The 248,839-nt window shown below is 40.0% G+C and overlaps 3 protein-coding genes and 3 long non-coding RNA genes across 9 annotated transcripts; 2 read left to right on the top strand and 4 right to left on the bottom strand.

The window, feature by feature from the left end:
• Positions 1-5,364: 5,364 nt before the first annotated feature.
• On the bottom strand, positions 5,365-142,615 carry pdzd2 (PDZ domain containing 2). Of its 4 annotated transcripts, XM_028033644.1 has the most exons (24): positions 142,216-142,610; positions 133,374-133,556; positions 127,999-128,346; positions 110,958-111,412; positions 107,651-108,095; positions 89,177-89,322; positions 88,095-88,227; positions 82,289-82,444; positions 81,582-81,681; positions 78,225-78,373; positions 67,666-67,785; positions 66,098-66,212; positions 54,741-54,814; positions 50,864-51,086; positions 48,777-48,894; positions 48,559-48,691; positions 48,078-48,165; positions 47,863-47,966; positions 45,906-46,059; positions 45,068-45,543; positions 44,785-44,929; positions 22,313-24,482; positions 14,418-14,535; positions 5,365-5,835 (listed from the first exon to the last, which is right to left on the bottom strand). In XM_028033644.1, the coding sequence occupies exons 3-24, from the start codon at positions 128,116-128,118 to the stop codon at positions 5,701-5,703; spliced, it is 5,877 nt and encodes a 1,958-aa protein (XP_027889445.1). In that variant the 5' UTR covers positions 128,119-128,346; positions 133,374-133,556; positions 142,216-142,610; the 3' UTR covers positions 5,365-5,700. The 4 variants fall into 4 exon arrangements, with proteins under 4 accessions (XP_027889445.1, XP_027889444.1, XP_027889446.1 ...); XM_028033643.1 differs by lacking the exon at positions 133,374-133,556; XM_028033646.1 differs by lacking the exons at positions 5,365-5,835; positions 22,313-24,482; positions 133,374-133,556 and having other exon boundaries at positions 14,431-14,535; positions 142,216-142,615.
• Positions 142,616-145,291: 2,676 nt separating this feature from the next.
• LOC114154516 (uncharacterized) lies at positions 145,292-148,275 on the top strand. The gene is made up of 4 exons (XR_003597575.1): positions 145,292-145,629; positions 146,329-146,658; positions 146,729-146,822; positions 147,889-148,275. It is a non-coding gene; the product is annotated as an uncharacterized LOC114154516 (long non-coding RNA).
• Positions 148,276-149,885: 1,610 nt separating this feature from the next.
• On the bottom strand, positions 149,886-154,452 carry LOC114154517 (uncharacterized). Its single transcript, XR_003597576.1, has 3 exons — positions 153,867-154,452; positions 151,812-151,881; positions 149,886-150,906 (listed from the first exon to the last, which is right to left on the bottom strand). It is a non-coding gene; the product is annotated as an uncharacterized LOC114154517 (long non-coding RNA).
• A 405-nt stretch (positions 154,453-154,857) lies between these two features.
• LOC114154514 (Golgi phosphoprotein 3) lies at positions 154,858-178,769 on the top strand. The gene is made up of 4 exons (XM_028033650.1): positions 154,858-155,248; positions 164,748-164,879; positions 166,721-166,835; positions 176,613-178,769. The coding sequence occupies exons 1-4, from the start codon at positions 155,039-155,041 to the stop codon at positions 177,035-177,037; spliced, it is 882 nt and encodes a 293-aa protein (XP_027889451.1). The 5' UTR covers positions 154,858-155,038; the 3' UTR covers positions 177,038-178,769.
• Positions 178,770-178,985: 216 nt separating this feature from the next.
• LOC114154511 (E3 ubiquitin-protein ligase DTX3L-like) lies at positions 178,986-190,194 on the bottom strand. Its single transcript, XM_028033647.1, has 4 exons — positions 190,043-190,194; positions 186,596-187,579; positions 183,863-184,080; positions 178,986-183,559 (listed from the first exon to the last, which is right to left on the bottom strand). The coding sequence occupies exons 1-4, from the start codon at positions 190,067-190,069 to the stop codon at positions 183,490-183,492; spliced, it is 1,299 nt and encodes a 432-aa protein (XP_027889448.1). The 5' UTR covers positions 190,070-190,194; the 3' UTR covers positions 178,986-183,489.
• Positions 190,195-223,679: 33,485 nt separating this feature from the next.
• On the bottom strand, positions 223,680-224,066 carry LOC114154515 (uncharacterized). The gene is made up of 2 exons (XR_003597574.1): positions 223,837-224,066; positions 223,680-223,742 (listed from the first exon to the last, which is right to left on the bottom strand). It is a non-coding gene; the product is annotated as an uncharacterized LOC114154515 (long non-coding RNA).
• Between the last annotated feature and the right edge of the window lie 24,773 nt (positions 224,067-248,839).

The raw sequence follows: 248,839 nt of genomic DNA, 5'->3' as shown, positions 1-248,839 counted from the left end.
TGATCAGTCTCTTGAGTACCTATCTGAAGTTCATAGTTCTTGTTTTTGCTTTCTTTAGGTTTTTGTCACTGGATGTCTCTAGAGGAATCGGTTCAACCGTTTTCTCCTCCTGTGGAACTTCCCAGCAAGTACCTACCTGCCTGCCTGCTCCACCGTTTCCCTCATCTCCACTCCGCTCAGTCAGACCCCTGGCTCTCGGTCGTCGCCTACCTCACACTCGCCTCCAGAAGCTCCATCTCCATTCTCCACACAGGACCCCTGTGCACCTTTCTCCCACACTTCACCAAGTCCATTCGAAAGTAAGCCTTTTTCATACTGCATCTGATCAACTCATTACAGGCCACCAATAACCCAACTCTCATTCCAGACGCCTCGGATTGCATGACACTGACACTCCCTGATACATCAAGGAGACAGGTAAATTGTTGCTTGTTCTTTGAAAGAAATAAAACCTATACCTTAATTGAACTTGTTGATTCTGCATGTGGGTCAGATGATTAAATCCAAACATGTCAGCCCCAGGGCCTTGCCATGGAGGTGTTTTTTAACCACCTCAGCGAACTGCACCAGAGAGTCAGGCCCAAAGTCCCCAGGCTCCGCTTCCTCAATGGAAGACATCTTGGTGGGATAGAGGAGGTCTTTGAAGTATTCTGCTCACTGGCCCATAGCGTTGAGGTCAGCAGCACACCATTCCCACTATAAAAAAGTGTTTGTGCTGTATTGCTTGCCCCCTCCTGTGACGGCGAATGGTGGACCAGAAATGCCTCGAAGCCATGCAGAAGTCTTTCTGCATGGCCTCTCCAAACTTTTCCACACCAGAGTTGTTGCCTCAGCAACTACCTGAGCTACATGCTGTTTGGACTGCCGGTACCCATCAGCTGCTTTTGGGGTCTCACATGCCAAAATGGCCTGATAGGACTCCTTCAACCTGAAGGCATCCCTCACCGAAGGTGTCCATCAGCAGGTTGCCGCCATGACGGGTACGGACAACCTTGCAGCCACAGCTCTGATAAGCTGCCTCGACAGTGGAGGTGTGGGGAATGGCCCACTCAGACTCAAAGTCTCCCACCTCCATTGAAATGTTCTCAATGCTCTCTGGGAGGTGGGAGTTAAAGCTCCGTCTCACAGGAGACTCTGCCAGATTATGTTTGGTCACGTCTGACCGGAATCCTTCCCCACAATTGGACTCATTGGACCACCAGGTAGTGATCAGCGGACAGCTCTGTACCTATCTTCATCCAATGCGTTCAAGTCATGTGGCTGCAGATCCAATGAGATGACAACAAAGTTGAACTACGGCTTAGGGTGTTCTGGTGCCAAGAGGACATATGGACACCTTATGCTTCAACATAGTGTTTGTTATGGACAATTCACCAACAGAACACCACTTGGGTTCAGATCAGGGGGGCCGTTCCTCCCAACCATACCCCTTCAGGTCTCTATGTGAGCACTGAAGTCCCCCAGCAGAATAAGGAAGTTTCCAGAAGGGACACTCTCCAGTACGCCCTCCAAGGACTCCAAAAAGGGTGGATAATCTGAACTGTTGTTTGGTGTGTAAGCACAAACAGCCAGAACCTGTCCCCCCACTCATGGGCAGAGGGAGGCTACCCTCTATTTCACTGGGGTGAACCCCAACATACATCTACCAAGATGGGAGGTCAACAAGTTGGCCCACTCCTGCCCAAAGCCTTTCACCAGGGGCAACTCCAGAGTGGAAATATGTCCAACCGTTCTCAAGGAATCTGTTTCCAGAACTCGAGGCAAGCATTGAGGTGAGATCAACTATTTCTAGCCAGAATCTCTCAACCTCTCACACTAGCTAGTGTGGACTGAGGGGGCCATGGAGGCACTTCAGGACTGTTTTGAGTGCTCTGACTGGGAGATGTTCAAGGCAGCAGCCACTTACAATGACCAGATCAACATCGATGAGTACGCCATGACTGTGTCAGCCTACATCAACAAGTGCACAGAGGACGTCAGCATCACTAAGAACATTATCACCCGGGCCAACCAAAAACCCTGGATGACTAAGGAGGTACGGGAAATGCTAAAAGCACGGAACTCAGCCTTCAAGTCTGGCGACAAGGAGGCACTGAGGACAGCGAGAGCCAACTTGAACCGTGCTATCAGGTTAGCAAAGCGAACCCACAGTCGGAAAATACAGGAGTTCTTCCACGACACCAGCAACACCAGGAGTATGTGGCAAGGCATAAAGGCGATCACAGATTACAATCCATCCTCCCCCCCAGTGGGTGAAGTTGATGCTGACTTTCTAAATGGACTCAATAACTTCTTTGGGAGGTTCGAGGCACTGAACAGTACTCCGGCAAAGAAAACTGTTCCCCACCAGGAAGAGGAAGCACTCTGCCTGGACACAGCCGATGTGTTGAAGACTCTGAAAAGAGTCAACCCACGGAAGGCCCTAGGCCCTGGCAACATACCTGGGCGGGTGTTCAGGGAATGCGCAGGTCAGCTGGCTGGTGTCCTAACAGACATTTTTAACACCTCACTGGACCAAGCCACAGTGCCAGCCTGTCTCAAAACTGCCTCCATCATTCCGGTGCCAAAGAAACCTCAAGTCACCTCTTTCAACGATTACCGGCCTGTGGCACTGACTCCCATCATGATGAAGTGCTTTGAAAGGCTGGTAAAAGAACACATCGTCTCCAGACTCCCCCCCACATTCGACCCGTTCCAGTTTGCCTACCGTCGAAACCGCTCCACTGAGGACGCTATCTCCTCCGCCCTACACCTAAGCCTGGCTCACCTGGAAGAGAAGAACACTCATGTGCGGATGTTGTTCCTGGACTTCAGCTCAGCGTTCAACACAATCATCCCACAGAATCTGGCAGAAAAACTGGGACACCTGGGCTTCAGCACCCCCCTGCGCAACTGGCTGCTAGACTTCCTCACTGACAGACCTCAGTCAGTCCGGATCGGACAACACACCTCCGATGTCATCACCCTCAGCACAGGCTCCCCTCAGGGCTGCGTCCTGAGCCCTCTGCTGTTCACTCTGATGACACACGACTGCGTCCCCAGGTTCACCACCAACCACATCGTGAAGTTCGCGGACGACACAACGGTGGTGGGCCTCATCAGAGACGACAACGACCTGGACTACAGAGAGGAGGTGGAGCAGCTGGTGGACTGGTGCAGAGACAACAGCCTGATCCTGAACGTTGACAAGACGAAGGAGATGATCGTCGACTTCAGGAAGAACCGGCCCAGCCACGCTCCACTGCTCATCAACAGCTCGGCTGTGGAGGTGGTCAGCAGCACCAAATTCCTGGGGGTGCACATCACAAACGACCTCACCTGGACTGGGAACACCACGTCTCTGGTCAAGAGGGCACAGAAACGCTTGTATTTCCTGCGGAGGATGAGAAGAGCACACCTGCCCCTGCCCATCCTCAAGACGTTCTACAGAAGCACCATAGAGAGCATTCTGACCAGCTGCCTCTCTGTGTGGTGTGGAGGCTGCAGCGCCTCCGACTGGAAGAACGTGAGGAGAGTGGTGCGGACAGCAGAGAGGATCATCGGGGCCCCCCTTCCCTCCATTCAGGACATTTCATCCCAGCGCTGCGTGTCCCGAGGCCGAAACATCGTCAGTGACCCCTCAGACCCCCACCATGGACTGTTTTCCCTGCTGCCCTCTGGAAAGAGGTTCCGCAGCATCTGGTGCAGGTCCACCAGGTTCCGAAACAGCTTTTTCCCACTTGCCATCAGACTGCTGAACTCTTAACTGGACTGCACTCAAAAACTGGTCTCCACTTCATACCTTGCACGTATACATAGCTAAGTAACTTCCATTTTACTGTCAGTCCTGCACTTTATATTTTATATTCATATTTATATTCATATTTTATACTGTATTTTATTTTATTCGGGAGTAACCTCACAACATTGGAACCTCAAAACATTGTCCTGAGCTGTATGCAACGAAATTTCGTTCTGTATACACCCTGTGCATGCAAAATGACAATAAAGTCAGTCTAAGTCTAAGTCTAAGTCTAGCTCAGGCTTTTTCCCCACCAGAGAGGTGATATTCCACATCCCAAGTGTCAGCTTCTGCAGCCAAGGATAAGCTCACCAAGGTCCCCTTCCCATGGTGGTGAGCCCATGGGAAGGGGAACCCACCTTGCCTCTTCAGGCTGTGCCCTGCCAGGCTCTGTGGGTATAAGCCCTTCCACCAGGTACTTGCCAATGTGCCCCACCTTCAGGCCTGGCACCAGAGTGAGGTCCAGATGACCCGAATCTGGATGAGGGAGCACAGTCTAATGATTGTGTGCATCATAAGTAACGTAAAGTTTACAGTGTAAACTGTACATCCATCTGGTGCTGAACCAAACACTTTGTGCTGTAGTTATTCAAGGTTTCCCCCAGAAAACTTGCTAAGCCCGGTAGTCAGGGCACAATGGTGGTCCACCAGGATTTTTTATTAAAAGATCCTGATGGATCTGAAAGTGATGGCAGCTGCAGATTGGTCTACAGAGCAATTTGCAGCTGCAGATTGCCTACAAGTCAGCTGCAGCTGTCTACAAGTCTGCTCTACAGTCCAGCTTCTGGACTCTTCGTCCAACTTCTGGACGAAGAGGTCAGCTTCTGCTCTGCCTCTTTGTCCAAGACGTAAAATATTACTGGGTATTCATGTTACTGGAAGACATTGCAGACAACACTTAAACCCACAGATATAGAATATCAAAAACAACAAATAAAAAAATACAATTAAAATAAATATTAATTATTTGCACTTCTGTTAAATCCAAATTAAGTCATTAGTTAGTGGATCTAAAAACACAACGTGATGCTAATCACATTTAGAACCGGCTCAAGATATAAATGAACTAAGAGAATGTCAATGCTGTTAAATTTGATTTAATGGTTTCAGCATACATAAATTAAAAGATTTTAAATTGTTTAACATTTAAATGTAAGATTTGAAGGAGCTAGGAAGTTTACTTTGTAAAAATACAAAGAACAATCTTTATAATTAGACTGTTTTGTTACCATCCCTACAATCTGATGTTCTCAGTTTAATTTTTGAGGTTTAGCTGTTTGTTCACAAATACATCTTATTAAACTACAATTATAATTGACTGCTCAGCCAATTAAACTAAGCCCCCTCTCCCAGATCTCAATAAATATTTGTGGTTCACAATGAGCTGTGCAGCAGAGCAAAGGTGGTGGATTTAAACTTGACTCTTAATAATTACTCAACATTTTATACATGTCACTGTTTACATTCATGTTTATTTTGTACTAACAAACATGGTCATTTTATTTTAAAAGTTACAGAAAGGTTTGTTTATGTATCTATAGTATATTAAAGTAAATTTACTCTGTCCTCCCAAAAGAGGCTAATGCCTTCTCCCCTGTTAAACTCCTCTGAAGCCTGTGCTGCTGAGTGCCCAATAAATTTATTAGAAATTACTTTGGGTTTATTTCAAATGTAATGGACATGGAGACAGAAAAGACTGCTTAAAGGAAAAGGTTTAAAGAGAAAGAACAACAACAAAAACAACTACAACATCACTGAAACGTACATGGTACAACTTAAAACAAAATGTATTTAGTGGAAACTGCAGTCCAACATAGTGTATCTGGAAACACCTGTGTGCGTGCGGGGGGGTGCAGTATTTAAGCGTTTTATTTTGTCTCATGATAAGGACATTTGCACAAGACATTCAACTGTTCAACTCAAATAGATAATTTCTGGGCACTTACAGTTATTTTCTTCTGATCAATGTCGGCACCACCAGCAACACTGAAGCCAAGTCCTGCACCCTCTTCTTTATTCAGGACAACCAGAAGAGTATTGTTGTTGTTTATTACCTTCAAATATAACATCAACAGTAGAGAGAAGAAAATGTGATTAGAAATAAAGAAAAAGTTAAAGTATAATCCTTTTATATACGTTCCTTTTATAAAAGCATATATAAAGATATAAATGAACTAAGAGAATTTCAATGCTGTTAAATTTGATTTAATGGTTTCAGCATGCATAAATTAAAAGATTTTAAATTGTTTAACATTTAAATGTAAGATTTTAAGGAGCCAGGAAGTTTACTTTCCTAGTTCCTTTTATATATGTATGCTTTTATATAAGTATATATAAAAGGAACGAAGAATAAAACTCAAATCAAACTTCCGTATCATCTCTTTTCTTTTTCTTTTAGAGCATATATTTGATAAGTTTACTCGAAATAAAGTGGTGCAACAAAATGCACAAATATAGAGGTACTTAAAAAAAGAGAGAGAGAAAGTTATCAAGATGCATGTCAAGGCGATGTGTAAAAGAGAAATGCAGCTTTGGTAAGCATGTTTCTTTCCTTAATGATTCTTTACATCATCATGGCTTTTTAAAGGGCTATTTTAATCCGTTTTTAAATCAACTTATATCAGTCCTTGTTTCTAAATTTGGAACAAGGACTGTGCCATTCCAGCAGTTATGCTGTTATGCTGGAATGGCACTAATTGAGAGTGACATCACATTTGCTCATTAATATTCATAAGGGCGCTGGTTGCCTGGATGTTCGGACAAACAGTACAAACTTAGAATGGCAGCATTTGAAAAGCATAGTTATAACTTTGGAAGTTGACAACGTCCCAGAAGCTTCAATTCAACATCCTTCAATATTGAACACAGAATAGAATAACTATATGGTGGTTGAAATATAGAGGACTCAGTGGAAGAAAAGAAGGCAGTGTTGGTACAAAGTACTCGCTAGCACAAAGTTATTTAGGCCTACCTAGCCAAGTTCCTGGTCAGGAAGACAGGTGGGTAAAAATATTTATTTATCAGTGCATTGCAAATGTATATTTTTTTCAAAATCAAAGTAAATTTGGAAAAGATTGTGAATCAGCTAGATAGTCTGTTTCACCATGGTGAGCAACACTGACAATATCAGTGTTTCAGTATCAGTGATATTGTCACTATACCATTGTCACAAGAAACAGCTTGATATAAAGTTGTCTTCGTCTTGAGCTTATATGCAGTGGACAAACATCTATTTAGTGAGCATGACATTGTGCATATTACATATTAATAATCTAAATCAGCCAATCAGACAAAGTCTCTGAGCCTTGGTGGGAGTGGCCATTGCCGTTTGGGGCGTAGTGTCATGACCAGCTTCTTTGCTCCTGATCGTGGAGATGTGCCCTTGGCGTGTACATCATAATCCCTCTTCTTTTATACTCCAACATCCTGAATATGTTTTTTGGCGTATTCATGCACATTGTCCTGCAGACCTTGCGGTCCCAGATGAATCAAGAGGCCACCCGAATGCAAGCTATGCCGGAGTCCTCAGCTTACGGTCAAGCATCAAGAGAGCATGTGTAGAAGAAATTGAATCCTGGACTGCCATTCGGCATGCCATGAGGACCATTGACAGGTGTAAATCGCAGTTGCTCTGATGACTGGACATTATGAAAGCTGCTCAAGAGTCTGATTAAATTGCTCCACTCCCCATCACTGGGAGTGTAGAAAGGTGTGGTGTGAGTCTTCCTATACCCAATTTCTCACACATGGTGGAGAAAACTCTGGACTCAAAATTTCTCTCTTGATCACTGTCAATGGATTCTGGGACCGCCAGTTTGCAAAACCTCCCCTTAATTAAGGCGTTCACCACAGCTCCTCCCTCCTGGTCAGACAGTGCAAAAGCCTCTAGTTATTTTGTAAAATAATCTACTGATGTGAGAATGAAGTGATTCCCACACTTCATTCCACACCCAAAAAGGGCTCCATTATGTCCACCCCAACCTCTCTATGGATTTACCTGTTGGAAACTGTTGGAACTGAGACCTGGATCGCCCCTGTGATCTTTTACAAGTTGTGCAAAGGTCACAACACCTGCAAGAGCCCTCCACATATTTCCTTAGTCAACCCCAGTAAAAGGCTTCACTGAAGCATGGGAGAGCCTTTAGGCATTTTTCCACTGGCAAGTCATCCACTAACCAGTTAATGAGTGGTTTGGTTCATCCCCAGCCGCTTCTCCATTATGTGGCATTTTCCTCACTATGGTGGGCAGGCCGTAAGCGCACAGCACCTGTGCTCAACTCTCTTATGATTTAGGGTTAGGGTTAGGGTTTACAGAAACACTCAGCAAAGAGAACCTCAAAGTTGTGGTTCTGATGGACTCAAATAAACTCAGATATTTTACTTTGTCTTATTGAAATTCATTGCTGGCCCAAACATAATAACAAAGACTCAGATCAGCTGATTATTCCGCTATACATATAAATATGTATGTAAATATAATTACATTCTGACTTTAATTTTTAAAATGTGCAACCTTTTAGATTTAGGTAATGCAGTCAAAATATGCAAACCAATAGCCACACATTAACTTTATTATGCATGTTTTTTTTAATCCAAAGGAAAAATAAAATTCACATCACCAGCTAATGTTATGTAGTTCCTATGTTTTACACAGTCGGCACAAAACTGTAGCTCCAACAGAACTCTGACCATAGCTTCACCGTTTCTCTCTTCTACATTGCTGCCTCTTTGCCACAGACCCATGAACCCCTCTGAGAACACTTTGCTGCAGTGCTTTGGGGACCAAAATCTGCCAAGTCTTCATTTGTGTGGCAGGTTCAGTCTAGGGCCCCTGCAACTGCAGCACCACAAATTTGGCCTCAAAGTCCCTTAGATTTTGGAGACAATGCAGCCACCTCCTCCATTGGTGGAGGCTGCTGTGCCTTCACCTACAACATAACTGTCAATAAGTCAGGGACTTGCCTCTGCTCTGTAGACCAATCTGCAGCTGCCATCACTGTCAGTTCTGTGCACTTAGAACAGCTGCCTCACCCTTTCTATTTTGCTGTGATCAGCTCTACTTACTTCCTGCTCCTTAGATTCCTGCCAGTCACAGTAGTGTCAGCTGTCCTCACGGCATAGCCATCAGGACAGAGCATCTGAGTTACCATGGTGATCCCCTACTCTGTGTGTTACCCTAAACTCATAGCGTTCTAGCTCTTCCATCCATTGAGCGTTTTGTCCCTCTGGCTCTTTAAAGGCCATCATCAATGATGCATGTTGGGTGCATACAGTGAAGGAGCAGCCACACATGTAATATTTAAAATGGCAGGTACCCAAAACAACAATCAACAGCTCTTTGTGGGTGACACCGTACTTTGAATAGGGCTCAAACCTTTTGTATTTCTCCCTCAGGTCTCATCTTTGACAGGGCCATTCCTAAACCCACACTGCTTGTATCAGTTTCCTGGAGGAAGGGTAACTATTGCTCAGGCAGTGCCAAGATGGGTGCACTTGTGAGGGCTCACTTCAGGGTAGCAAAAGCCCCTGTGACTTCTGTAGCAGCTGGAATGGAGGGGCAGTACATGAAAACCCCCACACAAACCTCCTATAACAGGTCACCAACCACAGAAAGTCTTTAAGCTGTCTCTGATCCAAAGGTGTAGGCCACTCATTGGTAACTGACACATTTTCTTCAGCAGTCACAGCCTCTTCACAGCCTATGTTGTGGCCTAGAGAAGTTAGGAGTCTACTCTTATCAGAATATGGCTTTAGCCAAGCACCTCTAGTGCTCTCCAGCACTTTGCACAGCACTCTCAATCAAAAGAGTCCCCATGAGGGACACAAAACACCAGATATTCTGTGTGGAACACCGGACAACACCAGCTCCATCAGATGTTCAAATGTGATGGATGCATTACACAAGTCAAAACAAATCACCTTAAATTGCCACAGTCCTTTGCCTTTAGGGAAAGCAGTAAAGAATTGCATGTCTAAGGCCAGGGGAAACTGCCAGAGGCCACTTCTTAAATGTAGAGAACACAACCAGGAGGATCCAGCCACCAAGCCCAGGCATTCATATCGGAAACCTGACAGATCCGTATATAGTTTGAGGAGAAATGTCAAAGAATGTTGTCATCAATGCGTTACTTTAATGTGACCTCTTGTAATGCGTAATCTAACGCGTTACTACTTACAATCCAATAATCAGATTAAATTTACGTATCCAAGTTACTGTGTGTTACCATATTTGTAATTTTTTTTTAGTAAATACATATTGTTGCTGTCTTCTTTTTTCTTGGGGAGTTACGTTTCATGTGTAACACCAGTGACACAAACGTAAACGATGGAGGGAAAAAAAATACACATGTTCTAGCTGATGGATGAATTTTTCATTAAGCAATCAAGTTACTTTTTCAAAGTAACTATGCCATCCCTGGTAATAAATTAACTACACTATATATCATATGTGTGTAGGCCTGTCACAATAACAAATTTTGATGGACGATAAATTGTTCTAGAAGTTACTGCGATAAACGCAATAACTTTGTTCTTTTGAGACCATTTTTAAGTAATATAATGGCAATGATAAAATAATAATGCAAGAACACAATCTGAAAGTTCTGTATCATGCGATTAATTGATTTATTGATTACTGTGACAGGCCTGTATGTGTGTTTATCATCTCAAGGTGACAAACTGCCCCAAATACATCTTCTTCCATATCCTTTTGAACAAAATGGCTTCAGTCTTTCATCAAGCAAGATGACTGCCAGGATGAACCCTCACTTTATCATTTGCCTCACAATTAGCAAGATAAATACTCTGGCAGTACACACAAGCTAGCCACCAGATTCTGATATATTTTATTGGTCAAAATACATCTGACCTGTGGTCAAAAATGCATTGATAAAAGTTGACTGGCAATTAAGTGATTTAGCCTCTTTCTAAAGTAAAAAATAGCCAGTAAAATGGGACTCAGCAGTTTTAAACTCAGTACAGTAGTTTGACCAACAAAAATAAAATCTAAAAAATTTGCTTTGTTCTTGAATAACTCTCTACATCAGTGCAACAGTTTACCCTTCAGATATAATTAAAATTTTGCTTTTCATATCTGACAGCTTAGTTCCTCACTGATAACTCAGTCTCACTTTCCAGCCCTGCATTCAGCAACTTCATTTTTCACTTTCCAGTCAAACATGAGCCATGGTTCTCAAAAAACACAAACTGTTGCAAAACAGCCAAAATGTTTTTCTCTCCTGTCATTTCAGCCACAAATTAAAATTAAAATATCTACTGTTATATGTTTCTGTCTCTCCCTCACTCTGACTCTCTCCAGCCTGATGTCCCTGCATGGATTCATGGATTTACAACAGACACTACAGTAATTTACAGTATCAGAATGTGAATTAACTAAATATAAAAAGTATGTTTTATCATACAGAATGAGAATTGTAACAACTAATTGGTTGTTAAAATTATTATACATGTCAACTCTATTTATTGTGTAACCCATTTCCTACAGCAAAGTTTTCACTCATTTTAAAACCTCTCCTCAAGCCCTTTTCTTATTGTCTCCTAACTATTACCCACATAGATAGTGAGGAAATAATAAAACAAATATTGAAAAGTTTTTAAAAAATCAACCTGACATCAGTCTTCACCTGTTTTTCCTTTCTGGTTCTATTAAAATTAATATAATTTTTATATCTTCACACCCTGAAACTCCACCTGGCTCTCCTTTGTCTTCCCTGACCTGCTCTTCTCATAATAAAATAGTTTAGTTTACTTAAAAATTAAAACCGGTTAATACTCAATAAATTAACTGAAAACCTCACCAGAGCTTCCTCAGTCTCTTCACCTTTCTTCAACAGCATCACTATTCTAGCACTGCCATTCTCCTGAATAATATAATATAATATAGTACACATGTTAAGTGAAGCGGTAGAATATGATCAGGTGTTCTGTGGCCATTTCTCACACTGACATTACACTTTAAACCACAAAAAAAGGCTCATTTAGTTCTATTTATGAAAGTAAACTGACAAGATGTAATAAACAAGCGATATTCATGGCAACATTCCCGACAGACCATTTACCTCATTCATACGGAGTTTCTGACTCCCATTGCCTTCTCCTGCCTTTAAGGCTTGAAGGTTCTTAACCTGGGTTCGGTCGAACCCCAGGGGTTCGATGAGTCGGTCTCAGGGGTTCGGCGGAGCCTCTGCCGTGGAGGTAAAGACACACTTGTGTAAAGTCGTGATGACACGCCCCGCTTGGCCATCACTTGCTGCAGAGGATCATGTTACATTGCTCGGCCAATCAGTGCTGCGGGGAATTTAGTGCGCGCAGTATCAGCGGCTGTCGTAGTTCTACGTCGCGTGGTTTCTTTCTTAATATTTTAAGCCATACTAAATATGTCGAGCAAAAAAGAAGAAAATTAACAGACTTTGCTCTGAAGATGCACTTGCCAAGGTGAAGCCACGCCTCTCTGAACTGGTCTCCCAAAAACAAACAGCAGAAGTCACACTGATTTGCAGGTAGCCTATGTCATTTGTGCAATACTTTATTTTGGCCCCCAAAAAAGTATTTTGTGGATTCAAAACGACAAAATACAAATTAAATTTTAAATTTTAAAAATGAAGTTATTAAAAAAAAAAATTGGGGGCTGAAATATTTTTGGGGGGCCAGAATAAAGTAATACTGTAACTTGCAGTGAGTTCATGGTTTTGTTCTTTGAGCAAAGGTGACGTTCATGCACGGCTCATTTTGTGCACCAGCAAAAAAACATATACCTATGTCTTGAATTTGGAAAAAAAAAGTATTTTATTTATCACTGAAGAAGGGTTCGGTGAATGCGCATATGAAACTGATGGGTTTCATACCGAAAGGTACCGAAAACCAAAGGTTTTCGGTACCTTTTATGAGGATATAAAATCGATTTATTTTTTCCTGTTAAGGCTAAGATGGAACTGCACTGAAAGCAGCTCTTTAAACCATTTAGACTACGAACACAACAGAGACACAATCAAAACTGTCAGATGACTTATTACCTGCGATAATAACTCAGAAATAGTCCAAATTAGGATGTATTTTTATTTCTTTCCTACTTACGGAAGGTTTCTGTTTATATCGTAGGTTTGTGGTGCCTTTCTATACTAAAGAAAGATATAAAACTTCAGATATTTCACAAAAAGATATTAACATTCATGGAAATACTTCACATAACCTTATATTAAAGCATAAAGTACGGCGCCCACTGTAAGAAAGGTTTGCAGTATTCAATTATGCTGCATAACTGACCAGTACAGTATTGCGAGGGAACGCAAAATTTTGCGAGGTAACGCAAAAGTATTGCGAGGGAACGCAAAAGAAAAAAAATTCCCCTTTGGGGCTCCGTACCTATGCATTCGTCCACACGTGAAATGGGTTAGGAATCTTTCCTGGTTTTCCATTGTATCGTTTCTGAGATGGTGTGTTGCTGTGCTCATATAATTAATGCCGCTTTTAATTCACATTCAGTTTGTTGTTCATCTGTTGGTGAAGATAAAAGGGAGTTGAGTTTTTGTAATTTTGACAAAAATTCTAAAGTCTGACATTTGCCTTGAAAGACAGAGGCATAGCAATTCAAGACCAAGACCAGGTAAAACTTAGTTGAAAACATTCTTGAGCCTAAGACCAGCTTTGCAGCTTCAATTTCTGGTACCAGATCAGAAGGGGACAGCGCTCACGCAAAGTGATTCTGTGTAAATTCAGTCTGCACATCAGGCAGTATGTGAGCATAAGCTCCTCTAGTCAGGTTCTCCACATCGTTCCCCAATGCCCAAGGAGATTCTCTTTCAGTCTCCATAAACCACTCAATTCTGTTTGTAAGAACTTTTGTCAGAAACAAATGGCCAAACTGCCAGTGCCCTTCTCAGTGAGCTCACCAGAATGTCACAGCTGGCCCTCTCAGCAGGATCCAGTAGTAGAGACCGGACAGGGTGAAGTTGAAGAGCTCTTTGACTCAGCAACCAGCTGGTCACAGCTGCCAGTATTTCAAACTGAGCTCTGAAATATTCCCAGTCTGATTTATCTTCATATTTGGGTGTTTTTATCCCACATGGTCTGCTCAGTCTATCGACGACGCCATCTTTGTTTCCCTCCATGGTGCTGGGCTTCTGAAGGAGTGACAGTCAGACCCTCCATTCCACCTGGGATAGAGTTATCTATGGAACATGGCTCTGTATTCACCTTGGCACTGACATCATGGCCACCCAACCACTGCACAGTCTTTGGTCCTTTCTCTTCAATCCTAACATACACTGGATTATCCATGGTAACTTTACACTAGGCTGTGACTACCACGCTGTGAAAGGTAAGATTGCACTTGTAAACAGATTTTCAAGAAGCTGTAGAAGAACAGTAAAGAAGCTGCAAAGCTTTCTCTGTCATAAACTGCTGGGAACATCTAACTACAGAACTGCTGTAGGAAATATCACTTTACAAATGCCATTGGAACAGTAACTATGGAACATGCAACCGTACTTTCAAATAGGTGAACTGAGGTTGAGAGTAGCCTTTATTAGTACAGCCTTTAAATCTGTATTAGGTTTACAGGCCTCTGTCTACATAAGTTCGGTCTACAGGGAACAGTTAAATTCTTCTTTAACATTACCTCGGAGTGGGCCTTGGTCTCTTCCAGCAAACTCATCACATACGACTGAGTTGTCTGGGAGGTAAGCAATGTTTTCAGCTTACGCTGACTCACAGGATATTCCACCAGCTCCTTCAACCTGAAGAAAATAGGAATCACATTGAACAGATTTAGTATACAGTAAGTTTTACATGATATTCATGAGTTTTGTCTTGATACATACATACAATAATCTGAGAAAGACCACAACAAATTTTGTTTGCTGTCATTTATACTTAATGGTAGCATTGTTTTTATTACTTGATAAAATTAATTATGTTTTATTTAGCTTCAAAAAAAGCTAAATAGAAGGCTTAACAGCCTCTGTTTCTCTCAGTCCACTAAAATTCACAGACAACTTCATGACAAAGAGCTGCCCGCTGCCCAGTCACAAAAAGGGATGAAAAATCCCCAATCAGAAATGAACTGCTAAAAGGGGGGAAAAATGCTTTCTAGCTACATATTTTAAAATCTACAATTTTGTTGTGTCACTTCTAAGTTATGTTTTTTTTTGCCTTTGTCTTGCATGTATGTATTTCAGTTAGATTTTTTTGTGCTTTTTCACACCTTTCTGTTATTCTTTTTTGTTTCGTTTTTCCTAATCTACTTGGTTGTTTTGCATACCTGAAAACAACTCCATACTGCTTTCCACTCCACCTCTATTTACTTGTCTGCTCTGATGTTTATTTTGTCTACGCTAATTGGTGAAAATATGTGTATAAATTATCATGAGGAATAAAATGGGGGGGAAAAAACCCTTCCAACACATGGAGGATGTGTTGTCAATGGGAATTTCACTGTACGTAGAGTATCCTTGAGGTTCCTGAAAGTGCTATACCAGTCTGATGTTACGTCATTGCTTAACCGACAGCTCACAGACATAATAGATTTTCCAGAATTTTTTCCAAATCATGTAGAAATAGCAAAAATTCTACATATGATCAAAATATGAATAAACATATAACAATTACAGACCTGTCTTCTATTTTAAAGGATATAATGGATGTTGACAATTAGAGGTGTGCCAATTGATCGGCCACCGATCATGATCGGCCGATTTCCATGAAAAAGTGTATCATACGCCGATCAAACCCTAGGTGTTGTCGCGTGGAACTTTAGCGCTCTGAGAGTGAATGGGGAGGTTTGCGTGTTGCAGCGGAAAAATTCCTCAGAGGTGAAGCATGTCAAAATGCATCAACACAGAGAATTTAATATGACATTTAAAAAACAAGCATTGGCAGAGTTTGCTGGGTTATTGAGGCTCACTGCAGAAAAAAAGACTACTGCAGATTTTTCAGCAGGACAAAAAGACATTCGGAGCCATCAGACAGCAGGCACAACTACCAACACTCAGGTGTTAGTGTAGTTGTCATGCTCTTCCAGGTGAAAGAGCATGACAATCAGAAACTAAGCAAATAACCCGAAAAATAACTGAAATAATTGAGCTAGCAGTGGAAGATGCCGAGTTCTGCTCTCGCTGTTGGACTGGGAACTTCCTATTTCACAGAAATTTCACATTCAACCTCCAGTGGACTCTCACATTAAATGTCTGCTTAAAGCTGCAGGATGTAACTGAATGCAATTTGCATTTGACTTTGAATTAATGATTTCTTTTTTACTTGACATTATTTGACAGTGTTGTGAGATTTATTTGACTTGAATTTACAGAACTGAGAACCTTACTGTTAAATATTATTATACTGATAGGTTTTCCAGTTGTCCTTTTGACTGAATAGCTGCTGTATCGTGCCTGCAAGTATTTTACAAGTATTTTTTTGTCTAAATCTCATGAATTCATTGCTAGATTATTTTTAAATTTTGACAGACCACATAGTAGCATTTACACCTAAAGCGACAAATTAACAGCCAGTGATCAGCAGTGATCGGTTCTCATGGGTGATCGGAATCGGCAGCAAAAATCTTGATCAGAGCATCCCTAGCAACAATATGATTTAAAACAAAATTCAAACCTCTACATAGACTACACTGCATCTCTACATTGGATGAATGCTTTTGACACACTGCAGAAAAGGCTTCTAAAGTTACAAAGATTTCAAAAAATATATTTCTGAGACAAAACTATTTTAAGCAGATGTGTCTGCCAGTACAGTAAGAAGATTTTACTTAAGATTTCCCCCCTCAAAAAAGAATGAACAACACTTGTGGTTTTGGAATCCTAGAAATTTCACTAATCAATAACTGCTTAAAATTAGTTTTCATAACAAAACTACTTTTGTATGAAAACTACAAAAGTAATCTATGATACACAGTTTCTTATTTTGTGGAATTATTTCTTTTAAAGGAGAGGATAAATGTACTTCGAGCATAGTGCAAATCTTAAAAATGAATAAATTCTTAAAGCAGGAAGATTTGATTGTCTACACTTAATCTGAAAATAAATAAAAGAGGGGAAATAACACTAATGGAAAAGGGGCTATATTATTACAAAAGAAACTTTATTCTTTCTGTAGCAGATCCCATTTCAAATGAAGGATTTTGGCTTTATTGATGAACAAGTTTATTGGGAGTAAACCCTGAGTTTCACCGTAAGTGTTAGGTTCTGGGGTTTTTGGTCTGTTTTTGTGGGTTCTTTTTTTTCGCCTGCTGCTTCACTGTTCTACCCACTAGAGGGCGCCAGTGGCCATCGCCATGGTGAGGCGTGTCCCACGCTGCAGCGCACCTGTGTTGTATCAGCTCATCATCTCCGGGATTCTTAAGGAGCAGACTGCCAGCACTTCATTGCCTGAGTGTTATGCCAGTAATGGTACCCAGAGCCCTCTAGAGCTATTTCTTTGTGCTTTCCTTAGATTTACTCGCAGTAATCCTTCGCTGTTTTCCTGTGTACAGGTGTTTCCTCGTGAGTTCCCGAGAAGATTCCATTTTGGTTTCTTGGATTCCCTTTTTCGTGACGCCCTTTTTCGTTATACCCACTGGTCGCCCAAGCCCCACCGTCATCTCCTCCGTCTGATCCCTACCAGACTCCACATATCTTCAGCTGGCTGTCAGACCGCTCCTCCGTTTGTCCCACCGCACTCGAATTTACCTGTCCGCCCTCCACCGCAGAACCCTCGACTGGATTTTGAGCCGCTCCTCCACCATCTCTCGTAGAACCAGGATCTCTGTAAGGACCCACACTAGGAGACCAAAGCCTCAAACCTACAGTATCAACCCTCCCGGACGAACAAGTCCTCCACAACAAGTAAGATCATTCCTATTTATCCTCACAATCCCGCTTTCCGACTCTCCTCAAACTCATCTCCTCTGTCGTTACGCAGTGAACAGACGTCGCAGTGAGCTTGTTCCAGAACCCATTTACCCATTTGTTTGCAATAAATATCATTTTACTGATTTCTGTCTCTCCTGTGGTCGTTCTGCATGTGGGTAAAAAAGTTACACACCAACATGACAGTAAGAGCTGTTCAACAAACATAAACACAAAAAGACAGTGTAAGATACAACACACGCTCTTACAACTGTAACGTTTGAAAAGGGAAAACAACGTTCACTACTATCAACATCAACGGATTCAAAAACTATACCGTATTTGATTACAATAACCAAAAATCACAATTCCAATTGATCAATAAGACATAAGAAGCACAGCTCCTCTGTCCAGGATTCAAGTATTGCAACACAGCTAACCAAATACTTTGTATAAGAGACTGCAGCAGTGGCAATGCTGTCAGTCTTATGTATGCTATGTACACTGCTCAAAAAAAATAAAGGGAACACTAACACATCCTAGATCTGAATGAAAGAAATATTCTCATTGAATACTTTGTTCTGTACAAAGTTGGATGTGCTGACAACAAAATCACACAAAAATCATCAATGGAAATCAAATTTATTAACCAATGGAGGCCTGGATTTGGAGCCACACACAAAATTAAAGTGAAATAACACTACACGCTGATCCAACTTTAATGTAATGTCCTTAAAACAAGTCAAAACGAGGCTCAGTATTGTGTGTGGCCTCCACGTGCCTGTATGACCTCCCTACAACGCCTGGGCATGCTCCTGATGAGGTGGCGGATGGTCTCCTGAGGGATCTCCTCCCAGACCTGGACTAAAGCATCCGCCAACTCCTGGACAGTCTGTGGTGCAACGTGACGTTGGTGGATGGAGCGAGACATGATGTCCCAGATGTGCTCAATCGGATTCAGGTCTGGGGAACGGGCTGGCCAGTCCATAGCTTCAATGCCTTCATCTTGCAGGAACTGCTGACACACTCCAGCCACATGAGGTCTAGCATTGTCCTGCATTAGGAGGAACCCAGGGCCAACCACACCAGCATATGGTCTCACAAGGGGTCTGAGGATCTCATCTCGGTACCTAATGGCAGTCAGGCTACCTCTGGTGAGCACATGGAGGGCTGTGCGGCCCTCCAAAGAAATGCCACCCCACACCATTACTGACCCACTGCCAAACCGGTCATGCTGAAGGATGTTGCAGGCAGCAGACCGCTCTCCACGGCGTCACCAGACTCTGTCACGTCTGTCACATGTGCTCAGTGTGAACCTGCTTTCATCTGTGAAGAGCACAAGGCGCCATTGGCGAATTTGCCAATCCTGGTGTTCTCTGGCAAATGCCAAGTGTCCTGCACGGTGTTGGGCTGTGAGCACAACCCCCATCTGTGGATGTCGGGCCCTCATACCATCCTCATGGAGTCGGTTTCTAACCGTTTGTGCAGACACATGCACATTTGTGGCCTACTGGAGGTCATTTTGCAGGGCTCTGGCAGTGCTCCTCCTGTTGCTTCTTGCACAAAGGCGGAGGTAGCGGTCCTGCTGCTGGGTTGTTGCCCTCCTACGGCCTCCTCCACGTCTCCTGGTGTACTGGCCTGTCTCCTGGTAGCGCCTCCAGCCTCTGGACACTACGCTGACAGACACAGCAAACTTTCTTGCCACAGCTCGCATTGATGTGCCATCCTGGATGAGCTGCACTACCTGAGCCACTTGTGTGGGTTGTGGAGTCCGTCTCATGCTACCACAAGTGTGAAAGCACCACCAACATTCAAAACTGACCAAAACATCAGCCAGACAGCATAGGTACTGAGAAGTGGTCTGTGGTCCCAACTGCAGAACCACTCCTTTATTGAGTGTGTCTTGCTAATTGCCAATAATTTCCACCTGTTGTCTATGCCATTTGCACAACAGCAGGTGAAATTGATTGACAATCAGTGTTGCTTCCTAAGTGGACAGTTTGATTTCACAGAAGTTTGATTTACTTGGAGTTATATTGTGTTGTTTAAGTGTTCCCTTTATTCTTTGAGCAGTGTATTAGTCTCTACATTCATTCAACAGCAAAGTTAAAGTTGCAGTATGTAACTTTGATTAAAAAAAATCTTTATAAAAGTTAGGTTTTTACCGTAGGTTGTGACAGAGTGTTGTGAGACTAACAATCTGTGAAAATATTGAGCTCCTCTGCCTTTCCCTGTGTTCCCAGTGCTAACTACAGAAATGCACCGCTTGGTCAAAACAACCCATCTGATCCAGAAAGAGGGTCTTAGCACTGACAAGTCAGTCAGGACTTTGTGCATGTATTTCAGTGGGGTTTGTGTTTCTGCAGATGGCAGTAGTAGCTCAAGTAAAAGTAAAGGTCATTTTATTTATATAGCACATTTTCAGCAACAAGGCAATACAAAGTGCTTAGAGAGGAAGTGGAGATCAATCTTTTTGTCCACAAATTATCTGTCTCATCATACTAAGAAGTAAATATGTGCCATCAGAATTTGAATAAAAAATGCCTCTGAAATTTGAATATTGTATATTAGTGCTTACTTTTTCAGTGTTAAAATAAATTCAGAATATATTTTTAACCTAAAAAAAATTCAGTGTCATTATTTGTACATGAAAAAAAAATTCAGTGTCATTATTTGTAGATGGTTGCAATTTTCATTTAATAAAAAGATTCACATTCCTATTTCAAAGTGATCAAATTTTCAATATACATATTTCTCACAGTTTAAATTTTCAGTGTTAAAAAATTTAGCATGTAAAAAAATTCAACTTTTCAAAATTCAAATGCAATATTTTCAGTGTCCTCCAATTCAACTTGCTCAAATTCGCTGTCTCAAATTCAGCGTCTAAAAATTCGCTGTAAAAATGGCGAGGTTACTTCAGGTCACAGACATGAGAAATCACAGTAATATAAATTAAATTATATTTAATCTAAAATAAGTTAACAGATGTACTTACAAAGCATATATTTTTCTTGAAAATGAGTTAAAATCAATTGAAAAAACAAAGGGAGTTGTTTATAGTGTTGCTAGGTAACAGAACGAGGTTTTATATCGCAAAGTAAAAAGAATGTAAATTAATATTGTATATCAACACTTGTCAGATAAGAGAAGCAGTATTTTGGATGATGTTCTTTACCTTATACAGACAAAGACAGACAAGACAGACCAACAAAGACAAAAACAAAGACAAACAAAAAACAAAGACGCGTCTTTGGAGAGAGCGATGCAAAAAAAGCAAAATAGTGGCAGCTCTCTGAATTTTTACTCCTGCACACGAAGTCTTATACTGAAGGTGTGTCTTTCCTTTTTAATATATTCAATTAAGGCGTACCTCCGGCGGACCAACTGGAAGCTACCTTGGACACTCAGAGAAACTTAGAAACTCCCCCTAATTAACGCCAAAGATCAAAGGCCATTTGCTCTCTGGTAAAACAAAAGAGCCAACAGCTGCGTCCTGGCCTCCTGGGTTCTACGGTCATTTGGGTAAAGAAAAAACATGAGATAAGATTTCACAGATACCTGTGAAATCCGAAGTCTCTCCCGTTATCTCTTCCAGGCTCAAGTGATATTGCCCCGCAGTAGATGCTAATTTTATGGCCTCCTGCCCTCTGACAACACAGCAGGAGGCCCATTGAGAGATACTTTGAATACTTGCCCATCTGGTTTAGTTTTAAATCCTTAACACAAACCTGCTCAAAATTAAGAAATTTGTTCAAAATAAGAATGTTCAATATACCTTTTACACATGCCGTAAGATTAACTGTATTAAGCACTAAAAATAATCATTTTTTCTCAACAATACCTAAAGCAAAAAATTAACAGCCATTCCAGGCGATCGGCAGTGATCGGTGATCGACAGAGATCGGCCTCATGGATGATTGGTCTCAGAATCGGCAGCAAAAAACCTGGTCAGAGCATCCCTACAGCTTATAATTAAAAAATTATCTATAAAAATCTTTTAGATAGAAAAGCAATCTGACCCTTCACGTCAAAGTAAGAACGAAAGGGCAGCTTAACAAAAACGGAGGAGGAATGAGCAACAGTTGCAACATGCTTTCTAAAATTCTGTTTGGTCTGTTTGTTTTTATTTTTTCCTTTGTATTTTTTTTTTTTACCAATTATTTTCTTAGTAAAAAATTGTTCTATTTTTCTATTATTCTATTCTAATATACAGTAGATTATTCTATTTTTCATTTCAATGGTTGTAATCTTTCTCTGGGAAATAGAGTTGTAATGGTTGCTTTATTTTATCAGAATTGTCTACTTTTTTTCTTCCTAAATATTGAAATTGGCTTGTGATATTGTGAGTATGTGTTTTGTAAAATGTGCTTCCTTGAAAATCAATAAAGATAAAAAAAAATAAAAAACATAATAAAGAATACCAGAAATTGCACATAAACTGTTGTTTTATTTTTCTCTGTCTACATAACTTTATTATTATATTTTGGTGACTAAAATATAAGTCACCAAACCACAGACTAAAACTGAAGACTGACATGAGTTACATCATTGCATATGTAACTCATAGCAGAACTGACAAGGCTTTGTTTATTTATACAGTGGCCTTTATTTCTGGTCATGGTGTCCTGAAACACTAACCGATTCTAAGTTAAATAGTTTAGAATTAAGTTCTCACCTGATAGACCAGCCAGGCTGTCTGGTGTCTGGAGATCCCTGAGGAGTGTCCTCAGAAGTCACATCATCACCACTGCTAAACATTGCAGCTGGTGAGAAACAGTTGGTCATGTTGGCTTTTGGAGTTAAGCAGACGCTGCGATCATTTTTATTACCAGCTGTGGTATTTCCTCTATTGAAGTTATCAGTGCATAGTTTTTCTAAATTGGGCATACTGAGAGTCCTTGACTGATGCACCTTCCTGGTGGGAAGTCTGCCATGTTTCCTTCGCAGCACCACACGGTTATGTGATATGGTCCCATCTGGGGCTTTCTGATTTTCATTCCCTGCAGATTTTCTAAGAGGAGGGGAAAGGGATGCTACTGATGTCAAACAGTTGTTGTAAGAGCTGTTATTTCTTTGGTGGCCCCGCCAGTCAACAGAATTAACCGAGTCCATATATCCAGAGATCCTCTGGTTAAGTGAGGCTGTATATGCTACTGCAAAAGTATGAACATCACTGCTTTTAGCCACAGGTTTATCCAAGTTGGCAAGGCTTTCATAGGACTTTATTTTATGTCGAACAGAAAAAGGCTTGTAACCTGCAGACAGGGTGACATCTTTGGATAAGCTCCACCTTTCCATGGTTCGACAGATTCGTCGAGATGTACTGAATTTCAGGGTCTCGCCTGACACCAGAATTTGACTTGGTTTTGGGTCATCCGTGTTGGTTAGCTGAGCTTTTTCAGTGTAATCAAAGCCTTCACGTTTGGTCATGCCATTAGTTATTTCACCCCTGGAAATAGGAGAAAGTTTAGATGCTAATCTTGCATATGTTTTGATTTTAGAGTCTTTAGTGGGTTTTGAAGTTGTTTCTTTATTATATTTAAATAGTGGTGATATAAGACCACTGGCTGGAGACAACTGAAGTTCCATGAATGTTCTCTGGGTAATAGAGGGGCATGACTGCTCTAGTGATAAGACTGATGATTTGGAACAAGAAATTATGTTCTTTTCTTTGGGACATTGTACAGTTTGAATAGTGCTTCCAGAGAGTCCATGCTGAGCTGCATTGTGCATTCTGTCACTGACTTTGGATAATTCATGGCAAATGTTCACATCCAGCTGCCTGTTTGAATTCAAGAAGCTGGACACGATTGTGGTTGGTTGAAATTTGGTAAACTCTTTCAAGGCAACATTTCTGTCCAAAGGTATGAGGCTTTCACTTCTGAATGCTTTCAGTTGAGGTTCTTCCTGTGCAATACTGATACTTTGAATACTTAACACGTTTAATTTTGGAGGTCCAGCTGCCAGTTGTTGTTCAACTTTCCCACTTTCTGCAGAACAGTCTGAATCATTAAGTGGCTTTAAATCAGACGTGTTCTTAAAAATGAACATAGCCTCTGGGCTTAAATCTGCTTTATCTTTCAAGACCTGGTTATTAAAGTCAGAACCTCCAGAATGTGATCCACCACTGGAATCTGAAGTCTTGGATTCAGTGGAAGAAGTGTGTGTACTCAGATTCCCACAAAAATTTGAGGACTGTGATTCATCTCCAGACACACCTGAAGGAACCTGAGTGATGCCAGAGTCTGCCTGGGAGAGGCTTCTTGGTTTGAGGTAAGTGTTTATTTGGGTACAGTTAATGGGGCTCTCTCCAGCTGGTCCATGTCCTGTCTTGGTGGATACATGGCATGATGGCTCTGCAGAGGTGGGGTCTGTTATTTGACAAAGCTCAAAGTGGAGACATGCGACAGTAGAGCTCTCTTCATCTATTGGTAATTTAGACAAAGCCTGATCTTTGTCTCTCAAAGATTCTGAAGTAGTCTCAACAGCCACTTCACTTCCCAGTCTATTGTTGTCAGGGACAGATTCACTCACTGAAGCACCTATGTTTTCTTTTGTACACATATTTTTGGAAACATTATGTTGAATACAGATGCTGACATCCTCCAGCTGGGCTGCAGAGGTAAATGAATCAGAGAATATTTTACAAGGGACTTTGTATTCATCTAAAGAAATCCTGCCTTCAGATGAGACATCAATTATTTTTGTGATGGCTGGTTGAAATTCACTTCCAGTTTGGGTTGAGCTCTTGGATTCTCCCGAGTTTCTCCATGTAGCTATAGCAGGTGTGTCCTGCACAGACTGGGTAGGGTTCCATCTTGCAACTTCATCACTTGGTCCTACAGCTGAGATCAACAAGGAAAAAGCACCCGAGTCAGATCAATCAATCAACAGTTGAAACCTACAGTATGTCTATATACAAAAGACAAATTTTTCTCACAGTCTGAAGTTAAATCAGACCAAACCTCTCTTGTATCAGTTTTCAAAAATGATTTCCATTTGCTAAATGCCACAATAATGATAGAAACACAGGTCTTCCTACAGTTGCTGTAACAAAATAATCAGTTACAAAAATTCATGACATTATTGGTGAGTCATATGGCTTTAATAATTCTTTGGACTGTTACACATGTGGGACAATATTAACATTGGATAAATTTATTTTGACAAAATACTCCACAGAGATTTCTAAAATAATAATGATTACATAAATTATATGTTGACATCAAAATTTATTTTAAAGCAGAATAATCTGCTTGTCCAATAGGAGGGTTTCATTCACCTGGCAGGCCTGTTTAACATAAACAAATTGGTAAACAATTGGATCACAATTGGATTCCACTAGGGAATCCAATTGTGCCTAAAATTTGTAACAGAGTTGAATTAATACATAAATCCAGGTCCACCTAACCATTTGATTTGGAAAGCAATAACATGTTAAGGTACTGCAAAATCTTTGTCTCAGAGGAATTTTCACATTTATTTTAGCTCCTTTGTCTAAATTGATCATTTCTAATTTGTGGGTTTAAAATGAAAGATGATCCTGCTTTTCTAGAAAAGAAATTAAAATTCTGATTTTTAATTGTTTATGATGATGACACTTTTGGCCTTCAAGGCTTTTAACTGGAAAAATCAACAAGTATAAGGAAAAGAGTCACTGCACAAAATCTCTGATGACAATGAAAATATTGTTGTCAGAAATGTTGATTGTGATTTGTTTTGATTGGATACACTTGAAATTGGAGTGGATTTAAATGGGATATTTGGGAATAAGTCTGATATTTTTAATGGATTTGATAAGCATATTCTTCAAATTGATGTTAATTAAGATTGTTGATTCAAGTTGGATTTATAAATAAACTTTTTATAGTATGCTCTTATATAGAATAAATTGCTTACATGGGGCCTCCAACTTCATGGGGAATATGGAAATTTTCTAAGGATGGGTTGATGTTATCAAACTGGTTTTTGATTTTAAATTCCTGAGTTATGTTTGTTCTTTTCTTTGCAACATAAGAAAACACAGGGGGATATTATAGAGATAAAACATTACTGATGGGGGTGCTGTGGTGGCGCAGGGGCAAAGCATGACCCACGTATTGAGGCCTTAGTCCTCGTGGTGGTGGTCACAGGTTCGATTCCCGGCCTGGTGACATTTGACACATGTCTTCCCCCTCTCTCATTTCCCTGTTTCCTGTCAAACTACTTTCAAATAAAGGCCACTAGAGCCAACAAAACCTTAAAAAAACATTACTGATAAAATTTTAAATCTAAAACATCTCATAGTCTATTTTGAATTCTAGACAGCTGATTTGGAAAACTTGTAAAACACCTCAAAATATTTTAGTTTTTGGGCAAATTGTCTTATAAACAGTAACATAGATTCCAAATTGATTCCAAATCGATAATTTAATCATATCTTCAGTTGGAGAACTAAATTTCAGGCCAAATTATATGCAATAAATGGACTATCAAATTTGATAAATGAATTGGAATTAAAACTCAGGTGTTTCTGGCAAATTGTTTGGAAAATAGAGAAAAAAAATTATAATTGGAGACTTCAAAATTAATGTCCCAGGTCCCTGGGACCTGATGACATCACTACGCTATCCAGTGAAGAAACAATGAATTAGTATAGAAAGATTCTAGATATTGACTAGTCTTGCAAATTTTATATGCTCATTTTATTCTGTTGATAGGGTTTTCTCTATTGTAACTTCTAAATTACCTAGTCAATATTTTCAAAATGCTCAAGCAGTCTTGGTGTAGAATCACATTAAAACAAAGATGTTGTATTTTTTTATTAATTATGTCACATTTTTGAGATGATTGATCACCTTACCCCTGTATATATTAGTTTATTTGTTACGGGGGGCTGCAAGCCATTCACTCCTTGCTGTCCCAAGCAACCAGCCACACCAACCCCACCCAGTTGTTCAGAACTCTGTTTATCCTGAAGTTGGTCTGCAGCTACAATACCAGCTACATGTCTGCTTCATCTCGGTCTTCATGCGATTGCAACAAAAGATGGTTTGGGAACACTTGAGCTTCCATCAGGCCATCCCGGGGTTCATCAAGGCCAGTCAAGTGACCAGTGAGATGGTGATGATCAGCCTGGATCTGGTGAAGACATGGCTGTCGGTGATGAGCATGGAGGTGAAGAAGAACTTCATTCTGACGTCTTTGATCAAGGATCAAGGATCAAGCAGAGGATCAAGGACCAACAGCCGGTGTGCGGGTCCAAAGCCATGACCTGTGAGGGAAACAGTGACGGCACCGTGACGAGAGGACTGTCTCTGGAACCAGCCCTGACCAGACATCAAGCGGTTCCAAATGGCAGCCAGTGGCGCATTCTTGGTGTTTGGCCACAGCCAGTTCATGTCAGGAGCGGAGACCATGCTCAGCTTCTCCACAGGTGACATTGTAGTCACCTTCCTCATCAGGATTTCCTACCAGGTGAATGATTCCACCAACGTGGCTGACTCTCGAAGTGAGCTGCTGAAGATGGCTGTTGAAGACGACCCTAAGGCTGGACATGTGGCTGCACCAGCCTGGAGATTCTGTGTTTTCTACTGATCATGTGGCAGTCTCCGGCTGTCCTGGCCCACTTCAAGATGCTGCAGTGCAGCATCTTGAATGCATGCGCATGACTTGTGGCAACACCAAGATCCTGCGGGGTGTACTGGAGATACGATGTGTGGAGGGCAAGATTACTGGTGACAGCTGGAAGGAGCGGTCCGCCAGATAGCTTAGGATACACATGGACATACTTAATGATTGTGTGGGGTGATTGTGGTGATATTACATCACCCCAAGGGAGTTTTGAGAGTAAATAATTCTGTGTTTTCCTTCTATCTCTTTTAGCTAGTCATGTCATAAGGAACCCTCCATGTCACCAATAGGAGGGTTCCTTAAGCTTTACCTTGAGCTTAAGGAAATGACATGTTAGAAAATGCTAGGAAATGCAAATGAGAGCTAGGGGTAAAGGATATGACACACTAGAGAACACCCTCTTTTAGGGCGTAGCTTAGATAGAGGTTAACAAAGGAGATCAGAAACTTCTTGGTTGCCATTTTGTCCTACTAGCTCTTAAAGGTAGCATGTGAAATAGACCAGCTGTATTTTGGTACTAATAAATGGAATTCATGAATTCAACTCACTGACTCTTTTTCAACCTTGTACATCAAGAATTCAGCATGGACAATTCTCCACACTGTGTTATGAAAAGAGAGATTATTGATTAAATTAAGAAAACTTGGTAGAGGAGGTAAGATTTACAATTGGGTTTTAGATTTTTTTGTTTGGGAGAGAAATAGAAGTTAGAATAGGGGCTGCTTTCTCTAATAGATATATTGTTGAGAATGATACCCCACAAGGCAGTGTGTGTAGCCCAATTCTTTTTAATTTAACGTAATTGATAAATTAAATTTTTGATTAAATACACTGCTCAAAAAAATAAAGGGAACACTAACACATCCTAGATCTGAATGAAAGAAATATTCTCACTGAATACTGATAGGTTTATTTTGTCCTAACCTGCAAAGAATCAGCCAGAGACAGAGATTAGGTTTCTTTTCATTTCTTTTCTGCAGAATAGGAGAATTGAGAACAGACGCGACGAATCGCTGTCAAACACTGTCTGGACTCAATTCTGCCAGATCTTTCTTTGCATTTCTCTTTATTGTATAGAAAAAGGAGGTTGGGCTTCTTCACACAGTCACACAGAGAATTGACCAACCGTCTTTACATTCTGAACCCTCTGTGGACATGCCCTTACAAGGGCATGTGGCTGACCACAACTAATCAGTTACACATGGAACTAATAACACATGAATGTTTAACGTTTTTAGCTTCCAGGCAAACATCCTAAACAAAGTTAATAATATACTACAAAAGAAAGAGAAGTTAAGTAAATATAAAAAGAAGAATAATAATATGAAAAGAATTATATGAAAGAATAATATGAAAACATAACTTGTAAAATAAACAGGAGGATAATTTTTCTAACAAATACTTTGTTCTGTACAAAGTTGGATGTGCTGACAACAAAATCACACAAAAATCATCAATGGAAATCAAATTTATTAACCAATGGAGGCCTGGATTTGGAGCCACACACAAAATTAAAGTGAAATAACACTACACGCTGATCCAACTTTAATGAAATGTCCTTAAAACAAGTCAAAATGAGGCTCAGTATTGTGTGTGGCCTCCACGTGCCTGTATGACCTCCCTACAACGCCTGGGCATGCTCCTGATGAGGTGGCGGATGGTCTCCTGAGGGATCTCCTCCCAGACCTGGACTAAAGCATCCGCCAACTCCTGGACAGTCTGTGGTGCAACGTGACGTTGGTGGATGGAGCGAGACATAATGTCCCAGATGTGCTCAATCGGATTCAGGTCTGGGGAACGGGCTGGCCAGTCCACAGCTTCAATACCTTCATCTTGCAGGAACTGCTGACTCACTCCAGCCACATGAGGTCTAGCATTGTCCTGCATTAGGAGGAACCCAGGGCCAACCGCACCAGCATATGGTCTCACAAGGGGTCTGAGGATCTCATCTCGGTACCTAATGGCAGTCAGGCTACCTCTGGTGAGCACATGGAGGGCTGTGCGGCCCTCCAAAGAAATGCCACCCCACACCATTACTGACCCACTGCCAAACCGGTCATGCTGAAGGATGTTGCAGGCAGCAGACCGCTCTCCACGGCGTCACCAGACTCTGTCATGCCTGTCACATGTGCTCAGTGTGAACCTGCTTTCATCTGTGAAGAGCACAAGGCGCCATTGGCGAATTTGCCAATCCTGGTGTTCTCTGGCAAATGCCAAGCGTCCTGCACGGTGTTGGGCTGTGAGCACAACCCCCATCTGTGGATGTCAGGCCCTCATACCATCCTCATGGAGTCGGTTTCTAACCGTTTGTGCAGACACATGCACATTTGTGGCCTACTGGAGGTCATTTTGCAGGGCTATGGCAGTGCTCCTCCTGTTGCTTCTTGCACAAAGGCAGAGGTAGCGGTCCTGCTGCTGGGTTGTTGCCCTCCTACGGCCTCCTCCACGTCTCCTGGTGTACTGGCCTGTCTCCTGGTAGCGCCTCCAGCCTCTGGACACTACGCTGACAGACACAGCAAACCTTCTTGCCACAGCTCGCATTGATGTGCCATCCTGGATGAGCTGCACTACCTGAGCCACTTGTGTGGGTTGTGGAGTCCGTCTCATGCTACCACAAGTGTGAAAGCACCACCAACATTCAAAACTGACCAAAACATCAGCCAGACAGCATAGGTACTGAGAAGTGGTCTGTGGTCCCAACTGCAGAACCACTCCTTTATTGAGTGTGTCTTGCTAATTGCCAATAATTTCCACCTGTTGTCTATTCCATTTGCACAACAGCAGGTGAAATTGATTGTCAATCAGTGTTGCTTCCTAAGTGGACAGTTTGATTTCACAGAAGTGTTCCCTTTATTTTTTTGAGCAGTGTAGATAGCAGTATAGGAAAATCTTTATTTGCAGATGATGGGGCTCTGTGGGTGCAGAGACATAAGCTTTTGTATTTGCAGAAAAAGATGCAGGATGCCACTATGAAAGTGGAAGTTTGGGCAAACAAATGGGGATTTTTAATGTCAGTTGCAAAAACCCACGTTCTCTGTTTATATGGAAGACATAAAGAAGTTAATTTGAATCTGTACAATCGTAACCTTGAACAGTGATGTTTTTAGGTGTCATCTTTGATGAAAAATTAACTTGGAAACAACACATAGAATCAGTTCAAAATAAATGTAAAAAAGTGAATAATTTGTTGAGATGTCTTTCTGGTCAGGAATAGGGCGCTTCAAGAAGTGCACTGTTGGGAATTTATCAGGTTCTCATGAGGTCTTCTTTGGATTATGGTTGTGTAGCAAATATGGCAGCTTCTAACATATATGCTGCATATATGTGGGTCATTTGAGAAACATGATAGAGAACAAACACAAGGATTACAAATATGTTGAGGAGCTTTCTAATCAGCTCCTTTAGCGGTTTTATTAGTTGAGACTGGTGAGCTTCTTTTAAGGTTAAGAAGAATGAAATCAATTTGATAAACCTCCAGGGACATAAGTATGGTCATCCAACAAAGACTGTGCTGCAGGACTATTGGGACATCATAAATCTAATTATAATAGCTTTGGATAGATTGGGGACATTGCATTTGGGAAAATTTCTTAAAAACAGAAAGACTCCAGAATACACTTAGACTTAGACTTACGTATTTTTATTGTCATTTAACAAAGAAACATAAGTACAATTGGCAATGAAATGTCCTCGCTTGGCCACCGGAGCACACACAAAAACACAAGTCTGACTACAATTAAATAATATACAAATAATTTTCAAACAGTCTCAGACAGTCTTCATGAAGGGATTGTTGAGCAATCTGATTGTCACGAACGGTGCGGTGAGGGGTGGTGAGGCAGACGCAGCGGACCCAGGTAAGATGAATAATGATTTTAATGAAGAAAACACTGTCCAAACAACAGGCAGCACGCACGTTAGACGACGAATTGACAAGGACCCGACCAGGAACAAGGAACACAGGTGGAGTTAAATACACAGCGGGTAATTACAGAAACGAGACACACCTGGGAACAATCAAGGGGAAGACAGGACAACACGAAGACTTGGGGACACAGAAAACTCTAAATAAATACACAGAAAACACAGAACATGACACTGATGGCCAGTAGGAGACAACTATTTCTGAGTCTGGCTGTTCTCAGCGGTGCTACAGTGCTCCTGCCAGACGGCAACCAGATGAACAGACCATGGAGAGGATGGGTGGAATCAGAGAGGATCTAGTTTGCTCTGGCTAAGCAGCGTCTGTGTGCAATGCTCTGGATAGGGGGGAGTGGAGTCCCAATGATACTCTCCGCTGTCTTCACCACTCTTTGCAGAGACTTCCAGTCTGACGCCTGGCAGCTTTTAGACCAGATGGAGATACTTCTGGTCAGCAGGCTCTCAATGGTTCCTTTGTAGAAGGTGGATAGGTTGTGAGGGGGGAGCGAAGCTCTTCTAATTTTTCTCAGAAAGTACAAGCACTGCTGTGCTTGCACTTTCAGTTAAGAGATAAGAGGTGTCTAGCCAAGGTTGTCTTTAATGTGAACTCCCAGGAACCTAGTGCTGCTGACGATCTCCACTGCTCTGTTGTTGATGAGGAGTGGTGTGTGGTTGGGTTGAGAACTTCTGAAGTTGACAATGATCTCTTTTGTCAAGAGCAGGTTGTTTATTCTGCACCAGTCCACAATATGTTGTACCTCTTTTCTGTAGTTCACTTCATTGTTGTCCTGAATGAGTCCCATAATTGTTGTGTCATCTACATATTTCATGATGTGGTTGGTGTTAAACCTGGGACGACAGTCATGGGTCATTAGGGTAAATAGCAGGGGGCTCAGGACACAGCCCTATGGGGAGCCAGTATTTAAATAAATGACATTGGAGGTGTTATTATCCACACGGACAGCCAGAGTTCTGTCTGGGAGGAAGTCTAGCAGCCAGTTGCACAGTGGAGTATTGAATCCCAGGGGGACCAGTTTGGGGGACCATGGGGATGATTGTATTGAATGCTGAGCTGAAGTCCAAAAACAGCATCCGTATGTGGGTGTTTCTTTTTTTACAGGTGTACCAGGCTCAGATGAAGAGCAGTGGAGATGGCATCCTCAGTTGAGCGGTTAGATTTGTATGAAAACTGGAAAGGGTCAAACAACGGAGGCAGTATAGAGATTATATGACTCTTAACCATTCTCTCGAAGCACTTCATGATAATAGATGTTAATGCAACAGGTCATGAAGACATGTGATGGCTGGTTTCTTGGGTACTGAAATAATAATAGCTGACTTAAAACATGAGGGGACAAGGACCAGATACAGTAATGTTTTGAAGATGTCCGTGAGCACATGGGCTAGCTGGTCTGCACACTCTTTCATCAGCGTTGCTGGAATGTTGTCACGACCTGCAGCTTTTCAGATGTTAACCTTTCTCAGCGATTTTCGTACAGCAGATGTTTTGAGCCTGAGGGCCTGTTCATCGGGGTGAGGGGTAGCTTTACTTACAGGGGTTTTATTTAGGGCTTCAAATCTTCCAAATAAGTTGTTGAGCTCATTAAGGAAGTTAATGCCATCTTGGCAGGATGAAGATGTGATTTTATAATCAGTGATAGATTCGATGCCCTGCCACAGTTGTCTGGTGTTGGTGGCATCGTGAAAGAAACGTCGGATCTTTTGACTGTAGGCATGTTTTGCAGCCTTGATAGTACGGTTTAGATTGGCCCTCACTGATGCGACCATGTCACCAGATTTGAAGGCAGCATTACGCTCCCTCATTCTAGAATACACCTCCTCCTCCTACTTTTTTTTTATTATTATTTTTATTAATTTTAGATTCGTTACATTACAAAGAACAAAGAAGAAACCTGTGCCGCCACACACAGGTGGCGGCACAGGTTTATATGCCGCCATTTATTCTAAATAAATAAATATATTTAGTATAAATGTATTTATTTATTCTAAATAAATTTATTTATTTAAGATAAATAAATAAATTTATTTATTTTAAAAAATAAATAAATAAAAAAAATATTAAAAAAACTACAACAAAGTACCCCACATGAACAAGAAACAAGGTGTCATTCTTCTCCTCCAGTCCACGTCACCCCTCAGCCATCAAGAGAGGAAACAAAAGCAGGCAAGAATAAATAGAGCTATAGAACAAAATGATAAAAAAAATCCTAAAATCCTAAGGACCAATCAGAAAAGACTCAAGGGGACCCCAAAGTGTCAAAAATGTGTCTGAAGAAGAAGAAGAATTTCTTTATTCATCCCAGCAGGGAAATTATTTCCCAGTTACAGCAAGAATTTTTTATACACAGATTAACACACACACGACGGGAGCTGCGTCTGCAGGCAGCCAGCTGAGCCGGCGCCATTTTTGAAGGAGGACATGCGGCAAAGGTCGTCCGGACCGGATTTGTGATTAAGATCATGAGTCAGCTTTTCCAAAGGAAGGATAACAGATATCTGTGTGAGCCACATATTTACTGTGGGGGCAGAAGGAGAAATCCATTGTAACAAAATACAATTCTTGGCAAGAAATTGAAGAATTGTAAACAAGGATTTAGAATGTGCATCCAAATGATTAGGGGAAACATTTAGAAGATAGAACACAGGAGACAAAGAAAAGCGAACACCCAAAACCTTTTCAATCACCAAATGTACGTCCCTCCAAAAGGTCCTTAATAAATCACATGATCAGAATAGATGGAGAAAAGTACCTCTATGCCTCAAACATTTGCAGCACAGGTTGGAACGGTTGGGGAACATTCTCTGAAGATGAACAGGGGTATAGTACGATCTATAGAAAAGTTTAAAATTCTGTTCTTGTATAGAAACAGAAGTGCATTGTGGAAAGGTTCCATTGCAAATCTTAAGCCAATCTAAAGGACTGAATTTCATCTCCAGATCACGCTCCCACAACCACTTGACAGAGTCAAAGCTTGATGTACAGAGCAGAGTAAGAATGCATAGAATTTGGAAATCAGACCTTTGGGAGAATTGATTGAAACCAGAACATTTTCTAAGTCCGTCAGTTCCCTACAGAATGCATTGGACCGAAATAATGAATCCATACGATGCCGAATTTGAAGATATTTATAAAAATCTTTCTGAGGAATGTTGCTCTTGTCCCTGATTTGATTAAATGATTTGATAGCACCGGAAATCAACAGATCAGAAAAATCATTCAGACCAGAACAAGACCAGTTCAATAGGCCAATACTTCTAATAAAAGTTGGTAGGTCCGGGTTTAAAGTCAGGGGGGATCTAATTGAGATAAAGGGGGGAATATTCAAGTATTTCCTTATGTCTTGCCAAGCTAACAAACTACCATGTTTTCCTTCAATGAATCCAATTGATCTAAGTTATTGATAAAAGGGAGAGAACTTAACCTTCTAGGACAGCATGATAAAGATTCAAGGCCCCGCCATAAGCAGGTGTCTCTACTAGAAAACCAGTCAGACATAATTTTAAGCTGAGCAGACCAGTAGTAGAGTTGCAAATTGGGTAAAGATAAACCTCCCAACTGCTTGGGTTTAGTAAGAGTGGAGAACCTAATTCGTTGATGCTTATTGTTCCAAATAAAACGAGAAATATGAGAATTAAGGGATTTAAAGAATGTAAGGGACAAGTAGCAAGGAAGGTTTTGAACCAGGTAGTTTAAGCGAGGGAGAATATTCATTTTTATTGTGTTAACCCTACCGAGAAGTGATATAGGTAAAGTAGACCATTTCGACAGATCATTCTTAATGTTCTGAACTAGGGGGGAGTAGTTTGATGAGAATAAGTCTTTCAGATCATGGGTAATAAAGATGCCCAAGTACTTGAAACCTCTTTTAGATGTATGAAAAATAGGTTGCAGCGCCATATCTTGGGGGATGTTGAAAGGAGAAGCGACAGACTTGCCTAAATTAATTTTATAACCCGAAAGAGCACCAAATTTATCTGTGGAACTAAGTACAGCCGGGATTGATTTATTTGGGGTTTTCAGGTATAAAAGGACATCATCCGCAAAAAGAGAGATCACATGGTGATCTTCACCTATCCTAATTCCAGATATGTCTGGGTTAGATCTAATAGCCACAGCTAAAGGTTCAATGAACAACGTAAACAACAAAGGTGACAAGGGGCACCCCTGTCTACAACCCCTCTGAACAGAAAAACCATCTGACAGCAAACCGTTAGTACTGGCTACTGGACTGGAATAGAAGGCTTTAATCATGTTAATAAAATTAGGGCCCATGCCAAATTTCTGTAAAACTAGGAATAAAAAGGGCCATTCTACCCAATCAAAGGCCTTTTCTGTATCGAGAAAGATAAGCAAAGCAGGGTCTTTATGTTGATTAAGGTAATGCATAACGTTTAGAGCACAACGCACATTGTCTCTTCCATATCTAGATTTCACAAAACCTGTCTGGTCGGGGTTTATTATCTTTGGAAGAATTTTTTCTAGTCTCTGCGCCAACACCTTCGCAACAATTTTGTAATCAACATTAAGGAGACTGATAGGTCTATAGGATGAGCAATCTAGCGAATTTATATCTTTCTTCAACAATAAGCTGATAGAAGCAAAACTCCAGGATGGAGGCACACCTCCTGCTAAGATATCATTTATAGCAGGTAAAAAGATGGGATGGATCTCTTTAAAAATTCCAGTGGAAATCCGTCAGGACCAGGACATTTTCCATTTGGCATCGATTGGATTGCCGCCGGGCTGCACAGTGGTGCAGTTGGTAGCACTGTTGCCTTGCAGCAAGAAGGTCCTGGGTTCGATTCCCAGCCGGGGTCTTTCTGCATGGAGTTTGCATGTTCTCCCTGTGCATGCGTGGGTTCTCTCCAGGTGCTCCGGCTTCCTCCCACAGTCCAAAAACATGACTGTCAGGTTAATTGGTCTCTCTAAATTCTCCCTAGGTGTGAGTGTGTGTGTGCATGGCTGTATGTCTCTGTGTTGCCCTGCGACAGACTGGCGACCTGTCCAGGGTGTACCCCGCCTCTCGCCCGGAACGTAGTTGGAGATAGGCACCAGCAACCCTCCCGACCCCATTAGGGACAAAGGGTGAACAGAAAATGGATGGATGGATGGATTGCCGCCCAAACCTCCTCAGGTGTAAAAGCAGCATCAAGGAAATCGAGGGTAAGAGAAAACCATCTAAATAGGAAATAATATCTGATTCTATTTTACCAGCCGTGTAAAGGGATTTATAAAAGTCTTTGAAAGTGTTATCAATAACAGATGGATCACAGGTAACATCCCCGTTCCATGTTCTTATCATATTGATAGAGCGATCGTTGATTTGGTTCTTTAATTGATAGGCAAGCAGAAGGCTTGACTTGTTATCAAACTCGTAATATTTCTTTTTAGTATAGATTAACAGCTTCCTGGCATGGCGAGTGTAGTCCATATTCAGCTTGGTCCTAGCAGCAACTAATGCCTTGAGATTCCCTGATGTAGGGAACTGTTTATGTATATGCTCCAACCTAGACACCTCATTCTCTAGTTTTTTTCTGTTTTCCTCCAAAACGCTTTTCTGAAAAGAGCTATAAGAAATGAGCTGCCCTCTTAAGGTGGCCTTGGCCGCATCCCAAATCATGGCAGAAGAAACTGGAGAAGATTCATTATCAGACCAGTACTGTAAAAGATTATTCCTAACAAGGGTACAAAAAGAGCTGCTGTTCAAGAACGAGGTATTAAATCTCCAAATGGGAGTCCTCACAGTATTAAATGAAGATTCAAATTGTAAATAAATAGGGGCATGGTCTGAAAGGGTGATTGAACCCATAAAGCAAGACAGAACAGAATGTAGATAGGATTTTGGGATAAAAAAAAAAATCAAGTCTAGAATATGAGTTATGGGGGTTTGAATAAAAAGAGTAGTCTTTTACTTTGGGGTTCAGCTGACGCCACACATCGATCAACCCAATGTCTGAACATAATTCTTTAAGAGCAGATGAAACTTTGGGATTGGACACATGTGCTGCGGAGGATTTATCTAAACCGGCATCCATTATACAATTGAAATCACCAGCCAGCAAGCCAAAGCCATCACAACACTGACTAAACAATAAAATTACTTGCGAAATGAAGTTAGGTGAATCATTATTAGGGGCATAGACATTGAGTATGGTTGTAGATTGACCAGCAATTGAACCTTTAATCAGAATAAATCTACCTTCTGAATCTCTTTCCTCATGTAAGATGGTAAAGGGGAGATTCTTATTAATAAGGATGGCTGTGCCCTTTTTGTTCTGTGGATGAGAAGAAGAATAAACATTGCCCACCCAGTCTCTTTTTAGTTTCAGATGTTCTACCCTAGATAGCCTAGTCTCCTGAAGAAGAGCAATATCAGCTCCCTGCTTCCTCAAAAAAGTCAAAATTTTCTTCCTCTTAATTACATGGCCTAAACCCTGGACATTCCAGGAAATGAGATTAAGTAGCCGAGGCATACTGGCGTAAGGTATTATGGATGACGTTAGAAGGAGATGAATGAAATACTGAGATCAAAAAGAGACATGAGGAAGACAAAACCAAGATTGTTGTGGAGTGACTAAAAAAAGAACAAAACAAAACCCCTTGAGAAGCAGCACATACCCTCCCAAATCCTGCGTGCTGTTGAGTGGGTCTTTTTTTTGCCCGTTGATGAAAAAAAATAGGGAATTCCTTGTCACGCTGCGACTTCGGCATCTCCAATGGACCGTTTAACAGGCAGAATGTAGGTGTCGAAAGTAGAAAATCGGAAAATTAATAAGGTCCTGGGGCAGAGCAAACTCCTAAGCGTCCATACTGGTCCGGAGCATGTGACCAACCTCCTCCTCCTACTTTTAATGAAGGTCTGATATCCTTGATTCCAAAAAGAGGAATTTCACAGACCCAACAAATTATAGGTGTTGGATTCCGGGGTTTTGGGGGGGTTTTCGTGTCTGGGTCCTTTTTTCGGCTAGTCACTAGCCTTCCACCAGATAGTGTCAGAGACTGCTTTTCCTGGCGGGGCGTGCCAACCTCCAACACACCTGTTCAGCATCTCCTCATCATCTCTGGAGCTCAAGAGGAGCTGACTGCCGGTTCTTCGACGCCCGAGTATTTGCCAGCAATGGTAGTCAGAGCCCTCCAGCGTAAGCTCTTTGTTCTCTTGAGAAACTTCCCGAGTAATTCCTGTCGTTGTTCTCCTCCTCCAGGTGTCCTCCTCGAGATGCCGAGTTTCTTTGTTAAGGGATTTTTCCCCCTGGTTTCCCAAGACCTGTTCCCTCGTGACGCCGTGGAGATTACCCACTGGTTGCCCGAGTCCCCGCACCTTCCCTTGGAAACGCCATTCGTTAGTCGGAACACTCCTCTGTCTCCAGCCCGCCAGATCCTGCCTGTCCGCCTTCCACCGCCAGCTCCTGGATCCAGCTGGTTCTCAGACAAGCCCGGACCCATTGAGAAAACCCTTTGGACTAAACGACCTCGATCCAACAGTTAAACCCTCCCGGACGTTCACCATCAACTCTGCAAGTAAGATCAGTCCGTTTCTCATTCACTCACTCCCTTTTCCGACACCCTCGAATTCACCTCCTCTCTGTTGCCTCCATAGTGTGCCGCATTTCCGGAGAGCCGTATTTCCTGGAGCAGAAGCACCTCTGCTGATTTTCTAATTATTCAATAAACCATATCTACTGATTATCCGTTTCCCTGTGGTCTTCTGCATGTGGGCAAGAAAAGTAGACCTCAACATGACAATAGGCCATGTTTAGTTTATTAAACGTGGACTGTAAAATATTAACTGTTGTGCGCTGTTACGGCCCGGCTCGGATGGCCGCAACAAAAAATAGGGAGGATACGGCAACCAGCTACAGCTTTTAAACCCTTCAGAGGCATTTATTAAAAACACAAGATGTCAGCTGTGCCAGCGCCGCCTCCGAGTCCGGATCTCATCTGCGCCTGGTTCTGTTGTCGGCCAGTCACCATCCCGATTAATGGAACGGCGCTCCTTATATACCATCCCGGTGTCTGGAGACACCTCCCACAATCAAGGACCTAATTGATAAACAGCTTACACTACACAGCACACACACAGGACCGCACCGCAGGGCCGTCACAGCGCTTACAACTAGTTATTCCTAGTATTATTTATCAGAATCAGACAGGCTTAATGAAAAACCGCTCCTCCTCTGATAACATTAGAAAACTGTTACACCTAATGTGGCTGAGCCTGTCAAAGGAGGAGCCAGTCGCTGCCATCTCCTTAGATGCAGAGAAAGTGTTTGATAGAGAGAATGGAGCTTTCTCCATTCTCCATTTCTCTTCTCAGCTCTCTCAAATTTTACTAAATGGGTCAAAATATTGTGTATAGAACCAAAGGCTTCAGTCATAACTAATGGCACTATCTCATCCTTTTTTAATTTATCACGTGGAACCCGTCAGGCTTGTTTTCTCAGCCCATTGTTATTCATTATCTTTATAGAAACTTTGGCAGTGAGCATTAGAATACTAAATAAGGACACTAAATGGATGTTATGGGGACAACAAGAACACAAGTTGCTTTTTTTATGCTGATGACAGGATCCGCTTACATCCTTGCCGCACTTAATGGACACTATACAGATGTATTCAAAGATCTCAGGGTGTTCAATAAATTGGGCTAAATCTGAAGCCATGCCATTATCCTCTTCATATGTCATTCAGACATGGTCAAAGATTTTAAATTCAAGTGGACACGCAAAGGCATGAAATATCTTGGGATTAGACTTAGTAGGGAATTGGAAGCATTACCTTTACTAAATTTTAACCCAGTGCTTTCAAACATTAAAACAAACTTTGAAAAGTCGGAGAAGATCAAATTAACACTCTGGGGTAAGATTAACATTATAAAAATGATTACCACCCCTCAGTTTAACTTTATGCATATAATGCTTCCTATTTCAATTCCACTGGATATTTTTAAAAGGTATGAAAATTTGATCAAACGTTTCTTGTGAGGAGGTAAAATAGCGAGAATAAAACTGGAAAAATTGTATGCTCCTAAGGAAAAGGGTGGTCTAGGACTTCCGGATCCTAAGCTCTATTGCCTGTCATTTGAGACGTCTAAATTAGTTAAACATTGGGAAGGTGAGAATGGGCAGGAATGGTTTAATATTGAAAGAGATATTTGTTTGCCGTTTGACCCCAAACACAAATTATCTCAAAAGATTGACGGAACCAACCCAGTCTATGTTCATTCTTGTAAAGTTTGGTCAAAGGTACATAAACTGTTAAAGCTTTCACATCAGATAGAGAAATATGAGTCTCTAGAATAACCCTGCTATATGTATTGGTAAATCACCTGTGTTTTGGAGGTAGTGGCATTAACGTGGCACCATTGGTGATTTATATAGGGCAATTCATGTCCTACAACGAACTTACTCACACATTTGATTTGGAAGGTTGAGCAAATTTATGGAAATATCTACAGATGATACATTTTGTTACCTCAAAATTGAAAAAGACTATAGAAATGATATATTAAACTATATTAGGATGCCATGTGATCAACACACTATACCTCTCAATTTTATAAGCTGCTAGGTTATAATTTGAGTAGTGAATCGTCAAATATTAAACTTTTATGGCAGAGAGATTTGAGAATAGAGTAAACAAAAGAAAAGTGGTTGAGTGGGCTGTCAGAGAGCGGTAAATATATGAAAGCGGCCAAAAGTAAATTTATACAGTATAAGGTGCTACATAGATATTATCATACGCCTACCAGACTACAGACTACTGCCATTAGGCAGACAATATCTGTTGGAAATGTAAGAAAGAGGTGTGCACATATTTGCACTGTTTTTTGGGACTGTTCTCTGGTTTCACCTTTTTGGATTAATATCTTGGAGACTCTTGAGTGCATGGCTTGGCTCAGAGATCCCTTAGACTCCAGCACTGTGTCTACTAGGAGACAGATCTCAAATGCCAAATACCCCAAAAGGAGTTTTTACAGTCTTGGTGATCGGTCTGGTGACAGCATGCAGGATCATGTTAAGACATTGGAAGACCACAAAGTGTCCCGAGCTAAAGTAGTGGATTAAATGACGGACACAGCTTCCTATGAAGCCAACATGAAAGGGAACAGGCACATGGACTGGGATAGCTTTTGGGACTCACTGAAAAGAACTACGACCTCTGTGTGAAACGTCAAGATAAAGCTTCTTGGATTTCCTGAGCAAATTTTTTTTTCCCTACCCCCAGCTATACCTTGGGAATATGGGGGAGGCAGGGTCTGTGCACCAGGCTTTTCTGTTTGTGTTTGTGCTTTATGTGGGATAATATTCAGAAAATCAATAAAATTTGAATTACAAAAAGAAATCAATTAGATTTTTAAAAAACACTAGGTTATTTAATCGTATTTAAAAGTATATATGTATGTGTGTATGTATGTAGGGGTGTATACGTGTGAATACAGTACGTGTGTTTATGAATGTGTATGGGTATGAATTTGCACACTCACCCCCACTATTGAGGTGTGTATTATTACATTCCCTCTGAATATCATTGATGACCACACTCCAGTCAGGTAGGTGGCAGTAAATCCGGTACCTACCATCTAATGATGGCAACTATTGGCGGATGGCAACCATCCGCCAATAAAACACAAAAGAAGAAGAAGAAGCACACCTGAAACCAATATTAGCTCATTAGCAGACTGCATGCTAGTAAAAGTGCAATTTAGCAATTTAATTCAAGCGTGTAGGACAAGGGACACATCAAAACGTTGCGAGACTCGGGCCCTCAAGGACTGCAGTTTGAGATCCCGGAATTAACGCAAGGCACCCAACTAAATCTACATCTGATGATTAAAATGCCTCCTATACTATAAAATATAATCATCATGAACATAAAGTCAGATGCCTGCAAACTGTTCTGTAAAAGTGAGAGGAAATGTTTGGCCTAGATGTTGGGGTGGAATGATACAGGACAACATGGTGGTCTATTTTAAAGACATATTCTGCAACTACTGACTGGTAAACATAAGAAAACAGCAACCATAAACATGAAAACAAAACATTTATTTCATAGTCTAATAGAGTACCTTTGAAAACCAGAGGTTTTGAACCAGCACAATCTCAGTGCAGTGCATTATTTACTCTCATAATTACCATGGAAATTAAAGGTTTAATTGTATATTTACATAGCCAATAATCATAGTGTTCATGTTCATAGTTTATATAAAGTGGTCCTATTTCTTGCAGGTTGCTATGTTGCTATTGGGTTCTTGTCTCACTGTCAGGTAAATATTCAACACTAGAGTTTATAAATCAGCGATGTAAGTTTATGTTAAACTGAGAGCAACATGTGCCACAAAGCAGGTTCAATTCTTTTGGGAAACTTTGACAACCTATTCTAAAGAAGTGCATGTGACTTGTTTGTTTTGTTGATTAAAATGTGCAGCTGCTATCAAAGACAATACTTGGGATTTCTGGAAACTTCATGAAGTTTGTCTAAAAAAATTTACAAGCATGTTCAATGACAATAGAATATTTGATGCATTTTTGACAAAAAGGTTAAAACATGACAAACATATTTTGCCTTTCTGATGGTGAAAAGACCCTTTGTGTAGTGCTTCTTTTTAGAGAGATGCTCTGGTTTGGTTCTTTTCCGAATGTAGATTAAATATGATTTCCAAATATGATTCGTCAAGATGGCGCCGGCGCAGCTGGCTGCCTGCAGACGCAGCTCCCGTCGTGTGTGTTTGTCTGTGTATATTTGCTGTAACCGATTAATGATCTGTGCTTGAAGAACCCATGGATCATCAGTTGGGCTTTCCACAATGGCTGGATGTGGTTCTGTCGATGTTCTCTGCGTTCGTCTGCTACTGTTTATACTCTTGGTTGTGGAGAACCTCGCTGAGCGGAGTAGCGGCTTTGTTTGCTCGCGTGAACGGCTGATTGCGCTGTGTGGGCCTCTGCTGCTGCCCGGAGACGGGCCTGTGGTCCCGGAGGAGTTACGGAGGAGACGACGGGGCTGCGGGTCTGGAGTTAAACGGAGGTAGAAGAAGAGACGGCGCAGGCCAGTGTTACCGGCGATTATTGTGGGGAACGTGAGGTCTTTGGTAAATTGGACAGACGAACTCACGGTGCTGGTTAGGACCCAGAAGGAGTACTGGGAGTGCAGTATCTTCTGCTTCACGGAAACCTGGCTACACTCGCTTATTCCGGACTACAGCGTGGAGGTTCCTGGATTTTCCTTGGTGTGGGGGACAGGGACTTTTCCAAGAGTCGGAAGAAGAGGGGCGGCGGGATTGCACTTATGTGAGTGAGATGTGGTGTAATCCCGGCCATGTTAACGTGAAGGAACAGATTTGTAGCCCGGACATTGAACTTCTGGCTGTGGGAATGCGGCCGTGTTATTTACCGAGGGAGTTTACGTCCGCCATTTTGATCGCTGTTTACATTGCCCCATCAGCTGATGCAGCGGTGGCCTGTGATGTCATCAGCTCTGACACAGCCAAACTCCAGACTAAACAACCGGACGTTGTTATTGTGTCTTGTCTCTTGTCTTGTCTTGTCCCTATGCTGTAACTGCAAAGTAATTTCCCTGCTGGGATGAATAAAGTACTTCTATTCTATTCTATTCTATGATCAGCAACAGATAGGAAAAAGGAGCCAGACCTGCAAATCTGCAGCAACTCAACTGCTGCAGATTTGCAATTGAGTTGCTGCAACTGCAACTCAACTGAATGACTGCTCCACAGAATAACTTTGGAGAGCCATAGAAGCAAAGGTTAGATCCATGTTGCTCATTCGGAGCTTTGGAAGACGAGAAGAGTAAATGTCCTAAAGTAAAGCTCTTAGAATTACCCCCCAAAAATTTGATAGTTATATTGCAGTAGAAGGTGTAATGTGTTTTATAAACTCAGCAAATGGTCCTCTTGTGGCCCAGCTTCTTTAGGAAGAAATTCATCTTAGTAATGAGTGTAGAAGCTACTGAGCCAGAACATCAATGTACATTACTGTGTGGATTTGATTTCAGGTATAAAAGTTACAAACAAAATGGTTTCAAACTGCAGCTCCCTTTTCTTTCTATTCAACAATCAGTAAACAACTGTTTACCACTAATTTAGAAATTAACCCAGGTTAATTTCTAAAGTAACCTGGGTTAATGTGGGTTAATGTGTTTATGAATGTGTATGGCAGGGGTCTCAAACTCCAGTCCTCGAGGGCCGCAGTTCCTGCAACTTTTAGATGTGCCTCTGCTGCACCACACCTGAATAGAATAATTAGGTCATTAGCAAGGCTCGGAGAACTGATCTACACAAGGAGGAGAATTAAGCCATTTCATTCCAGTGTACCTGTGGCACATTTAAAACTGTAGGACTGTGGCCCTCAAGGACTGGAGTTTAAGACCCCTGGTGTATGGGTATGAATTTGCACACTCATGCACACCTCAATAGTGTGGCATACAGAAATCTAAAATACTTTGGTAAGATCAAGAGCTTTCATTGGTGTGACTTTTGTCAATAAGCTTCAACTATCTTTTTCATTTGCTTTTATTTTATTTATCTTGGCTCTTTTTAAAACCCACTTGTTGAGGACCACCATTCTTTGTGTTGGTCTTACCTGAAGTTGCTCGCCTCACGTCCAAAGACAGCTTCACTGGAAGATGGTGCATAAGTTCACAGATTTCCTGGTAGCTTGAGGAGTTCACTGGTTTACCTCCAATTTTCACAATCTCATCACCGGGGCAGAGTTTAGTTTCACAGTCCTAGAAGATAAATAAGAAAGCAACTTAGAACACCATTTTATCAATGCTTCACTCTTTGACCACTGTTGGAGCTCTTCAGAATAGACCCATGATTTTTGGTTTATTTCACTGAAATAAACTTCGTTCATTCACACGTACCCATTCAGCAGCACTGTCACGCTTTAAACCAGCAATCATAACTCTCAGAGGGGATGACATAATCTCCAGGTCCAGCCCAAATGTCTCTTCTTCTTTTCTCTTTAAATTAACAGTGTGAAAACCTCTGAAATCTTCCCTTTCAAAGAGCTGTCTGGGCATCAGCCATGTTGCTATCTCTTCTCCACTTGGTATGGAGTTAGATAGCATCTGTGGTAAGTGTGCAGGTGTGGGTTTTTGTTGCTGGGTCAGTGGTTCAGTGTTTTCAGCTTTATCTGATGCCTCATCGTCACTGAACTCATCCTCTGAGTGTATGACCTTTCGTTGGCAGAGAAGTGGGCTCCGCATTGAGATGGTACTGGAATCAGCGAGGGCATGGCAAAGGGGCTCTGTATGTTGATGTAAAGGGACAGAAGTCTTGTTGTGTGATGTTGTGCATCCAGGGCTGTGGTTAACATCTGTCACAGAGGTGCTGCATTCTGAGAAAAACACACAACACAATAAACTCCTAAGGCATTTTACAGTCCCTCCAGGAAGTTACAATGGCGATTGCAACTACTAATGCAAATTCACTCATCATTCGCAAAATTTGCACAAACTTGCAGTTTTCACCAGTAATCACAAGTTTTCCATAAGTTTCACCAATCAGCTTAGTGTTTTCTGTATTTCCTTCTTTTTTCACCAATCACTGCAGTGTGGCTGAATTTTGACCACTCCCTTTTGCACCCTTCAAATTTTACTTCCTTTGTACTAAGTCCTTTTAAAAGTAAACTTGCAACATTTGTAGTGAATTGGTGTTATATAAGTAAAACTGAACTGAATCAAATTGAAATGTTCTTACCTTGCGATTGTAGTGGGCCATATGTTGAGGCTCTGCTGCCCAGCTGGTGGAGCCCTTGACCACTGTTTGAGCTCTTCAGAACAGACCCAGATGTGGCCAGAGGAACCTCATGAGGGAAGTACTCAGATAGTTCTGTCTCAGAGCTCAGGGATCCCTACATCAGCATTAGAAACATTAGACAAAGAGGAACATAAAATGAATGTTGGTTCAGATTCACAGCTTCCAAGCAATTACTACTCCAAAGCAGCTGTGGCTACAATCCAGTACCTTGTTATTATTAGTGTGAGAATGGAAATGACTGATTTCATTCTAAAGCCGCTTTGAGAGCACTTTGAGGGTTGAAAATGGTATATAAGTCTGATGTCATTTCATCATTAAAACTGTAGCTTAGCCAGCTTTTAAACTCCTACTATTAAGCACAAAGATAGATTGTTTGCTACAATCCTGATGTCCATCCATCCATTTTCTTACACCCTTATCCTGTTGGGGCCATGAGGGTTGTCGGTGTCTATCCCCAGGGGTCAAAAGACGAGAGGCGAGGTACACCCTGACTGGTCGCCAGTCCATCACAGGGCAACACAGAGACAGACAGGACAAACAACCATGCACACACACCCACACCTAAGGAGAATTTAGATAGACCAATTAACCTGACAGCCATGTTTCTGGACTGTGGGAGGAAGCCGGTGTACACAGAGTGAACCCACACATGCACAGGGAGAACATGCAAACTCCATGCAGAAAGACCCTGGGCCTGGGAATGAACCCAGGACCTTCTTGCTGCAAGGAAATAGTGCTACCATCTGCGCCACTGTGCAGCCCCAAGATGGAAACTTGTATGAGAATATTTTTGTATTTTCTTAATAAAATATGGATTTTATATAATTTTTTTTTACTCAGCTCTGTGTGGTATAAAATGGTAGTTAACCTTTGCTGAACCACCGTTAAAACTAGAAACTTTGAATCTTTGTTTGACTTCACATGAAGACATGACCATCTCAGAATATTTCACTAATCTTCTGATGACTCAGGACTTTTTAAAAGTATTTATTTCACTGCCAATATAGAACCTAAAAGGAGTAAGCACTGTCCTTAAAACTTCCAACTCAGTCCACTAAGAGACAAAGTGAAACCAGGCTGGTGGGATACTACAGGACCAGAATGTGCACAGAGGGGAGAAGCAAAAGGCATATTTGCTGGGACAGGCTTGGAACCTGTTAATTACTTCTTCCAGTTCTAGTTTTATTTACTATTCTATACATAGTTCCCACATGTCTGAACCGGAAATGATCCGCCATCTTGTTAGACAAGAGCAGCGCACAGTACAGATGAACCATGGCTTCGAAACCAACAAAAAGAAAGCATATGAAAAAAGGTATATGAATTAATAGTAGTAATCAGGGGTGAAAGTAAGCAGTTACGGTCGGGTACTGCATAAAAAATTTTGCGCAAGTACACAGTACCTGCAAGAGAGGGGAATGGCTGTTTGCTGTAAAAAATCAATGGGTGCACTGTGCAGCCGTGAGTGGTTAGTTTTTCAAGAACAGTCTAAAACACGACTTAATCAGTTAATAAATGATTTTTTTTCCCCATTTCATATTGTTTCTGAACTGTTCGTGCTTTGCTAGAGCAGGGGTGCAATATGTCGATCGCGGAAGGTTTTGAGTAGATCTGATGAAAGACCCCGGGCCTGGAATCGAACAATCCTGTCATATACATCAAAACGTAGTTGGCATGCAAAACATGGTAACACCACATGTCCATTAAGATGATCATGAGGATTCAATTGTGAGTAAAACACGTAGGCATTTAAGAAAGATTACAGAGAACATCATAAACTGTGATGTGCTCACATTTGTCTTTAGTTGAATCAATCTTTAGTTATTGATTCAACTAAAACCAGTGTTTCAAATGTGAGACTTAAAGAGCAGAACTGAAATCCTGGATCAACACTTACTCTGCTGACAGGCTCAAGGAACCTCTTCATGGTCCAGCTGAGAGCAGAGGGGCTGTCCTCCTCACTGGACTTTACATCTGCCCGACGGCTTTTACAAGACTGACCTTGAGGTTAGGGTAAGAGTAGTTAAAATAAATGTTGTACTTTAATAAAGTATAACATTTAAAAAACTGTAAAATGAGAAAATAAAACATAACTGTATGTGAAAATCAGACCTTGGCAATGAGAGGAGGGTCTGTTTCTGAACACATTGTCCTTATTGGTTGATTGAGCAATAATTTGATCCATTTCTTGCTCTGATACCTGCAACCCGACACAGACACAGAGCATCACTCTGTATCATCATTGGTTCACCAAGAATGCTAAACCAATGCTGCATTTCTCCCTCTTATATGGGAAATCTCACTTTATGAGATCCGTCAGGTGTGAATGCAAAGTTAAGACAACTTAATACCACTGTTTATCACTGAAATAAGCCACATTTACTTGATGTGATACAAACAGTCCTGAATCATGTTTGTATCATAGCAGTATCACAGTAAAGTTACAAACAACCTGGCAGAATATACAGAACGATTTTGCTGTTGAGATGTGTCCACAATATGTATTTATTTTATCAAATGCCACTGTACTCAAAAGACTAAACATATGTTAAATGAAAATTCTGAGCCTGTCAGTAGTTTGGGATTATCTGACCTTGGAGTCTGGATGTCTGCTTATAATGAGACTGACTGGACCAGGTCCACATTCACTGAGAATAGCGTAAGCCTCACTAAGTGCAGCATGACGAAGACTGACAGAGTCCACCTCCAGAATCTGATCTCCACGACTGCACACACAGAGAACAGGGTGTGAGGACAGCAGAGCCAAAATAGCAGCAGGTTGGCCCTAAAGAACAAAACGAAACAGCTTACCTGAGCCTTCCATCAATCTTGGCAATGGACCCAAGAGCTAAGCTGTGGATATAGATACCAGGAACAGAGTTCTCCAGCATCAGATAACAGACTCCAATCCCCAGACCAACTCCATGTTCTAAAATAAAGAACATCATAATACAAATGTTCAAGAAAGTTATTTCTTAAAATACAGTGATTATATTATATTATATAATATTTTGTATAATCTGAAAAGCAAGCATTGTAATTCATATACTGTATATACTGTACAGTATAAATGCAGTATATATACTATATATATATATATATATACATATATATATATATATACATATATATATATATATACAGAATCTTTTGTTATATTTATTTATATTGATACTTTTATTAGTACTAATCGGAGCCTTGCAATGAAATTTCCTTAAAATATATATAGACCAATAAACTGTGTTATTGGAACTTATTGGATCTTGTGTCCAATAACACACATGGTCAATGTGGATTGATATAACATAGCATAACATACATATTGCTATGTTGTTATGTCCTGGATTGTTTGAGTTGTTTTTGGGTTTGTTCATTTTGTATTGTTAGTGTTTTTTCTTTATCAGATCAGTCTTGTTTCTGTTTTTCTAATTCAGTCATTTCTCAGTAATTCTAGTTTATCATATTTCTTTATTTCTTGTGTCTAGTTATACATTACTCTTTGATTCATTTTCCTAGTTTCCCTGTTGTGTGCTCTCAATCGTTTTTAAACACTGAATGTATTTAAAGAGCCTGCATGAGGACAAATAGCTTAGACCACCTCAGGGGAAATCCTGAAGTGAATGTTATAAATTCTAATCCACCTCTTTGATTTCTTAACTCCAGCTGCATAATCTGATTGCATACATGGTCAGTGTGGAGTGATCTGGATGAATGGGGCGGTGATGGACATATGACTTTAATAAGAGGATCGTTGGTTCAAGCCACCACCCTGTCTGTCTCTATTGTTATGTCCTTGGCCAAGACACCCACCTTGCCTGCTGGTGCAACTATTCCTGTTTGTATAATCTCTGTCTATACAAACAGTCAGAGATTTAAAAAGCAGCAGGAAAAGGAAATGAGGTGTATTAGCAGTGACACTGAACTCTTGGCAGAAAATTTCCATCCACATTATTTACCAAGAGAGTTCACCAGTGTTATTTTGGCAGTTGTTTACATTCCACCCTCAGCTGCTGCCTACAATGCATGTGATGTCATCAGTTCCAGTGTTGCTGACATACAGTTTGTCTCACAGAATGCATTTGTGGCTATATCTAATGATTTTAATAATGTCTGACTCTCTGCTATACTGGCAACATTTCAACAGTTTAGTAGCTGCTTACCAGAAAAAACAAGACATTGAATTAATTTTATACAAATGTCAAAGATTCATACATCTCCAAAGCAAGACCTCTTCTGGGGAAATCAGATCACAACCCTTGTTTTCCTCTGCTCAGAATATAAATTCCTTGTTCATAGACTACCTGTAACTAAAAAGGATTGTGAGGCAAAAAGAAAATGGCTGAGTTTTCAAAGGAATTAAGGATATTAGTGAGGCCATTGTCATAGATGGAAACTAGGTCAACTGGATCAGATGTATGAAAAGTGGACAGCAATATGTGGTAAAAGAACATCTTAATTAATATTTTTAATACTGCAGAAAGAGATGGTGCATTGAAGTTTGGAGGAAGAGAACTGGAGATTAACCTTGAAAGACAGCAGAAAATGATCAGTAAAATGAAGCTCATCAAAAGAACAGCTAAGAGGAATGAGTCCAGAGCAACAGAAAAAGTCCAGGATGTGTGTAAATTGCTGGACACCAAAGCTCTTGAGACAGGATGAGAAGTCTTTGGAGAGCAAGAGATCGGCATCATCCATGTGACTGTTAAAATCACTCATTGTAATAATGTTTATTAAGAGGGCTGAGAGATGAGCAAGCAACACAGCAAAATCATCCATAAAACATCTATTATATTTAACCTTTATTTTGCCAGGGAAATTCCATTGAGGTAACAAATCTCCTGCAAGAGAATCCTGACCAATACTAATAGGGAACTGAGCTTTCCACGATGAGTGCTAACCTTTATTAAGAGTAACCTCCATGACGATGCAGTCTTTTGGACCTAGACCAGGACCCTTGTGGCCTTCAACATCTTCCACGCCTAATGGGACAGGTGTGCCCCCATCAGTGTAAGAGTTGGATGAGCTGGAGCGACTGGGTAGGGTTGGGGTTGCACATGGAGTTAGGCCGAGACTGCGCAGACGGGTGCGAATTGTAAGGGTCACAACCCCTCTTTTCAGCTGCTGTTACACGGAAAAGAAGTTGTTCATTAAAAAGGTGAAGACGTCAACAACTTGGGATTTTAAGAAAGTGCTTCTAACTTTTTTTTCCCACACCTTCAGTGTGTCACAACTAAAAAAACAAGTTTATTTGGAGGCACAGACTTAAAATTACATTCCCAGGGTATTATGTTTAAATACAGACATGCTTTTAATAGATAGATAGATAGATAGATAGATAGATAGATAGATAGATAGATAGATAGATAGATAGATAGATAGATAGATAGATAGATATGCAAGTCCATTTGATTTAATTGTTTGAGCATACATAAATTAAAAGACTTTAAATTGTTTAACATTTACATTTAAAATTTTAAGGATATCTATCTATCTATCTATCTATATCTATATATATATATATCTACAGTATATCTACAGTATATATATGTATATATAGATATCGAGACATATTTTGAGATACTATCTCGAAATTTCGAGAATATTTATTTATTTTTTTTTTTACTGGAGTGACAGAAGCAGGCTTCCATAGTTCTCCTCCTAGGTTTCTACATTTCTGAACTAGAAACATAATTTGTTTATAACAAATGATACAGTGATGCAAATGTGGCAATATTCAAAGCAATCATCAGATGAAATGTTTTATAAAGCACAGGAGTCAAAGTTTATTAAACTTTAAACCATGGGGTTTAAAGGTTTAAACCTAAAGGTTTAAACCCTACTGCTCCTACAGTAGCAGTTAGGTAAAATTAAATAATTGTCCATTATAAAACAGAAATTTGCTTTGTCCTCTATTGCAGTGGTCCCCAACCCCCGGGACCAATTGGTACCGGGCCGCGCAAGAAATAATTAAATATTTCCGTTTTATGTATTATTTGAGTCTGGAGGATCTTTTATTTTGAAAATCCTTTAACCGGATTCTCTCGGTTACATCTTGCGCGCCAACATTGAGCCCACAAGCAGCAAAATGAGTAAGAAACAGATCAGATTCTTTGGAAAGTTTCTTTACGAAGGAAAAAGGCCCAGAGAAGAGACAGGAGAATGGATTTATCCTGGTAGGTGATTCCCGCATTCCAAGCTCTGCATGATATGGTTACCGGATGTTAATGAGGCAATGAAGCTTCAAACTGCTTCGCCACTGGAGACCAAGTGCCCTGTGCATAAGCAACACTTCTGGTGTCTTTGTCTCTCATCACTCCAAGATTGGACCGTCTTGTTGCAGAGAAACAAGCTCAGGGCTCCCTTTAGTCGTTATCGTGAGTTAAAATTTTCCCGAAAGTAAAATGCTCGTTTTTGTGGCGCATCTGTATCTTATTTTGAAGGGATATGTAAACGTTACCATAGCGACCAGAGTCAGAGCATTAGCAGTGGTGGAGACGAGATGAGTAAAGCTTGTGAGTTTTAGGTCTGGTTCACACAGCACGATTTAAGGATTGTCGACCGATTTTCCAAACCTCTGTGACTACAGAGCCGATAAAAGTCCAACAGGTTCGGTCGGTTCGTGTGTCCAGCCACACGGCAGGAGCAACACACCACAAGAACTGATTCCACTCACGAACATCCCGATTCCTGAAGAAAATCCAGTAAAACCCCCAACATACTATACGTGAATTTAGAATAATCAAACACGGATGACGATGAAGAAGCAGCAGTGATAGTTTGTGGCTCATTTTAGATAAAAGACGAAACAAAAAGAAAAGGCGTTTGATAAAAGACGGTGGGATCAGCCGCTCTATTTGCTGCACTATGATTTGGAGGTGAGTTATATTTTTTTGTAGTTAACATTTTTAACTGAATAAACATAGCCACATATAGTAAACATATATAAAAATGACCTTTACATATAAAAGTTGCCATGTCAACTGTTTGGGATTTCCCTCCATTCTTACGTCACCGCGCTTTCTGATTGGCTACCTGTCACATTGAACAAGCTGCGATAATCAGACCAAGACCTTGTTGAATATGCCCAATTTTAGATCGGGCATATTCAATACACCACCAAGTAACACAGCACACACTGCAGGACGTTGTAAGATTGTCGTAAAGGGAAAATCGGGGCAAAAAACAAAGGCTTTAGCGGGAACACCAACACCCAGAAACCTTATCTGACGTTTCCTCCCCCCTCCCCGGCCGCAGCAAAATTGCTAAGTCTTGACCGGTCCGTGTAGAAAGGTTGGGGACCACTGCTCTATTGCATCTTAACAGATCTGACAGAAACTAAGTTACTTATATATATTTACATCCAGAGAGAATACATAGTTTACATATCCAAAAATCGACACTTTTTGCATCTTTAATTTAAGTCACTAATTAAGAAAATATGATCAGCAATATGGGGGCTATAACTATTTTTGTGACGGATTCCTGCTCATCCTGCATTGGAATGGTAAGTGATTTTGTGGACATGACAAAATAAGGTAAAAACGTTGTTTGTTAGAATTAATAAAAATGTTTAGATGCTTAAATAGCACATTTTTATAATGAAAATGTCCAGGAATATTGCCTACTAGCATAAGTTAAAGTTAATGTTAGTCACAAACTTTAAAGAAAGTAAAACTCACCTTCGTATTCCTGTGAATGTATAACAAGGCGTACATCTTAAAACTTTTCTCCAGCTTACTTGTTTGGGTTTTTAATCAAGGTACGTCATTAATTGTTACCTTGGGCAAGCCCTGCAAGCAACTAATGTAAAATGCCATTTTTCATAGACCGGAAGCGACCGAGCTGCTTATTCCTAAATGCAGAAGTTGACGTGCAAAGAGCCCATTTGATTTAATTGTTTAAGCATACATAAATTAAAAGACTTTAAATTGTTTAACATTTACGTTTTAAATTTTAAGGAGCTGGCAAATTTACTTTGTAAAAGTTTAAAGAACAATTTTCAGTTAGACTGTTTTGTTACCAGAGCTACAACCTGATGCTGTGAGATTGATCTACAGTGATGCAAATGTGGCAGAGTTATGGCTCTGTTTGTTCTCAAATACATCTTTCTAAATTACAATCATAACTGACTGTTTTTAAACTTTGCCAGTTAAGCTACGCACTTCTCCATGTTGAAATGCTGTTAGAGGTGAAATGCTGATGTTCTTAGCAGCAAGAGGGGTCGCCAAGTCAAATTCGGCTCAAGGCCTCATACAACCTTGTACCGGCCCTGCATGATGAGCTAAATCTGCTGCACTGTGCATATATGAACATTTAGCACAACTCAATGTGAACATTTGCAGTTCACCTTGAGCTGAGGAGGCAGATTAAACGCGATAGAATTAAGCTTGACTCTTGCCTTCATGAATTCCCCAAAGAAACATGGATCCTCACAAGGGTTGATATAAATGTCCACACGGGTGAGCCTGTATTCAGTCTGAGTGATAGCAGGCGCACACGATTTGTGCAGAGGTAAACTTCAGAGATCAAACAGCGACAACGAGAGAGGTGCCAGAGTGGTGTGATTGGTGCCTGCTCCCTGTTCAATGCATCAACTATAAAAACTACAAAAAAGACTATAAACCCATCTCTCTTTCAGAAAAAATTCTGCCCTACGTTTGCAGTGCATTTTATTTAAAAACAAAAATCGGTTTTGTTTTCGGAGAAGCATTATTGAAAAGAATCAACTGGTTTAACATTTGTTCAGAAAATCAAAATTGTAAGCATGAAGCTCACCTTGAAGGTCTGGATGGCCTGTTGGTGTGTGAGTCCTTGGAGTGATTCTCCATTTACCTCCAAAATCTCATCTCCTGTCCAAAGAGTAGTGTAATCAGAACAAGACAAGAACTTGAAGTGAGAATGTCAAAAAATATCACTTTTTAAAAATAAATCATCAAACTAGATGAAGATTATATGTTTACTGGTGATCTATAAACAAAGTCAATATTAACCAAACCATCATACAAGCCTCCTTGGAGCTGACTCATCCAAGCAAGGACATTTTGACTTTTCAGTCATCAGTTTAAAGCTTATTTCTTCAAGTTTTAATCAACTTCGGGGATATAAATACTTCTGCAAGAGGACTTAAACTTATTTTATTGTCATTGCACAAAGAAACATAAGTGAAATTGGCAATGAAATGTCATCACTTGGCCACCGTCTGCATATTTCATGTTGTGGTTGGTATTAAACCACACTACAGTCGTGGGTCATCAGAGTAAACAGCAGGGAACTCTGGACACAGATCTAGGGCGAACCAGGGTTCAAAGAAATGACATAGGAGGTATTATTACCCACATGCACTGACTGAGTTCTGTCGGTGAGGAAGTCTAGCAGCCAGTTCCACAGTGGAGTGATGAGCCCAGGGAGATCAGTTTGCCTACCAGATCCTGAGGAATTATTGTATTAAATGCTGAGCTGAAGTCCAAAAATAGCATCCGTACGTGGGTTTTTCTTTTCTCCATATGTACCAGGCTCAGGTGAAGAGCAGTGGAGATGGCAACTTCAGTCAAGCAGTTAGGTTTGTATGCAAACTGGAATGGGTCAAATGATGGAGGCAGTATAGAGATTATGTGATCCTTAACCACTCTCTCGAAGCACTTCATGATGATAGATGCAATGAGTCGAAATTCATTAAGACATGTGATGGTTGGTTTCTTGGGCACTGGAATAATAATAGCTGACTTAAAACATGAGGGGACAATGGTCTGGTACAGTGACGTATTGAAGATGTCCGTGAGTACATGGGCTAGCTGGTCTGTACATTCTTTGATCAGCCTTGCTGGAATGTTGTCAGGACCTGGAGCTTTTTGTATGTTGACCTTCCCCAGTGATTTTTGTACAGCAGATGTTTCGAGCCTGAGGGCCTGTTCATCAGGGTGTGGGGTAGCTTTCCTTGCAGGGGTTTTATTTAGGGCTTCAAATCTTCCAAAGAAGCTATTGAGCTCATTAAGGAAGCTAATGTCATCTTGGCAGGATGAAGATGTGGTTTTATAATCAGTCACAGACTGGATGCCCTGCCACAGTTGTCTGGTGTTGAAAGAATCATATTTCATGAAAGAATCATGAAAGAAACCTTGGATCTTTTGACATTAGGCATGTTTTGCTCACTTGATGGCATGATTTAGATTGGCCCTCCCTGATCTAAGTGCGGCCATATCACCAGATTTGAAAGCAGCATTACCTCAGTCTAGAATACACCTCCTTTGTCATCCAAGGTTTCTGTTTGGCCCATGTGACTATTGACTTTGTTTTTTTTTACCAATATATTTTTATTGAGATTTTTCACTTTGGAAATACAAACATGTAATTATCTGAACAGGTTCTCTTTGTAGTTATTACATGACAGTAATTATTTTTACTCAACTCAGAGAAATAAAAATCAAAGAAATAAAGGGAAAACAAAAATGGGGGGGGGGGAGGAAGAGAAGGAAAAACAACAAAGAAAAAGAAAAAAAACCACACAGCTTCTCAAAAACGGGGGTATTCAAGCAGATTACAAATTGGTCAGATATGAATGTACACATCTATACAACATGGCACACCACAGATTCCAGCAAATCAGAATGCAAACAGACCCTCTGTCTGTCAGGATCTGTGTTTTTCTGTGTTTATTTAGAGTTTTCTGTGTCTTTGAGTCTCCGTGTTGTCCTGTCTCCCCCTTGATTGTTCCCAGGTGTGTCTCGTTCTGTGATTACCCTCTGTGTATTTAATGCCACCTGTGTGTCTTCGTCTTTGTCGGGTCCTCGTCTTATGTGCGTTCAGTTCTTCCTGTTGTCCAGTCAATTTACCAGTTGCTACCGGTGTTGAGCCCTGGCTTCTGCTCAGTCGTGCTGCCTGGTTGTTTTTGGACTATTTTGGACTTATTTATCATTAAAACCGTCATTTCTCACTTTACCTGGGTCTGCAGCATCTGCTTCACCACCTCACACCCGCAATTCATGACAGAAGGACCCGACCAAAAGTACTGTGAGGCACGCTAATTACATTATGGACTCAGGAGGCTTGTGGAGTACAATCGAGGACTATGTGGCAATTGTGGCAAGCCCATATTCGGCTCATTGGCGACTGAATATAGCCACGCGCATGGTCCTCATGCTGGACCATTGGATCCCGCATCTTCTGAACCTGGGTCTGGCGGAGTTGCAGCAGGAGGCAGAGGGGGAGCGCCTGACGGCAATCGCCGTGCTGAAGGGTAACCCTCTGTCTCCCAAGCCACACAGTATCTCCGCCAGCCCAGACCCAGCTCCAGCTCCGGGACCAGCACCTCCAGCCGGCGATCTGGGATGTTATTATTGTATTTATTTAAATGCACAGGTGTAACATAGATACGCATTAGCCATTTAAATTGTCGAATTCTAAGACGGTTGTTTATGGACATTGTGTGAGTTTTAATGCAAGCCCTTTCCCAATCTTGTTCACTGATATTTGATGATAGGTCCAAGTTCCAGTTTATAAGCTTATTATTTGAATTCTCTAATGCAGCGGTCCCCAACCTTTTTAGTCGCGGACCGGTCAGCCCTTCGCAATTTTGCTGCGGACCGGGGGGTGGGGTCGTAAGTATCAAGTCCGATGCTGTTGTTGGAGGGGGGCGGCGCAGTACTCCGATGTTGTTTTGTTACTCATTCTGCTGCAAGTTGGCTCAATTTTGACGCGCAATACGTAACCGGTAAAATCCGGTTTAGGATTTTCAAAATAAAAGATCCGGAAGTAGTTCATTATTTCTTGCGCGGCCCGGTACCAATTGGCCGGTGGTTGGGGACCACTGCTCTAATGAGTTAGAGATCAGCACATTATAAAAGTCTGAAATGATGCCCTTCCTTGATTTATTCCGAGTCATTAACTTTTCAAGTAACGTAAGAGGGGGCTTATTAAGATTGTTGTAATTTGCTTCAATAAAGCTTCTTATCTGAAGAAATTTGAAATAATGCTTTATATCCAGCTTGAATTTGGTTTGTAGCACTCCAAATGACAAAAATATATCAGAATTTGATGGGTAAAGGTCACCAATACTTTTTAAACCTTGCAGTGCCCAAAGCCTAAAGATTCCATCTGCAATCCTCTGCGATGACAGGGATATGTAGTCTACTTAAAAACTTGTCTAATTCCACTTGGTCTAACTTTCCTTTAGTCATATAATTTCTGATAATAATCTTTAAAAGCATTATTAATATCCCTTGGATCTATTAGAGTTTTATCCTGTGTTTCAATTGATGTAATCGAGGTTGTTGTTTCACCCTGTTTAATCTGCCAAGCTAGAATTTTTCCAGCCTTGTCCCCGTTTGTAAAAATTTTGTTTCAATCTTTAGAGACTGGATGCAGCTCTGAGACTGGACATTTTGTCATATTCTGCTCTGGGGACATTTTGTCATATTCTGCTCTGAGGATCAACTCAGTATCATTTGTTTGAAAAACCCTCTCCTGAATGTTCTTTATTTTATTTTCTAGGTGCTGCCTTTTAGTCTTGGCTTCCTTGGACTTATTGCCTGTAAAGCTAATAATATGACCTAATAATAATAAGCGCTTTAAAGGCCTCCCATCTGATGCATGCTGTTGTTTGAATTGTGTTCAAATGAAAGAACTCATCAATTTGTATTCCTATATATTTAACAAAATCCTCATCCTGTAACCATTTATGCTAAAAGCGCCATCTAGGGGGATCCCTGGTAAGATTCTTATCACACTAGCTCAGACAACATGGAGCGTGATCTGAAATCACTATGTTTTACATACGTACAGTTTTGAATTTTGGATATTACTTCTGATGAAATTAAAAAATAATCTATTCGCGAGTAAGTCTGAAATATTGCTGAATAACATGAGTAGGCTCTGGTTTGTTGCTGAAGTTCCCTAAAGATGTCTACCAGTCTAAGAGTTTTCATAAACATCTGTATAGTTGTTCTACAGGTGTTATGTGTCATATCTGACCCTGTGGCTCTATCTATTTCTGGAATAAGAGTACAATTAAAATCCCCTGCGATCACAAAACGCACCTGCAACGATGAAAGTGAGAGGAACAAGTTTTGAAAAAACCCAGAATCATTTGTGTTAGTACCATAGACGTTAACTAGGTTAATTTTTTCCGATAGTAAAGAACCCTGAACTATCAAATATCTACCCTTCTTATCCTTGATAACATTGTTTACAAGAAATGGGACAGATTCATGGATAAGAGTCATAACTCCTCTTGCTCGAGAAGAAAATGTTGAAGTGAATACATGGCCTCGCCACCTCCTCCTGACCAGCCCCTCATCCTCTTCCATAAGATGCGTCTTCTGTAGAAATACTATTTTGGAATTCAAATCTTGCAGTTTATTAATGACTTGTTTGACCTTCTTTAGACTTTGTAGGCCCCTGCAGTTCCATGTAACCATTTTAAGATTTAAGGCTTGCGACATGTAAGATCCACCAAATTACCAGAAATGGAGAAGAATAAAAACAAAGTTTACCCCATACAAACATGAACATTTGAGAAGCTTAAACAGAACAAAACTCACAACATATCCCCTAAACCTAGGTTCCCACACCAAGTCCGATTTCCGAGGGACTCCCTCCCCCCTCCGTACACCTCCCGCTATCGTGTGTGACCGACCCACACACAGTGAGGAGCAGTCTAACCACTCAATAACCAAAACAAAAGTTTGATTACCGATGCTGTTCACTATATATAACAGTAATTTAATCTACCATATATTTGCTCATGGGTTCGAACTTATTAGTATGCACACCAACTGGTATGTGCACACTTCCTCTTGCCATACCTAAGCAGAAGTAAATGTATTGGTAATAGATCCCTGCTGTTCCACCACCAATATAACTGATCAATAAAGGCAACAAGGTTATAGGAAGCCACAAATTGTTAACTTAAGAAACCGTTTAACCCATTGTTACCTCCCCGTTGGTTTTCTTCTGGATTTTCTGTAAAACCTCACGTGCAGCCGCCGCTGTTTTGAAAGCATGAGTTCGGTCTTGATAAGTCACCAGCAGCTTGGCTGGGTGAGCCACCCCATGGCGCAGTCCCAGTTTGCGTAGCTCCGTGTGTATCCATACTCTCTCTCATTGAGACTATCAATAAAGTCAGTGACATTTCAGGTTATAAAATCAATTTCAACAAATCAGAAGTAATGCCATTAGGTATTTTGCAACAAAAACCCCAGACTCCCTCTCCTTTCCCCTTTACGTGGTCCCCAGAGGGTTTTGTGTATTTAGGGATCAAGATCACTCCTATTTTTACCAGATGTATAAAAGCAATTTCACCCCCCTGTTTGAGCATGTTATATTGGACCTGGAGAGATGGAGGACCTTACCATTATCTTGGCTCGGCCGTGTTGCTCTTCTGAAAATGAACGTCCTACCCAGGTTATTATATACAATTCAGATGGTTCCAATCCTTTTTACACATAAGACCATTAAAACTCTAAATAGTTGGTTCAGTTTCTTTATATGGGCAGGGAAAAAACCTCGTCTCAAAATATCTACACTTTGTCTTCCATCCACAGAATGCGGTCTTGACCTCCCAGACATAAGAAAGTATCAGCTTAGCGCGCATATGCGGGTAGCTGCTGACTGGATACAAAAACCAGTGTCTTTCTGGCTTGTTATAGAGAGTTCCATGTCTAACATCCCTTTGAAAAACGTACTATTCCTTAATAAACTTAAAAATTTTAAAATGTGTTGTAGTAACCCTCTCACCTTATCTACTGTTAAAACCTGGCAAATAATTCAAAAGCTTGAGGGCAGGTCTCACCTAACATCCCTTTTCACTCCATTCTGCAATAATCCCCTTTTTCCACCTGGGATTTCTGATTCTGGCTTTCGAGTGTGGGCAACAAAAGGTATATCTGTTCTTTCTGATTTAATGGACAGATCAAACTTGATGTTCTTTGATAGTTAATTACCAAATATAATATTCACAGACATGACTTCTTTCGGTATTTACAGGTGACCACATTTTGAAGAAAACAACGATGCTCAGTAACCAAAATGTCTCTGATTGTGAAAATCAATAATTTAAGCCAAAATTATAAACTCTATTAAGACCTCTTATAGCTTATTAAAAAAACTGGGGGTTACGAAACTGACTTTCTTAAAAGAGACATGGGAAAAAGAGCTAGCTATGGAGATCAGCAACGAGGCTTGGAATGAAGATTGGGAAAATGCTAAATACTTGAGTGTTTGTAATAAGGTAAAAATTTTACATCATGCCCATATATCTCCACATCTACGTCACGATTTAATCCAGACCTTTCTCCACTTTGCCCCAAATGTAAAATAGAGGTGGGTAATCTAATTCACTGTCTTTGGTCCTGTAGGAAAATTCAACAATTCTGGTTCAGTATAAAGGAAGAGTTGGACAAGATCTTTTCCATTAGCACTGAGTGTAATCCAATGTATATGTTACTGGGAGTGACGAACAACAGCCTTAAGAAGAACTGTGAAAAACACGTGTACATTCTGTGCCAGGAAATGTGTCCTCTTGAACTGGATAACAGATAAGGTTCCATCCAAAATACAATGACAATGACGGACTGTCCTTGAATATGTGTCATTGGACTTTCTAACTAGTAAATTACACAATAGAGAAAATATGTTGCATAATATTTGGGACCCCTTTATACTGTATACTGGTCTGGATATTTCTGAATGTCATGGCATGGAGTGCATCCCAGTTTTCCATGTCTGGCATATAACCATTCATTTTAGCTTTTAAACTGGTTGTATTGATTCTGTGTCCATATCGAGGGATAATCAGTAGGCCTAGCATCATGACTTGTTTGTTCTGAAGTTCCTCCAGCTTCCACTTCGTCTTCCTAACATGGCGTCTCCTCACCCCGACTCTCATATTGACAGAAGGAACCAAAAAGCACTGTTAAGTTAAAAGCACATCTTCTTAAGTTGGGATATTTTTCCTCCAACAGGTTCCAGAGCAATCACCTCAAACCAGATGTTGGACTGGAATTTATTTCAATGTCATTTGTGAATGTTAAGCCTCATTTTCAACAGCAGAGCCATAAAGATTGAAAAAGGTTGTCATTTTGGAGAAAGTCTCATCAACGTCAATATTTCCACTAAATAAGAGACCAAAAATAAAATAGTTTGATAGAGAAAGAGCCTCTCAGGCTGAGTTTAAAGCAAGATGGCAGAGAGCACCATACTATTTTTGTTTTTAAATATTAGACGGTTAATTTAATTTCACATAATTAGTGCGATAGAAGCCATTTGTTTGTTAAATACTTAATGAAATATATTTACCATGTTTGATGTTTGTTGTGACTCGCAATTAAACGAGGTAATTAGTCCAAGTTTGTCATTTATTAAACGTTCAGAAACTGTAGTGGCTGTACTGCGCCACAGCAAAGGTAAACAAAGGTAAAATAACCCAAATAGGCGATCAACTCAAAACCATTCATGCTTTTTTACTCTCTGTCTCTCTCTGTCATTTAAGTACACCCGTTGCCGTGACAACCGCCTCCGCAAGCCGAGCAGAGATTACGTTAAAACATAACATAACAGCTCATTTTAAACTCCTGCTCTGTTAGTTATTTTGGTAGTGGAACCGAAACGCAAAGAATTTTGCAACAACTTGTTGAAACAATAATTACTGAGATTAATATTTTTGTTGGGTCATTAATTTGAACATGTTTTATTGATGTTCTTTAATAAAGTTACGTACTGGTCTGAGCGTCCAGGCGGCGTTCAGTTTGTCACCTAATGCCAAGATCGACTCAAAACCTTCCGCGATTGACGTTTTGCAGCTCTGCTCTAGCAAAGCACGAATAGTTCAGAAACAGTATGAAATGGGAAAAAAGCTATTTATTAACTTATTAAGTCGTATTTTAGACTTTTCTTAAAAAACTAATCAGTCACGGCTGATTAGTGGGTGCACTTACGACTGAGTCATCAGAAGATTAGTGAAATATTCTGAGATAGTCATGTCTTCATGTGAAGTCATACTAAGTTTCAAAGTTTCTAGTTTTAACGGTGGTTCAGCAAAGATTAACTACCACACAGAGCTTAGTAAAAAAATTATATAAAATCCATATTTCATTAAGAAAATACAAAAATATTCTTATGCAAGTTTCCATCTTGGGGCTGCACAGTGGCGTAGATGGTAGCACTATTGCCTTGCAGCAAGAAGGTCCTGGGTTCTATCCCAGGCCCAGGGTCTTTTTGCATGGCGTTTGCATGTTCTCCTTGTGCATGCATGGGTTCTCTCCGGGTACTCCTGCTTCCTTCCACAGTCCAGAAACATGACTGTCAGGTTAAATGGCCTCTCTAAATTCTCCCTAGGTGTGAATGTGTGTGTGCATGGTTGTTTGCCCTGTCTGTCTCTGTGTTGCCTGGACTGGTGACCTGTCCAGGGTGTACCCCGCCTCTTGCCTGAAACATTCGCTGGAGATAGGCACCAGCACCCCTCCTGACCCCACTAGGGATAAGGGTGTACAGAAAATTGATGGATGGAAGTTTCCATCTACAATAAAAATAGATATTTATCTCCATACCCCTAGACTGAAAGCTTTCTCAATAGAAAATTGCTAAATACCATTTTATGACACAGAGCCAGGTTAATAAATTTGCAGACATTTCATAATCCACAACAAAATTTCCAAAAATATTCTCCAATAGTAAAGTCTACTTTAGGGCATGCTTCAGTCCTGCATAAAAATCACGATCCTCTAAAAAGATGCAAGCTTTTTCCTGTACCACTGCTTGAATAAAGTGTCTTCTAAAACCTAGCAGCAGGTTTGGGAGTTGATTTTGAGTCCATCTTCAACCCAAAAAGGTCCAACTAGTTCATCTTTAATAATACCTGCTCATACCAGTATCTGCCTCCACCTTCCTGGCATCTGATGTGAAGTGGAGCTCTGTGCCCATAACTGATCCAGCAACAGGTACATCCATCTGGTCCATCAAGAGTCACTCTCATCTCATCAGTCCATAAAACGTTTGAAAAATCTATCTTCAGATCTGTCTTGGCGTTTCAACTTATATGTCTTGTTCAGTGGTGGTCGGGTTTCAGCCTTCCTTCTTTTGGCCATGTCTCTGAGCTCGGAACATCTTGTACTTCTGGGAACTCCAGGTAGGTTGAAGTTCTAGAATATGACAGCACTGGAAGATAATGGGTTCGTGGCAGCTTCACGTTTAATACTTCTCAGATCTTTGCAGTTAATTTATGTCTTCTTTCTCAACTTGTTTCTTGCGATCCTGTTGACTATTTTGTTGTTTGATCGTTCTGTGATCACGCCCCAATATCTTAGCAACTTCAAGAGTGCTGCTTCCCTCTGAAAGACTTTTTTCAATTTTGGACTTTTCAGAATCACTTAAATCTCTTTTTTGGCCTATTTTGCCTGAGGCAAAAAAGCTGCCTAATAATAATGTACACCTTTATTTAGAGTGTTGATCTCCTTATGCCCCACCCTCCCTTATTAAAGAAATACTGTACATATCAACTGATATGTTTATATTCAATAAGCATTCAAGTTTATTTAGTTTGGAGTTGCAAAATATGCATAAAAATGATGATATGGTCAAAACTAAAACTTGCCTAATAATTTTGAAATTTGCTAAAAAATCAGAATGTTTCAAAATATTCTCAAAATTTTGAAACATTTTGAGATGTTTCAATCATATCCCGTAATTTCCTAAATTTCACAATGCAACATAGTCTAAGCGTTTTTGTAAATAAAATAAAAACTGCCCATGTCGCTTTTAATATATAGTAATAAACCCAGGGGGGCTCTTAAATCTGAATATTTCTTGTGCTACATAGGATGGATTTGAATAGCATTCCAAATTTCAAGATGTTCCACCAAACAGTCAGAGCTCCTACCACTACCATTAGTTACAAGTTTTATGAATAGTAACAGCATGCTTTTATATAGAACTGCAAATTTGGGTCAGCACTTTGGGTCAGCAAGGGAAATATCCTGACTATCTTAGCCCTCTAAGTTCAATGAGTGACATTTTGTACATTTTCCCAAAGACCTAATTTTTGCGCATATGCCATGCTCACTTTGACCAATCATTACCATATTGACAGTTCCAGGGTTGTCTCTTGAAGATATCCACAAACATTCAGCCCATTTTCAGTACATTTTGGAAGTAAAAATGTTACCAACTTATAGCACCCCCTAGTGTTTAATCAAGCTGAAAATGAAAAAAAAAAAAACTCTTTATTTGACCTTTGGCATCATTGTTATGAAAACTATTTTTAATATTTTTGAACTGTGAGAACAGTGGTTCCAATTGGGTTGCCTAGACAGGGTTGGTTTTAAGTTAACTGTTGACTGGTGCACTGGTTGTAGAGACGGGATAGAGACAAGCCGTCTTCCAGATCTCTGGGTCAGAGGAGCACTCGACCTACTCAATGTGCCATTTTAACATGTGATGTCAAAAACAATCCTGTCATCACACATCAAGCAGATAGATAAAAATATGTAACTTTTTCCCACAGTGAAAAAAATAAACATACACTGACTGTTGTCCCACTAACTGCATATAAACAATAACATTAAATAATTGCTCCTAGATTATGAGCTATTCATCTACAGTAGACTGAATGTGTAATGTCCCAACTTCCTGATCTGCATCAATTGTACACTAACAAATATCTGAGGGTTTTGAAGTTGATCTTTAGGATGAATTTGTGCTGTGTGCTACAATGTGATTACAAGCACCACTTCAGCCAAAGATTTTAATAGTAAAATATATATTTCTCCAATTGAAGATATCAGAGTTCAAGAGTTCAAGTATGTGTTTAAAATGTGAGGTAGAATATAAGCCACGCCGACTTCACAATCATACTGAATCATTTCTTGTAGGGAGCATAAGCGGTTCAAGGATGTAGACTATAGTAAAACTTGTAGAGCTTTTTCCTACTCCATCTAACTCAGACAGAACAGAGACTGGGGGATGAGGTGGAGGGTGGGGAGCAATATTATGTACTACAGGTGACACTTCGACATCAATGAAAATATGAACACTATATCTCATCTGTAACTTCCAATAAACCTCATAAATGTAATAGATTAACTTGAACTTCACTTCACTGTTTTGTGAATGCAGAGATATCCAGAATAAGGAGGAATAGTTACCTTCTTTCAGTCGCCCGTCAGCTGCAGCAGCTCCGTGAGGAAAAATTGTTTTGACAAAAATGCCCATATGGCCACGTGCTGAGTCCTGCCCACCAACAATACTGAAGCCAAGGCCCTGGGCATGGAATATTACAGTAAATGCCAAAAAGGAATTTTGCATTCATACTTTAACTTACTCTCACCTCTGCACAATAACTTTACCTGACATTGCACTATACACATCAGACCTCAGTACTATCATCACATTTCATTCTCCCAGGTTTGTACAGCGCAATCTAACTGTCGGAGTCTCTGTTCTTCACCTGCTCATGTTGATCCTCAGAGCCTCATTTGCCTGATTTGAAAATCCAAATCCAAAGTCTTGTTTTCACGGGAAGCAGAGCTGACAAACTGCTGAAATGTTGGAAGTGTTTGAGCTTTGACTAAACACCTTAATCAGTCTCTTGTTTGTCAGGAAAAAAGGTTTATTTCTTCTGGAAGTCTGCATGATGTTAGGAAAAGCAAACCAGCCAGAAGCTGAAACATACGGGCTACATGTAATAGAGGATTGAAATTCCAAATCACCCTCATCTTTCACTGGGAATTAGGGACAGGTCCTCTAGAGCAGTGGTTCTCAAACCTTTTTCAGTGATGTACTCCCTTAAAAATATATTTTTAGTCAAGTACCCCCTGACACGGGCAAAACATTTTTGGAATTAAAAAGGGGTACAGTGCTGTAAAATCACTGTCTGATTTATTTAAGCCAAACAACTTATATCAGTGAACCTGACAAATACATCCATATTGCAAGCATTGCATGGTTAAACAAAAAACAAAAACAGAAGACGGTGACCACCAGGAAGGTATAAAACCAGTCAAACCGTTTTATTTTAAAGGATATTGAAACTAAATACTGAATATAAAATTCAGTGCATGAACACACATTTATATTTTATCGAACTTTTCACAAAATAATTTTTCCCAAGACTTATTATGAGGAGCCTACTGATTTTTTAAAGATATTTTGAAAAGCTTCACGTACCCCCTGCAGTACCTCCACGTACCTCCAGGGGTACACGTACCCCCATTTGAGAACCACTGCTCTAGAGCTTATGTCAAATTCAATGTATAAAAAATTGCCAACCACAGCTATTTCTGTGGCCTTCTAGACTACAGAGGACCCCAGAAATAGAACTCCAAGATAATACTTCTGTAAAAAATATTTTATCAATTATTTTAAATGCATTTTATTTGCATGAGGCCAAATAACATAAATTTGAAAAGATGTGAAATATTATCTAATCTTATGAGGTTCAAACTGAATGCAGATATTCAGTTTGTTAATATTTTAACAGTTTAATAGATACTTTTATCCATACATTCTGCTACAACCGGACTTTGAGGAGATTCATAAGATAGGTGACTGCATAATTAATTCATGAAATGATTTTGCAGTTGCAGATGTTCAATGTGACTGTATGTGTTTAAAAAAACTCTCACACAATATTATAAAGACTCCACATGTAGAGCTTACCTACAGACAACCACTGGGCTTTAAATATGCATATGTGTCAAAGGACAGCACTCACCTTCCCCTGGCCTTTCATCAGCACTATGCTGGAGATAATAGACGGCTGTGCCAGTCGCCATAGAGACTCTTCTTCAACAGTGCTCATGGAGCGGGCTGATTTCTTAATTATCTGATGTTCCTAGAATGGAGATAAACATACAAAAACAGCAACTTTCAGATAAATTAATACAGTAACAGCCCCTTTTTTCTCTCTGACTCTGTTTTATTGGGATTTTCTCTTCTACTTGTCATGCTTCTCTCTCCCATTTTTCTCTTTATCATTAGATATCAGTAGATGCAATATTTATATATTTAACACCTACATTTCACATGGTTAACACTTAAACTTCATGTTGTTAATCTGGTTTTATTGTTTTTAAAGATAATACAATGTCAGGACCAAATGATGAGTAAATCTGGAATATACAGGAAGCTACAGAAATAAACACAATTTTTTAATGCTTTTAAAGTGTTTTTGTCAGCTGATTTAAAGCAGCACCTGCACTTTCTGTGACAGATAAGAAGGGCTTCCTGTCTTTTCTTATATACCACTTAGTTTGAAAACAGCAGGTACCCTTCTGTCTCATAGTTTGAAGCAAACCTTTCAGCTCTGGCGTTGGTCTTCCTTTAGTATTATTTTCTGCTTCGATTGAAAATCCATTTTAGAAAATTGTGGAAATGTAGTCATCCATGTTGACGTTTGAAGAGAGGAGAAAACAATATATCGCTGCACTTGACTTATTTACTGTACGGCTAGCTCGTTGTCACTGTCTCTTTCTTTGCAGACGTGGAGTTACAAAATCAATGTCTGGGATCATGAGCACTTCCTCATGACCCCATAGCAAGAAAACTGCCTTCCTCACCTCGAATCTGTTCTCTGCCATTTATGATCGCTCCTCAGCACACAAAACACGTTACACACACAGTTGGGGACATAAAACACTGTACATTATATACATAAGCTACATTATGGAAAATCAGTTCATATATTAAATGTTGTTTTAACCATTTTATTGGTAACGTACAGACAGGACGAACATGCTCTCATTGAATGGCAGCCAGCACAGTTAGCAAGAGGTTGTACAATTGAAGGTGAGGCTTAGCTCGCTGCTGCCTCACCAGCTGCGCTTCCGAGCATTTGAATGGGAAATTGCAACAATTCAGCAATTTTGAAGAAAAAATAATCAAAATTGGTTAAGCCAAATGAAAAATAAATACTTTATAGTACAAACCACCGGGTGTCATGAATTGCGGTGGTGTGAGGTGGTGAGGTAGACGCCAGGAGATCCAGGTAAGTGAAATAAAGAATATTTAATGACAGAACTGATCAGAAATGTAGTCCAACAACCAAGGCAGCACTGCAGAGCGGAAACCAGAGCTCTTCACAGGTAGCGACAAGAAGAAACGAATGGACTGACACAACATCAGACAAGACGCCAAACGAGATGAGGACCCGACAAAGATGCACACAGGTGGCATTAAATACATAGAGGGTAATCACAGAAACAAGACACACCTGGGAACTAATCAAAGGAAGACAGGACAACACGGAGACTCAGAGACACAGGAAACTCAAAATAAACACACAGAAAAACACGGAACATGACAGTACCCCCCCCTCAAGGGCAACTACCAGTCGCCCAAAAAACAAAAAAAAAACAAGGGTGGGCGGAGGGGCGCTAGACGGGGGGCCCCCCGAGTCCAGAAACATCAAAAAACAACCCACCATTGTGGGCGGAAACACAGGGAACACTAAGAGTCCAAAAACAAACAAAAAACTACCCACAGGGTAGGCGGAGGCAAAGGAGGCGGGAACCACGGAGGTGGTCCGGCGGCCGTCCGCGGCGCAGGAGGCGGGAACCACGACGAGTCCCGGAGGCCGCCCAGAGGCGGCGGCGAAGACGACGAGGAGTCCCGGGGGCCGCCCAGAGGCGGCGACGAGCACTGAGAGTCGGGGTCTCGGAAGGAACACTGGGGAAACACCCTCTAACTGGGGCCGATAACCCACTAACTGGGGCTGGAAAAGCCCTCAGCCGCGCCGCCTGTCGGCCCGGTGCCAGGCGGGCCGACTGGAATCCCATCACCATGGGGACAGTTCCTGAAACAGCTAGAGTAGTCTCTGGTGCGGGAACTGGAGGCTCGGGCAAGCAGGCAGGAGAGCCAGCAGATGCTGAAACCGGAGCAGCAACGAGAGGCAGAAGATCCGGAGCAGCGGCGAGAGGAACTTGGTCCGCAGCGGCAGCGGCGAGAGGAGCTGAGTCCGCCACGGCGGTGACGAGGGGAGTGGATTGTCCCAATGATGCTGGAGCTGGGAACTGAGCTGGAGGTAGCGCCGGAACCGGAGACTCGGGAGCTGCAGGAGCGGCAGTAGTCTCTGGAGCGGGGACTGGAGGCTCGGAAAAGCCGGCAGGTGAGCCGGCAGGCGAGCCGGCTCCGGCGAGAGGAGCTGGAACTGGTGGCAGCGACGGCCCCGGAGACTCAGGAGCGGGGCTGGAACGTTTTCTCTGGACGTACTCATCATACAGTGCAAAAACTAACTCCAGTACTACAGAGTCTCTCTTAAACCGTTTGAACAGATATTCAAAATCCTCCTCAGAGTCCATAGCAAACAGGTTAGGAGGAAGCGCAGGGAATATATTGACTGTGGTTATGGTGGTGGTGTTCATGTTGGCTGAAAAGATCCTGGGCGTGCCTCACCGATCGGTATGGTCGGGTCCTTCTGTCATGAATTGCGGTGGTGTGAGGTGGTGAGGTAGACGCCAGGAGGCACAGGTGGCATTAAATACATAGAGGGTAATCACAGAAACGAGACACACCTGGGAACTAATCAAAGGGAGACAGGACAACACGGAGACTCAGAGACACAGGAAACTCAAAATAAACACAGAAAAACACGGAACATGACACCGGGTGAAAATACCAATATAAATTAACTTATTATATAATGAGAGGTAAGGCTCTTCCTCTCCTGCCTCCCCTGACTGCTCGGCACTGCTGTGGTGTAATACACTCAAAAAAAATTAACTTCGGGGGTTATTACATTAACAAAAGAATATCATGTACTTTTAACACAATAATTTCATGTTTCAAATGAAAACGTGATAAAATCATGTTGGATAAACAAGAAATTCAACAACTTAATGTTTATGAAATTTAATCATGTTGAGATAATGTGATTTATTATAGTCAGACTGATCTTGTGCTGAAGACGACGAGCAAGATCATGAGAGATAATCGTTTTGCATGCCGGGGAAAACTCCAGCGGCAGTTATGAAAAGACTAAATTTTCCTGGCAGCATTGTGCATATAAATATGCACGATGTTGCTATGTTTGGTCACGTTTCTATGTAATTGATGTACTCAAGTCAGTTTCTAACATGTGCTAACATCACATGAAGTGATGGTTAGCTGGCAGTTTATCAGTGTTTCTCTACCATTTGCACCATTTTCTGCTTGTTCCATGCTTGTATCAAAAAATTGAATTGAGGTGGTCATTGCATTTACAAAAAAATAATATGCTGTTTTAAGAAAATAATTTTATGTTTCAAAGGCAAATGTGATAAAATCATGTCAGATAAACATAAAATTCAACAACCTAGAGTTAATAAAATGTATTAAAGTTGAATTCAATCAACTTCAATTCAATCAAGTTCAATTTAATCAGACTGATCTCCCGCCGAAGAGGGTCTAGTGAGATTACTGAAGATCACGCGACATAAGTGTTTTGCGCCTGGAACATTTTAAGGTGGTTTTAGTTACACATTAATCCTGTTATGTTCGTTTCTGAGGTACAGCAATAATGTTCGTGGGTCAATTTGACCCGGGGAGTGTTTAATCATGAAACCAAAAAATTCCTCCAAAACATTTTTCTATCTGATTATTAACTCCAATACTAACCATTTCAATTCATATTTGTGCAATGATGTTTGATTATTTCTCCCAAATTAAGGATCAATGACAACAACCTACTCATTTACTCATTTGGACATAAAAAATGGAATTTGCATTTTTAATATTTACTGAATAAATCCTAGACACAAAAAAAACTATAATTTCCTTGAAATTGATTTTTGGTAAATATTTTTATATTACACTTTTTTTTTTTTTTTCAATGGGTGATCTTTATAATTGAACTTGAGACACACAAACTGTTCAGGGTCAAATTGACCCACTGATTAAAATCAAGATAAATGAGTCATGCAGAGAGTATTTATGTTTCCCTCCACTTCTGCTGAGTGTCACTCAGTGTGGGTGGAGTTTGTCCACAGGAACAGAAGAAGTTCTCCTCAAAAGTTGTGTGAACACCTGCTTTCTCGCAGTTTCCTAGTGAAGTAAAGAGAATAGTGAGAAAGTGGGCTTGTGTGTGTCGGGGTGTGCATGGATGTGTGTGGTGTTTGTGTGGTGAAATATGGTTCATAGCTGCAAGGAAACATATAGAAATGGACATTTTTTAATCTTTTTTTGCACTTTAACCTGACTGCCGGGTCAAATTGACCCGAACAGTATCTGTGTAAAAAGTAGACCTAGGGGTTGGTACAAATGTGTAAAACTAATAAATTTTCAATTGATATGTAGAGTTCACCTATTAAGACAAATAGGAAAAGTTTCATGCAAAAAAAATACTTCCAACTATTTTTAGAAAATTTTCAAACTTTAAAACGGGTCAATTTGACCCGGAACATAACAGGAGGGTTTAAACTACAGATATTTGTTTTTCTCTGCAGGGCACTATTGGCACTTAAGAACTGCACTGTAACAAATCGCTGTAAAAACTACAGCATGAAAATACAGTAAGGTGGCTGGGTTTTAAAAATACAGCATTTTATACAGTATATACCCATATACTTTGCAAATGCGTATGGAAAGTATATGGGAAGGGATTGGACTGCTGGATCACGTGTACAGTGGCATTGTGGGATTTTTAGGCGAACGTTCACAGGCAAGAGGGCAGGCCAATAATGACTTTTACCGGGTAAGTACTTTTTAAAAAAACATTAAGTATTGCAGTTTTGCGTTTGTGTACGAAAATATATTTTATGTGGTTACATTGAGCTACTGTCGCTTGTTTGCTAAAGCTAACTTCTGTTATTTCTCAGCTAGCATTATGTGCAACACAAGTTGCCTTGTGTTGCACATAATGCTCACATAACCTTATATTAAAGCATAAAGTATGGCACCCACCGTAAGAAAAGCTTGCAGTATTCAATTATGCTGCATAACTGACCAGTACAGTATTGCGAGGGAACGCAAAAGTATTGAGAGGTAACGCAAAAGAAAAAGAATTCCCCATGGCCCCTAGGGGGCTCCGTAACAGATGGCTATATTCTGGTCTTTTTGAGGAAGTTGTTTGAGGGTAGGATGCCTCAACTGTTTCTTTCTTCTCTTGCACACAGGCTGTTGACGTTAACGCATTAGCTCACACGATTAACCTCAATATTTTAAGGCGTTAATATCACATAACGCAGATCAATTGAACCATCTAGTTTGACATCAGAGCCTCTCTCCCGCGAGAGTTATCTAGTTCACAGCAGCATGTTACACACGGGGAGCTATGAATAGCAAAATACTTTTTCCGCAACAGCAGACAGCAACAAGAGTTGAACAGTTTCAACTTTCTTGTGTTGGGTCTTTAACCAACATTGTGCACATCTAGTTTACTAGCCCGCAAATTCACGTGCACGAATAACACCGGTCTTCGCTGGCTGGATGAGGATAATAATATAGTGCCGCCTCATCATAGAAAATGAATGTAGAGGAACATTTCTAAACCAATGTTTAAAACAAACTGACTTTCTATAAACCTTCGTGAATGTAAAAACCTGGAAAACTAAGAATTTTCAGATATGGTTGGTTTGAGACAACAAAACATTTTTTGAGACTGTGCATTTTTGATATGCGGTTCATGGGCAGCCCTTGGTGCTATCATAAAAGGGTGGGGCATCCAAGAACTAGAAAATAAAATAGATCTAATAAAATAGATCTTATCTATCAATTGGCTCCTGAACAAGTTTGGTACCAGTTGTATGCATGTGTAGTGGAGTAAATTTCTCTTAGTTGCTGTTGAGTATGGGAGACTACAAATGCAAGATAATTGTTAATTGATAATTGTTGTTGATAATTTTAAATTGTTGGTGTGCAGCAAGAGGGGTTTGCACAACGGTGTGCATATTTATATTTCAAGCTTACAAAGTTAGGCATAGTGATTAATTGTGATTAATCAGCCAGTGCCAGATTCTGCCATTGTCAACCGCCCAGGGCGGCATCTTGTGGGAGGTGACAAGACTGACCCCTCACCCTTCTCACCACCCCGGATACTCCAATTGTCTGTGTCTCACTGTAACTTCCATCCTTCTGTCCATAGACTAATGGATGGAAGACATAGTGAGATATTCCCATCTCACTGTATTTCCAATCTTAGGGCTACAGATAAAGGCCCAGAAGGTACATTCTCTGTGTCTCTGTCTGCAAACATAGTATATGGATAGAGATATCAGAATGTATCTGTCTATGGAAATGTCTCTGTGTACCTGAGTACTAAGTTAAAATTAAAACTAATATCACTGAACATTTTATCTATTGATAAACAGGAGGACAGCGACAATGAAGGAAGGTCAGAGAGTGTCTGTCCACTAAATCTTTCCTTTTCATCCTGTCTTTAACTGACATAAATGCAGTTGGGAAACTTTGGCATTTGGGTACTTTTGTTTTAGTAAAGTGGCGCAGTTGGTAGCACTGTTGCCTTGCAGCAAGAAGGTCCTGGGTTCGATTCCCGGCCGGGGTCTTTCTGCATGGAGTTTGCATGTTCTCCCTGTGCATGCGTGGGTTCTCTCCGGGTTCTCCGGCTTCCTCCCACAGTCCAAAAACATGACTGTTAGGTTAATTGATCTCTCTAAATTCTCCCTAGGTGTGTGTGTGTGCATGGTTGTTTGTCCTGTATGTCTCTGTGTTGCTCTGCGACAGACTGGCGACCTGTCCAGGGTGAACCCCGCCTCTCGCCTGGAACGTAGCTGGAGATAGGCACCAGCAACCCTCCCGACCCCATTAGGGACACAGGGTGAACAGAAAATGGATGGATGGATGGATGGATGGTTTTAGTAAAGATTATTAAATTAATTGTATTCAATGTAATATTACCATGATTGTAAATGTAGCAGTTATGTTTTTAGATCAGAGTATTTTTCACTTTGGTTGCAATACTTTGACTTCTGTGTGACAAGAAAATATTGCTGTTGCAAAATATTATATTTTGTTTTGCTTCAGTTTGTCAGATTTAAATTGACAATAAAATCAAAATATACATGTATATTTTTTTTTAGAAAAATAAATTTTTTTTGAGAGTTAGGTAAATTAAGTTGCAAGTTCACCTTTTAACTTTTAAAAGCTAGCAAAGTATGCAGTATCATGAAGTACAGTAAAATTACAACTTTTTGTAATTCTACTACAGGACTACTGTAATTTTATTATGATAAAAATGTGATGAAATCACAGTAACCATGTTATATAATTGCTGTACTATTTAAAAGAAATTACAGTTAAACTAATCAAATTACAGTAATATAGTAAGAAAAATTACAGAAAAAAAATGCAATAAAATCACAGTCAAACTGTAATGAAATCACAGTAAAACTGTAATAGAATTACAGTAAGGCTACTGTAAAAAAAAAAATAACGTAAAGTTACTGTAAATTTACGGTAATTTCTTTACCGTAAAAATTCCAGTAGTTGCTGGCAACCCTGCTGCCAGTAAGTTACTGTAAATTCTACAGTGACTTTTTTTTACAGTGTGTGGTAGGCTGAATTATTTCTTGTTACTAATTAAACACTGACTTTAAAGGCTTTGTTTAAACTATTAATTTAAACTAGCTTAAATGCATGTTCAAATGGGTTGCCATATTGCAAGAGTTTATACCTTTTGTAGTAAAGTGCCTGCACTGCACATGTAAAACAAAATGGATAACAACTGTCGTACCTTTTCTAATTGTTGAGTGTTCTTTCTAACCTTTCACCCAGTGCTGTCTTAAAACACTTAATTTAATACCACTTTAAAAAATGTCTTTGAATGAACATAATTGGACATGGAAAGGATTTCCATGATTGGAAATCTTTCAGCTATTTCATGCTGAAAGAAATGGTTTTCTTTCAGCATGAAGCATGTTTGTTGAGCTAACTTAATTTTCATGAGCTGGATCAACTTAATTAAGTAGTGTGAAGGTACCACTGTAAAATAAGTTGGTTTCAACTAAATTTGCATTCATCTTAATCAAGTAAAGTCAATTATTTGGTCCAAAACACTGCAAATTAGTTGGGCTGGCTCTATTAAATTACATTGGGTCCAACTATAGTAAATGAGTTGAATCAACCTAAAAAGTTAAGTTGAGCCAACACATTTGCTTAAAACTGTAATAACCTTAATAAATTAAGTTGAACTAACACATTTGCTTTAAACTGGAGTAACAGAATTACATAGTGCTGAAATAAATCAAAGTAATTAGGTGGAAATCCTTTCCATGATTTTTTTTATGTTAATCCAAAGAGTTATTGTTTGAGTGTATAAGCTACAGTCATATGAAAAAGTTTGGGAACCCCTATTAATCTTAATTATATTTATCTCTAAATATTTGCATGTATGCAACAGCTATTTCAGCTTGATACAACCAATAACTTATGGACACAGTAATATTTCAGTATTGAAATAAGGTTTATTGGACTAAAAGAAAATGTGCAGTATGCATTAAAACAAAATTTGACAGGTGCAAAAATATGGGCACCTCAGCAGGAAAGAGACATTAATATTTAGTAGATCCTCCTTTTGCAACAATAACAGCTTCTAGTCGCTTCTTGTAGCTTTTAATGAGTTCCTGGATCCTGGATGAAAGAATTTTTGACCATTCCTCTTTGCAAAACAATTCCAGTTCGGTTAAGTTTGATGGTCGCCGAGCATGGACAGCCTGCTTCAAATCATCTCGCAGATGTTCAATGATATTCAGGTCTGGGGACTGGGATGGCCATTCCAGAACATTGTAATTGTTCCTCTGCATGAATGCCTGAGTAGATTTGGAGCGGTGTTTTGGATCATTGTCTTGCTGAAATATCCATAACCGACGTAACTTCAACTTCGTAACTGATTCTTGAACATTATTCTCAAGAATCTGCTGATATTGAGTGGAATCCATGTGACCCTCAACTTTAACAAGATTCCCAGTTCCGGTGTTGGCCCAAAGCATGATTGAACCTCCACCAAATGTTACAGTGGGTAGCAAGTGTTTTTCTTGGAATGCTGTGTTTTTTGTCGCCATACAAAACGCCTTTTTTTATGACCAAACAACTCAATCTTTGTTTCATCAGTCCACAGGACCTTATTCCAAAATGAAGCTGACTTGTCCAAATGTGCTTTTGCATACCTCAAGCGACTCTGTTTGTGGCATGCTTGCAGAAAAGGCTTCTGTCGCATCACTCTCCCATACAGCTTCTCCTTGTGCAAAGTGCACTGAATTGTTGAACGATGCACAGAGACACCATCTGCAGCAAGATGATGCTGCAGGTCTATGGAGGTGGTCTGTGGGTTGTCCTTCACTGTTCTCACCATTCTTCTTCTCTGCCTTTCTGATATTTTTCTTGGCCTGCCACTTCTGGGTTTAACAAGAACTATCCCTGTGGTCTTCCATTTCCTTACTATGTTCCTCACAGTGGAAACTGACAGTTTAAATCTCTGAGATAACTTTTTGTATCCTTCTCCTGAACAACTATGTTGAACAATCTTTGTTTTCAGTTCATTTGATAGTTGTTTTGAGGTCCCCATGATGCCACTCTTCAGAGGGGATTCAGATTGGAGAACAACTTGCAACTGGCCACCTTAAATACCTTTTCTCATGATTGGCTACACCTTGTTATGAAGTTCAAAGCTTTATGAGGTTACCAAACCAATTTTGTGTTTCAGTAAGTCAGTGAAAAGTAGTTAGGAGTATTCAAATCAATAAAATGATTAAGGTGCCCATATTTTTGCACCTGTCAAATTTTGTTTTAATGTGTACTGCACATTTACTTTTAGTCTAATAAACCTCATTTCAATACTGAAATATTACTGTGTCTATAAGTTATTGGTTGTATCAAACTGAAATAGCTGTTGCATACATGCAAATATTTAGAGATAAATATAATTAAGAAGGGGTGCCCAAACTTTTTCATATGACTGTATATTCGTATTGCAATACACTGTAGAAGCAAGAAAAGCCATGACTGCACTCTAAACATGTGGCTTCAGCAATTTCTACAAGTTACAAAGCAAACTTTTTTGATGTTGTAAAATACAGGATCTTCCAGTGTCTGTCTGATCATGCTCAACAACATGCTGTGATATAGGCCCTCTTCACCTATTAACCTGCCAATTTGTTGTGCATTGGTGCCATGTTAATAAGTTGAGCTTAACTGAGCACACAAATATCTGTAAAAAGAGCTGTAACATAAGGATCCCGGTTTTACAGAACACTAGAGCACAACCTGCACTATCTAGAAGAGAAGCACACCGTGTATGTTCATCCTAACATCTTCAGTTTTATGTTGTGTGAGAGACTCAGTAACCTGTCTGACTCTAGCACTATCCAGCTGATGAGGTAAGGAGTGTTTGCGTCGACCAGATAGAGGTTTCTCTGCCACTTCACTGCCGCTGATGATGCTCTCCACAAACAGCTCATCATCCTCGCCCACTGATTCCAGACAACTGCTGCCACCTGAGGAAGAATAAATACAATTTTGTATTTTGTACAGAAATAATCAAACTCAACATAATTAAATGTAATAATTATAATATTCTAGAATTGCATCATTCAGGGTGGCAACATGTTGGAGTCACTCTGTACTGATTGAGATGTTTTTCTTTTTCAAATGTTTTAAGTGTCCAAAAAAAGTAACATAAGAAATGTGATAGGGCATTGAGACCCTTCTCATAGATCTAAAGCAGGGGTGCTCAATACGTCAATCGCCATGGCAACGGATGTGCTTAAGTGACAAAGAGTGAGAGAGTAAAATGATAGGAGTGGTTTTGAGGTGATCACCTATTCAGAGTTGTTTTACCTTTGCTTACCTTTGCTGTGGTGCACTGCAAACACTGTAATTTCTGAACGTTCAATAATTGACAGAATTGGACTAATTACCTTGTACGTTGGCGAGTATTTGTCATTGACAATAAACATCAAATAGAAGATATATATTTTATGAAGTATTTAACAAGCAAGTGGCTTCCTCCATGATAATTATGTGAATTGCCTAATATTAAAAAAATATATATGTTGCTGGACTTATGTGCTCGTCATGGATTGTCCATAACAAACACCATGTTGAAGCATATGGATGTCCATATGTGCACTTGGCACCAGGACACCTCAGGCCGCAGTTTGATGATCGACTTTGTCGTCATTTCATCGGATCTGCGGCCACATGTCTTGGACACTCGGGTGAAGAGAGGTGCGTAACTGTCCACCAACCACTACCTGGTGGTGAGTTGGCCCGGTGGTGGGGGAGGATGCCTGTCAGATCTGGCAGGTCCAAACGTATCGTGAGGGTCTGCTAAGAATGTCTGGCAGAGTCTCCTGTGAGACGGAGATTTAATTCCCATCTTCGGGAGAACTTTGAACACATTCCAGGGGACGTGGGGGACATTGAGTCTGAGTGGACCATGTTCCACGCCTCCAATGTCGGGGCGGCTTATTGGAGCTGTCATTCTAACATCTTAAGTTTTATGTTGTGTGAGAGACTCAGTAACCTGTCTGACTCTAGCACTATCCAGCTGATGAGGTAAGGAGTGTTTGCGTTGACCACAGATAGAGGTTGCTCTGCCACTTACCTGTCACTAATGCTGCTCTCCACAAACAGCTCATCATCCTCATCCACTGACTCCAGACAACTGCTGCTACCTGAGGAAGCAAGGTTGTCGAGGCCTGTCGCGGTGGCAACCCTCAAACCCTCACCTTCAGTGAGGGATGCTACCAGGCTGATGAAGGAGTCTCATCGGGCCTTTTTGGCCTATGGGACACTGGAAGCAACTGATGGGTACTGGCAGTCCAAGCGACATGCGGTTCAGGTGGTTGCTGAGGCAAAAACGCAGGGGGACCAGAGGGTGTGCTCCCATTGCAGAGGTGTGCTCTCAGCAGGGTCCTGGAGGGTGTGTGGGAGTTCGCCCAACTAGTCCACATTCCATGTGTGTTTCTGGACTTGGAGAAAGTGTTCAACCGTGTCCCTCAGGGAGCCCTGTGGGGAATATAGGGTAACAGGCCATTTGATACGGGTTGTTAGGTCCCGGTATGACCGTAGTCAGAGTCTGGTCTGCATTGCCAGTGAGAGTTGGACTCTGCCAAGGCTTTGTCACCGATTCTGTTCATCACTTTCATGGACAGAATTTGTAGGCGCAGTTAAGGTGTTGAGGGGATCCGTTTTGGTAGCCTTAGGATTGCATCTCTGCTTTTTGCGGACGATGTGGTGCTACTGGCTTCATCAGGTCGTGATCTACAGCTTCGCTGAAGAGGTTCGCAGTCAAGTGTGAAGTGGCCGGGATGAAGATCAGTCCCTCGAAATCAGAGGCCATGGTCTTGAGCCGAAAAAGGGTAGAGTGCTTCCTCTGAGTCAGGGAGGATGTCGTGCCCCCAACTCCTTCAAGTATCTCAGGATCTTGTTCACAAATGAGGGAGAAATGGAACGGGAGATCGACAGACAGATTGTCGCAACGTCTGCAGTGAGGTAGGCGCTGTACCCGTCTGTTGTGGTGAAAAGACAGCTGAGTCAAAAAGCGAAGCTCTCAATTTACTGGTCGATCGTGAGCTTAGGGTCATGACCGAAAAAATGAGGGCACGGATACCAGAGGCTGAAATGAGTTTTCTATGTAGGGTGTCTAGGCTGTCTCTTTGAGATAGGGTGAGATGCTCAGTCATCTGGAAGGGACTCAGAGTAGAGCCGCTACTCCTTTACATCGAGAGGGAACCAGTTGAGGTGGCACAGACATCTGGTTAGGATGCCTCCTGGATGCCTCTGTGGTGAGGTGATCCGGGCACATCCCACCAGGAAAAGACCCCGGAAAAGAGGGACTATGTTTCCCGGCTGGCCTGGGAACGCCTTGGGATTCCCCTGGAGGAGCTGGCACAAGTGGCTGGGTAGAGGGAAGTCTGGGCCTCCCTACTCAGGCTGCTACCCCTGTGACCTAACCCCAGATAAGCAGAAGAAGGTGGATGGATAGTTTGGTGCTCTCTGGCATGTTGCTTGAGCAAAGAAAGCACTTACTTCTGAAAGGCACTTTGCTGGTTTTTATTTTAGTCTCTTATTTAGTGGAAATATTGATGTTGATGACACATTCTCCCAACTGACAAGCTTTTTTAATCTGCATAGCTACTCTTTGGAAAACGAGGAGCTAACAATCATAAGTAACATTGAAATAAAATCTAGTCCAACATCTGGCTTGATGGAAACTGTTGTTATCCCAAATTCAGAAGATGTGCTTTTAACTTAACAGTGCTCCTTGGTTCCTCTTGTCAGTCTGCAATTTCTCATACCAAATTTCAAATCAACTATAACTGACAGACACCTGGTGGCTTCAGCTTTGCAACCAGCCTCTGACTGAGAAACTAGCAACCTCTTTCCAGTGTCAGAATCTCACTGAGAAAGAAAGTGCATTAGGTTTTCTATCACTTTATAATTATTAATAAAATAAGTCAATAGAGTTTAATTTACAATTTTTATATCTGTGTCATGTGGTACATCTCAGCCAGCTGGTGAGAGAAAAAGTAGATCTTGGTCTTAAAAAGTTTGGGCACCCTGGATCTAAACTGTTTATGTACACAACTTATGTTCCGCCTTCCACTTATGATGAATGGATGGATGGATGGATGGATGGATGGATGGATGGATGGATGGACGTACAAACAGACAGATGGATGAAAAGTATGTATTTACCTTGGGATTGGCAGGATAGCTTCATAGGTGTAGGACTGCAGCGGCATGTTTCTGATGCCTTCCCCTGATGGAAGTCCTCTGGGTTCTCCAGCGGTGATAACTGCAATAACACACTGCTTTTCTCTAAATTGTTCAACAACAATGTATATTAAATTTATTTTAATAACAAATAAATGTTTTGGTAATGTTCTGGCCTAGGAATACATCAGGATATCCATCCTGATGCTTTTGCCATTAATCCTAATGGCAAAAGCTAAACATGCTGCTCCAGTTATCCAGTAAATCGTAATATAAAAATAGAATTACATAAAATAACATTGCACAAGTGTTTTTATTTCAACTAAAAATATTAAAGATAAAATTATATGACAGAGAAAGATCTGTCCAGGATAACATGCCATGCAGTTTTCATAATCCTACTTTGTTAGAAAGTATAGAAATGTTCTAGATCCCCTTTCGGAGTTTTCTCAAGGAAACTATCCTCAAAGTGTTCGACTGCATACCTGCCTTCAGCACCATTACTCTGAGCCAATGTTGGTAGTAGTTTTCCATAGAGTCAACATTGCAATGCTTTTTAAAACCCTTGATCAACCAGGAGACTTATTAAAAACAAATTCCCATTTACAATAATGAAATGCAGGTTATTTGTGTGATTTTAGTACTATGACAATAAATGTCCACTCATATGTCAAATAATCTGAGTTTACCAGGCAGGAATTGTTAAGACCAGTGGTGCTACTGAATGTCCCATAGGAAAAGCTGGGGGGTGCAGCCTGAAACTGGGATGAAGAGGATCTGCAGGTGCTGATGAGGTCCGGAAGGCTTGTGGAGGGAAAGTGTTCAAAATCCACTTTTGACTCCTCCTGGAAGCACACAGAAAAACATGCATATTACATAGAAAAAAATCCATGTGTATTTTGTATTTTGAACACAAAAACAGATGATAAAGATTCCAATGAATTTGAAATTTGAAGTTCTGCTCTGGGATGACTGTAGAACCAGGGGTGAAAGTAGTTGTAAATTCTTGCCAGACTATAACCAAAATCGTCAATAGCTCATTGTGTGAACCAAAACAAATAAAAACCTAAATATTTTTACTGTACTATAGGCTACCTGTACGAATAATGCAGAACATATAAGCACTTCACAATATGGAAAAAATATATATTTTGGTTCTGGCATAGAGGGTGGAAAGTAATTAGTTTCATTTACTTCTACTGCTGTAATTACAATTTGTCTATTTTGTACCTTAGGTTGGTCACAAAATGTGAACTTTTACTTTTACTTGAATTTATTTTGAGTAAAGTTACTCAGTCACATTTAAAATCATATCTATTAATGAGTAAGAATAAAACATAAGAAAACACCAGAAAAACGGCGTTGATCTTTTGGCTGGGTTCTCATGGTGTTGCATCAATGGGAAGACAGAGGAGTAGTGTTGTAGTACTTGAGACCGGTCTCGAGGCCACTTTTTGATGGTCTCGGTCTCGTCTCTGAATCGGCTGCATTTGGTCTTGGTTTTGTCTTAGTCGTTGAGGACTTGGGATTTTATTTCAAGACTGGTCAAGACCACAACTTCCGAAATGTCACTAAATTGTCAGTATATTGTCCACTTTATTTGTAAACATTCTTGTTTTCACAGGATGCAATATACACTGATTCAAATCCATGCAATTGCTGGGTTGCAGACACGTGTCCCGAAATTCAGATGGAGGTCCGGAAGTGGATTTCTCAGATTCAAAACACAGCAAAATTGATCACGAGTATGCTAATTCCATAAATAGACTGAAACAGATGAGGCATCTCAAAAAAATACGAATATATTTAGTATATGATCCGTATTATCTTGGTAAAAAAGACTTCTCGTATAATCTTGAGGATTTACCCAGCATCGAAGCATTCCACATAACTAACTATCTGGTGCTGCAGACCTCATATTATACAACGAGCCAGAAGAAAGTTTTCAAAAGCCTGGAGAATACAATAATTTAGTTTCAGGATGGGTCAACCATTTACTATCAAAGAAGCAATAAATGGCTGTCGACTTGCTTCTGTCGGGTGAGTAGTGAGTTGTGCTATTTTAAGCAATTAGTCTACGGTGACAATGTTATGGCTAACAACAAACTAACCCATTTTATTTCTATGAGCTTGGCTCTCCCGGTAAATAATTTATTTAGCTCCTGTAAACCCAAATTCATGCTGGAGTTGTATGTTAATGTTGAGACGTTGTAGGAGGCTGGATGTCCAATGTACAGTAGGTCAACCATTCTCATTCATCTACAGAAACTCCATGTTCATGTCTGGCCATGAACATGGGGGTTTCCACTGAATATAGTTCGTGGCCAGACAAGAACCATGTAGGGAAATAGTCATAGCTCACTGTGACTGTATTGCACGGTAGTTTATATTTAATTTATTTAGCTTTTATTTTTCTTTTGTTTTTTAGCATGAAAGTCCTTCTGAATAAACATTATATTATAACAGTGTCATGATCTGTGTTTTTCTGTGTATTTATTTCGAGTTTCTGTGTCCTTGAGTCTCTTCGTTGTCCTGTCCTCCCCTTGATTGTTCCCTGGTGTGTCTCGTTTCCTTGATTACCCTCTGTGTATTTAACTCCACCTGTGTTCCTTGTTCCTCGTCGGGTCCTTGTCTAATGTGCGCTCAGTCCTTCTTGTTGTCCATTCGTTTTATCAGTTGCTACCGACGTTGAGCCCTGGCTTCCGCTCAGTCGTGCTGCCTGATTTTGTGGATTATGTTGGACTATTTTCATCATTAAAATATCATTTTCCTGCTATATCTGGTTCCATCGCATCCGCCTCACCACCTCACACCACCAACTTATGACAAACAGATTGTTACCTGTTTGAAGGTGGTTGCTGCAAACTCTGGCATTGTTAGTTTTCTATGCTTGTTTTTAGCCGTAGATTGTTGATCCACTTTCCTCCTCTTTTTTTGGTAAGTTTTTTTTTAATTAACTCCCTTGTGACCAACTACGTTCGAAACACAAAAATAATGTTTATCTTTCTCTATTAGAATGGTTGGAACAACCATACAGGACACAGACTTTAGGCATTTTGATGCTGGATCAACAGAAATAAATGAGTTGCATTTACTTCCTGCCCTCCATCTGCATTGGGTGACATCGGTGCTACGTCGTCCAAAACCCAAAAATAACGCAACTTTCCAATTATGTGTTTTTGTTAACGCTGTCACCCATGGCCTTCCCCTTTTACTAGATTAAGGCACTCTAAGACATGAGTGTGGAGTAAATTTGTTTCACAATTATTCAGTCAAAAAAAAAATCATGTCAAATAAAAAAAAAATTAGATTGTGGTCAAAACGTTTGGATTTGCAAAAAATGTTTTGTTTCAATCAAAAGAATTATCTCAATCAAACAAAATTAAACTGTTTTCAAAATGTTTTGAATTGTAATAATTTTTCTTAAAGAACAAAATATGTTTGTTTAAAAAGCAATTAAAAAAAATTAAAACACAAATATTTATTTGATGAAGTGCGCAAACTTTTACATGCGCCTGTCAGAATTTCTTGGTTGACAGCCTAAGTTTTTGTTTGACGGTCCCTTGTTTGGTTGAACTCAACGAGTTTTGCTTGCGAATCTCACATGAACATCCTGGGTGGGGCCTAAAGACGAGCTATGTAAGATGCGTTCCTATTGGTTAGCGCTGACTAACGCGGATGACTCTGACTCCCTGTTATCTCAGAACACTCCTGAACTACAGGGTTTGCTGCTTCTCTTCTGTGACGGGATGCAGAATGTGAATGGTAAGTAATCGTCACAAAATTACAAAGAAGAAATCTTACACAACCTATGACGACAGTTGCATACCTTGTCTGCCACGATCCCTGTTAGCATATCGTGCTAGGTAAAGTGCATAAACAAGACTTGTGTAATATTTGCCTTTCTGAATTTGTTAATCAGCGCACCTTTGTCGAGTTGCATTAAGCATTGCAAAATATCAACTGTATCTGGAGGAAATATGTTAAAAACTGTTATGTAATGCCTTCGTGTGTGTGCGAGTTGTGACGGTGCGGTAAGAGGTTGGAGTAGGAGTTAGCAGCGGTGGTTAGCCACTCCAATCCAAAACAGCAGGACGCACGGTTGAAGTATTCCACACTTTCACTTCATCCATGTATAGCCAGATCTCCATGGTACTGAACTTACATTATCTTCTCTCTAAAAACAACATGGAAGATGAGTTCTTACTCTATAGAGGAGTACAAAAAAAAAGGGAATAGGTGCCTCTTGTGCTGATACATACTCATCTCTAGGAACCAAGCAGTATAATGACTAGCAGGAAGTTGGGAGAACTGCATCAGTGCAAAGAATCACCCACAGAATTTGTAGAGGAAGTGCGACGTCTGGTGAGTTTGGCATATCCAGAAACAGATTTATTACTTCAGGATCAGCTTGCAACTGTTGTCTTCCTGAAAGGACCTAAGGTTGATAAAGATAGCTTATGAAGTAATGAACTATGAACCTCCATCATTGGCTGAGGCACAAAAGCTCGCTGAAGCCCACAAACACAATTTTAAAGCAACTCTGGGTCGTGAGGCTGAAATGAGAGCAGGGAGGGCCCAGCATATTTCCTGGGCTGATGAGGGTGAAAATGTTCCTGACAACTTTTGCCCCACCTCCAGAAGCCTCCAGAGCCCAAAGTATGTAACAGAGGACCAGTTTAAAATGCTTATGGACAATGTGGAGCAGCTAAATTTAAAGTTAGAAAACCTTACGTCTGTGTTAAAGGATTGTGGAACTGCTGCATCAGTTTATGCCAACAGAAAACAAGAACAAGAAAGTGACAGGCTGGCATCACGTCAGCTACCTGCTCAAAATTCCCGAGCTCGGTTACCAAACCCAAACCAAATGAACAAGCCCATCTGTTGTGGTGAAGCAGGGCATATGATGAGGGAGTGTTCAAGATCCAATTCAACGCAGAACCAATTCCAGGGAGCTTACTTCTGAAACTCACAGGGGTGTCAAAAGTAGGGAGGCTCAACAACTCGCCCCACAGCTCGGACATACAACTAAAAAGGGTCCTAGCTTGCAAATTGAAATGACTGTCAATGGCCTACCAGTTAAAGCAGTTGTTGACACTGGTGCAGAAGCCACAATAATTTCAGAAGAAGTTTATACCATGCTGCTCAACAAAACATTTTTCACCCACTCCTGCATTAGTGGGTGTACTCAGTTGAGTTGGAGGTGACATTAGGAATTGGGAAACACAAGTTCAACTGGATGGTCTTTGTTGGCCGGATTCATGACACTCTGCTCCTAGGCCTTGATGCAATGCAGGCAGCCAAGATGACAAGTCTTTGCTGGTCACCAAGTATTTGTTTGTAAAGAGCCAATCTCTTGTGTCATTGGGGAAGTGAGGGTGACTACTACTCTGTGCTCCTGGAGGACAATGTCACACTATCACCAGAGAGTGAATGCATTGTCTGGGGAAAAATTGATAAACCCCAACCTGAGCTTCCAGCTGTCCTGTAACCACATAACAGAAGCTGTCTCATCGGGAAGTGTTGCCATCTACATGGACTCCAGAGTTCCAGTTAGATGCATCATTGCCCTGTGGAGTGTGTGTTGGCATTCTGTTTGAAACCTTTCTTGATGAACCCCTTATAATGCTGGATTTCTAAGATGACCAACAACCAACTATGGCCATGGAAGAGAACAACCACACAGATGGACCAAAGGTTGGAAGAGTTGAGAAAAATGCTCTAGATCAGGGGTGTCCAAAGTCAGTCCTCGAGGGCCAGCATCCTGCATGTTTTAGTTCTCTCCCTGGTGGTAGTAACAACCTTCTCAGGAGGTCAGTGTTCTCCTAAGGCCTCTAATGAGCCATCATTTGATCCAGGTGTGTTAAACCATTTCAACCAAAGTTTGGAATGCACTTCCTAACCAGACGCTCTAAAGTTTCCGATCCATAACTCTTCAACATGCTGTCAGCTCCCAGTCAGAAAGATGCTTTTAGTTCAGTGTCCATGAGATGATTTTCAGAAAGGATTTTTTTCATTAATTGATTTTAGTTGCCTCTGCAATGAACTCTTTGCGTAAAGTCTAAAATGTCTGCCCATGTGTACCAGTCAGGGGTGTTAATTATAATCTGTCAAATGATGGATGGGCTTTAAATTCTCCGGTCATTCAAAAACATAACCGGTCAAATACGGAAAATATTCCGTTAACGCGACCTCTGGTTCCATAGATGTGGCAATTTCTAACGCACAATGCAACGTCAGATTATCCTCTGTGAGGAGTCGTTTTGTGTGCAACGTTCATGAGACTGGCACCAGACCTGAGTGCAATTTCTGTGGGGGAATGACTGAAACAGATACTTGAGAAACATGCTCAGTGTTCAAAGAAGGAATTGGAATCATTGTTGAAATTCACATAGAAAGTTAATGACTCGATGTGTAATGAGTGTGTTATTCCCACTCAGTCACCTAAGCAAAGTGTGTGTGTTAATTTATGTTTGTGTGAGTACATGCATTTACCTGACTTGATATCACCAATTGGACAAGACCAGTAGTGGAGCGAAGGACGGAAACAGCCTCTTGATGTGTGAGACCCACTAGAGACTGACCATTAACCATCAGTAGTTCATCACCAACATGAAGACGTCCATCCCTGAAACTCCCACAAACACATATTTTACTTGAATGAAAATAGTGAGGATTTCACTTTTATTACTTAATAGAAACAATTTGATCTATAAATCTGCAAAGATGAATCCCACCAGGAATAAAATGCAGTGGCATTATTTATTCAGTAAAAGTTAGGCTAAAACAAAGTGTTTCACATAATTTGATACTTAAAAATGTGCTAAATAAATATTTGTATGTGATAACTAAACTCATATGAAAATTACAAACATTACACACATTTTTCAATGACTTATGTTTATTTCAAAATTGTACAACTGTGAAGTAATAATTTAATTAATTTAAAAGTGTAAATAATTAAAATATTTTCTGAAAAAGGTTGGATATTGATGATTTTTTACTTGAAGATATAAATATCTGAAAATGATATTGGTACAATTATAGGTAGTGTAAACCAGACAATTATGGCATGGATGATAAATTATAAATTTGATATTTAACGTTTGGGGCTGCACAGTGGCACAGTAGGTAGCACTGTTGCAGCAAGATTGGTACAAGATCGGGTTCGATTCCCGGCCCAGGGTCTTTCTGCATGGAGCTTGCATGTTCTCCCTGTGCATGCGTGGGTTCTCTCCGGGTACTCTGCTTCTTCCCACAGTCTTAAAAGCATGACTGTCAGGTAAATTGGTCTCTCTAAATTCTCCCTAGGTGTGAATGTGTGTGTGCATGGTTGTTTTTCCTGTCTGTCTCTGTGTTGCCCTGCAACAGACTGGCGACCTGTCCAGGGTGTACCCCGCCTCCCGCCCGAAACGTTCGCTGGAGATAGGCTCCAGCACCCCTCCCGACCCCGCTAGGGACAAGAGTGTAAGAAAATGGATGGATGGATATTTAACATTAATCAGCAAGAATTTGTCTTGAAGACTCATATTTCATGTGCATGAAAATATTTACAAATTAATTGGAATTACTGTTACCTGTGAATAGCGCCCCCTTTCTCTATATGAGCGATAATAATTCCATGAGAAGAGCGCTTGGAGCCACGTCCCCCTGTTATTTGTATTCCAAGACCCTCATGACCTTTCACCATATGCATCTTCCAGATGTGACTGCCCTCTCTCAGCTAGGGGAAACAGAAAATCAAGAAGAAATCTATCACACAAGAGGGAGAGACAACTATTGATATAAATAATTCAAAATGAACAGTTTAATTGTATTCTTCAGAATTTTACTCACAGTAAAGAGCTTAAAAGATGAGCAGACATGTTGTCTCTAAAACCTTTTTGTTTATCATTTTATTTTTAAGGAATAAAATATCAGATTTTGTCCTGTTTCCTCTTAGGGCTTTGACAGCAGATCCATAAATGCTTTTTAGAATTCCGAAGCGAACCCATCGGGGCCCAGTGCGTTCCCTCCGTGGTGGATGTGATGGCTCTTTCCACCTCTCTCTCCGATATTTCTGCACTTAGATCTTTCTTTTTTTCATTTGGTAAATTGGGCAGCTTCATTTGTGAGAAAAATGTTTACATTAAAGATTGAGAGTTGTCCCATTGCTCAGATTGGTACAGATTTTTGTAGAATTAAATAAAAGCTGCATTTATTTATTAATTTTCTTTGGTCTGTAGAACAGGAACCCTCCAGTCAGAAATTGAAACAATTGCTTGGGAGAACTTCAGTGTTTTTGTATGACAGGAAAGGTATCTACCTGGTTTATCCCTGTGTTCAAACAACCTTTGTTTAGCAAATTTGACTATGTGTCAATAACAGTGTTGTAGTACTCCAGACTGGTCTTGGTCTCGAAACCACTTTTTGATGGTCTCGGTCTCGTCTCGGACTCGACCGCATTTGGTCTCTGTCTTGTCTCGGTCTCGGGCGTTGAGGCCTCGGGATTTTATTTCAAGACATGTCAAGACCACAACTTCCGAAATGTCACTAAACTGCCAGCAAATTGTCCAGTTTACATCTTAACATCTTTGTTTTCACTGGATGCGAAACATACCGATTAAAATCAAAGCAATAACATGACTTACTAATTACGTGTCTTTACCACTGTCACACATTGCCTCCCCCTTTCACTCACACGCGGTAAGACATGTGCCGTTGTTTTCTCTATAAAAACCACTACAAATTATTATTTGCACATGTGCAAATAATTATTATTTCCACATGTGGTGCAAATAATTATTATTTTGATAACAATTATCAAAATTATTATTATTACTGTCTAATCGTCAGTAATAGAATCTCGCCACATAAATCATAAGATATGGTGACATGTAAATTCAGCAGCGCTTCGCTTCCACAGACGGTACTATGTCTAACTTTGAAAAGAAGTTCAAAAAAGGTAAGCTCTGATTTTAGCTAAGCTAGCTGTATAGGGACAAATTGTATGAAAAAAGCTGACACTGCGCTGAATTATTGTGCGGAGGTGTTGACTGACGTGTCATGTATGTGGGACAACATTGTGACTAAATTCTGCAATATGGTGATGTGACATTCACAAAGATCCGATTCTTCTGGACAGCTCTTTACTATAAACATAGGACTGGAGCCTCACTGAGAGCCATTCTTTGTTCATGTAATGCTCTGCGTACACTGCAGTAGCTATTATTTTTATTTAATTGTATACACTGATATTTATTTATCAATGTATAAATAAATATACATTGATAAATATTCCAATCCGAAACAGCAGGAAAATATGAAAACATATTTTCACTGGATGCAAAACATACAGATTAAAATCCAAACAATAACGTGACTTAGTAATTACGTGTTTCTGTTACTGCTGTCACACGTCGCCTGTCCCTTTCACTGGGGCAGGGGACATGTTAAACCAGTTGATTATATTCTATAATGTTTATATTTAGAAGAATTATTGTTTTATCTACAGTACAGACCAAAAGTTTGGACACACCTTTTTATTCAATGAGTTTCCTTTATTTTCATGACTATTGACATTATAGATTCACACTGAAGGCATCAAAACTATGAATAACACATGTGGAAATATGCACTAAAGAAAAAAGTGTAAAACAACTGAAAATACCCCTTATATTCTAGTTTCTTCAAAGTAGCAACCTTTTGCTGTGATTACTACTTTGCACACACTCTGCATTTTCTTGATGAGCTTCGGGAGGTCGTCACCTGAAATGGTTTTCACTTCATAGGTCAACCTGCCCTGTCAGGTTAATAAGTGGGATTTCTTGCCTTATAAATAGTCATGAAAATAAAGAAAACCCATTGAATTAGAAAGGTGTGTCCAAACTTTTGGTCTGTACTGTATATACAGTATATACTGTATATATTGTTAAGAAAATTTAAGTGTTTGGGAACAACAGTTCAGCCACAAAGTGGTAGACCAGGTAAACTGACGGAGTGGGGTCAGTGGATGCTGAAGCACATAGTGCAAAGAAGTTGCCAACTTTCTGCAAAGTCAATAACTACAGAGCTCCAAACTTCATGTAGCCTTCAGATTAGCTCAAGAACAGTGCACAGAGAGCTTCATGAAATGGGTTTCCAAGGTGGAGCAGCTGTATCCAAGCCATACATCACCAAGTGCAACACAAAGCGTCGCAGGCAGTGGTTTAAAGCATGTCACCACTGGACTCTACAACAGTGGAGGTGCGTTCTCTAAAGTGGCGGATCACTCTTCTCCATCTGGCAATCTGATGGATGAGTCTGGGTTTGGTGGTTGCCAGGAGAACGGTATTTGTCTGACTGCATTGTGCCAAGTGTAATGTTGATTGAGGGGGGGATGATGGTGTGGGATTGTTTTTCAGGAGCTGAGCTTGGCCCCTTAGGTCCAGTGAAAGGAACTCTGAGTGCTTCAGCATACCAAGACATTTTGGACAATTCCATGCTCCCAACTTTGTGGGAACAGTTTTTCAACATGACTGTGCACCAGAGCACAAAGCAAGGTCCATAAAGACATGGATGGCAGAGTCTGGTGTGGATGAACTTGACTGGCCTTTACAGATTCCTGACCTCAACCTGATAGAATACCTTTGGGATGAATTAGAGTGGAGACTGAGAGCCAGGCCTTCTCATCCAATATCAGTAAGTGATCTTACAAATGCGATTCTGGAAGAATGGTCTAAAATCCACATAAACACACCTTGCTGACATCCTTGCCAGAAGAGTTGGAGCTGTTCTAGCTGCAAAGTGTGGACCAATGCCTTATTGAACCCTATAGGTTAGGAATGGGATGTCAGTTAACTCATATCTGACTCAAGGCAGGTGAGTGAATGCTTTTGGCAATATACTGTACATTTGAATGGAGCAAATACTTGTTTATCTTGTACAAAAAATTAATTCAGTTATTTTTGTCAACTGATTTCAATGTATAAACTTTAAAAGTTTAAAAACATTAAACTTTTTTAATGTTAACACAGTTTTTTTCCACTTAATTTATTTTATAATATGAAAATGACTTCTGACTTGCTTTCTTACTGGTTTTTCACTAAGAAAATACAAATTTTGTATCAAAAATGCTATGGACCATTGATTATGCTATCAGCATTGAATTTAAATGTTATTATTGTGACAATGTGATAAAACATATTTGTGGGAGGAAACAGGATTATAAAATCCACACATAAAAACTCCACACCACACATTGCAGGTGAGGATCATGGTGGACACCTTGGTGGAAAGTAATTTTACAGCACAGAATGTTCTGTCTAAATGACATATAATAATCTCGATGCTGTTAAACTTGCTGAAATATTCTAATTAGGCCCGAGCAGCAAAGCGCTGCGAAGGCCTATTGTATCTGTACTGTTTCTTATTATTAGGCCCGAGCAGCAAAGCGCTGCGAAGGCCTATTGTATCTGTGCTGTTTATTATTAGGCCCGAGCAGCAAAGCGCTGCGAAGGCCTATTGTTTTCATACTGTTTCTTCTTATTAGGCCCGAGCAGCAAAGCGCTGCGAAGGCCTATTGTTTTCATACTGTTTCTTCTTATTTTTATTATTCTGCCCCCCTCTTTGAGCGCCTTTTTGGGGGCTTTATCCTATTCAAAAACTCACCAAACTTGGCGGAAGCGTCTAGGCGGTTGAAAAATTTCGTATTTTAAGGTCATCGCAAAAATCGCAAAAAAAATTGCTGAACGCCGGCAACTAGCAATTTTCAACAGACCCATTGCTATTCACTTACTTCATCGTAGAGACTTGAAATTCGGTACAGTTGTAGAGCTCACTAAGACGCTCAGAATTTACAAGTAATGTCATAGTGCAAGTATCGCAGGAAGTCGGCCATTTTGTATTGAAGGTCCATTTTGGACCTCGATTTTGACGTTTACAGCCTTCGTATTTGATCGAACTCCTCCTAGGGATTTTGATTGATCGGCTTTAAACTCGGTCAGTCTGATCATAAGGCATGTCTGATTTAAAGTTATCAAATTGGTGAGTTTTGGAGCATGTTGAAGGGGGGATACCAGGGGTCAAAGTTCACCTACACGCCATGAAACAAAAACCTCTTATATTTCCTATACAAAAACACATAGAGGGACCAAACTTTCAGTGATTGATCGTCATCGGGTGTCCTATAATACCCTGCAGTGAAATTTTTTTTTTACGTAGGCCACGCCCCCTGAGAGCAGGAAGTGTAATGTTTTACTGTGAACGGTCGCTATCTTAGCCCTTTGACCTAATCAACATGAAACTGTGTCCAGAGACAGAAGACATGTTGGTGTGTTGTGGATTCCAACCCCGACCGGCTGCGATGAAGTAGGTGGGCGTGGCTGCGTTGCGAACGCCGTCGAATTTCGTTTGGCTCTGAATTCCACAATTTCGGGCCCAGCTGCACCAAACTCACTAGGATGGATCCTTATCCACCCACCGACAGGAATTTATAACAAAATTTGGTGGGCGTGGCCTAATTTCTCTATAGCGACCCCTAGAGTATTTTAAATGAACAGCCCCAAGCCATGCTTTAACCTAGAATTACGAAACTTGGTACACATGTGTATCTTGTCAGGACGTACAAAAAAGTCTCTTAGAGCCATGCTCTAAACCCAACAGGAAGTCGGCCATTTTGTATTGAAGGTCCATTTTGGACCTCGACTTTGACGTTTACAGCCTTTGCATTTGATCGAACTCCTCCTAGGGATTTCGATTGATCGGCTTCAAACTCGGTCAGTCTGGTCATAAGGCATGTCTGATTTAAAGTTATCAAATTGGTGACTGTATGAGCTTGCTGAAGGGGGGTTACCAGGGGTCAAAGTTCACCTACTCGCCATGAAACACGAAACTCTTATATATCCTGCACAGAAACTCACAGAGACACCAAACGATCAGTGATTGATCATCAATAGGTGTCCTAAAATACCCTGTGGTGAAATTATGACATCGCTTAGGCCACGCCCCCTGAGAACAGGAAGTGTCATGTTTTACTGTGAACGGTCGCTATCTTAGCCCTTTGACCTAATCAACATGAAACTGTGTCCAGAGACAGAAGACATGTTGGTGTGTTGTGGATCCAAGCCCTGACCGGCTGCGATGAAGCAGCTGGCTGTGGCGGCGTGGCGAAGTGACCTGTAACGCCGATGCCATACGTTTGCTTCTAGATTCCACATGTTTCGACCGAGCTGCACCAAACTTGGCCTGACTCATCCTGGTGTGATGCCTGACAATGCTATGTCATCATATTATGACGTCACATAAGCCCCGCCTCCTCAGAATGAATTAGAGAGATCTTCTGTGTAATTACATAATAAACAGTCCAAGTTCGTTGTTTGTAGGGCAATGCTGCCCTCTGCTGCCCACTGAAATAGTTTCATTATTTCAGTAATTTGACACCAGAGGGCAGCATTGCCCTACGGAATGACAGTTCAATGTTGAATTGAACAGGAAAAAATTAAATAATTTGTAATTCTAACACAAAAAATCACAGAGACACCAAACTTTAAGCTATGGATTATCATCGGGTGTGCAATAATATCCAATGGTCAAAAGATGACATCACTTAGGCCACGCCCCCTGACAACAGGAAGTCTCGTATTTTACTGTGAACGGTCGATTGCTTCTGCACCAAACTTTGCCTGAGTGAATCTGGTGGGATGCTCGTCGGACCTACGTCATCATATTATGACGTCATCTAAGCCCCGCCCCCTCGGAACAGGAAGTGCCGTTTTTTTTCCTTGGATAGCTCTGTTTATGGCTCTCTTGACCTAATCAAGGTGATTCTGTGTTGGATGACAGATAGGAAGTTGGTCTCGCTTGCTTTAAAGTGCCAAGAGTTTTCAATGGCGGCAACGCCGTTCGTATACGTTTGCTTCTACATTCCACATATTTTGACCGAGCTGCATCAAACTTGGCCTGAGTGATGCTGGTGGGATGCCCGTCGATCCTACGTCATCAGATTATGACGTCATCTAAGCCCCGCCCCCTCGGAACAGGAAGTGCCGTTTTTTTCCTTGGAAAGCTCTGTTTATGGCTCTTTTGACCTAATCAAGGTGATTCTGTGTTAGATGACAGATAGGAAGTTGGTCTCGCTTGCTTTAAAGTGCCAAAAGTTTTCAATGGCGGCAACGCCGTTCGTATACGTTTGCCTCTACATTCCACATATTTTGACCGAGCTGCACCTAATTTGGCATGAGTGTTCCTGGTGGGATGCCGGACGATCGTACGTCATCATATTATGATGTCATCTAAGCCCCGCCCCCTCAGAACAGGAAGTGCCTTTTTTTTCCTTGGAAAGCTCTGTTTATGGCTCTTTTGACCTAATCAAGATGATTCGGATGATGAGCTCTGTCAATGCTCGCTTCTGGCTGAACCGGGTGGGCGTGGCCAAATGGCGAATATCAGTCCCTCGCCATATGCATACGTTTGGCTCTTATTCAGGCATAGATCATCCGATTGGCGCCAAACTGGATATGTATGACCTTTGTTCACCTCTAAAGAGCCCAACAAGTTTGAAATGTAATTTGGCTCCACTGCGCCCCCTAAGTTAATACATCGGCCGTGTCTCCTCGACGCATTGACCAATCTGCACCAGATTTTTCGACAGTCGTCGGGGAGCGCCGCGGAACGCATTCACGCGTGTCGCCCGGTGGACGGGAGTGGAAAATGCGCGACAGCTTCTGCGGCCGCTAGCGGGCGACGGTGCTGGAAACTACGGCAGAGCTTCTGCGGTGGGGAGCTGGCTGCGGCTCTGGAAATCGTGCGAGAGCTTCTGCGGTGGCCGGAACCCCCGCGGTGGCCAATAGGCCGGAGCGGCGCTTGCTGCGAGGGCCGCCCGAGGCTGCTTGCAGCTTTAATTTTTATTATTCTGCCCCCCTCTTTGAGCGCCTTTTTGGGGGCTTTATCATATTCAAAAACTCACCAAACTTGGCGGAAGCGTCTAGGCAGTTGAAAAATTTCGTATTTTAAGGTCATCGCAAAAATCGCAAAAAAAATTGCTCAACGCCGGCAACTAGCAATTTTCAACAGACCCATTGCTATTCACTTACTTCATCGTAGAGACTTGAAATTCGGTACAGTTGTAGAGCTCACTAAGACGCTCAGAATTTACAAGTAATGTCATAGTGCAAGTATCGCAGGAAGTCGGCCATTTTGTATTGAAGGTCCATTTTGGACCTCGATTTTGACATTTACAGCCTTCGTATTTGATCGAACTCCTCCTAGGGATTTCGATTGATCGGCTTCAAACTCGGTCAGTCTGATCATAAGGCATGTCTGATTTAAAGTTATCAAATTGGTGAGTTTTGGAGCATGTTGAAGGGGGGTTACCAGGGGTCAAAGTTCACCTACACGCCATGAAACAAAAACCTCTTATATTTCCTATACAAAAACACATAGAGGGACCAAACTTTCAGTGATTGATCGTCATCGGGTGTCCTATAATACTCTGCAGTGACATTTTTTTTTTACGTAGGCCACGCCCCCTGAGAGCAGGAAGTGTAATGTTTTACTGTGAACGGTCGCTATCTCAGCCCTTTGACCTAATCAACATGAAACTGTGTCCAGAGACAGAAGACATGTTGGTGTGTTGTGGATTCCAACCCCGACCGGCTGCGATGAAGCAGGTGGGCGTGGCGGCGTTGCGAACGCCGTCGAATTTCGTTTGGCTCTGAATTCCACAGTTTCGGGGTGAGCTGCTCCAAACTCACTAGGATGGATCCTTATCCACCCGCCAACAGGAATCCATAGCGATATTTGGTGGGCGTGGCCTAATTTCTCTATACTGCCCCCTAGAATATTTTAAAAAATCAGCCCCAAGCCATGCTTTAACTTAGAATTACGAAACTTGGTACACATGTGTATCTTCTCAGGACGTACAAAAAAGTCTCTTGGAGCCATGCTCTAAACCCAACAGGAAGTCGGCCATTTTGGATTGAAGGTCCATTTTGGGCCCTGTTGTGGCCGTTTACAGCCTTTGCATTTGATCGAACTCCTCCTAGGGATTTCGATTGATCGGCTTCAAACTCGGTCAGTCTGATCATAAGGCATGTTTGATTTAAAGTTATCAATATGGTGAGTCTTGACCATGTTGAAGCGGGGTTAGCAGGGCTCAAAGTTCCCCTGTGATCGACTGTGTAATATGTAATTACAAAGGGGATCCTTTGTCATTCCGTAGGGCAATGCTGCCCTCTGGTGTCGAATTACTAAAATTACTGAAAAAGTTTCATTATTTCAGTAATTCGACACCAGAGGGCAGCATTGCCCTACGGAATGACAGTTCAATGTTGAATTAAAGAGGAAAAAATTAAATAATTTGTAATTCTAACACAAAAACTCACAGAGACACCAAAGTTTGAGTTATTGATCATCCTCTTGTGTAGAATAATATCCAATGGTCAAATGATGACATCACGTAGGCCACGCCCTCTGACAACAGGAAGTCTTGTATTTTACTGTGAACGGTCGATAGCTTCTGCACCAAACTTTGCACGAGTGACCCTGGTGGGATCCTTGACGACCCTATGTCATCATATTATGACGTCATCTAAGCCCCGCCCCCTCGGAACAAGAAGTGTCTTTTTTTTCCTTGGAAAGCTACGTTTATGGCACTCTTGACCTAATCAAGATGATTCGGATGATGAGCTCTGTCAATGCTCGCTTCTGGCTGAACCGGGTGGGCATGGCAAAATGGCGAATATCAGTCCCTCGCCATATTCATACGTTTGGCTCTAATTCACACATAGATCATCCGATGGGCGCCAAACTGGATATGTATGACCTTTGTTCACCTCTAAAGAGCCCAACGAGTTTGAAATGTAATTTGGCTCCACTGCGCCCCCTAAGTTAATACATCGGCCATGTCTCCTCGATGCATCGACCAATCTGCACCAGATTTTTTGACGGTCGTCGGGGAGCGCCGCCTAACGCATTCACGCGTGTGGCCCGGTGGACGGGCGGGGAAAATGCGCGACAGCTCCTGCGGCGGCTAGCGGGCGGCGGTGCCGGAAACTGCGGCAGAGCTTCCGCGGTGGGGAGCGGGCTGCGGCTCTGGAAAACGCGCGAGATCTTCTGCGGTGGCCGGAACCCCCGCGGTGGCCAATAGGCCGGAGCGGCGCTTGCTGCGAGGGCCGCCCGAGGCTGCTAGCAGCTTTAATTAGGCCCGAGCAGCAAAGCGCTGCGAAGGCCTATTGTATCTGTACTGTTTCTTATTATTAGGCCCGAGCAGCAAAGCGCTGCGAAGGCCTATTGTATCTGTACTGTTTATTATTAGGCCCGAGCAGCAAAGCGCTGCGAAGGCCTATTGTATCTGTACTGTTTCTTATTAGGCCCGAGCAGCAAAGTGCTGCGAAGGCCTATTGTATCTGTGCTGTTTATTAGGCCCGAGCAGCAAAGCGCTGCGAAGGCCTATTGTATCTGTAGTGTTTATTATTATTATTATTATTATTATTATTATTATTATTATTCTGCCCCCCCAAAGAGGCGCCTTTTTGGGGGCTTTATCATATTCAAAAACTCACCAAACTTGGCGGTCGCGACTAGAAAAATTCAAAATTTTGAATTTTAAGGTTGTCGCAAAAATCGCAAAGAAAATTGCTCAACGCCGGCAACTAGCAATTTTTTGTTGACACAATGGTATGAACGTATTTCATCGTAGAGACATAAAATTTGGTAGACTTGTAGAGCTCACCAAAAGACTCAGAACTTACATTTAATGTTATAAGCCAACTATCACAGGAAGTCGGCCATTTTGTATTGAAAGTCCATTTTTTACCTCTATTTTGACGTTTACAGCCGTCGTATTTGATCGAACTCCTCCTAGGGATTTCGATTGATCGGCTTCAAACTTGGTCAGTCTGATCATAAGGCATGTTTGATTTAAAGTTATCAAATTGGTGAGTTTTGGAGCATGTTGAAGGGGTGTTAGCAGGGGTCAAAGTTCACCTACTCGCCATGAAACACGAAACTCTTATATTTCCTATACAAAAGCACATAGAGGGACCAAACTTTCAGAGATTGATGGTCATCGGGCCTCCTAAAATACCCTGTGGTAAAATGATGACATCACTTAGGCCACGCCCCCTGAGAACAGGAAGTGTCATGTTTTACTGTGAACGGTCGCTATCTTAGCCCTTTGACCTAATCAACATGAACCTGTGTCCAGAGACAGAAGACATGTTGGTGTGTTGAGTATTCCAACCCCGACCGGCTGCGATGAAGCAGGTGGGCGTGGCGGCGTTGCGAACGCCGTCAAATTTCGTTTGGCTCTGAATTCCACAATTTCGGGCCCAGCTGCTCCAAACTCACTAGGATGGATCCTTATCCACCCTCCGACAGGAATTCATAACAAAATTTGGTGGGCGTGGCCTAATTTCTCTATATCGACCCCTAGAGTATTTTAAATGAACAGCCCCAGGCCATGCTTTATCCTAGAATTACTAAACTTGGTACATATGTGTATCTTGTCAGGACGTACAAAAAAGTCTATTAGAGCCATGGTCGGAACCCAACAGGAAGTCGGCCATTTTGTATTGAAGGTCCATTTTGGACCTCGAGTTTGACGTTTACAGCCTTTGCATTTGATCGAACTCCTCCTAGGGATTTCGATTGATCGGCTTCAAACTCGGTCAGTCTGATCATAAGGCATGTCTGATTTAAAGTTATCAAATTGGTGACTGTATGAGCTTGCTGAAGGGGGGTTACCAGGGGTCAAAGTTCACCTACTCGCCATGAAACACGAAACTCTTATATTTCCTATACAGAAACAAATAGAGGGACCAAACGTTCAGTTATTGATCGTCATCGGGTGTCCTAAAATACCCTGTGGTGAAATTTTATTTTTTCGTAGGCCACGCCCCCTGAGAGCAGGAAGTGTAATGTTTTACTGTGAACGGTCGCTATCTCAGCCCTTTGACCTAATCAACATGAAACTGTGTCCAGAGACAGAAGACATGTTGGTGTGTTGTGGATTCCAACCCCGACCGGCTGCGATGAAGCAGGTGGGCGTGGCGGCGTTGCGAACGCCGTCGAATTTCGTTTGGCTCTGAATTCCACAGTTTCGGGGTGAGCTGCTCCAAACTCACTAGGATGGATCCTTATCCACCCGCCAACAGGAATCCATAGCGATATTTGGTGGGCGTGGCCTAATTTCTCTATACTGCCCCCTAGAATATTTTAAAAAATCAGCCCCAAGCCATGCTTTAACTTAGAATTACGAAACTTGGTACACATGTGTATCTTCTCAGGACGTACAAAAAAGTCTCTTGGAGCCATGCTCTAAACCCAACAGGAAGTCGGCCATTTTGGATTGAAGGTCCATTTTGGGCCCTGTTGTGGCCGTTTACAGCCTTTGCATTTGATCGAACTCCTCCTAGGGATTTCGATTGATCGGCTTCAAACTCGGTCAGTCTGATCATAAGGCATGTTTGATTTAAAGTTATCAATATGGTGAGTCTTGACCATGTTGAAGCGGGGTTAGCAGGGCTCAAAGTTCCCCTGTGATCGACTGTGTAATATGTAATTACAAAGGGGATCCTTTGTCATTCCGTAGGGCAATGCTGCCCTCTGGTGTCGAATTACTGAAATTACTGAAATAGTTTCATTATTTCAGTAATTCGACACCAGAGGGCAGCATTGCCCTACGGAATGATAGAGTTCAATTTTGTGAGGAAGAGGAAAAAATTAAAAATTTGTAATTCTAACAGAAAAACTGGCATCCTGGTGGGATGCCAGTCGATCATATGTCAGCATATTATGATGTCATCTAAGCCCCGCCCCCTCAGAAAAGGAAGTGCTATTTTTTTAACTTGTAAAGTTCCATTTATGGCTCTCTTGACCTAATCAAGGTGATTCTGTGTTGGATGACAGATAGGAAGTTGGTCTCACTTGTTTTAAAGTGCCAAGAGTTTTCAATGGCGGCAACGCCGTTGGCATACGTTTGCCTCTAGATTCCACATGTTTTGACCGAGCTGCACCAAACTTGGCATGAGTGATTCTGGTGGGATTCCTGACGATCCTACGTCATCATATTATGACGTCATCTAAGCCCCGCCCCCTCGGAACAGGAAGTGTCTTTTTTTTCCTTGGAAAGCTCTGTTTATGGCTCTCTTGACCTAATCAAGATGATTCGGATGATAATCTCTGTCAATGCTCGCTGCTGGCTGAACCGTGTGGGCGTGGCCAAATGGCGAATATCAGTCCCTCGCCATATACATACGTTTGGCTCTAAATCACACATGGATCATCCGATTGACGCCAAACTGGATATATACGACCTTTGTTCACCTCTAAAGAGCCCAACGAGGTTGAAATGTAATTTGACTCCACTGCGCCCCCTAAGTTAATACATGGGCTGTATCTCCTCGACGCATCGACCGATCTGCACCAGATTTTTTGACAGTCGTCGGGGAGCGCCGCCGAACGCATTAACTCGTATCGCCCGGTGGACGGGCGGGGGAAATGCGCGACAGCTTCTGCGACGGCTAGCGGGCGGCGGTGCTGGAAACTGCGGCAGAGCTTCCGCGGTGGGGAGCGGGCTGCGGCTCTGGAAACCGAGCGAGAGCTTCTGCGGTGGCCGGAACCCCCGCGGTGGCCAATAGGCCGGAGCGGCGCTTGCTGCGAGGGCCGCCCGAGGCTGCTTGCAGCTTTAATTATTATTCTGCCCCCCAAAAGAGGCGCCTTTTTGGGGGCTTTATCATATTCAAAAACTCACCAAACTTGGCGGTCACGACTAGAAAAATTCAAAATTTTGAATTTTAAGGTTGTCGCAAAAATCGCAAAAGAAATTGCTCAACGCCGGCAACTAGCAATTTTCTGTTGACACAATGGTATGAACGTACTTCATCGTAGAGACATGAAATTTGGTACACTTGTAGAGCTCACCAAAAGACTCAGAACTTACATTTAATGTTATAAGCCAACTATCACAGGAAGTCGGCCATTTTGTATTGAACGTCCATTTTTTACCACGATTTTGACGTTTACAGCCTTCGTATTTGATCGAACTCCTCCTAGGGATTTCGATTGATCGGCTTCAAACTCGGTCAGTCTGATCATAAGGCATGTCTGATTTAAAGTTATCAAATTGGTGAGTTTTGGAGCATGTTGAAGGGGGGTTAGCAGGGGTCAAAGTTCACCTACTCGCCATGAAACACGAAACTCTTATATTTCCTATACAAAAGCACATAGAGGGACCAAACTTTCAGAGATTGATGGTCATCGGGTGTCCTATAATACCCTGTGGTAAAATGATGACATCACTTAGGCCACGCCCCCTGAGAACAGGAAGTGTCATGTTTTACTGTGAACGGTCGCTATCTTAGCCCTTTGACCTAATCAACATGAAACTGTGTCCAGAGACAGAAAACATGTTGGTGTGTTGTGGATTCAAGCCCAGACCGGCTGCGATGAAGCAGGTGGGCGTGGCGGCGTTGCGAACGCCGTCGAATTTCGTTTGGCTCTGAATTCCACAATTTCGGGCCCAGCTGCACCAAACTCACTAGGATGGATCCTTATCCACCCGCCAACAGGAATCCATAGCGAAATTTGGTGGGCGTGGCCTAATTTCTCTATAGCGACCCCTAGAATATTTTAAAAAATCAGCCCCAAGCCATGCTTTAACCTAGAATTACGAAACTTGGTACACATGTGTATCTTGTCAGGACGTACAAAAAAGTCTATTAGAGCCATGCTCTAAACCCAACAGGAAGTCGGCCATTTTGTATTGAAGGTCCATTTTGGACCTCGACTTTGACGTTTACAGCCTTCGTATTTGATCGAACTCCTCCTAGGGATTTCGATTGATCGGCTTCAAACTCGGTCAGTCTGATCATAAGGCATGTCTGATTTAAAGTTATCAAAACGGTGGCTGTAAGAGCTTGCTGAAGGGGGGTTAGCAGGGGTCAAAGTTCACCTACTCGCCATGAAACACGAAACTCTTATATATCCTGCACAGAAACTCACAGAGACACCAAACGTTCAGTGATCGATCATCAATAGGTGTCCTAAAATACCCTGTGGTGAAATTATGACATCGCTTAGGCCACGCCCCCTGAGAACAGGAAGTGTCATGTTTTACTGTGAACGGTCGCTATCTTAGCCCTTTGACCTAATCAACATGAAACTGTGTCCAGAGACAGAAGACATGTTGGTGTGTTGTGGATCCAAGCCCTGACCGGCTGCGATGAAGCAGCTGGGTGTGGCGGCGTGGCGAAGTGACCTGTAAGGCCGATGCCATACGTTTGCTTCTAGATTCCACATGTTTCGACCGAGCTGCACCAAACTTGGCCTGACTCATCCTGGTGTGATGCCTGACAATGCTATGTAATCATATTATGACATCATCTAAGCCCCGCCCCCTCAGAATGAATTAGAGAGATCTTCTGTGTAATTACATAATAAACAGTCCATGTTCGTTTTTTGTAGGGCAATGCTGCCCTCTGCTGCCCACTGAAATAGTTTCATTATTTCAGTAATTCGACACCAGAGGGCAGCATTGCCCTACGGAATGACAGTTCAATGTTGAATTAAAGAGGAAAACATTAAATAATTTGTAATTCTAACACAAAACCTCACAGAGACACCAAAGTTTGAGTTATTGATCATCCTCAGGTGTAGAATAATATCCAATGGTCAAATGATGACATCACGTAGGCCACGCCCCCTGACAACAGGAAGTCTTGTATTTTACTGTGAACGGTCGATAGCTTCTGCACCAAACTTTGCACGAGTGACCCTAGTGGGATCCCTGACGACCCTATGTCATCATATTATGACGTCATCTAAGCCCCGCCCCCTCGGAGCAGGAAGTGTCTTTTTTTTCCTTGGAAAGCTCCGTTTATGGCTCTCTTGACCTAATCAAGATGATTCGGATGATAAACTCTGTCAATGCTCGCTGCTGGTTGAACCGTGTGGGCGTGGCCAAACGGCGAATATCAGTCCCTCGCCATATGCATACGTTTGGCTCTTATTCAGGCATAGATCATCCGATTGGCGCCAAACTGGATATGTATGACCTTTGTTCACCTCTGAAGAGCCCGACGGGTTTGAAATGTAATTTGGCTCCACTGCGCCCCCTAAGTTAATACATGGGTTGTATCTCCTAGACGCATCGACCGATCTGCGCCAGATTTTTCGACAGTCGTCGGGCAGCGCCGCCGAACGCATTCACGCGTGTCGCCCCGTGGACGGGCGGGGAAAATGCGCGACAGCTTCTGCGGCGGCTAGCGGGCGGCGGTGCTGGAAACTGCGGCAGAGCTTCTGCGGTGGGGAGCGGGCTGCGGCTCTGGAAAACGCGCGAGAGCTTCTGCGGTGGCCGGAACCCCCGCGGTGGCCAATAGGCCGGAGCGGCGCTTGCTGCGAGGGCCGCCCGAGGCTGCTTGCAGCTTTAATTAGGCCCGAGCAGCAAAGCGCTGCGAAGGCCTATTGTATCTGTGCTGTTTATTATTATTAGGCCCGAGCAGCAAAGCGCTGCGAAGGCCTATTGTATCTGTACTGTTTATTAGGCCCGAGCAGCAAAGCGCTGCGAAGGCCTATTGTATCTGTACTGTTTATTATTATTTTTCTTCCCTACAAATGAATTGGCCTTTTGGGGGCTTTATCATATTCAAAAACTCACCAAACTTGGCGGATGCATACAGCGAAAATTCAAAATTTACGTATTTTAAGGTCGTTGCAAAAATCGCAAAAAAAATTGCTGAACGCCGGCAACTAGCAATTTTCAACAGACCCATTGCTATTCACTTACTTCATCGTAGAGACTTGAAATTCGGTACAGTTGTAGAGCTCACTAAGACGCTCAGAATTTACAAGTAATGTCATAGTGCAAGTATCGCAGGAAGTCGGCCATTTTGTATTGAAGGTCCATTTTGGACCCTATTTTGGCCGTTTACAGCCTTCGTATTTGATCGAACTCCTCCTAGGGATTTCGATTGATCGGCTTCAAACTCGGTCAGTCTGATCATAAGGCATGTCTGATTTAAAGTTATCAAATTGGTGAGTTTTGGAGCATGTTGAAGGGGGGTTACCAGGGGTCAAAGTTCACCTATACGCCATGAAACAAAAACCTCTTATATTTCCTATACAAAAACACATAGAGGGACCAAACTTTCAGTGATTGATCGTCATCGGGTGTCCTATAATACCCTGCAGTGAAATTTTTTTTTTACGTAGGCCACGCCCCCTGAGAGCAGGAAGTGTCATGTTTTACTGTGAACGGTCGCTATCTTAGCCCTTTGACCTAATCAACATGAAACTGTGTCCAGAGACAGTAGACATGTTGGTGTGTTGTGGATTCCAACCCCGACCGGCTGCGATGAAGCAGGTGGGCGTGGCGGCGTTGCGAACGCCGTCGAATTTCGTTTGGCTCTGAATTCCACAGTTTCAGGGTGAGCTGCTCCAAACTCACTAGGATGGATCCTTATCCACCCGCCAACAGGAATCCATAGCGATATTTGGTGGGCGTGGCCTAATTTCTCTATACTGCCCCCTAGAATATTTTAAAAAATCAGCCCCAAGCCATGCTTTAACTTAGAATTACGAAACTTGGTACACATGTGTATCTTGTCAGGACGTACAAAAAAGTCTCTTGGAGCCATGCTCTAAACCCAACAGGAAGTCGGCCATTTTGTATTGAAGGTCCATTTTGGGCCCTGTTGTGGCCGTTTACAGCCTTTGCATTTGATCGAACTCCTCCTAGGGATTTCGATTGATCGGCTTCAAACTCGGTCAGTCTGATCATAAGGCATGTTTGATTTAAAGTTATCAATATGGTGAGTCTTGACCATGTTGAAGCAGGGTTAGCAGGGCTCAAAGTTCCCCTGTGATCGACTGTGTAATACAAAGGGGATCCTTTGTCCTGTGTAGGGCAATGCTGCCCTCTGGTGTCGAATTACTGAAATAATGAAACTATTTCAGTAATTTCAGTAATTCGACACCAGAGGGCAGCATTGCCCTACGGAATGATAGAGTTCAATTTTGTGAGGAAGAGGAAAAAATTAAAAATTTGTAATTCTAACACAAAAACTGGCATCCTGGTGGGACGCCAGTCAATCATATGTCATCATATTATGATGTCATCTAAGCCCCGCCCCCTCAGAAAAGGAAGTGCTATTTTTTTAACATGTAAAGTTCCATTTATGGCTCTCTTGACCTAATCAAGGTGATTCTGTGTTGGATGACAGATAGGAAGTTGGTCTCACTTGTTTTAAAGTGCCAAGAGTTTTCAATGGCGGCAACGCCGTTGGCATACGTTTGCCTCTAGATTCCACATGTTTTGACCGAGCTGCAACAAACTTGGCATGAGTGATTCTGGTGGGATTCCTGACGATCCTACGTCATCATATTATGACGTCATCTAAGCCCCGCCCCCTCGGAACAGGAAGTGCCATTTTTTTCCTTGGAAAGCTCTGTTTATGGCTCTCTTGACCTAATCAAGATGATTCGGATGATAATCTCTGTCAATGCTCGCTGCTGGCTGAACCGTGTGGGCGTGGCCAAATGGCGAATATCAGTCCCTCGCCATATACATACGTTTGGCTCTAAATCACACATGGATCATCCGATTGATGCCAAACTGGATATATACGACCTTTGTTCACCTCTAAAGAGCCCAACGAGGTTGAAATGTAATTTGACTCCACTGCGCCCCCTAAGTTAATACATGGGCTGCATCTCCTCGATGCATCGACCGATCTGCACCAGATTTTTTGACAGTCGTCGGGGAGCGCCGCCGAACGTATTAACTCGTATCGCCCGGTGGACGGGCGGGGGAAATGCGCGACAGCTTCTGCGGCGGCTAGCGGGCGGCGGTGCTGGAAACTGCGGCAGAGCTTCCGCGGTGGGGAGCGGGCTGCGGCTCTGGAAACCGCGTGAGAGCTTCTGCGGTGGCCGGAACCCCCGCGGTGGCCAATAGGCCGGAGCGGCGCTTGCTGCGAGGGCCGCCCGAGGCTGCTTGCAGCTTTAATTTAGTCTCTTTTCATCTGTATAATGAGGGAGACATTAGTGTCATTCCTTGTGTGGTTAAACTTAAGTGCAGTGTGTCAGGAGAGTCTCACCTGGGTAGTAGCTTCACTAGTGAAGGATTGCATTTTGCATTCCAACATCTGACTGTGACTTCTCCCCGGCAGAGTTCCAGCAGATCCATTGTATGAATGAATAGTTTGAGTCTGAGGAGACAAGTCTGGACTGCACTCTTCTAGTGAAGAACTGACTTCTGCATCAGTATTAAGAAGGGAGTACCGATTTCTGGTTTGGATCTGTGATCCAGTACTTTCGTTGTAGCCTTGGTTAGAGGATCGTGATATCACCCCAAATTTGCGTGTACGTTTGCAGTTCACCACTTCAAAATCAGTTATGTCCTGCTGGGTTTGACAGTGATCCATCTTGTTAGGAATAGTGAAACTTCCCTTGACACAAGGAGGGAGAGGGGCCTTTCGCTTGATGCGACGCAAAAGGATCAAATAAATGCAACCGCCATTCCAGCACTGATCAACCAGGTAGCTGTAAAAAAAAAGAAACAGACTTAGTATCTACAAAACTATTCTCTTCTGTTTTCACCAAACACATTACATATTAAAAAAGCCATTAATTTTCAAGTAAAGTTTTATTGTCCATTCAAGAAAAAATTTACAAACTCCTGCAAAATTCCCTGTAAACAACTAACTAAAGTGAGCATGCAGCACCACCAGCAGCTACCAACATATTTAATCCAGTTTCTAGATTAAATATTCTCAAACTCACTTGGCTCAGCATTTTTGTCCTGAGCATAATGGACAAAAATGCTCAGGATACAGAAAGATCAGTGACGACTACGCCAAATACCCTTCTGTTAATAATCACTATATCCCCCCCAATTGCAATTAACTCTTGCTGTGCTGCCTCTGTCTGTCTAACTCTCTCAGACAGGCACCCTTCACATTGGATTGCGACCACTTCACAATCTGCAAAAACTGGGCAGCATTGCAAAAAATTTTAACAGCTTCATTTCAGTGTGAAAGTGTTGTTAGACACTGGAGTGGAGACACAGGAGTATAGTAATAGATTTTCCAGTGTGTTATTTGCTATTGTTCAACTATAATGTCATTATAATGTCAAGTACACCAGGATGTGTCCTTGAGCTTTTGACAATCAAGATATGGCCCTATACATATGGCTGATTATTTGCACCAGTTTCAGTTTTGCCTTCAGTGTTTAATGACTTTGACAGCTGCATGAAAGGATGCAATTAAATGGGCTTTCTATACAGAGAACTACACACCAATGGGCAAATAATCTTGCACAATAATTTAAAAATTATCCTGAAAAGGTTCTGAGAGGAAATCCAAAATCTGTGTATTCTCAAATCTTTGAGTCAGACACACCAACGTTCTATAATGTCATTGTATTTTATTTTATTTTTTCCTCTTATAGAAGCCTTATTTAAATTTAAATGTTGTGTTCAGTTTGTCTTAGAAGTAGAGCTCTGAGCTGGGAATGAAGTCACAACTAAACTGAAAGTATTTCTAGTTGCTAGTTTGAAAACAGCTAAATTTGAAATTTGCCTGGCCTACCAACGAGCCCAGCTCATACTGATTTGTATGTGCAGAAGACCTTGGAAAAGTAAAGCATCTATTCCCATGGACACAGACATATGCAGGCCTCACAAAACAAATATGGCTTCTGAGGTTTGAACCAAAACCCCTAATATATTGATTCTATGACAATAAAGTAATTGAAATCATACTTATACAGTTCTTTTCAAGACACTGTTAAGGAAAAATTATTATTTTTAGTGCTTAATACAGTTAATCTTACGACATGTGTAAAAGGTATATTCAGCACTCTTATTTGGAACAGTTTTCTGTTGAGCAGATGAGCAGGCATTCAGACAAACAGGGGCCAAAATGCAGATCACTCAATGGAGTCTCCCTGCTGTGAGGCCGGGCCATAGGCGGCCATAAAATTAGCATTTTCCTTGGGAGACAGAGACTTTAGATTTCACAGGTATCTGTGAGGTCTTATCTCAGGGTCGTTCTGTACTCAGAATGACCGTGGGAGCCACAAGGGGTCTGGGCAGCGGTTTCCTTCTTTGTTTTGCCAGATGGCCTTGGATCTTTGATGTAAATTAGGGGAGTTCCAAGTTTCTCTGAGTGCTTAAGGGAGTTTCCAGTTGGTCAACAGGAGGAACGCCTTGAGTGCATAAATTAAATAGAGAAACACCTCTTTAGTATAAGATTTCGTGTCAGGAGAGAAAATGCAGAGAGCAGCCACCATTTTGCCTTTTTGCATCGGCTCTCTCCAAAGACGCGTCTTTGCCTTTTTGTTTGTCTTTGTTTTGTGTTTGTTTGTCTTCCCCTTGTCTGTCTTTATTTTTATGAGAAAAATGCATATCTCTGTTCCTCTGCAGCTTTGTTGTTGATTGCTTTGTATGAGATTAAACTCTGTGATCTGTGACATCAACGCGCTTTGTTGTTGTTTTCGCTTTAGCAGCACGCCGCCACTCACTGAGGATCCGGGAAAATTAAAGAGGAAAGAGCCAAACGTTTTGTCCAAAGTTAACATTAAATTATCCTCTTTTTTAACAACACTTAAAGATGCTTTACAATGAAATCAGTCATCCTCATTCATACTGTATATTTATAGCATTTATTATTTATTAATGATTAACCGCAAAAAATAAACATTGTCAGATCTCTTAACTGTTAAAGAACTCTTATATCCCATAAGAGATAGCCTCTTACTGTTGAAATCAGTTTTTATTGTTGAAGTTGTATAATGAAAACCACATAATTTTGTTCTCAGCCTCATGTTGTCAGTCCCTTCTTTTCATAAACACCACTGAACTTTTTGTACCCCTCTGCATGTGAAACTATTGTGTGATTGGTCTTAGTTTCATTTTCCTCTTTTTTTTTTTTTCTCCGAAGAGTTTTTGTGGTGCTAGTGGCTCGTATTTTTTCCACAATAGGCAGACAGGAAGGAGGGCGAGGAGAGGGGGGAAGACATGCGGTAAAGGTCGTCGGGACCGGGAGTCGAACCCGCGACGTCCGCGTCCAGGACTAGGGCGTCCAAACGTGGGGTGTGCTAACCCCCTGCGCCACCACAGCACGCCCCTTCATCTTTCTCCCTTTGTCAATGTAGCTGCATATGTGTCTATATTCTCTTGTCGCCATGTTGTGTTGTAGGTTTATTGTGGACTCAAATGCAGAATGGAAGAGGGAGCTTGTAAATGAACGACGTTTAATAAAAATGATGAACAAAAATCACAAGGAGCTGGAGCAGAACAAAAAACCATAAGTCTAAGGAGGGGAAAAAAACAGCAAGGAGACATGAAGAGAATGCAGAGTCAAACAGGGTAGTAACGGCGTATTACTAATGTCATCTTACCTGGCTCCACTGACATTAACTCCCACCATCAGTTGTCCATTTACTGACAGCAATTCATCTCTGAGTTTGATACACCTACAACAGGCTGCTGGGCTTTTCTTTTTCACCTCTGTTACCCAAATGCAGCCCACGTTGACGATGGGGCCCTCCTCTCTCTTTTTCCTTGAAGAGCCTTTTTTTCTGATATCAGGATCCCCAAAAATAGGGATGTTCCCAAAGCTCAGGCCAAATTCAACAGTATCGTCCTCACTTTTTCTGAAGGAAACAGCATGAACTTCGACATCAAGTCCCTTGCTACAACAGGAGCTTGTAGCAGACAGAGCTGTGTCACTCTCCATGAAATTGAACGTAATATACTCCACCAATTTCTGAGCTGCAGCCAGACACAAGGGCAGATCATCCAACTGAATACTGCCACAAAAACTGTCTTCTTCTCCATTGTGGTACTCTTCATCCTGGAGGAGATAAAAAAAACAAATTTGTATACTCAGTCAATTTTAGAAAGACAGACAGTATCAGTCCCAACAAAAGTTTACATAAACTCATATGATTATGGACTTCTCAGAATTAACAGAATAACATAATTCTAAAACAAACACTTTAAATTAATTATAGCCAACAAACTGGATAACCAATTTAATAAATAATTGATTTTCTCTGATCTAACAATGCTGAAAATGATAAATGTTCAAATATACAGTACAGACCAAAAGTTTGGACACAACTGTGTGTCCAAACTTTTGATCTGTACTGTATATAGATGCCATGAATAATACCTATTTAAATGTCTTCTATTGAGTTGCTCATCTTCCACAAGCCTTTTAACAAGCAAGCTTCTGGTATATTTCTGGCTTGATATTTGACCACTTGCTTTGGTTGAATCAATAAAATTCCTTTAATCTGGTGGACTTCCTCTAATAGAACTGCCTTCTAGATATTGCAACTTTCAAACAGAGAACAGGGCTTTAGGAAGGCTATTTACGCAAACTGAATAACAGCCTTAAGAATGTGTCCATTCTTCAGTTGATGCAAAGATAAATTTTAATGGATTCCTCCATCATCATTATTCTATTCATCTTTTTTAACACTGGTTCACTGATTGTGAACAAACCTCACAGCACATTTCTTGCACTATAACAGATTAGATGCTCTGATTCAAAAGAGAAAAATGGCTGATTTCAAAGAGCCATTTTGTACTTTCTTTGGTACCTCTTTTGTATTTTCTTTGTACTAGTAATTCTGTACATCTGAGTTGGCCAAACAACTCAGTATATCTATTCCCCATGGGAAATCTGGTTTGAAGGTGACAACTGGTGTTTCATCAGCTATGATTAGTGCAGAAATTTGGAAATTGTGTACAGTTTAGTTTGAATAAAATTATAGTTAAGTCCTCAATGCCTAAATTTAATTACAATCACATAAATACACTTGCATTCTTCTGTGGAGGACCAGTTGCTGGAAACTTTAGATCAAGGACCCCCCTTCCATTAAAAGGATTCTATTCTTGTTCCTATGAATATTTTGCTTTGTTTTGTTATTGAAAAACACTGTGATTCATTGTCCATGTGAAGCTCTGCATTCATATATATGTAGATAACTATTCTGGCTGAGAGTGAAAGGAGTTTAGAAAAGTATCACTTTTGAACAGGCGCGTAGGGCAGCCTTGGGTCCTAAATGTATGCGGTGTTGAAGAAGCCGAGTAGGAGATAGCAGCCTGAGTGTGATGCACGTTGGATTATGGATGTTGTTCGTGTTTCAAGAAAAAAAGGAAAGTAAAGAAAATTTACAACAACCGCATGTGTCGACATCATTTTTGTTCGAGTGTGCAACAAAATATTGGAGGTTCCACCGAGATTATTGACGCTTCGTCGAGGGACTTTCTTGAGCGATGCTACCCGGAGCGCGCATACACTGTGCGCGACCGACATGGAGGAGTTGGCAGAGACCGTCTCTCAGCAGCTGCTATGGCTCCTGCAGTTGGATCAGCTCAAAGAGGTGTGTGCAGAAGCTAAAATCCAAAGCGGACATTCTGTAATGAGGCGAGCGTTAATATGATTAATAACAGAGTCCGTTGATGCTGTGATAAATGATGAAGAAGAGGAGGTGGCGAGGTGCTATCTTCAGAGATTGTTAAAATCAATTGAACTGATATCACAACATTCTGAAGTTACTGTTGAAGAGGAGGCAACGTGTAACACGTCACAAAGCACCCAGGCTGTAACTGAACAAATAGACTTGGCAGAAAAATGCTCGCAGCTCCACCTTAACAACCAAGCTTTGCAAGAGGAAGTACGGAGGCTAAATGAACGTATAAATGGTAAACCTCAGAAAACAGTGACTGAAAATGTGATGCCAACCACAGCAAATAGGCTTCCAGAAGTGACCATACAGAGGGAATTTAAAATATGTGGTCAGATAGGGGAGAAGGGTCAGAAAGACAGGCTCTCATACACCAACTTAATGCATCAGATTGAGAAAGGCCTGAGTAAAGGACACAGTGATGCTGAAGTAATAGAAGCTGTAATAAAATCAATCAGCCCTGGTTTAAGCATTCGGGACATGCTTGAAATTAAACGTGATCTGACCCTGCCCCAGCTCAAAGTGATTTTAAAGCGACATTTTAAAGAGGATAGCTCCACTGATATCTATCAAAGACTGATAAATATCACACGGGACAGTCGTGAATCCCCCCAAAACTTCCTCTTCAGGGCAATCGAACTGAAAGAGAGGCTGTTGCTTGCTTCAAGAGAAGTCGATGCAGATGAACAGTACAGGCTGTACTGTTCATGAATGAAGTCGGCACTGTACTGTACAGCGCCGACTTCATTCAGAGGTCGGCGCTCTGTCAGTACTGAGGTCAGTCAGTACTGGACTGTTGAGTGACAACATAAAGTTTCAGCTAAAGCCTTACCTTGATGATCAAACTGTGACCGATGAGACTCTTATTGAAAAGATGAATAAGGCTGCAAGTGTGGATTCAGAACGACAGTCCAAACAGAAGAAAAGCTACAACACCAAAATTCCAAAAATTAACGAGCTACAAACAGAAATGCAGATCAGGCAACAAAACCAGTTCGGCAATCCAAAAACAGTCAGCTGAAGTGGTGAAGCAGAAAACCCGTAAAACCTCTGCGCCCATCAGTTCAAGGGAGTCAGAGCTGCGTGAAACAGTAAGACTGCTCAGAGAAGAGATTGCTGAAATGAAGAAAAGCATGACCAGCTCTCAGTCTACTCACCAAGCAAGAAGGAATGTTAAAAGGGGATGCAAAGGATGTGAAGAGCACAACATAAGTGATCAATGTGAGCATTGTTTTAAGTGTGGACAGTTGGGACATTTCTCCAGGGGCTGCAGGGAGCCAAAAAGGTTGACTGTGAAACCTGATGGCATGAATGCGAACATACAAACCTCCACACATTCACAACAACACACTGTACTCCAAGGAGAAGCTGAGGAAAAGGTGTATGAGCGGCTCTGTGAACGGATTAGGCAGCTGGAGGCACAAGTGGAAATGGGTGAGAAAGAAAAAAAATCGTAGGTTCCACTTATGCCAGTCACCTCTCCATACATCAGCACACCAAGCTGAGGGCTCTGATAGGAAATAAGTGCATGGTGGACTGCTTCTTTGAAGATGTGCCAACCAAGGCGTTGTGGAACACCGGCTCACAGGTCACCATCATAAATGAAAGCTTGAGGAGATCCCAGCTTCCCCACATCAAGTTACGCAGCACAGGTGAGCTCCTAGAGGAGGGAGAGACTTTGGTTGGGAAAGCAGCAAACCAGACTCCCATTCCCTTTGCAGGTTGGGTTGAGGTAAAATTCAAACTGGGATCAAAGGGAGGCCTGAATCCAGAACTGATTGTGCCAGTGCTTGTCTCTAATAAGCCTGGAGTGGCTGAGCCACCAATAATTGGCTACAATGTCATTGAACATTTAGTAAAGAATGGCATGGAGCACCACCCCGGTGTCACATCCATAGCAGTAAAAGAGGCTTTCTCATTCGACTGCAAAAAGGCAGATGTGTTAATTCACTTAGTAAAAACAGCTCACCAAAATAATGAAGAAACCATGGTGAAAATAGGACATCTAAAAACAGTGATTCCGGCGGGTCAGACCAGAGAGGTGAAGTGTAGTGTGCGGATTGGTCCTCTCTCAAAAAGACAGGAAGTACTGTTTGAGCCCGAGGTGGTCCCAAAATGGCCTGAGGGCTTGAACATCTTAAAAACAGTGGTCTGCCTGAAAAAGGGAAACTGGTCAGCAGTATCAATCCCACTCACAAACGACAGCCATTCAGACATTACTTTGATACCCCGCACTGTACTGGGATACTTACAGCAGATTAAAGCAGTTTATCCAGTAGAAGCCAGACCTGTGGGTGCAAGTGAAAAGAAAACAGAGATCATCTCACTTGCCAGTGACCGCAACCGTCCAGCTTCTGATGAACCACATAGAGAATATGAAGAGTCTGAGGCATCCAAATTTGATCTGTGGGACCCCCCAGTGTCCATTGACCACCTGACTCCTGAGCAGCAAGATGATGTAAGAAGGATGCTTAATGAGGAGTGCAATGCATTTTCTAAGGATGAGCATGATGTGGGGTGCATCCCATCCCTGCAGCTTAAAATCAGGCTGAGCGACACAACCCCAGTAAGGCGGACTTACACATCTGTCCCCAAACCGCTTCTTAAGGAGGTGAAGGAATATCTGGAAGACCTACTGAACAGAGGTTGGATTCAAAAGTCCCGATCTCCATATTCTTCACCCATAGTTTGTGTGCGCAAGAAGGATGGGAGCCTCCGCTTGTGTGTGGATTATCGTGAGCTGAACCGGAAATCCATTCCGGACCGTCATTCCATCCCTCGAGTACAGGATATGCTTAATAACCTGAGTGGAAGTGCATGGTTCTCTGTCTTGGACCAGGGCAAGGCATACCATCAGGGTTTCCTGGAGGAGAGTAGCAGACCACTGACCGCATTCATAACACCTTGGGGTTTATATGAGTGGATCAGGATTCCCTTTGGCCTGTCCTCAGCTCCAGCAGAGTTCCAGCGCAGTATGGAGGAGTGCCTCGCAGTTATTAGGGATGAAACATCGCAGCCATATTTGGATGACAATCTAGTCCACAGCCAGTCATTTGAGAATCACCTACACGATATGAGAGAGGTGCTGCGTCGTTATCAGACTCATGGAGTGAAACTAACACCAAGAAAATGTGAAATCTTCAGAGACAAGGTGACGTTTCTGGGAAAGATTGTATCCAAGGATGGCTACTGCATGGATCCTGCTGAGATCGCACCAGTACAAGCACTCAAAGACCGCATACCAAAAACGGTGGGTGATTTGAGGAAAATGTTGGGCTTTCTAACATACTATCGTCCATATATTCCCAACTTCTCACGCACTGCTCAACCCCTGTACAGGCTGCTGTCCACAGAAAAGAAACCTGGAAAGGTAGTGAAAGGAGGAGGGTCAAAAACAAACAAGGGGAAACACAAAAGCTCAGACCAGCTTCCCTCAAGCCATCCAATCGTATGGACAGAACATCATAAGGATGTTCTCTGCCAGCTGTTGGAGTATTTGGTGTCTCCTCCTCTGTTAGGTTACCCTGACTTTGAGAAACCATTTGTATTGAACTGTGATGCTTCGCAAGAAGGCCTCGGTGCAGTATTGTACCAGAGACAACAAGGCAAACTTGTGGTCATAGGTTATGGGTCAAGAACATTAACTTCCCCAGAAAATAATTAGCACCTCCATTCTGGGAAGTTAGAGTTCTTAGCAATGAAGTGGGCAATCTGTGAACGATTCAGAGAGTACCTTTATTATGCACCCTCTTTTGTCGTCTATACAGATAATAACCCTTTAACCTATGTTTTAACATCAGCCAAGCTAAATGCCACCACACACCGCTGGATAGCCGAATTAGCAGACTTTAACTTCTCCATCAAGTATCGACCGGGGAAAGTTAATGGGGATGCAGACGGGCTGTCTAGGATGCCCCTGGACATGGAGGAGTACATGCGGACATGCGTCCAGGAGATGGAGCCAGAGGTAATTTCATCTGGCACACAATCAGTCCAGCTAACATCCCATGATCAAGGGCCGTGGCTGTGTCCTGCAGTCATAATGGCAGCCTGCAATGATGAAGAACAGGAACACAGCACCATCAGTGGCTAAAATATCAGCAGAGGACCTCAGAAAAGCACAGGAAGAGGATTCGATGATTGGAAAGGTGCGTGAGTTTGTGATGAGAAAACAGTGGCCCCAGCATGCCAAAAGAAATTGGCGTGACGGCATCTCTGTATTCTCTAGAGAAAGAAACAAACTGTGTGTCAATGAAGATGGCATTCTTTTTAGGAAGTCCTCCAAGTCCTCCAATCGAGTTCAACTTGTGCTGCCCAAGGTGTTCCACCAGCTAATATATAAAGAACTGCATGAGGAAATGGGACACCTTGGTGTGGAAAGAACATTGAACTTAATCCGTGACCGATTTTACTGGCCATATATGAAAAGGGATGTGGAACATCATGTGACAAAGGTTTGTAGTTGCCTGAAGCGGAAGCATCCAAACAGGATAACAAGAGCACCACTGGTCAATATTGTTACCACTCACCCATTCGAGATGGTCTCCATTGACTTCCTTCATTTGGAGCGTTGTAAAGGAGGATATGAATACATCCTTGTTGTCATAGACCATTTTACACGCTTTGCTCAAGCATATGCATGCACGAACAAATCAGCAAAAACTGCTGCAGAAAAGATCTTCGGAGACTTTGCCCTAAAGTTTGGATTTCCAGCTAAACTTCATCACGATCAGGGTAAAGAATTCGAAAACAAGCTGTTTTCTAAGCTGGAAAAGTATTGTGGCATCCAAGGTTCCCGTACAACTCCCTACCATGCAGCTGGAAATGGTCAAGCAGAAAGATTTAATCGAACACTTCTTTCAATGCTCAGAAACCTGACAGAAAAAGAAAAGTCAGATTGGAAGAGCTCCCTGCCCAAAGTAGTGCATGCGTATAATTGTACGCGCAGCGAAGCAACCGGATATGCACCTTACTACCTTCTTTATGGCAGGAGTCCCCGGCTGCCAGTGGACATGATGTTTGGGTTAACTCCAATTGATCAGAGCACCTCCCACAGTGATTATGCCAGTAAGTGGAGAAAAAGGATGCAAGAAGCTTACAAGTTGGCATCTGAGACAGCACATAAGGAGCGAAACAGGGCAAAGACGGAGTATGATCGGAGAATTCATGGAGTGGAACTGCACCCAGGATCTAGGGTCTTAGTGCGGAATTTCGAGGAGAGAGGAGGACCAGGAAAACTCAGGTCATACTGGGAGGACAAGGTCTACATAGTCACTGAAAGGAAACACAAGGACAGCCCTGTTTATGCGGTACATCCTGAAAAAGGCACAGGGAAGATCAGAGTTTTGCATAGAAACTTACTATTGCCTTGTGATTTTCTGACTGCTGAAACAGAGAAAGATGCGAAGAACATGATGGACAGGAAAAGGCAACAGCAGAGTAGAAACAGAAGGAAGCAAGGAGATGGTGTTGACAAGAATGGTGACAGCAGTTCTGATGACGAAGACAACTGGAGGTCCATCACCCATCCAAGAGTGCAACCTGAACAAGTTGAAGGTCAGCTGAGGAGGGATGCAGAGGATGCTCAAGTGACTGAAGGATCAGAGATGGAGCAGGAAGGAGAAGTGGACGGAGAGGAAGAAGAAATGGCAACAGAGGAGCACTCATCGTCTGATAAAGCAGATGGACAAGATCCTGCGGAAGCAGCACCATCTAATGAAGCAGACAAACAAGATTTTGGCGAGGCGGTGTCGTCTGATGAAGCAGAAGAACAAGATTCTGGCGAGGCGGTGTCATCTGATGAAGCAGACGAGAGAGGGCTGGAACCCATTTCAAGACAGTATCCTTCTAGACAACGAAATCCACCCAGGACACTCACATACAGCAGGCTAGGCCAACCAACACTTATGGTTAGGCACAAGTAATGTTCAGTGGATATTGGGGTTAGGTTACATTGTTCCATTATATGTTCAGGTTATGGTACATAAGTTAGGTAGCTAGGCAGGACAGGGGGGATTAGAATCAGAAGCTTTAAGTATAATAATAGCTGATTAGTGCACATCTGGAGTTGGGACCACTATTGTGTTGATTTAGACTGATATATGTAGAGCATATAGTAGCATAAGTGGGTCTGAATAAAGGGTTATGGGGCAGGACCTTAAAGTCAAACTTTACAATCTGAGATACACAACCTGCAGAGATGGCAGAGTGACCATACAGATAATACCTGGCCAGTAATATCTATGTTTTCAACATGACATGAAGAGGGGGATAGATGCCATGTTAAGAACTGTGTCATACAGAACAGTGTGCCAAGAGACTGTCTTCCAAACTTGTCTCCATACCAGCTGAAGCCTCAGTTACTCCAGAGATGTCACTATGTCGGGATGACATTTATTTTTGAGGGGGAGAGTGTGGAGGACCAGTTGCTGGGAACTTTAGATCAAGGACCCCCCTTCCATTAAAAGGATTCTATTCTTGTTCCTATGAATATTTTGCTTTGTTTTGTTATTGAAAAACACTGTGATTCATTGTCCATGTGAAGCTGTGCATTCATATATACGTAGATAACTATTCTGGCTGAGAGTGAAAGGAGTTTAGAAAAGTATCATTTTGAACAGGCGTGTAGGGCAGCCTTGGGTCCTAAAAGTATGCGGTGTTGAAGAAGCCGAATAGGAGATAGCAGCCTGAGTGTGATGCACATTGGATTATGGATGTTGTTCGTGTTTCAAGAAAAAAAGGAAAGTAAAGAAAATTTAAAACAACCGCATGTCTCGACATCATTTTTGTTCGAGTGTGCAACACTTGTCATGTTGGGTTCAAATCTCTTTGCCCACATACAAAACACACTCAGGAGAACAGAAAATCAGATAAATTAAGTTTATTTTAACAATGAAGAAATGAGATTGTATGGTTCTTGTCCTGAAGATGGAAGCCGGGGTCATCTGCACTACAAAGATAGTGGGAGAGTGATTGTGAGTTCAAGGTGAGTCGGATAAGTGGAACTTCAGAGGAAAATGGAATTATCTTGAGTGATGACGAATTTCCGCCAGGGGGGAGTGCCTGAAGGGTTCTTGAGGTGACCCAGGTACCAGTGTTTAGTCCAGATGGAGTGTTGTTTGAAGGTGAATGGAAGAGGCTTGTGGAGGAGGGCGGACAGGTAAGTTCTTGAGAGGAGGTGAGGAGCAATCAGTCTGCCAGCTGTAAAACCAGTAGCCGTTAATGATCCTTCAATGGAGGTGGAGAGGGACTTGGGCAACCAGTGGATAACATCCATGGCGTCACTAGGGGAAAACCAGAAAGTCGGGAACTCGGGCTACACAGGGGTTGAGCCGAGGCGTCACAGGAAAACACCTGGGCAGGAGGCAACAGAAAAGTGTTACTTGAAGTTTTCTTAGAAATTACTCAGAGAGCTTGCTTGGAGGGTCACAGAGTACCATAACTGGCAAGCACTCATGCGCTAAAGTGCTGGCAGCCCGCTCCTCATATACTTCTAGATGATGATGTAATTGATCATAGGTGCGCTGGATCCAGACAGCAGGGAAAGTGGAAAGTGCAGCCTCTTGGCACCCTCTAGTGCAGGGGTGGGCAACTCCAGGCCTCGAGGGCCGGACTCCTGCAACTTTTAGATGCATCTCCACTTCAACACACCTGAGTCAAATAATGAGGTCATTAGCAGGACTCTGGAGAACCTGACTGCACTTGGGAGGTGATTCAGCTGCTGGATTCAAGTGTGTTGGACCAGGGAGACTTGCAAGAGTTGCAGGACACCGGCCCTCGAGGACCAGGATTGCCCACCCCTGCTCTAGTGGATGATGATGGAAGAGGCAGACAAACAGAAAATTCCCACAAAGAGCCAAGGTTCAGAGCAAACGGCGGGAGTATTTATACAGGTGAGCGGATAGACTGACCACTGCAGGCAGCTGCACTGTCTGTGATGTTTAAAGTAGCTTTGCAGACAAACCAGAAAATAAATTTAATATCATCCCAGTCTCAACAAATGGTAGATGTGCTTCTGTGTGTGACAAACGAAGGTGTCAAATCCTGTTGCTAATATGGACACAAGAGCTATAAATGGCTTGGAAAGGTCAGAGTTCATCTATTAAATTGACTGAAGATGAATACATAAATTAAAAACTGGAGCACAGACGTTTTTATAATTGTGTTTGTGAGCCTACCTCTTTATTATTAAATTGAATATCATTTCAGATCCTTGCATAACTTTTCTTCTGGTTAACTTAGAAAGAGAGCTATTATTGTTACAGCTTAATTTTCTAAACTACAGCAGGGATGCGTCGCCGTTATCGTGAAAGTGGCAGTGGAGAGAAGGTGCTGCGTGGACTAGTTTCTACCATTTTACAGTACAAAGTGCACCCATTGCCTTTACCTTTCACAGGTAAGAATTAAAGATAATAATATCGTAAATTTACGAGCAGAATTTCTTGACTTTGTGGCCAGTACTGTGCATTTCCGTGGTGAAACAAACTTCTAAACAACCAAGAAATATTTCTTTTGTAACTAAATTGGCTCGGTTAACTACTCTGATTATTTTCTTAGTTTAGCTAGCTTTTTTATACTGTGTCATTTTACTAAAGAGGGAGAGGGAATGAGAAACCTGTAACGGGCGCTTTTGCCGTTTGTTTATTGTTGCCATGGTTACCTCGAAGTTGGCAAGACAAGTCGCTGTTTGTCTGTGGTCAAACATGGTTACTTTAAGGTACTGACGTACCTTACTGTAAGATGTTTCTTATAATTTATGTAGATTAAAATAATCTGTTTGATATAACAGCGAACCTGAAGAGGACTGAAAGTACATCAATCCAGAGAGCAGCGCGGAGACCGGGAGATTTCGTCAGGACAGGTCCATAAAGATCAAAGCTGGAGCTGTTTTAGTTCAGACTTCTGTTTAAACAAAACAAGAGTCTGTTTTGTTCAAACAAGACAAAACAGACTTTTGTTTGAGCTTATCTCCACAATGTCTGTGTTAAGATGCCAAGTCAATGCCCCGATATGGTGAAGATGTGTATTTTTTTCTGATTGTGAATGAACCAGGGATGTATTACACTGTTAGATCATTTTTATCATTCGCTTTAACTTGTGGGTAGCCAGATGTCTCAGAAGGCCCAGTCACCGAACTTGTTGTGTTTTTGTAATTTGTATTTGTGCTTTCGATTTGCTGAAGTGGTTTGCATCTCACAGCCACCGTAAATACATATTTTATTTAATCATATCTTTGCTGTTAACTAGAGAAAACCCTTCAAAAAATGTTTTGGGTTGGTATGAAAATAGTAGAGTACTCATAGTATTGGTATTAGAATACAAATGTCTGTATCTTGACAACCTTGTTTCAGTCTCAGCGTTGCTTTTCCTCCCATTTGATGACAGATCTCAGAAAGATTCTTCCATTTGACTTCCCAGTCTTTGTTACACTCTAACTGATGTTTATTTAACCACTTAACCCTCACCCCAAAAATCACCAAAAACGCCTGAAAAGGTAAACCCAAATTAAATCAGATGCTGTTCTTGAACAATTTGGAGTACTTGCAAAAGCTTGGCCTCTTGACAAGCTAAATTTCCTATTTTTGCAGTCAAAATACTTTAACTGTAAGTAGTTTGTAGCTATTATGTTTGTAACACAAAAGAAATTGAAACATTTTGCTTCACCAAGATTTTTCATTTTTATTTCTTGTAAATGCACATTGAGTGTTGAATGTATGGACTGGGAAATACAATAAATCTGTAGAATAAAGTATTCTGCTCGTGGATTTCAAGATTACCGTATTTTCCACACTATAAGGCGCACCGCATTATAAGGTGCACCTTCAATGAATGGCCTATTTTAAAACTTTTTTCATATATAAGGCGCACCGCATTATAAGGCGCATAGAATAGGTGCTACAGTAGAGGCTGGGGTTACGTTATGCATCCATTAGATGGAGCTGCGCTAAAGGGAATGTCAACAAAACAGTTAGGTCAGTCAAACTTTATTAATAAATTACAAACCAGCGTTCTGAAAACTCTGTTCATTCCCAAAATGAATAAACGGCTGTTTTATTATTTTCCCCGAGGTAAAGTAAGTGACGTGGTATTCGTTCGTGTGCGGATGGAGAGATTACATCTTTTCATAAACCGAAAGCACCAAGAAGGACCGCCTCTAAATTCATTGATAAGTTCGAGTGCTAGCGCTGTTGCCTTCATTCGAATAGTGATTGTACTGACACTTCTACTTGCTGCTCTCTGTTCAACAACCCACTGTTCGAGTTTGTCCTCCAACTGTAGCCATCTCGCTTTGGTTCCCTCGGAAACTCTGTTTGGTCTTCTTTACTTGGCGCAGGTCATCATGTTGCTTCCTCTACTTTCGCACCATTGATTCGTTAATGTTAAATTCTCTCGCTGCTGCTCTATTCCCGTGTTCTACTGCGTGACTGATCGCCTTGAGTTTAAACTCTGCGTCGTAAGTGTGTCTCTTAATAGGAGCCATTCTGGCTCTTTACACAAACACACAAATAGAAATGAAACGGCACGCTTCACGCAGCCATATATCTCAGCATGCACCGCGCGCTTCTTCTTCTACGGGTTAAAATGAAGTCGGCGGCTGCTTACCGTAGTTGCGAGACCTGTTGTGGCTCAATATTGGTCCATATATAAGGCGCACCGGATTATAAGGCGCAATGTCGGCTTTTGAGAAAATTGAAGTGTTTTAGGTGCGCCTTATAGTGCGGAAAATACGGTAATCAAAATAGCACAAAAAATAAATGTCATTTTGGACATATTTATTTATGAGGATGTACGGGTGTTGTCCAAGTGTGCCATTTGGAGTTTCCATGTGGTGTCTCCATTAGGAGTCTCCAAATGGCACACTTGGACAACATCTGATATACAAACTTCAAATGACTGTAACTCCCCAGTGCGTCAACATACAGTCATCAGTGAGGGCTCTAATGAAAGATAATGACCAGAGGAATCCTCTGGTAGACACAACGTTACTGATAGTGGAAATTACTTATAATTCTATAAATAAAATAGCATATCTGGGGAGGTTAGCATACTCCTCCCCCTTTTTGTCCACCCCTGCCCCCATCCGTCCGTCCATCTACCCCCCCAGCACTCTAACCCCTCCACCAACTCTCCTTTACCTCTCCCCCCCTTCTAATGTTACCCAGTCCACTTAGCCCCCCAGTCTAACTACAGTATAACACAGAGCAAAGGGAGGGAGGATGAGCAGCCAGATAAGATTGTGATTGACAGCACTAAAAATCTCCTGCCACTGATTGGTTGTTTCTAGATAGCGCTGGAAGAAGGTAGAGGAAAGTGATTTTTCACAGATTATCTCTCGTGCCGTACTGTCACAATATAATGACAGTTTTAACAAATATGTAAAAAAAAATTTTTTTTTAAAGTTACATACTGCAGCTTTAATTTCACTTTGGAGAGGGAAGGTCAGGAGGGACGTGGATTAGAGCTGCTGCTGACTGACTCATCTGTTAAGAGTGGTAAAAGGCACAGGGACAAGTTAAATATATGAATATCTTGGTAATTTTTTTCCTTAATTCATTAAATGCTAGTGAAATGGAAGCAAACAGTAGTCTGTAGCTAAGCTAACTGTGCTGAATGGTTGATAATCTAACACAGTCTACTCACCTTGGAGAAAAACTGGGTTAAAAATTTACACTCTTGTCTTTTTCTCTCTCTTATCTCAATTTTTTTTGAAAACCTGATTCTCTAATTTTTTTTAGTAGCAAAATAACTAGAATAACAGTCGTTCTACTGAAACGCTGAACACTGTCACCGTCAAGCGCGCTAAGCAGGAACGAACCATTTCATGAAGATCCAGGGGAGGGTTCAGTGCAAATATGGATGTGTGCTTTTTGGTCTGGGAGTGGTAACATTTAATTTTTACTGATAAAGACAATTTTAGAAAACACAATATGATAAGTTTTGTAATTGACAGGGGCCCCATTTTATTTAATTTCTATGAAAAAAAACATTTGAAATTGTATAGGGCCCCCTGTTGGTCAGGAGCCCTTGGAATTGTCCTAACTTCCCCGCCCCCCCACCTTCTCTCCTTCTTCGAACCCCTTTCATCCGCGCCGACCTTACCAAGCTCCGCCCACAACCGACCCACGTGACCACAAGTCTCACAAGCAAAGCCTCCCAGGTCGTTGTTTCTATGTAAATATGACTCGATTAGTGTCAATTTCTACCGGATTTTCACAATATATCAGCTACTACAATGGACAGAGGAACTAACAAGTTCATGTCATCATCTGGGAGGAGGTTACTGGTTTCTCAGTCACAAGCTGGTTGCAAACCTGAGGCCAGCAGGTGTCAGTCAGTTATGGTAGATCTGAAATTTGGTTTGATGACCTCAATATAAGAAGCTACAGACTGATAGGAGGAACCAAAGAGCTCTGTAAAGGTAAAGGCAAATTTTCAGAAGCTGGGGTATAATTAATTTAATTTCACATAATTACCACGGTAGAAGCCATTTGTTTGTTAAAATTTTATGAAATATTTGTTCTATTTGATGTTTGTTGTGAATGACATATACGCACAAGCGAACAAGGTAATTAGTCCTACGTTTAGAAACTACAGCGGCTGTAATGCGCCACAGCAAAGGTAAACAAAGGTAAAATAACCTGAACAGGTGATCAACTCAAAACCACTTGTACCTTTTTACTCTCTCTCTTTATAGTTTAAGCACACCTGTTACCGTGACAACCGCCTGCGCCCCGCAAGACGAGCAAAGATTACGTTAAAACCATAACATTCAGCCTGTTATGATATCAAGTTTCCAGGCTTGATATTTATTTCTCGATTATTAATCAGTGCTTACCTGAACACAGCGATGGTTGATTGACTAGCTGTACTTGGATGCAGATTCCAAGAGCTGATAGCAGACCCGATCAGGAAGATATTCCGTTTTAAAACCAGAGACTGACCATCATTGTTATCGATTCTTTGCCAGAGGATGTCAGTGACATAGAGTTTCCTTGCACAACATGTGTTTTGACCCCAAAGGTCATGAGAATCACCCAACTAGGATTTTTTTAACCTGCCTCGCAGAGCCCTTCCCCGTTTCCGCAGTGTCTCAGGAGGATATTCCGTTTAAAACCAGAGGTAACTACAACATCCTATTTAAATATACTATATTGTATATTATTCTCAATTATCTAACACTTATTGTTTTTCATACTTTAATTGTATTATTCTTAAAACTCATACAGGTCTGAAGGCGTGGGAAAAACTGATCTGGGAAAGGTGGGGGAGGGGCATCCTGTGACCGGAAATCAAAATCATTTAATTAGGGTCATTAATCACTCATCCATCAAACTCCGATTAAAATTTGACAGAAGGTGGCCTATATCGCCTCTCTAACGTAAGACTGTGTAGCAGACAGGCTTCAAGGTGTAGAAGTTGTATCAGTTCTGCCATTATGCTGTACTTGGCTAACGTGTTTGTGAGACAGCCACGCACGTGACCACGTAGAATGGGCATCAGCCAATGAAACGCAGCCCCTCTGGTAAGGTCCATTCCCTCAGCCCCCATTCTCACTCTTCAGTATGCTTTACCCCACCTTGCTCTGACTGTAGCAGTGGACGACTAAAGGTTTCCGGTATTCTCAAATCCAAAACTTGTCAGCACTCTTACGGCCATAATCATCCACTCTTGTGAGTTGTGAAGTTCTGCTGAAGAAATACATCCAGTTTTGACACGTTCTGACAATGTGACTCTTTGTGGCTCTCCGTTGGTGACAAAAAGTCCTGTAAACACTGTTACACATGAGGCCGCACAGAACCTGACTTTGACACAGCAAAGGCGCACAGATTACGCATGGTTACCCATGTAGCTGGTGGATTCATGCCAAAACAAACCCCAAAATGCCTTATATCCTTATGACAGGACACGTGTTGGCTACACATCGGTGGCTTTAGATTTAGTTTCCGAGTTGACCAGTCAGAAGTATTCCAGAAAGAATACAGGCATGTCAAAACGAGCTAAAGTCGCTGTCTGGATAGTATTGGCTCGGAAAAAGCCATTTCATAACATTATTGGTCGAATGCGGTGTCAATCAAAAGGTAGGAGGGGGAAAGTGGCTCTAGGCTGATATATAAAAGCATCTTAATGAACACCGTCAGAGTTTTAACCCGTAAATCACACCCCCAGAAAATACAATGGAAAAAAGGCACACAGGCGTGGTGCGGGTTAAGGAATTAAAAGTAACAACTGGTAGTCAATTAAAGCTTTTTTGGTAAACTTATATTTCAGGATTAGAAGTAAAACATGCAGGCAAATGAGTTTAGACAAGATAAAATTAAATAGATTCTTCATTAGTTCGCTGGTCTTAGTACATCTGCAGTATTTATTCTTTGAGTTTAGAGTCTTATGATGCTATAAATTTGGTCATGTATTTGGACTGAACATAAAAAATAAAATGAAAGATGAAAACAAAGAAATTTTTTATGCCTTAAAGCTACTGCTGACATAATACTACTGCTTACTTTACAAATGAAACATTTTTTTAGTATCCCAATAAAACTGGATGAATACTGGTAGAAAAAATTTTAAAACCATGAAATGAAGACTATTTAAATATGTTTTGTATTTACTCTCAACATCTAAAGGGTTTATTATTAGAATCTGTTTTTATCAAGGTTATAACCAGAGACATAAGTGCTACAATTCCCGAATATTGTGAATATCAGTTTTGACAGACGAAGATTTACAAACTAATCTGATAGCAAATCCTATTAAGAAAATAGAAAAGCAATCAAAGTTTTCCACATGATTGTCACCACAATGTGAAATCTGCAGTTCTGAAATGTAAAGAATCGGGTGAAATTAGTGTAATGCTTAAAGTTTAAAGCAAAGGTGAGTGTTTAAAGTATTTATTAGTTGAAAGCAAAGGTGAGTGGAGATTTGCAGTAAAAAGTGAAAATAGTGGGTGAGAGCAGTGAAGTACCTTGTATTCCAAACTGTCTTCTTTTATGTTGTCAGGGTTGTTAGATCTCACCATCTGAGCCCTGTGCCAGTCCTCCAGCAGCAGGAGAATGCTGAAGGCGTTGTCCTGAGTAATAGGCATACTGGCATTTTGAGCCTGCTGCAGATCCCTCACCGACAGTAACAATGATGCTTGCTACCATCAGAAAAGTAGCAGGAACCTTAGCTTCCCAAATCCAGTTCTGAGCAACAATTACTTAACAGAAGGTGTGTTGACTTAAAAAAAAATTGCCAACATGATCTGGAGGGGAAGAAGTCGTATTGCTGTCCACAGTGGTTTAACAGTGGTTCTGGAGGATCAGACTATCACCTGGAAAACACACATAAACGTAGAAAACTTGTTACATTGTAGCAGGAAACAAAAGATGGCATGCAAATAAACATTTTTAAAAAATTATAAATTGGTTTAATGCTTCACTCAATTTTGTACAACCTGCTGATTATGTTCATTGACGGCTTCATTACCCAAATTCAAGTTTTTTGAAGTTTATCTCATGTTACGTTATTTCCTCATCAACCACGTATCTGCAGTGTTGCTTTGATTCTTTCATGCATGTTTGAGAAATCCTTGACTCTCCCATTGCCAATGTGCCTCCTTTTTACCAAAAGCTTCAGTCTCCAGTTAAGCCTTCCTTCCACAGGTCACCCTTGTCCTGTGATTACTCCACACAGCTCCTCTAGACTTGCAGTAGCAACTAGCAAACACCTGGTGGAAGTTGAGTTAATCATACAAATTGCAACACTCCTCAGAACTGTTGTAAATGGCATCAATGAATGGCATGAAGAAGCATTGTTATGATACATGCAGAAGGGAGAATGTTGGAAAGGGTAGGTCGGTTGTTAAAAAGACAAGTCAATTTCAAGGTGTCAAATACAGCTATAATACAAACTAAAATTTCTTGTAAGTTATTTTTGATATATACTGTATTTTTATAACAACTGAAGGTAACATAGTTACTTGATTGTGCTATGAAATGGCTCTATGTACCTGGAAATGCATAATACATAAGTGGATAAGATGCAGACAGAGGATAAAAGGAAATTGCCTTCTCTGTTGGTGTGAACATCTTTGAAATACCAGAAGACAACAATATCAGGCCTGGTTGCAGCCTGTCAAGGTCAATGTTTCAATTCTGAGTTTAATGGCACACACAAGCAGCCAACACATAGGCTAAACATTTAATTTAGAGATTTAGAGACATATAAAGATTCCAAGTAAGAAGAGTAATTGCAAGAGTAAAAAACAATAAAACAAACAGCAAGTATTGGTGATAGGTATTTTCCTTTCGAACCTAAATAAAAGAAAGAACCACAGACAACGTATATGAATTTTACGTGGAGCTTTTGCAAAAGGAGAACGCTCTGCCAACTCTTCCTCCGAACAATTTGCAGAGCATTCTGATCGGCTCTCACATGAGCTCCTGTTTTTATTGTCAAAGAAGAACAGGCAGGGGGGCAGTCAGGAAAAACAACAGAGGTCATAAAGCTTCTAACCCAAACATCTAACAATCCAGTTCCAGATATGATATCTGATCAAAGGTCTGAGCCCAGTTCAAATCTTGGTCAGTACTGTCAATAAAACAAAATACGACTGTTCACAGGTAGTTACTAAATTAGGAGGTGCGTAAAGTTGAACAGACAGTAGTGTTCACTCCATACACACGTAAGGAAGAGAACACTTTAAACAGAAAATCACAATGATCTATAGGCTGAATGTGAACTAAAGTAAGAATAAAATGATAATACCAAAAAATCTCTAACAATTGGAGAGCAGAGTGAAGAGTCAAGTTCATAAAAGAAAATGAAGTTGAAAGACATGCTGCTGGAGGAATAATATTACACCTGGAATTATTCGGCAATTATGCAGATTAAAAGTGTAGTAGATGGAGGATATTTCTAATCTATTTTTTATTTTATTTTTGATTCACATTTTTTTAAATCTTCCAAGTACTTTAACAAACAGTGTCTTCTGTCATTCTATTTGTTCATCTTTCTCACCACAGTTATCACAGACATTTTTGCGTGAAAGTTTGCACTGTTTTTCAAATAAATATAAGCACAAAAGCACCTGCATTCTGATTCTGGCTTAGTAAATCCATTTGCAGGTGGTATGGTGTTACATTTACATTTACATTTCAGTCTCCAGTTAACCCTAACCCTCCTCCAGGTATTTTGCACTTTCTGATGATTAGCATATGTTATGCATATGCATGAAGGCAAACATACACCTGCATTTTGCTGACAGTAAAATGTTTGTAGATCAGGTTTGCTTGTGCTATCAAGTTTTGCCCTGTTTTTATATGTGCAAACATTTTAAAGATCACTCCCGTAGAGGTTGTGCTGTACCTTGTTGTCTGCCATCTGAAAAAATTCTGTCATAATTTGATTAATGATTAAAGGGATTCTCAGTGCCTCTGCCTCCATGTTGTTAAGTTTCATGCTGTTGATGTTGAAGATAGGGAAACCGTGTGGATCAGGGGTGCCCAAACTTTTTGAGACCAAGATCTACTTTTTCTGTCACCAGCTGGCTGAGATCTACCACATCGACACAAAGATTTAAAAAAATTGTAAATTAAACTCTATTGACTTATTTTATATCCAAATATGCATCTGTTATAGCAGAAATGTTAAAGTGAGGAAAAAACCTAATGCAGTTTCTTCCTCAGTGAGATTCTGACACTGGGAGGAGGTTACTGGTTTCTCAATCAGAAGCTGGTTGCAAATCTGAGGCCAGCAGGTGTCAGTCAGTTATGGCAGATCTGAAATTTTGTTTGATGACCTCCATATAAGAAATTTCAGACTGACAGGAGGAGTTTAGATAAAACAGTATCTCAACTTCACATTTTGTGAAGTTGAGATATTTTTCCTCCAACAGGTTCCAGAGGAATCACCTTAAACCAGATGTTGGACTGGATTTTATTTCAATGTCATTTGTGAATGTTAGCTCCTCATTTTCAACAGTGGAGCTATACAGGTTGAAAGAGGTTATCATTTTGGAGAAAATATCATCAACATCAATATTTCCACTAAATAAGAGACAAAAATAAATAGTTTAATAGAGGAAAAACCTTTCAGACTCTGAGCTCAAAGCAAGATGCTAGAGAACACCAAGCTATTTTTTTTGGTAAATAATAGACAATTAATTTAATTTCATATAAATATCGCGGTAGAAGTCATTTCTTTGTTACCTGATGAAATATATTTGTCCCATTTGATATTTGTTGTGACATATACTGCAAACGACCGAGGTAATTAGTCCAAGTTTGTCGTTTACTGAACGTTCAGAAACTACACCGGCTGTGATGCGCCACAGCAAATGTAAACAAAGGTAAAATAAACCAAACAGGTGATCAACTCAAAACCACTCCCATCTTTTTACTCTCTCTTTGTCAATTAGGCACACTCATTGCCACAAGCCAAGCAGAGATTACGTTAAAAACATAACATTCAGTCCATTACGATGTTAGGTTTTCAGGCTTAATATTTATTTTGCGATTATTAACAAGCGCTCCCTGAACACAGCGGTGGTTGAGTAGCTAATTTAAACTCCTGCTCTGCTCGTCAGAGTCGATCTTTGAGACGTCTTTTTAAAAAAAAAATTATTTATTTTTTTTGTCAATTGAACCAAAACGCACTGAATTGCGCAACACCTTGTTGAAACAATAATTACTGAGATTATTAATTTGAACACGTTTTGTTGATTTTTTTTAATTCTTTAATAAAGTTACAAACATTTCGGATTTTTGAATATTTTGATAAGCGCGTCAGAAGAGGACGCGCTGGTTTCAGCCTTTGGGCGGCATTCAGTTTGTCACCTACTGTCGAGATCGATTGAAAACCTTCCACGATCGACGTATTGAGCATCCCTGGTGTGGATGAACTTGTCTGGCCTGACCTCAACCCGATAGAACACCTTTGAGATGAATTAGAGTGGAGACTGAGAGCCAGGCCTTCTCATCCAACATCAGTATGTGACCTTACAAATGTGCTTCTGGAAGAATAGTCAAAAATCCCCATAAACACACTCCTTGCGGACATCCTTTCCAGAAGAGCCGAAGCTGTTCTAGCTGTAAAGGATGGACCAACGTCATATTGAACCCTATAGATTAGAAATGGGATGTTGGGGCGTTCTGTGGTGGCGCAGGGGGTTAGCACGCCCCACGTTTGGAGGCCTTAGTCCTCGACGCGGACGTCGCAGGTTCGACTCCCGGTCCCTCCTTCCTCACTAGGAAGGAGGGTGTAAAGAGCTAAAGACATCTTTGATTTGCCTACTGTGGAAAAAATATGAGCCACTAGCGCCGCAAAAACTCTGCGGAGAAAAAAAAAAAAGAAATGGGATGTCACTTAAGCTCAAATGTGAGTCAAGGCAGGTGAGTGAATACTTTGACAATGTAGTGTACCTATCAGGGAAAACAGACTTAATTGGCTTTGCATTGTCAATTATATAATATGATCCGATTAAATATTAAATTCTATGGGTTAATATTGTTGCTATGTTGCTGTATGGTGTTTTAAGATCTTGTTCAATGTGCCCCTTTTTAACTTTGAGCCCCTACCCCTCCAAAGGTCTCTGCACAGAGATGTGCAGTGGAGGAACTCTAGTCCTTCATGCAGGGCCGGGCCCAAGGTAATATGGGCCTTAGGCAGAATCTGATTTAGAGCCCCCCTTCCTACTAAGAACATCAGCATCACTAGCAGTGATTAAATATAGTTTAAGTGAAGTCTGTGATAGGGAGCTGAGCCTAAAACTAATCACTGATTATTGGCTATTATTTACTGTGATGTGTTTGTGAACAAATTCAGCTCAAACACAAAGATTACAGATTTCATCAGATTGTAGCCATGGTAATCCAAAATATCAAGATGATTCTGTGCACTTTTACAAAGTAAACCTCCTAATTAAATCCTAATGTTTTAATTTATTTCTTCTGAAACCAAGAAATTAAATTTTATAGCATTATCATTCTCAATTAACAAAGGCTATAGATTTAGATCTATAGCCTTTAGATCTATAGATTTTAGGTCTGTGTTACAATTCAAGCATTTATAGCAGCGGTATGAATTAAAAACTTTCTCCACCAGCCACAGCGGCTGGCGGAGAAAAATTTTTACTGGCCACTCAGACATTTCACCAGCCACTGTTTTTTTTACTTTTGATTACAAACCCCAACATTACAAGCAAATTGTGTAAAATATATGATTTATTCTTAACTCTATGAAAATCGATTTACTGTCAAGGAGTTTACCATACACGCATGCATACACCTACGCCCACACACCTGCCCTCCTGCCTGCATGAAACGCTCCCTCTTCATGAACATTTACACTCCTTCTTACCAGGCAGCAGCAGCTAACCCGAACTCTTCCTCAATCTGTCCCTGGTCACGTCTCTCTCATCATCCTCCCACGAGACTCTTATCCGCTCACTTTTCTCGGAGTCTGAAATGTCGCTGTTTATCACCTCGGAGGGGAGGGGCAGGCCAAAGAGAACTGATGGATTTCATTGGGTAAGCCCAACGTCTGTCAAAAAAAACAAAAACCAATGGGCTGTCGCGGTTGATAAAAATTATGTTTAATATACTTTTTTGTTGTGCCGCTCCATATACAGTATATGCCTCAGACGGTAAATCCCGCCCTGGACAGAAGTTCAAACTGAATGAAGCTTTTTTTTTTTTGTTCAAATTGTCAACCCGCCACGGTATCAGGTGCGTTGCTCCAATTTACATGCCACTTCATACTTTTACCCGCATTTGGCCAGTGGCGTGTGCTAATTTGCACCCCTAATTTATAGGGGCCCCAGACTTTCAGTAGACCTCTGATATATATTTTTAGGCAGACCTATGAAAACACTGTTACAGTAATTGACTGAGCTTAAATGCATGGATGTTTCTCAAGATTCTCAAGAATGACAAAATCTAATGAAAATAATTCATCCCTCAACCTTACAATTCTAGATCTCTCTGAGGTGCTAACATTGAAAAATTATATGTGGTTAATCCCTCTGAGCTTTTTAAATCTTTAGAGCAGTCTTCAGGCAAGTTTCTATGGAGGCTAAACAGTCAGATATTATTAGGGTTTATTTAGTAAAATAGCAAATTTGCTTATTTTATAACTTCATAACCAGCAACCTTCTTTCCTATGGTCTGTTTAAAAACAACAGTCTCGGATCAACACAGCCTTCCAGCACTGGCAGCACTTCTGCTCACTTCTGCTCAAACCCCTCAGCAACATTATACCTATCAGGGAAAACAGAGTACATATGCTTTGGATTGTCCACATATGATGACAATGATATAATATGATCCAGTTAAATTTTAGAGTCTAGCTTAATATGGATTGTTACTATGTTGCTGTATGGTGTTTTAAGATCTTGTTCAATGTGCCCTTTTTTAGCCCCCGCCCCTCCAAAGGTCTCTGTATGGCTCTGTGTGAGAAGCAGCTCTAGTCTACAGCACTGGGAGTAAAGAACCTACAACTAGCAATGTGTAATCATCTTCCTTCGTAATTATACTATAGGTCCATTTAAAAGCTGTGTCAGTATTAGAATTTTGGTAGGAATAGCTAAAACACTCCTAATCCTCGTGGCAATGATGAAAAATTTCCTAGCTATATGAGAACTCAAAAGATATTTTGTAAGTTTCAGAGTTACAACTAAAAATGTCAATTGGTGCTAAAGCTGCTCTCAAGGGTTTAAAAAAAATGAAAGTCCAGCAGATATCTTCAGTAGCCTAATTTTGGTAAAAAAAAAAAAAAAAAAAAAACTGTCCTGAGGAATCTGGGTTGACCCTTCATCTGCACTCTGGATAAAGCTACATTGGTGGCAAATGTGGACAAAACAAAACACAGGCTACCATAAGACCACACTTTAATCACTATGCTGAAGTTGAGCTTCAAATAAACTCTTTGGTTTCGTGGTTCCGTATGTCTGTCTATTCCTATACACCCAACTGTCGGCAAAATGCCCTGCCCTGTTCTGGGCAGAGTTAAATCAGATGCAAAACTTGTGTGGGTTTCCTTGCACTTACTGGAGTTATTGGTGGCATAGACTGAATGGATGATGGAGATTTTTTAAAAACATTCACTGACAAAAACAGTTACCAAATCAGAAGGAAAAGTCCAACTTGTCTATATTTTGATATACATGCAGACTGTTTAGTGGAGCTGATGTCAAAAACCACCAGACTGAATAAATAATACAACAGGAGCTGTTGTGTTCGAGTCAGTTTCCAGAGCATCTAACAGTCAATTGTTATTTGTATAAGAAAGAACAACGTACACAACAGAATATGCCAGAATTAGCAATGAAGGCAAGTTATCTGTAGTCCCTTACTCAAATGAGTGACTAAGGTTTGAGTTATAGTTACACTTTTGAAAGTTTGTGTTGAGCTTGTGCAAACCAAGACAGCAGTATGGCATTTGTAGTTAATGTATTCCCTGGAGCCATATTCTCATAAAATGAGCCCTCTCAGAAGTTTTATACAAAAGTCAGTGCAAATCGTCCAGTTTGTTTGAACGGTTCAGAGGTGCACGACCAGGTACTGCGACAATGCGTGGGTCCAATGCGAGGGAGTGGTGTTGCTGCTTCTGGCGCACGACGCCACACACCCAGTTCAACGCATCAACTAAACCCTAGCTTAAAGGTCAGCAGAAACAGAACATACCCAGACGTGACAGGGCCTAACCCGTACATGATGAATTTAGATAAGAGTGAATATTAAGGCTAAATTTATCTCAGACTAATGTAAAGAGCTAAATACATCTTTGATGTAGTTAAGAAACTTCAGAAAGCACTCCTGAATGTGTGCGTCAGGTGACACACTCAGAATAAATGTAAAAGCAACATGTATAACATCTGGAGAAGAGTTGGCATTGATTTGAAGTCTTTTGGATACTTTAATTGCATGGATACTTCAGATTAAAACACAATCACTCATTATCTAAATAAATGGTTCACATGTTTGAGAAGAAGAATATGAAGATGCAACTGCATAATCAGAGGTGGATAGAGGGGTACAAAAATTGTACTCAAGTCAGAGTCACATTATAATTACAGTCACAAATCTTCTCAAAACTTTAGTCCAATATGCACACTCAGATTGAAATGGATTTTGCAGTTTTGTGCCTGTCCTTCCACTGAGTGATACAATTGTAATATACATCAAAATAGCTTTTCTGTGTTGTTCACTGTTTCTAGTTTTCTCTTGTGTCAGTCACTCAAATACTTTTCAAAGTGTAAGTGACTTTTAGCAAAGCTGAAAACATGACATTTAAACAAAACAGTTCTAGAAGTTACAGAGTAAAGCCACTGTTTTCTTTGGATTTAATTGCTATATGTGAGCTTGTGTTTCTAAGTGTAATCTGGAGAAAAGATGTTTTATGATGTCAACAATGTAAGTATAATAATAAAAACTTTATAATATCTTTATAATAACTTTCTAATATTTATAGTGTCTTTAAAATATCCATCCATCCATTTTCTTCTGCTTTATCCGGGGTCGGGTCGCGGGGGTAGTAGCTTCAGAAGGGAGGCCCAGACTTCACTCTCCCCAGTCATTTGTTCCAGCTCCTCCGGAGGAATCCCAAGGAGTTCCCAAACCAGCTGAGAAACATAGTCCCTCCAGCGTGTCCTGGGTCTTCCCCGGGGCCTCCTCCCGGTGGGACGTGCCCAGAACACCTAAGCGAACAGCTGTTAACTGTAGAATGTTCTGAAAATATGGTACTTCCTAACAACACTTTGCACCAGATTATTTGAACTTCCCTCTAAAGTTTTTGAAAGTTCTGTAAAAGGTCACTGCTCAAAGCTATAGACAGGAAAGTAAAATAAATCTGACATAGACTGTTTGAAGGAAATGTCCTAACCCATAGAAATGGTGCAACCCCAAGGATGTCTCCTAATCCAATCACTTCAGCAGTTTTAGATTGCTATCAAGTGTACTTTTGGATCAAGTGTACTTTTGGATCTTGTCATTTCACAGTACAGACAGGCCCATTCACTAGAGAGCTGCATTTATTTCTCAGGCTGATAACTCTTACAAGCCCAAACCAAATCTGGATATTTGTTTAATTCAAAAAGTCCTTTCAAAGAAACATTTGCTTCTCAGATTGTGCTGCCAAGCAATAATATCCCTGCATTAAATCAGTGAAATGAAGCACTATACATATTAAAGCAAAGGCCTCCATCCATCCATTTTCTTCCGCTTATCCAGGGTCGGGTCGCGGGGGTAGCAGCTTAAGAAGAGAGGCCCAGAATTCCCTCTCCCCAGCCACTTGTTCCAGATCCTCTGGGGGAATCCCGAGGCGTTCCCAGGCCAGCCAGGAGACATAGTCCCTAAAGCGTGTCCCTGGATGTGCCCGGAACACCTCACCAGGGAGGCGTCCAGGAGGCATCCTGACCAGATGTCCGAGCCACCTCAACTGGATCCCTCCCGATTTGAAGGAGCAGCGGCTCTACTCTGAGTCCCTCCCGGATGACCGAGCTTCTCACCCTATCTCTAAAGGAGCGCCCAGACACCCTATAGCAGGGGTCTCAAACTCCAGGCCTCGAGGGCCGCAGTCTTGCAGTTTTTAGATGTGCCACAGGTACAAAACACTGGAATGAAATGACTTAATGACCTCCTCCTTGTGTAGATCAGTTTTCCAGAGCCTTAATGACCTAATTATTCTGTTCAGGTGTGGTGCAGCAGAGGCACATCTAAACGTTGCAGGACTGTGGCCCTCGAGGACTGGAGTTTGAGACCCCTGCCCTACAGAGAAAACCCATTTTGGCCCGTTGTATCCGCAATCTCGTTCTTGCGGTCATGACCCAAAGTTCATGATCATAGATGAGGGTGGGAACGTAGATCGACCGGTAAATCGAGAGCTTCACTTTTTGACTCAGCTCTCTCTTCACCACGACAGACCGGTACAGCGCCTGCTTCACTGCAGATGCTGCGCCAATCCGCCTGTCAATGTCTCGCTCCCTTCTTCCCTCACTCGTGAACAAGATCCCGAGATACTTAAACTCCTCCACTTGGGGCAGGACACCCCCCCCAACCCGAAGAAGGCACCCTACCCTTTTCCGGTTCAAGACCCTGGCCTCGGATTTGGAGGTACTGATCCTCATCCCAGCCACTTCACACTAGGCTGCGAACCGCTCAAGCGAGAGCTGCAGATCATGACCTGATGAAGCCAATAGGTCCACATCATCTGCAAAAAGCAGAGGCCATCAAAGGCCACCAAAACGTATCCCCTCAACACCTTTAAAATAACATCAATAAATAACATCTTTAAAATTACTCAAAGGGAAAGTTATCAGTAAAGACGAGAGAGCAGGATAAGCCGTTCCTTCTTCAGCATACCTTTTTCAGAGGTTGAAAATCAACACTGTGCAGCATACCTTGCTCCTATGTGTTAAGTTGCTATAATTTTCATTGTAAAAAAATTTGTGCAAAAACACGACTGGAGAAGTTCAAAGGAAAATCAGATCCACTGAATGGATCTGATTTTCCATTCAATAAAATCATATTCACTCAAACATTTCCTTCTGATCTGGATCTATGTAAATCATTGGAATGGAGTTTTTACATTCAGATTTAGGTTTTTAAATATTCATGTCCAAGTGTAACATGTTGTTTTCTTCATCTTAACACAAAATAAGAGCTTGAGTGTTTTTTTTACTTATTAAATTTTAAATTGATCAATAGATCAATGATTCTATTGATCCATTCAGTGAGACAGAGAGAACCACCATGAAATCCATTTATGACATGTTGTCACTCAAAGCTGAATGACAACAGTATTAACATGACATTTTCAGTAATGACCTAAATCTCTCTAAATGGAGCCCTGCCCCCATACAGATAATCTCAGCCTCCCTGATCTATACTTGAAATGCTACAGCATTTTAACCAGTTTATGTTCGTCTACAGAGAATCATTAAGAGCAGTATGTAGTTCCAAAGCACCTTTGTTCAGAATAGAAAGTAAAATGCAGTATAAAACATTCAGAGTTGTGTATCATTTCCCACTGTGTGCTATTTTATCGTAACTTTTCACTGATATACCAGGGAAATTATATCAATGATACCTCCATCAAAACTAAAAAACTGGCAAACTTTATTTGTTTGGGGGGTTTTAATAACCAATTACAAGTTTTGAAAAATTCTTAATTAAGGTGCTGCCAAAGAATAACCATTCTAAAAAGCATCTCTTCTACAACAGAGTGGCTGAAAAAGGAAAACAATTGGTTGCAAGGGCCTAGCCAAGCTCCAAACGTCAACCTGACTGAAAAGCAGGGGTGGAATTGTAAGGGAGTTATGCAAAAATGAATGCCCTTCACAACATCAGAGACCAATAAAATCATATTCATTCAAAAATTCCCTTCTGGTCCGGATCTACATAAATCATTGGAATGGAGTTTTTATATTCAGATTTAGGTTTTTAAATATTCATGTCAAAGTGTAACATGTTTTCTTCATCTTAATACAAAATAAGAGCTTGAGTTTTTTTAACTTATTAAATTTTTAATTTTGAACATATAGCTTTTAATGTGACCTAAATTTAGGCGCTGTGAAATTAGTTGCAGCTACCAAACATTGTGCCAAAATCTTTCTTGCATTGTCCCCATAGCAAAACAGATTCAGATTGACTTTTTATTTTATGGATATAAAAAAATCTATTTTACATTCCAACTATAAGGATTAGTTTACTCTTTGTTTCCAGAATGCAGACTGACCTAGATGCCACCCTCCCCCTCTACCCTGCTCTTCTCCAAGGTGCCATATGGCCAAAGATTAGAAAAAGCCCCATTTCAACAAATCCCAGGATGTTACATTGTAAAAGAATGAAGAAAACATTGAGTTTAAGGAGTTTATATTTGCAATAAGAAAATTATGCTGTCAAACAGTCAATTTTTGACTGAGTTCCCTTTTTACACGTTACAGTGAAAATAAGGCAGTGAAGCTTAAAGAACAGAATCTAATATTAAATGAAATTCTAGCAGTGGTGAGTGTCACTCAATGGTGGACAGCATATTTGCTTTCACAAAGCATGGAGAGGTTTACACTGTTTTCATTGTCCATTTGTAGAAAATGTTTCATACTACTGCTTAACACTTTTCAGGAGATGTAACCTTTAACTGTAGGAGTTTGTTGTTAAATTATCTGACTTGCCATGTTTAGTGTTTTTAAATAAAAATATGTAAGAAAATAAATAACTTATTTAACATATGTTTTAATGTTCTGCTTGTTGTTTGTGACTGAATTCTAAAAATCCTTCCTTATAAATTGATCCAATAACTATAAGGATCTTAAAGGCTGTGCAGACTCCACTAAGTAACGGGAATGTTGGTGAATAAGAACAAAACTTTAAGCAGTGTAGTACAGTCTTTATAATCCTGCCACGCCCATGAAGGTAAGATGCTGCAAGATGCTGTTTGTTCCTTTTATGCCAGGCCTTCCTGCATTCAACCACACACTACAGGCAGAGATTATACAGGCAAAAAAATTAAAACTCTAGGCCTTATACAAATCTAGAGGTGCAAGGACATAATGAAGGCTAATATAATACCACAAAAAAAGAAATTAGAATCAAAATAAAATTTAATTTAAACCCCTCAAATGAGTTATTAAAGCAAAAGTAAAAGCAAAAGTAAAAACTCCAATTATGTTATCTTAGAACTAAATAGTTCCAGAGACACAGCAGAACATGTTCTATTAAAGGAGTTTGGGTTCTACCTAGAGTCATTGATTTCCACCTCAGGAACAACTTAAACATCAGACTGAAGGCGGACAGCTGTTCACTGTAGAATGTTCTGAAAATATGGTACGTCCTAACAACACTTTGCACCAGATTATTTGAACTTCCCTCTAAAGTTTTTGAAAGTTCTGTAAAAGGTCACTGCTCAAAGCTATAGACAGGAAAGTAAAATAAATCTGACATAGGTTGTTTGAAGGAAATGTCCTAACCCATAGAAAATGGTGCAACCCCAAGGATGGTGGTTTAGGATTGGTCTCCTAAACCAATCACTTCAGCAGTTTTAGATTGCTATGAAGGAATAAAGTGTACTTTTGGATCTTGTCATTTCACAGTACAGGCAGGCACATTCACTAGAGAGCTGCATTTATTTCTCAGGCTGAAAACTCTTGCAAGCACAAACCAAATCTGGACATTTGTTTAATTCAAAAAGTCCTTTCAAAGAATCATTTGCTTTTCAGATTGTGTTGCCAAGCAATAATATCCCTGCATTAAACCAGTGAAATGAAGCATAGCTTGGTAAACAGCCTACTCAATTTATGTTGTTTTCTTGCAGGAAATCAACTCTTCTTTACAAGCTATAGTATTAAAATTTGTCAAATTTGGACCCCACAATCCTACATTGAATATGCATTTTTTTGAAGCATAGTTTGTAAATTTTGTACAAGTTTTTTCTGTTTTAAAAGTTGAAAACTTGCTTTGTTTGACACCTGATCTGAAGTGATTCTTATTTGAAATGTCTGTGGGTTCTCTCAGTCAGTCAGTCAGTCGAAACTAATCAATTTATTTGATTAAAATTTTAGTTCAGGTAATTCAAAGAAAACTGATTCAAATTAAATATAAATCTGTTAAATAAGAAGCTTAAATCTTTTTGATAGAAGAATGAATAATAAAGTATTTTAAGTGCTCTAGCTTCTGTTTTCCAGTACAAGTCAGACCTGGAAAATGATCAAATACATGTAGATTCTTGTAGAGGCTACCATACTTCATAACCCTGCTTTTAAAATAAACCATAGCTTCTTAGGGTTGTTTTAATGATGAACAATCTGCTTTGGAAGCAGTCTGATCAAATGTATATCACAGTTTATACTGACTTCGTCAAAACTGTAACCCAACAAAGACACTAAAGACTAGAATGAGGTACACAGAGCAGACCTCTCCTAATTTGGTTTGCAGAAGGCAAAGCATGGTAATAAGCAGCACTGCACACAGTTTGATCAATCAGTACAACAACCACTAAAAAAATGGTTTTATGATTGTGAATATAAAATCAAGTTAACTATTTCAGAGTGGTTTGTTTGTGCTTTATTTCCACTGTCAAAAGCATTTCTTTTAATTCCTGCAGGATGAGCTGCACTGAAACAAAAACAGGACATTAACACACCAGCTCATAAAGTAGCCTATATGTGCTGTCACTCAATCTTAATGGAATGTGAAGCATACCGTACCTTTAAACTACATGGTGCACTCTATGCGGCTCCGGATTCCCAACAAAAATCAAACAACGTCCTGTTGTTTTTCGTATGATGAGTCCTCCTGACTGGTGCTCCAAAAGCCCGCATCCACTCAGCAGTGAGATCAACAGTTTGACGAGTGCCTGAATAAAGTAGAGCAAAGCTGCATTTTTATTTAGCCTAGAAGAAGCAGCTCCCGGGAGTGTTCCAAATTCCCTTCAATGTGTCTAAACCGACATTTAATGAAAATCAGCTCTGGAAAAGCTGCTCTAAATATACTTTTATCTCCTGCAGATATTTGTGTTGATTATTGTGGGATATTTATCACTCCTTCTGATGTTGTTCTCGTCAAAGCCGGTGGAGGGTGGAGTCAGAATGTCCAGATCTGCTCTCCGGTTGTTATGCCCTGAATACTGCCTGCCAGGCATTGACTTAGTCCAAACTGTGGATACTGTGACACTTTACCGCCGCTAGGCTCCCATGTGGCCACACCAGTTACGCTGAGTACAAAGATCTGCTAGTGTCTCAATATACAAGGGGCAATTATACCACATTTTAGATTTTATGTGTAACATGCTTTTATCATGTAAACATAGCCACTGTGTTTACTCTGTCTAGTATATTCCGTCTTTTACTGTTCATGTTTAATTTTGAGATGTCAACATGGTTTTTTTTCCATACAAAATGTTTCAGCCGTTTGCAGAATAAACTAAGCTAAAAATAACAGCCTACCTGTTCATGCAGAGGTCACCGCAGTGAACTTTATTTCTCTATGTGTGTGGGGGCGGAGGGGCGTTTCTCGCAGTTTACCATTGCCACCTCACCTAAATCAGGTACTCACAGCAAACAGTGAAATTTTTGACCAGCTTTTGCAACAGCTGGTGGAGAGACTATTTGACTGACTTGAAATCAGCTCATAGGGTGAACACATCTACTCCAACAGTTCTCAAAGTAGGAAATGTAGCTCTTTTAGGGGAGGACCCCCTAAAAGAGGTCTGGGTCCTCCCAGACCCAGACGAAATATGGGTAGAGTGGTAAAGGTCTTTCCAGGCAGACCTGTAATGTTCATGTAATTCATGTAATGTTTGTACTTCTACAGGTGACTTGTTGTGCAGGCCTATTCAGTTATTGTATCCTGTACCGGTATTTTAAAAGAAGAGAAATCCTGTAAAGATGAATAGTTGTTCATCAGGCAGGAGGATGTTGTGACTTCTTTCCACTTATATGTTAAGTATAATTTGCATGATTAGTGACTTATTTAAAATTGTATGTTAAGCATAATTTACATAATTATTATTATTCACTGAATTTCACATGATTGTACATAATTACAAAAGTGTGAAATGAAACATATAGTGCTATTAGGCTAGCTAGTGCGAAGAATTATTTATTTTGGAGAGAGGAAATCTCTTTTTCCCTAATGATAATAAAGGCTTTGACAAAACAGCTAAATCAACAACACTAACAAATAAAACAAACAAGTGTTTGTTTTATTTGTGTTTGCTATACAGCAAACACAGATGAATTGAAAAGTATATAAATAAACAAAAAGTTAAGTCAGAAAAATGTTGAATGCACATATCTGTTGTCTCATATTCAAAAAGAGTATCTTCTTCATAGAGTTGGAAGAATAAACAGTTCAATATTGTTTTATAATCTAATCACCTCATGGCTGGAGGTCTTCTTTGTCTTCTTGATCTTCTCGACTGTTTTCATTGGCTGGTGGTGTGAGAAGGACATCATCTGGTCTACGGGAGGACAGGTTTGGGTTGAGGTTAGATGCACCACAGCGAGGCTCAGACAGAGGAAAAGGAAAGAAACACATAGGAGTCCTTAGGGTTTGTTTTTCTTTTGGGGTATTTTTTTTATATTATTATATATTATATATCTTTTCTCTCCCATGATTCTATAGTTTCATCCACTTATTCCCCAACATTTTAAGAAGTTATAAATCACTTACTTATTCAAACACACATAAACATAAAACATGTTAAAACCTGTAGTGTCTTTTAGTCTTTGCAATATCAGATTTTGACATTTAGAATTCAAGTTAATTTCTTAGTCTGAGTGAGCGTTTGACCAGAGAACAATGGATTACTTTAAGCTTATTGATCCCAATGCTGAAACTGTGAAGCTGACGAGCAGCCCTCCTCTCATTTAAAGCTTAAGTGAGATATGAGGCTGGAGCCTATGTCCAGGTCGGTACCTTTACACTGCTTAAGAGATAAAAGACGCAACAAAAAGAAAAGGCGTTGGATAAATGACAGTGTGTGCAGCCGCTCTATTTGCTGCACTAAGTACTAGACAGTATGCTAGTACTTAGCGTATGATGATCTGACAGAACACCGGGCTCTCAGTTGCGGTCAGCTGTGCAATTTTACTGTTTTTATTATGCAGAAATGCTGGTTCAAGTGGAATATCAGACAGTTCAGAAATGGGTTCGGGTTCCAATGACAGATGACTGTTATGATTACTTGAAATTCATGCAAGAGGGTAAGTTGAGTACTAATTATGTTGTTGTGGCAGCTGCCATTAAATTAAGTGAGTTTAAGGTAGTTTCTTTATCTCTGTCCTTGTTCAATTAATAATTAAGTCATTATTTTTTATAAAAATGGTTGTGTCAAATTTTGGTGAACTGTCTACCAGCAATATGAGCAACATTAAAGATAAAATATACTATTTCAACCACCAGTTCATTGTCTGAAAATGTGATTTGAAATATTTTCTAAATATAAATGTATTTGGCCCTTACCAGTTCTAAACATATGCTATAAATTAGCATGTTAAGATGAGTATGTTTGTTTCCTTCCAGTTCATGCTAAATTCAATTTGGCAAGTGAAATCTGTGTAGACCTGAAGGACTCTTCTGGAGTTGATGTGGATGCTGATATTTTTGATGAACTCCTGAGGTCTGCTACAGTATCTTTCAAAGTAGTAACTAAGCACTTTGGTAAGATTTAAAAGCATTAAAACAAGTGTTCCTTCCAATGCATTTTAAAAATACATAAATCAAAAGTTCATTTTAAGTTGTTTACTTTTAAGTTGCTTCCTTCTGTTCTGAAGATGGATCAGATTCAGTTGAATCTCCAAGCTCAGCAAGCTCATCTTCTACAGCAGTGTTTCCCAACCCTGGCCCTCAAGGTACACTGCCCTGCATGTTTTATGTATTCCTTTGCTTCAATCCAGCTGATTTCAATTGCTGATTGATTAACAGGCATTTGCTGAACTGCAATCAGTTGAATTAGGCACATTAAAGCAGGGAAACCTCTAAAACATGTAGACAGTCTAAAACAGTGTGCCTTGAGGACCAGGGTTGGGAAACACTGTTCTACACTGATCACAGAGAACACCAAAGCACAGAGAAGGCGACTGGCTGAAGGACTACCTGACAGTAAGATGGCAAAAGATGTGAGTTGTGTCAAGGTGGGAAATAGAATGATGATCCATTTTAAAATTCATACCAGGATGACAAGTGAAATATGTTGCAGATTGTCTATGTAGCTCTGTACCAAAAACCAGGGGGAGAAGATGTATTAAAAGAGTACAAGACCAAAAGTCTCTCTGATCCAACAAGAAGGAAACTTGTCAATATTTTAGTGGCAGATATGATCGAAAGTCATGGGTTTGTACCAATAAACCTCAGCCTGCTGATTGGGGGCCAGAATTTAACTTTGATATTTTTGACTGGTAGTACTTTTAAGAGTTAAACACATACAGTACATGTATGAAATCCATAGAAATGTTAGAATTATTTGAAAAAATATAATTAACATAATAATTATTCAAACAATTTGTTATTACTGAGAATGAGTTTTCTAGTTTGTTTAACCCCTATGTGAAACAGGAATATTCTTATTGAATTGTTTTTTTAGGACAGTCCCTCCTGAAAATGTCCGCATTACCTATGCCCTGAGAATTGTCACCCTCTTTCCCAGGTTGAAAGATAATTGCTCACTAACTGGCTATGAGAGCACCTGAAGATTCTCTTCTTGGGTCATAATCTGTTTGGATTTCTTTCTGTTTTTGCAATGTCGATTAACTGTGTAATCAATGTAGTCCTTTTGAACGCAATGTAATTGACATTTTGTGTTTTCTGATCTGTGATAGGAGCATTTCTATGATCCTCAGAGTGGACAGGGCTACCTGGCCTATCGATTGAAAACCGTTCAATGTAGAACTGCAAATGACTTCAAGAGGAGCTCCAGGTCTGCTCATCAAGGCGGCCCGAAAACTCAGAGGGAAACCTCAACCTCTGAACAGCTGTTTGGTGATGGATGCAAAGAAGCAATGTCCATAACGAAGCATGCATCAGACCAGGAAGTTGTTAAGGAGAAAATGAAGGTAACGTTTAAGCATAGACAAAATATGCTACATGATCTGGACCAGTCATCACTCATTTCGGATCACTTCCCAATATTCTTGGATACACCAGGCTTGGTGAGAAACTCTCAGATTTGATTAACTGAACTTTTGAATTGGGTTTTGATGGTATTTTTTCTTCTGCTAGATTGAGCAGGACTTTATCATGCTCTTTGGAGAAGATATCTTGGGGAAGTTTATTGCAAGATGGCCTTGCTGATTGTGTTGTGAAGTTCATGAAGGTATGTTTTTGACATGAATTATTGTGCTTCACTTACAGTAAATTGATCTGTTTTACAGTCTTGTAAAACAGATCAATTTTACAGTCTTGTAAAACTGATCTTTACAAGACTGTAAAGATCAGTTTACAGTCTTGTAAACTGGTGTAAAACTTTATACCAAATAATGTAAAGTCATTATTTGGTGTTATTTGTAGAATAGAATAGAATATACTTTATTGATCCCCAAGGGGAAATTGCTTATTTGTTGGAAGCTACTTCATCTTAGGTAATACATACAAAGTTTGTAAAATATATATACAGTATATATACCTAAGAGTGATAGGATTAAAATTACTAGATATAAACAAATAAATAAGTAAATAACAAGCAATCACATGCAATATATTAATCAATAAATAACCTAGAAATGAGCGCAGAAAAGATTTGAATCAATTAGTACAGACTTGGGTATTGAAAAGTCTGATGGCAACAGGCAGAAATGACTTCCTGTGACGCTCTGTGGTGCACTTTGGTAAAATGAGTCTCTGGCTGACGGTGCTCCTGTATCCGGCCAGGACGTCATGGAGTGGATGAGACTCGTTGTCCAAGATGGCCTGCCTCTTGGACAGGATCCTTCTTTCTGACACCACTGTCAGAGATTCCAGCTCCACTCCAACAATGTTACTTGCCTTCCGGATCAGTTTGTTCAGTCTGTTGGTGTCCTCCACCTTCAGCTTGCTGCCCCAGCACACCACAGCATACAGGATGGCACTGGCAACCACAAAGTCATAAAACATCCTGAGCAAAGTATTATGAATTTCTAGCTATTTTTGGGGTGGGTGGGAGGGATCAGGGTTAATTTTATGACAAAATGGAACAAAAAATTGGTTATGGGAACATAATGGCACATAGAATTGTATGAGCCCATTAAAACTGATCTTGTCACTTAAGCTCACAACAGTTGCCTTGCAAGTCGCATCCCCTTTTGTGGCATGTTCACAGCTAAAGAAAGGTGGAAAATTTTCTCAATTTGTTGCTTGAGAGGGACTAAAACCATTATTTCTAATGTGCTATCTCTCAGTCTTAGGTGGGGACAAGCATGGCGATATTTCTTGGCAAAGTTGGATCTGCACAGCCCTTCCTCCTCTGCGTTGGAAAAAAGAAGAGCAGTATTCAGAAGTTCTACATCATCCTGGATCAGAAGTCCATTCCTTGTGTGGCACAGACTGCAGTGGCTGCCTTCGATGAACTGTTTAAGGCGCACTTGTGTTTGCAGTATCCTACGATGTTGTTCATCTGTTTTTTACACATATTCTGTGTTAAAGAAGCACTTGATGAAAGCACATGTAGACACTATTACCATAGATTCTGTTTATGTGGACAATGTTGGTACAGATAGCGTTAAGGCTGATGATTATCTGAATGCTTTCAGAATAGAGATTGTGGATGATAAAACATTTTGCTGTAAGATTAATTGTCTCAAAAATTATTGCGATAAACAATAATATTGTTTGAAGACCATTTTAAACTGATGTAATGGTAATGACATAATAATGCAAGCGATATCCTGCAAAAATAGATACACTGAAAATGTTAAACTAAATAAACAAAACAACCAAAAACAAAAATAAAATTGACTCTTAGTCTCCATTAACAAAAAATGCACTTGAATAAAAACTTAACATAAAATCAAAGTGAAAATAAAAACTACATTCAACCAAAAGAGTACAGATTATGAAGTCTGTATACTACCGTAAGTCAAATAGCCTTTTGATTCTAATTTATTAAATTTCTATGTGTATAGATAACATTTTTTATTTATCTCTACTAGGCCTGTCACGATAGCAAATTTTGCTCAACGATTAATTGTCTCAAAAATTATTGCGATAAATGATAGTATTGTTTGAAGACCTTTTTACACTGATTTAATGGAAATGACGTAATAATTCATGCAATTTCCTGCCAAAGATAGATACACTTTATTTTCAAAAGAGCACTAAACACTGGAACTGATCAACAATATAAACAAAACAACCAAAAACAAAAATAAAATGGATTCTCAGTCTCCATTAACAAAAAACTCACTTGAAAAAAATAAACTAAACAACATAAAGCCAAAGTGGAAATAAATACTGCATTCAAGCAAAAGAGTGCAGATTATGAAGTCTGTATATTATGTTGCCCTTCAGTAATAATTAGATTTACATAGAGAAAATGGGCCCATCCACTACCTGATGCAATAGTTCACACTACATGATTTTTTGCTCCTATTTTTCCCCTTACCATAATCTTAGCACGTTGGTCTTTCTAAGATTGTGTGGTGTGTTATGGTAGATCGTCGTTGCGGCTCCGATCTAAATCAGGGGTTTTCCCCGACTGGGAACTTAACTCAGCCTGTTGAATGTGACAGGTAGCCAATCAGAAAGCGCAGATTCTCCTCCGCGCTTTCTGAGGGGAAATTACGTCGGGGAATCCCAAACAGCTGACAAGGCGCAACCCGAAGTCCAGCGGACATTGGAGATGATATGTGGAAACAACATTAATGTTTATTCAACATGCAAATAATATAGAAATGACAAGGGGAGGAGTTGGAGCGAAATTGCAACCGCAGTTGATAACCCCGGTAACTTTTCAGCTGTTCTTCGTTAACGTGACGTAAATAGGTTCTAATGATTTCATTCAGTCAGGACTTTACGCTGACACTAGCCACATGCATTGCAGGTAGACTGTAGTAAAGCATTGATTAATGCCTGGTTTTAAAATTAGTTCATGGACTTGTAGCCATTATTTTGTGCCCATTGTTGGACACCACACGGCAGGATTGAACCCGATCGAACCGTTATACCTAGAATTTCTGGCTAATGTGTGGTCTCTCAGGTTTTGAAAATGGGCCGACAATCAGCCGACAGCTCTAAGATCGTGTCGTCTGCGCTGAGCTTTACACTAAGGAAATGAGGAAGGGAGGAGTCAGTGGAGAGCACCGGAGTTGAGCCTTTTTTCATTCGGTGTCATCAACAGAAAGAGAAAAAGGCCGGAAGAGACGATAATGCCGATAATTAAAATGACGTCGATAGTTTTAATTTATTGTACGATTAATTGATTTACCGTTTATCGCGACAGGCCTAATCTCTACACATGACGAAACGGCTAACTGATGGATTGGGTCTGGTGTTATTTTACTTTCTGGAGGATCAGAACCTTTGAGATCTCATCTACCCTCTGATCCGATGGAGCTGCTACAGCAACACACTGATCCTCTAACGGGAATCCTCAGATCCAGGAATCAATGTCTAGTGTCCTGCAACATTTAGATACGTCCTGGTCCAACACACCTGAATTAAATGGCTGCTTAGGACAGTCAGGTTCTCCAGAGTCATGCTAATGACCTCCAACCTCATGATTTGACGCAGGTGCGTTAAAGAAGAGACATCTAAAGGTTGGAGGACATGGACCCTCCTGAACTGGAGCTAAAGCCCTGCTGTGCAATTTTCACTCAATTATAATCACATTTACTTACATACAGTGGAAACTTTACCTGTGTTGAGGTAGATGAGGAGTATTCATAGTGTCTTTACTTTAAAACCTTTTTGGTTTCCATTTGTTTAAAGTAAATTACATTTACCCATCGTTTGACCACTGCTTTATGACAAAAAAAGTTTGTCACAAATATATGATTTTAATAGAAGCATCATTCGATTTATAATGTAGAAAGCAGATGACAAAAGTGTTTCCTGAATTAACTTTGATGTTCATTTCACTGCACACAAAGGACAGATTAAATATTTAAGATTGCAACAAATCTGTTTAATCTTTAACAAAATAGGTTCAGATTAACATGGGTGATTGCACAGCTACCTAAAGTTAACAATTAAATGTTTGAAAACTTACATGGATGTTCAAATATTTACTATAATCAATTAACAAAAGAAAACACCATAAAGCTGTGTATTCAAAGAAGACCAAGGTCAGTCTAGACATTGAGGATAAACCATAACGTCTACCAACAGAGCAAGTTGTGAAAGATGTCTTGGTCCAGTTGACGGCTCAGTTCGAAGCTTGAGGTTTTGGTGTTGAACCTCCCAGAATCTCAGCTGCTGCAGATTGTCTGAAGATGCAGAAAAAAGTACAAATAGTTAGTGTTAGAAAAAATTTGTTGGTTTTCCTGAACAGCTGATGCACGGACAAACCTGACTTTGACAGAACATTGCTGAACCTGAAAATTGCTTTAAATAAATGCATAAAATATAAAAAAAATTTAAGTATGTGTTTATTGGCTGTTAATTGTGTCAAAATATCAATTGAGAAAGAAATTTACTGCTTGTGAAAATCTAAACCATGTGAATACATTTTACCATCTACATTTATCAACTTGAAATGAAGACAAACAGGAACAGCAGGTTTGTCCTGGTTTGCAGATGACATTTGTTTAAAGGCCGATGAAATGGGGTCTCTGGATTTCAGAGATCCAGACACAAACACAGTTTAATCTGAAGATTCTGGATTATGTGTGAATAGGTCTGTCACGAAGGAAAATTTTTCTGTATGATAAATTGTTAGAGAAGTTATCTCAACAAACTCTAATACTGTTTTTTTGAAACCATTTTTTAAGTAATATAATGGTAAAGACAAAATAATAATGCAAGAACACATTCTCAGAGGTCATTAAACTTTAAATTCTAATGAACATTTAACACTAAAATACATTTTTAATATCCAAAAAAATAAATAAAACTAATAAAATGAATTTAGAAAATCTTTGTAAACAAAATTGCCTTTCAAAATATGAGCTAGTTGAGACCAAAGTACCAAATTGAAGACTTTTATCATTCAGTTTTTGGTAGAAAAAGGGAGAAAAAAAAGAGATAAACGATAAATCAGGCCAATGGAAATTATTGAGTTTGTTTTAATTTATCATCCGATTAACTGATTTATTGATTATTGTGACACGCCTATGTGTGAACATTAGACTAAATCCTTAAATATGTTGAGAAGTCAACATAAATGAAGTACCTTTCAGTTTGTTCTGGTGAATAAAGTCTAGCAGCATGATGTTCCTGCAGGAGCAGGTCTACCTTCAATACTGCTGAAGCAACAAAATACGGTTTCAGTGACAGTGAGCAACATCCACAACTGCCATAATCTCCTAAATATGCTTGCCGACTTCGGCATCATAAAACTAGATCAACCTGGGTTAAAGTTAAGACTGAAGATAGACTCCCAAACTATGAGGGGCCGTTTAGGACAAAATTTACGTTTTGTCTCTCACACACTACCAAAAAGTCTCGCATACTCCAAAAAAATAGCCACGCACACTCCAAAAAATTACGTTTTGTCTCTCACACACTACCAAAAAGTCTCGCATACTCCAAAAAAATAGCCACGCACACTCCAAAAAATTACGTTTTGTCTCTCACACACTACCAAAAAGTCTCGCATACTCCAAAAAAATAGCCACGCACACTCCAAAAAATTACGTTTTGTCTCTCACACACTACCAAAAACTCTCGCATACTCAAAAAAATTACGTTTTGTCTCTCACACACTACCAAAAACTCACGCATACTCAAAACAAATAGCCACGCACACTCAAAAATTACTCACGCACATTCAAAAAATACTCAAATTGCGTATACACACACTACTAAAATGTCACACACACATTCACAAACGTTAACTTTCTCGCTCACATACACTACTACCAGCTCGCGCACATACACTACTACCAGCTCGCGCACATACACTACTACCACCTCGCGCACATACACACAAACGTTAACTTTCTCGCTCACATACACTGCTAACAGCTCGCACACACACAGACGTTTATCTCTCACATACACAAGACTAAAGTTGAACACACACACAATACTAAGACTCGTTTTATGTATGTGTGAGAGCGAGACTTTTTATGAATGTGTGAGAGCGAGACTGTTTTTGAATGTGTGAGAGCGAGACTCTTTTTGAATGTGTGAGAGCGAGACTCTTTTTGAATGTGTGAGAGTTGTCACGGAAGAGGCGGGGCATAATTTTTGGATCAAACTGCGCATGCGTAGATCCTAAACTATAAGTTTCGATTGTTGACTCACTGTATGTTCTATTACTTAGTATATTTGTGCTTTTAAATATATATAGAACGTTTAACTTTCTTGTAGATTAAATGTCTAATTCGAAACGAGAGAGAATTGGTCAGGCAGCTGCCATTTTAAACAATTAGAGTTAGCCATGTTCGGTATAGCAAACTCTTTCTTCTTCGGCACTAGTTGGCGCCGGTTAATAATTCCTGTAATACTGGCACCCAGTGGACAGATTGTACTACAGCAATTTTGCTATTTTTAATCAATCAATCAGATTCATTTATTTCTATAGCACATTTAGTAGTGTATGTGAGCGAGCTGGTAGTAGTGTATGTGAGCGAGAAAGTTAACGTTTGTGAATGTGTGTGTGACATTTTAGTAGTGTGTGTATACGCAATTTGAGTATTTTTTGAATGTGCGTGAGTAATTTTTGAGTGTGCGTGGCTATTTTTTTTGAGTATGCGTGAGTTTTTGGTAGTGTGTGAGAGACAAAACGTAATTTTTTTGAGTATGCGAGAGGTTTTGGTAGTGTGTGAGAGACAAAACGTAATTTTTTGGAGTGTGCGTGGCTACTTTTTTGGAGTATGCGAGACTTTTTGGTAGTGTGTGAGAGACAAAACGTAATTTTTTGGAGTGTGCGTGGCTATTTTTTTGGAGTATGCGAGACCTTTTGGTAGTGTGTGAGAGACAAAACGTAATTTTTTGGAGTGTGCGTGGCTATTTTTTTGGAGTATGCGAGACCTTTTCGTAGTGTGTGAGAGACAAAACGTAAATTTTGTCCTAAACGGCCCCTCATACTGTGCTGAGTGACACTAAAAATACACGGACTTAGCTATGAACAGCTAAAGTAGCATAGCTCACATAAACATTAGCTATCGCTAACAGAAACATACGAGGAGGGCAGAGGACCAGACATAATCTGAAATTATTTATAATTACTCGATGTCTCTTTATAATCGGACAGCAAACCTGCAGGTTTAATTCTACTTACTTCCGAGGGCAGACCACCGGGACAATCCGTCTTGCTTCTTGGTTTGCCTGCCTGTTTTTCCGACCAGCGAACCATTCCGTCACCCAGTGGTCGTTTTTCACACCACGTAGTCCCCCGTACCGCTCAAAAATGCACAATATGTCTATAAATAATTTTGGAATATTGTAAGGAAGTGCTGAGATATACCGTTTTCCACCGAACTAACATATTTGCCACTTCGGCACAAGTACAGTGAGAAACGTTTAGAAGATAAAAACACTAGACTCGGAGCAAACATCAGATGACCCAGCTTTCTACTACCATGTAAAACATCTACATCTACCATCTACACATTGGGAGCTCCGGAATCGTGAAATGAGTCTGAAAACCGGATCTGTGCGTAAATGCAGTTTTGTGTGTGTGTATCTGGTGACTCGTGTGTACTTTTTCAACATTTGTAGGCGTAGGAGAAGGTTTATTTTCTTTTTACAGTTTACAAATCATGTTTCACAGACACAACTATCCAAAGTTACACACAAAGACGGTTACATGAGTTACAAATCCAGTATTACACACACACAGATATTTTTACATTGCACAGATACTTTTACACACACACACACACACACACACACACACACACACACACACACACGCACAAATATTTTGAGACTATTTTCACTCCATAGAATGAGTCTCAAAAATACTCTGCACTCCTAACCGGATCTGTGCGTAAATGCAGTTTTGTGTGTGTGTGTGTGTGTATCTGGTGACTCGTGTGTACTTTTTCAACATTTGTAGGCGTAGGAGAAGGTTTATTTTCTTTTTACAGTTTACAAATCATGTTTCACAGACACAACTATCCAAAGTTACACACAAAGATGGTTACACGAGTTACAAATTCATTATTACACACGCACAGATATTTTTTACACACACACAGATACTTTTATACACGCACAGATACTTTTACACACACACACACACACACACACACACACACAAATATTTTGAGACTATTTTCACTCCATAGAGCAGTTCCTCAGACCGGTGGCAGACCAGGCTGTTGTTGTCGACTAGGGAATCTATATGTTGTTCCTCTGTGACTGACAGGCTACTGGATGAACCTTCCACGGTAGAGCAGTCAGTGGTGTGCACTTTCCGCCGTGGTTGAACCAACTCCTCTCCTACTGATGACTTCAATGACTCAAAGAAGTTCAGGCCTCGTGCAGAGGCGCACAGAAGCCTCGCGTACCGCTACCGACAAAGATCGCGAGGTGGGCCGCGAGGAGCCGGAGCCCCGCCGAGGAGAGGAGCTGGATCATGACGACAGCGGAGACTCCAAAGAAACACGACTCACCTTAATGGAAGAAGTGTTGTTGTTAGGACTGAAGGACAGAGAGGTGAGTGCAGACAGAGCCCCGGAGATATAGTTTCACATGTTTAAGTTATCTGAGATCCCAGCTAGGTTACCCCAAGTCACACAACGTTAGCATTTTTGTAATGCTAACTGTAGCTAACAAAAAGAGCAGGCCTCGAATTTAAGAGTATTTGTGGTCTGTGGCTGGAATGGGATTCAGTTTCTTGCGTTGCGAAAGTGAGGGATACGCTGCTGTAGTCGACCAATGTGTGTTTTTAATCAGCTAGGTCAAAACAAACATCTTAGGATAATGCACAGCGCAGTCTTTTCCGGTGTAATATAAATCCACGAAATGTATTTGAGGGGTGCATAGGTTATTAATTACATTCACTCTTATTTTAATATGTATGTATGTAGAGAAAGCAGCTAAATTTTTTGTTTTATATGTGAGACATATGAAATAATGTGCCCCCTCATATAAGCCTTGATTGCTTCTCATATATTTCAATGTGAGGAGGTATTTAAATTTACTTCCAGATATGCATTGATTTTGGTATTCATGAAAGTAAACTGCGGCTCTTGAAGTAAATATTCTCTAAATATCCACCTAGGAGAGGAAGAAACAGGTTGGAAGAATTTCAATTCCATTGGTATGGGATAATAGTCTGAAATCATAGCTACTAAATAAGAGCAAGTTTAAATTTTTGACTTTTTGTGAAGTCAAAAACATGTCAGTACTTCAGTAAGTGTTATGAACATTGGAATAGAATGAATAGTCTTTGCTGGTTGGACTTAAAAACCAGGTTGTAATCGCTACCTAAAATACATCAACTGTTGCCAATTTTAGAATTAAATCATTAAAAAATTGTGGGTTGTCTACCTTTGGGCCTTTTTAAAGATACAAGCAATACCCTGTTTGTATTTATTGCACAATCAAAACTAATCTACTGTTTTTCAAAGATTATCCGTCCGATTATCTGATTATTAGGACAGCGAAAGTTTTAATACATATGTTAAAACATTTTTTTTTTTAAGTTACACGCTGCAGCTTTAAGCACATGTTCGATGTGAGAGTTCATTGTCAGGGGGAGCGCGAACAACGCTACGTCTATAAAATATTACATCTCAGTAGTGTGTAGTAGCGCTCCAAGAGCGAGAGCAGATCCAAGCGTTTTACACAGGTAGCTCGATGAATGAAATTATTTTCGGGTTATTTGCGTAACTGTTGGCAATTATGCGCTGCTTTACCTGCTGCCTGGCCACTCCTTTTTTACCTGCAGTGAGCCTCGATATATCTCCATCAAGTGCTTGTTTTATAAATGTCATATTAAATTTGTTGTTTTAATGCATTTTGACGTGCTTCACCTCTGAGGTATTTTTCCCGTTGCAAGACGCAAACTTCCCCATTCACTCTCAGAGCGTTGAAGTTCCACATGACACTGCTTAGGATTTGTTGCACTGTGCCTGTGCATTGTGATGGAAAAAACAAAAACCGGTGATCGGCAATCACCGACCATCCACTTTTTTATGGAAATCTGCTGATTACAGTCGGTGGCCGATCGATCAGCACACCACTAGTTAACGGTCACGGCGCATGGTAATCTTGCATATAGGAAATGTTCTATCCCTCGTCCCCAATAGTGGACAGGAAGACGGGGCTGAAAAAAGTTTAATTCCACCTCCATGTTGGTACCTCATTTTCACAGGATAGCGGCTGGTGTATTCAATATTTTCTCTCGCAGTTTTTACTTCATCCCTTTGAAAGCGATCCTCTTGCGTTGAGCCTGGATGCTGCAGTCTGGGTGAAAGGAGACTCGATTATTACCTAAATGAACCGCCCCCTTTTCCCTGGCCAAACGGAGCACTTTGTTTTTGTCCCTGAAGTTTAGAAACTTCATGAGGATAGTTCTGATGCTCTCCCAGGCAGTATGGTGACCAGAATTAACATTTGATCTTCTACTCCGGTTTTCCAACACGTCTGTTGTCTTCTTCAGAAAAGTGATCTCCTCCATTTTACCTATGCGTACTTATGCATCGGAGAGGATATCTTCATTATCTCCAATGCTGGTCTCCATTTCCTGTATCTGTTCGGTCATCATTTACAATGATAATTCTATCTTTGTTAGTAGGCCTGTCGCGATAAACAATAAATCGATTAATCGTACGATAAATTAAAACTATCGACGTCATTTCAATTATCGGCATTATCGTCTCTTCCGGCCTTTTTCTCTTTCTGTTGATGACACCGAATGAAAAAAGGCTCAACTCCGGTGCTCTCCACTGACCCTCCCTTCCTCATTTCCTTAGTGTAAAGCCCAGCGCACACGACATGGCTGATTGTCGGCACATTTTCAAAACCTGACAGACAACACATTAGCCGACAGAAATCCTAGGTATAACGGTTCGATCGGGTTCGTTCCTGCCATGTGGTGTCCAACAATGGGCACAAAATAATGGCTACAAGTCCAGTGAACTAATTTTAAAACCAGGCATTAATTAATGCTTTACTACAATCTACATGCAATGCATGTGGCTAGTGTCAGAGTAAAGTCCTGACTAAATGAAAATCATTAGAACCTATTTACGTCACGTTAACAAAGAACAGCTGAAAAGTTACCGGGTTTATCAACTGCGGTTGCAATTTCGCTCCAACTCCTCCTCTTGTCATTTCTATAATCTTTGCATGTTGAATAAACATTAATGTTGTTTCCACATATCATCTCCAATGTCCGCTGGACTTCGGGTTGCACCGTGCCAGCTGTTTGGGATTCCCCGGCGTAATTTCCCCTCAGAAAACAGGAGGAGAATCCTCGCTTTCTGATTGGCTGCCTGTCACATTAAACAGGTTGAGTTAACGCTCCCAGTCGGGGAAAACCCCTGATTTGGATCAGAGCGCCACGAAGATCTACTGTAACACACCACACAATCTTAGAAAGACCAACGTTTTAAGATTGTCATAAGGGGAAAAATAGGAGCAAAAAATCATGTAGTGTGAACTATTGCATCAGGTAGTCGATGTGCCCATTTTCTCTATTTTACTGATGGGCAACATAATATATACACTTCATAATCTGCACTCTTTTGGTTGAATGCAGTGTTTATTTCCACTTTGGCTTTATGTTGTTTAGTTTTTATCAAGTACATTGAAATCAATGATGATGTACATATCAAGTACATCAGCTCCAGTGTTAAATATTCTTTTGAAAATAATGTGTATCTATCTTTGGCAGGAAATCACATGCATGATTACGTCATTTCCATTAAATCAGTGTAAAAAGGTCTTCAAACAATATTATCGTTTATCGCAATAATTTTTTGAGACAATTAATCGCGCAGCAAAAATTGCTATCGTGACAGGCATATTTGTTAGTAACTGTTGTATATAATCTGTCTTTTGGTTTATATGCCCTTTAACCCCTTAACTGGTGGCATCCCATCCATGGGACAAATCTAGGTTGTCTGAATTCTCTGCCTTTTTCTCCTCTTTAAACTCTGCCGATGTCCATTATGACGCTTTTATTGGGCAGCCTAGATCCCCCCCTTTTGATTGACACCGCATTCGACCAATAATGTTATGAAATGGCTTTTCCAGAGAGCGACTTGAGCTCATTTTGACATGCCTGTATTCTTTCTGGAATATTTCTGACTGGTCAACTCGGAGACTAAATCTAAAGCCACAGATGTGTAGCCAACACGTGTCCTGTCATAGGGATATAAGGCATTTTGGGGTTTGTTTTGACATGAATCCACCAGCAGCATGCGTAATGTGTGTGTCTATGCTGCGTCAGAGTCAGGCTCTGTGCGTCTCATGCGCCCTCATGCGTAAAGGTGTTTACAGGACTTTTTCTCACCAACGGAGAGACACGTTGTCAGAAGGTGTCAAAACTGGATGTATTTCTTCAGCAAAACAGGAGAAGGGATGTCATCGTACCGCTGGAGAGGGGGAGGAAAAGGGGGGTCATCGTACCACTTGATTGCAGGGGGGGGAAGAGGATAGTGGCAATTTCCACTATCAGTAATAATGTGTCTATCTGAGGATTCCTCTGGTCATTATCTTTCATTAGAGCCATCATTGATGACTGTATCTTGAAGCACTGAGGAGTTACAGTCATTTGAAGTTTGTATATCAGGTGTTGTCCAAGTGTGTCATTTGGAGACGCCAAATGGAGACTCTGAATGGCACACTTGGACAATACCTGTACATCCTTAAAAATAAACATGTCCAAAATGACATTTCTTTTTGTGCTATCTTGATCAGTCTTGAAATCCACGAGCAGAATACTTTACTCTACAGATTTATTGTATTTTTCAGTCCATACATTCAACACTCAATGTGCATCTGCAAGAAATAAAAATAAAAATCTGGGTGAAGCAACATTTTTCAATTTCTTTTGTGTTACAAATGTAATAGCTACAAACTACATACAGTTAAAGTATTTTTGACTGCAAAAATAGGAAATTTAGCTTGTCAAGAGGCCATGCTTTTGCAAGTACTCCAAATTGCTCAAGTACAACAGCTGATTTAATTTGGGTTTACCTTTTCAGCCGTTTTTGGTGATTTTGGTTCCGCCAGTTAAGGGGTTGAGCTCAATTCACAGATATCCTCATCATTGATTTCAATGTTGTTTTATCTTGATCAGCCACCATCTTCCCCACATGCGAGGACTCTGCCTTGACCTGAAGAAGGACTTCCAAAAAAAAGTTAGACTTTGGCTACAATTGGTCAGGTTTGAGTAGAAAGTATTTGTGCATTGTTATTTTAAGAGTAGATTCTACATCTGGAGCAAAGCAATTATTGATATCAAATCATCGCCGCTGAGGCCTACCCGGAGCTCACAGACTCGCCTGCATCACTACATCACTTAACTCCGTGAACGATGACTTTGATTTTCTGCACTGTTTTAGAATTGTAGGCTGCTTGTAGTTTTAGAAATCGCAGCAGAACGTTTCTAAAACTCCACATTTCGTTGTGGAGGATGGTTGTTTACAGTGCAAGCAATTTCTGGTAATACTAATAGTGTCAAACTGGCACATTACAAGAATAAAAAATAAAAAGAGTAATCTCACCAGTATTTCTGCCATCACTTGATGAGGTCCCCATTGCCTCCTTGACATGGTCACTCCACTGTACACTGTACTTTTATACTATTTGCACAAACTCTGACAGCCATTCCATTTAAAAGAAGTTCATTTCCTTTTTACTTTAGCTTGATGAGTGGCTGTCCCAACGCCCGTTCACTTAGACATAAGATGTTAGTTTTCGCGTCTCTTAACGCACTACTCTTACCTAGCTAATCTGCACGGTGCCACAGCGCATATCACCAAGGCACGTACACACAATAGCATGCGATGATTGGCTGCGTAGCTAAAGTGAACCATATCGTGTCATTGGCTGGACACCTGTGACTTACCGAGTTAGATTGCAAAATAGTAAAGAAAATTTTTTTATTGGTTGTCCGTTATCCTGCAATAGCTAGCCCCGCCCACTTCATCACAACCCTCCGGGGCTGACTACTGACCAGTTCTCTGTCTAACAGGTCCGGAAAATCTCTAAGACCTGGGTATTACCCTAAACGAGATCTATAAGAGATAATCTATTCAAACTGGTGTCGAAAGCGATTCGTCTAGCTCTAACTACCTTCAATCCAGAAGCTACGACCCTTTTCAGTTAAGGAACAATCAGCTGAGTAGCCCTCACAGCTGCATAATTCCAATAACCACTCCTGTTAACGGTAGCTCGCTTTCTAAAATATAACTTGCTCTTGGAACCGGCTAGATTAAATTTAGTGACTTGGATGTAAGTCCCTGGGTCATTATTTTACTCTCACCAAAGGAAATTATGAAGCCTCCTCTTTACTAGAACCATGTACATTAGTTTTACCTTTATTAAAAGAACTGAAAAATGATTAAACGACTCAATTAATCCCAATGTCCACCAACCTCATTAGAATTTTAGAGTATGAATTTATTAAGCAAGCTTAAGCAGGGATATGTGACATACAAATCAATAATCAATTGTATATAATTCGAGAGCAGTATAATAAGATCCACATGTATAACCATACCATGCTGTCTCCTTTCCCTAACCTATGTCACTGTTTCTGAGATGGAGTTTTATGGAGCAGAGGCAACTCACACCCCGTTGATGGTGAATCTTGGTAGCAGAGACATCCAGATTCCTTGGACAGAGTCTTTATCCTTGTGCGGAAAAATCCTCCTTAGAATAGTAGCAAAGTAGAACGGGTTTAAATCCTTTAAAAACCCAGCTCTTTAACCCTCCGGGAACTTTGTCTTTTCTCCAAGTCTGTTGCAATGTATTCGGGGTGGAGGCGAGACCGATGGCCAAATCAGGAACTCGGGCTTGGGCGTCCGGAACTTGTCCCTCCTTGGCGGCGCTGAGTATCAAGTCTCCCGTGGTTCCAGGGTGCGGTCCGTAGCTGTTTCCTTTGCTTCTCCGTTTCGACTCCTTCAGCGCTGTGGACAAAGAACAAGAACTTCTCCTTTTTCGTCTGCATTTATACGTTTCTCTGCCATGCATGTGTATGGGGAGTTTAGTTTACGTGGGCCCCTCCTGTCTGCTGACTGAGGTGGAAAGTCCCGTCCTTCCCTCGGCGTGTTGATCTTAGCCAACCATACCGCCCCACCCATCCTGTGCGTCTGGCCATCTGTTCAGAACTGCTTGCGACAGCAGGAACTCACAAGTTCCCCTTCTCTTTTCACTCACCCTTTTCTCTGATTAATTATTAAACACAGTCAAATATTAAAAACTACAGTCAAATATTAAAAACTATGTGCTGATTTCCATTAAGCATTAATCATAAGCATTAATCACCTCTTTCACTTATTATAAATCATCAAACCTAATCATTTCATTGTTGTTATATCATTACAGATCATGATTCGTACACTTCAGAATCATTCAGTGATTACTTATACACAGTCATTTTACCAATTGTACTCATACATGTCCAACTTAATCATTATAAATCAAAACACAAGATTGCTTTATTTCTTTCAGGCCTTCATGCACCTTTTTCTGCGTGTACCTGGATAGATCTCAAACCCCATACCAGTTTTCTTGACATGGTCCATAGTTCAAAACTGATGTCTGAGGTCAATGTCCAGTTTACGTTGGACTTTATTTTATGCGCTGCACAGATTTTCTTGCTGAGAATGTTAAGCAGTGCGCAATTGTGCAAGCGAGAGGCTTAGATTGAACATTAATTCCCAGCTATTACTACACCAGGGGTGGGAAATCCTGGTGCTCGAGGGTCAGTGTCCTGCAACTCTTAGATGTCTCCCTGGTCCAACACACTTGAATCCAATAGCTGAATCAGGTTCTTCAGAGTCCTGCTAATGACCTCATTATTTGACTCAGGTGTGTTGAAATAGAGATGCATCTAAAAGTTGCAGGAGAACGGCCCTCGAGGCCTGGAGTTGGCCACCCCTGTACTACATTTACAAAATGTACATTTACAAAATGTACAGTTTGGTTTTAGAAAAAAACATAGCACTGTTACTGCCACTTTAAAGGTTTGTAATGATCTTATCCAGACTCTTGATAACAAAAACATTGTGTTGCTTTGTTTATTGATTTATCAAAGGCATTTGACACAGTAAATCACAAGCTTTTAATTGAAATTCTACACAGGATTGGGCTCTCACATCAAGCTACCATGTGGGTAGCTGATTATTTGTCAAACAGAACCCAGAGAGTTCAATTGGCTGGTGTCACTTCTTCTACTCTCACTATTTTAAATGGGGTGCCTCAAGGCTCAGTTCTGGGTCCGCTTTTATTCTCTATTTATATAAATAACTTGTGTGACAATCTGTCAAATGCTTTTTACCATTTTTATGCAGACGATTTAATAATATACTGCTATTCTGCATCAGTATCGCAGGCGATACAGTATTTGCAGTCTGCTTTTAATGTACGTAGTTCAAACATGCTTACAAACTCTGAAGTTGGTTTTGAATGTGGATAACACAAAAGCAATGGTTTTCTCACATGCTAGAAAACTACCAGAAACCTCCCTATTGCTTACCACTGCTGTAGGAGCACAAATCGAGTTTGTCAGTAATTATAAATATCTTGGTTTTATTCTAGATAATGAACTCTCTTTTAAAAATCACATAGCAAATCTACTACGGACATTGAAAATGAAGATTGGGTTTTATTATCGAAATGGATCTTGTTTTACACTCCAAGCTAGAAGAAAATTGGTAGCAGCGACATTCCTGCCACTTTTGGATTATGGAGATGTTTTATATATGAATGCTTCGACCAAATGTCTAGGCAACAAGATTCTATGAAACAGTGTCATTGTTTTTAAATTGTTTTTATTGTTTTATACTTGTGCATATGTGTTAATTGTTTTTATCTTGTAACCAGGTTGCTATGTATTGCAAATTTTTGCCCAGGTCCCTCTTGAAAATGAGATCTAGATCTCAACGGGGATTACCTGGTTAAATAAAGGAATATATAAAAAATATATAATATATACACCATGCTTTGGAAACATTAAGGCTCATCATGCAACTGTAGTGGTAAAAAAAAAACTGGACTGGACCAAACCAAACCTTTATGTCAGTGTACACATCTTCAAACAGCAAATAACATAAATGGCTCACTGTGCACTTATCTTAATTACTCACCTCCAACAACATCAAGGTGAATGTGAACATCATTGGTACTGGAGTTAAGCACCATTGTTTTTGTTTTCAATGAGGAAAACCCCAGCAAAAAATGGGACTATTGCAGCTCCAGTTCGCTGCTGGAGCAGACCAAATAAGTGCATGCTTCTGGAGCGAGAGGCGGGCTCATGGGGAAGAGCAGCCAATCAAAACATTATGAGTGCCATGTTTGAAAACTCTGCAGTTTAGATTTTGATTTAAATATCAAACAAAAACACAAATGTCAAATGAAAACATGTCTCAACAAGAATTAAATGTCAGATGAGTGTCAGAATAACAGAAGCTGATTGTTTCTCATCTTTTGAAATCACCCGTCACAGAGTAGGTCAGTGCTCACTTGTAGCTCTGCTCACAGCTGATTATTGTCTCTTAATCATATACTTTATTTCTCACTCAAGTTTTTTATCACTGTGGGTCTTTTAATAGGTCTTCCTCTTAAAAATGTGTTTAACACTGGTCTTCCAGTGCTACTGGTATGGACGATAGATAAGCTGATTAGAGTTGTGGAACATTCACAAGCTAGTTGTGAAAAAAGAGCAGTAATTAATTAACATGGGTATATAATAGCATCTGTTTTCAAGGATACTGTGATAATTCATATTTCCCATGTAGAGAAATTGCTTTCACTACTACACTGCTCAAAATAAAGTGAACACCTAAACAAAACATTGTAACTCAAAATCAGTCATACTTTTGTGGAATGTCACCAGTTCGGTAGTAACACCTATTGTGGATAAATTTCACCTGCTGGTGTGCAAATGGAACACACAACAGGTGTAAATGAAAGGCAATTAGCAATACAACTCCTATAAAAGTAACATAAAATGCTGTGATTTACCATGGCGCAGGGCTACACATCCTTCTGGAATGACTGCATATCATCGGGCTTGAGGGCCTGCATGCTGATTGAATTGGCCCTACGAGGACGCCTTCAGCTGGAGCCATGTGGAGTGAGGAGGAGAGGTCTGCTGTCCAGAAAGGTAAAACTTCTTGGTCTGCATTGGGTGGAAGAAATGGGAATGAAACTTCTGATTTTTAGTTTTGCTGTTAAACGGATGCATATAGTTTTAACCATCATTTACATTTGAAACCAGATAATTACAAATACCAAATAAAAAAACATACAAATTTTTTTCTCCCTGTCTGAAGTTAAATCTGACCAAACTTGTTTTGTTTTAGGCCATTTAATTAAGGAAATAGAAATAATTTTGGGTTATTCTAACTGACCTAAACAAGGGAGAAGTGGTCTCATTTAACTACAGACAATGAGAAAAATATGTGTATATCTTTTTATTCAGTGTATGTAAATATCTAGTTTCAACTAGGACTGTCGCAATAAACAGTAAATCAATTAATTGCACAATAAATTAAAATGAGCTTGATTAATAAAATGAAGGTGATGATATTGCTTGCTTGTTTTCGTCGTGTCTCTGTCTCTTTCTATCAAAGAGACTGGGTGATAAAAAGCTTCACTCTGGTGCCTCAAGTTACTCTTCCCTTCCTTGGTAACAGCTAAACACACAAAGCCTTGGTTTTTCGCCACTTGGGGTGAACCTAATGCAAGGGACACAATAGAGATGACGGTGACAAAAGTTGAACAATTTTCAACTTTCATGTATAGCGTCGCTAGCCCGAGTGTGCATGTCTGCATGTATGAGGTAGAAATTTCACATGCACGAATTACGCTGTTCGCTCGGCTGGATGACGATAAGTGGCTGTTGCTTCACCGCACAAGCTACATAGAAATGAATGGAGATGAAGCGGCACCGTTTCCTGTCACCATGTTTACCTGCATCCGTTACGTGCTATGCTTGTGGTTTCCTACCACAGAGGGTAGCATAAACTCCCCAGAGAACCGCTGGTTTTAAGCCGAACGTGACAGCTGGCAGTGCTTTGGATTCAAACATGACCGTGGTGAACCACTGAACCTGTGGACCTGCTATGTTATAAGTCACAGCGGGTCAAAACAACAAACAAATGCAACTACAATGTAATCATCCGATGCAGGTTTCCTTGCTTAGGGGAAAAGAAGAAAAAAAAACTTCAACCAATGGGCTGTTTCAGTCCACTATCACTGAGGTATTTAATCAACGAAATACAAAAGGCAAGTGCAAAATAGTGCGCACTAAGACAGTTTGCTTGATCACAAAAAAGATGTTTCCCTTTTAATCTAATTGAAAACCCAGCATTTTGAAAAATCTGCAAACATTTGTGTACTACACTACACAGTATTAAGTTTATGCTTTTTTCCCACACAAAAGTCCTTACTGGCAGTAGAGCCTTTGTCAGCCCAATGATAAATAAATGTTGAAGGGCAAGTTTATTTACAGAAACTTCATAATACAATTCATTTATTTATTAAATTATTTTGTATATTTAAAAGTTCCAGTGTTAAGTGTTCTTTACAAATTAGTTTATTGATCATTGAGAGGGTGTATTTGCATTGTTATGCCATTTTATGATATTAGTTAACAATGGTCTCAAAATGACAATATTGTTGTTTATTGCAATAATTTCTGGGACAATTAATCGCCCAGGAAAATGTGTTATTGTGACAAGCCTAGTTTCAACTGTAAATGTTTGGAGATGAGCAAACATGTACTCAAGCTTGCATTGCTTCTTGAAACCTTTCATTTAGTATAAAACAATAGATGAACTTAGGAATGAATTCCCTATTTGTGTTCTTCATTTCCAATCTACCCTGACAAATGTTTTTCCACAGCTTTAGTAGAAGACATAAATAATTCTGCACCCTTTGCAACCTACAGTCTGGTTATTCCTCTTTTTGACTGGGTGTTTGTCTTCTAACTAAAATTCCCAGGTGCTTTGTAAGTCAGATGCTCCAACAGGAGATGTGCTTCTGGATGAGGCTTTAAAACACATCAAGGATACCCAACCCCCAGAGACTGTGCAAAGCTGGATTGAACTGCTGAGTGGTGGGTTCACATATTTTCTCTGAAACTTTTACTGTGAAAATGTCTTCACCAATATGTTTTGCAACAACATGCAGCAGTTGTAGGGAGACTTTGATAACATTGCAATAATGTAATTATGATAAAACATGAATGAGTAATTATTTGTAATTCCGGGCATGAGACAATACTACTTAGTTTGCCAGTATTTCTCAGAGGATTAAAATGCCATGGTTTCTAAGCAGGAGTGGAAATTAGCACCTGCCACTGGCCAAATGCAGGTAAAAGTTTGAAGTGGCGTGTAAATTGGAGCAACGCACCTTCCTCTGTGGCTGGTTGACAATTTGAACAGGAAAAAAAAATTCTCCATTCAGTTTGAACTTCTGTCCAGGGGAGGGCTGACCATCTGGAGTACAGACTTAATGCACATACTGTATATGGGACGGCCCTAGGCTGTGTCCGTTATCCTTCAATAGCTAGCCCCGCCCACTTCATCACAACCCTCCGGGGCTGACTACTGACCAGTTCTCTGTCTAACAGGTCCGGAAAATCTCTAAGGCCTGGGTATTACCCTAAACGAGATCTATAAGAGATAATCTATTCAAACTGGTGTCGAAAGCGATTCGTCTAGCTCTAACTACCTCCAATCCAGAAGTTACGACCCTTTTCAGTTAAGAAACAATCAGCTGAGTAGCCCTCACAGCTGCATAATTCCAATAACCACTTCTGTTAACGGTAGCTCGCTTTCTAAAATATAACTCGCTCTTGGAACCGGCTAGACTAAATTTAGTGACTTGGATGTAAGTCCCTGGGTCATTATTTTACTCTCACCAAAGGAAATTATGAAGCCTCCTGTTTACTAGAACCATGTACATTAGTTTTACCTTTATTAAAAGAACTGAAAAATGATTAAACGACTCAATTAATTCCAATGTCCACCAACCTCATTGGAATTTTAGAGTATGAATTTATTAAGCAAGCTTAAGCAGGGATATGTGACATACAAATCAATAATCAATTGTATATAATTCGAGAGCAGTATAATAAGATCCACATGTATAACCATACCATGCTGTCTCCTTTCCCTAACTTATGTCGCAAGTTCTGAGATAGATTTTTGGGGGCAAATTCAACTCACACCCAGTTGCTGATGGATCTTTAGCAACAGGAACAACCTTGGTCAGAATCTTTGTCCTTATGTGGAAAAATCCTCCTTAGAATAGTAGCAAAGTAGAACGGGTTTAAATCCTTTAAAAACCCAGCTCTTTATCCCTCCGGGAACTCTGTCTTTTCTCCAAGTCTGTTGCAATATATTTGGGTTGAGACAAGACCGACGGTCGAATCAGGAACCAGGGCATGGGCGTCCGGAACTTGTCCCTTCTTGGCGGCGCGGAGTCTCAAGTCTCCCGTGGTTCCAGGGTGCGGTCCGTTGCTGTTTCCTCAATCTGCTTCCCCGTATCGACTTCTTTCCAGCGCCGAGGACAAAGAACCCTTGCTTTCTCATTTCAGCCTTCTTTTATATTGTTCCCCTCTGTGTGTGTGTGTGTACAGCTTGGTCTGCATGACTTCCTGAACATCTGCTGCTTCTCCGGTGGAAAGTACCGGCCCCCATCCTGTTTACTGAGTCCAGCAAAACGTTCCTCCTTTTTCCAACTTGCGACATTTCCTGTCAGCCGGGCCTCACCCATCCTGCTGACTGTATTGTTCCAACTTCCTTCTTTTCTATAACTGCCCTCTTTGTCTTGTTAACATTATCAACCACATTCAACTTAGTATTCAAATCATTTAAATCATCTCAGCTCTAATATTCATTAAAACTTACATCTCTTTCAGATTATAACTCATCAACCAGAGTATAACTCATCAACCATAATTATTTGTTGTTATCATTACAGATCATTATTCATACATTTCAGAATCATTCAGTGATTACTTATACACATATACATATTACCAATTGTACTCATACATGTTCAACTTAATTATTATAAATCAAAACACAAGATTGCTTTATTTCTTTCAGGTCTTCATGCACCTTCTTCTGCGTGTACCTGGATAGATCTCAAACCCCATTCCAGTTTTCTTGACAGCTGTCATAATTTAACAAAAAGAGTACATTAAATATAATTTTTTATCGACTGCGACAGCCCATTGGTTGAATTTATTGACGGACATTGGGCTTATCCAATGAAATCCTTCAATCCTCCTTACTCCATCCTTTCCCCCTCCGAGGTTATAAATAGCTCCATTTAAGGTAACCGGAGTCAGAAATGTGAGCGGATACGAGATGATCCGCCGCTCTCGGATTTCCACAAGGACGCACAATCTGCTACTAAGGACGCATCTCTGCGACTCCAACACCGAACCGTGGATTTGTTCACGCCGAGCTTCAAACCTAGCCTAACTCTAGCCTTCAACTTAAAAGCGGCATCAAATGAACTTCTTTGTGTGGTTTCCATGATTAGTGGGCATGAGTTTGAAAACATTTCTCTGTCATGCCTGCTGCTAGCATGTACTTGTTCTAAATGAAAATCTTGGATTTCCAATTTTGACTTCCAATAATTCACTTCCTGCTAAAGAGCCCCCAGTGGTTGAAGAAAAATTCACAGAAAAACCGCACCGGGCCATAAGCCGCATGGTTGGGTTCGACCAAGATGGCGGCTTGAGCAGACGCTCCTTTTCGACCTGTTGCGCCAAATTCGATTATTTGATTGGAAAACCTTCAACTAAACGCTACTCAATTTTTAAATATATTTTAAACTGAGAACCAATCCTTTTTTGGAAGAAAAAAGAAAAAATGTTTTCTTAAGACAAAAAAAAGATCTCCTAAAAAAAACAAAAACCCAACGGCCACCAACGGCAACAACTTGACGACCGTTGGACACGACTACACCAAGATAGATGATGACCCGATTTATGAAGATTTCTCTCTGCTGAATGTTTCGCCAGATGGGACCCCTTCTAAAGAACCAGCCCATAAAAAAGTACTTGTTGTACAAGGTGAGGATAAAAGCGGAAATGATTCCGACATCATTACAACTCTGTCCCAGCTGATCAACACCCGCTTTGACACCGTGGAAAAGATGGTCAGCGACAACGCTTTAAAAATTGAGGGGCTCAAAAAAATCAATTGACTTCGCTTTTGAGGAAATTAAAGATGTGAAAAAAAGGATTGAGACAATCGAAAATCAGACAAAAAAGACAAGTGTCCTCCTCGAATTAGAAAAAGGATTAATTGAGTCGGAGCAGTACTCTAGGCGGTGGAATCTGAAACTTTACAGTGTACCAGAGGCTGTCTCAAAAGAAGACGTTAAGAAGGAAACATCAAGATCTGTCAAGCCGTATGTCCAGAAAGAAAACATAAGCTGTCTTTGATTGACACTGTCCACCGCTTAGAGAAAATGAAAGAAAATTATAACAGGCCAAGAGGAATCATCCTTCAGTCCTCTTCCGAAACGTATCGGGATAATGTTTGGAGAGCTGCGAAAAACAACTCCTTCCTGAAAGAGCGCCATCTTCGCTTCACAGAAGACCTTTGACCAGCGGATCGGAAAGCCAGAGCGGCACTTTGGCCTTTGATCGAAACGGCGAGAAAACAGGGGAAGATTTCCTACTACGTTGGTGCCCGAGCCTATGTGAATGGTAAAGAGGTTTGCCTCCCTGCAGACTATTGTAGGCAGAAGAGACGACAGTCGACTCAGCTCCACTTCTAACATCTGGAAGAAGATGAGGATTTCTAGTGTCACTAGAGCAGGGGTGTCAAACTCCAGTCCTCAAGGGCTGGTGTCCTGCAACTTTTAGATGTGCAACTTTTAGAGCTGCACCACACCTGAATAGAATAATTAGGTCATTAGCAAGGTTCTGGAGAACTTATCTACACAAGGAGGAGGTAATTAAGCTATTTCATTCCAGTGTTTTGTACTTGTGGCACATCTAATACCTGCAGGACACTGGCCCTTGAGGACTGTTTGACACCTGAGTATGCTCTGGGATCTGACGTTCTAAATCCATACTGTATTTAGGGAATTTTGTTCACAAAAATTATAGATATATGTTCACTCGTTTGGAAGCTCATAGTTAAATTTAAGAATGCTGCAAATTACTTGCTTTATTTAAATGTTTTTATCATTTAAAGTAATTTCAAGTAGTATTAATCGAAAAAACTAAGTATATTTTTTCCACCATATCTGTAATTGGCGCATAGTTTGAAAGCAACACAGCACACACACTCACAAAACTTTCATACTTTTTTATAAATCTGTCTTATTATAGGAGGGGATTTTAATATGATTCTAGATAATCAACATGACAAATGGCCACCTCGAGCTCAAGATTCAAACACTCTTCTTAAATCATTCATGCAGAGATACAATTTAAAAGGATATATGGAGAGAAAAATATCCACTAGGCTCTACTTTCACCTAGAGTAACGATGATGGGTCTAAACAGTCTCTTATTGACTACTGGTTAGTATCTGACTCCTTAGAGGTCAATAACATCATTGTCAATATTCTTCTCACTCGCTCACAGATCATAAAGCAATATATATTTCGATAAATTTGTCTGGTAACCATTCACAGAATAGGAACCTACTGGATCCTAAACAACTCTTTACTTAAGTTAGACTCGGTACAACAAAAAATCTCCCAAACAATTTCTTATTTTTTTGACAAAGCTAATACTGAAAATAAATATGGTGCCATCTGGGAGCTTTTTAAATTTGAGATTGCGAACTTCTTAAGACAAACTGGTTCTGATTTTAAAAAGTCTAGGAAAGTTGAAGAAAAGAAAATAATTAACAAAATTATGAGGCTCTCCAAAAAAAAAGTCCCTCAGATTTATCAGATGTTGATAAAATAAGTTTAGCCACTTTACAAAATAAGCTGGATGAGATTTGACAAGGGCGATCTTTGTAAGATAGAGGTTAAAATGGCTAGAAGAGTGCGAATGTAACTCCTCCTATTTTTTTCAATTAGAAAAGCACCATGCTAAATCCAATACACTTCAACAGTTAAACATAGAGGGCAGGTATCCTCTGATCCAAAAAATATTGCAAATTATGTCTCTCTTTTTACAGTAAACTTTATGCTCTTGATCAAACAAGTGGAAATCCTGAACTTTTCTTAAGTTCTGTCAATACACAACAAATACTTGATTCTGAACATGAGATTTGTGATTCTACTCTAACAATTAATGAAATAATCTCTTCTATAAACCATTTAAAAAAACAATAAATCCCTGGGTCAGATTCTCTGGATTAACCGGGGAATTCTACAAGCAGTTTGGTGATTAACTTGCTCCTTTTCTAGCTAAAGTTTTCTTAGAAAGCATTGAAAAAGGCTCTCTCCCCCTTACTTTAAATCAGGGGATTATTACCCTTGTACCTAAGCCCAAAAAAGACAAGTTACTTATTGATAATTGGCATCCTATATGTCTCTTAAATAATGATTATAAAATCCTGGCATCAGTGTTTGCAAAAAGACTTAAATTAGTTTTAAATACAGTCATTGAAGAAACACAATCTGGATTCCTGCAAAATAGACACATTCCCAATAAGATAGGTTCGGGCCCTGTTTACACGACAACAATTTCTGGTGAAAGTGGAAGAGTTTTGTTGTGTTTGTAGTGTACATTTACATGAAACAACTGAATGTTTTCTCTGACAACAGCACAGATTGAAAAGGGGTTCCAGAGTGCAAATGGTTCTAAAACATGCCGGTGCCCGTTGTCTTGTAAACAAAATAAATGGATCTTTTCTGTCAGGGAGTTCCTAGCTTATGCATAGTATGACGCAAAACATAGCTGCTTCCTACAATCCACAGAAGAAGAAACTACTGACAATACTGGTGTTACTACTGGCCGTATTTCCCCATCAGATACAGTTCCCCCAGCATCTCTTCACCGTTCCACACCACCCAGGTGGCAAAATACAGATGTGCTTGTTCAGCGATCATAACAAGCATTTGCTTGTTAAGCGCTCTTATCTAGAGAACTACAGACACAGTGAAAGCTCAAACAGCGTGTTTCAGCAAAGTTATCCCATTTTTTTCCAACTGTGCCCTAATCAGACGCACATAGTGCGTGTTTTCTCCCAGTGTCTGGGGGAACGGTACCTGATGGGGAAACACGAATCGACGTGCTTTCAAGTAGCACTTTTTTTTTAAACAAATGCTCACTTAGTTTCAAAGAACCTAGCACCAACTAGTGGCGTGGCAAGAGCATTACACCTTTTCGATGTGTACCGTTACTGTGTAAACAAAGATTGTAATTAGAATGTCTTCATGTAAACGTGTTAACAGAAACTAAACAAAAATTCAATTTTCGCTGGATCATTGTCATGTAAGCAGGGCCTCATTCTTGATATTCTGCACTATTCAGTATTAATTACTGATAATAGCTTCATACTTTTTTTTAGACTTTTATAAAGCATTTGATTCCATTAATCACATCTTTGTCTTTAGCTGTCTTCATAAATTTGACTTTGGTCCTTTTTTCTGCAATACAATTAAAACATTATATGGTAATGCTAATTGCTCTGTCAAGTAAAAAAATGGCACCTCACCTAGATTTAACCTATATCGAGGAAGTAGGCAGGGCTGCTCAATTTCCCCTTATCTCTTCCTTTTAGCTACTCAGATTCTTTCTGACTACATTTCTATAAATCAACTTAAAGGTATTTCAGTTTTTGGTAAAGGAATACGAATTAGTCAGTTGGCTGATGATACTACTCTGTTTTTAAGAGATAGCAGTCAAGTTTCCCCTGCTTTAAATTTAATCCAAGCTTTCTCTGATGTTTCAGGACTTCACTTGAACATAAACAAATGTGAACTTCTACTGGTTAAAGATTGTGATTTAGATTCAGTTTGTAATATTCCTGTCAAAGAAAGTGTTACTTATTTAGGCATAATTATCTCTAAGAATGATTGATTTAGAAAGGTGTTCATCAAATTTTGCTCCCTTAGTTGATAAAACCAAAAAACGCCTTAATTTATGGCTTCAAAGAAATCTAAGCCTTAGAGGATGGGTAGTTATTTAAAGCGAAGGGAATATCACTCAGCTTTAGAGTGATAACGATATCACTCTAAAGCTGATAACAATAGAGTTTAGAGTGATATTGTTATCACTCTAAAGTGATAACAATATCACTTTAGAGTGCTCTCCTTGCATTTAGACAACCAAACTATAAAATCTATTGACCAAATGTTATTCAATTTCTTATATAAAAATTGTGTACAGTACTTAAAAAAATCAGCGGTAATAAATTCTTATGAAAAAGGAGGGTTGAATTTTCTAGATTTCACAACTCTAAATAATACATTCAAAATAAATTGGTTAAAGTCGTATCTAAAAAATCCATCCTCCATTTGGAATACTTTCCCAAATTACATTTTCTCCAGTGTAGGGGGTCTTAATTTTCTCCTCCTCTGTAATTATACTGTAGAGAAAATACCAGTAAAACTTTCTGCATTTCACACACAAGCACTTCTTTCATGGGCACTTATAAACATAATTTTTCTCCCCATAAATTGTTCATCTGGAATAACTAATACATCCTTCACAAAAATAAATATTTATTTTATCCTAAATGGTTCGACAATAAAGTCCTTCAGGTGGGTCAGCTATTTAACAAAAATGGAGTTACAATGAGTTCAAACTCAAGTATAACCTTGCTGTAACTTCTAAAGAGTGTGATATTGTGTTTGATGCTGTAACTAATGAAATATGTGAACTCTTTAGAAATAATATTGTTGATGAATATAAGGCCTTGTTAAATGTAATTGACACCACCGTTGGTAAAGCGTGTTTTTCTTCTACTTGTAAGAATAACACAAAGGAAAGGTGCCCTATTTCAATAAGATATTATTTCAGTACCTTCATCTGTTTTCTATTTGAAGAATTTTGTCCCTGATTCACTATGGAAAAAAATGTGGACTCATCATCAGAAACTTTTCATGAACAACAAAATGAAAGATCTCTTTTAAACTGTTGCATCGAAGTTATCCTATTAATCAGTACATGATGAAATATATTAAAACAATAGACCCCAACTGTAAGTTCTGCAAAGAGAATCCAGAAACAATTAGTCATTTATTCTGGAATTGTCGTATCACAAGAAAATTTTGGAAAGAGTGTAATAACTTTATAAATTGTAATATTGATACTAAATGTTTCTTGAGGTATGAGCATATCATTTTTGGCTTTCAAGGTAAGAATACTAATGCAGACAAAAGTCTGGCAATCAATTATTATATTTGGCATATTTCATATTCACAAATGTAAATTTTCATCTTCACCTTTTTTTTCTTTTTTTTACAGTTTTGGTTAAGGAAATCGAACTCTGTTTATCCACTATTTCCAAGAGTATGAACAAAAAAGCTGTAAATACATATGAATGTTGTATATCTCTGAATATTTTTAATTTGTCATGTCTGTAATATCTGCTCTCTATTCTTTTTGGTTTTCATACCAATGTATTTACTGTTAAAAGCTACACCCCTGGCATACTTCCTGGCATAATAATAAATTGTGTTCTGTTTCTTTGCTTTTCTTTGTACTTGTAAACAAAGATGTTCATTTAAAAAAAAATACGGTAAATTAGTCAGTATACGTACATATGTATGGTAAACTTATTGTCAGTAAAACGGTTTACATGGAGTTAAGAATAAATCATATATTATATATATGGGGTTTGTAATCAAAAGGAAAAAACAGTGGCTGGTGAAGAAATGTTTAAATTTCTAACCCTCCCACTGTTTTATGAGATTACTTTGTGTGTGGTCAGGTAGGGTCGCATTGACCCCACGTGTACTTTTTTTTTAAATTGACGGCGTGATGGGACAACCCTTCCATTCCTTGTTGTCGGACCATGACATTTTTTGCATTCATTAGTGTAACACTAAGACCATGCGTTACACTAAGACCAAGCGAGAGTTAATGGAGGATTTTCCAAAAAAACCAACAGATCTAAGTGTCTCCAAGACATGCCTTTCTTGGGCAAAGAAAACTATTGCAGTTTTTGTCTTCATTCCATGAAAACTGTGAGCATGAGTTATTCCTTTTATTTCCTCCTTATCTACATCATGCATAAACTTTGAATTGACTTGTTGCTGAAACGTCCTATGCAAATAAAGTTGCCTCACTTTATGTCTTGTCTTGTTACTCCTTCTTTATGGTCTTCCTATCTTCCTCTTCTTGTGCCATTAATTATTTTTCAACCATTGTCTTTCCTTCGTTCTTCATTTTTCTGTGTCCTCCTTAATTCAGTGTGCTCTACGTTTCTTTCTTCTGTCCTTTGTGGTGACCTTATTCATTCTTTTTTCTTTTAATTCTTTTCTTTCTCTTTTCCTTCATCTCTTCTGAATTCAGTGTTCCTTCTCTTCCTTTCTTGTCCTTTTTCTGATACGGACATAGACAAGAACAAGAGAGGACAGAAAAAGCATTCCTGTCTTTGTGAGCCCTTTTTTCTCTCTTTCCTTTTGGTTTCTGTCCAACCCCTCATCCTTTCTTTCTTGTCCTTCCATGTTCCTTTCTTCAGGTTCTGGATTTTGCTAATTCCATCATTTTGGTCAGACCATTCTAAAAATATCTGCCATAAATCGATAGTTAACTTTTGTATTTTATATTGAATAAATAATGTGATAGACTGGAAACTGAGTTTGGATAAGTCTGGAAGTTTCAAAATGTGTAGGAACGTTTTAAAACTGACTGTTTAAAAGTTGGCTAAGCATTTGACTATTGTTTTTGGAAATGGTTGTCTTTTTTTCCATTGAAGCTTTTTTTCTTCATAAATCTGCTCCGCAGGAGAGACATGGAACCCACTGAAGCTGCATTATCAGCTGAGGAATGTCCGTGAACGACTGGCCAAAAACTTGGTGGAAAAAGGCGTCCTCACAACAGAGAAACAGAACTTCTTGCTTTTTGATATGACCACACATCCCCTCACCAACAACAACATCAAGCAGCGTCTCATCAAGAAAGTCCAGGAAGCTGTTCTAGACAAGTGGGTAAATGACCCTCATCGAATGGACAAGCGATTGGTGGCACTTATATTCTTAGCCCATTCTTCTGATGTGTTGGAAAATGCATTTGCCCCACTACTAGATGACCAGTATGACTTGGCCATGAAAAGAGTGCGACAGCTGCTAGAACTGGAGCCTGAGGCGGAGAGCATGAAGGCCAACACTAATGAGATGTTGTGGGCTGTGGTAGCTGCTTTCACTAAATGAGACTTGAGAGCATTGGACACAGTCTCTGGTGGTACGCTCTGTGTACTGTTTGGTACAAATTGGAGTAATAATTCCAATAAGAGAACTTTACTGGTAGTGTTGAATGAACTGTAGGAAATTCTGTCTTACTGGCATTTTTTTCCCCAGGTAACTTCCTTGTGGACCAATAATGTGCACCAAATCTGAAATTCCTATTTCACTTATCACTTAGCTAAAAATCTGAACTCAGAAATATGAATGAAATTGTTTATGAAACCAATATGTTGACTTTTTTGCCTTTTAATATGTTAATCGAACAGTTTGGCAAATGTAAGAATACAGTGACTAACTCTGAGATGAATGGACATGTCCATGTAAGAGCAGTGTAAAAAGTTATTTGATAATGCTGTTGGACCAAACAATATTATGCGGTAAGCATGCAACATCTATGTTGCATGCTTACCGCATGCAACATGGATGTTGTTCCTGTTGTTTCATGACAGGAACAAGAAAGCAGACAATATGGCAAGATCCAAACTCAGTGTTCTGTCCTGATCTCAGTGTACTGGCAATAAGAAGTTATTTCATATTGGTGTTGCCTCAAACAGTTGCTAGAACTGGAACCTGAGGCAGAAAGTGTGAAGGCCAACACTAAGTCAATATATGTGCTGCTTTTCTTGTTCAGTGTCAGGAGGAACTGTGTTAGAGTACATATTGACTCAAATCCCAGGTCTGACTAAAGTAACGGCTGAACTTCTGGTAGGAAAGAGATTGTTTAAATCACCTCAAAATAGGAATACCAGAAACAAAAACAACTTTAATCAGTCACCGCTTTATAAATGGTTAATATTTTGCGTCTTTATTGTTTTAGGTACAATACAGTCTGCAGTCAGCAGAAATGGAAAATGCAGTAAGGAATGATTATGTGTATAATCTTTTCTGGATGTAGAAAGTAAACTGTTATACGGTTATCCTGCAGACAAATGAATTCTTGATGATGTCCTTATCTATTGTACTGACGACATGATCTGGTTCAACTAATCTTTCAAGTCTTGACATGTGTCCAACTGATAAGTCTGAAGCTTAATTCTTGATCAGGACAGGAATAGATTTAGCTAGTTGATTGATCACAAAGCTTCACTTGAAAAAAATTACTCAAGTTCCCAAACATGAAACTACTGTCTTTCTGTACAGCTGTAGCTTAAACATACTGATTCAGTAAACCTAGTCTAGTTTTAGACTTGTTTTGGCAAAATCTATAAGATCTTGAGGGGTTAGCTTAGCTAGTGAAATACTCAGTTCTAACTGGAACAGGGGTTAATTATGCAGGGTATTTGATGTTCAGATAATTCTGACATGTAACTCAGATTGGTTTTATTGTTTGAAATTGTTTTATTGTTTGAAACACTTTTCTTTGTTATAAATGCACAGAGTTGCAGAACTGAAGATAATGGAAGATGTTTTCTTAATAAAGTTTTTAATGTGTTTGTCTTGGATCTTGGGAATTTCTATTAAACAAAGCTTATGTACAGAAGATAATTAGTGCCACATGAACTCTAGCATGTGGCACCAATGAATATAAGTATGCTATATTTACAGAAGTATAAATCATATTTAGAATAGTGTATGAAGAGGAATAAATTTGCTACTTTTGGTCTTGTGATCACAGTTAAAAAAAGATGTGCTTATGGTTTAGGAAAGTCTACCAGCTGGCTTAACTAAATTGTAGCTGAAATAAACACTTCCAAACTTTTTTTTACTATTCTCTTTGATTTCTGCAGACCTGAGAGAAGTAGAATATTTGACAAACAAATGTTCCTTTTATTTAGCTTCTGGTACAAAATAAAAGATTTTTGTGAATTAATTATGCCTGTTCATACATTAGAACACGATTGTAAAAATGATTGATTCGGCAGTCTTCAAAACAAACACATGAAGATGTTCTCATTCACAGCAGAGTCTGTACAAGATGGTTCAAGTGTTTTTATTAAATCATTATTTACACAACATAAAACAACACAGACAATATTATATTCCCAAAAAAGTTACAAATTATTAGACACTGATTTAACTTTGCAATCAGTAAAGTTAAATCAAAGTTAAACATTGATTTAATGTTAATGTTGATGCCAATGTTAACTTAGTTCGTTTTGGGGAACTAAAATGAATAAACAGGTTGTTTTAGTTCCCCAGTTGTGAAAAGGAGCCAGAAGTGTTTGTGCTCAACTTCTACCTTAGAGGCTCTGCTTCCAACTGTGTTTCTAAGAACATTTGGAGTCATTGCTATGTTCTTCTATCCTACTCCTTATTATTTTTTTTTATTTCCTTTATTTAAGCAAGTAAACCCCATTGAGATCTAGATCTCATTTTCAAGAGGGACCTGGAAAGCTCTTCTCTGAGAATACACACATAGCAGACTGACCTGGCCTGGATCTGGCATTCTGCTGGCACATCTGGCAAACCCCTGGCACTGCAAATTGGATCTCAACCAGACTTGGGCCAAAACTGGCAATGATGGTACGGTTCACATGAGGCAAGCCACACCTGGGCCAGTGATGGCATGCCCCACCCGGGCCAGATCTGTCCATGCCAAATATGGGTCAGTTACGGAAATTGTTATGTCACCCATGTGGTATGTGACAATAAATTTTTTCTAGGAAATCAGTTCTTAAACAAAGTTCTATTTAAAAAGAAATTAGAAAAAATATAATCTAATATTTTTGACTTGTTACTCTAGCCGTTTTTTTGTGTATCTAAATTTTAAATATGTTGAATGTAAACATGTTTTTGTTGTTTCAGTACTTAATAATTCTAATGTCTAAATATAAGAATATTTTAAATGGAAATGACCGCTGTCTCGTCCTGGTGCCGTACGTGACATTGTTTGGCTGCTGTTGTATGTCTACAGCTTTTAAAATGTCCTTTTTAATTGTTAGTACGAATATTATTTAGCATTAACTTAGCTGTTAGCCTCGAGCCGTTAGCCTTTGGCTGTTGGCCAAATTGATTTCAGGTGTTCCGCATTGTTCAGGTTGAAATAACATTTTTAACAGTGGGGTTTATTCTTTTTATTTTCTTCATTTAAGTGCGGTTATGTAAGCACAGAGGGGAATCCTACTGAACAGCTGCCATGACACAACTTGAGCACGGTGGACATCGGAGATGGAGACAGATTCTTCAATATATATGTTGTGTTTGAAATTAGAATGTTGTAATAAAAGAATTATGTTAATATACATTGTGTTTTTATTAATATTGCAAACATTAAGCAGTCTGGGACAAAAATGGCATTTACATCTGGCCCAGATGGCGCAATGAATGACGGGCCAGCCGTGGCCCGGACCTAGTTTGCCAGAGGTGAAACGGCATATGGGCCAGCTATAAGCCAATTGGTGTGTCCTCAACCGGTCCATACCTGGCCCAGTTCTGGCGGCATATTGGCCACATCTGGCAAACCAGCACTGGGCCATGGGGGGGGTCCCGTCATTCATTGCGCCATGTCGGTCAGATGTAAGTGCCAGTTGTGGGCCACAGCTAGCCCAGACCATTTTAGCTATGTGAGTATGGCACCCTCAAGGAATCATCCACAAAGCATCCAATAAAGCATTAGTTTCCACTGCTATCTCAAACAACTAATGCGTTTAATAAATCCCTCAATTAGTTGCATCAGGTGTTTGAGACAACACCTTATTTGCCAAGTTCTATTTCAAGGTGTTGAATTAGTATGCAGTTGTAATTGAAAGTAATATGTGCTTACTCTGGGTAAACTTGGGGAATTAAAGAGGCAGTATCATTTAAAATGTACTTTTTTGAGTTTTACAACATGTTATGTTATTCCTCATCAAAAACATACCTGGTGTGTTGCTTTGATTGTTTCATGCATGTTGGAGAAATTCTTAAATCTCCCGTGGCAACCATTCAACTGTGTAAAATGCCTGAGTGGACCTAGGGCTGCTCTCCAGGATGAAGCTCCTCCTCTGAGCTGCAATTGCCAATCTTCCACCTCACAGAGCATTCCTCCCCTCGATTCCCCCCATCAGCTCCTTCAGACTAGCTAACAGCAATTGCCGAACAACTGCTGGTACTGCGCATCTGCTGAGCTCATTATACAAGCTACTTCTCAGTGCAAAGCTGATAAAATGTTAAAGGCTTATTGAGGAGCCATGTTCTATTGAGTTCCTGGCGGTGGAGTGTTGGAAAGAACGGAATTTTCTTAGAGACAGAGGCCCGATCTCAAGGCCTTAAGTCACAAAGTCAAATTTCTTTTAAGTCATATTTGATATATACAGCATTTTTATAACAATTGCAAGTAATATAATTACTTGATTGTGCAATAAAATGATTATGTGGGTGGAAAACATAATACTGCTGCTATATAATTTTGCTACTAATGTAACTGTAGGATTTTTTTTCAAATTAACATTAATCATCAAATTTAAATTGCATAAAATTAAATTTGAACTTTTATTAAGATTACTTGGGCGTCCCTTGGCTCAGTTCAGTTTTTCTTGCAATTAAAGGTACAGTAGTAATGCCATATTGTGGCAGAAAGAGTAAACTGTCAATGGGTGCCACCAGATTTTTGAAAGAAGTGGAAGAAAAATTCTTGATGGACTTTAAAAGACCTGCCACAAGCCTTGGAGCCAGCAAGCGGTGAGATTTAAGCTTCCACACTGAAGCACATGCTGAAAGCTGAAGGGCTTCATGTCTGTGCTCCATCATGTACACTGCTAAGGACCCAAAAGCGCAAGAAACGTAGACTGTAATTTGCTCACAAATATATGCATCATCCAAAACATATTTTGAGAGAAAATGTATGCATCATCCAAAAACTGGACTATAGTTGTGGGTTCAAGCATTATTAGCAATGTCTTCCAGTAACATAATTACCGTACCCTGTAATATTTTTACATTTCGTGTCAACATAATACAAAATACGCCCTGACCACTGGGATTAGCAAGTTTTTTGGGGGAAACCCTGATGATTAAGATCCAGACTCTGTGGAGGCTGATCCATGTGCAAGAATGATGTATCATGCTCTATGAACTCCTTAATCACAATTTGAACTTGATGAATCCTGTCGTGTTATCAGGGAAAAAAAAAAATCCATTGATGATGGTATATTCAGGTAGTCATTCGTTGGACACATAATGTTGCCAGAGCTGAGCAACTGCAGCAATCCCAGATCATAGTGCTGCCTCCAGGGGCATGACAGTAGGCACTAGGCATCAGTTCACCTGCCTCTCCACTTCCTCGATGTGCCCAAATGAGAAGCTAGTCATTGCATCAGCTGGGGTTAAATAACTTGTTGCTAACTGAAAGATAATTGCACATGCAGTAATTATCTAATAGGAGGCTCGTACCCATTTGTTTGGTTAAATTTAGGTGATGAATTATGTTTGGCCCAGCAGTGTTCCTCATTGTTTTGAGGAAATATTGGACGTTTTTTTCCACTGATGTTGAAAATCTGAAGATGAATCATTAAACCCATCATTAAATAAGCTGTTCTGACACTCATCTGGCATGTAAATTCACTTGCATGAAAAAATTAGTAAGAGATGTTTCGGGTCTATTGTTATCACTTGCTAATATTTAACATGACTTTAAACCTCCAGGCAGTCATGGCAGATGGCCGTTCCCACTAAGCCTAAGTTCTGGTTCTGCTGGAGGTTTCTTCCTGTTAAAGGAGTTTTTCTTTCTGCTGTCACTATGAGCATGCTGAAAATGAGGGATTGCTAAAAGGTCCATGACTCAATGCAAGTGACTTTCGTCTGTTGCTACATGCTTGTTTAGAGGGAGAGAATGCTACAAGTTAATGACTCGATGCTTGTGGGTTTCCTTAGATAATTTTTTAAGCTAATTTGAATAATTACCTGAACTTGACTGTTTGATAACTAGGATTAATTGGAATGTGTGTATTTGATTTGCTTGCCAAAGATTTGAACCCAGAAAAGATGTTGCCATGCTTTATTGGAGTGTTTCTCAATCCTGGTCTTCTGGTCCACCTGCCCTGCATGTTTTAGATGTGTCTCTGTTCCAGAACACCTGATTCAAATGACTGCATGACCTCTTCTGCATGCCAGAAGCCTGTTAATCACCCACTTATTCAAGTCAGATATGTGGCAGAAGGGAAACACCTGAAACATGCATGGTAGTGGTTCTTGAGGACTGGGATTGAGAACCAGTACTTTAAGATAATTTCATAAGAAATATTAAACTGAACACATTTCAGTTAATTAGGAAAGACAGTGTAGATATACAGTTTCTATTAATAACTTGAACAACAGAAATCACTCCAAAAAAGCACAAAATGCAGCTGAAAGAATACATTCAAGACTAATGTCAATATACTGACAATTCTGGAATTACATCACGTTTATATGTTAAGCAGTGAGATTATTGTACATGGCTCTTTCTATGCTGGTAAAATGTTACCTTTCCTTTAATCAATTTCAAGACCTTAAATTCATGCCTATTTGATGCCTTTGGCTTTTAGCTCTTCTTGGACTCGGTTGAGGTATTCAGGATCTGGGTATCCATAGCTGCAAACAGGAAAACAAATCCATCAGCTTGGTGCTGGTGTCAACCTCCAAGGTCACATGCATTACCACTTGTATACATTAGCTTTGTTTCCATTTTTTATTTGTGCTATTTTTAAGATTGTAGCTCATGAAATATCCTGACCACTAACATACAACTTGCTCAGGAAATTTACTTAGAGGAACACTAAGTCTGTGCCTAAAACATCTATGGTTATTAAGTCTTGTATATTCAAATTATTTATGGTGCATGGTCATTAAAATAAATTAATAAATATGTGATAAAAGGCCATAAACAGTCCTTACAAAGTTGGTCCTCCATGCGTTGATGTCTTGTGGTGAATATCATTCCAAGTCACCATATTGTTCCTGCCACTGGTGCTGGATCGACCAATAGTGAAGATGAGCCTCTGATTAAAGGCTTTCCTGAGCAGCTCCAGGACCTTCCTTCCTTCAGAGGAGTCTGGGAGGTAGGCTGTTCGGGATGCACCTTCGAATGGTTGACCAGGGTTTGGATGCTCCTCCTGCAAAAATATTTTATTTTAAAAGTCATCTCAGGGTGTCATGTGATTGTGCCCATTTAAAAGCTACTACTTCCTAATCCCTCTGCCTAGCAGCAGGCTAACTGTCCTTTAGGAGAAAAAATTATTTGTTACAGCAAATTTTTTAAATTTGTTGAAATAATAAATAAATCAGAATTTTGATATAAAAAAAATCAGATTTATCATAACAACAATAAATTATAACTTATGGCGTTTGTCAACCTTAAAAGAAATAGTAGTATTGTCGGGAATGTTACTTTAGATAATTTTCTTCATGATTAGTTTATTCAGAGCATCAATACATAGCCATAAATTAAACAGTATAGTAATAGTAGTAATACTTCATGAAGTAGTTACTTGGTGCATCTGGATCCTAAAAATCTAGCTTTTTTATGTTATAGGGTCCTGCAGAAAATAACTAAAAAAAGGTTGCTTGAAGTAGAATTATTATGCTCTGAAAAATAATTGTTTGAATAGATCAGTAAATTAGTATGTAATTATACTGAATAATTATAGAATGTATGTGCAAACTTCAGACAATACACTGTGTGCACAATTATTAGGTAAGTTTTAGTTTTGACCATATAATTTTAATGAATATTTTCCAAAATTATTGGCTGGATCAGTAATGGCCACAGAGCGCCATTTCGCATCAGACACCAGCAAGGTGGAGGCAGGTACTGGTATGGGCTGGTATTATTAAAGATGTGCTTGTTTTCAGGTTGAAAATGGTCTGAAAATCAACTCCCTTCCCTGCTGCCAGTTTTAAGAAGATACTTTCTTCAAGCAGTGGTGCAGGAAAAAGTTTGCATCTTTCAAGAGGACCATGATTTTTATGCAGGACAATGCTCCATCGAGCATCAAAATACTCCACTATGTGACTACCAGTAAAAGCATTCACTTCATTATGAAAGAATAATGAAGTGGCCCCTCCCTCACCAGACCTAAGCCTCCTTGAGAACTTGTGAGCCCTTCTTAAACAGGAGATTTACAGTGAAGGAAAACAGTTCACATCCCTGAACAGTGTCTGGGAGGCTGTGATTGATGCTGCACAAAAAGTTGATCGTCAACAGATCAAGAAACCAACAGACTCCTTGAATGGAAGGCTTACAACTGTTAATGAAAAGAAGCGTGGCTATATTGGTCACTGACATATTCTTTAAATCTTAGAAATGTTTGTCAATTTTGAGTTGTTTATTATTCTCACTTTAATGGATGACAATAAAAAAGTGAGATGGGAAAGTTTTCAGTCTTAAATCAGTTGCATAATAATTCTGCACACAAATAATTGCCCAATAATCGTTCACATATAGATATTGTCCTAACAAAGCCAAAATCTCACTTTTGCTTTCTTAAAAATTCAGGTTTGAGAGGTTATTAACATTTTGGATTAACCAAAAGCGCTGGAGTTGTTCAAAAATAAAATAAATCCTTAAAACTACAATTTGCGTAATTATTGTACACACAGTGTATACCTAAAACAGATTTGGTACAAAGATCAAACTGATTTTTGGCAGAGTGGAATTGGAATGTTTTTCTGTTTAAGAATAAAGTTGTTGATGGACCCACAAACAGAAATAATAACCTTTGAAGTTTACAAATGAGTATAATGACCACTCTAAGAGAATTTTGGTTTTTGAAACCATAAGAATGAAGTCGTATTACGTGTACAAAGTCGTAAAATTAGTCGGATAAAATAGTATTTTTATGGAAGCTCACACATAAAAGAAAATTTCCCAATGCGTTAAAATCAGGAATGTGGAGCATCTTGTGAAGTAATACATTGGTATCAGCTTTACAAGTAAAGAAATGATCTTTGGGCTGCACAGTTAAATCAATGTTTACATAAATCAATGTAGGTAGCAGCAAGAAGGTCCTGAGTTCGATTCCCGGCCCGGGGTCTATTTGCATATTCTCCCTGTACATGCATGGGTACTCCAGCTTCCTCCCACAGTCCAAAAACATGACTGTTAGGTTAATTGGTTTCTCTAAATTCTCCCTAGGTGTGTGTGTGCATGGTTGTTTGTTCTGTCTGTCTCTGTGTTGCCCTGCGACAGACTGGCGACCTGTCCAGGGTATACCCTGCCTCTCGCCCGGAACATTAGCTGGAGATAGGCACCAGCACCCCTCCTGACCCCGCTAGGGACGAGGGTGTTAGTGAATGGATGGAAATGATCTTTTAACATGGTAGTAAAAAATATAATCAGTATAAGGACTTTAAAGTAAGCAATTGTGTCTTTTTTGAAGAAACAACCACACAGACTTGATGAACTGGTCATTTCAGATCTTGATAAGTATCAAGATGCCTTTTTTTCTGCTAATCTTAATTCTATATTCTCATAACATTCTGACTTAATTCTCATAGTCTGGCCCTAATCCTCTGTCAAAGAAGTGCAACTTCAGCTGTGTTTGCAAATTTGTTTTGTTGGATACCAAAGCAACACCAGACACACTCCATCCTCCCAAAGAACTTTGATGAGTGCAGCTTTGCTCTTACCTTTTGAATTCCACTTGGAATGTGATAATGGATGACTAATGTTCCATGTCTCTCATATCCAGGTAAGGAGGCAGAGGATGTCCTGATGTTCATTATCCCTCCATCAGGCTGTGTTCCCTTCAAGGTCCCGTACACCTCCCCGCAGATAGGACAAATGGGTTTGTAGTCAAAGGCTCTTTGGAGACAGTCTTTGCAGAAAGAATGCTTGCACTGCAGGGCCTTTTTCTTCTCTGGTGGGATTGGCTCCATACAGATTGGACATGTCTCGTTGCCAGGAGGTTTGCTTAGTTTGGGTGAAGGAGCAGATGACTTATAGCTTTGACTTCTTGCTGAATCCCTTTTAACTGGACTGTTGTCTGAACTCTTTGGATTTTGTGAAAGAAACTCTTTCAGTTTTTGCACATGTGCAAAAGGTCCACAGACTGTTGTGTCTTTGCTGGAGCCTGATTTAAAAAACAGGAGAGGAAACTTTCTCTGCAGATCCTCAGCTTGATGTGGAGCCACATGAAGAGATGTTAGCTGCAGGTCAGAGGCAGTTCTCTGGTAGAAAGTGATAAACCTCTGCCTCACAAAGTCCAGATGCACCCTGTCAGAAGAGCAAGCTGATTCACTTGGGGCTCTGAAGTTAACCTGTACTGTGCTCTGGGGGTCACCGTTTGCTGCTTTGAACTCAATGACAAAACGGCCTTGAATTCTCTTTAGTTTTTCGTCATATTTTTTTTCTATGTATTCCATCACAACTCTGTTCACAGGTACTGAACATGTTGCATCACAGGGAGTTGGAGGAGCAGTCTGTCCTGGTGTTCCAAGACTGGAAAGATGTCCTAACAGTCGCTTTACAAGCTGCTGCACCTCATTAAAGTCTCTACTGAACACTCGGTAACAGGAACCAGTTTTCTCAGGATGGTAGTTATCATTAATCCACTTTTTATCTATGTCTCCAATCATCTTCCCATCAATGATCAGAGTAATGTCTGTGAGAATCTGCAACAGAACAGAACAGTTTAAGTCATTTAATGTCCAGCTAAATAAAGTATAACATACAGTGTTGTTTAACTTCCTATGCTGGTCACAAAGTATATTAAAACATATTCAGTTATTTAGGAGATCATATTTAGATCCGAGATAAAATGAACTCCACTTCTGTTTGTTATGACTGAAAAAGATAGATCTTCTCATACATATATGCTTTGTTCAAGTCATTTTTATTTTGTTTGACTGAGTTTCAGTCCAGTCCTTTTACCTGACCTCGTGTCAGACATCACGAAGCAGGTTCAAGCTATCTGGGTTTTACTTATGTTCATGGTCAGCTATGCATCGTTTTTTTCGGTCACTACTGCAAAAAAAGTTTCCAACAAAGAATTTCACCATAATACAACCCCAATTCCAATGACGTTAGGACATTGTGTAAAATATAAAAAAACAGAATACAATTATTTGCAAATCCTTTTCAACCGACAACGACGAGATATGTAATGCTCAAATGGATAAACTTTATTTTTATTTTTGCAAGTATTCACTTATTTAGAATTTGATGCCTGCTACACAATCCATAAAAGTTGGGACAGGGCCTCGTTTACCACTGTATTACATCATCTTTCCTTTTAGCAATCAATACGTGTTTGGGATCTGGGGACACTAACTGTTGAAGTTTTAAGTGAAATTCTTTTTTATTCTTGCTGCATGTACAACTTCAGTTATTCAGTAGTCTCTGGTTTCAGTTATGGTAATTTGTGCTTCATAATGAGCAACATTTCAATGGGAGACAAGTCTGGCCTCCAGGCAGGCCAGTTTAGTGATTTGAATTAATAAAACTAAATTAAAATGCCCACGTTTCATTCATTCATCTTTAAATTGTCTGAAAATACAAATTTGCAGCCTAAGCATCCTTATGATGTAAGGAGTTCTAACTAACAGGGACTATATTAGGATTCAGCTGGTATCCGTTTCCAGGAATAGGGTACAATAGAATGATGATGGAGAGTTGGTACAAACAAGATGCGTGGGATCTTATGCCGGTGTTACGGATTAACTGGTGGCTAAATTAACTGGTGGTGGCAGCTGGGAGAGACAGACGTTTCTGTGGCCATGGCTTATCGGACCCTTTTACCGAACCAGTAAATAAACAATGCAATAAGCTTAAAGAACTACAAATCGGTGGAAAAATACTATTCGATTCCGTAAGACACCAATTAAGATCTCGAGAATAACTAATTAGAAAGACTTTTATTGGTCTAATATTGTAGGTTGCCTTTAAAAAAAATTTTTTTTATACGGAGGCTTTTATTTTGAAATTAAACATCAGATCGGGTTGATATTTACTGGTTGTGTTCCCTTCTGCCACTCAGAAGTGAGAGAAGTCACTGGAAACGGAGAGTTTTTAAGCAACAGGCACGGTAACTTAGGGGGGAAAATAAAAACGTCTTATTTAAATAGGGTTTTATTTTGAAATTAAACATCAGATTGGGTTGACATTTGCTGGTTTTGTTCTAGAGGTGTCCCTCTGCCATCCAGAAGTGAGAGAAGTCGCTGGAAACAGATTTTTTCAACATTGCTTAATGTCTCCAATTATTACCGATACATTATTTCTTTTTGCAACTGCATAAATACAAAGTCTAAACTTGAAGCCGCTGGAAATCTACTTACAGTAGATCAAACATGAACCGGATGTGAGTATTTACTCTGAAAGTAGCTCGTAAATTAGGGTGCCGTAACGTCTTGTGCCGTGGCGCACGTTAAAATCGAGTGCGGGCTTTACTGACATTTTCGAAGAGGCGGCTAGCTTTGCCGCAGTTTTGGGAGTCAATTCCAATGTTTTTCGGTTACAAAAAGCAGAAACTGTCCACTTAGGCTTACATTGCGGTAATTTGAAGTTAATTTTTTCTGGTGAACCTGAATGTGAATGGAATTGTGTTTATGGAATTGCTCTGGTTATGCTCAAATGCGGCGTTTTCTTAAAAAAATGCTGCTCTGCAGACACTTGTTTTGAAACATAATTTTCACATGTAACATTAAACATTTATGCGTGAAATGGAATTTATAGTTAAGTTTTGCAAACGGTTTTGTCACACGGGTACCATTTTTTAACAGGCATTAATGCAGCTACCTACAATTTTGAAACATCTGCGGTGCGCATAGGTTTCAACCAGTTAATTTAGTCACCAGTTAATCCACAACACCGGAAAAATCAACGTTCCAACAGGAAGTCCTGTTCCCGTGTTACCTAACAACTTGCCAGACTTTTCAACAAACATAAAGTAGAATTCCATAGAATAGTCTTCGTTTGTTATCATATTTAAATAAAAATACACACATGACATTAAATAAACAAGCTGGTTGCTATGCGAGTCAAACAAATAACAATAGTATAACAACATTAGTTTCTATACAAATTACAAGCCCAGCTACCGCTGAGCGGTCCTGGAGGAGTAGTTTAAATGAACGTACCTCGTCCTTTTTGAGATCACAAGTCATTTCTCTGCAGCTTAGTTGGTCAATCTGAGCTAACAAGGCGGGTTGCCTGCTCCAAAGAAGCCTGGTTTCACTTTCAGCTTCTTTTATTTCACCTTACGTCTCCCCCTGCAGGTTATAATGGGAATAACAGAAACAATTCGACCTTTACTATATGCGTGGTGTTTACACTCAGTATTTGCTCTTAAAACGCAAACGTAATGAACGGTATCTTCATTTCGAATCTATAATAATTATGTTGTAATCATTTGACGAAAGACCATGTAATTTATCAGACAGGAATAGATTTTATATTTCTCACACCGTCTTACATTAAATCTGATTAAAGTTTTTTTCTTTTATGACAGTGAGGTAAGTGAGGTTATTCAGATTATTTCTATTTGCTAAATGCTAAAGTAATAAAATATATTTTGTTAATTTATTAATTTTCTTTCAATTTAAATTCAGAAGATAATATACACTCCATACCAACTTTTAAACTTTAACTATGTGATGTCCTAAAATGTTGCCTCAGTATTTCAACATTATGTTATTACTTCATGAAGCTATTTTGTGAGGTGCATCAAAATGTAATGTTGGTCATGTGGACAAACACTTCATCAAATCATAAATGATTTCTCCCAAACTGAAGATCTTTGTCAATTCAGTTCAATTCTGTTTATTATATATTTAGAATAGAATAGAATAGAATTCAACTTTATTGTCATTGCACTGTCACAGGTACAAGCAACGAGATGTAGTTTGCATCTATCCAGAAGTGCTCTACGAGATATAAATATTTATTTACAGATGTACAAGACTATGTATGTATGGACTATAAGGGGTTATAGCAAAGAGATATAGATATTGTGTATAAATATAAATATGGGAGCTATATGCACAGATTATACAGAATATTCAGATTATACAAGAATGTTAGGGAATGGATTATATATGTATATAATATAATACAAGATAAATAATGGCAGATAAAATGTACAGGTTGTATGTGTGTGTGAAGAAAACAGTCCGTGATGTGTGTGTGTGAGGACAGTCCATGTGTTATTGTTGTATGAGAGGATAGGGGAGTACAGTCCTTATAGTTTATGTTTTATGTCAGGAGGCGTTCAAAAGCGTGACAGCTGTGGGAAAGAAGCTGTTCCGGTGCCTGGTGGTTCTGGTCCGTAGGCTTCTGTAACGCCTCCCAGAGGGCAGGAGGGAAAAGAGTGTGTGTGCTGGGTGAGTGGAGTCCTTTGTGATTTTCCCGGCCCTTTTCAAACACCGCTTCCTGTAGATGTCCTTGATGGCAGGGAGCGGTGACCCGGCGATGTACTGGGCAGTTTTCACCACCCTCTGCAGCGCCTGCCGGTCGGAGACAGAGCAGTTCCCGTACCAAGCTGTAATACAGTTGGTGAGGATGCTCTCAATGATGCAGCGGTAGAACTTCGTGAGGATCTCTGAGGACAGGTGGTTCTTCCTCAGGGTCCTCATGAAGAAGAGGCGCTGATGCGCCTTCTTAATGAGTTTGGAGCAGCTGGTCATCCAAGTCAGGTCCTCGGAGATGTGGACTCCCAGGAACTTAAAGGTGTCCACACGCTCCACCACTGTCCCCTTAATGTGGATGGGTGGATGTGGGTCAGATGTGGGTCAGTTCCTCCTGAAGTCCACGATAAGGTCCTTGGTCTTCTCGGTGTTCAGCTGCAGGTTGTTTTTGTCGCACCACTCAGCCAGACGGTCTACCTCCTCCCTGTAAGCGGCTTCGTCATTATCTCTGATGAGGCCGATCACCGTGGTGTCGTCTGCGAACTTGATGATGGCGTTAGAGCCATGGACAGGTCTGCAGTCGTAGGTGAAGAGGGAGTAGAGGAAGGAACTCATCACACAGCCTTGTGGCACACCAGTGTTTATGATGATGGTGGATGAGAAGTGGTTGTCCAGCCGGACATGTTGAGGTCGACTGGTCAGGAAGTCGAGCAACCAGTTACAACCATTTAATTATGTAATGGCTGTTTTTCTATCTGAATGGCCTTTCAACCCATGCAGCCTACTGACCTTTTTGATCAGTTTTCATTTTGACATAAAATATCTTAAAATCTTTTCAAAAATCTTTTTGTAGAAAAACCATGACCATTTTTATGTTGTCCTGCTAAGGAGACACAACTAGTTATTAGGTTAAGGAAGCAATTACTTTTCCCCAAAGGGCCAGGTTGGTTTTCTAGATTCTTCCCCCTTAATCTCAATGAATAGAATCACTTGAATACAGGTTTTTGTTTTTATCCGATTATCTTTATCGGATATTAAAATTAGCTTCATAATCAGAAGCGTTCTGTCGTGACAGCACCCTCTTGTCCCCCCAAAAACAAAAATAAAAAGCAACCAAACAAAAACAAAAGCAAAAAACAAACAAACAAAAGAATAAACAGAGGAACTCTGTTGGAGCAAATACTCTATAGTGAGATCTACTGTATATAACTATATGATGTGGTTGTTCTTCTTGTTCTTATCTTCTGTGACAGACGGGGCAACACAGAATAAGATAATATAAAAAGATGAAATTGTTTTATTTTTTCAAGTATTATGTTAATTTATATTATTTTCATGATGAACATTACTGAAATCCTCCTCAATGGAAAAACCAGGGATTACCTAACCATCAGATTCTGGTTTTAATTACAAAGCAGCTTTCTTTATATTTGCACTGGTATTTTTATTTTATTTTTTATCTGATGTCTTTGTTGATGAGCTACAAGTCTCCGAGGTTGGAAGTCCTCTTTGCTATCACTTTAACACACTTCGTAAATTCAAATGAGTGTTTTGAAAAAGACAATCAGTAACGTACAAAATTATGACCTCACCATGTGGGCGTTCAAAAATTGCTTAAAGGCACCGTAATCTCAGTGTATGCAAACCTCAGAATTTTCTAAAAATAGAAAAAGTATGGTCTGACTCTGAGTAATGTCAGACAGTGAGGAAAAATGTGTTATCCATGTATTCACTGCAGTGTCATAGTTTGTCCAGCAGAGGTCACTAGAGCTCCATATGATGTGGCTATTCTTTTCTTCTATGACAGACTGGGCAAACGCGTGGAAGCTGGGATGGCTCTGTGGTGTTATTTGGACGTTCTGATTTTGTAAAGTAGCTTGAAGCATTCTGTCTGAGTCAAAACACCACATCAGAAACAGATACTAGATTTTTAAGATCAATTGCTGCTGTGAACTATTGTAAAACTCATATTTAATTGTCATAACTCTGTTACTGTTGTCTGATTAATTTAACCTGTATTATACTATTCTTTCCACGATTATTTTAGTATTTTACAGACTTTTTAGGCTATATTAGGATAAGGTTAGATGTCCACCTGTCTGCAAAATTAAGGAACCCCATATAAAATAACCCGTAGGCCTTACCTGTCCACGTTTATAATATAGAAATATTTTCTTCTTTAGATGGTTCAGTCTTGTACATTTGGTGATATTTTCAGCAACAGTGTCATTAGATTTTATAATCTCAACAGGCCACCTTAGACTGCAGCACAGTAATATGTCATAGGCCAGAGTTAAACTGTTGCTCTCCAGATGATTTTTTTAACACTGACTGACTCTCACTGATCAGCCTGTCAAACCGGACTATTAGGATTCCAGCCATAATTATGTACCAATAATTTGGATCCACCCCACCTGTCCTGCATGGTCTGCTGGAAAGTGTCTGGATCGATGAGGAACATTTTGTCAGGGCTTTGACTGGCCTGCTGTGGGCTTGGATAGATGTATGGCGAAAAGCACAAACAGGCTGTTTTGAAGGCTGTAGCCAGCATTGCATTGTCAGGTCAAATTTGAGTTTGGATTCTGATGGGTTTATTCATCTGAACATGTGAATTATATCAGAAAATATGTCATCAAATGTTAAATGACAGTATCATCAGGCCTACAGCTGGGTAAAACACACACCAAATAAAATATTTTCAGTATTTCAGGCAGCATCCTGAGTACACTGAGCTCTCACAGCTTGAAAATATCACGCAGTTTGGATTGAAGAGGTTTAGACATCTGTCAAATTCAGCCAATAGAATGTAGGCTACATTAGGAATATTGAAAAAATCCTGCTGCGGGATTAAATCCAGATTCTAATCTGATCACAGAAGTCGGATGGAAGCAAAACAGTTCTTCCAAAAGCTGCATAGATAGTAGAAAAAGATCAATGTATGAGGCATTTGCAGCAGCAGAGAGAATCTTAGCTGAACATGCAGCAGGTTGGAGCCACATTGTTCCGTGTAATTGGTGTGAAATATTAGAGCTGCCTGTCAAACATGATCAACTGCGGTGAAAAATCTCTCACTACCAGTCCAGAGCCCACTCTGCAAGCCTATAAAGCTTTATGTGTTTTTCAGTCAGTCTCGCATTGGGAGAGGATTTGCCTGTGCTCATTTTTGAAGTAAAACAAAAACAAAAGGAAAAAAACATGAATGTTTATGTTATTAAACATGCTAGCTGTCAAATTTTAGTTCGATTTTATTTACTGGTATGGTTAAATATTTTTGTTCCGTACACACTTTTATTGTCACACTTAATTTTTCCTTCGTTTTTTCCCCTCTTGTGTCTGAGTCATTTGTTTGTTTTATTCAGTTTTAAGACTCCCTCTGCTTTTTACACCTGTCTATTTCTTGTAGCTCATGTATGCATTTCTCTTTGCGTTTTGGACTCATTACATAAATGAGGGGCTTTTATTTAAAGTGGGTCATGGTGTCTAGATGTCTTTTTTTCTGGCTTGTTGCTTGATCTACATCAAATCTACCCCACCAGCGAAATGGAGACACTGCATCTTTGGTAAATGAAGCTGATACAGAGGTAAGTAAACATAATGGGTTTAAAGGCAATTTAGTAAATAAGAAAATCAACTTATCTTGAAATCCTATGTGTTTTTATGAACGCATGCAGAAATACTTAATTTTATAAAAGTTCTTCTGGAAACTGTCTCCCAATCAACTTTAAAGAACCAAATTGTACAGGAAGGACTAAACTAGGAGCTAGGGCAGGTATGGAAATCAATATAATTTTGCACCCATCCCATAATCATATTATCTAAATATATTATTTTTAATGCTAATTTAAAAATATGAGAAAACATATTGTAAAATCTTGCAACATTTCTATATTATGCTGACATAAAATTTCCTTCAGTACACCAAAACATGTCACTTGATTTATTAAAACTCCTGAAGTTGGACTTTTGTGTTTTGGTCTTTCAACCAAAGATTAAGTCTGGGGGGCATGAAACATTTTTTAATGGCAGAATGTTTTGTAAATATGGTATTTTAGTTTTCAAATGAATCTATTATGCAAATATTGCTGTCATATGGTGGGGATCTAATGAAAGAGTCCATCAGCTTTGGATATTTTTTTATCTGTAACCCATACAGCAGTTAATTTGAAATAATGGTATCACCTCTTACCCAATACTTTATGTCAAACAAGTCAACGCTAGTTTTGTTTTTGGAGTTTTTCAGCAACTGCATTGCATTGCCCCATAAAGGCCTGTCACAACATTTTGGGTCCCTTTATGTACAGAGGTAGATGTTTCAAAAAGCCACTCCTGTTTTTAAAGAAACAAGAGGACCAACACAAAGATCGTTTTTGGAAAACCTTTATTTCCATGTGGACAAACTAAAAAATCCTTAGCATTCATATGTGCCTAACTGTCACGCACGTGCAGAGGTGTAGGGCCGGAGGGAGCTTGAGCCCCTGCCTCTTTTATCCTTAATGCCCCTAGTACCTTTTTTGAGTTTTTTTTTTTTCCAGTTTTAATTTGTTTTATCTGTGTGTCAGGAGTCCTGCTTGTGCCCCCTCGACAATAATATTTAGCTAAATATAATACTTTTGCAAAATAAAATAGTCTGGCTGAGCTGCTTTCGGTCTAATAATGACTGAGGATTCTCAGTTTCTCTGCCTTCATGTTGTTAAGACACCGGGCCCATGGTGAGGAGGAGGAGGGCGGATTTGCGCCCTCTAACTATCAAATTATGGGCAAGAATATGTTTCCAACAAACCCTTGTTTGTGAATAAAAACACCATGTTGAAGTTAGAAAATCCGTTTATATTTATTTTTTTGTAATTGTCCTCGAAATAGCAGGAAAAACCCTCTTTGCCCCTAAACACAGAACTGGTTCATGTGCAGAGAAAACTACAACTTTAATTTTATTAGACTGCCCCAGTGCTGGACTAAATGCAGCATGAGTCGGTCCAATCTACATATAAAGAATATCTGTATTTATATTAGACATTCCTAAATGGTACCGCGACTGTCACCATGACGCACCTCAAAGCCCGGGTTCCGCCTGCTCGATGTTCGCTCTCTGCTTCACTTTAACCTAACATTACTACCAGGCGGTTCGCACCGCTGCTGACGGGATCTGGGCTGGAGGTGAGCAGTTGTGAATACTGCAGAACCTCAACTGCTAAAGAAAGATTCAGCTCATAGCATTTTTAGTTCGCAAAATATCATATAAACATCAGCGAAAATACTATACCAATTACTTGGATCGTAGCATAAAGCCAAACATGCCACAATTAAATAAATTAAAATGTCCCAAAAGCATCATCGGACTGACACAGTGGCTACTGGGGGATTGGTAGCTGCTGGCTCTTCGTGCAGGGACGGCCCAAGGTAATATGGGGCCTTACACTGAATCAAGACTTAGCCCCCTGCTTCCCTTCTACCAAGAACTTCAGCATCACTAACAGTGTTTAAATATAAATTTAGTGAAGTCTGTATAGGGAGCCCAAGTTAACTGGCCGAGTTTAAAATCAATCACAAATTATTGGTTATTATTTGTTATGATGCATTTGTGAACAAACCCAGCTCAAACACAAAGATTACACCATATTGTAGCCATAGTAACACAACAACCAAACTATAAAGATTATTCTTTGCACTTTTACAAAGTGAACTTCCTAATTAAATCCTAAATGTACTATTTTTTCCTCTGTTTAATGCATTAAATAAAATTTAATAGCATTATTATTCTCAATAAATGAATGCTACAGGTTTAGATCTATGGTCTGTGTTACAATTCAACCATTCATAGGGGCCCCGGAATGTCTGGAGGGCCTTACCAGCTACTGAGTTTTCTTTGCCTTGATATCTCTCCATACAACTGTAGATCTCTCATAGGTGCTAACATAAAAACATATACATAGAGTTAAGCCCTCTGAGCTTTTTTGATCTTTCAAGCAGTCTGCAGCTAAACGGTTATAGAGGTTCAACAGAAGTAGTAGGGCTTATTTAGTAAAATAGCAAATTTGCTTATTTCATAGCATGCGTCATAATCAGCAACCTTCTCTCCTATGGTCTGTTTAACAGCTACAGTCTCAGGTCAACACAGCCCTCCAGGACTGTCAGCAGCAGAAACAGCAACATTATACCTGTCGGAGAAAACATAGACTATATTTGCTTTGCATTGTCCCCACATGATGACAATGATACAGTATGAGTCGATTAAATAGTAGATTCTCAATTAAAATGAGTTATTGCCATGCTGTTATATGGTGTTTTAAGATTTTGTTCAATGTGCCCTTTTTTAACTTTCAGCCTCTGCCCCTCCAAAAGTCTCTGCACAGCCCTGACTATAAATTAGGGGTCCGAGCCTGTGTAACAAAGTTAACAATGTACTTTATTGATTATTGATATTGATATATGTTATGTTGAGTATTTGTGAATTTTATCTGTGTGCCGGTGTTCTGATTGTCTTGTGACGTAGCATCGATGTGCGCATGCACTTTACCACAAGGTAAGACGGATTCATGGGTAGCAAAGATAAACAGAACACCTGTGCAACGCAGTTTTTATTTTCATGTTTAGGACCGGAGTCCAAGGAGAGAAGTGGAAAGAAGATGAATTTGTTTTAATCTCTTCCAGATAGGTGTTTTTATTATTATACGTTATACATTTTATTTCTCTGTTTATTTTTCTCTGTCCCACTGTGTTATGTGTTATTATGGCCAAAAGGTGACGTTTTCCTCTTCTTGTTTTTGGTTTGTTGTGATTTTTGTGAGATTTACTTTTGATTTTTTTTGTTGTTAAGGATTGTCTTTGGAAGGAAATATTTTACAGCGTTGTTCTGCGCTGCTGAAGGACCAGAGTGCAGGGAGAGAGGGGGAAAGAAGATTGATTTGTTTTAATCTCTTCCAGAATAAATGGTTCATTTGTGCAGTCTGGGTGGATGATTTCTATGAGCACATCATCACAACCTGTTACACCTGTGGGAGCAAGCCGATCGCAAGTGCAAGGCATGGCCATTCGCCTGCTTCCAGTGGAGCAGGGAACCTTACTGTTTTTGCTCCGGTTTTTCATTCATGTTGATTACTCTAACAGTGTCTTCACAGATCTGTCCAACAAATCAATCAAACATCTGCAGCTGATCCAGAATGCTGCTGCTCGAGTTCTCACTAAAACCAGGAAGATAGAGCACATGACACCAGGTTTAAAGTTCCTACACCGGCTCCCTGTAGCTCAAAGAATAGACTTTAAAATACTGTTAGTTTATAAATCACTGAATGGCTTAGCACCACAATACACTGAAGATCTGCTGTTGTTGTATCAACCTTCCAGACCCCTCAGGTCTTCTGGTTCTGGTCTCCTCTGTATCCAGAACCAGAACCAAACTAGGGGAAGCAGCATTCAGCTTCTATGCACCACAAATCTGGAACAAACTTCCAGAAAACTGTAAAACAGCTGAAACACTGACTTCCTTTAAACCTGGACTAAAACCCCACTTGTTTAGAGTTGTATTTGAAACGTAATCAATTATGAATGTCATGATGGCACTTGACTTAATGTAATGTTTTGATTGCTGTGTCTATGTTGCATGACTTTGTGTTCTTGTGTTTGTTATGATGTAAAACACTTTGAAATGCCTTGCTGCTGAAATGTGCTATACAAATGAAATTTGATTGATTGATTAATTCTGATTATTATGTTTCTCCACTGAAGCTCATACTGCAGCCTACTCCCTGGAACTTATTACAACTTTTATTTATTATTCAGGTTCAGTACCCACACCGCTACAAATATTCAGGCATGTGCACCTGTACCTCAAAGTCCCATTAACAAAATCATTATTGGCAACGTTTCTTAGAAAGATTCTCCAACAGATGAGCCACTGTGCAAAAGTTGTTGGTCTGAATATTTAGTCAGCAGAAAGACATCAAGATTGCATTAACCAAAACCAATCTTACCCCTTAGGATCAACTCTAAGCCAGATAAAACGTAGCTCAATAGGTAGAAACAAAAAAGTTATCATGGTGGATTTTCTATTTTTTTGCTCAGTTATAATATAATTATAGCTAATTACATTCTAATTGCGTAACAAAATTTGTTACGCAAAAGCTGTTGACCGGGGCTGCACAGTAGTGCAGTGTTGTCTTGCAGCAAGTAGGTCCTGGGTTCCATTCCCGACCTGGAATCTCTCTGTATGAAGTTTGTATGTTCTCACTGTGCATGTGTGGGTTTTCTCCGGGCACTCTGGCTTCCTCCCACAGTCCAAAAACATGACTGTCAGGTTGATTGGTCTCTCTAAATTCTCCTTAGGCGACCTGTCTAGGGTTTACCCTGCTTTTTGCCCATTGACCAGTAGATATAGGGACCAGCACCCCTCATGACTGTAGATGGTAGATGAAAAACCACTAATCAGATTTCCGCCAAAATTTGCACGTACCTGAACACGATGGGTTTTACTTTACATATTCAATATGGTCATGGTTGGTTGAAGTGTGGAGAGCTTATTAACAAAGGGGTGGAAAAATGCTTAATGTGACCTCCAAACTTTACAAAATTACACGTTCATCCAAATAAGTTCAGATTTTCAGGATGTTTTCTTAGAATCTTTGCTACCATTTCATACACTCTGTGTATGGCCATATCTTCATGTGCCTCACTATGTTTTTTCACAAGTTTGTGCTCAACACAAATGCCTATCTTTTGCAGTCCTTTGACAATCTTGACTAAGTTGGTCACTCTAGAACACATCACTTAGTCATTCTGCAAAGTTTGGTAAGAATCTGTGTTTTTTTGTTTTTAATAACAGCAAAACAAACCTTAACATTGAGTTCTCTTAATGATTAATGTTGTTTTATGCATTTATGCATCAACAGAACATCATTAAAAAATTCAGCGTAAATGACAAGCAAGTTTGTATATTTGGTAAGATTTTCTGATTTTTATTGCAAACTACCACATTTTAGGGACCTTTTGAATTTTTGAACATATAAAAATCCATAGAGCAAAAGACAATCAGGCTGCTTTCATAGTGTAGTCATTCTATCTGGCCACATGATGCAACTAAATACACATTTTCTGGGCCAGTAACATGTGTACATTATACTCTTACTCAGCTCAGTTTCACCTCAGTGATTTTAAAAATCTTCATTTTAAATGAAGATTTAAAATGAATCTTATTTTAAGATTCATTTAAAATAAGATTACTTTTGCACATATATTTCAAATGTGCAAAAGTATCTATTAATATGGCCTAGCAAGCATGATACTTTTCTCACAAAGCGATCAAACATTTTCTATCTCTTTGACTGTCAATATGAGTAAGTATTTCATTTGTATAAGATTGAAAGACATTATAAACGTGAATCTTGTCATAAGTTTAATAACTTTTGTCATGCTGTATTGTCCCCACAGCGTCATCCTATTGTGTAGTCATAACTGGCCACCTGATGGAGTTCTTAATTTGAGCTCAATGCGTGTTTAAACAAATTTCAATAAACTTTAATGGCTTTCATATACAAGTGTTTCATTGTGTTTCACCACCATCCTTTGCAATTAATTATAAAGAATATCTTAAAATAATGTAGTCAAGTTTGCAGTTTTTTTTCTTGAAGTAGAAAGAGAAAAAAATCCAAAAGGAAGTCTTCTTTGTCCCATATGGGACACAAAGCAATGCCATTTTCTCCAAATCAGTCCCCATCTACTCCTTTAAATCCCTTTGAATACCATTATGATTATCTCAGTTCAATGGGATTGAAAGACTTTATAAATGTGAATATTGTTATAAGTTTAACTTTCAACATGCTTTATTGTCCGTGTGAAGTAGTGTGGTAAATGGGTCAAACAGGTGACCAAAGGAAAAAAAGATAGCATCAGCACTAGTTTCAGGTTCTTATGGTGAAATGTCATTGCTTAGCATTTGTTAGGATCTGACATCCATCCTGAGCATCTGATAGCTTATTGTTCTTATAGTAACCATTATGACAACACACCTGCAATTCATTGGACCAAACCATAACAAAAGAGGTCACACCAAACAAAATCTAAACAAAGAAACAGGATTATTAATCTAATTTACAAACTCATTTACCTAACTAAATGATCTGCAAAATAAAACATGTAATACAGGACAACTTAAAAGGTTACTTTAAAGAAAAACAAACAATACAATACAAAAAAGAAAACCCTCTATTTGGTAAAACCCAGTGATGCAATCAATGACATATCCAGCTATATAAACAGGAAATGCTGGGCCTGCCCCTCTCATACACCTGCTCAGGCTGCAACATCTGAAATGGACAAACGAAGGTGTGTAAAAAAAAGAAAGAAAAACAAATAATTTACCATAAATGTAAATTCATTAAACTAGTGATGGTTAGTGATGGGTAAATGAGGCGTCATGTATCGTTTCGACCTATAGCAAAACTGTATTGATACTGCGTCAATACTGTGTCACTGAATACTGACACCTGCTGGACATTAAAAATCCCTACAGGCAACGCAGTTCACAGACTGATTTGATGACTTAGTCTACACAATAAGATTTAAGTCATTTTATTTTGTTGTATATTATATATTGTATTATGTCATATCTTCAGTTAAAATCAAAATATATTTGATATTCTTCGATACAGTCAATAAATAATGTGAATATGTAACAAGTGATGAAAAGGAAAGTGAACGTGTTTGGAATGAGGATGCTTGTGGACTGGTTTTTTTTTCACAAATTGTCATTAAAAAAAAAAGTTTTTCTAATATTTTGAAATTTAGTCTGTTCCGTTTTTTTGGCACAACTTCTCCTGCTGTAGAAAAAAAAATGAAGTAAACAATACATTTATATGAAATAATTCATAAAAAGCAACTAATTTGTAGAATGGCTGTATACCTGAGTTTATCCAGGTGTATCTGCGACTTCATTCTGACGCCCTATGCCTCAGCATTGAGGAGGTGAATTTAAATAAAACAGATTTTAGTGACACTGTATAGTGTTCACATAACTTACATTTTTTCTTTTGGAAAAAATTTTTGGATGTGTTTTGCTGGAAATGTCTTTTTTGTATTTATTTATAGCGGGATTGTCTTTATTTTCCTTTTTTCCAGTGTTGTATAGTAACGAAGTAAAAATACTTCACTACTTTACTTAAGTATATTTTGGAGTACTTCATACTTTCCTCGAGTATGAAAATTTTTGATGACTTTCACTTTTACTTCACTATATTTCCGAACTTAATTGCGTACTTTTACTCCGATACATTTTCAATGTGTGGTTTAGTTACTCGTTACAAAAAAGCGAGAGAGAGAAACGCAAGTGTTTTGATCCCACCTACTGATTTGCAAGTAGCAAGCAGGCTACCGAACAAAGTCTGTAGCCTACTTGCCTGGGCTGGTTCATCACCACCAATAGGATACACCTGTTTCGCTTCTCCCATTAAACACAAAGCAAGTCTCGCAATCAGCAGCAGCCACATGGAGGAGGAGACGGAGACCACAACGACTGCAACTACGTCAGACACGGCTCCAGGGGAACCACCAGCTGGTGATGAGAGCCCATGGCCTTATTTAAACACAATACACGCTTTCGTGGGTGTTAAAGATGCAGTTTATGTTATTCCTGCCCGAAATGTGGAAATTCTATCTTACAAAAACTCCCCGTCCAACTTGAAGAAACACATCGAGGTAACGTCTTATGAAATGGTTATAATCCTCCTGTTTCAGTAACTATAGCTTGGTCACTAGGCACTACTGTATTGTGAAATCTTGACCATAAATGAACTTTGTTTGGCATTGTTTCAGTTCCACACGTGGTGTATTTAGCTTAGGCCTAATGTTGACTGTATCAGGCTACCTAGACTCCTCTGTTCAAGGGGGGGCAGAAGCCATAGCGATAGCAATTTAGACTAAATTTAACGAATATAGGAAAGGCATGCAAGTTCAAAACCAGGTTTACAGATGCCAATAAGCTGCATTTCCCTCCCAATTCTTTTTTTCTTTTGCATAATGACCAGTTGTGTGCACCACCTACTGACTGTAGCATTGACTGATTCACTGATTTGTGAAGTAGAGTAATCGTAACAGCTCTTTTTCTTCATGTTGGCCGCATTTTCTGTACTATTTATTTTTCTCATTTTCAGCACTGACCTTACTTGAAGGGAAAACTTGAGGCTTACAAAAACTTTGTATTTTCTGTCCTGGAGGGTTTACTAAGGAGCTGGTTCAGTTGTAAAGCAGGTTAAGTTAACCTTGTGCTATAGGTAAAGCACCTAATTTTCTTAACTAAATGATGCCTGCAGGTATATCTATTAGCAGGTTTAATTTTGCCTGCACTTGGTTGGGTACATTATTTTAAGTGTATTTGACAAGTTTACCAAAATATAAAAAATGTCATTCAAACTGCATTTGCTTTGTTTTACTTTTTACTTGTACTTTTCATTACATTACTTGAGTACATCCATTTTTACAATAATTTCCATACTTAAGTACAAGAAGTTTCAGATACTTTAAGACTTTAACTCAAGTAACATTTCAGTCAGTGACTTGGACTTTTACCAAAGTCATATTTTGGAGAGGTACTTGTACTTTTACTTGACTCTGAGATTTCAGTACTTTATACAACACTGCTTTTTTCTGCCTAAAGATTTTTATTTATGGAGGGTAATTTAAGAATAAAATTGTGAAATGTATAATTTCAAAGGAGAAACATATGCAAAACTTAACCTGCAGAACATAACATGAAAGTAAATTAAGAGTCAATTTCAGCTGAATTTGGATTCAGATAGATCGAGTAGAAACTGAAAAGAACCGGATGAAACAACTACGAAGTGACAACCAATACCTTATTTTCTGACGTAAGATCAAAATGTTCCCAAACTACGAAACCTTTTGTTTGCCTTGAGGCTCCATAGTTGACGCTGTACCGTAAAAGATCAAGAATTATTTTGGCAAATGCATCCCGTTGACAGATTCGCTTCCATATATACACAGTTTGAGCGCACCAGTGTCATTTCGAAACAGTTCCTGTATCAGTCACGTGACTTGCTGAAACCAATACGCACACCGACGCGGGTTTTGGTCTATGAGCTTGACACATGCGCCGACGCATCGGTGTTGCCGGACCCATCACTAGTGATGGTAAAACCGAGGCTTTCTGAATCGCTGGGCCACTTTGAGATAGTTGCCCAGAAAATGGCCTATTGCTTCACTAGATACATTCTAAAATGGCTACATCTAGTGGTTGTTTCATTGTACTACACTTGATGTGAATAAGGGAATATGGAGAAAAAACTACAAAAGCGATCTTGGCTTAGTTTCTCGAGATCCCAAGAAACTTTCTTGAGATCCCGACTTAGTTTCTCGAGATTCTGAGAAACATTTTGAAAAATGTTTGTGGGTGAAAAAGCTGTTTATACAATTGCTGCAATACCGGTAGTGGAGTTTAAACGAGAGGCATAGAGGACTATTTACAACGTTTTCTACAGTCTAGAGATGTCCCAGATGATATTATCCTAAGAGATACGAAGCTGAAGTTGGTTTCCGGTTGCAGCTTCTGATTTGGGAAATGGCTAAAGGGTTATTCCACTTTTTTCCCCCACTACCTTCAGTATCTTTTATCTACTCTAGCTTAAAAAACCACAACACCTATAGATTATTCTGCTCTAATAGCAGGATATTTAAAATCAAGTTTGTGATTTGTGGAGCCTTTATCTCATTTTAAAGTTTTCAATGAAGGGCGATTTCAGCCCTTTTTATATATTTGGATCACACTACAACTGCTCTAGCGCTAAAATTACAACCGAATAATATTTTCCAAAGCTTATCGCATTAGCCAAATAATGTGAGCAGAATGAAAAGTCAAAATAGGCAAGTTTGTATTAGTATGAGAAGTCCTAGTTAAAACCATAAAAATTTCAAACTTGTAAACATTTTCATTTTACAGCTTTTCTTTGATTGTAGATTTGAACGTCAATCTAGTGACATGAGAAGCTCTTCTCTCTCTGTGACGTCCCCTTCACCTTACCTGGAGGGATCCGTCGCTTATGCTAAGTGTTCTTTGTCCCGAGGCACACCGGAAGTCGCGCATCCAGGATTCGCTAGGGCTCTTAACTGCAAACATGGAGACATAACCTGGTGGACTGGTCTATCAGTCAAACCTCTCTCATTGTAGAGCAGAAGAGGACAGTGGCTGAGTTTTATACCTTTGCTGAGGTAGAAAAGATTGGGATAAGATCAGCTTCACGTGTAAATATTGGAAATAGCACCGATAAATTGGCTTGATTTTGCGTTGGTAGTAAAAATATTGTAGAGGTAGTAAAATGAATAGTAAAAAGTAGTAAATTAATCTCTAGGATTCCTGTATAAACCCTGTATTTACACTGTTTATGCCATACACTGATTTGGACGCACGCTGAGCTGCCTGCAAGCTATATTATAATGACTTATTATTATGGTTCTTTTTGGTACATTTGTTTGTGGTGTTTTTCTTCATTTGTTGACTTCTTTTTCTAGTTAAGTGCCTTAAAATTATATTTTTGATCAAACATTTTTCCGCCATAGCGTAGTAATTCTATATGGCTACATAATGGAGTCCAGTCCACATTTATCTTGACTAGCAGCATTGTGAAGTTGAAGCTGAACATACTTAAGCCTCGTCTAACTTTATCTGTAGGGAATTCCAAGTTACAAAGAACCATATAAGCCATCATATCTATACAAGATAATGTTGATTCGACCATATTATGATTTTTATACCAAGTCTTTTTCTGTGTTTTTTTCTTGTTTCAGATTCACACTTTTTGCATTAAATCCTCTTGAAGTTCAACACCAGCTTGTTCCTTGAAGGAAGTCATGCAAGATACCATCCTGAAAAATTGCAGACTTGGGGTGCATGTAGGGAGTAGCCGGTGTTCTGGCTATCTGTCCTACCTCATCAGATTTTCCTACCGTAATGCATATAGATAGTTATGCCTAATGGTTGGTGCTACCTTTTGAAACAGTTAGTTATGTTTACATACCACATACTTAACAGTTAGTGTAAATGTTAAAAATGATAATCGGAAATCATTCTTTTAATGACAGGATTTAAGTGGCACTTAGCAGTGATGCATAGAATTTGAAAAAAACATGTGAATAACAAAAACTTTTCTAAAAGCACTTGAATAATGAAGAAATAAATTTTAAAATAAAATCTAACTGAAAACAATTTATTTAATAAAATCTAATTAAAAACATAAATAAGTGATAAGTTCCTTATAATGAATTTAATGGTATGCTTTTATGGTCTGTAAAATATATTTGTATATATTTGTATATATTTAAAATATATACTTGGTACTAGATATGGTCTGAACAACCCATGGCACTTATCTTTTATCTGAAACGTCTGTTTGATCTTACCATATAGTCAGTCCCCTGTATTGTTCAAAACAGTGTTGTATAAAGTACTGAAATCTCAGAGTCAAGTAAAAGTACAAGTACCTCTCCAAAATATGACTTTGGTAAAAGTCCAAGTCACTGACTGAAATGTTACTTGAGTTAAAGTCTTAAAGTATCTGAAACTTCTTGTACTTAAGTATGGAAATTATTGTAAAAATGGATGTACTCAAGTAATGTAATGAAAAGTACAAGTAAAAAGTAAAACAAAGCAAATGCAGTTTGAATGACATTTTTTATATTTTGGTAAACTTGTCAAATACACTTAAAATAATGTACCCAACCAAGTGCAGGCAAAATTAAACCTGCTAATAGATATACCTGCAGGCATCATTTAGTTAAGAAAATTAGGTGCTTTACCTATAGCACAAGGTTAACTTAACCTGCTTTACAACTGAACCAGCTTCTTAGTATACCCTCCAGGACAGAAAATACAAAGTTTTTGTAAGCCTCAAGTTTTCCCTTCAAGTAAGGTCAGTGCTGAAAATGAGAAAAATAAATAGTACAGAAAATGCGGCCAACATGAAGAAAAAGAGCTGTTACGATTACTCTACTTCACAAATCAGTGAATCAGTCAATGCTACAGTCAGTAGGTGGTGCACACAACTGGTCATTATGCAAAAGAAAAAAAGAATTGGGAGGGAAATGCAGCTTATTGGCATCTGTAAACCTGGTTTTGAACTTGCATGCCTTTCCTATATTCGTTAAATTTAGTCTAAATTGCTATCGCTATGGCTTCTGCCCCCCCTTGAACAGAGGAGTCTAGGTAGCCTGATACAGTCAACATTAGGCCTAAGCTAAATACACCACGTGTGGAACTGAAACAATGCCAAACAAAGTTCATTTATGGTCAAGATTTCACAATACAGTAGTGCCTAGTGACCAAGCTATAGTTACTGAAACAGGAGGATTATAACCATTTCATAAGACGTTACCTCGATGTGTTTCTTCAAGTTGGACGGGGAGTTTTTGTAAGATAGAATTTCCACATTTCGGGCAGGAATAACATAAACTGCATCTTTAACACCCACGAAAGCGTGTATTGTGTTTAAATAAGGCCATGGGCTCTCATCACCAGCTGGTGGTTCCCCTGGAGCCGTGTCTGACGTAGTTGCAGTCGTTGTGGTCTCCGTCTCCTCCTCCATGTGGCTGCTGCTGATTGCGAGACTTGCTTTGTGTTTAATGGGAGAAGCGAAACAGGTGTATCCTATTGGTGGTGATGAACAAGCCCAGGCAAGCAGGCTACGGACTTTGTTCGGTAGCCTGCTTGCTACTTGCAAATCAGTAGGTGGGATCAAAACACTTGCGTTTCTCTCTCTCGCTTTTTTGTAACGAGTAACTAAACCACACATTGAAAATGTATCGGAGTAAAAGTACGCAATTAAGTTCGGAAATATAGTGAAGTAAAAGTGAAAGTCATCAAAAATTTTCATACTCGAGGAAAGTATGAAGTACTCCAAAATATACTTAAGTAAAGTAGTGAAGTATTTTTACTTCGTTACTATACAACACTGGTTCAAAAGGCCTAGCCATACCAGTTTATTCCTCTGTATTCACTTTTTTGTTTAGTTTCTTCTTAGTTTGTTCTTTGTGCATTCGTTGTGATTGTGGTAATTACATGTTTATAAGAGAGATTCAGTTGTCCTTCCATGGAAGCATGCAGCATCCAGACTAATATTAAAACACTTTTCAATATAAGCTGTTGCTTTGGCATGACTACAGCACTGCCAAAACATATGTATAAAAATCTTCAATAGGACAGAAAATATTTAAAAACCAGACACTTGTGACCTGACAAGTGAATCACTGCAAGGTGGTTAGCCGGTGTAACGCTGAACTGATAGTGCGGTGAAGCTACCAGTAAAAGTTAAATTCACTCATCTTCCCCTTTTTTTGCATTGTAGTTGTATTTACAGTGGGGGAAAAAAGTATTTAGTCAGCCACCAACTGTGCAAGTTCTCCCACTTAAAAAGATGAGATAGACCTGTGTAAACCTCTGAACTGTACATCATGCTTACTGTGGTTATTTGCTGGAGTTTGCTAACTGTTAAAACACAAACGCTACACGTGTCTATGTCGGATTGGCCTCACCCGCATTCTGTTGAGATTCTGCTTTTTGTGACCTTATTGACCTTATTATCAAAACAGCTGTTTTATTGTTCTAAATCTCAAAATAACTTCCAAGTTCAGTTTATTAAGTCAATCAGTAACATTTAATCAAGAGTACTTGGTTTGAAAGAGAGTGCAAATGATTCACTGGGATGTGCACGCTCCACTATTTGAGAAGTACTGTTCTAAACAAATCTAGAAGGCTCTAGGAATCCTTTCCATGCATGCTGATCATCATTTGGAAAAGTCATATTTTAAGCTGAGTAATTTCAACAGCTTTATTTCATTTCTTGAAACAAATTTAGTTTCCTTATGGTGTGTTTGAGACTATTGTCTTGGTTGGAATTCTACATTTGTTGTATCTTTGGATTTTATTAAGAATCTGATTTCTGAATAACTTCTTTATTCAAATAGGAAGTCTATCAGAACCATATATCATGATGTTTGATCACAGCATGATGTTTAAACCTGTCGACTTCACGTTTAGTTATGTGTTCAATGACATTCAAAGAGTTCTGCTTTGGCCTCATTTGACCTGACTATGTATTGTATTTGTCCTAGTATTTCACCGGTTTGCATAAATCTTTTGCAGCAAACTTGAAACAAGCTTAGCCTTGCATTTTCTTCAGCGGTTGAGTCTTGGGCAGTGAATGTACATAGAGACTGTTGCCGCTGAGTGCTTAATTTATGGTCTTTGTGGGAAAAGTGTACCTGTTGGCTCTTGGTTCTTCTGCAAGTGCTCGTTGGTTCATTGACAACTATTTTTAGTATTTATTTTATTTCTCTGTCAAAAAACCTTCTAGGAACACCTGGCTCTGATGGCTTTATGCAGAAATTTTGTTCTTACCAATGACAGTTTTTCTCCATAATGAACTGCATAAACATTCAGAATTTTTGAAATGGAGCTGTAATCTTTACCATTGGTGTGCTTCGTAACCTTTGAAGAACTCTCCATTTACCAATTGTAAAACTCTACAATATTTTACTAAAGTGAAAACTTTTTATTGACTATGTTGTTATTAAACCAGCTGATAATTTCTGCTGAGCATAGCAGCAGAAATAGTTCCAAAATACTGACAGACAGCAGCTAGTTTCAGTGTGTCATTCCAACTTTTTATTCAGAATTTAATTTGTGGTCAATTTGCATCAATTTGCATTAATTTTTGTGTTTATGTGGATCCCATGTATTTCGATCAACATTTGGCATGAGGTTTATGTCTATGGTCCTATAGGAAATTCATAAACTAAGAAAAATGTGAGGAGAGCATATTTGAATCATTTTATGCTGGCTGATTCTGATGTAGGTTTTTCTGTTTTAAGGTCACACTACAGAACAATTTTTCCTGATGCACTAAGCATGTCTGTCATTATCTTCCCCATCTGCATTCTGGTTATTTTTTCTTCTGCTTCTCCGGTCTCTGGATTCCCTTTTTATTTTCTCATGCTGTCCTTTCCATGTGTTTCTACCCCTCGGATTGTTAGTTTCTTACAATCAATATGGATTTTTTTTATTTTCATCATTTGCACACATACATAGTTATTGATATTGTTTTTGGCAAAGGAAGTGCATTTTGTTGCACTGCTAGATGAAATTCTGAATGAAGTCATTAGGTCTTCTGTTAGTGTATGCTGTACTATATTCAAATATATACATTTTAGCTCAGGTTTATTGAGCTTTTGTCTGTGTCATTTTGATTCTACATAAATTTCACAGTACTTCCCTTAGAGTTTCCATCAACCTCAAGTGAAGGCAGTCTTAATAAACACTAAGCATCTGCCTGAGGAGACTTGAAGGCATCACTTAAAGGTGGCAAAATGACAATTTGACAGATGTCCTATTTAGTCTACCAGGTTTTATGCACTAATACACATGCATTTCACGCAGACAGCAGATACAGTTACTAATGGACCTCTGTCAGGTGACTGCTTTAGCAAAGACCAAGGAGATAGTTACCATGGAAACAAGCATATATTAAACCCCCTAAACGAGCAGGAGGGTGCCTGTGTCCTTTATGCTCTAGCAGTTTCCCTTCTGAAAGGGACAAAATTTATAACGGTCTAACAGAGGAAGTACGTTTTAAAATAACATTTGACGTTTTGGACTTGCCAAGTGTACAAAGATACCACGAAGACAAATGGAGACAAAAGGCAGCAGAGACCTTGGGGAAGGCTTTAGACGTACCTCAGGACCAAGACATTTTTCATCTGCAATATTTTAAGAGCCCTTTAAAATCTTCAACAGATAAAATCAGAAGTTTTTAGAGCAGTGTAAATAACTCATCAGTTCATGGACACTGGCAAAAGGGCAAATAATGTGCTGTTTGAAAAAAAAGGAAGATTGTTTACACAAAAGCTGTTAGAGACTGATGTTATTCATCAAGGAGCAGGACGGTTGCCATGTGCTTCTCACCAATTCCTATGCATAAAACTCGTCTTCTAACTTAAGTCAGTACCTCTGAGCAAATGAATAATAAAAATAAAAATTGTTTTAAAGAAAAATGACCAATGCAACTGTTCATAAAAATACAAATACATATTAAAGTCTGTTCAAGTCAAATTCTGAGTATTTTCCACATAAATTAGGTGCCGCAGTTCAAATGGTTAGACATACTCCAGAGTTCAGTTTTACTATTCTGTTTCAACAAAACTGACCCAGAAGCTGTATTAGAGTATTAAAGGAAAACACATAGAAATGCACAACCCCACCCCACCCCCTCTCTCTCTCTCACACACACACACACACACACAGAAACACTGTTGTATTTTCATACCTTGTGGGGACTTTGCATTGACTTCCATTCGTTTTCTACAGCCTAACACTTATCCGCTCTCAGTCGGCCTAACCATAACCATCACATACCTAACCTCAACAATAACCAAAAATAAATTTACACCTTAGCCCTAAACCTAACCCCTAACCCAAAAACAGCATTTCCCCTCATGGGAACCAAGAAAATGTCCCCACAAGAAGCAGTGGTCCCCAGAAATCCACATTGTAAACAGAAATAGGCCCCTCCAAGGATATAAGAACCTGGTTCATGCACAGACACTACATTATTTTCATTTTATATTCAGTGCCAGTCTACAAAAAATGTACTTTTTATAATTTATACTATACATTTTTTTTACATTGCCATTTCAAATCAAGGAGGAATACTTGAACCAGCGTTGACAGACCGGCATGACGTCTATCTACAAAATTTAGACAAAGTTTATAGACAAGATGACTGTAACACACATCATCTTGTGTGTTACAGTGGCTCTTTTAAATAACTGAGTGTTGGAGCCAAAATAGAGCGAGTGAAGTGATGGAGGTACATTTTTAGCCTGTACAACAACAATCAGAATGAGATTATTTACTTTTTAAATGAATGCTGAATTATACACGGTATGAGCAAGAGGCTGAATAAGTATCTCTAAGGGTGTAAGACGGATTGGACAATGTCCCAGATTGGGTTAAATCTTCATGCCTCACATTAAATATTAAGAGGACTGTCACAATCTATTTTACAGGGAGGATCTTCCCAAGCATCCGAGTTAAGGATTAAATAATTCATAGTAAAGAAAGATAAATAAGGATGCATTCACACCAAGCACACCAAGGATGCTTGGTGTGAATGCATCCTCAAAACATCAGCAATTTTCTCAGCTTTAACTTAAGCCATTGCAACAGCCTGTATAGTCTGCTTTAATTGAACTCTAGTTTGCTTGTCTAGAGGATCTGGTTCGTCTGGAGATGTGTGACTGTACAATCGAACTCTGATGTGGACCAAAAAAGTGCCGTCTAAAAACCTCAGTTTAGTTGAAGTGAACTCTGGTGCGGTTTGAATGCAGTGGACCGGAGACCACTCAAAAATCAGGATGCCAACTATAGATCAGGGCATTCTGATCAATGCATTACTCTCTGCTCTTAGGGTTGGCAGAGGTGCTCTATCGGTTGCCATGGCAACAGGTCTGCATGTAGAGTAAAGCGACACCGAGAGCGAGGAGAAGGAGAATATCAGTTGTTTTACATCTGTCAGCACTATTTTCCCTTTGCTGTGGGGCACTGCAACGCTGTAATTTTTAAATGGCAAAAAATTGACTAATTACATTGATTGTTTGTAGAATGTGGTGATATTCATATGGCAATCATCACATACGATCAAATATTTCATAAAGTATAGGAATAATTGTTTATTAAATTTTAACAAACTAATTTTGACAGCAGCAAAGGGCACCATCTTCAATGGCTGCAGCCCCAGGCACCCCATGTTCTTTGTTTTATTTGTATTGTTTATTGTCTTCTTTGGATGGCTGTACTGAAATGAAATTTTGTTGTGCTTTGGTAGAATAACAATATTCTGATTCAATAATGTAAAATTAAATTACTGACAATATAAAGAGAAATTTGCTTAGTCCTATCTTGCATTTTGACAGAATGGACTGAAACCAAACTATTTATAGATTTTCTAGGGACAATACATATTTTACATCTCAAAACATCAGCAATTTTCTCAGCTTTAACTTAAGCCATTGGAACAGTGTGGTTTTGTGAACATAACTCAATGACTAGTAATTTTGACTGCAGGAGCGCGTCTCTAGCTGCAGCAAACCTCTAAAATCTGATACCACTCCATTTTTTGTTTACATTTTGTGGAGCAGAAGTTGCACTGGTCTTCTTCAGAGGTTTTGTGTTCATTCTTTCAGTAGTTCTTGGTGTAGGGCCACCACAGTCGAGGAGGAAACAGATTTTTCAATAAGTTTGGCTCTTTTGACATAGTGCAGTGTGAATACAAACTGCAACATGTAACAAAATGCTGCAATTCTGGTCCCCAATCAAACCAAGTCTACTGAAATCTCAGGTGTGATCTTCCATCCCAATACTTTCCTCAAACATATATCAACAGTAATAACTAATACAATACAATTATACATGGCTTATTTTGACATAATTAAGCATCCAAATCTGAATTCAATAATAACAAATATTAAATACTTGATTTACTTACCTTCAAAATTAATATTCTATTCTATAAATGTCATAATTAAATTTGCATTATGCTGATCACAATAAGGTTATTTCTGTAGAACAGTCATGTTGAAAAAGTCACTCAAAACAATTAAAAATGTACTCCTGTCTGATAAGTTAAGAAATCCTTGAAAGATGATTGTTTTTGAACAGTAAATTGTGTCACCTTACATGCAGGATTTGACTGCTGAAAATTGTACTACAACATCATTAGAAGCATACTATATAAAACCCTGGGCTCTGGATATGAGAATAAACAATAACACATGGTGTACTATGGATTTTCCAGGCACATGGTGCCATTTTATACCACAATCAAGTATCTGTGTTAACTTCAGTTTGTTATAAAAATGCTGTATATGTCAAACACGATTCAAAGGAAATATGACTTCACAATTTGATGCTTGAATTGGGCTTCTGTCTTTTTAAAAATCTCCTATTTTTTCAGACACTATGCCTTCAACATATCACAAAAATGCTATAATGCTATACTGCTTACTACAGTTCCTTGGAATATTGGACTGAGAAGTAGTTGAACCAGGTGCTTGCCAATTACTGCTGCCACTAGTCTGGTGGATCTGTGAGGGAGGGGTGCTCTCCCTCCCTCACAGCTGGGGACTGCAGCTGAGCTGGGGACTGCAGCACCGAGGAGGTGCAAATGGGCGGAACTTGGTGAGACCAAGCGCTGAGAAGTCCCTCTGAGATGAGACTAAAAAGGTTTGTTGTTCAGGCATGTTTATAGAAGTTGCAACCAGGAAAACAGGCAAAACGAACTGTTTAAATAACAGAAGGGGAGTAGCAGTGGTCTGGCATGAAAGAATCAAAGCAACACTTAAAGTATGTTTTGATGAGGAGTTAGCATTCTGACAGGCCCAGATTGGCTAATTTGAAAATTCTGGACATAGATTGGCCAACCTTATGTTTGAGTATAAAGTTTAAAAAAGTTGATTTTACATAATACCCCCATTTAAGATGTTGTTAAAAGCCTAGTTTAGTATTTAGCAGTTTGTGTTCGTTAAATGTACATTCTAAATGGAGAGTGCAAAGACATTTAGATATAGCATAAAATGAACATATTATCTTCATAATTGATTAAGAAATATGTCGTCTTTAGTTTGTCTTTTCATAATTTGAGTGCATTTTTTCAGTCTCTGCAGGAGACTGTTATTCTCTGCATGTGCAATGTATGAGCACTTCTGTTGTAGTGTCATAACATGTGAAATACCAAACACATTCAGGTTTTAAAATTATTTTTGAGTTTGAGTCCTTACAAATAACAGTTTAAGCACGAGTCTAAAATGAAGCCCCTCACCTCACTGCTTCTCAGGGGTTGTCCAGCAGCTTGTCTCAGTTAGTAAATAAAATTGCCTTCAGTAAGAGGGAAGTCTCTTCCTGACGAGGGGAGAGCAGCCTTGGCTGGCCTCAATCTTTCACATGAATGTATTTCCATAAAGGGAGCAGAATAAGACAGTGCATCTATTCATTATCAAACCAGCTTTTTACTTAGTTCATTGGGATCAGCTTTGACAGCAGATAGGCATTAACGGAGAGTGGGTCATCATCTTTGACTTGATAAACCAATGATAGGGGAGTAGCAGTGGTCTGGCTTTAAAATAGGCTGAAGTAAAAAAAAAAAGGTGTCTGTGTCACCAGCACTTTTTTGAATCAAAATGTTGTCTTTTATTCCAAACCCATTAGCAACCTCCCGACACATGTGATCATAAAAACACACATTTATTTTGGTCAAAATGGGATGAAAACAGCACTTCAAAGCTCTCACAGACTGAAGTAGCCATTTAGTTATTTCATTTCCCCCTCTTTATTGCATTGATGTGGTTCTAGTCATAAGGAGGCCAATTCATAATGACCATAACTGATAATTCAGAAAAAATCTTCCTAGAGAAAAATGAACATATAGATGAAACCAGTAAGAAAAGACTGAAAGGTGGCCAAAGGAGGCTAACAATACAAAAAATAAAATTTACATAACTTTACAAAAAAAAAGATACAAATAAAATAAATATTTTGCCAAATTATTGTGAGGTTAAATTTACTGCTTTTTCTGATAAAATACAAGCTGTCATCTTTGGACTAAAACCTTACTCAATCACTTAATCTGCTTTATTATTTTGGCCTAATTTAAGGAAATTCAAAGAACCTTGGTGTTATTTTTGACACCAATGTTAAACAAGTTTCAAGTTTCTAAAAAAAACTTATCCATACATTTGTTATTTCTAGGCTGGACTACAGTAATTATGTAGTTGAATTAGTCTGAAAAAGATTCAAAAAGCCCACAAGATGTGTATGTGTAAAATAAGATCCACAAGCGTACAAACGTAATACTCAGATATTAGTGATGGGAATTTTGGCTCTCAATTTATTATCATCTGCAGCCCCATATTTTAACATAACTTAGCAAATAGGATTTTTTTGTTGTGTGATAAATCCTTTTACATCCCATGTTCCCTATATGAGAAGCCTTATTGTAACCGACAGAAAATGAGGGTGCGCCTTTAAGAAGACAGAGGTTAGGAAAGCTGGAAAGCCTGTCTAACCAATCAGAAAATCTAGATTCCAATGTGTTCCGTGTGTTAAACCAATCAGAATGCAGACAGCCACTGTTGGTTCTGCCCTTTTTCCCCATGTCTGCAGCATTTCTTTGTGTGTGATTAAGAGCCGACAAGAAGGGGAAGAGTGCTGAGCATTTTAGATATTGAGAAAGCATATGATATGATGCTTTCCATATATTAAGAAAAGGTTGAAGGATTATTGAATAAATTATATGAAATGGGCATTAAAGGGAAAATATTTAACTGGGTTATCCACCTAGGAAACTACATGCTAGAATTGGTGAAGTTGTCTTTGGAAAATATATAGTATAAAATGGAACTCCACAGGGAAGTATTAAAAGTTCATTATTGTCTGTGTTCTGCTCCCACTGTGTCCATGTAACAATGTAACAGTTGTGCAGATAGATAAACTCTTAGACGATTAACAGGCATATGTCACTTTTAATTGACATTCCTTTCAATGCCAAAAGAGGGAAACTACTAATAAAGATGAAAAAACACGATTTAGAACAGCGGTCCCCAACCATTTTAGTCGCGCGGACCGGTGAGCCCCTCGCAATTTTGCTGCGGACCGGGGAGGGGTTGCGCATGTCATAAGTATCGAGTTCGATGCTGTTGTTGGGGGGGAGTGGTGCGCCGCAGTACTCTGATGTTGTTTTGTTACTCATTCTGCTGCAAGTTGGCTCAGTTTTGACGCGCAAAACGTAACTGGTAAAATCCTGTTTAGGATTTTCAAAATAAAAGATCCGGAAGTAGTTCATTATTTCTTGCGCGGCCGGTAACAATTGGTCCGGTCCGCGGACCGGTGGTTGGGGACCACTGATTTAGAATGCAACAGTAGTCAAACAATACAAATGCTAAGGCCAGAAATTCTTAACACTGTAGATAACATGTTACAATCAGCCTTATGACCATCAGCCTTTTCCAACATAAATGCCCACAAAAATAGGTCAATGTTGTGTCAGGTATAATAAAACAAGACAAAAATACTTACAAGCAGTGCTTTCTGTAAACAACAAAAGAGGATGGAGAAGGATTAACTGAAAACTGACGTGTCAGCTGTTATGCATGTGCTCCTGAACTCATTTTACTGTTCAATAACAAACTTAACATGAACACACCACCACCTGCTGGCTGGGAAGAATTACTGCCAGCACACTTCCTGCCTGACATCATAAGATGTCGCCTTACATCTGATTACTACGGAGCCCCTAAGGGGACATGGAGAGGAAAAAAAAAAGGAAAGAAATCCCGACTTATTATCTCGAGATCCCGACTTATTATCTCGAGATCCCGTCTTATTATCTCGAGATCCCGAGATCCCGACTCATTATCTCGAGATCCCGACTTATTATCCCGACTTATTATCTCGAGATCCCGACTTATTATCTCGAGATCCCGACTTATTATCTCGAGATCCCGAGATCCCGACTTATTATCTCGAGATCCCGACTTATTATCCCGACTTATTATCTCGAGATCCCGCGACATTTCTGAAAAATCGCGAGTTACTTTTTTTGGGGGGAAAGGCATGTTTTTATGCGGTAAACATGGGGGAGTGTGTCTACATTGATTATGGAGGACGACTTATATCATTTTCTGCGGTCCAGAGATGTCCCAGAGGAGGATATCATGCACATGCAATTTAGCGTACATCCATCGGTAACCGTGAAGCTGTCCAGAGGACTGTAGCTGGTTATTAATGAATTCTACCAAAACTGCCAAGTCGGAAAAGGACTTGCGCCGAATGAGTCCCCGCGCTCTGAAAACTCTCTTCAGATGTCTCTCACTAATACTAAATCCATGTCTGCTGTCAAGCACTGATTTAATGTGTTTATACTCAAGCCCAAGCTCGAAATAAAAATCTATATATCTACCCCATGGGTGGGTGTCCTCCATCACTGTGATTAGGTCGTCATGTACTGATGTCGGGATCTCGAGATAATAAGTCGGGATAATAAGTCGGGATCTCGAGATAATAAGTCGGGATCTCGAGATAATAAGTCGGGATCTCGAGATAATAAGTCGGGATTTCTTTCCTTTTTTTTCTCTCCATGTCCCCTTAGGGGCTCCGTAGATTACTATCCTTGCCACAGGTGTTTTTCAGAAGAACAACTCCAGTAACTGTAGTGATGTGTCGGTCGCGAATGATCTGGCTCTAAGAGCCGGCTCTTTGAAGTGAACGATTGGAACCGGCTCCACAATGGGAGCCGTTTTAGGATCCTATTTGGGAGCCGGGTTTTTTTCTACAGTATATCGCTGTCTCTCCGCCTCCCTGTCGTTGTGCTTGTGCTCTGCAAGTGCCAGAGCCGATAGTTTTTCCCCACATCGTTTTTTTTTTGTCCTGCGGTGCCTCGCTGTCTCTCCTCCCCTTGCACGTTTTGCTCTTCTGCCAGTGCTAGAGCGGAGAGTTTTTTTCCCTCGGTCGGTCCACTGCCCTCATGTCAAGCGTGTGCTCCACACATCTGACCAATCACACATAACACTGAATATTATTTGATATTTGTATTGTGGCACCTTTTCTGTTATGAAGCTGCTTTGATACTTTTTTGTATTGTGGTGGGTGTTTGTATTTATATTTAACTGTTTAATTTATTTTAAGTTATTTTTGTGGAAGTGGTGCTATTTTGTGATAATTTAATTGGTTATAATAAAAGGTTTATTTATAAAGCATTGTTATGTGGCATTTTTACTCATCATAAGTGCTTAACAATGTCAATAATGAAACAAAATATTATAAAATTAGTTTAAGTTATTAATTAATTAATAATGTCAAAAATATATATGGGGAGCCGTTTGGGAGCCGAAAGAGCCGGCTCTCCACAGTAAGAAGAGCCATTAGAGCCGCATCTCGAAAAGGAGCCGAAAATCCCATCACTAAGTAACTGGCCTCAAAAAAGATTTGCATGTACCTCCAGAACTGACCTTTATTTCAAGCTTCCTAACATTTCCATCTCGAGTAGGGAAGGTGTTCACCACAATCGTCGTGGGTCAGTGGTTCCTCTTGGCTTGACAGTTTTTTAAAGACAATATCTCCAACTTGAAGATTAGGTTTCTCTGATTGCCACTTTTGTCATGGCTGTAAGGTGGGCAAGTATTGGCTCCTCCAATGATGGCAAAAAATATTTGAGAGGTGTTGCACCTGCTCCATTGACGTCTGTAAAGATCTCCACTGTCATAGTCTCCAGGAGGTATAGTGAGATCTCCAGTCTTTTGGGTAAGGACTGGACTGCTACATCGGTAGCAAGTGTGAGAATAAGGAGACAGCCAAGATCAGAAGAGATTGGAGTTAAAGGTCAAGAGTTCACAATGGCCTTTACCTCAGCTAGAAAAGTAACTAGCACTTCGTGGGTGAGATGCTGAGTTGGGATACTTGACAACATGGAATCTAGTATGTGCTTTTTGATGCCAATCATGTTCTCCCAACTTCTTCCCATATGTGAAGCATGAGGTGAATTAAACATAATTGCTTGTTTGATTCTCTTTCTTGTGCCGTCTGACTATGTGAACCAATCTAGCTATAGCCCTCAACAGTGACTTCCATTATGAAAATGACTCAAAATGACTTGGGTCTATGAAAGAGACTATTAGTACTGTTACACAACATGTCACTGCAGGTCAAATCTCTGGGTCGGATTCAGGGTTGACTAGGTTGAAAGAGGTTTTAGTTTGTTTGGTGTGCCTATTTTGCCTCAGTAGTCTGTTCCTGTAGCCACTTGCTGTTCTCCAAGGCTTGAGTTGGGATGGATCTTGAAGCTATATCGGCTGGATTCAACTTTGTAAGAATGTAGTTCCATTGGTCTTGTTCAGATGACTTCCTTATTCTTTGCACCTGGTTACATTCGTAAACTGGTGCAATGAGTTTCAGTACTCATTCTGAAAGTAGCCGAGCATTCTACCTTGCTGTAGAATGCTGTAGAAAGAATTTTGTGGAGTGGAATGGAACATCAATCTCCTCAGATATCGTGTTAGCAATCTCAACGGTGTAATATAAAATTTCATTCTTGACCTTGTTTAATTTTTGATGGAATTGCTGATACTTTTTACAATTTACTTACTATCGGCTGTGTTTTTGTACTTCTGCAAGATGTTTTTTTTTCCGTTAAATAAGTTTCCAGACAATGTGCAGATGTTTCTGCAGCTGTGACAGAAGACCTGAAAACATCCTGTGTAAAATGCCAGAACTTCCAGTTGTTTTAAGACTGTCATGTATGGAATGTATTGTTTGTACTTCTGTTTGAGCCTGCAACTATGACTGACTGATAAAGAACTAGAAGTTTCTGTTGGAATCCTTATCAGCTCTCATTTCCTGCCATACATGTCAAGGCGGTAGTCTCCAATGGAAAGTCTTTCGTTTCCTTTATTGAGGTGAGGGACAGTTGCATGAGGTGAGGGTAAGGATTGTCTTTGTGATCCATCTGGCAAGAGAGATAAGTTCAGATTTTTGGTGGGGGTTTTTTTCTGTTACTATATAACCATGTGATGTGTGTTGTTCAGGGCTCTTCTGCAGACTGTGTTCAGTGAGACGGGTTTTCGAACGCTTTTGCTTTTGATTAATGTTTTTTTAGGTATTGGAACAGACTCATTGTTTGATAGCATAAATTTCCACAACAACAGCAAGGACAGCTGAACAAAGTTCTAGCCTCGGAACGGTAACTTCTTTTCTTAGAGCAAGTTTTGCTTTGTCAAACATGGAACCAAGTTCACCTTTGTCTTCTGCATCTGAAATCTTGAAATAAGCCACAGCAGCAATTGCCTTAGTAGAGGCATCACAGAATATGCACAGTTCTCTGTTTGTTGCATTATGAAAGGATATGGAAGTGTACCGTCTATGCACTCCAGGTATTGGAGTGAATAGAGAGTTCCTCCATGCACTTCATTTCTCTAGTTTCCTCTCTGGAAGGGGGTTGTCCCATTTGATGGTTTCAGTTGAAAACTCTCTTAGAAGAGCTCTACCATCAATACTTACTGGGGCTGTGAACCCAAGTGGATTGTACAAACTGTTTATAGTTGACAACACTCCTCTACGAGTAAAAAGCTTCTCTTCCCTTGAGACTTCAAAGGTAAACTCATCTGTATTGATGTCTCAACTTATTCCAAGGCTGCTTTGCATTGGTGGAGAGTCTGCTCTGTGGTTGAGCTCTTTCAGATCCTTTGCCAAGTTCTCCTTGGGGAATACTTTCATCACGTTAATGTCATTTGACGCAATCTTATGCAACTTTAAATTGGATACGGCCAATGTTTGTTGAGCATTTTTGACAACAGAGATTTCATTTCACTCAATGAAAAGGAAGCAAGGCCATCAACGTACAAGATGTCTTGTTGTGTTGTCCTGTTTCTCCTGATTTTCTGATGCGTGACAAAGCCCATACGTTGCAACTGCAGGTGATGGACTGTTGCCAAAAACATGTACTGTCATTTGACACTCCACAATTAGCTGTTCCGTGTCATTGTTTTCATGCCAAAAAAATTGTAAGAAGTTTCGGTGGTCCTCTCTGACCAATAAACAATGGAACATCTGCTTAATATCAGGGGTCACTGCCACTTGTTCTTCTCTGAGATGGATTAGAACACCTAAGAGGCTGTGGTTAAGAGTAGGGCCTGTAAGAAGAACATCATTGAGTGACAATCCATCATGACATTCATTGGAATCAAATACATTCCGAATCTGGTTTAACTTTTGAGGGCGATAAACTCCAAAAAAAGGGAGATACCAGCACTCCTCCTGTTCTTTGAGCTGGGGAGCCAGTTCTGCAAGGCAGTAATTGAGTATGGTTTGCAACAACTGCAGAAATAAGGTCTTTTAATGAGCATAAACAATTGTGTTGAAGTGTGGCTCCAGGCTGTAGGGGATCCAGCCTACTCTTGTATTCTGCATTGTCTGTAGTTTCTTTTTCTGTGGATTGTAGTCATACTACACATGAATTGGGGATTCCCTGATATCCCTGATAGAAGAGATCCATTTATTCTCTTTACAAAACAATGGACACCGGTACATTTCAGAACCATTGCACTCTGGAATTTTGAGCAAAGTACCCACTGCTGTGGCAGGTTGTTATGCATTCAGTTTGAACTCCTGTCCACGGGAGGAGTGACCGTCTGGCAAATAGACTGATGCACATAGGTGGGGCATCCCGAGGTTCTCGTGATCTAACAAAAAAGTATTTTAAATATAATTTTTCTCAACTGCAACAGCCCATTGGTTGATTTTATTGGGCATATCCAATGAAATCCCTCATTCCTCCTTGGCCCACCCTTCTCTTCTCCTCTTGCAAAGTTTTCCATTTAAGCTAACCAGAGTTGGAGAGAAGTACCAGCATGGTAAGAAGAAGTGGAAATGTTCATGAAGAGGGAGCGTTTCAAGCAAGGAGGAGGACAGGTATGAGAGAGAGTCCAAGTAGGGGAAGCCCACTCTAAGATAGCAGGCAGTCAGAAAAACACTGGAATAAAACAGGAATGGTGGTGTTCCGTCAAATTAATATGGAACATGTTTTTTAATATTTGGGATAATAATAATAATAATTGTGAATTTAAATAGAAAGCCTTAATTGTATGGGAAAAAATTGAACAGTTAGAAAACAGCTATTAAAATAATTTACAAATACTTAAAAATGACTAGAGACACATCTTCACTAAATACTGTGTGGGGAAGTTGTAGCCAAAATGTGGAAATGCTCAACATAGGAAATTATTGGAAGAATGTTAGAGTTGTATAGTTAATGTTTGCCGTTAGCAATTACTTAAAAGTACGGTAACCCTGAGGTGCAAACCACTTCAGCAAATTGAAAGCACAATTACAAATTACAAAAGCACTACAACATTAACGAAAGCACTACAACATTAGCAAAATGGAAAGGGTATGTCCCAGTTGGAGACCTGAGAGATCGCTGATTAGACAACAGTGCTTTTGAACCGGAAGTTATTGCTTGAGCGGGTGTGCCTGTTGTTGCGATACGTTATATCGTTCGCCACATTGAAAGTGGCTTATCTACCAGCAAGTTAATACAAGTAAATGGACCGAACTTTATAAAGTGCCGTTCTGCAAAGTATTTCAAGTTAATGAATGCCAATCTCTCACACATTATATAGGAATGAAAAAATAAAACAAAGGACAACGTTTCAAACTTTTTGATGTGATTATTTAATTGTTTTGGGGCACAATAATTAACATTTGATACAGCTGATTCTGATAATGTCATGTTGGTGTAAAAGCTTTTGCCCACATGCAGAACACCACAGGGAACAGAAATCAGTTAAAGATCTTTTTATTGAAGCAAAGTAATGTGATATGGTGGGGATCCTGGGGTGGAGTCTGGAAGACAGCGGAAAACTGCGGAACAGGAGGAGATGGTGAGTTCGGGTCAAATGGGAAACGGGAGATACGATAGGAATAGATCGGTTCTTACTTGGGAAAGAATGATCACAATCAGGGAGGTAGTCTGTGGGTTCCAGGCTGAAGTCAACGGATCCGGCTTCCATAAACGAGCGGGATCCTAGGCAAGGAGGCTGCGGTGGAGGGCGGGCAGGTAAGCGATGACTTGACGGAGGTGGAAGTGAGGTCCGACTGCCAGCCGATGACAACTGAGAATCTTGAGATCTGACGGGAGAGGTGAAAACTGGACTCGGGCAACCGGTGGGTACCGTCCACGGTGTCATGAGGAGGGCTTTAACCAAAAGGCCAGGATGGAAGTCACTCTGGAGAATCCAAATCGTCTCGAGGAGTAAACGATTCCTGAAGAGCACAGAGGACAACGAAGAGTTACTTAGAGGAAAAAAGCTCAGAGGACTAGCTTGGAGGGGTTCAGTGTACAAAGCAGGTAAAACACTCCGGTGTTGAAGTGCTGGCAGTCAGCTTCTTTAACCTCCAGAGGATGATGAGATGATGACCGCCAGGTGCGTAAAACCCATGGGGGCGCCTCCCAGGTAGACAGCCTCTGGCTCCATCTAGTGGGCCAGTGATGCTACAGACTCACACCAGGAAGAGGGGAAAAGAAAAACAAAAAGGAAACTAGAAAATTTCTGAAGAAATTTAACTGGGGTCTGCCAAAGCGTGTCCGTCGGTATGGGCCCAGCGTTGTCATGCTAGAAATTAGCATAGATGCTAAAGAACGCTGCAATGTAATCAATAGCATGTGGAGAATCACAAGAACGTTAAGTAAGGTGGACGTGCACCATTCAGTATGATTTAAAATTTGTCAAGGCTTTCATTTTGGAATTTTTGTTAAACTTCATTTCAAAGGGCCAAACTAATCCCATGTGTAATAGTCATTGGGTTAAATCAGTTACATAATGCTGAAAACGCAAGTAGTTGATGTAAAAATATTAAAGGCTTTTATTTTGAAATTTTTGTTAAGCTTCATTTCAAAGCACCAATCTAATCCTATGTGTATCAGTGCTTTGGATAAAAAAATCACATAATGCCCAAAAGAGCAAATACCTGATCTAAAAATTTTCAAGGCTTTTAATTTGAAATTTTCAGTATGCTTCATTTGAAAGGGCCAAACTAATACCATGTATAACAGTCATTGGATAAAATCAGTTATATAATGCTCAAAAGAGCAATAATCTTATGTAAAAATTATCAAGGCTTTTATTTTGAAATTTTTGTTAAGCTTCATTTCAAAGGGCCAACCTAATCCCATGTATAACAGTCATTGGATAAAATCAGTTATATAATGCTCAAAAGAGCAATAATCTCATGTAAAAATTGTCAAGGCTTTTATTTTGACATTTTTTGTTAAGCTTCATTTCAAAGGGCCAACCTAATCCCATGTATAACAGTCATTGGATAAAATCAGTTATATAATGCTCAAAAGAGCAATAATCTCATGTAAAAATTGTCAAGGCTTTTATTTTGAAATTTTTTGTTGAGCTTCATTTCAAAGGTCCAAACTAATCCCATGTATAACAGTCATTGGGTTAAATCAGTTATATAATGCTCAACAGAGCAATTACCTGATTTAAAAATATTCAAGGCTTTTATTTTGAAAGTATTATTATGCTTCATTTTAAAGTTCCGAACTAATCCCATGTGTAACAGTTACTGAGTTAAATCAGTTATATACAGCCCATAGCAGCAAGTAGTTCTAAAGGCCAGTTCAGTCCTGATCTATTTCAACTGAGTGTTCCACTATAGTTAGAACTACAGTGATGCTTATTTTGTAGTCCTAATCAGCAGCCAATAGCCTCTTGAGTTCCGTCACTATGGTAAATAATTTTCTCAGCAAAGTGTGAACCGTTAGTGAGAGAGGCTGGGGCAGACAATTCTCTGTTTGAGCCAGCCAGTTTTACCCAAAAAAAGCATTGGAAACAACTCCTTTCCATTCGGGAACCGTAATACATATTCGAAAACCGTTTGAAGCATATGAGAGGGCTATGTGTCTTCTGCGATAGTCCCGAGATTCATGTCTCTACCTCACTCAGAGCATTTACAGCGATGAGAGAAAGATATGGTTTGCCCAGATCTGAAATGTTTGAGAAATATATGGGAGAAAGCCTGAGACAGCCTCAGAAAATCCTGTCGCATGACTTTGCTCTGAAGCACCATGACAGAAAACTGTACGGTCTAGATAAATTTCAAAAACATTTTACCGGAGCAGACATGCGTATCAATGTCAGGACCGATTTTGATACCAATCGTGCGATATTTGTGGGCGTGATGGCGATTTCAAAATTATTTTGGGGTGAATAATTCTCTTCCTGCGACAGACTGGCGACCTGTCCAGGGTGTACCCCGCCTCTCGCCCGGAACGTAGCTGGAGATGGGCACCAGCAACCCTCCCGACCCCATTAGGGACAAGGGGGAACAGAAAATGGATGGATGGATGGATGGATAATTCTCTTCATTTCTCACTCTAGCGGAGATCTAAAGGCCCTGACTCACTCTAATTTTAGGAAAAATGAAAAGCTTTGGGTCGCTTAGAGACAAATTGTGGACAAACCGTAATTGGTATCGACGAGCCGTCTTCACTTTCGAAGAGATCACAGACGTATCTACAAAATGAAATTTGAATGGCATTTCTACGTGAATTCTTGAGGACACAGAAAATCCTCAAAAATAGGGTATTTGAAGGATTTTTCCCATTGACTTATAATGGGGTTATTTTCGTAGTTTTTTGCGAATTATGTCGCCATGTTAATGTGGCACCCGAGTGGAGTACCCAATATGAGCTAGCAGGGATTGTGAACAGAGTTCCAACAACCAATAAAAGTTCCAATAATTTATTTTAAAAACAGGAAATCAAAAGAAAGAGGAGGCGCAGGCAGTCCTTGTCAAACAAGTCAAAACGAGTCTATAAAATAGACAGTGACGTGCGGTCAGGGGAGGCAGGTGAGGCAGTGCCTCACCAGCCATCATGGAAAGAAAGAAAATATATAATCATAAAGTAATTTAAATTGTTATATTCATCCGGTGGTTTGTACTAAAAAATATTTATTTTTCATGTAGCTTCACCAATTTCGATTTTTATTTGTTCAAAATCGCTGAATTTTCTTATTTTCCCATTCAAATGCTTGGAAGCGATGCCGGTGAGGCAGCAGCGAGCTCTGCCTCACCTTGGATTGCGCAACCCCTGGCTCTGCGCTGGCTGCTAAGCGGAGAGAGCATGTTGCTGTACGGCGTCAATAAAATGGTTTAAACAAATTTAATATGTGAACTTATTTCCAATAATTTAGCTTATGTATATAATGTACAGTGCTTTTTGTCACCAATTGTGTTTGTGTAACGTGTTTCGTGTAATGAGCGATTATAAACGGCAGAGAACAGGTTCGAGGTGAGGCAGGCAGTTCTCTTGCCTCATGGCAGGGGGCGCTCAAGATCCCAGACGTTCGTCTTGTTCACTCCTCAACTGCCGAGTAAGTGACAGCGAGCTAGGCTAAACGATTCGGGAAGCAAGTCAAGTGCAGCGATAGATTATAATAGAGATAGTGATTTTTTTCCTCTCGCTTATCCCGACTTTCGACATGGATGACTACATTACAACACTAAAAAAGTTTTCTCAAGTGGACTTTCAATCGAAGCAGGTAAGACAGTAATAACATTTATTTTGTTTTGTTTTTTAAGGAAATGTGTGTTTTGTGCGCTACAGTTTGTATGTGTAAGGATGCAGAAGTGAAACATAACCTGTAAACTGCTGTCAGTCTATGCATCTATTTGCAAATCTGATTCTGATGACGTCAGTGCCTCACCAGCTATGAACCTCACCGCACGTCACAGAAAATAGATGCTTAGCTCCAGCCTCTGATGAACCTCAGCCGCACCCTGGTCCCGACGGCTCCTCCAGCCGGCCACACGCTTCTTAACGGCGACCAGTCGAGTAACCCGCGGCCTCCAACAGCAACCCGACGGATGGCGCTTCCTGGCAACCCGTCCTCTCGTCGCTAGTTCCTGAGCCTGCTCGTGCCGTCCTCCACAAAAACAGCCCAAGTCCGTCTGCCTCTTCTCTGTAGATGTCTCACCATCGATGCTTTTATCCCAGTCCCAGTCTGCACGCTGCTTAATCAGAATGCGGAACACCTGTGCTGATGCAGTGGGCGTCTCCGGGTGCGCGTGGCACGTGACCTCAAAAACATGATGCAACACAACAATAAACACTTCAAAACATAACAACAATCCTAAGCAACAAATGTAGAAAACATAACTTGAACTCAAAAGGAAAAACGAGGCCACATTACCACATTAACCCCGAATCCCACCAAAAGTAATAGCTCCAATGGCGTGAATTTTCTGCACGTTTTGATACCTCATTTGTAGGTGTGCACGCAGCGGTATGAGCCGCATTAACGGTTACGGATGAAAAATAAAGAATTGGGAGAATAGTATAATAGGTTCCTGCCATTGCTTTGCATGGCAGGCCCCAAAAAGGACCAAGACCCCCAGAACCCGACAGATAAATCGTTTTTATTGATGAACACACAGACATACCTTTATAGTGATGTATTCATGAACATATGAGCACAATTTCATAATTCCATGTGCATTTGCTATTTCAAGATATGAATTAAAAAATGTAGCGTAAAGGCAGTGGGTCCACTTTGTAAAGTAAAACTGTTGAAACTAGTCCTTAGACTTAGACTTAGACTGACTTTATTGTCATTTTGCATGCACAGGGTGTATACAGAACGAAATTTTGTTGCATATGGCTCAGAACAATGTTTTGAGGTTCCAATGTTATGAGGTTACTCCGGAATATAAATATAAATATAAAATATAAAGTGCAGGAATGACAGTAAAATAGAAGTTATTTAGCTATGTACATGTGCAAGGTATGAAGTGGAGACCAGTTTTTGAGTGCGGTCCAGTTAAGAGTTCAGCAGTCTGATGGCAAGTGGGAAAAAGCTGTTTCGGAACCTGGTGGACCTGCACCAGATGCTGCGGAACCTCTTTCCAGAGGGCAGCAGGGAAAACAGTCCATGGTGGGGGTGTAAGGGGTCACTGACGATGTTTCGGCCTTGGGACACGCAGCGCTGGGATAAAATGTCCTGAATGGAGGGAAGGGGGGCCCAGATGATCCTCTCTGCTGTCCGCACCACTCTCCTCACGTTCTTCCAGTCGGAGGCGCTGCAGCCTCCACACCACACAGAGAGGCAGCTGGTCAGAATGCTCTCTATGGTGCTTCTGTAGAACGTCTTGAGGATGGGCAGGGGCAGGTGTGCTCTTCTCATCCTCCGCAGGAAATACAAGCGTTTCTGTGCCCTCTTGACCAGAGACGTGGTGTTCATAGTCCAGGTGAGGTCGTTTGTGATGTGCACCCCCAGGAATTTGGTGCTGCTGACCACCTCCACAGCCGAGCTGTTGATGAGCAGTGGAGCGTGGCTGGGCCGGTTCTTCCTGAAGTCGAGGATCATCTCCTTCGTCTTGTCAACGTTCAGGATCAGGCTGTTGTCTCTGCACCAGTCCACCAGCGGTGACGTAATAGGATTCTGCATTCATGCCTATTGTCCAATCAGCAATTTTTTTAGGTCTCCAATTGGGACATACCCTTTCCGTTTTGTTAATGTTGTAGTGCTTTTGTAATTTGTAATTGTGCTTTCAATTTGCTGAAGTGGTTTGCACCTCAGGGCCACCGTATTAAAGTAACTTCTTGCTCTACACCTATGTTAAGGTGTCATGCTTTATGTTAAATTAGTCTGTAGTTAACTGGCTTTCTTAGAGTTAAGAATAAAAAATTACATCATTTATATAATTTACTTGTACTGGTGTAAACAGTACACCAGTACCAGTAATATTTCCGTTTATAATCAAGGGAGATATTATACACAAACAATAAAAACAGTGGCTGGTGAAATGTCTTAGTGGCCAGTAAAACATCTTTAATTTTCACCCCTGGTACCAACACAGCAAACTCTTCCATTTTCACCAGAAATTGTTGTTGCGTAAACAGGGCCGCCGATGTGTTGTGAGTTCCGTGAGTTTTACATGCTAGTTTTCCACTAGCTTGTAAAACTCACTGACCAGGGTAGCTGTCAGCGCTGTCGCCCACTGTTGACATGCAGGCATCGGTGCCATGTCCTGACAAGACACCAACTACTGGCACATAGCATATGTCACATAGCAGAGTCTCTCTGATTGGTTGACGTTTCGTGTCCAGTGGCAACAGCTCAGATTTTCCAACTCCACCATCTTTTTCTGCACACAGACAATGGAACTGGAGTATGATTTATTGGACTTTGTGATCCAGCTCTTAAGAGTCCTCCAAATATTCCTTTGCTTCCTCATGGAATTGCCTAGAGACTGAAATGTATGTATTTTGACAGGAGTGGGATGACTAATCAGGTTTTGAGTTGAAGAGAAGGAATGGTCACATCATACTCATCATGAGCAAGTGCCTCCTTCCAAGGAGGTGGTCAAGAGAGACATGGAGATCCCAGCTATCCTCAAATGTACTCCCTTTTTTCCTTTCACCACAGTTTTCTCCTTTTGTTCTTTGTCGTTCAGATTTGAAATGTCTGCTGGTTCGTTTAGCTCCCATCACGACAATTTAGTTCACCTTAATATTTCCTGTGTTTTATTTTTGGTTATTATTGTTACACTTAGTATTAATATGTGTGTGTAATATAAATATGAATATGACATATAAATATGGAACAAATCGCGTCCCGCAACATTTAACAGCCAAATACGGGACGATTCCGTATTTTACGGGACGGGTGGCAACCCTAGAAAGGGGTCTAAAAAAATGGTAGTTTCCCATATGAATACACCATCCATCCTCTAATGGAACTGAACCCAGTTCATCATTATGATGGGGACAGAGAGAAACTTTCTTCCCTGAGTTCAGGTTCAGAACCTGCTTTCTGATCCGGAACCCTTCTCACTATTGTTAAGGAAATATGATTATTTTTAATGCTTAATACAGTTAATCTTAAAAGGTATATGGAACACTCTTATTTTGAACAGGGTTGTGTTAAGCATTTAAAACTAAACCAGATGGGTAAGCATTCAGAGACACAGGAACCAAATGCAGATTAAGGGAGATCTCTCAATGGGACCCCCACTGTGAGGCCAGGCCACAGGCGAAGCCATAAAATTAGCATTTTCCTTGGGAGACAGAGACGTTAGATTTCTCAGGTATCTGTGAGGTCTTATCTCAGGATCGTTCTGTACTCAGAATGACCGTGGGAGCCACGGGGGTCAGAGCGCAGCGGTTTGCTTCTTTGTCTCGGTAGAAGGCAGATGGCCCTTTGATCTTTGCGTAGATCAGGGGGAGTTTCCAAGTCTCTCTGAGTGCTAAGGGAGTTTCCAGTTGGCCAACAAGGGGAACGCCTAGAATGCATAAATTAAATAGAGAAACACCTCTTTAGTATAAGATTTCGTGTTAGGAGAGAAAATCCAGAGAGAGCGGCCACCATTTTGCCTTTTTTGCATTGGCTCTCTCTCCAAAGACGTCTTTGCTGTGTGTTTGTCTTTGTTTCGTGTTTGTTTCCCCTTGTCTGTCTTTATTTTTATGAGAAAATGCATATCTCTGTTCCTCTGCAGCTTTGTTGTTCACAGCTTTGTTGTCGATTGCTTTGTATGAGATTAAACTCTGTGATCTGTGACGTCAACACGCTTTGTTGTTGTTTCGTTTTAGCAGCACGCCGTCGCTGCACGTCGCCCACGGAGAACGTCACTCGCCGAGGATCCGGGAAAATTAAAGAGGAAAAGAGCCAAACGTTTTGTCCAAAGCTAGCATTAAAATATCCTCTTTTTTAATACTATTCACCGGCAATCCAGAGGTAACACGCTGCACATCATTTGTGGATGGGTGATTCTCTGAATTCGGTACATTTTGGGGTCTCAGGTTACTTTAAAATATACCACAAAAAATTGTGTTTTTTAACACTGCATCTACTGAATGACTCTTTGAAACTCCAAGAAAATATGTCTCCCCATTTTATGCATAAAATCCCAAACAGTATTCCGAATTTCTTTGTTACTTAAGTTGCTTTAAATTCGGCCCTGTAACGGGTCAATTTGATTCCTCTATGTGTATAACTCCATAACATAATTAAACTAATTCTTCCAGTTCCTTTGAGATCCCCTGTCCCTTGATTAAAATAACTAATGGTAATTATATTTTGTTTCTGAATCATAATAATTGGACTGATAAGTAGAATATGGCAACGTGATGTAAAAGCGCTTTTCATAAATCATGAAAATACACTATAAAATAAACATTAAATCAGGTGTTTTAATGTCTTTGAATCATTCTTTAAACTTTGCATACAGTCCAACAAATATTGCTGTAATATTTGCTGTTATTATAAAGAAAAATCATAACAATGTATCAAGTAACAGGGTTTGCACCAGTGTAAAAGTTGACCAGACTGTAACGGGGTTGAACACACCGGCTAACTGACTGAATGTTACGGGGTTGAAGATTTTCATTAAAAGTTGCCATTAGTCCACATCAGTTAGGGTATGGAGCAACATATGATATGATGAAAACAAGAAATTAATGTGTTTGAAAGACCATTCTTTACTTTTCCCAAACAACAATAAATATCATTTATTTATTGTAACAGTAACAGTGTTGAAAGGTTGAGCTTGACGATGACAATTTTTGGATAAAGAATAATCAAATATAGGTAAGAAACTATACTAACACTTAAATCTTTTTACAGTGTGAGTGGGAAGAGACTAAAATGATGTCACTTCCAGGGTGCTAAGGAAATTGGACTGAACCATTATAACCAAAAAGGAGGGATTGGTATGCAAAACTGGAGGGACATGATTAAAAAGTGCTATTTTTTAAATTATTCATGTATTTTTCTCATATTTCTTTTATTTAGGTTAAAGTATACCAAAAAATGTTTATAATGGTACAAATAACTTGCAGTTACTGGATATTTTTGTTTTATATTCATTGAAAACTCATTTGGCTGACCTCTACGCTTCAACAACCCATACATTTTTTCAAAACATAATTTTTAAAATGTATTTGCATGTTATATTATCAAGACACATGGATATTTCCATTTTTTGAATTTCTCAAAAAATGTGGTTTGCATTATATGAAAATCTTTGAGATACCCCTGTGAGACACAAAATGCTCCGAATTCAGAGAATGACTCGGCTACATTTGAAGTATCGGATTTATGCAGCATGACTAAACATAGCATTCAAGTGAAAACAAAGTGATATCACCAATAGCATGGGCGGGTCATTGGCGGGCATTGCCTGCCCACAGAGTCAGTCGTGTCCCCCCCCGGCCTTTTTAAATCTAGTTTTTGACTGGTCGTGCTGCAGCTTGCACACATACATATGGAGTGTGGAAAAACCAAAGGACGGTCTGTGCCTGTTAATGCAGAATAAGTGAAATGAATTAATGGGGCCCACTTTATAAATAATGTGTTTTAAATTTTAGACTTTGGGTAAAATCGGGTTGAGGATGTTTTAAAAAGAAGTTGGTTGATGTGTAGTGTCTGTCTCTAGCCAACTGTGACGGCAGCGTCAAACCGTAGCTTTCTTGGGGTTCCTTTAGCTCCTGTCACCACAATTTAGTTGACCTTAATATTTCCTGTGTTTTATTTTTGGTCATTATTGTTACACTTAGTGTTAATGTGTGTGATTGACGTGTTTATCAGACATTTATAGAAATATGGAACAAATCGCGTTCTGTATCGATTCAATATGGGACACAATGTTTAACAGCCAAATACGAAACAATTCCATATTTTACGGGACAAATGGCAACCCTAGTCCCAGTACAAGAACCACACATTCATTCATTCTTCTTCTGTTCAAAAGTAAACTTTATTTATCTGATCTTTATAGTCTCCTGATTGTGTTTTACATGTGGGTTAAGCGACTAGCTCCCAATATGACATAAATATTCTAAATATGTATTTCTTTAAGAAAACAATTGGTCTTTATCTGCTACTAAAAATAGCAAGCATAATGAAAAGCAAATAAGTGTAACTACTGTACTAGTAATTAAAGCTTGATATTTTTACTTAATCTAAAGAATGTACATCAAGGTATCATGCCACTATAACATATGTATATAAATAACATGGCTATCCATCTGTATATTTCGCTCTTTTTAGTGTGTTATTGAAAGAGTCATATCGTAAACTGAAACAAGGTAACTGCAACAAATATGAAGGATTTGTTGCAGTAATCCATAGAGTATCAGCCCAAACAGGAAAAAAAGAAGAAGTTGGTTTCAAAATAGAATAGATATGAAATATATAGATATAAAATAGAATCAGAATAATAGCACTATTTCTAAAAGAATCTTTGGTAAGGATATGGTTTGAAAACAAAATTATATATACTTTATATTTGAGCGTGCTAAAATAAAATTGTGTGGTTCTTAAAACAATTAATTTCCCACTGCTAGTTGTATTTTGAATGTACCTTAACAATGCTTAATATAATTGAATAAAGATAGCTGTGTACTGTACTGCCACATCTCAATAATGAATTCACATTGTAAATAGTATGAAGGAACAACATAATCAAAAATTATTCGTGTAACTCTTTGTACCCTTATTTTGGCACCAAGTCTGGCGGTGGAAATGAGTCCTGGACTACAAAAAGGCCTTTTAACAGTGTCACAGTGATGTGTGTAGCTTCAGGCCCCAGTGGGTCTAATTCAACACTTGTTTGTGGCACTATGCCACCTGGAGACCAACAGACTGATGTTGGACATGCTGTTGCCCATGGCTGCTTTCCAGTTCAGCATCAGTCGAAGATCAGTAGTCGTGTTCAACAGGCCCACACAAACTAAAACTTTAATGCTGACACAAAGGCTGATGGGATCTGCCATCTTGGTGTGCTGTGGGACTACTTTCATGTCAGAGACATCATCAGTGTCCCAAACATGAGTAGTGCATGGCTTGATAGTGTCAGGTGGGTACCACCTAATCCTTTATCACGGAGCCATGGTAATGAACACAAGGGAATCATTTTCAGATGTCACTACAAGTACACCATATGACAACAGGGGTGGAGTCTGTGTTATTAAAGCCCCTAACACAGAGACAGACATAGCTGCAGACACACACTCCCAGTTTCTGCCTGACTTCCTCCACCACAGGCACTCTGAGAGCAGCATGCACTTAATTATTGAGCATCTGAAGAGCAGCAAAGCTCTCAGCCTGCTGCTGTCTACTTGTTTAAAATAGCTGTCTACACATTGTGTGGAGGACACAGTTTACAAAATATTACATATGATGCAGCCTTTCACTATGCATCGCTTTGTTGGCCAGAATAAATAAAAAGCCTCCACTGACCTTGTTTACTTATGTTAACAAGCAGAGACTAAAATAAAGGAGAAGCACTGATGGAATTTAAAATTACAAATCTCTAGTGCTGGAAGCAAATTCAGCATCATGACTGATTATTACATTAGGTAAAGATCTCTCATAATGAAGTGGTGAGCAGCCAAACTATAATGCTGAATAACAGTGTTTTATCATTACTTTTAGTAATTCCTTTAATATAATCAGAATTTTATGATTACTCTACTAGTAAATCTGAACAGATAAATGTTCACTCCAAGTAAAAGAAATGCAGATGGTTCTTTTACAGTCAGATTGCTATCAGGGAAGGAAAACCCAAGACATCTTCAACATCCTGACTTTCTTATCCTTCATAGCAAACATAAAAAGACAATTTTAAAAAAAGGAATAATATGAATTTTTATACTGTAAAAATGCTGCCAAAACATTTATGTGGTTGGGTAGAGTACCCAAAAATTACACTCAAGTCAGAAATGTGTTGCTTTGTGGACTAAAAGGTTGTACACCAAGGCCTGATTGATTCATTTTGAATGTCTGATTAAAAAATACACAGCAGGGTTTCTGCTAGACTAAAGTACCCCACACAACACTGACATTCTTTTAGAGTCCAAATAATAAAAATAATATATATAATTATTATTATATTATTATGATTATTATATATAAAAATAACTGTCTTAAAGGGGGAGAGGAAAGTGCAGGAGTATGATGGAAAATAAACCTTTTGAGCTTTATATTATGCTATCATAATGCTATCATCGTGAGGTCATCATGAAATCATTGTGCTATCATTCCATATCAAAAACATCTCCAGTTGACCTCACAAATCTTTATTATATAAAGTTCTTCTAGACCAGTGTTTCTCAAACTTTTTCAGGCTGAGGACCACTTATTTAACAAACACTCACGGACTGTCTAATTTGAAAGTGCCCCTGCAATATATATGTCTATATATGTCCCAGAGGTGGGACTCAGTCAGTGTTTTGCAAGTCTCAAGTCTTTATCTTCAAGTCCCGAGTCAAGTCTCAAATAAAGATAGTTAAGTCAAGCCTCAAGTCAAGACAGGCAAAAGTTGAGTCAAGTACCAAGTCGGGAACTTGGAATTTCAAGTCTTTTCGAGTCGTTTTTTATTTTTAAACAATGTTCCAAATATGCTAAATGTAAATAATAGACCATGTGTTCTTTTTAAAAGAAAACATACAATGCACTTATTGCAAATAAACCACGGTGGTTTTGAATTTGGATGTGATGGTAAAATAAATGTCAGTCATAAATCTATGACTGTGGGGTTAAATCTACAGCCTATGGACAATTCCACCTCTCAGTTACAATAAAAACATGTTGCGTGAATCAAGCTTACCAGACTCACTAACCAAGACACAAAATAATGTCTTGCATTACCATCCACAAACACTCTGTTAACTACCACACTGAGTTCAGGGTCCATGAATTGTAATTTTTTTTATTTTTACAGAAATTTCTGAAGGATAGCAAAATTACTAGATTTTGATTTATTTTTCTACTAAAACTATACCACTTGGAAATGGGTTCTGTGCACCATGTTACCATCACACCGACATTTGAAGAGTTATAACTAAAAAAAACCCAGTAGACTTAATTCACTGTCTGCAGTAAACAATCTATTTATTTTCAATATAATTTCCCTACGTAGATGTCTTCAAATCACCCATACCTATCAAGTTTTGGATTTGAGAATATAGGAATTGTCACTGTCAGAGGTGGGGGGTGTGGGGGGTAAAACTAACCAGGGTTTTATGGAGGGGGAGGGGGAGAGAGGAAATATTTATGGGAAAATACTAATGCGGGAGCACGGTGGGAAAGGGGTAGGGGTGCCACTTTTCAGAAATCAAAATAAGGGACGCTCACCACGGTTTGTTGCCCTAGTCTCATGGGGTGGGACATCCGCTGCAGTGATAGACATGATTTTTGATAGACAGTGTTTTTTGTTTTTAAAAAATTATCCATAGAGCAATCGTTTATGCATAGAGGTCGGTGAGAGTACCCCAAAATTGTACTCTAGCCAGAGCAGCATACCTCAAACATGATTAATTAAGCAAGTGTAAAAAGTATTTGGTAAGCTATTTAAGTACTGAGTAACTGATTATAACATCTGATTTAATATTCAAAATGTATCCTCAGACAGCCAAAAGTATAAAAGTTATGTGAACATTCTGGTATTTTAAAGAGTATTACGAGAATATTTATACAAAAAAGGAGTTGGGCTTGGAGGCTGGTTCTAGACCAAATTTACCACAGGGTCCACAGTAGTCAGTGTTTTTTCATGGCAACACTTTAAAAGAAATTAAGCAACAAAAAAAAAAAACACAGCAAAATTTCATCATTTGATATATTAAGTGAGCCAAAGAGCCACTTGGTCTCCAGTGATACAGGTTGCAGATCACTGGCAGTTGGAAAGCGTGGTCCTACCTCCTTACAGCAGCTAAAAGTGCAGCACTATAATTTTTAATTCATTGTTAAAGTAAAATGGTGAAGGTTAAAAAAAATCCACCACTGAGTACTAACATAAGACCTGCTTTCTGATCTGGAACCCTTCTCACTATTCACCGGCCATCCAGAGGTAACACGCTGCACATCATTTGTGGATACATTTGAAGCACGGGATTTATACAGCATGACTAAACATAGCATACAAGTGAAAACTAAGTGGTATCGCATCACTAACCAGGAGCGGCAGCATGGCCGGTCATTAATGGGCATTGCCCGCCCGCAGAGCCAGCCACCCCCCCACATACCCCCCCGACTTTTTAAATCTTGCTAATTTGACTGGTTGTGCTGTAGCTTGCACACATACATACGGAGTGTGGAAAAACCAAGGGACGGTCTGCGCCTGTTAATACAGAATGAGTGAAATGAATTAATCGGGCCCACTTTGTAAATAATGTTTTAAATTTTAGACTTTGGGTAAGCAGCTTCTAGTCAATTCAAGTCCCAACTTGGGGACCATTGACTTGGGACTCCCAAGTCAGTGTTGTAAAAGTCAAAGTCAAGTCCAAGTCTTTGAACGTTTTTTCATGTCAAGACTTAATTTTAATGACTCGAGTTTGACACGAGTTCAAGTCATGTGACTTGAGTCCCCACCTCTGATATGTCCAACCTAAAATGAAAGCATTAGTCTCTTAACTAATGAGAAGTGGTGCTGACCACGCAAAAACCATGAACAAGTCTAGGGTGTTCTGAGTTATTTATAAATTCTGAAAGTGTAGATTATAAGGTTTCCAAAGGTATCCAATGCATGGAAATAAAAAATAACTTGTTCTTCATTACAGGTGTTTGTGTGCATTAACATAATTTTAGGGTCATTTGTAATTTAGAAGCACAATACAAGAAAAACAAATAGATTTGAGTTAGTTTGGCAAAAACAAAAATACTTTTCTGCAGCAATAAATATAAAAATTCACCCATTTCTATCAACTGTATTTATCTATTGTATTTATTTGCAGATATATAATTTTTAATCAAATAATAATAATTGTTGTGACCTGGCTTTACGTCACATATTCATTCACCATGCTTTGGTAAGCTAACTTTATGTATCGCACTTTGAGCTAAAGTCACTGCAGATAAACGGTTGTTTAAATTAAGTACCTTGTGGGCCACTAAGGGGCGCCCATGGACCACTGGTGGTCCGAGGACCACAGTTTGAGAAAGACTGTTCTAGATTCATTAAATTGTATTTCTATTGATGGTAGATGTAAACTAAAAAAATGAGCTTAAATCAAAATATATTTTATTATTTATATATTATATTTTATTGTCTCTCACAATTAAGGAAAAAAGTTCAGTTTTGTAATTTAAATGACAAAAAGCATGTGGTGGACTCTGAGAGCTATTGTTTACATTTCACTGATCTGTCAGAGACAGAAAAATCTCATCTGCTATGTTCTAATGTGGCACAAAACACCAGGTTTACTTTTTGTAAAGACTATGGCTTTTGGTGATATTTGAAATCAGAAATTATGTATGAAACAACATTGTAACTACTTTAATTTCCCTTCAAAACTCCAAATGAGAATCTAAAGGAAAATACAATGTGCAAACCCAGATAAATGCATTGGCAAATTAAAGTTACATACAAATATTTGACAGCTATAAAGATTTTGCCATCCTTTTAGCCAATGTAATGTGCTGGTGTGATCTTCCTCAGTCCTCCAGTCAACATTCTGTGCTGTCTCATCAGTGCATGTCTTTTTATTTTGCCTACTCACAGCTGCCTGGATCTTAAAGAGTACTGCTGCAACTGAGCAGGATACCAAGCCAGCCATACAGGTGCAATGTTCAGACTCCAACTTCCAATTTACATGAAGAGCAGCCCAGGGCTTATGGAAAACAACATTTACCACAGGGGTTTGTTCAAAGAAATGCATATTCATTGCACCCTTCAGGGTGATCCTAACTTAATGAAATCAAATTAGAGAAATAATTTTAAAACCTTCCCTGTGATGATGGACTGGCAACCTGTCTATGGTGTACCTCACCTCTTGCCCATTGACCGCTGGAGATAGGCACCAGCACCCTTTGCGACCCCACTGAAGATAAGCGTGTAAGATAATGGATGGATGAATGGAATATCAAAACTTAAATGTTTTAAAGAGGTGGGAAAGTACTATTAACCCCTCCACCACAATATCATCTCAAACTAAGAATTCAACACATGAAGATGTATGTTTGAAGGCAGAGAACTTAATACTAGAAATAATGAAATTTAGAGCTCACTTTCTTTAATGTGAAAATTTCAAGTAGGTCAAATTTAGATGGCATTAAATCTAAGCTCAATGGTGTTTAAGAGTTGAGATACAAAAGAGAGAGAGCAAGAAAAAAAAGGCTATGTTGACCAACTCAAGCGAAACTGTATCCGAACAGCAGGAATTTCTTTTCAGTGTGGCAACATATACTTTTACAGCTGCACTTTTGCCCTGGAAAAGACGAAGCTGATCCAAACTCAGACCTCCAGGCTAAACGCAGATTTTTAATGGCTATTTTAGACTCATCATAAATAACATGATAATACTGTCATACCAGTTGGCTTTTTATTCATCGTGCTTGTGTATATGTGTTTACTTTATGTCCCTTTGTGGATACATGTTTGTACCAGAGTGTGTGTATGCTTATGAGTATGTCTCTTTGGATGCTGTTGTCTGGCTTGTGCTTTAACAAGATATGACACCCAGTCTATTTCAATCAGTGTTATAGCTTCACCACTGAAATCTGAGGGGCTACCTTGAATAACACAAACATTCTGCTTTATAGTTTCTTGGAGTTTTTTTTATGTCTATGTAGAGATGTGTCTTTGTGTTCTTGTGTGCTAGATTTGTCTTCATAAATGGGTTAGAAAATATTGCCTCTTTCACACAGTCTCCAAAACTAAATCAAATCTTTAATGTTGCATTTAGAGTAAATCAGGCAGGCGGAGAGAAAGGCAGCTGTTCCCTTGTGGCCTAAATGTGGAGTCACAGGAGAATACCCATATGAGCTGCTCTCTGCTAAATGCACTCTCATATTAATATTTTAAAACCATCCATAATGCTGCAGGAAAGAGGAGAGATCCAGAAGGAGCATAAAGAGATATACATCAATTTGCCAGTCTTTCCCTCACCATCCTCAGATAGAGAAATATTTCGCCATTAGATGAAATAGTTGGGCTTTTCTGATGCATACTAACTATTACCCCCTTTCTGTGGCTCACTAACACGAAATGCACAAACAGGCATCAGCTGGCAGAAAGCCAAAGAAATGCTGGCCTGATGCTCATTCTATCAGAAAGCACAAACTCTGGTTGAAACTGATGCGTGTGTGTATGTAAACAGCTGAGGGTGTGGCGAATTATCCTCTCTCCATTTAGGTTCTTGATGTATGAGGTTGAAGAGTCAGTCACTTGAATTCATGAATTCCATTTATTAAGACTAAAATGCAGCACTGGTCCATTGTCATATTCTCCTTAAAGAAGACTACAGCAAAATGGCACCTGACAACAGTTTCTAGTTCCTTTTGTTAGCCTCCATCCAAGCTAAGCCCTAAAGAGGGTGTTTCCTTGTGTGTCATTTCCTTTAACGCATGTGCACTACATATGTGGGTGTGTGTATACAGTGTATCAAAAAGTGAGTACACCTTTCACATTTCTGAAGATATTTAAGTATATCTTTTCATGGGACAATACTCTATATACAGCCATTAATACACTGCCTGGCCACAAAAAAAGTCGCCACCTGGATTTAACTAAGCAAATAGGTACAAGCCTCCTATTGGATAAGTACTGCATAGGCGATTATCTTTCAGCTGGCAACAAGTTATTTAACCCAAGCTAATGCAATGAGTAACTCCTCATTTTTTAAACAACCATGGCAAAAGACACATCCTGTGGTCGTGGAAAAGACGTTAGTCTGTTTAAGAAGGGTCAAATCATTGGCATGCATCAAGCAGAGAAAACATCTAAGGAGATTGCAGAAACTACTAGAATTGGGTTAAGAACTGTCCAACGCATCATTAAAAACTGGAAGGATGGTGGGGAACCATCGTCTTCCAGGAAGAAATGTGGTCGGAAAAAAATCCTGAATGATCGTGATCGGCGATTACTTAAACGTTTGGTCAAATCAAATCAAAGAAAAACAACAGCAGAACTCAGGAGTATGTTTAATTGTGAACGCAAAAGCATTTCCACACGCACAATGCGAAGGGAACTCAAGGGGTTGGGATTGAACAGCTGTGTAGCTGTAAGAAAACCTCTAATCAGTAAGGCTAACCAGAAAAAAAGGCTTCAGTTTGCTAGGGAGCATAAAGATTGGACTCTGGAGGAATGGAAGAGGGTCATGTGGTCTGATGAGTCCAGATTTACCCTGTTCCAGAGTGATGGGCGCATCAGGGTAAGAAGAGAGGCAGGTGAAGTGATGCACCCATCATGCCTAGTGTCTACTGTACAAGCCTGTGGGGGCAGTGCTATGATCTGGGGTTGCTGCAGTTGGTCAGGTCTAGGTTCAGCAACATTGTGTGCTGAAAGAATGAGGTCAGCTGACTACCTGAATATATGGAATGACCAGGTTATTCCATCAATGGATTTTGTCTTCCCAAATGGAACGGGCATATTCCAAGATGACAATGCCAGGATTCATCGGGCTCACATTGTGAAAGAGTGGTTCAGGGAGCATGAGACATCTTTTTCACACATGGATTGGCCACCACAGAGTCCAGACCTTAACCCCATTGAGAATCTTTGGGATGTGCTGGAGAAGGCTTTGCGCAGTGGTCAGACTCTCCCATCATCAATACAAGATCTTGGTGAAAGATTAATGCAACACTGGATGGAAATAAATCTTGTGACACTGCAGAAGCTTATTGAAACAATGCCACAGCGAATGCGGGCTGTAATCAAAGCTAAAGGCGGTCCAACAAAATATTAGAGAGTGTGACCATTTTTTGGTGGCGACTTTTTTTTGGCCAGGCAGTGTATATAAACCACCAAAAACAAAAGTGAGTACACCCCTAACAGACTACACCCATAAATGTCCAAATTGAGCACTGCTCGTCATTATCCCTCCAAAATGTGATATGACGAGTTAGTGTTACTAGGTCTAAGATGTGCATAGGGAGCAGGTGAGTTAAATTTTTAGCACAGTTCTCACACTCTCTCATACTTGTCACTGACCGTTCCAACATAGCACCTCATAGCATAGAACTCTCTGAGGAACTTAAAAGATGAATTGTTGTGCTACATGAAGATGGCCAAGGCTACAGGAGGATTGCTAACACCCTGAAATTGAGCTGCAGCACAGAGGCCAAGATCATCCAGCATTTTTAGCTGGGTCCACTCAGAACAGATCTCGCGTTAGTCATCCAAAGAAGCTCAGTGCACATGCTCAGCGTCACATGCAAATGCTGTCTTTGAAAGACAGGCGCAGGAATTCTGTCAGCATTGCTGCAGAGATTAAAGAGGTGGGAGTTCAGCCTGTCAGTGCTCAGACCATACGTCGCACACTACATCAAATTAGTCTGCATGGCTGTCACCCCAGAAGGAAACCTCTTCTGAAGTCTGTACACAAGAAAGTCTGCAAACAGTTTGTTGAAGACATGTCAACAAAGGACATGGATTACTGGAACCAGGTCCTAAGGTCTGATGAGACCAAGATTAAGTTTTTTGGTTCAAATGGTCTAAGGCATGTGTGGCAACTATCAGGTGAGGAGTACAAAGATAAGTGTGTGATGCCTACAGTCAAGCATGGTGGTGGGAATGCCAAGGTCTGGGGATGCATGAGTGCAGCAGATGTTGGGGAGTTACATTTCATGAACTCCAATATGTACTGAGAAATACTGAAGCACAGCATGATCCCCTCCCTCTGGAAACTGGATCACAGGGCAGCGTTCTAGCATGATAATGACCCCAAACATGCCTCTAAGATGACCACTGCTTTATTGAAGAGGCTGAGGGTAAAGATGATGGACTGGCCAAGCATGTCTCCAGACCTAAACCCAATAGAACATCTTTGGGGCATCCTCAAGCGGAAGGTGGACTTGTTGAATATCCTCCAGCTCTGTGATGTCGTCATGGAGGAGTAGTAAAGTATTCCAGTGGCAACCTGTGAAGCTCTGGTGAGAGTTGAGGCATTTTTGGGAAATAATGGTGGCCACACAAAATATTGACAGTTAAGGAACTTTCACTAGGGCGTGTACTAACTTTTGTTGCCAATGGTTTAGATGTTAACTGGTGTGTATAGAGTTTTTTTTATATATATTTATAAAGTTTTTATTGGCTCTTGTGATGAATGCAAATAGCTAAGAGACAGAGGAAAGGACATAATTATTCATTCCCAACAAATGTAAAGATCTGCCAAAATAACACTGATGAACTCTCTTGGTAAATAATATGGTTGGAAACGTAGTGCCAAGAGTCTGTTTTAACTGCAGAGACGACTCTTCACAGTAACACAGGGGTCTCAAACTTCAGTCCTCGAGGGCCGAAGTCCTGCAACTTTTAGATGTGCCTCTGCTGCACCACACCTGAATAGAATAATTAGGTCATTAGCAAGGCTCTGGAGAACTGATCTACACAAGGAGGAGGTAATTAACTCCAACCCCCGATGTATGTGGCAAGGCCTTCAGATTCTCACAGACTACAAGAACCCCAATACCACTCCCGCTTCTACTGATGTCTCCTTCTTCAACGAACTTAACAACTTCTATGCTCATTTTGAGAGAGGGAATACCACAACTGCAACCAAAGCAGCTACCACGCCAGGCCAACAGCCACTGACTTTCCTCCCCACTGACGTAGGAGCGGCTCTGAGCAGGATTAAATCCCACAAGGCTGCGGGTCCTGATGGCATACCTGGACGTGTCCTCAGAACGTGCTCTGGGGAGCTGGCAGGAGTGCTGACAGACATCTTCAACCTGTCCCTGGCTCGCGCTGTGATACCGACCTGCTTCAAGTCTACCTCCATCGTCCCAATCCCCAAGAATCCCAACCCAACCAGACTCAATGACTACCGCCCGGTAGCCCTTACCCCCATCATTACCAAGTGCTTGGAGCGGCTGGTCCTAGCACACCTCAGATCCTGTCTCCCTCCCACACTAGACCCCCACCAATTTGCATACAGGCAGAACAGGAGCACAGAGGATGCAGTCTCTATAGCGCTGCACTCTGTCCTTTCTCACCTGGACAGTAAGAACACTTACGCCAGACTGCTGTTCTTAGATTTTAGTTCAGCATTCAACACTGTCATCCCATCACAACTCATTACCAAACTCACAGACCTTGGCATCAGTCCACTCATGTGTAACTGGTTGCTCGACTTCCTGACCAGTCGACCTCAACATGTCCGGCTGGACAACCATTTCTCATCCACCATCATCATAAACATGATGATGTTTATGATGATGGTGTGCCACAAGGCTATGTGATGAGTCCCTTCCTCTACTCCCTCTTCACCTACGACTGCAGACCTGTCCATGGCTCTAACGCCATCATCAAGTTCGCAGACGACACCACGGTGATCGGCCTCATCAGAGATAATGACGAAGCCGCTTACAGGGAGGAGGTAGACCGTCTGGCTGTGTGGTGCGACAAAAACAACCTGCAGCTGAACACCGAGAAGACCAAGGACCTTATCGTGGACTTCAGGAGGAACGCTGACCCACATCCACCCATCCACATTAAGGGGACAGTGGTGGAGCGTGTGGACACCTTTAAGTTCCTGGGAGTCCACATCTCCAAGGACCTGACTTGGATCACCAGCTGCTCCAAACTCATTAAGAAGGCGCATCAGCGCCTCTTCTTCATGAGGACCCTGAGGAAGAACCACCTGTCCTCAGAGATCCTCACGAAGTTGCATCATTGAGAGCATCCTCACCAACTGTATTACAGCTTGGTACGGGAACTGCTCTGTCTCCGACCGGCAGGCGCTGCAGAGGGTGGTGAAAACTGCCCAGTACATCGCCGGGGCACCGCTCCCTGCCATCAAGGACATCTACAGGAAGCGGTGTTTGAAAAGGACTCCACTCACCCAGCACACACACTCTTTTCCCTCCTGCCCTCTGGGAGGCGTTACAGAAGCCTACGGACCAGAACCACCAGGCACCGGAACAGCTTCTTTCCCACAGCTGTCACGATTTTGAACACCTCCTGACATAAAACATAAACTATAAGGACTGTACTCCCCTATCCTCTCATAGAACAATAACACATGGACTATCCTCACACACACACATCATGGACTGTTTTCTTCACACACACATACAACCTGTAAATTTTATCTGCCATTATTTATCTTGTATTATATTATATACATATATAATCCATTCCCTAACATTCTTGTATAATCTGTATATTCTGTATAATCTGTATAATCTGTGCATACAGCTCCCATATTTATATTTATACATAATATCTATATCTCTTTGCTATAACCCCTTAAAGTCCATACATACATAGTCTTGTACATCTGTAAATAAATATTTATATCTCGTAGAGCACTTCTGGATAGATGCAAACTACATCTCGTTGCTTGTACTTGTGACAGTGCAATGACAATAAAGTTGAATTCTATTCTATTCTATTAAGATATTGTATTTCAATCCAGTGTTTTGTACATGTGGCACATCTAAAAACTGCAGGACAGCGGCCCTCGAGGACTGGAGTTTGAGACCCCTGCAGTAACATGTCCTGGATGACACCACCTGTTGTTCACAAACACTTCTAATCCACCTCCCTTCCTTTTCCTGCTGCTCTTTAAATCTCTGTCTGCTTGTATAGTCAGGAAGCCTAGCAGAGAGATGTTGAAGTCGGGGATATAGTCCCGCAGCCATGTCTCCATATAACTCCAGAATACTGCATTCCTTATACTCTTGCTGAGTTCTTGTCAGGGCTTGAAGTTCTTTCATCTTGTTAGCTAACAATCTCACATTGCCAATTTCGATGGATGGTACAGATGGTTTGAACTTCCTCCTTCTCTCTCTCCTTTTTGCTCCTGTTCTGCATCTACGAGGTGTACTTTTCATCTCCTCTGGGATTTCTGGCTTCAGCTGTGGTATTACTTCAGCTTTTACAATGTTTATCAGCTGCTCTCTGTTGTAAAACACTTTGTTGCTATGATTACGAATCATAACAAAATAGCAAAAATACAAAAAATATTGAAAAAAATCAGTCCAACCACACAGAATTCAAAACAAGAAGGAACAGTTGTCCAAAAAAAACTTTTTTTCTAAAAAAAAAAGCAGGAATTAATGTTTTTTTTAAAAAAGATCAAATCTTAAACCACAGAGCTACTCTATCGTGCTGCCACCCTCAGCAGCGCAACTCTAGAAGCTATTTGGTCACCCAAGCTTAAAATATTAGCTGTTTGTGCCCCCTGTCAATGCTTTGTTGAGCCTTAGCAAAGTGTCTAACAAACATATGCTTTAAGGTTCAAAGAGTCTGTTTATGTCCCTTCTGAGTAACACCAAGTCTTGGCAGTCTGAGTCGCTTCAGACACAGTTTGCAGAAGGTGCAATCAACACGTACATTATGTGTACGTGTTGATTCTGTTCTGGGGACAACTCTGTTTTTGGGAACCTCTGGAGATAATGATGCAAAGGATTCTTCATAAAATGAAGAAGATTATGGACAACCCTGACCATATTCTTTATGAGACTGTCTTGGGAAGGCAGAGTATCTTCAGTCAGAGGCTTCTTCAGATCCAGTGCAGTTCAGACTTCTGCAGGATATTCTCCTCCCAACAGCCATTACCATCTTCAATAACTCTTTGAAGAATATAAATTAATGAGTTAAATTTAGTTTCCCTTTGGGATGAATAAAGTATTTTTCAGCAGATAGAATCATTTAAAAACTTAGAAACCGGGGGACTTCCGGGAAGGTGATGGAGAAGACGGACGCATAACTTTGCTGCTCCACCAGACCCACAATAAATAGCCGACAAAGTAACAAAAAGTGATAAATGAGTGCTAAACTAAAAGGAAAAGGCTCAAGAGGACGAAGTTCCAGTCAAAATACGGAGAAGAAAGACATGAAGGCTGGTAGAAAAGACGACGTTACGACAGGCTCCAAGCAGCTAACGTTAGCAGCTACACCGTTGAAAGCTACAGGAGATGCTAGCGGGGAAACACTGATGCTAACGGAATTACGAAAACTGCGGCAGGAAAATACCGACTCGTTCCGGGACCTGAAAAGCTCTCTACACCGGGTAGAATCATCCATGGAGGACTTAAAGAAACGAATGGAGGGGCTGGACAGAAGAGTGACTGAAGCGGAGGACAGAGTAAGTGCAACAGAAGACAGAAGCATACGACAGGAGAGAGCGCTAGGACACCTGCTAGGAAGACAAGCTATCCTCGCTGCTAAATGTGACGATATGGAAAACAGACTCCGCCGTAATAACATCAGGCTGTATGGCATCCCAGAGGGAGTGGAAAAAGAAGATATGGAGAACTTTATCACAGACCTTCTGAGCACTTCTCTAGAGTTTCAAGAGGAAGTTGTCATTAAACTAGAAAGAGCTCATAGAGCGCTAGGCCCAAAGCCTAAAGCCGCAGCGGCGCCCCCTAGATCCATTATAGCCCGGTTTCTGGACTTTAATGTAAAACAAAAAGTGCTACTACAAGCTTGGAAGCAAAGAAACATAAAGTACCAAGAGCACACGATTTATTTCGACCATGACTACTCACCTGACTCGCAGAAGAAAAGGAAAAAGGTCAGAGAGGTAATAAAGAAGCTAAAAGAAAAGAACATTAAGGCCCAGTCACCATACCCAGCTCAGCTGAAACTCTTCATGATCGGGGGCACAAAACTCTTCCCCTCACTTCTAGCTGCACACTCCACACTGAAAGATCTTGGCATTGAAACATCCCTGGAGGACCGAGAGATACTGGAAGAGGAGCTGACACAGGACGGTTGGGCAACCCAGGGAAAGAAGAGGAAGAGCCAACAGTTGAACCCTGCTGAGATCAGAGCCATTATCCATGGTGACAACAGAGAGGAGCGAGCCCTTAGCCGGGAGTAAGGTCGCCATGTCTAGTCTTCTTCTTCTTCTTCTTCTTTTTGTTTTATGGCGGTTGGCAAACAACTTTCAGGTGCATTACCGCCACCTTCTGGACTGGAGTATGAACCAGATGCCTAATCCCTATAATCTCCCTATTAGACCTGTTTTTCTAAGAAACCTA

The sequence above is a fragment of the Xiphophorus couchianus genome, chromosome 12, assembly GCF_001444195.1.
Source record: "Xiphophorus couchianus chromosome 12, X_couchianus-1.0, whole genome shotgun sequence".
Lineage (NCBI taxonomy): Eukaryota > Metazoa > Chordata > Actinopteri > Cyprinodontiformes > Poeciliidae > Xiphophorus > Xiphophorus couchianus.
Note: the sequence above shows the minus strand (reverse complement) of the source record. Positions and strands in the feature narration are given on the sequence as shown.

What these genes read in the sequence shown, in the direction of transcription:
- pdzd2 (XM_028033644.1), bottom strand. Translation starts at nt 128,118, where the DNA reads ATGCCTATTACTCAGGACAACGCCTTCAGCATTCTCCTGCTGCTGGAG. An exon ending in AAGACAGTTTGGAATACAAG is followed by an intron (nt 111,413 to 127,998) that starts GTACTTCACTGC and finishes TATCTCCTCCAG; the next exon opens with GATGAAGAGTACCACAATGG. An exon ending in AAAGGGGGCGCTATTCACAG is followed by an intron (nt 88,228 to 89,176) that starts GTAACAGTAATT and finishes TGGGAGTTTCAG; the next exon opens with GGATGGACGTCTTCATGTTG.
- LOC114154511 (XM_028033647.1), bottom strand. Translation starts at nt 190,069, where the DNA reads ATGACTTGTGATCTCAAAAAGGACGAG. An exon ending in TTCCAAGTGGAATTCAAAAG is followed by an intron (nt 184,081 to 186,595) that starts GTAAGAGCAAAG and finishes ATATTTTTGCAG; the next exon opens with GAGGAGCATCCAAACCCTGG. An exon ending in ACGCATGGAGGACCAACTTT is followed by an intron (nt 183,560 to 183,862) that starts GTAAGGACTGTT and finishes TCCTGTTTGCAG; the next exon opens with CTATGGATACCCAGATCCTG.
- LOC114154514 (XM_028033650.1), top strand. Translation starts at nt 155,039, where the DNA reads ATGACTTCAATGACTCAAAGAAGTTCAGGCCTCGTGCAGAGGCGCACA. An exon ending in TAGGACTGAAGGACAGAGAG is followed by an intron (nt 155,249 to 164,747) that starts GTGAGTGCAGAC and finishes ACCATGGCGCAG; the next exon opens with GGCTACACATCCTTCTGGAA. An exon ending in GAGGTCTGCTGTCCAGAAAG is followed by an intron (nt 164,880 to 166,720) that starts GTAAAACTTCTT and finishes TAAAATTCCCAG; the next exon opens with GTGCTTTGTAAGTCAGATGC.